At 46.9% G+C, this 287,168-nt stretch overlaps 5 protein-coding genes across 20 annotated transcripts; 2 read left to right on the top strand and 3 right to left on the bottom strand.

The window, feature by feature from the left end:
* Positions 1-5,307: 5,307 nt before the first annotated feature.
* On the top strand, positions 5,308-28,644 carry LOC116271699. Of its 2 annotated transcripts, XM_031659990.1 has the most exons (4): positions 5,308-6,267; positions 25,193-25,249; positions 27,020-27,117; positions 27,411-28,644. In XM_031659990.1, the coding sequence occupies exon 4, from the start codon at positions 27,426-27,428 to the stop codon at positions 28,293-28,295; it is 870 nt and encodes a 289-aa protein (XP_031515850.1). In that variant the 5' UTR covers positions 5,308-6,267; positions 25,193-25,249; positions 27,020-27,117; positions 27,411-27,425; the 3' UTR covers positions 28,296-28,644. The 2 variants fall into 2 exon arrangements, with proteins under 2 accessions (XP_031515850.1, XP_031515849.1); XM_031659989.1 differs by having other exon boundaries at positions 27,020-28,644.
* A 23,074-nt stretch (positions 28,645-51,718) lies between these two features.
* On the bottom strand, positions 51,719-53,516 carry ACTL9 (actin like 9). The gene has a single exon (XM_003914816.4). The coding sequence runs from the start codon at positions 53,019-53,021 to the stop codon at positions 51,771-51,773; it is 1,251 nt and encodes a 416-aa protein (XP_003914865.2). The 5' UTR covers positions 53,022-53,516; the 3' UTR covers positions 51,719-51,770.
* Positions 53,517-83,527: 30,011 nt separating this feature from the next.
* Positions 83,528-103,816, bottom strand: ZNF558 (zinc finger protein 558). Of its 5 annotated transcripts, none has more exons than XM_017952162.3 (9): positions 103,700-103,816; positions 102,807-102,890; positions 97,676-98,003; positions 96,331-96,440; positions 95,715-95,803; positions 94,968-95,094; positions 86,962-87,057; positions 86,393-86,475; positions 83,528-85,893 (listed from the first exon to the last, which is right to left on the bottom strand). In XM_017952162.3, exons 4-9 carry the CDS (start codon positions 96,359-96,361, stop codon positions 85,111-85,113), a joined length of 1,209 nt encoding a protein of 402 aa, XP_017807651.1. In that variant the 5' UTR covers positions 96,362-96,440; positions 97,676-98,003; positions 102,807-102,890; positions 103,700-103,816; the 3' UTR covers positions 83,528-85,110. The 5 variants fall into 5 exon arrangements, with proteins under 5 accessions (XP_017807651.1, XP_017807653.1, XP_009191651.1 ...); XM_017952164.2 differs by lacking the exon at positions 103,700-103,816 and adding an exon at positions 103,568-103,693; XM_009193387.4 differs by lacking the exon at positions 103,700-103,816 and adding an exon at positions 96,671-96,789 and having other exon boundaries at positions 102,807-103,561.
* Positions 103,817-103,842: 26 nt separating this feature from the next.
* On the top strand, positions 103,843-114,297 carry MBD3L1 (methyl-CpG binding domain protein 3 like 1). 5 transcript variants are annotated; one of them, XM_017952167.2, is made up of 3 exons: positions 103,843-103,956; positions 111,884-111,971; positions 113,636-114,297. In XM_017952167.2, exon 3 carries the CDS (start codon positions 113,657-113,659, stop codon positions 114,257-114,259), a length of 603 nt encoding a protein of 200 aa, XP_017807656.1. In that variant the 5' UTR covers positions 103,843-103,956; positions 111,884-111,971; positions 113,636-113,656; the 3' UTR covers positions 114,260-114,297. The 5 variants fall into 5 exon arrangements, with proteins under 5 accessions (XP_017807656.1, XP_017807655.1, XP_017807654.1 ...); XM_017952166.3 differs by lacking the exon at positions 103,843-103,956 and adding an exon at positions 110,446-110,698 and having other exon boundaries at positions 111,887-111,971; XM_017952165.3 differs by lacking the exon at positions 103,843-103,956 and adding an exon at positions 110,446-110,698.
* Positions 114,298-119,193: 4,896 nt separating this feature from the next.
* On the bottom strand, positions 119,194-258,814 carry MUC16 (mucin 16, cell surface associated). 7 transcript variants are annotated; one of them, XM_031659988.1, is made up of 86 exons: positions 249,136-258,814; positions 247,253-247,357; positions 223,341-244,733; positions 221,406-221,519; positions 215,947-217,328; positions 212,298-215,628; positions 211,185-211,309; positions 211,037-211,104; positions 206,913-207,085; positions 202,011-202,046; positions 201,709-201,768; positions 197,399-197,526; positions 196,929-196,996; positions 193,536-193,708; positions 192,859-192,894; positions 192,540-192,605; positions 191,560-191,684; positions 190,973-191,040; positions 190,194-190,366; positions 189,811-189,846; positions 189,485-189,550; positions 188,415-188,539; positions 188,112-188,179; positions 187,325-187,497; positions 186,957-186,992; positions 186,631-186,696; positions 185,777-185,901; positions 185,454-185,521; positions 184,668-184,840; positions 184,304-184,339; positions 183,979-184,044; positions 182,955-183,079; positions 182,703-182,770; positions 181,601-181,773; positions 181,250-181,285; positions 180,926-180,991; positions 179,875-179,999; positions 179,554-179,621; positions 178,464-178,636; positions 178,100-178,135; positions 177,778-177,843; positions 176,468-176,592; positions 176,168-176,235; positions 175,406-175,578; positions 175,053-175,088; positions 169,054-169,119; positions 167,925-168,049; positions 167,628-167,695; positions 166,841-167,013; positions 166,476-166,511; positions 166,151-166,216; positions 164,872-164,996; positions 164,599-164,666; positions 163,807-163,979; positions 163,459-163,494; positions 163,129-163,194; positions 161,403-161,527; positions 161,108-161,175; positions 160,352-160,524; positions 159,985-160,020; positions 158,355-158,479; positions 158,061-158,128; positions 157,263-157,435; positions 156,894-156,929; positions 156,577-156,642; positions 155,342-155,463; positions 155,064-155,131; positions 154,295-154,467; positions 153,929-153,964; positions 147,995-148,119; positions 147,830-147,897; positions 143,142-143,314; positions 139,930-139,965; positions 137,848-137,898; positions 136,941-137,062; positions 136,783-136,850; positions 136,477-136,649; positions 134,155-134,285; positions 133,732-133,799; positions 131,817-131,965; positions 129,696-129,856; positions 129,301-129,368; positions 126,759-126,925; positions 122,754-122,795; positions 122,351-122,430; positions 119,194-119,377 (listed from the first exon to the last, which is right to left on the bottom strand). In XM_031659988.1, exons 1-86 carry the CDS (start codon positions 258,548-258,550, stop codon positions 119,282-119,284), a joined length of 43,464 nt encoding a protein of 14,487 aa, XP_031515848.1. In that variant the 5' UTR covers positions 258,551-258,814; the 3' UTR covers positions 119,194-119,281. The 7 variants fall into 7 exon arrangements, with proteins under 7 accessions (XP_031515848.1, XP_031515845.1, XP_031515842.1 ...); XM_031659985.1 differs by lacking the exons at positions 187,325-187,497; positions 188,112-188,179; positions 188,415-188,539; ... (19 more) ...; positions 247,253-247,357; positions 249,136-258,814 and adding exons at positions 169,373-169,408; positions 169,743-169,915; positions 170,523-170,590; ... (5 more) ...; positions 173,602-173,726; positions 174,727-174,792 and having other exon boundaries at positions 186,957-186,987; XM_031659982.1 differs by lacking the exons at positions 182,955-183,079; positions 183,979-184,044; positions 184,304-184,339; ... (21 more) ...; positions 247,253-247,357; positions 249,136-258,814 and adding exons at positions 169,373-169,408; positions 169,743-169,915; positions 170,523-170,590; ... (5 more) ...; positions 173,602-173,726; positions 174,727-174,792 and having other exon boundaries at positions 191,560-192,317.
* Positions 258,815-287,168: the final 28,354 nt, after the last annotated feature.

Below are 287,168 nucleotides of genomic sequence, written 5' to 3'. Positions count from 1 at the left end.
AGGCTGGTCTTGAACTCCTGACCTCAGGCGATCCACCTGCCTTGGCCTCCCAAAGTGCTGGGATTACAGGCGTGAGCCACTGTGTCCAGCCTAATTAAGCATTTTCAAAGCATAATTTTTCCATGAGTGCCTGTCTTGCCCACTCTGCTGTATGGGTACTTTGTGTCTTCTTGGCCCAGATAAGTGCCTGGGCAGGGTGGGGAAAGCAGGTTGCCTCACAACATTGTCTGCAGAGAATTGAAAAGCAAGAATAAAAATCACCAGAAGGCAGTCTGCTTTTGTCATTCACATATGCCCACAATTCTAAAGAATGTTAGTAATAAAATACCCTGAAAAAAAAAAAATCTTTTGGCCTGGCGTGGTAGCTCACGCCTGTAATTCCAGCACTTTGGGAGGCTGAGAAGGGCGAATCATGAGGTCAGGAGATTGAGACCGTCCTGGCTAACACAATGAAACCCTGTCTCTACTAAAAATACAAAAATCAGCCAGGCGTGGTGGTGGGCGCCTGTAATCCCAGCTACTTGGGAGGCTGAGGCAGGAAAATGGCTTGAACCCGGGAGGTGGAAGTTGCAGTGAGCCAAGATCATGCCACTGTACTCCAGCCTAGCTGACTGAGCCAGACTCCATCTCAAAAAAAAAATTGGTTCCAAAAAATTGCTGCGGTTACAGCTGAGTTTTTTTTTTTTTTTTTTTTTTTTGTGGTTGTTTGTTTTGATAACTTTTACATTTTGAAATAGTTTAAGACTTACAAGAAGTTGCAAAAATAGCACAGAGCTCTCATGTCCCCTGCACCCAGCTTCCTCTAACAAGATCTTACATGACCACAGTCCAGTATCAAGATCAACACGTTGCATGAGTGAGTTAGCCCTGCAAGGAGGGGTATAAAGAAATTAATAGAGGCCGCGCGCGGTGGCTCACGCCTGTAATCCCAGCACTTTGGGAGGCCGAGGCAGTTGGATCTTCTGAGGTCAGGAGTTTGAGACCAGCCTGGCCAACATGGCAAAACCCTGTCTCTATTAAAGATACAAAAAGGAGAGTGGCGGGGCATGGTGGCTCAAGCCTGTAATCAGCACTTTGGGAGGCCGAGGCCCGGATCGCGAGTCAGGAGGTCAGAGACCATCTTAGCTAACACAGTGAGAGCCGGTCTCACCACTAAAAATACAAAAACCCCAGGCCCGGTGGTGAGGAGAGCCTGTAGTCCCAGCCTCGGGGAGGCTGAGGCAGGAGAGATAAGTAGGCCGGGGTGGAGGAGCTTGCAGTGAGCTGAGATCCCGGCCACTGCACTCCAACCTGGGCGACCGAACGGAACTCCGTCTCAAAGCTCAAAGTGCTGGAGTTAGCAGTAGCAGGCTCCTGTAATCCCAACTACTGTGGAAACAGAGCAGGAGAATAACGGAACCGAGGTGGAGGTTGCGAGTGGCGGAGATTGAACTCCACTACCTCGGCTGCGAGATAGGCGAATTCCGTCACAAAAACCCGGACACGGTGGCTCATGCCAGCAATGCAGCACTTTGGAAGGCCAGAAGTGAGGGTGGATCCACCCGAGGTCAGGGAGATCGAGACCATCCTGGCTAACTGCGGCGAAACCCATCTCTGCTTAAAATGCAAAATCGGCCGGGCGTGGTGAAACGGCGTGCCTGTGGTCGGCCGGTGGGAGGCGGGGCGGGGCTGTGTGAGCCGGGGCTTGCGGTGAGCCGGGGATCGCTGCGCCCGAGCCAGACTCCCATCTCAAAAAAAAAAAAAAAAAATAGAAAATAGAAAAATAGAAATAAAGGGGAAACTCATGTTAAAAATAGTCAAGGACATTGATGCTGATAGAATATGACTGATTCCTTACAGTACAGAATTCACTTGGATTTCTCTAGTTACAGTTTATTTTCATGATTTATGTACTTGGCCTTTGAGTTTAAAGTAATATATTTTATAGTGCCGACTCAGCGCATTTTAATCATTTATTCTTCGTGAACTTTGTGTTCTGCATGGAAATTAATTCAGAGAACTTCCCATGTACAGGGGCAGTCCAGACAAAAGTGGATTCAATTATTCACTTTCTTTTTTTTTAAATTTATTTTTAGTTATTGTGGAACCATAATAAGTGTACATATTTATGGGACATATGCGATATTTTGATACAAACATACAATGTGTCATGATCAAATCAGGGTAACTGGGACATCCATTACCCCAAACATTTCTTTGTATTAGGAACTTTTCAATGACACTTGTTCAATTATTTCAAAATATATAATAAGCTTTTTTTTTTTTTTTTTCCCCTTAGATGGAATCTCGCTCTGTTGCCTAGGCTGGAGTACAGTGGTTCAATTTCAACTCACTGCAACCTCCGCCTCCCGGGTTCAAGCGATTCTCCTGCCTCAGCCTCCTGAGTAGCTGGGATTACAGGTACCCACCACTATGCCCGGATAATTTTTGTATTTTTAGTAGAGGCGGGGCTTCACCATGTCGGCCAGGCTGGTCTCAAACTCCTGACCTCAAGTGATACACTTGCTTCAGCCTCCCAAAGTGCTGAGATGACAGGCGTGAGCCACCATGCCCTGCCATCAATAAGTTATCATTAACCATGGGTGCCCTATTGTGCTACGGAACACTAGGTATTATTTCTTCTATCTAACTTTTTTCTTTCTTTAGAGACAGGGTCTCACTCTGTTGCCCAGGCTGAGTGCAGTGGGGAGATCACAGCTCATTCCAGCTTTAAATTCCTGGGCTCAAGCCATCCTCCTACCTCAGCCTCCTGAGTAGCTGGGACCACAGGAATGTGCCCCCATGCCTGGCTAATTTTTAAACTCTTAATAGACATGGGAGTCTCACTATGTTTCCCAGGCTGGTCTTGAACTCCTGGCCTCAAGTGATCCTCCCTCTCCGGCCTCCTGAAGTGCTGGGATCACAGGTGTGAACCACTGTGCCCGGCCTCTAACTGTATTTTGGACCCATTAAACATCCCTTCTCCCTCTTCCTCCTCACTACCCTTCCTGGCCTCTGGCAACCATCATTCAACTATCTACTTTCATTTGGAGAAACACAATGGTTTGGAATGGCTTGAGTGTCTCTAAACCTCATGATAGTATAATACATCTACATCTTCCTGAATTTAGATTAGAAAGAAATAATAAAAGATGATTTAAGGATGAAAACACAGAACTTGAATGACTTCGATTCTGTACTTTACTGTGACCACTGGGAGATTTTATTTGTATTGAAACCAGGGGAGCACTGCAAACCGTTATGTATATTTGTTTGCAAGTGTAAATTTTAGTTCATACATGAACTCTAGTGCTGAATTCGACTGATATCTTTAAAATGGAAACTTACGCTTTAAAATTTGTTCATTGTTTTCACGTTAAAAAGAATGAGGCAAGAAAATAAAATGTTACGTTATTTTACATCATTCTTTACACCATTGATTTAATGACTCGCTGGAATTGCGCTGCTTGCAGATATTTCGGTTTTATTAAAGTTCCCTTAGTTACCGGACAATTATTTACATAAAATATGATTATATCGGACATTAACCAAATTTTCAGTGTCTGCATTTTCTTTCTTTCTTTCTTTCTTTCTCTTTCTTTCTTTCTTTCTTTCTTTCTTTCTTTCTTTCTTCCTTCCTTCCTTCCTTCCTTCCTTCCTTCCTTCCTTCCTTCCCTTCTTCCCTTCCCTTCCCTTTCCTTCCTTCCTTCCTCTCTTTCTCTCTTTCTCACTCTCTTTCTTTCCTTCCTTCCTTCTTTCCCTCCCTCTCTCCTTTCTTTTCTTTTCTTTTCTTTCTTCTTGGCAGGGTTTTGCTCTGTTGCCCAGGCTGGAGTGCAATGGCATGATCTTACCTCACTGCAACCTCTGCCTCCTGGGTTCAAGTGATTCTCCTGCCTCAGCCTCCTGAGTAGCTGGGATTATAGGCATGCACCACCACACCCAGCTAATTTTTGCATTTTTAGTAGAGACAGGGTTTCGCCATGTTGGCCAGTCTGGTCTCGAACTCCTGATCTCAGTTGATCTGCCTGCCTCAGCCTCCCAAAGTGCTGGGATTACAGGCGTGAGCTACTGCACCTGACCTGCATTTATTTCATGATTATTGCTGAAGATGAGTCTATTTCATAGAGAGGAGAAACTGAAAAATGATTCCAGCTGGTGTCAAATACTCCAGGAACACTGCTCGAGATCAATGTTCACCTGCACGCATATGTTTTGTGCAGCACAACTCACAATTGCAAAGATATGGAACTAACCGGCGTGCCCATCAATCAATGAGTGGATAAAGAAAACGTGGTATATATACGTCATGGAATATTATTCAGCCATGAAAAAAGTGAAATAATGTTTTTTTTTGCCGCAATTTGGATGGAGCTAGGGGCCATTATTCTAAGTGAAGTAATTCTGGAATGGAAAACCAAATATCATGTGTTCTCACTTGTAAGTGGGAGCTAAGCTATGAGGATGCAAACACATAGAATGATATCATGGACCACAGGCCCTTGGGGTGGGAAAGGTTGGGAGGGGGATGAGGGACAAAAGGTTACATATGGGGTACAGTGTACATTTCCAGGTGACGGGTGCACCAACATCTCAGACTTCACCGCTAAACAATTCATCCATGTAATCAAAACCAGGCCAGGCGTGGTGGCTCACGCTTGTAATCCCAGCACTTTGGGAGGTCAAAGCAGGTGGATCACCTGAGGTCAGGGGTTTGAGACCAGCCCGGCCAGCATGGTGAAACCCCGTTTCTACTAAAAACACAAAATAATTAGCTGAGCATGGTGGCAGGTGCCTGTAGTCCCAGCTTATCTGGAGGCTGAGGCAGGAGAATTGCTTGAACCTGGGTGGTAGAGGTTGCAGTGAGCTGAGGTCGTCCCATTGCACTCCAGCCTGGGCAACAAGAGTGAAACTCCATCTGAAAACAAACAAACAAACAAACTAAAAACAAAAAAAGAAAACCACTTTTACCCCAAAAGCTATTGAAATTAAAAAAAATATTTATGGCTGGCCATGGTGGCACATGCCTGTAATCCCAGCACTTTGGGAGGCCAAGGCGGGAGGACTGTTTGAGCCCAGGAGTTCGAGACCAGCCTGGGCAACATGGCGAGACCCCATCTCTACAAACCAGAAAATTAGCCAGGCGTTGTGGCACGCATCTGTAATCCCAGTTACTAGGGAGGCTGAAGTGGGAGGATCTCTTGAGCCCAGGAGGTCGAGGCTGCAGTGAGCTGTGTTGGCGCCACTGCACTCCAGCCTGGGTGACAGAGAAAGCGAGTCCTGCCACAAAAATATTTATTAAAAAAAAGAGAAGAATAAAAAAGAAAAAAAAAAAGAAAAAGAAATAAACATCTGTTGAATCAACCAATGAAGGAGGGTGAAGTTCCACACAGCGCCCACCAGGCGCCGCTGTTCCCAAGCCTAGGCTCGCTCAGCGACTCCGCAGGGCGAATCTCAACTCCAGCCCCGCCTCAGGGTCGCATCTCACGTCTTCTCTTCCAATCTGCAGCGTGGCTCGGCCTCCTCCCTCATCGCAAGGCTCCCGCTCTGCCCCTGGAGTCCGGTCAACCCCGCAGCCACTTGCAGAAATTTTCCTATCAGCAGTTCTGACCACCTTCCTCCACTTCCTGTTGGGTTCCTGGGACAGGTTCATGATGACTCTTACCTCTGGGCCTTTGCTGCCCCCTCTGCCTGGAATGCCCTTTCATTAGAAAACTCATGTAGTACTTAGCTCCACTTCTTCCTGGGGGCATACCACTGAATTACTCCATGCCTCAGTTTCCCCTGATGCAGAGGCTGGACAGAGAGGCTTTGTCCAAGAATAGTTCAGGGCCAGGAATTAGAAAATCTGAAAGGCAATGGGGAGCCATAGAGGGTGTTTGAGCAGGAGAGTGTCCTCAGATGTAAGGAAGGACAGAGTCTCTTTCCCTTTGCCCCTGGATCTTTCTAGAAGGGATTAGGGGGTTGGAATGAGAGACTCTAGCTGTGGCCAGCTCAGACCCCACTTGCTGGGCTCCCAGGGGCTGGACAAGCAGGTCCCCCTCCCCCTGTACCCTCCTGGTGGGGCTGTTTGCTCTCCAGTGATGTCTCTGAGTCTGGGGCAGCCCACAGCACCTGCTCCCTTGGCAGACACAGGTGCGGGGACACCCCTGGAGGGAAAGCCACAAGCTGCAGGCTGGGGGCCGGGGTGTCACCTTTACGGAAGCGCCGGTGACTACCTTCACCGCGGGAGGTTCCACACGGCTGATGAGGCTCACGTGGGACTCACCGGGGAGACAGCGTCCAGAGCAGGTGAGGACGGCATGCAGGTGGATGACCAGCGGGGCTGGCCCATTCAGGGGCTGGAAGATACTCAGGGACCCCGCACCCAGCCGCCGCCCCCTGCCTATCTCAGGCCCTATCTCTGACTCTGTCTCCCCATCTCTGTCTCCTCCACCCTCTCAACTCTGTCCTTTCTCTCCGGCGCTGTCTCTCTCTGGGTCTTGTTCGCTGTCTCGGAGCTCTCCCTGCTCTGTCTCTTTCTCTCTCTGTGTCTCCCCATGTCTCTGTAGCTCTGGCCCTCTCTCTCCCTGGGTCTGTGGTTCAGGGGGGTCTCTGTCTCTGCCTGAATCTCTGTCTCTCTCTCTGTGTCTTTGCCTGTCCCTGTCTCTGCTGCCCCATCCAAGCCCTGCTCTCAGGGTGGGGAGAACAGGTTCTACCCTCTCTGAGGTTCTCCTCTCGCTCATCGGCTTCCTCTGACCTGGTCCCTAAGGGGGAGCACCAGGCACTGCCCAGGAAGGAGGAGGGAGCACCAGGCTGCAGACCCCCATGCGGCCTCCATCCGAGAAGGCCCTCCTGAGTTGCCTTCTCCCCACAGCCCGCCTTCTGCACAAAGCCAGTGTTCTCCCTGCAGCCCACATTCTCCCCACAGCCCGCCTTCTGCAGCCCACCTGCTCCTGCAGCCCACCTCCTCCCTGAAGCCCACCTCCTCCCTGAAGCCCACCTCCTCCCTGAAGCCCACTTTCTCCCACAGCCCACCTCCTCCCTGAAGCCCACCTCCTCCCTGAAGCCCACCTCCTCCCTGAAGCCCATCTCCTCCCTGAAGCCAACCTTCTCCCTGAAGCCCATCTTCTCCCGCAGCCCACCTTCTCCCTGAAGTCTACCTTCTCCCTGAAGCCCACCTCCTCCCTGAAGCCCATCTTCTCCCACAGCCCACCTCCTCCCTGAAGCCCATCTTCTCCCGCAGCCCACCTTCTCTCTGAAACCCACCTCCTTCCACAGCACACCTTCTCTCTGAAGCCCGCCTTCTCCTGCAGCCCATCTTCTCTCTGAAGCTCCCCTTCTCCCTGCTTGTTTTCCTACCTGGCTCCAACGTCTTGTCCTGCCTTTTTACTTCTACGGGTGCAGCCCCCGCCCCTGGCCCTGCTCCCCACACAGCACAGCTGCTGCCGCCCAGTGTTTCCCTGCTGCGCCCAGGCCTGTGCTAGGTGAATGGAAGAGCATGGCCGCCTTGCACCTCTGCAAAGCAGCTAATCCTGGGCCCCTATGGGTGGCGACACCTGTGCGTGTGTAGGGGGAACGAAGGCGGGTCTGGAGGTCTCCAGAGATGATGCCTGGTGGTCCACGGAGGGTCCGGCTGTCGTGCGGCGTAGGGGTGGTTATCTTGGGATCTGCTGTAGGGGAGGTGGGGGGTCCAGCTGGGCTCTGTGAATCTGGTGGTTAGGTGGGTCCAGTCGCCGTGCTGAGGGTCTTTGTCCTGGGGGTTGTCCGTGGTTGGCGTTTGACTATTGAGGGGATCCAGTTGTTGTAAAAATTTGGGGTGCAGTATTCTGGGGGCTCTGCTGTTGAAAGGAGTCTCGTTCCTGTGCCTGTCTGGGGTGGTTTTGTGGAGGGGGGCGGTTTTCGGCCCGGTGGGAGGTCTAAATCTGTGGAGATTGGCGATTGCTTATTTATTTATTTATTTATTTATTTATTTATTTATTTTCGGGATGGAGTCTCACTCTGTCCCCAGGCTGGAGTGCAGTGGTGCGATCTTGGCTCCCTGTAACCTCCGACTCCCTGGTTCAAGCGATTCTCCTGCCTCAGCCTCAAGAGTAGCTGGGACTACAGTCACGTGCCTCCGCACCCAGCTCATATATATATATATATATTTTTTTTTTTGTATTTTTAGTACAGATGGGGTTTCATCATGTTGGCCAGGATGGTCTTGATCTCCTGACCTCGTGATCCACCCGTCTCGGCCTCCCAAAGTACTGGGATTACAACGTGAGCCACTGCGCCGGCCTGGCGATTGCTTTTGTCTGCAGGGGGTCATTGGTGACTCTGGCTGCTGTGGGGTCCTGTTGCTTTAAGGTTGATGGTTATGGGAGCGTGACTGCTGTAAATTACAGTTGCTAAGGGGTTGGGAATATTTGTTGCAGGCAAGTTAGGGACACAGACCTCCAGCTGTTGTCTGCTGGAGCCTGATTGCTGTGTGTGGGATTGTAGTTAGTGGGTGAGTGACAGTCCTCTCTCACTGTAAATCTCTCTCCATCTCTGTCCCTCCACACCGTGCTTTTATTCAAAGATTTGTTGAGGAATCATTGAAATAATTACCATGAGGCCAGCGTCTGACTGCACCAGGTTTCTGGGGGGGCTCTCAGCCCTGCTCAGAGGGGCAGAGGAGGCAGGACACCCCTCATTTTCCCCACCACCTGTGATCGGCCCTGGGGGTGGGAATCACTGGTTCACATGAGCCTAAAGAACTACATGTTTGGGTCTCAGAGACCACACCCCATTCCGACGTTGTTCCCCAAACTTCCAGGCTGAGGCTGAGGGGCTGGGTGGGTTTGGCAGGACTGGGGGTATTGGGTGAGTGCAGCGATTCTCCCTGGTGAGGGAGGAGAACAGAGACGGTTACAGGCATTGGAAGAGAGGACCAGCCATGCAGATATCTGGCGGGAGCATTCCAGGTGGAGGGCACAGCCGGTGTGTGCAAAGGCCCTGAGGCAGGGCAGTGCCTGGTGTGTTGGAGGAAGAGCAAGGAGGCCTGTGTGCCTGAAATAGAATGATCGAGAGGTAGCAGGGTGATTTGGTGTTACAACCACCGCTTCCGAGCCAGGAGCTCCTGGTCCCAAGCCTATTTGGGATGCACATCTTCCTAACAGGCTTAGCTATGGGCACTTCCCCTACAGCAGGGGTTCTCCACCACGCCCTATTGTCATTTGGGTCCAGGCAGTCTTTTGTCTTGGGGGGCTGTGTTGTGCATTGTGGGATATTTAACAGCAGCCCTAGTCTCTACCCACCAGGTACCCGTAGCACCTCCCAGGTTGGGATAACAAAAAATATCTCCAGACATTGACAAATTTCCCCTGGGTTTAGAACCATTGTCCTAAAGCTGGAAGTGGGGCGGGGAGTGGGAGGCTGCCTGGCGGGACTGGGGTGGGATCTGCACAGGACAAGTGAGGATTTCTGGTGTGATCTTAAGTGAACAAGCTTCATTCTCCTCATCTATCAAATCGGAATCTGGGGTGATGAGAGGATTCAATTCATTCATTCAATCAACAAGTATTTATCAAGCACCTACTATATGCCAGTGAGGATACACCACGAAGAAGAAAGACAGGCAGTGGCATCATGAAAGAAAGAGAGATGTTAGTTGCTGGGCATAGTGGCTCATGCCTGTACTCCCAGCTATTCAGGAGGCTGAGGTGGGAGGATTGCTTGAGCCCAGGAGGTCGAGGCTGCAGTGAGCTATGATTGCACCACTGCACTCCAGCCTGGGTGACAGAGCAAGACCCTCTCTCTAAAAAAGTTTAAAGCCCAGGTGTGGTGCCTCATGCCTGTAATCCAAGCACTTTGGGAGGCCAAGGTGGGTGGATCACCTGAGGTCAGGAGTTCAAGACCAGCCTGGCCAACGTGGTAAAACCCTGTCTCCACTAAAAATACAAAAAATTAGCTGGGCGTGGTGGTGTGCATCTGTGATCCCAGCTACTCGGGAGGCTGAGGCAGGAGAATCACTTGCACCTGAGAAGGTGGAGATGGCTTTGAGCAGAGATCGCACCACTGTACTCCAGCCTGGCTGACAGAGTGAGACTCCTTCTGAAAAAAAAAAATAAATAAATAAATTTTTTTAAAGGAAAGAGACATGAATCAAATAATTACACAAATACCTGTAAAATCACAACAATACTAAATGCTGAGAAGCAGAGGCACCTGACAGTCTGGTAGGTTGGAGAGGGCTTCCCAGAGAATTTGTGATCAGAGGAGGGGGATAAGGGAACTAACTAGGGGAAGGGAGGAAGAGCGTTGCAGGCGCTGGGGCTGCAGGTGCTGAGGCCCTGTGGTGACTCGGAATGGCGGGAAGGCCAGTGTGGCTGGAGTAGGGCCGGATACGCTCCATCTGGATCTCCCAGGCCCTGTAGGTGGGGGAAGGGAGTGCAGTCTTGATCTGTTAAAGGTTTTAAGCAGGAAAGTGGCATAATCTGATTTGCATGGTGAAAAGATCCTTCCAGCAGATAGTGCCTGTAAAGTGCTTAGCTTAGGCAGTGTGAGGGACTCAGAAAGGACTTGGATGACGCCAGCGGGTATTTTGGGGACCCAGAGGGGTCACAGGCTCCAGTTCGTGCCCTCTGAGTCCCCAGGGATGAAGCTCTGGCCTGTTTCCAGGAGCCCATGGCATATTCCAGGCTTGGGAAGAATGTCCCTGTTTTCAGCATAGTTTCAGAGATGGGGGAGGGACGGCCACCTCTAGGGTGGTGGGGGGAGGGCTCCAAGGGCCGGAAGACACTTCTTTCAGTGAACTCCCGGGCCCATTTCACAGAAGGGCGACTGAGGCCCTGGGGCCTCATGAGCCCCCAGTCCTGACCTACAATACCGGCCACTGCCCCGTAGGAGGTCCCAGAGGAGCTGCGTCTTGGCATCGAAGGCGCTTTTGGGACCTGCTCACAGTTCAGGCCACATCTCAGGCTTGGCAGGGTAGGCTCTGGGCTCCAGTTGCTCAGGCAGCAAACCCAGCTGTGTGACCCTGGGCAAGTTGGTGCACCTCTCTGGGCCTCCAGGGAAAAAAGAGATGTGGGGCCTCCCAGGGGTGTTGTGAGAATTAAACAACATTGTCTACACTCATTCAACAAACAGTTAGTAAGCACCTACTGTGTGTCAGGTGCTGTTCTGGGCACTGGGGACATAGACGGGGAACGGTCTCTGTTCTCGGGGGCTGGTGTTGGGCAGAGACATACACCAAGCAAATACACCATCGCTAATGATAAAGTAAGGAAGTTCATCCACGTCTCAGATGACAGGATTTTCCTTGCTTTTCAAGGCTAAGTAGTATTGAATTGCATATACATATCACATTTCCTTCCCTCCCTGCCTCCCTCCCTCCTTCCTTCCTTCCTTCCTTCCTTCCTTCCTTCCTTCCTTCCTTCCTTTCCTTCTTTTCCTTCCTTCCCTCCCTCCCTTTTTAATTTTTTTTTTTTTTTTTGAGATGGAGTTTCACTATTGTTGCCCAGGCTGGAGTTCGATGCTGCAATCTCGGCTCACTGCAACCTCCACCTCCCGGGTTCAAGCGATTGTCTTGCCTCACCCTCCCTAGTAGCTGGGATTACAGGTGCCCCCCACCTGTAATTACAGGCACCCGCCACCATGCCTGGTTAATTTTTTTGTATTTTTAGTAGAGACAGGGTTTCACCATATTGGCCAGGCTGGTCTTGATCACTTGACCTCAGGTTACCCACCCTCCTCAGCCTCCCAAAGTACTGGGATTACAGGCATGAGCCACTGCACCTGCCCTCCTTCCTTCTTCCCTCCCTCCTTTCTTGCTTTCTTTCCCTCCCTTTCCTTATCCCTTTCCCTTTCCCTTCCCTTCCCTTCTTCCTCCCTCCCTCCCTTCCCTTCCCCCCTCCTTCCCTTCCCTCCCCCTAGCTCTCTCCTTCCTTCCTCCCTCCCTCCTTTCATCCTTCCTTCCCTCCCTCCCTCCCTTCTTTCTTCCTTTTTCTGTTCCCTTCTCTCTCTCTCTCTTTTTTTTTTTTTTTTTTTTTGCTTTCTTCCTTTGTTTTGCTCTGTCACCCAGGCTGCAGTGCAGTGGTGCAATCATAGCTCACTGCAGCCTCGACTTCCTGGGTTCAAGCAATCCTCCCACCTCAGCCTCCCAAGTAGTTGGAACTACAGGCATGCACCACCACGCCTGGCTAGTTTTTGTATTTTTTGTAGAGATGGGTTTCGCCCAGGCTTATACCACATTTTCTTTATCACTTCATCCATCCATGGTCACTTAAGTTGCTTCCATATCTGTGCTATTGTGAATAGTACCTGGAGTGCTGGTACCTCTTCAACTGATTTCAGTAAGTGTATGAGATGATGGGTTTGTTAATGAGCTTGGTTTAATCATTCCGCATGGTACACATACATCACATCATACTGCACAAATATCCGCAATTATTATTTGTCAATAAAAAACAAGAAACCAGGACACAGTGGCTCATGCCTGTAATCGCAACACTTCAGGAGGCCGAGGAGGGTGGATCATTTGAGGTCAGGAGTTCGAGACCAGTTCGAGTGAAACCTTGTCTCGACTAAAAATACAAAAATTAACCGGGCACGGTGGTGTGCGTCTGTAATCCCAGCTACCCTGGAGGCTGAGGCAGGAGAATCACTTGAACCCAGAGGTTGCTGTGAGCAGAGATCGCACCACTGTACTCCAGCCTGGGCGACAGAGTGAAATTCTGTCTCAAAAAACAAACAAACAAAAGATACAGTAAAATAGGCCAGGCAAGATGGCTCACACCTATAATCCCAGTGCTTTTGGGAAACTGAGGCAGGAGGATCCACTGAGGCCAGGAATTGGAGAGCAGCCTGGGCAACGTAGCAAGACCCAGTCTCCACAAAATAAAAATTAAAAAAACTGGCCAGGTGTGGTGGCACATGCCTGTAGTCCCGGCTACTTGGAAGGCTGAGATGGGAGGATTGCTTGAACACAGGAGGTTGAGGCTGCAATGAGCCATGATTGCATCACTACACTCAGGCCTGGGTGACAGAGCAAGACCCTGTCTCAAAAAAAAAAAAAAAAAAAAAAAGGTGAAAAGATAAAGGAGGGGGAGTGAAAGTGTCTGGAATAAGCAGAATGAGGAGAGAAAGTGAGTGTGTGTGTGTGAGTGTGTGAGTGTATAAGTGTGTGACTGTGTGAATGTGTGGGTGGCTGTTTAGCTTGGGGGTCGGGGAGGCCTTGCTGAGGAGGTGACATTGGAGGAGAAAGACCTAAAGGAGGTGAGGGAGGAGCGATGTGAGTGTCTGGGGAACAGCATTCCTGGCACAGGGAACAGCCTGTGCAAAGGCCCTGAGGCAGGACTGCAATGGGCTGTTGGAGGAACAGGGAGGCGGCCCATGTGACTGGAGTGGAGTGAGTGAGTGTGGGAGGGGAGGTTGCAGTTGTCCAGTTGCGTGAGGAGGAGAGTGCAAGAGAGGTGGCAGGTGGAAGGATCTTAGATGAAATTTTCCTTTTCTTTCTTTCTTTCGTTTTTTTTTTTTTTTTTTTTGAGATGGAGTCTCACTCTGTTGCCAGACTAGTGTGCAGTGGCATGATCTTGGCTTGCTGCAACCTCTGCCTCCCGGGTTCAAGCAATTCTCCTGCCTCAGCTTCCTGAGTAGCTGGGATTACAGGCGCCTGCCACCACGCCCATCTAGTTTTTGTATTTTTAGTAGAGATGGGATTTTACTGTGTTGGCCAGGCTGGTCTTGAATTCCCGACCTCATGATCTGTCTGCCTCCCAAAGTGCTGGGATTACAGGTGTGAACCACCGTGCCTGGCCTAAATTTTTCTTTTCTTTTCTTTGTTTTCTTTTTCTTTCTTTCTTTCTTTCTTTCTTTCTTTCTTTCTTTCTTTCTTTCTTTCTTTCTTTCTTTCTTTCTTTCTTTCCTTTCTTTCTTTCTTTCTTTTCTTTCTTTTTCTTTCCTTCTTTCCTTCTTTCTTTCTTCCTTTCTTCCTTTCTTTCCTTTCTTTCCTTTCTCTCTCTCTCTCTCTCTTTCTTTCTCTCTCTCTGTCTCTTTCTTTCTTTCTTTTTTGAGACAGGGTCTCACTTTGTTGCCAGGGCTGGAGTGCAGTGGTGAGATTATAGCTCACTGCAACTTTGACCTCCTGGGCTCAAGCAATCCTCTCGTCTCAGCCTCCCAAGTAGCTGGGACTACAGGCATGTGTCACCATGCCTGGCTTTTTTTTTTTTTGAGATGAGGTCTTGCTATGTTGCTCAGGCTGGTCTTCAACTCCTGGCCCTAAGTCATCCTCTAGTCTTGGCCTTCCAAAGTGCTGGGATTACAGGCATGATCCACTGTGCCTGGCCTCTATGACAATTTTTGAAGGTGAAGCCAGTAGTTTCCTGACTTGGGCTCAGATTTGGGGGTGAGAGAAAAAGAGGAGCAGAGGACAAAAGTAGGGGTTTGGGCCTGAGCACTTGCAGGGCTGGTGGCGGTGGGGGATGGAACTGCCATGAACTGAGATGGGGAAGGTGGAGGGGGAGCTGGTGGTGGGGAACATCACTCGCTGGGTTTTGGCCATGTTGAGTATTTGATGCTCGCGGGAGGTAAATGTCCCACGAGTGCTGAGTTTGGGGCAAAGCCAGCCAGGAGTCACAATCTCGTGGGCTCAGCATAGAATTAAGGTGTGCCGTGTGTGTGTGTGTGTGTGTGTGTGTGTGTGTAGGTGTGTGTGTGTGTTGTGGGGGGTACTTGGTGGCTTGAGTGGGGTCCAGCCACCTGCTCTGGGGAATGTAGGGACTCAGGTGCCTGGAAGAGAGACCCTCCTGGCTGGAGTTTTAATGGGAACTGGGGCTTGGCCTGGAATGGACGCGGGGTGCCTCTGAGCTTCCTTCCTTTGGTGCTGTGTGGTGGCCGGGGCCAGTGCCCTGCAGAGAGGAAAAGACAGAACCTGAGGGCCCCGTTGGGCCAGAGGCTGAGGGCTCCAAGCCCGAGATGAATTTCGCTGGGAGTGAGTTTCAGGAATTGAATTTCCACTGCACGGCACCCATTGCATGACACAGTCCTGACGTCACATCGGACCCCGTGAGCCCTGGGGAGCCTCCCTTGGAGCTCGGGTGTCCGAGAACTGAATATCTGTTATGTTGGTGAACAACGTATGTACCGGATTACCTGTTCAGCCTTTGCCGCAAACCTGTGCCCATTTGACAGTTGAAAGAACTGAGGCTCAGGAAGGAGAAGAGGAGTCACTTGTCCAAGTGTGTCGTTGGCAGAGCAGGGACTGGGTCCTTGGCCTCACTGGCTCTGGACACCCCTGCCCACCCCCACTTCCTGCCCATCAGCCTGTTCCTGGCACGCGGGACCCTAGATGGGCTTGTGGGCTGGGCACAGGAGATACCAACGGCTTCCGGCCTCTTTCCCCGAGGCTCAGGAGGGGCCAGGGGAGGGGGAGGGCGGGCCACGGGTCCCAGCGTGCCTTGCATTTTCCCCTTGAAAACTGAGTTCCCACAGAATCGTCTCGGTTTTAGAGATCGGTTTCGCTGGGGGCTTTTATGAGGCAGGGGCTCCATCAGATTGAGAATGCAGGGCCCCGAGGTTCCACCGGGCTCCCTGAACCCCATGAATATGTGGTCCTTCCGAGAAACCTGGGCTGGGCTGCCCAGGGCCGTGGGAACAGCCTCTGTGGGTCCCTGGTTCTCCTTGGGCAGACTTTTGAGTCAGAGGAAAGCCAGCTTCGGGAGGAAAGCAACTCCTTCATCTCAGGCCCCCCGAGTTTGGGCAGGAGGGGTGGAGAAGGCAGAGAGCTGGACCTGGAGAAGTAGTCTCCCTGCTTGCACACCTCCTGTGACGGGCAGCTCATTACCTATCAAGGCAACCTTGCTTAGTGAGCTGGAATTCCTACAAAATCCTTTCAGATGCTGGTTCAAAACTGCGCCTTCATCCCCCTCTCTGTGGTCCTTACTTCGCTTTCTGGACCACATAGAGCGCACTCCCTTCTGGAAATATCTCACACCTCTTATATTTATTCGACTGTCTGTTCAGGAGATCTGTGGACACAGGGCCAGACCCAGAGAGATTGCTGCAGCAATGGTGGAATCTCACTGGGTCCTGGGAACCTAGGAGGTGCTTCTGGCCTATCTGAGAGGAATCAATCTGGTGGGCTTCCTGAAGGAGGTAGCATCTAAGCTGTGTCTTAAAGGACAAATACGATTTGGCTTAGGGAAGAGGTGAGGGAATAATGCTTCAGGCAGAAGAAACATTATGTGGAGGTGAGGGACCATTCTTTCATGTAGTAAAAAGTGGTCTACGTGGCTGGAGTGGTGTGTTTGAGGAGGGCTAAGGGGGTACTAAGGTCAGAAAAGGAATAGAGAAAAGCCTGGAGCAGTGACCCAGGTAGGAGAAAAATAATACCCTCATTCTTCAAACAAGGTATGAGTCCAAATTTGTTTTGTATTTCTTAAACTTTTTTTTTTTTTTTTTTGAGAGATGGGGTCTTGCTATGTTGCCCAGCCTGGTCTCCAACTCCTGGTTTCAAGTGATCCTCTCACCTCAGCCTCCCAAAGTGCTGGAATTACAGGCATGAGCCTTCATGCCTGGCTCATTTCACATTTCTCAATTACTTTGCCAGGAAGCAATGTATACCTTCTGGGTACACAAGGGCCCATCTTACTGCGTCCTTGCTAGCATTAGGTTTTATCATTTTAAAAAAATCTTTGCCAATTTTGGCAGGAAAAATTGGTATCTCATGTAAATGAAAACAAATGAGTATTTCCCTGTAAGTGACATGCCTAAACAATTTCTCCAGATGTGCGTTGGCCTCGCAAATGCTACATTTTGCCTGAGTGTTAAGAAATCTTACACCCACTGGAGAGTTTGCAGTCATTTTTAGCTCCTCTCTTAGAGCAAAAGAAAAGCTTGTGGGCTACCCTCTGGCCACATGGGTGGGGAATTTGTGAGGCAACCTCCTACCTTCTCCTTTGATTCATCTTTTCTTTTTCTCACCTTTTTTTTTTTTTTGTCCTTTCAAAGTTTTAAACTTCTCTCTCCTCTGTTGGCCTCTGAGTCTCCTAGTAACTGTAGCTTCATCTTCATCTGGGGTGTCTTTGGGCTTGAAAAAGAGGGTGGGCAAACCACAGGAAGACTCCCCAAGTCTTCATAGGAGACTATGCTGATATGTTGAGTATCTTAATCTTATTATTATTGTTGAGACAGGGTGTCACTCCTAGCATCCAGGCGGGAGCGCAGTGGTGCCTTCACAGCTCATTGCAACCTTGACCTCCTGGGTTCAAGCAACCTCCTGCTTCATTATTTTTTATTTTTTGTAGAGACAAGGTCTCACTATGTTGCAGAGGCTGGTCTTGAACTCCTAGGCTCAAGCGATCCACCTGTCTCAGCCTCCCAAAGTGCTGAGATGTCAGGTGTGTGCCACCGTGCCCAGCCTATGCCAGGTATCTTATATCTTATAGACACAGCTTTCCATTTTAATTCTCACGACATCTGCATATGATGATAACCTTAAACCCATTTTATAGATGAGGAGCTGAGGCTTAGAGAGGTTAAGTCACTAAGTTAGTATCCCATGGCCAATATTGGCTGTTTCTCTTAGTTTCACTCAATTAACTACTCTTTTGACATTAAGATATTATTATATTCTCATTTAGGAAGAGAGGGTAGGCCATTTCTCTCTCTCTTTCTGTCAATCTCTCTCTCTTTTTTTTGAGACAGAGTCTCACTCTATTGCCCAGGCTGGAGTGCAGTGGTGTGATCACAGTTCACTGCAGCCTCGACCTCCCCAGGCTCGGGTGATCCTCCCACCTCAGCTTCCCAAGTAGCTGGGACCAGAGGCCCACACCACCATGCCCGGCTAATTTTTGAAAACTTTCTTTCTTTTCTTTTTTTTTTTTTTTTTGTAGAGACAGGGTTTCGTCACATTGCCCAGGCTGGTCTCGGACTCTAAGTTCAAGTGATCCTCCCGCCTTGGCCTCCCAAAGTGTTGGCATTACAGGTGTGAGCCACCGCGCTTGGCTGTTGGCCATTTCTCTCTACCTACTGTCCAACCCTGCCTTGTCAGGGGATGGAAGCCCCATTCCTCATCAGGGAGAGACTGTGGAGTCCAGCTCAGCACCAGCCTTACAATGCAAGGAAAGAAAAGAAAACAGGAAAGAGGGAGGGGAAACCACAAACAGCCCTTAGAGAGCCACAAGTGGCCCCAGGGCTCAGTTCCTGAGTTAGACCTCAGTTCTGGGCTGCTAAATTCTGAGCTCCAAGTTCTAGTTCCATCTCTGCCACTAAAACCCCATATGATCTTGAGAAATTCTTTACCAGCTTTGGGTCTCAGTTTTTCCATTTACAAGTCGACCCATCTCTTGGATTTTCTAGGAACTGCAGTCATCCCTTGATATCTGGGGAGGAATTCGTTCTGGAGTCTCCCTTGGATATTAAAATCCATGGATGCTCAAGTTTCTGATCTAACATGGTGTAATATTTGCATATAACCTATGCATATCCTCCCAAATATTTATTTATTTATTTATTTATTTATTTATATTTTTATTTTTTGGGACGGGGTCTCGCTCTATTGCTCAGGCTGGAGTGCAGTGGTACGATCTTGGCTCACTGCAACCTCCGCCTCTTGGGTTCAAATGATTCTTCTGCCTCAGCCTCCCAAGTAGCTGGGATTACAGGTGTCCACCACCACACCCAGCTAATTTTTGTATTTTTAGTACAGACGAGGTTTCGCCATGTTGGCCAGGCTAGTCTCGAACACCTGACCTCAAGTGATCTGCCCACCTTGGCCTCCCAAAGTACTGGGATTATAGGCGTGAGCCACGGTGTTCCACCCTCCCATATACTTTAAATCATCTCTAGATTACTTATGATAACTAGTACAGTGCAAATGCTCTGTAAATAGTTGTTATACTATATGTGTATTTTTTATTTTATTTTTATGTATGTATGTATGCATTTATTTATTTTTTGAGACAGAGTCTTGCTCTGTCACCCAGGCTGGAGTGCAGTGGCATGATCTCGACTTATTGCAGCCTCCACCTCCCAGGCTCAAGTGATTCTCATGCTTCAGCCTCTCCAGTAGCTGGGATTACAGGCATGTGCCACCACACCCAGTTAATTTTTGTATTTTTAGTAGAGACAGGGTTTTACCATGTTGGCTAGACTGGTCTCCAGCTCCTGGCCTCAAGTGATCTGCCTGCCTTGGCCTCCCAAAGTGCTGGGATTATAGGCCTGAGCGACTGTGCCCAGCATATATTTATAAAATTTTAAATTTGCATTATTTTTATTGTTGTTTTGTTATTTTTTTCAAATACTGTATTTTCAATCTGCAGTTGGTTGAATCCATGGATGTGGAACTTGAGGATACAGAGGAATGATGGTATACTTTTCACATCTGAGCTCTAACTGGTTCTTTTTATATCTACCTGTTTTTGTTTCATAACCTCCTGTTCTTGTTTGACAGTTGTCATTCCTTCCTTTATCTTTCTGAGTCACCTAACATATTCATTGTATAGCTCTTTCAAGATTAAGCTGATATTTTCTATTTCCTCAGATGCAATCAAGATGTAATATCTTCTAGTTGGGGTTTGTGGGAATTTCATGAAGTGGCCACAGATTCATTATCTTCTTCAGGTTATTTCTCCCTGCTCTGGGACTTCTGCAAGTGTATGCTTTTGACCTTATATATTAGGGGACTCTGCACTTCCATGCCTGGGAGACTTTTATCCTTGTCATTGGGCACCTCTGCTTTGGTCTCTGGTTCAAGTTAGCATTTTCCCACCATTTCTCAGTGTCTGGGAGGAATGGGGAGGTTTTGGTGTGTATTTGGTCTTGAATGGATGGTCATTTTGCCATCTGTAAATGGATACAGTTGTGTTGGGTAATGTCTGAAGGTTCTCAGAGATATTTTCAACACAGATAGTACAGAGTGTGGCAGAAGTCCAGTGAGAGAGGATTCTTTTTTTTTTTTTTTAAGATGGAGTCTCACTCTGTCACCCAGACTGGAGTGCAGTAGTGCAATCTCGGCTCACTACAACCTCCATCTCCAGGCTCAAGTGATTCTGCCTCAGCCTCCCGAGTAGCTGGGACTACAGGCATGCACTACCGTGTCCGGCTAATTTTTGTATTTTTTAGTAGAGACAGGGTTTCGCCACGTTGGCGAGGTTGGTGTCGAACTCCCCACTTCAGGTGATCTGCGCACCTCAGCCTCCCAAAGTGCTGGGATTACAAGCATGAACCAGCACGCCTGGCCAAAAGAGGATTCTAACAACAACAAATGAAAAATAGCTATGTGGGTTATTTATTATTATCAGGTACCAGCTCTTAACACATCTTACCTTTTCTATTCCTTATACAACCAATGAGGTAGGTACTACTATTATTTCCCTTTTGCAGATGAGACATTGGAAGCTCATAGAGGTGACCTGACTTGCCCAGGCACTCTTAGCTAGGGCAGGGGAAAATTCGAACCCAGTTAAAGTACGTATTCTTAATCCTGCCTACTCCATTGCATCCTGACAGCATGGATGCTAATCTCAGCCTTGCTGTATTGTTAACTCTGTGGTTTCTTGACCCTTTTGTTCCTCTGTGGAAACCAACCTCTACTCTTCAGAGGTGCTATGCATACTCAAAACTGTGCCCTCACTGAAACAAGTGAAAGCATCTGGGGATGTTTAACCTGGTACATTAGGAAAGGTTTGGGTACTGGATCCCGTTTTACCTGGATTCTGGCTGTATGACCTCAGGCAGGTCACTTGACCTCTCGGAGCTTTGCTTTCCTCATCTGTCAAATCAGGATGATAGCTATGCTTTACTTTCCTCTCTGGGTAGTGGTGAGCGAAAAGTGAGATGTTGCATGTACCTGGCATACAGTAGGTGCTCAATGCACAAGAACTGTTTTCCCTGGAGGAGAGCAGGCTGGTGTGGGAATAGGGAAATGTCAGTGTCAATTCCTCAAACCTCCAAAGGGTTCTAGGGTCCAGAGGAAGGGGAGATTCTCCACGGACATAAGGGAAGAATGAATTCTAGCAGGGATGGGTCCAGCAAAGGTGGCTTCTAGCTCTACTCCAGGAAAACTTTTTGGACCACGAGAGCTCACCTAGTCTGACAGGTGACTTTTTTTTTCTTTTTCTTTTTTTTCTTTTTTTTTTTTGAGATGGAGTCTCGCTCTGTCACCCAGGCTGGAGTGCAGTGGCCGGATCTCAGCTCACTGCAAGCTCCGCCTCCCGGGTTTACACCATTCTCCTGCCTCAGCCTCCTGAGTAGCTGGGACTATAGGCAGGCGCCCACCACCTTGCCTGGCTAGTTTTTTGTATTTTTTTAGTAGAGATGGGGTTTCACCGTGTTAGCCAGGATGGTCTTGATCTCCTGACCTCATGATCCGCCTGTCTCGGCCTCCCAAAGTGCTGGGATTACAGGCTTGAGCCACCGTGCCCGACCTCTTTTTTTTTTTTTTGAGACAGGGTCTGACTCTGATGCCCAGGCTGGAGTGCAGTGGTACATCACAGGTCACTGCAGCCTTGACTTCCTGAGCTCAGGTGATTCTCCCACTTAAGCCTCCTGGGTAGCTGGGACTACAGGTAGAAACCACCACACCTGGCTAATTTTTGTATTTTTTGTAGAGACATGGTTTCGCCATGTTGCCCAGGCTGGTCTTGAACTCCTAGGCTCAAATGATCCACCTACCTTGGCCTCCCAAAGTGTTGGGATTGTGGGTGTGAGCCATTGCACCCGGCCCCATATTTTTAAAAATAAACCATTAAACATATGAATATTTTGGGAATGAACCAATAAATGCATGAATAGTTGAATAAATTAAAGAATGAGTGAAATGTGAGTGAGTGAATGAATGAATGAGCAGATGAAATAATACTCAAAAGGCAGGGGCCATGAGAGTGGAATACAGAGTCTGATTGGGTCCTTTCTTTCCCAAAGGGGTGGGTGCCGGAGACCTTCTAGGAGTTCTTGCTGGTTTGGGTGACTATAGAATCCTGCAAGACTTTTACTGTATATTTTCTGAGCCCAGTCAAGATTTTCAGACATGGCCAGGCGCGGTGGCTCACGCCTGTAATTTCAGCACTTTGGGAGGCTAAGGCAGGCGGATCACCTGAGGTCAGGAGTTTGAGACCAGCCTGGCCAACATGGCAAAACCCCGTGTCTACTAAAAATACAAAAATTAGCCAGGCGTGGTGGCGAGTGCCTGCAATCCCAGATACTTGGGAGGCTGAGGCAGGAGAATGGCTTGAACCCGGGAGGCGGAGGTTGCAGTGAGCTGAGATTGCACCACTGCACTGCAGCCTGTGTGACAGAGCGAGACTCCGTCTCAAAAAAAAAAAAACAAACAAAAAAAAGATTTCCAGACATGGGAACCTCTTGTACACATGAACAGGCCACATGGTGTGGCAGAACATTCTCTCTAGTGACTTTAGAGGGGGATGAGCTCCCTGTTACAGAAGAGGACCAAGTAGAGCTTTGATTGTCACTGGTCAAGGCAGCTGCGGAGGCTGCTGGGCTGGGTGGGACTGGCCTGCCATGGGGCCGTCTCTGAGGCAGACCCTTTTCCTGTTTCTTCATCCCCCTCCGGCCACTTTGCAAGGAGTGTTGCCTGTCTTGCCACCCTCCGTTAGCACTTCCTCTGCGACCACAGGAAGGCCCAGCCCAGCTCTTACTGTGTTTTCTCTAAATAAACTCGGGCAGCAGAACTATCAGCTGCCTCATCTCCCTCTGGGTTCCTGTGGAGGTGTAGGGGGCGGTGGTTAGGGGGGTTCAGGCCAAGCCACAGACAGGAGGGACTCAGACCACACTGATAACAAATTTTCCTCTATCTCAGTCGTGTGGCCTGAGAGCTGACTGCTCAGAGTGACTCTGGCCTGTCCTTTCTTTATGTGACTACCAGCCCACACTCACTTCTCTTCCTTGGGCATTGCCGATTCTGGTGTGGCTCTTGGGGACCCCTGGGCTGTGTTCCTCTTCCTTTCCAGCCCAGCTGTGGTCATCTCAGGACTTGCCTACCACTTCTGTCTTCTCTCCTAGAGCCAAGGTGGTACTTTCTAGATGCTGGCCTCAGAGCTCTGCGATGTGCTGTGCACCTCTACACAGATGTTCATCAATTCCTGGGCTCTGGTCAACATCCCTTGAATTTGGAATGGTTGTTGGGACACCCTCTGATGCCCCCCACCAAGACAGGGCCAGGAAGGTGGCAGGGGAATTCTGTGGCTAGTGGGGGACCCCGAGTGAGGGCTTGTCTGGGGCTCAGGTGAGCTGTCTGGGCAGTGGAAGACCCAGGCCCAGACCCAGGGGAGAGAGGACCCACACTGTCATAGGTTCTACGCTTTGAGTATTCCTTCCTCTGCTCATTCATTCATTTACCCACACTTCACTCAATTTTAATTTATTCAAATATCCATGCACTTATTAGTTCATTCCAAAAAAATTCATGCATTTATCAGTTCATTCAAAAAACTCCATGCATGTATTAGTTCATGCCAAAAAATCCATGCATTTATTAGTCCATTCAAAAATATTCATGCATTTATTCGTTCATTCAAAAAATATTTATGCATTGAATAGTTTATTCCAAAAAATATTCATATATTTATTAGTTTATTCCGATAAACACTCATGCAGGACCTTCCTTCTTCATTCCCGATTCTGCGCTGGAGGTGGAGGTGAATTGAGGAACATGTGAGCAGTTTTCAGGAGTCTAAGATGCTTATACTTTCATAAGCACACCCCAGAGGCTTTTAAGCAGAGGATAAATGGAATTTTAAAAAGGCGCCTCTGGGCTCATGGTGGGTTTGCGGGGGACAAGGATGGAGGCTGGTGGGGGTCCAGGTGGGACAGAAAATGCTCGGGCTGGGACCAGGGCTGTCGGGAGTGGAGAGAGGGGTAGATGCAACAGTGGAGGATGCATTAGTGGGAGGCGGCATGAATGGGGCCAGGGGAGAAGGATTTGAGGGGTGTCAGTGGCAGCTTTGGGGCCAGGGTTGGTGGTGGTACTCACGATGCTGGGAGAAGAATGCTGCTTAATTTTGGAATCTCTGACTGTCCCTGGGCCAGCCACTTAACTTTTCCTGAGCCTCAGCTGCATGGTCTGTAAGTGGGGGTGATATGCTCCTGATAGGGGTATGGTAGCCCTAGGTGTCTGTAAGGGCTCAGGGAACTTGGAAACCTGAGCAGGGTTATGTTATTAGCCTGGCTGCTGGGAACAAAGCTCGGAGACAGCTGCAGGAAATTGCAAACCCAGGGTGTCCCACCTGGCACTTGTGGACCAGAGTCCACCTAATTGCAGCTGCTTCCCCAGCCCATGTGATGTGGGCAGGTGTGGAGCTGCCTACCACTACAGCAAGTGGCAACAGGTGGAGAGATGGCCCAGATGTCTTTCGGCTTCAGAGTGGGTCCTGGACTTGGGTGCTGGAGTCTCCCCAGTGAGTAGGATTTCTCAGAGGAGTACCCGGGCATGGGTCCTGGAGTCCCTCCTGTGACTTGGGGTCCTGGGCGTGAGTGCTGGAGACCTTCCAGTAACTAGGAGTTCTTGTTGACTTGGGCGACTGCAGAACCCCACAAGGCATTGATTGATTGATTGATTGAGACAGAATCTTACTCTGTCGCCCAGGCTGGAGTGCAGTGGCGCGATCTCGGCTTACTGCAACTTCCGCCTCCTGGATTCAAGTGATTCTCCTGTTTCAGCCTCCTGAGTAGCTGGGACTACAGGCACGTGCCACCTTGCCTGGCTAATGTTTTGTATGTTTAGTAGAGACAGGGTTTCACCGTGTTAGCCAGGATGGTCTCGCTCTCCTGACCTTGTGATCCGCCTGCCTTGGCCTCCCAAAGTGCAGGGATTACAGGCACGAGCCACCGTGCGTGGCCTTATTTTTTACTCTCCAAGCCCAACCAAGATTTCCAGACATGGCGGCCTCCTGAGCACATGGGCAGGTCACATGGTGTGACAGAACAGACTCACACATTAGACAGATTTGAGTTTAAATCCTAGTCCTGCCACTGACTTACTGTGTGATGTGAGCAGATGAAAGAGCTTCTCTAGACATATTTTCTTCTTTATTATAATTTCACTCGACCTTTCCATGAGACTGGGAGATTTGTGAAGGCTGGGAGGCAGTTTGATTTTCTTCTTTTGTCTACCTTACAACCTGGCACAGTGAATGAATGAATAAATATGGACCTCAAATTGTTTTGTGAAGTATAATAAGCATTTCTTGGGCAAATAAATTTGAAAGCCTCTAAGTCAAACAAAACTAAACTTTTTTTTTTGTTTGTTTTGCAGGACTTCTCAGAGCCTTCAATGTACTTTGTGATTCTCCTAACCTACCTAAGGAATAAGGTATGCAATATTTCTCAAACATTTTTGCATTCTCTTTTTGAGGGCACGCCATCATTGGCACTGGGGTTCCTAGGAACATACTTTGGGAAATGTGCACTTAGGATCATTATCAGAGTTCCTAGGAATGTTGCTATTTGGCTGGTTGTATATTCCTTTATCCTCTGTCAAACATGACCTGAATTATGTCACATAACCATGTAGCCACAGAAGCTAAGGCCAAGGGCTTTAGTGAAGAATAAAAGACTAAATTAGAATGTTGGGGAAGAAGAACTTATACTCCCAATTTAGGAAAGTTGTTACAATTTATCTGAAAACTCAACACTGAGTTTCTGCCGGAGCAAACAGAAAAATGTGGTGTGTTTTCATGGTTTCTTGGGTGGGAGTTCAGCAAGGGGGTTAAATGCTCTCCAGCTGTGAACAAGGTTGTTTTCATTCATGTGTTCATTCATGAATTCATTAATTCATTCAACAAGTGTTTATTTACCACCTACTATTTACAAGCACAAGGCGAGGTACCAGGGATACCACAGTAGACAAAAAAAAAGACATACACGTGCCCTTATGGAGATGACAGTCATCGGTTTTCAGAACAAAGATGATCGATTTTCAGCCCTCCGTGCCCCTTCTTTCCTGAAGTTTGTCCTGAATTTTTAGACAGAATCCTTCCACCTTGCTGTGGTTTTTCTCTGCACCTGTTTTGTATCCGAATCACAGAAGGTAATGACATCCCCCAGGTGGTTGGTAGAACCCAGATCTTTGTGTTAGAATCTTCATGAAAACCAATGTGAGAAACTAGGCTGAGGCAAAGGAGCTATATAAGGAGTCCCATCCTTGCTATATCTCTGGGACACTGGGCATCTTTTCTGGGCTCTGCCCTAGGAGTTGGGAATCTAATACCTTTGACTTTTTTCTCTGCCCTCAATTACCAACACTCTAATTCTTCAACACTAGGCACATGGGAATTGCATTTTGTTTTCATACCTGGGCAACAAAGTGAGACCATGTCCCTGCAGAAAATTTAAAAATAGCTGAGCATAATGGCATATACCTGTAGTCCCAGCTACTTGGGAAGCTGAGGCATGGTGATTGCCTGAGCCCAACACCAGTTCAAGGCTGCAGTGAACTATGATCCCATCACTGCACTCCAGCTTGGGTGACAGAGTGAGACCCTGCCTCTAAAAAAATGGCTTTTTTGTTGGTTGGATGAATGAATGGACCTATGGATGAATATACAGATGAATGAATGGATTTGTAGAAGAGCGACTGACACATAGGAGGGATATTTGGATGAATGAAAGAATGGAGGAATAGACAGGTGGATGGTTGAGACCAACGAATGAATATGTGGATGAAAAGGTACCTAGTGAAGGCACAATATGATTTTAAAAAATGAATCTATCAGTGAATCAATGGACGTTTGGATGGATGGATGAATGAGTAAGTGGTAGATGTGATGGAGAGTTGCACAATGAAATGGGGAGATGGGTTTGAGTGAATGGATGGTGAGTGAGTGAATGAATAGGTAAATGGATAGATGGTGAGTTGGGTAGAGGGATGGACAAATGGACAGTTGAGTGAATGGGTGAGTGATTGGATTATCCGATGAATGGGTGGGTAGTTGGATGGATGGATGGGCAGGTAAAAAATGCTGGCCACAAATTGAAGCGATCTTGGGGTATAATCTGGGCACAGTTTAGGTGAATAGCAGCTTATTTTTTGATCTCGACTTGGCTCTGTTTACCTCCATGGATACATAGTCTCTATTTCTAGGTTCAGTCATCCTTCTGTCTCCCTCTGGGTTTCCAAGAATCTTACCTTGGAACTCCAGCTGAACTGAGCCCTGGGCTTGTCTACTGACCTTCTCAACGGTAAGGAGAAAACCCCAGAAGAGCATGTGTTCTTCTGAGGGTACAGGGTTGAACCAGCTCTTCATGATGACTGTGGTCTGCTCTTAAGCCTTTCTAGCGGTTTCTTGTTTTGTGGCCTCACCCAATCTTCATTGGGCATCAAACCAATGCAGATCAAACCTTGGTCTCCAGCTCAGTTCCAACTCCACCTGTCCCTTCCGTGGGTGATGGTGGAGAAACAGGATAAATTAGAGAAAGGGGTCATCCAGGTCCACCTCCTGCCTTTACTCCAAGATCTCTTTCCTCTTTCCCAGGTTCTCCAAGCAGCCATGGATGTGGGTTTCTTGGGCCTGTCAGATGTGTCTCAGAGTCATAGCAAGACCTTGTGGGGGGCTCGGGGCAGGGGCCCCACCATACGTCGCCAGCGGGAGTTCATGCCAGAAGAGAAGAAGGACACAGTTTACTGGGAGAAGCGGAGAAAGAACAATGAGGCAGCCAAGAGATCCAGGGAAAAGCGACGTCTCAATGATGCAGCCATTGAGGGCAGGTTGGCTGCACTGATGGAGGAGAATGCCCTGCTCAGGGGTGAGCTGAAGGCGCTCAAGCTTCGCTTTGGCCTCCTGCCCCTGACTGGTGGGCCCCGGGCCTTGCCCCTGCAGGCCCTGCTATGGGAAGCCCCCTGGACTGGGGACCCCCGGCCTGGGGCTGAAGCACTGTCATCCTTGTCTGGCTCTCACAATTGCCTTTTAAGGCCATGTTCCCTGGATGCTGGGATTCCAGGATGTCGGGGCTGCCTGCTGGCTCCCAGATGGACTGGCTTGGCCACTTCTCCTAGGTCCCCCCAAGAGTCTGCACCTCCTACCTTCAACAGAATTGACATGGCCTTGCAGACTGGCCTCCCACCTGCCCTCTTCAGCTGTCACCTCTTGGATGGGCATGTAGGGTCCAGACCAGAGCTCAGACCCTGCTGGGGGCTGTGGTCACCAATGCCCTCTGGATGCCGGGCTTCAGGGCCATCAGATGTGTTGCTGACATCCACTGCTGATCCCATGGGTCTGTCTCCTGGGGTGACTTGCCCTGTCCCAGGAAACAGTCATGAGGGTCTGGGTCAGCCCTCTCTGCCCCACAAACTGCGCATCAAATCCCGAGCCTCAGGCAGGGTACCTTGTGGCTGGGAGGGTGGTCAGGCCCCCCTCTGAGGGCTTCCTCTGGGAAGGGCTAGGCTTGCAAGGGAGTGTTTGGGGGCTGAATATAGGTTGGTCTGAGGGATGAGTAGCTTGGTCTTGATTAGCAATCTGGGAAGGCCTGTAGGAAGTAGGGGCACCCTGGCTTGGAGGGTCCACTTCACAGCTTCCATACCAGACCTCCTAGGGGAGGAGAGTGGGAGCCCATCTTGGATTCTACTATGGCTCTTGCCTTGCCCTAACATCTATGCTTTGGGTTGTCACTTTTCCCTTTCTTCCTCCTTTCCATTTATCCATTCTTCCCTACATCCATCCATCCATTCATCCATTCATCCTCATGTATTCATCCATTCATTCATTCATCAATCCTCATCCATCCATCCATTAGTCCCTCCATCCTTATCCATCCATCCATCCATCCATCCATCCATCCATCCACCCACCCATATATTCATCCATCCATCAATCCATCCATCCATTCCTTCCATCTATCCATTCATTAGTTTATCCATCCTCATCCATCCATCCATCCATCCATCCATCTATCCATCCTCCATTTATCCATGCATCTATTCTCATTCATCCATGCATTGGTTCTTCCTTCTTCCCTCTTTATATCTATCCATCCATCCTCACCCATCCCTCCATCCATCCATCTATCCATCCATCCATCCATCCATTCATTCATCCACCCATGCACCTGTCTATGCATGCATCCATCCATCCTCATCCACTCATCCACCTATCCTCACCTATCCATCCATCCACCCATTCTTTCTTGCTTCCATCCATTTTTCCATCCATCCACCTATCCATTCATCCATTCATCCATCCATTTATTCTTCTATCTATCCATCCATCCATCCATCCATCCATGCTCATCCATTCCCATTCATCCATCCATCCTGTCTTCCTTCCTTGCATCCACTCATCCTCATCCATTCACCCATCCATCTATCCATCCTCACCCATTCATCTACACATCCTTCCTTTCATCCATCCATCCATCTACTCACCCACCCATCCATCCTTTCATTCATTTATTCATTTAGTCACTCATTTATGTGCTAACTTGTTTATTCATTCATTCTCTTACTCATTAATTTTCTTATAATTCACTTGTCCCCTCACCGACACACTCATGATCTTTGGACCTTCTTTTTATGCCCAGTTAGTGACAAGTGAGAAGACACATTTCTGGCCTTGGGTTTCCTGTCCTGGGGTGGGGATGGGGGTTTGGGAAGAAACATACTGAAGACCAGACTGAAGGAGGAGGTAATGTCTAAGGTGTCTGAATCCCCCTTCTTGGTGTCCCCTGGGGGGCTTGCTTACCACCCAGTTTGAGGGTCAGACATATTGGCTTCCTCTGTGTCTTGGATCAGGGCCTCGAGCTGCTGGAACAGAAGCAACTGTGTGGGGGCGTCAATATCCTCTCTCTCCCTGGCTGCCCCCTGGCCCCTGAGAACCAGGTATACACACTCCCACCCAGGTGGAAGGGGTCATTCTGCAGGGAAGGTCTTCCAGGGACCTGGAGCCCAAGGATTTATGAAAACTCCCTCCTCAGTTTCTCACTCAGCCCCTCTCCCATTATTATTATTGTTATTACCTCAGGGATTTTGTTAGATTCTGGATGAAAATACTCAAACTCCAATCATGGGGAGAGCTCATGGGATGAGGGGCTCATCTGGACTGGAACTGTCACTGAGAACCAGATATCCCTGGCCAACTGGATCATTTGGACTCAGGAGCATTCCCTGCCCCCGTCAGATGTGGGGGCTGGGCTAGTTCTTGGCTACTCCAAGTTTATCACAGCCACAAATGTGTGCAGGGTGAGGACGTACAAAGTGCCTCTCTCTCACTAGTATAACAGGTGGGCAGTATCACCGAACAGGCCAAGAGCTCCCCTGTGACTGGGCCTCCCTAAGATCCTGCACATTACAGCTAGGCCCTCCTCTACCTGCTCAGCCTTTGGTTCTGGTCCAGGGCAGGGATTGGGCAAGACCAGCCCTCCTCCTTCCCTCCATGCCTGACCTTCCAGCAGCTGGCTTTGCTCATGTCACTGAGCCTCCCTTACACATCTATAAATGTTTACCTATAAATAAGCCCATTCCCCAGAAATATATTGTGAATATTAAATAAGAGGCAGTAAATAAATTGTCTGGCATAGGGGCTTCTCTGGAAACTGGACTGTTTTATCTTCATAAATAATGTGAATTCTGGCGGGCAAGGTGGCTTATGCCTGTAATCCCAGCATTTTGGGAGGTCAAGGCAGATGGATCACTTGAGGTCAGGAGTATGAGACCAGCCTGGGCAACACGACGAAACCCTGTCTCTAGTAAAAATACAAAAATTAGCCAGGCATGGTACCGAGCGCCTGTAATCTCAGCTACTTGGGAGTCTGAGGCATGAAAATCACTTGAACCTGGGAAGTGGAGGCTGCAGTGAGCTGAGATCGTACCACTGCGGTCCAGCCTGGGCGACAGAGTGAAACTCCATCTCAAAAATAAAATAAAATAAAATAAAATAAAGAATGTAACTAATCCTGTTTCTCTTTTTGCTTTGTCAACCAAGGAGCTCAGGGCCGAACTGAACTCAGTTATAACAGCATTTTCATTCATTCATTCATTCATTTTTTACTCATTTGCTCATTTAGCAAATTTTCTTGATCATAAGCTTCTCGTTGTTTCATTTTTTTCAAGGCATGTTTTGTTGTAAAAAGTCTGAAAATCATATGCAGCCAAGTTGGCAATCTTTTCTTTTGTGGTTTGTACATTTTTGTCATGTTTAAGACAACTTCCATGTCTCAAGGTCATAAAGATAGTCTCCTATCTTTATGTTCCAGGCACTGGGGAAAGAGAAGTGAACACAATAGATGTGATTCCTGCCTCTATGGTACTGATAACCCAGGGAGGGAGATAGATTAAAAAGTAAGAAAAGCATATAGTAGGACCAATGATGATAGATGTCATGGAGAAAAAAGAAAGGCTTGGGAAAGGTAGATGTGGGTGTATTGTAATAATTGAAATAGGGAGATTAGGATTGAAATAGGAGGATCTTAACCTTGCTGAGAAAGTGACATTTGAACAAAGACTTGAGAGAGATGAAGTGGGGAGTCATGCATGTATCAGAGGAAGAGCATTTCCTAGTCGGAAAAAACAGCCTGTGCAAAGGCCCTGAGGTGGGATCATGCCTAGTGTTTTGAGGAAGATTGAGGAGGCCCATGTGGCTAGAGTGGAGTGAGTAAGGAGGAGAGAGGGAGGAGGTGAGGGCGGGGAAGTGATGGAAGCAGGTTGTGGAGGGCTTTGTGGGCCAAGGTGAGGACTTTGGCTTCCTTTATGAGTGATATGGGCATGATGGGGACGTTTCCGAGTATATTTCTGTTGTAATTCTCCCCTTACGTCCATCCTGTGGTGTGTAAGGCTGAGTGAAAATAAACCCACCACATAAGTGTAGGAGAGCTGGCTCGTTGTCTGGGGTGGGAATAGGTGGCGACTGACCACAGTGTTGCTGTGACTCATGTCCCCCTAAACGGCCACATGCTCCCTGCCCTCAGAGCCAGGGTGCTCATCCCATCCCTGCTTCTAAATTTCTCTGACATATGAGGGGCAGGGCAGGTAAAGCTGCTCTATGAGGCGGAATCACGGAAGAAAAACACAGATGGTTCTTTTTTTTTTTCTTTATAAAGCTGTCTTCCACTAAATAATTATTTCTGACAAGTGTGGGAGAAAAGGGAATCAGATGCATGTGGGGGATGCTGGAAGGGCAAAAGGATGGCTGAGGTGGGAGGCAAGTCAGTGAGGAAGTGGCCAGGACTAGTCCTCGAGGCACTGTATGGTAGGTAAAGAGCCCAGGCAAATAGGAAGAGCTGGAGATCAGTTGGAGATGAACTGGTGAATCTGGGGAGGAAGGCCAGGGAGTGGAAAGGAAGTAAAGGCTTCAACTTGCCCTGCAAATACCATGACTCCTGAGGGTCTGTCACCTATGACAAGTGGACTCATTTCTTGACTGCCTAGTCTGGGCCAGTGGTTGTGCTGGTGACTTATCCTAGATTTTGTTTGACCCTCTGAAAAAGGCTTCATTATTATGATCTCCATTAACAGATGGGGAAACTGTGACTCAGAGCAGTTATGTACCTTGCCTAATATTACTTAGTTGGTGACTGGGCTATTTTCCACCTCATCACTGCACCAGGGTCATTGGTTAACTTTCTGTTCCTTGAGGTTCTTTCCTGCCTCAGGTCTTTGCATTTGCTGTTCCCTCTGCCTGGAATTTTCCCCTTAGTCTTTAAATGACTGTCTTTTTTCCATCTTCAGGTCTCAGCTCCAGTGCCACCTCCTCAGAAAGGTCCTCCCTGTACACTCAGTCTAAATAAGAACCCCAGTTACTTGTGTTGAGCACCTACACATAGTAGGTGTTCAATAAATACTTGTTGAACCAATCAATGAAGTGAATAGGATCAGATGAGCCTCTTAGTAAAAGCTTCCATTGTAGCTCTTACTTAATTCAAGAGTTAGATCCTGTGTCACCAGGTTTTATCATTTGGAGGGTGAGGATAGGGATTATTCTGTTGCATTCACCCAAAAAGCTTTTGTATTTTGGACAGAGCCTGTCAAGTAGGTGTGTAAGAAATACTGTTGAATTGAATCTGAGGTTTGATAAGGAAACAGGAGCCATGTTATGGGGCAGAGGGAGACAAAGGAGGGTGTCACATAGGTCTCTCCTTCATTCATTCACTCACTCATCCATTCACCCACTCACTCATCCAGTCACCCACCCATCCATTCACCCACTCATTCATTTGCCATTGACTTACTCATCATTCATTGATTCACTCACTAATTTATTCATTCACCCACTCATCCATTCACTCCACTCATCCATTCACCCACTCATTCTTTCACCACTCACCATCTCACCCACTCATCCATTCACCCACTCATTCATTCATCCACTCATTCATTCACCCACTCATCCATTCACCCATTCATCCATTCACCCACTCATTCATTCACCCACTCATCCATTCACCTACCCATTCTACTCACCCATCCATTCACCCACCCACTCATCCAGTCACCCAACGATCTATTCACTTAATTTATCTTATTCACGACGACGCCCACATTAATTTATTTATTCATCGCATTTATGATTCACGCATTTCATCTATTCCACTCGACCATGTATTCATCGAATTTATTTTACGCATCGCATCCATTCACGCACGCACTTCATCCAGTTACCATCGCATCTATTCTCCACTACTTCATTTATTTTGTTTACTTCATCCATACTCTACTCTACTCTATCTTAGTTGCGACGTATCCATTCCACGCATTTATCGATGTTTACTTCTATCTATTCACTTCACGCATTCATTCACTTTACTATCCATTCACTTATTCATCTACTACTTATTCACACGACGACGCATTTCTCTTTACTTATTTATTCATAGTTACGACGGTCTATGTATCATTCCTCACTCATTCATTCATTCATTCATCTACTCAGTAATTCATTCATTCATCCACTCACTAATTCATTCATCCACTCACTCACCATTCATCCACTCACTCACTAATTCATTCATTCATTCACTCACTAATTCATTCATTCATTCACTCACTCACTAATTCATTCATTCATTCACTCACTCGCTTTTTCACTCTCTCATTCACTCACCCACTCATTCATGCATTCACTAACCCACCCATCCATCCATGCGTTCATGCATCCTTCCATCCATCCATTTATTTATTCACTCACAACCTTCCAGAAAGGGCAGCCCTTTCAGAACCCGCCCTTTGAGAAGAAGATGGACAACCTTCAGGTGAACAAATAGACAATCAGTACTATGTCAGATGCTACTGAGGGCTGTGAGCTAATGGCTGGGGTATTCGGGGACTGGGTAGGTCTGGGAAGGTCCCTCTGAGGAGGCGACATTTGAACCAAGACCTAGAAAATATTAGTAAGTGAAAGAAACCAGCCACAAAAGGACATATGTTGTCTGACCTCATTTGTATGAAATATTTGAAACATGATCCATAGAGACAATAAGCAGATTTGTGGTTGCCAGGGGCTGGGGGAGAGGTGGGAATGGGGGGTGACTGCTAATGGGGATGGGATTTCTTTGAGGATGATGAAAATGTTTTGGCTGCAGGCGCTCACTGTACACCATTGTGGCAGGCGAGAATTCTACCACTGAGCCACCGATGCCTGACTGCACACCATTGTGAAGGCACTAAAGGCCACATTGGATTGGATGCTTTAAAATGATTAATTTTATGTTATGTAAATTTCACCTCAATTAAAAAAATGAGAATGAGGCCGAGTGCGGTGGCTCACGCCTATAATCTCAGCACTTTGAGAGGCCGAGACAAGTGGATCACTTGAGGCCAGGAGTTCAAGACCATCCTGGCTGACATGATGAAACCCTGTCTCTACTAAAAATACAAAAATTAGTCAGGCGTGGTGGTGGGTGCCTGTAATTCCAGCTACTTGGGAGGCTGAGACATGAGAATCGCTTGAACCCGGGAGGCGGAGGTTGCAGTGAGCCAAGATCGTGCCACTGCACTTCAGCCTGGGTGACAGAGCAAGACTCTGTTTCAAAAAAAAAAAAAAAAAAAAAAAAAGTAAGTCTTCCATGCCCAGAGGAAGGCCTGCTCCTGAGATCAAAAGGGACAGAGAGATCAGGGAACAGGTGCAGAGTATGAGGATATGGGAGGAGAATCACCCCTCATTGGCCCCCCCTTGGAGATGGGGGTGTGGGAGCCCTGCCAGCCCTGGCCTTGTGGGTGTGCCAGGGTGACTGGGTGTGAAGCGCCTAGACCTGTCTGGGTAGGGAGGTAGGTCACATGCACACACACTCCAGCCCCTTTTTGCATGGGAGACACAGCACATGCGTGTTCACATGTGTGCTTGGATCAGGGTGTGTAGATGTGGACCTGATGCCTACATGTATACACACATGTGTGCTTGAGCCTGGGGGTGAAGGTCCATATGCACCCCCCTCATGCAGTGTTGTGGGGCTGAAGCCTTGCGGAGGAGGTAGAGGATGGGGGAGAGTTGAGCCCTTCCCCTAAGGCCACTGGCGTGCCTCTCCCCCATCGCCCCATCTCTCCCAGCTACGAAGGACCTGGGGGCAGCCCCAGCCTCCTCTCTTCCCCATACTGTAAATTCTGAGAAATCCTGTCCTGTGGTTTGGCCTGGGCCGTCCTCGCCCGCCCTCGTCCCCAGCAGGGCTGCCCTGGCCACTGTCTTCCTGTCTTGGGGCCCGGGTTTGGGGTCATGGGGAAAGACTAAGAAACCCCGTCCCAGACTGGTTCTTAGACAGAGCGAAGAGGGCTCTGCCCTGCTTCTCACGACTTTGCTTTGCCTCTCTGGGCCTCAGTTTCTTCTTCTACAGAATGGAGATAATCGTAGTTCCTACGCCCTGAGGGCTGAGGGAGAAGTCACGGAGGTGACACCCCCAGGGCAGTGAGAGCTGAGTCTGGCAGGTCCTAACGCACCTGCTGCATGTTGGCTATCCCTGTTATTCACTTCCTGCATCTTGCTTTACTCCAGACTCCACACTTTTATCCTCGCTGTTCCCTTACACAGAATGTCCTCATCCCTCTCCTCCTTGGCAAACCCAGGAATAATCCAAATCCTAATTCAAATTCCATTTCCTCCAGAAACAGGGGAGGGTGGTGAGATGAGCTGGATCTGGCAGGCAGGAAACCTGGGTTCTCAACTCTGCCACGGACATGCTGGATGGCCTTGAGCAGGCCACTGTGCTGCTCCGTGACTCAGTTTCCCCATTTGAGCTCTGATGCTCCAGGTTTTTTTTTTTAGTCTCTCTCTCCCTTTTTTTTTTTTTTTCTTTTTTGAGATGGAGTCTCGCTCTGTTCCCAGGCTGGAGTAGAGTGGCATGACCTCGGCTCACTGCAACCTCCACCTCCCGGGTTCAAGCAATTCTCTTGCCTCAGCCTCCTGAGTAGCTGGGATTACCGGTGTGCACCACCGTGCCTGGCTAATTTTTGTATTTTTAGTAGAGATGGGCTTTCACTTTGTTGGCCAGGCTGGTCTCGAACTCCTGACCTCAGGTCATCTGCCCACTTTGGCTGCCCAAAGTGCTGGGATTACAGGTGTGAGCCACCGCACCCGGCCTGCTCTGTGGTTCCTAAGGCCGTCCAAGGACCTCTCACCCTGCACACCCCAAGCTCACTTCCTCTCCTGATGCTGAGCCATGTGTCTGTAGCTATTCTTGGGACAAATCACAAAAGTTGTAGAATTTATTGCACAGGAGGTTTTGGGACCTGCAGAGACCTGCCAATAACCCTTATCCTTCTGTCCCCCAAAAGGCAGCTTAAATTCACCCACTTCCAAGCTTTGCACACCCTGTCACCTCCTCATTTTCCTGAAACCACTCAGTTGCCTCAGACGCTGCCACTTCCATGCTGTTAATCTTCCCGTCGCTCCCTATTCCTTCTAGAGAAAAAATCCAAAGTTCTCCCTGTGGCTGTCAAATGCAAAACACATTTGGGTGGTGGCACACACCTGTACTCTCAGCTACTTGGGAGGCTGAAGCAGGAGGATCACTTGAGCCCAGGAGTTACTTAGCTGCAGTAAACTGTGATTGCACCACTGCACTCCAACCAGGGTGACAGAGCAAGACCCTGACTCAATAAAACCTGGTCACTGGTGGCTAAATTTTTAATTTTAATTTTTTGGTAAAGACAGGGTCTCACTATGTTGCCCAGGCTGGTCTCAAACTCCTGGGCTCAAGTGATTCACCTGCCTCAGCCTCCCAAGTAGCTGGGAGTACAGGCACATCCCACTATGTCTGGCTAATTTTTTTATTTTTATTTTTGTAGAGATGGGGTCTTGCTATGTTGCCCAGACTGGTTTGAAACTCCTGGCCTCAAATGATCCTCTTGCCTCACTCAGGGCACTTTTTGTCACCTGAAATCTTCATTTCTGCCTGCATTTACTGTTTGTTTTTTCCGCTCTGTGGAAAGCTCTGAGATGATCAAGTGTGAGTTCCTGAATATGGCAGGGAACAAGATACCCACACAGCCCATGCTCTCCTGGAACCGGGGCCAGGTCGGGGGCAACCTGACTCCAGTCGGGCGTACAGCATAACGTTTGATCCTAATAAATGTCAGGGTGAACTGAAGCCTGGTGCTGAGTGTCCTGATCTGTCTGGGCGGTCGCATGGGGACTTCCCTGAGATCTGAAGCTGGCATAGGTGTGAACTGGGGAAAGATGTCAGGAAAAGAAATATTCCAGGTGATGGGAACAGCACGTGCAAAGACCCTGAGGTGGGAGGCCAAGTGCTGAGTTTGAGAGAACAAAGAAGGGGCTGGAGTAGAGAGTGCAATGAGGGAACAAAGAAGGATGAGCAGGAGAACAATGGGGAGGAGTCATTCATCAGTGGGGTTCTGGGAAAATGGATTAGCCCCAGGGCCATAGGGAGCCGTCAAAGGATATAGAGCAGGAGAGGAGCATGGTCAGGTTTGCTTCTTGCACAGGAGATTCATAGGGTTTTTAGTTGGAGGGTTAGTAGACTGAGAGGGGAAGGAAAGGCTGCTGGGTGCCCAGGAGGGAGGAGGGGGTCTAGCTTGGGCTGGGGGGAGACAGGGGGCTGGGGAGAAGGGGATGGAAGAAAGCGGGGTGCAGGAGGTCAGACGATCCCGCTGAGGGGCGACTGCCAACCAGGTGTTCTGGACCCAGATTGTTCTCACTGCTGTCCTCGGTCAGCAGTCAGTGGAGTCCTGGCAAAATCCCTTAGCCTCAGATGTTGAACTCTGTTACTCAGTCCGGCCCTGTCTTTCTGCTCTTCCCCACATCTGGAGGCCACATCTGCCCAGTGAAGTTTTAGGAGACACCCAGGTGCACAGCTGGGAGTGAGGGTATAGGGGTGTATGTGGGGCGCGGGGAGGGGATGATCCTGCTAAAACCAGGATTACCTGTGTGCTGGGAATTCAACGTCTCCTTTCTAAGTAGGGTTTAATTCTGCTGTGCTGGGGCGAGGTGTTGGCTGGGGGGGTCCGTCTTGTTCCTGACGCAGCGGCCTGGGTGGAGTGGGCCTGGGGGCTGCAGGTAAGGGTGAGTTCCTGGTCTCCATCTGGGCCAGTCTCACCCAGGCTCCTGCTGGGTTCCGCGCCTTGAGTCTCCCCTGGGAAGACTTCCAAGAGCCGTCTTCCTCTGTGGGGCTGGGATGAGGGTAAAGGGAGTCAGGCTTTCCCCTGAGCAAAATTCAAGGGAGCATCAAAAATCACAGCCGTCAAGGTAAATGATATTTCAATGCAATGTTCCTTTTGTTCTTTGTTTGTTTCTTTTTGTTTTGTTTTTGAGACAGAGTCTTGCTCTGTTGCCAGGGCTGGAGTGCAATGGTGCAATCTCTGCTCACTGCAACCTCCACTTCCTTAGTTCAAGCAATTCTCCTGCCTCAGCCTCCCGAGTAGCTGGGATTACAGGCACGTGCCACCATGCCTGGCTAATTTTTGTACTTTTAGTAGAGATGGGGGTTTCACTGTGTAGGCCAGGCTGGTCTCGAACTCCTGACCTCAGTTAATCTGCCTGCCTTGGCCTCCCAAAGTGCTGGGATTACAGGCATGAGCCACTGTGCCTGGCCCAAAGTGTTCTTTTTTTTTTTTTTTTTTAATGTTTTCTTTTTTCTTGACACATGGTCTTACTCTGTCATCCAGGCTGGAATGCAGTGGCATGATCATAGCTCACTGCAGCCTTGAATTCCTGGCTCAAGTGATCCTCTTATCTCAGCCTCCCAAGTAGCTGGGACTACAGGTATGTGCCACCATGCCAGGCTAATTTTTTTAGCTTTTGTAGAGTCAGGGTCTTGCTATGTTGCTCAGGCTGGTCACAAACTCCTGTGTGCAACTGATTCTCCTGCCTCTGCCTCCCAGTGTAGGGATTACAGGTACAAGGCACTGCACCTGGTACTTTGGTGTCAAATTTTAAAATGAAGCCAAGCTTGCCTCTGCATCTGCTCACCCTGAATTGGTGGCTCAGCATCATCTCTGCTGGTTCATCATTTCCCTAGTGGAATAATACTGTCTTCGCCAAATACTTCCTCTCCTGGGCGTCGCGATAAACCGGGGCCCTCGCCGTCTGCTCAAACCCTTGGGAGACGGTTTCCAGGTCCTGGGTTGCTCTCTGTCTATCTGGAGGGTGAGTCCAAGGCTGGACTCAGGAGTCCATCTTTGGCATGATCTAGTTGCATCAGCAGCCTCACCATCTATTGAGAGCTAGATGTGTACTAAGCATGCTAAGTCCATCTCATGCATTAGTCAAAAAGCAATTTTAAAAATTTATGGTCAGCCGGGTGTGGTGGCTCACACCTGTAATCCCAGCACTTTGGGAGGCCGAGCCGGGCGGATCACGAGGTCAGGAGATTGAGACCATCCTGGCTAACACGGTGAAACCCTGTCTCTACTAAAAATACAAAAAATTAGCCAGGTGCGGTGGCGGGCGCCTGTAGTCCCAGCTACTGGGGAGGCCGAGGCACGAGAATGGCATGAACCTGGGAGGCGGAGCTTGCAGTGAGCCGAGACCGTACCACTGCACTCCAGTCTGGGCGACAGAGCAAGACTCCATCTCAAAAAAAAAAAAACAAAAAAAAAAAACATTATGTCTGGCCAGGCGTGGTGACTCACACCTGTAATCCCAGGACTTTGGGAGGCCGAGGTGGGAGGATCATTTGAGGTCAGGAGTTCGAGACCAGCCTGGCCAACATGGTGAAACCCCATCTCTACTAAAAATACAAAAATTAGGCTGGGCTTGGTGGCGGGCACCTGTAATCCCAGTTACTCGGGAGGCTGAGTTAGGAAAATTGCTTGAACCCAGGAGGCGGAGGTTGCAGTGAGCCAAGATCGTACTACTGCACTCCAGCCTGAGTGATAGAGTGAGACTCAGTCTCCAAAAAAAAAAAAAAAAAAAAATTATGTCTATGGAGGCATTTGCATCGTAAAACATTCAAACAATTACATTCATATATAAACTCAAAAGATTCCAGCCTCCCATCTTAAAGGTGACTGAAATTTAAGAGATGTCCTTCTACACTGCCCAGAGAGCCTGCATGAGCTCATTTTATCTTCATAAAACTCCCCTGAAGTGAGCGCTGACATGGCTCCATTTTTCAGGTGAGGCTCAGAGAGGTCAGGCCACTTGTCTAAGGTCACACAGCATGTGAGGAAGCTGCCTGGAACCCAGGCCTGTCTGACTCCAATGTCTGAGGAAGAGAGGGGAAGCAGCCTCCCACAGAAGAGGATTCTTCTTGGCTCATTCATTCAGTTACTCAATCATGTTTGAATGTTGTGGATCATTCAGTCATTCAACAAACATTTATCGCTCATGACTGTGTGATGAGTGCTGTTCTGGAAGCTGGGGACATAGCAATGACACGGGGGGGCCCTGTCCTCATGGAACTCATGGTGGGGGGTGGTGACACCATTGATTAACAAGAAATCAAACAGAAATTTGATGGTCACAGCTAGGCAAAAGATTAGGAAAGAAAAAGAACTGTCTGGGTGGACACCAGAGGATCCTAAAGCAAACATCCATATTTTAAAATATACTCATGGCCGGCCGGGCGTGGTGGCTCACGCCTGTAATCCCAGCACTTTGGGAGGCTGAGGTGGGTGGATCACAAGGTCAGGAGATCGAGACCATCCTGGCTAACATGGTAAACCCCATCTCTACTAAAAATACAAAAAATTAGCAGGCGTGGTGGCGGGTGCCTGTAGTGTACTGGGAGGCTGAGGCAGGAGAATGCGTGAACCGGGAGGCCAGAGGCTTTACACTTGCAGTAGAGCCGAGGGGTCGTGCCACTGCACTCCAGCCTGGAGTGACAGAGCTGAACTCCATCTCCAAAAAAAAGTATATATATACACTCATGGCCAGGCATGGTGGCTCACATCTGTAATCCCAGAACTTTGGGAGGCTGAGGCAGGAGGACTGCTGGAGCCGAGGAATTTGAAACCAGCCTGGGCAACATAATGAGACCCTATCTGTACAAAAAATTAAAAAAAAAAAAAAAAAGCCAGATGTGGGGGCGTGTGCCTGTAGCGCCAGCTACTCAGAGGGCTGAGATGGGAGGATGGCTTGAGCTGAGTTGGAGGAGGTTATAATCATGGCTGCGGTGAACCGTGATTGTGCCACTGTATTCCAGCCTGGGTAACAGAGTGAGACCCTATCTCAAAAAAATATATGTATTACATATTTATATTCACATGACTTAAAATTTAAATACTTCAGTTAAGCAGCTATGCAATGTATCCATCATCTTAAACTTTCATGGCAGGGGAGGAACTAGGAAAAAGATGTTTAAAAAGGCTCCTCACGGGGCAATAATGAAATGTAGGCTGAGAAACACTGGCACGGAAGCTGCCACTGTTCAGCTTTTCTTTTTGTGATCTTTGAAATAGTTTTTATGTTTTTTTCAGCTTTTCTTTTTGTGATCTTTGAGATGGACATTTTATTTTTTGCTTTATCTTTTGATTAATTTTTTTTTTTTTTGAGATGGAGTCTCACTCTGTCACCAGGCTGGAGTGCAGTGGCATGATCTCGGCTCACTGCAACGTCCACCTCCCGGGTTCAAGCGATTCCCCTGCCTCAGCTTCCGGAATAGCTGGGACTACAGGCACGTGCCACCATGCTGGGTTAAATTTTTGTAGTTTAGTAGAAGACGGGATTTCACCGTGTTGGCCAAGATGGTCTTGATCTCCTGACCTCGTGATCTGTTTGCCTTGGCCTCCCAAAGTGTTGGGATTACAGGCATGAGCCACTGCACCCGGCCTAAAATTTTTTTTTTAACTAAAAACATTTTTAAAAATTTGTTTTGTAGAGATGTGTTCCCATTTCGTTGCCCAAGCTGGTCTCGAATTCTAGGCTCAAGTGACCGTCTCGCCTCAACCTCCCACAATTACAGGTGTGAGCCACCACTCCCAGCTTATTCTAGACATTTTTGTTTTGAATTGAGACAGGGTCTTGCTCTGTTGCCCAGGCTGGAGTGCAGAGGTATGATCATGGCTCACTGCAGCCTCAACCTCCTGGGCTCAAGCCATCCTCCTGCCACAGACCCCTGAGTAGCTGGGATTACAGACGTGCACCACCACTCCTGGCTAATTTTTGTATTTTTGTAGAGACTGAGGTCCCACTACGTTGCCCAGGCTGGTCTCGAACTCCTGGCCTCAAGCAGTCTTTGGGCTTCTGCCTCCCAAAATGCTGGGACTACAGGTGTGAGCCACTGTGCCTGATCTATACTAGACATTTTCTTTCTTTTTTAAATCTTGCTCCAGGCTGGGCGCGGTGGCTCACGCCTGTAATCCCAGCACTTTGGGAGGCCGAGGTGGGCGGATCACAAGGTCAGGAGATCGAGACCATCCTGGCTGACACAGTGAAACCCTGTCTCTACTGAAAATACAAAAAATTAGCCGGCCGTGGTGGCGGGCACCTGTAATCCCAGCTACTCGGGAGGCTGAGGCAGGAGGATGGCATGAACCCGGGAGGCGGAGCTTGCAGTGAGCCGAAATCACGCCACTGCATTCCAGCCTGGGTGACACAGCGAGACTCCCTCTCAAAACAACCAAAAAAAACAAAACAGAACAAAAAAACTTGCTCAAAACCTCAGAATATTCTAGACATTTTAAAGCAAACACCCACATCTCCTTTTTTTTTTTTTTTTTTGAGACGGAGTCTCGCTCTGTCGCCCAGGCTGGAGTGCGGTGGCGCGATCTCGGCTCACTGCAAGCTCCACCTCCCGGGCTCACGCCATTCTCCCGCCTCAGCCTCCGAGTAGCTGGGACTACAGGCGCCCGCCACCACGCCCGGCTAGTTTTTTGTATTTTTAGTAGAGACGGGGTTTCACCATGTTAGCCAGGATGGTCTCGATCTCGTGATCCACCCGCCTCGGCCTCCCAAAGTGCTGGGATTACAGGCTTGAGCCACCGCGCCCGGCCCCACATCTCCTTTTATTCCTCTTTTTATGTTAATGATAACATCCTGTTCCGGGCTGTCTTTTTTCCCAAACTATATCTTGGGAATCACTCCACGTCAGAACACAGCTTGCTCATTTCTTTTAAAGCCCGTGTAGTATTTCTCTTGTGTTGGAATACAATGTATTTAATTGGTTTGTATGGATGGGCGCGTATCTTGTTTCCAGTGTTTTGCGGCCAGAAAGCACCGTGTCACAGATGACGGATAACTACATCGACGTCATTTCGCATACAAGTTGATTGTATCAGAAGGAGACATTCCTGGAAGTGCCATAGCTGGGCCAGGTGTGTGTAGCTGCAATGTGTCCTGCGTAGGGTTGTACCAATTTCCCTCCCCACTTTCAAGGCAAAACAGTGCTAGTTTCCCCAGAGCCTCACCAACGGTGAGTGTTATCAAATCTTTTGATCACCAATCTGATGGGTTAAAAACGACATCGCAGTATAGGTGTAATGTTCATTTCCCTTATGAAATTGAACATTTTCTCCTGTGTCTAAAAACGGTTTGTCTTTCTTTCTTGATGAGCTCCGCGTTCATATCCTTTGTTAACTTTTTCACATACCCTTGTGGTATTTTCCCTGTTGATTCTTTCTGAGAGCTCTTTATATATGAGAGATGTTATTCCTTTCTGTTGTGAGTTCCAAGAATTTTTTCCATTTGTCATTACAAATTATTATTATTATTATTATTATTATTATTTGAGACAGAGTCTTGCTCTGTTGCCCAGGCTGGAGTGCAATGGCTTGATCTCAGCTCACTGCAACCTCCACCTCCCAGGTCCAAGCGATTCCCCTGCCTCAGCCTCCTGAGTAGCTGGGATTACAGGCACCCACCACCACGCCTGGCTAATTTTTGTATTTTTAGTAGACACAAGGTTTCACCATGTTGGCCAGGCTGGTCTTGAACTCCTGACATCGTGATCCACCCACCTCAGCCTCCCAATGTGCTGGGATTACAGACATGAGCCACCGCCCCTGACCTATTTATTATTTTTAAATGGTCATTTGTCTTTTGACTTGGATGGGGGTGATTTTGACCTTGCAGATTTTTGGGGGTTGTTTTGAATGAAGTCAACTGTTGTAATCATTTCTTTTGTGGTAGCTGAGATTTGTGGGGCTACCTTTGATAAGATGGAGAGAGAGAGATTGAGATTAATTAATTTTTTATTTTAGTTTTTTTTCAGTGCTTTTCAAACCTTATTTATTTATTTTTTTAAACAGAGTCCCACTCTGTCACCCAGGCTGGAATGCAGTTGCAACCTCCGCCTCCCAGGTTCAAGCGATTCTCTTGCCTCAGCCTCCTGGGTAGCTGGGACTACAGGCACCGGCCACCATGCCCAGCTAATTTTTGTCTTTTTAATAGAGATGGGGTTTTGCCATGTTGGCCGGGCTGGATTTGAACTCCTGACCTCAAGCGATCCGCCCACCTTGGGCTCCCAAAGTGCTGGGATTACAGGTGTGAGCTACCACGCCTGGCCGCTTTTCATACTTTAATGTGCTGAGGAATCCCCTGTGGATTTTATTAAAATGACTCAGTGGGTCTTGAGTAGGATCTGAGATTCCCTTTTTATTTGCTTCTTTTCTTTTCTTTTCTTTTCTATTCTTTCTTTCCAGGGTCTTTCTCTGTCACCCAAGCTGGAATGCAATGGTATGATTATAGCTCCCTGTAGCCTCCAACTCCTGGGCTCAAGCAATCCTCCCACCTCAGCCTCCTGAGTAGCTGGGACTACAGGTGCACACCACCACATCTGGCTAGTATTTTTATTTTGGTAGAGATAGGATCTCACTATGTTGCCTAAACTGGTCTTGAACTCCTGGCTCAAGTGATCCTCCCACCTCAGCCTCCCAAAGTACTGGGATTACAGGCATGAACCACCATACCTGGCCTAATAAACCTTATGTTACATGATAAGAGAAGGGATAAGACAAAGATATTTTATATACATGTAAACATATTCATAGCAAATTAAGGAAGAAATATCGTTGACAGCTACAGTCCTCATTTCTGTAACTGGTCACGTGGTTATAGCTGTTATTTTTTAACTAACTTTAGAACAACTCTTGGTATCAAAATTTGTGTTCATTTGCTCAGGCTGTAAAGTATCCCAGACTGGGTGACTTACACAACATAGAACTGTATTGTCTCACAGTTCTGGAGGCTGGAAGTCCAAGTTCAAGGTATCAACTGGGTTGATTCCTTCTGGCCCTCTCCCTTGCTGGGCTTCCTCCATATTTGTCCCTGTGTCCCTTCCTTCCTTCCTTTCTTTCCTTCCTTTCTTCTTTCCTTTCTTTTTCTCTCTCCTTCCTCCCTCCCTCCCTTCTTTCTTTCCTTCCCTCCCTCCCTCCCTCTTTTCTTTCTTTCTTTCTTTCTTTCTTTCTTTCTTTCTTTTTCTTTCTTTCTTTCTTTCTTTCTTTCTTTTCTTTCTTTCTTTCTTTTCTTTCTTTTCTTTCTTTCCTTCCTTTCTTTCTCCTTCCTTCCCTCCTTTCTTTCTTCCCTTCTTTCTTTCTTCCCTCCTTTCTTTCTTTTTCTTTCTTTCCCTTTCTTTCTTTTTCTTTCTCTCTCCTTCCTTCCTTCTTTCCTTCCTTCCTTCTAATAAACATCCTCTCCTTCCTCCCTCTCTTCCTTCCTTCCATTCCCTCCCTCCCCTCCCTCCCTCCCTCCCTCCCCTCTCTCTCTCTCTCTCTCTCTCTTTCTTTCTTTCTTTCTTTCTTTCTTTCTTTCTTTCTTTCTTTCTTTCTTTCTTTCTTTTCTTTCTTTCTTTCCTTTCTTTCTCTCTCTCTCTCTCTTTTGCTCATTCTTTCTTACTTTCGAGATAGAGTCTCATTCTGTCACCCAGGCTGGAGTGCAGTGGCACAATCTCAGCTCACTGCAACCTCCGCCTCCTGGGTTCAAGTGACTCTCCTGTCTCAGCCTCCTGAGTAGCTGGGATTACAGGCACGCGTCACCACACCCGACTAATTTTTTTTCTGTATTTTTAATAGAGATGGGGTTTCACCTTGTTGGCCAGGCTGGTCTTGAACTCCTGACTTCAAGTGATCCACCCGTCTCAGCCTCTCACAGTGCTGGGATTACAGGCACGAGCCATCGTGCCTGGCCCCATCTCTTCTGATGTCCAATCAGTCATATTGGATGAGGCTCCACCCTAAAGACCTCATTTTAACTTAATTATTACTTTAAAGTTCTAATCTCCAAATACAGTTCCATTCTCAGGTACTGGGGATTGGGCTTTCAACATATGAATTTTGGTGGGACATGGTGCATCCTGTAACTGGAAGAGAAAGGCAGCCAGTGTGGCTGGGGGTGAAGGGGATCAGGAGGGATGCCAAGGAGAGGTTTAGAGAGATCAGCAGAGAGTTCAGGGCCATAGGAAGACCTTGGTTTATTTGCACGAAATGAAAAGGCACAGGCTGGCCGAGCATGGTAGATCATGCCTGTAATCCCAGCACTCTGGGAGGCCGAAGCAGGAGGATTGCTCGAGCCCAGGAGTTTGACAAGAGCCTGGGCAACATAGTGGGACTCATTTCTACAAAATAAAATAAAATAAAAAAAATAGCTGCTTGTGGTAGTGCACACCTGTAGCCCCAGCTACTCCAGAGGCTGAGGTGGGAGGGGTACTTAAGCCCAGGAGTTCAAGGTTGCAGTCAGCTATGACTGTGCCATTGCACTCTAGCCTGGGTAACAGAATGAGACCCTGTTTTGGAAAAAAAGAAAAGAAAAGAAAAGGAAGAAAGGAATGAGGGAAAGAAGGAAGGAAGGAAGAAAGGAAGAAAAGCCACTATTTTGAGCAGGAAATAACATGTCCTGAGCTATGTTTTGCAAAAGCCCTATGCATGCAAGGGTCTTCTGGGAAAGTGACCGGGACACCAAGGGGAAGGGACCCTCAGTCATTTAGCTGATCCTTGGGCTGGGATCAGAAGGATAGAGAGAGGTGGATGGTTCTGGGGCCATTGACAAGGAAAGGACTTATGGATCGGTGTGCAAAACAGATATGAACCAGTTGGAAGTTCGTGATGGAAGAAACGTGTCTATACAAGTGGAGTGACGAATCTGCCTTCTCAGGTTAAACCCTTCAAGGAGGATCTGGTGGGCAGAGACATCATTTCTTTTTCTTTTCTTTTGAGACAAGGTTTTGCTCTGTTGCTCAAGCTGCAGTGCAGTGGCACGATCATGGCTCACTGCAGCCTCAAACTCCTGGGCTCAAGGGATCCTCCTACCTCTGCCAAGCAGCTGGGACTAAGGTGCCACCACGCTTGGCTAATTTTTTCTTTTGAGACCGAGTCTCGCTCTGTCGCCCAGACTGGAGTTGCAGTGACGTGATCTCAGCTCATTGCAACCTCCACCTCCTGGGTTTAAGCGATTCTCCTGCCTCAGCCTCCTGAGTAGCTGGGATTACAGGCAGCCATCACTACGCCCAGCTAATTTTTGTATTTCTAGTAGAGATGGGGCTTCACCATGTTGGCTTGGCTGGTTTCGAACTCCTGACCTCAGGTGATCCACCTGCCTCGGCCTCCCACAGTGCTGGGATTATAGGCGTGAGTCACTGCGCCTTGCCTAGTGTTTTGGATTGTTAGTAGAGATGAGGTCTGGCTGTGTTTCCCAGGCTGGTCTTGAACTCCTGAGTGCAAGTGATCCTCCCACCTTTGCCAAGTGGCTGGGACTAAGGTGTCACCATGCTTGGCAAATCTTTTTGAGTTTTAGTAGAGATGAGATCTGGCTATGCTGCCCAGTCTGGTCTTGAACTCCTGAGCTCAAGCAATCCTCTTGCCTCAGCCTTTCAAAGTGCTGGCATTACAGGAGTGAGCCACCATACCTGGCCCCATTTCTTGTTTGCTGTGGTTTCCTTAGATTTGGGCGCATAGGAGTGATCAATGAATGTTTGTGGGATCAATGTATGAATGACTTGAATCAGAATTGAAGAAACTGGGGACCTGGGAGGCTGAGGCAAGAGAAAATTGGGGAATTGGGAGGCTGAGGCAAGAGAATCATTTGAGCTCGGGAGTTCAAGACCAGCCTGGGCAACATAGCCAGATCTCATGTCTACTAAAAATCAAAACGATTAGCCAAGCATGGTGGCAGACCCTGAGGGTGTGTGTGGGCCTGGAGGGGGTGGTGGTCAGGGTCTTGAGTTCTTGGTGCTCAGGGTTGGGGGCAGGTGGCAGGTGGAGGCTTACCTATGAGTCACAGGAGGAAGTGAGATTTCCAACAACAGCTTTGAGGTAGTGAGCTCCCCAATTATGGGAGTGTGTAAATGGGAAGGGCACTTGTCCGGAGGGTTGTAGAGGAAATTTCTGCCCCAGGGAAGGTCTGGAGCTGAGGGAACAGGGAACCTTGGTCTGATCTAAATGAGGATTCACTGGGTTTCCCAGGAGTCCAGGGGTGACAGGGTTTCTGCATCTCCCTCACTTCCTGTGGCATCTGAGACTCATCCTGTCTCACATACCTTCTGTGCCTTGTGGCTGGAGCTTGAAGTGGGTCTTACTTGGGGTCTGGGTGTCTGTCTTGCTCCAGGCATCATGGTTCTGAATTTCATGCCTTTGAGCTTGGAGGTGCTGCCCCCTGGTGTGGAGGAGAAGAAATGTCTCCTCAACACCCCATGACCTCCTGGTAGGGGGTTCTGTTCATTCCATAGGTTGAGCCTGCCTTGGGGAGAGCCCGGTTGAGTCAGAGGGGGTCCAACCCGGAATATTTGTGACCTGGGGATCTTGACCTGTCAGTGGGGGCCCCTCACCCCCAAGCTGAGGATCTCACACTAACCCAGGGTGAGCCTGGAGCCGCAGCCTCGTCTCCAGGACCCAGTGGGACAGGGTGGGTGGGGAGTGTCTCACGGCAGACTTGGAGGGTAGGTGAGGTCACCTCACTGCTCCACAAATAAATGCATTTCCACTCTGGAAAATTCCATGCATAGGCATGGTTCTTACAGGTGAGTCAGACGGAGAGGGAGAGAAAGAGACAGAGGGGAGAGAGAGAGAGGTAGAGACAGAGACACACACACTGGTTCAGGGAGAAAGAAACACATCAAGTGAGGTCAGGTGTGGTGGCTCATGCCTGGAATTCCAGCACTTTGGGAGGCAGAGGTGGGTGGATCGCCTAAGCCCAGGAATTGGAGAGCAGCCTGAGCAACATGGCGAAATCCCATCTCTACTAAAACTACAAAAAAGTAGCCAGATGTGGTGGCATGCACCTGTAGTCCCAGCTGTTCAGGAGACTGAGGTGGGAGGATCACCTGAGCTGGGGGAGGCTGAGGCTGCGGTAAGTCATGATCCTGCCGCTGCACTCCAGCTGGGGTGACAGAGTGAGACCCTGTCTCAAAAACCAACCAACCAACCAACCAACATAGCAAGTGAGCACAAAACTCCCGAAAAGTTAGCAATGCACAGAAAGACACAGCAGGAGCCTACAGAGCCTGTGACAGTGCTCCCTAAATAGTGACTGGCTGAAAGAATGAATGAATGAGTGAATGAATGATTTCTTGGGCTGAGCAAAAAGCGGACTTGACACAGACTTGGATGACCTCCAGCAGCTCCTGTCTACTATGTTGATAAACTGGGGAATGTGTCCAGACTGCTGACTGGAGGTCCGGATGTCCCTCGGGCTGGGCTAGGGAGCATGGAGACAGAGGGTCCTACCTCCAGAGGGGACCCAGGACGCTCTGTAGGGAGAAAGTCCAGCCTCCCCATCCTGAGAGGCTGAATTCCCCCTCCCGACCCTGGCAGGGACAAGGTGGGGTGGGAGAGGCCTCCTTGAGCATCCCCAGTGCATGTCCCAGGGAAAGCTCATGGGGACTCAGAGGAACAGGCTGAGAGATGGACTTTTAATGGAATGGAGGGAGATGGGGATGCATAGCCTGGGACACATGGGCCCTGGGAACCTGTGCTGGGGCGAGTGAGAGAGCCAGTGTCCAGGTGAAGCTCCTTGCCTGGAGTATCTGCCCCAGGGTTGCAGTGGATTGGGAGACCCTTAGGAGTGTCACTACCCACTGATGTCCAAGTCTTGCTTGATAGTATGGGGTCCAGGGAATGGTCTTGGGGAGTGAGTTCCAGAGAGCCTGTGAGAGTTCCAGGGTGGGGTGTGCACCATGGGGTGCCTGGGAGGGTATCTTTGGGGGAGTCTGTGTAGGAGGGAGTTGGGAGGTGTCGGAACACAGAGGAGGGCCTAGGGTCTAGTGGGGTCGTTATAGGATGCTCTTGGGGACCAGAGCATGACATTTGGGAGGCTGGCTCTTTCCTAGGAGGAGTTGGGGGCTGAGCAAGGGGATCAGGAAGTGTCCTGTGAGAGAGAACATTTGGGAGTATTTCGGGCGGAGACGCAGTGCAAGTAAGTGGTCTTAGAGCAACAGGGGTCCACCTTGGGGTTTTGGGGGCGGATCTCCGAATGATGTGTTTTGGGAGGATGGATGGGGGATGGGTGATGGGAGCACCTGGTGGGTGGGGCCAAGAGAGGTCTGGGGGAAAAATCCTGAGGGGGAGGGGAGAGTTCAGCAGGAATGATGGATGCCAGGGGCATCCCATGGTGGGACCATTGTAGGAAAGACCCTTGAAAGTCAGAATCCAGGTCTCTGTGATCGATTTGGGGTGTTAGTACTTGTAGGGGGCATCCTAGGGGAAACCAATGAAGAGGTGGATTTGGGATGCTGAGAACCAGGGGTATCTTGACAAGTGGAATCTTGACAAGTGGAATTTAGGTCTGTGTTTGAGGGGATTAGAAATAAGGGGCAGATTATGGGGGTGCACCTAGGGGTTGGAGCACTCATGGGAAGATTCCGGGAGGAGGTTGGAGTGGGTGGGTGGGGTCCCTGAGGAGCATATTAAGGGTTTGGAGAGTTTGGAGCCCAGGAGTATTTTGGGGGGCTATATCAAAAGCAATATATAATGGGGTGAGATTACGGAGTCAGAATTTGAGCATGTCTTGACCACTTAGTGGGTAATTAATGAATGTGTGTGGAATCAATGCATGAATCACTTAAACTAGAAATGGAAGGAATTGGGTACGTGGCTTGGGTATGTGGCAGACCCTAGGGGTGTGTGTGGGCATGGAGTGGGTGGTCGGAGCCTTTCATGTTCTTCATGTTTGGGTTTGGGGGCAGGTGCCAGGTGGAGGCTTACCTATGACTCATAGGAGGAGGTGATATTTCTAACATTGAGGTAGTGAGCTCCCCATCTCTGGGAGTGTGTAAATGCGAAGGGCATTTGTCAGAGGTGGTCTGGGGTGGGAGTGTCCCAACCCAAGGGTGCCTGGGGAGGGGCACAGATCACAGGAGGATAGGTTGACAGGATTGGAATTTAGTGGTCTGTTGGGAGTTGTTCATGGGGAAGGTGGGTTTAGGGGGTCAGGATTGGGGTGTCTCAGGGCACGCATCACACAGGAGGTGAGTTAGATCAGCCTGCGGGGTGGGATGTCCTAAAGTGGATGGGGCAAGCCCTGGAGGAACGACAGGACAGAGCTGGCTGTGGCAGAGGCTTTACTGCCTCCACACCCTCCCCAGCTCCACCCTGGTCAGTAGCATTTGCGGTACACAATATAGGGACCCTGTTCCTCGTACTGCTCCCGCAGGACCCAGCAGGACTGGAAGGCACGCAGGGAGGCCAGGATGGAGCCTCCGATCCACACGGAGAAATTCCTGGTGGGCTGGGCAGCCACCACCACGTGGGTCTCGGGAGGCAGAGCGCGCAGCAGCTCTGCCTGGAAGCGACCCTCGAAGCCGGCGAAGAGCGAGGACCCCCCGCAGAGAAGCACGTTCTGGGTCAAGTTCGTGCGCATCTCCAGGGACACCTTGCGGAGACTCTGCTTGGCCATGGTGGAGAGGCCGACGGGGGACAGCCCCGGGACCTCTGGGGGATTGAACAGCAGCTCCGGACACTGGAACAGCTCCTTGCCCAGGGTGACCATGCGCCCGTCGGGCAGCTTCAGGGTCCGCTTGTACTCCTGCTCTGGCCGGGCCTGCTCCTTCTGAAAGTCAGAGGCCACATAGCAATAGTGGTGCTTAATGTTCTCCACCAGGTCCAGGTCCTGCTGTCCCAGGGGCAGGCCGGCCTGGAGCAGCATCTCTGCCAGGAAGGCGGTCAGGTGGTTGCCCGCCAGGTCCAGACGCTCCGTGGCGTGGGGCAGGTTGTAGCCCTGGAAGACGGGCACCGTGTAGGTGACCCCGTGTCCTGTGTCCACCACCAGCCCGCTGACACGCCCGTGGGCGTAGACAGACAGCACTGACTGCGATGCCACGTACATGGCTGGGGAGCGCAGCGACTCGAAGGCCACCTCCACTAGCTTCTCGCGGTTGGTGGCCGGGCTGAAGGGTGGGTCGGAGAACAGCAGCGGGTGGTCGTCGGTGGCCACTCGGAGGTCGTGCTCCAGCAGGTGGCGCCAGATGAGCTCGGCGGCATCCCAGTCCACTACGATACCGCTGCGCAGGGGTTGCACCAGCGTCAGCTCCGGGCGCACGCGGGCTGCCTCGCCGATGAACGTCTGCAGCCCCGACTGCCCCGAGGTGGCGGGATTCTTAGGCTGGCAGCCCAGGATGGTGGCCACGGTGTAGGTGGGGCTGGCCTGCCCAGCAAAACCTACCTTACAGGTGCCTGTGCCCATGTCAATAACCACCGCGCCTGTCTTTGGTGGCAGCCTGTCGGCCACCATGCTGGAGGAGTCCCGCTGCAGGTGCATGTTCACTACGTTGCGACTGGCGTTTGGGCCGGGCCTGGGGACTTCCAGGGAGGACTGGGATTCTGAGGGCTTGGGTGGACGTGCATCCATGGTTGCAGGACCCCAGGTGAGGGGGCTTTTCCTCTGGGCTTGGGGTTGTGGGGAGAAGAGGTTGAGGCCCGGCCAGTAGCGAGGGCAGGCAGAGAGGGGGAGAGGGCGAGCCCGCAATCTACGACGTCACGGTGCACCCTCAGCCTTCTTAAGACATCACAATGCAGCCAAGAGGATGGGTCCTTGCCCAGCCCTGCCTGCCCCAAGGCTGTCATCTCTTCTCCGAAGAGCCAAATTTGGAGGAGGAGATGAGCGTATCAGAGCAGGGCCCTCTGACACATTTCTGCCGGATGCGCTAGAAGCTAATGTGATGGCACCTGGTTTTTGAGAAAAGACAAGCTTTTTGTTGCAGATCGGCCCACTGGGAGCTAGGAATCCAGCTCAAATCTGTTTCTTGGCTGGCTTTAAGGCAGTAATTTTACTAGAAAAGTTTTGAGGCCGGGCGCTGTGGCTTACACCTGTAATCCCAGCACTTTGGGAAGCGGAGGCGGGTGGATCGCCTGAAGTCAGGAGTTTGAGACCAGCCTGATCAACATGGAGAAACCCCGTCTCTACTAAAAATACAAAAATTAGCCAGATGTGGTGGTGCATGCCTGTAGCCCCAGCTACTCCAGAGGCTGAAGCAGGAGAATCGCTTGAACCCGGGAGGCGGAGGTTGTGGTGAGCGGAGATCACGCCATTGCACTCCAGCCTGGGCAACAAGAGCGACACTCCATCTCAAGAAAGAAAGAAAGGAAAGAAAGGAAAGAAAGAAAAGGTTTGGATGGGGGTGGATTCTGGGATTAGCAGGTGATTGGTGGAAGGAAAGGGGAGGTCTGGGAAGTCCTGGGGCATGCGCAGGTATCTTCATAGGCCGCATGTGCATATTTACAGGGAGTGAAACATGCAGGGGAAATTCGTGGTGTGATGTCAGCAAGCTCTTTCTGCATCAACTCCAGTTGGCTATATTGGTTCCAGCAGATTTCAGCCAGTTAAAACTTCATAAGTGGGGCCGAGCATAGTGTCTCACACCTGTAATCCCAGCACTTTGGGAGGCCGAGGCAGGAGATCACCTGAGGTCAGGAGTTCAAGACCAGCCTGGCCAACATGGTGAAACCTGTCTCTACCAAAAAATACAAAAATTAGCCTGGCATGGTGGCACATGCCTGTGGTCCCAGCTACTGGGGAGGCTGAGGCAGGAGAATCACTTGAATCCTTGACTACAGGCATGTGCCACCACGCCCAGCTAATTTTGTTCATTTTTTGTAGAGATGGGGTCTCACTGTGTTGCCCAGGCTGGTCTTGAATTCCTGGACTCAAGCAATCCTCCTGTCTCAGCCTCCCAAAGTGCTGGGATTACAGATGTGAGCCACCGTACCCAAAAAGTATATTATTTCTATAACAATGTGCCCCCCACTTTTTTTCTTTTTTGAGATGGAGCCTCATTCTGTCATCTAGGCTGGAGTGCAGTGGTACAGTCTTGGCTCACTGCAAACTCCACTTCCTGGGTTTAAGCAATCTTCCCGCCTCAACCTCTCAAGTAGCTGGGATTACAAGCGTGCACCACCATGCCTAACTAATTTTTGTATTTTTAGTAGGGAGGGGGTTTCACCTTGTGGCCAGGCTGACCTCAAACTCCTGACTCCTTGGCCTCCCAAAGTGTTGGGATTACAGGTTTGAGCCACTGCGCCTGGCCAGAAATATTAATATATTATAAAGCTTATATTTAAACGTTATAAAGCTAACAAAACTCTGAAGAAGTGTCAGCCCCAAAGCTGGTCCTGAGAAGAAAACAGAAAATAAATCAGGAGCAACTCGATATTTTATTAAAATATGTGTATTTACAGTGTCTATCAGGTGATAAGTAAAATACAGAAATTAATTAAAAATATACAAGGAGCTCCAACAACTCAGTAGGACAAATTTTTTTTTTTTTTTTTTTGAGACAGTCTCACTGTGTTGCCCAGGCTGGAGTGCAGTGGCTCGATCTTGGCTCACCGAAACCTCCACCTTCCAGGTTCAAGTGATTCTCCTACCTCAGCCTCCTGAGTAACTGGGATTACAGGTGCCTGCCACTACCCCTGGCTAATTTGTGTATTTTTAGTAGAGACGGGATTTCACCATGTTGGCCAGGCTGGTCTCGAACTCCTGACCTCATGTGATCCGCCTGCCTGGGCCTCCCAGAGTGCTCAGATTACAGGTGTGAGCCACCACAAATCCTCACCCTGAATCCCCACAAATTTACTGCACCTCCTCACCTTTCATTCAAGGTCACAGACTCGTTATCCACTTCCTGTGAGACCGGCTCCCAGTCTGTCCTAACTCCCAGCTGTTCTTGTTCTCACTCCATCTACTTGTGGTGGTGTAGTGGCTCATGACTATAGTCCTAGCACTTCGGGAGGCCAAGGTGGGTGGATCCCTTGAGGTCAAGAGTTCGAGACCAGCCTGGCCAGCATGGTGAACTCCCATCTCTGCTAAAAATACAAAAGTTAGCTGGGTGTGGTAGTGGGCACCTGTAATCCCAGCTACTCAGGAGGCTGAGGCAGGAGAATTGCTTGAGCCCAGGAGGCAGAGGTTGTAGTGAGCCAAGATGGCACCACTGCACTCCAGCCTGGGTGACAGAATGAGACCCTGTTTCAAAATAAAAAAACTTATAAACACAGAATCACGACACAACCCAACCATTCCACTCCTTGGTGTATACCCAAAAGAAGTGTGCTTGAATTCTTGCTCATGCATTCTCACAGCAACCTACCTCTACAGCCAAAGGTGGAAAAAACCCAAAACCCAAGCGTCCACTAATGGACGAATGCATAAACAGAATGCAATATATCAGTATCATGGAATATTACTTGGTCATAAAAAGGAACGAAGGACTGGCTGTGGTGTCTTGCTCCTGTAATCCTAGCATTTTGGGAGGCCAAAGCAAAAGGATTACTTGAGGCCAGGAGCTTGAAACCAGCCTGCTCAACATAGTGAAACTCCAACTCTACAGAAAGTAAAAAAAAAAAAAAAAAAAAAAAAAAAATTCCAGGCTCTGGTGGCATGCACCTGTAGTCCTAGCTGCTCGGGAGGCTAAGGCAGGAGAATCACTTGAGCCCGGGAAGCAGAGTTCGCAGTGAGCCAAGATCGCACCACTGCATTCCAGCCTGGGTGACAGAGTGAGACCCTGTCTCGAAACAAACAAACAAACAAAAAGTAAAGAAAAGAAAAGCAAAAAAGATATCTGCTACCATGTAGATGAACCTTGAAAATATTATACTAAATGAAAGAAGCCTGACACAGTAGATAGCATGTGGTATAAATTCATTTATGTAAAGTATCTGGAATAGTTAAATCCATAGAAAGAGAAAGCAGATTGATGATGGCTGGTTGTGGTGGCTCATGCCTGTAATGCCAGGAGACCGAGGTGGGTGGATCACCTGAGGTCAGGGGTTCGAGACCAGCCTGGCCAACATGGAGAAACCTTGTCTCTTCTACAAATAAAAAAATACAAAAATTAGCCGGGCGTGGTGGTGCATGCCTATACTCCCAGCTACTCGGGAATCTCAAGAGAATCACTTTAACTGGGAGGCGGAGGTTGCAGGGAGCTGAGATCACGCCATTGCACTGCAGCCTGGGTGACAGAGTCAGACTCTGTCTAAAAAAAGAAAGAAAGCAGATTGATGGCTGTATAATCTTAGAGATGGGTGCAGAGGGGATTTGGGGTTGATTACTTAATGGTAAGAGTCTGATTTTGGGTGGCAAAAATGGCTTGGAACTAGAGAGAGGTGACAGCTGGGGCATCACTTCATGAATGTACCAGATGCCGCTAATTTGTTCACTTTAAAATAATTAATTTTTTATTATGTCAATTCCACCTCAATACAAAACATTATTCTCAAGTTTGATATTAGAAAAATAAAACTTAGAGCAAAAGCAATAACACAAAGCAATAAATTGATGGAGGAACATTTGTTTTTAGAATCATTTCTGTCCTGAAAACCCAGTGTGTGATAAGAATAGAATTTCAAAACAGCTCAACAATGATGATTTAATAAGAGGTTTGTGGACAATAGATTACACGTATGTAAAAGAATTTTGCTCGACTTTTGAATTTAGGAAAACTCCTAAATATATTAGAAATATTAATATATCATCAAGCTAATATTTAAACATTATAAAACTAACAAAACTCTGAGGAAGCAAGAAGAAAACAGAAACTAAATCATGGGCAACTTAGATATTTTATCAAAATGTGCACGTTTACAGTATCTATTAGATGATAAGTAAAATATAGAAATTAATTCAAAATACAGAAGGAGCTCAAACAACTCATTAGGACACAATCTTTTTTTTTTTTCTCTGAGACTGAGTCTGTTGCCCAGGCTGGAGTGCAGTGGCACAATCTCAGCTCACCCCAACCGCCACCTCCCAGGTTCAAGTGATTCTCCTGCCTCAGCCTCTCGAGTAGCTGGAACTACAAGCACCTGCCACCATGCCCGGCTATTTGTGTATTTTTAGTAGAGACAGGGTTTCGCCATGTTGGCCGGGCTGGTCTTAGACTCCTGACCTCAGGTAATCTGCCCACCTCAGCCCCGCAAAGTGCTAGGATTACAGGTTTGCAACACCGTGCTTGGCCCAATAGGACAAAATCTAATAATCTTATTTTTTAAGTGGGCAAAAGATCTGAATAGACCTTTTTTTTTTTTTTTTTGAGATGTTGTCTCACTCTGTCACCCAGGCTAGAATGCAATGGCACGATCTCAGCTCACTGCAAACTTCGCCTCCCAGGTTAAAGTAATTCTCCTGCCTCAGCCTCCCAAGTGGATAGAGGATTACAGAAGCCCACCACACCATGCCTTAATTTTTGTACTTTTAGTAGAGACCTGATTTCGCCATGTTAGCCAGGCTGATCCTCTCAAACTCACCAGTCTCAGGTGATCCACCCACCTCGGCCTCCCAAAGTGCTGGGATTACAGACACGAGCTACTGTGCCCAGCCTCTGTATGTCTTGTTTTTCAAAACAAGACATACAAATGGCAAATGGGCGTATGAAAAGGTGCTCAACTTCATTGATCATCAGAGAAATGCAAATCAAAACTATGATGAGATATCATCTTACCCCAGTTAAAACAGCTTACATCCAAAAGACAGGCAATAATACCTGCTGGCGAGGATGTGGAGAAAAGGGAACGCTTGTACAGTATTGGTTAGTTCAACCACTATGGAGAGCAGTAAGGGCCACATAGTGAGACCCTGTCTCTAAAAAAAAAATTTAAAAAACAGGCCTGGCGCAGTGGCTCACACCTGTAATCCCAGCACTTTGGGAGGCACAGGCAGGAAGATCTCCTGAGCTCAAGAGTTCAAAACCAGCCTGGGCAACTTGGCGAAACTGAGTCTGTACTAAATATACAAACATTAGCTGGGTGTGGTGGAGCACGCCTGTAATCCCAGCTACTTGGGTGGCTAAGGCACAAGAATCGCTTGAGCCTGGGACGCAGAGGTTGTAGAGAGTCAAGATCTCACCACTGCACTCCAGCCTGGGTGCCAGGCTGAGACTGTGTGTAAAAAAAAAAAAAAAAAAAAAAAAAAAAATTGGTGAATAGAATAATTGAATAACTGCCTCAGACATTTATACAGTTCTCATCTCATTCTGGCCACACAGAAGACCGTGTTGGCCTCATCTCCTTGATTTTAAAAGTAGCCATACTAAAATCAAGGAGACTAGATGTATCACTTCTAGGCCAAATCATGAAAGAAAATGTGTAAGAGTTTCATGTGCGGGTCGTCTCTGTGATCAGAATTGAAGAAGGCATGAGTTTTAGATGTTGCATCACCAAGATCGAGGTGATTCCATTATCGTTACCCTTGTAACTTGTGAGCATCCTTACTGCCAGTAATTATTAGATATACAATCTGAGATAGGAGTTAATATTTACTCTATTAATATCCTGGGCTGGGAGTGGTGGCTCACGCCTGTAATCCTAGTGCATTGGGAGGCAGAGGCAGGAGGCTCGCTTGAGCCCAGTTCGAGACCAGCCAGGACAACAGAGCGAGACCCCATCTCTACAAAAATTTAAAACTCAGCCAAGTGTGGTGTTAAGTGCCTGTAGTCCCAGCTATTTGGGAGGCTGAGGTGGAAGGATGATTTGAGCCCGGGATTTCAAGGCTGCAGTGAGCTGAGATTGTGCCACTGAACTTCAGCCTGGGCAACAGAGCAAGACTCTGTCTCAAAAATAAAATGTTTTTTCCTTTAGGCTTAAATTCTAACCCTCAAACCTCCAATGTGAAGGTATTAGGAGGTGGGGCCCTTGGGAGATGATGAGGTTACAAAGGTGGAACCCTTGTAGATGGGATTAGTGGCCATCTGAAAGTGACAGAAGAGAGCTTGCCAGCACCTTCCATGTGAGGAGACAGGGAGGATATGACAGTCTCCAACCTGGAAGAGGGTCCTCACCAGACCCGGATCATGCTGGCACCTTCGTCTTGGACTTCCAGCCTCCAGAACTGTGATAAACAAATGTCTGTTCTAAAAAAAAAAAAAAAAAAAAAATGTGTGGAAAGCAATGTTAATGTTCCCAATCACTTTTAGTACATTCTTTCCTTAACTATGTCTTAATGCATAGTTGTGTTGGATGGCCTAGTTTGTAATGTTAGAATATGCATGTTAGTGAATTAATAAATACAGCAGTAAAGAATACTGTTCAGGTCGGGGGTGGTGGCTCACGCCTGTAACCCCAGCACTTTGGGAGGCCGAGGCGGGCCAATCACCTGAAGTCAGGAGTTCGAGACCAGCCTGACCAACATGGAGAAACCCCGACTCTACTAAAAACACAAATCAGCCCGTCGTAGTGGCACATGCCTTTAATCCCAGCTACTCGGAAGGCTGAGGCAGGAGAATCACTTGAACCTGGGAGGCAGAGGTTGTGGTGAGCCGAGATCATTCTATTGCACTCCAGCCTGGGCAACAAAAGCTAAACTCCGTATCAAAAAATTAAAAAAAAAAAAAAAAGAATGCTGTTTGTTGACCATTTGATGGACTAGTCTTGGTGCTTCCTGGTGGGCGAGGTGAGCCCTGCCCCACCCCCCACCCCTTCCAGTAGACATGGCATAAGAGCGATTCTCACTTTCTGCTGTAGCCTTTTATGCATTGGCTGAAATGATTATTTTTTTATGTCTTATAAATGTTTCCATAGTAAAAAAATGAATTGACATTTATAGTGACCCTTTTGGGGATTGTTACCCATAATTTGTCTGAACTCCTAAAAAATGGAAGTAGGCCAAGCACAGCGGCTCATGCCTGTAATCCCAGCACTTTGGGAGGCCGAGGCGGGTGGATCACCTGATGTCAGGAGTTCAAGACCAGCCTGACCAATGTGGTGAGACCCCCAACTCTACTAAAAATACAAAAATTAGCCGAGCACGGTGGTATACACCTGTAGTCCCAGCTACTTGGGAGGCTGAGACAGGAGAATTGCTTGAACCCTGGAGGCAGAAGTTGCAGTGAGCTGAGATGGTGCCATTGCACTCTAGCCTGGATGACAGAGGGAGATTCTGTCTCAAAAAAAAAAAATAATAATAATAAAAAAATAAAAGGAAGTGAAGGGAAATATGCAAGATGTTGTGAGAGAGTTTCTAATTGTGATTCCTCCCTAATTGTCCAGACAGACCACCCCTGGGGGTCTATTCACAAAAGACTCTTTAGAAGTTCTAACTCATGCATTTGAGAAACACTGAGGGAAATTTGAAGATGACCTGTTGTGGGGGTATAAATGGATTCGTAAATGTGTTTTGTTATTGTGTGAGTCTGTGTGTGTGTGTGTGTGTGTGCTGTCATCTGTGGAGTGGGGGATACTCCTTTTGCCTTGAGAAAGCTCATCTCTATCCACTTAGTGTGAGCTGTACCATCTGTGCCTTGTACCCAATAGAAATAAAACAATTTGCTGTAGAAATGGAGTTTTATTTTATTTTACTTTATTTTATTATTATTATTATTTTTAGACCGGGTCTCACTCTGTCACTCAGGCTGGAGTGCAATAGCACGATCTCAGATCATGGCAACCTCTGCCTCCTGGACTCAAGCCATCCTCCCACCTCAGCCTCTCGAGTGGGGAGATCCCACGTCTGCCTAATGTTTGCATTTTTTCTAGAGATGGGGTTTCCTCATGTTGTCCAGGCTGGTTTCCAACTCCTGGGCTCAAGTGATCCACTGGCCTCAAGCCTCCTAAAATGCTGGGATTACAGGTGTGACCTATACTGCCAGGAGGAAATGGAGATTTCTTTTCTTTTCTTTTTTTTTTTTTTTGAGATGGAGTCTCGCAATGTCACCCAGGCTGGAGTGGGAGCCTCAGCTCACTGCAAGCTCTGCCTCCTGGGTTTACACCATTCTCCTGCCTCCCGAGTAGATGGGACTACAGGCGCCTGCCACCACGGCCAGCGAATTTTTTTTTTTTTTTTTTTTTTTTCAGTACAGACAGGGTTTCACTGTGTTAGCCAGGATGGTCTCGATCTCCTGACCTCATGATCCAGCCACCTAGGCCTCCCAAAGTGCAGGGATTATAGGCATAAGCCACCAGGCAAGACCCAGAAATGGAGATTTTTGAGCAAACACATTAAAGAAAATAAATGCAAATAGATGAAACTCATTTTAATATGTTTATTTCACCCAAGAAATACAGATATAATCAACACCAATACAATCTACATCACAATGATAAATAAGATACATGCTACAATGCTTCATTCTCAGTTGCAAAATCTAGTATGTGTTTTACAGCAAACCTCAATTGGAAACTGAATTTCGATCACACATGCTTGACGTACATGTCAATTTCATGAGAGTTACAATCTCAGGATAAGTCTCACATAGCCTAAGAGTCCATGCCTTCCAGAGTGTTCCAACTAGCTTATTCACTGCTTATTCTTAGAACTGAATTTACAAACAAAATCCCGTATTTATTGCTGGTGCATCCCATTAGAAAGAATGGGTCACAGTTTCTGTTTCTGTTCAAAGCTGAATGAGGTTAAAGTCCCACCCATCTATTGGCGATGGTGAGGACAGATGCTAGAAGCCTCTGACCTCAGCCTTGTCAACATGAGTTCTAATTTCTTTAAGAACAACTATCTCCAGGGTGGGAAAAGGGTAGTTCCAATGCTAGTACCCTGTTATTGATTATGAATAAATGAAACTCTCGGGTTTGTCATTGGATTCAGCTGACTCCAGTCAAGAGTGTTCCAGCTTCCTCCACAAGCTCTACCAACCCTTGGGATGGTCAGTCATTTGTCATGGTGGCTTCCTAGAGTTTCTTAGTTTGTATTTCAAAGTGTGTTTGTCACACAGCTCACAGTGGAGGGATGTTGAACACTTTTTGAAGTGATTCTTTACATCCCCTTTGAGGAAATATCTGTACAAGTGCTTTGTTGGGTTTTAGACAAGACCATTTGTTTTGTTCTCTTGGAGTTTGTGCTCTTGCAATGTATTCTGGAGGTGTAGGCAATCCTTGCATGTATCCCAAGATTAGCAAATATTTTTCTGCCCCAGTCTCAAGGTTGCTGTTCTATACAAATCAAGAGCATCTGAGGCAGGCAAAGGTTCGGGTGGAACAGAGGCAATTCTCCACCTATCCAGCATGCAGCCCCTCTCTCCTTGGGAGTCTGGCAGGAGGCATACAAAACAGGTGTGTAATTCTGAACAGGTATCTCTACAGTTTCTAAAGTCCTGGCTCCTGAGGGTTCATGGCCCAGCAGCCTTAGAAGAGACGTCTTGGGCCTTGCACGGTGGCCTCCATAAGACCTTGTAGGTGGGCTCTGGACTGGAGTGGGGAGGTAGAGGTCTGAGGGCAGAGTTGGGCAGGAGAAAAACCAGGACACTTGGAGATCCAACTTGAATTCTTCAGGCAGAGCCTGTCTCCAGGAATCAGGCTTGGGCATCTGGGATGAGCCCTGGGGCACAGCCGCTCTGTAGTAAGGTTGAGGAGTGAAGAGATGCGCCAGGAAGAAGGGCTGATTCCATGCACGAGGTTTGATGGGGGTCCCATCAGGGGCAGGAAGTCTTCGGGAGCCTCACCCTCTTGTACTGAAGGCGCCACACACACATTCTCTGCTCTCTGGGCTCTCACAGATCCATTTCCAATGTCAATCTCCCAGACAGTCTCTGTACTTGTGAGCAGGAGCCAGCGGGCATGGGCAGGGGACAAGAGATCCTTCAAGGACATCAAGACTTGCTCCAGGGACCTGGGAAGAGCACATTCAGGAGGCTGAGACTCAGGGGCTCCTGTGGATCCAGCACCAGGACCCCTCCTCTCCCAGGCACCCAGTGCAGGACCATTCCTGGTTCCAACACCATGATGATCACCTTAGGTCTGGGGAGCTGTAGATCCTGGGGAGAAAAGCCATGGGTCAGTCATTTGTCCTGTCAGGAGGCTCCATTGAGACAGACCAAGGCAGGGGCTACTTAGCTGACTTCCCCAAGCATAAATTGAACTCTGGGGACACCCAAATTTGCACTTATGTGTGGCACCTTGGGACAGTCATTTCCTGGAAGTCCCCTAGGGCCTGAGGCTCAGGCAGACCTGTCTCCCCCACGCCCACCTAGGTGGTGTGACCTTAGCTGGGGCAGCTCCAGGGGCAGCTGTGCAGGGTGGTGGGGACCTGGCTGCACTCTAGCTGGTTCTGCACCTGTGGAGAGAGCAGAGTGTGCAGGTGAAAGCCCTTGTCATGCAGGATGCCCTCGAGGGTTAAAGGTGCCACCATGAGAAAGACCAAATGCAGAAGAAGCCAGGTACAGGACACCTGCCCACGGGGCTGCAGGAGGAAGCTCCAGACACTCTGGACAGCACAGCTGCTCGTCTCATGACGTGATGGGACACTGGCTTCCTAGCAGGGGACTCAGGATGAAAAAGACAAGATGCCTCACCTGGCTGAGGACCCAGCTCCTCCACTTTCTGGCGTTTTGGGGCATTCGATTGCGTGCTGGTGGAGCTGTAAGACAGAGGGACACAGTCAGATTTCCGGCAGTTACCTAATGTCCAATTCCCCGAATCCCCACAAATTCACTCCACTTCCCCCCGGTTCATTCAAGGTCACAGACTAGTCATCCACTTCCTGTGAGACCTGCTCCTAATCCGTCCTAACTCCCAGCTGTTCTTGTTCTCACCCCATCTACCTGAGCTTCCCTGGGTGAGAAAAAGGCAGGGAAGGAGGGTCAGTGCCCATAAGGACCAGTTTACCCTTCAGGAGTTCATGCAGATGAGAGTTAAGAAACCTCTCAGCAGGTGTGAGGACTTGGAGAAAAGATGTTGAGATGCCAGAAATGTGGCACCTCTGTCTATACAGGTAACATAGGAATGGGGTCTTAGGATTCTAATTAAAGCAAGAAAAAAGGAAGGAATTTGTCGGGCGTGGTGGCTCACGCCTATAATCCCAGCACTTTGGGAGGCCAAGGTAGGAGGATTGCTTGGGTCCAGGAGTTTGAGAGCAGCCTGGGCATGGTGAGCCTGAGTCTCTACTAAAAATACAAAACATTAGCGGGGCATGGTGGTGCATGCCTGTGCTCCCACCTATTCATGAGGCTCGGGCGGGAGGATCACCTGAGACTCAGAGGTGGAGCCTGCAGTCAGCTAAAATCACACCACTGAAATCCAGCGAGGACAATCAGAGTGAGACGCTGTCTCAATAAAATAAATAAATAAATAATACAAATACAAAAATTAGAAATTAAAAAAGGAAGAAACTGGTTTTCTCTTAGTAAGATCATGAACTCCTCACATCACATCCTACAAATCTCCTTCTTGCAGACCACAGAGGCCCCTTCTCGTGGAGCTGGTTGCCCAGGTGGATTGAAAAGTGGCTGCCCTGAGATGTAATGTGGGAGTTCCAGGTTAAGCCTTCCCAGCACCTCGTGATCACTTACCGGCACCTCACTTCCTTCTTACCCCAAATTCAAAACATCCAATCTCACGGCAGGTTCATGCATCTCTTTTCCCTTCCCCTCTCTCAACTTACACCCACACACCCACAGGCAGGAGTCCCACCCTGCACCAGGCGTCCCCGGCACACAGCACAGCTCACCCGCTCTCCCATACAGTGGCTCTTGGATCTGTGCAGGAATCGCAGAGCCTGAGAGCAGGGGAACCTTTCATGGTGAAAATTTTCAGGGTTCTCCAAGTCAGCCAATGCCAGTGTTTGTCTGTGTCCTGCAAAGATTTCTTTTTGGCCCCTGGATCCTTTACTTCCTTTGAGACACAGGTGTCAGCCCCAAAGCTGACCCTGAAGACTTGGGCTGTGGAGCGGCGGGGCTGTGGCCAGCGGCAGGTGGATCAGGCTCTGACAACTGAGCTCTTGGGGGAATCCTTTATACCGTCAGCAGGGGGTGGAGCCAGGATTCTGTCACCAGGAGCGGATGAGTTATGGCACATTCCTGGTAGCATGACAGTGGAGGGGCCCTCAAGGAGGATTGGGCATAACTCAATAGATGACCAATCAACAGAACCTGCCTAATCCCATCAACAGCCAACCTGTTTCCTGCCCCCTTCCATCCTCTAGGTCTTGTCTAATCATGATAGACACTTTCTGTAATACCCAATTCATCTATCGCTGAAATAGTTTGTGTACCTGTTATATTTTCATGCAATAAAAATATGTTAATTTTCACAGTGGTTATCCTGGGGAATGGTATGTATATGAAATGAAGCGTCAAGGGAACAGAAGCAGAAGGAAATTCCCAAGCATCTCTGAGCGTCTCTGCTTGAATTCCTGCCATGTTTTCTAAATAAGCTGGCTTCCTTCTTTCTATCCAAGTAAGAAGGTGTTTCAGAAGTTCAATCTTAGAGCGTTTGACAAATACTGCTGAGAATTTCAGGATGCCCGGAGGAAATTTTGATTGGATTTGTGGATGTGCCTCTGAAAGCGTGTGTGTGTGTGTGTGTGTGTGTGGGTGTGTGTGGGTGTGGGTGTGTGTGTAGCCAGGATGAAGTGGCTGTTCCTGGGGTGCAGACCGTTCTTTGTCTTGAGAAAGTTCATTGCTGTTAACTCATTGTGGGTTTTGTGGACATTTTCTTTTTTTTTTGAAATTGAGTCTCACTCTGTCACTCAGGCTGGAGTGCAGTGGCACAATCTCAGGTCACTGCAACCTCGGTCTCCTGGGTTCAAGCAATTCTCCTGCCTCAGCCTCCTGACTAGCTGAGAGTACAGACGCCCGCCACCACTCCTGCTTATTATTATTATTATTTTTTGTATTTTTAGTAGAGACCGGGTTTCACCATGATGGCCTTGCTGGTGTCGAACTCTTGACTTCAAGTGATCCACCTGCTTCAGCCTCCCAAAGTGCTGGGATTTTAGGTGTGAGCTACCGCACTCGGCCTGTGGACATTTTCTGATATTTACACGAAGATATCCACTGTACATAACCATGTTTAAAGAACATCAGTTATTGCAGTCCTTGTTTTTTTCCACTTACCTTCTGCATCTTCTCTGCTCCTATTTCTGCTCAATAAATCTCTTCAAACTGCAAACCTAATCAGTGCACCTTTCCCCTCAAAATACTTTGTTTCCATGTCTAACAAATATTTATTGAAAACGATATGGTCCATGCCATTCACTCTTTTTTTTTAACCTTTTTATTTTTATTTATTTATTTGTATATCTGTTGATTGATTGAATGATTGATTTGAGACAGAGTCTCACTCTGTCGCCCAGACTGGAGTGCAGTAGTATGATGTCGGCTCACTGCAACCTCCATCTCCCAGGTTCAAATGATTCTCTTGCCTCAGCCTCCCAAGTAGCTGGGACCACAGGCTCACGCCACCATGCCTGGCTAATTTGTGTATTTTTAGTAGAGATACGGTTTCTCCACGCTGGCCAGGCTGCTCTCGAACTCCTGACCTCAAATGATCCCCCCGCCTCGGCCTCCCAAAATGCTGGGATTACAGATGTGAGCCACCACGCCCAGCCTCTTTTAAATTTCCTTTTGTTCTTCACTTTAGTTCTTAAAACAAAATAACTTTAATTAGAAAAAGCGAGTCACTTCACAGTCTGATAATATTTGTCTCTTGATGCAATACAACTTTGAATATAAAGAAGAAAATGATAACCTTCATCATACCAAGATTTATTTATTAGGAGCTACAATTCATCAAAATTCGCCACTGAGAGAGGGAGTGGAAACCTCCAGAGTGGGCAAGTTATTTGCGTTAAATTTATTTGTTAAAGTACATCAAACCAGAATGTATATGACTTTTGTCGAATTGTTAACAAATATTGCAAACAATTAAAAATAGGTAGAAAACTTGAATAGGGTGTGCCACAAAGGGAATAAACAAATAGTCGGTAAAAAAAAATGTGAAAATAAATTATTTAATTTCTCTAGCTTCAGGGCAATGCTAATAAAAATCACCATGAGATACTCTTATACACCCATTGGTTTGGCCAACATGGAGAAGACAGCAACACTACATCCTGCCAACAAACCAAATGCCCATCAAGAGGGATGAACACTGTGGTATCTGCAACCACTGCAACTCTACACAGTAATAAGAATTCAACAATAACAACTGACTCAAGAGTAAAGATGTATCTCACAAATCTAATGTTAAGCTGCACACCACAGAGGGGTTTTTTCGGGTTTTTGTTGTTGTTGTTGTTTTTTAGACAGTGTTTCATTCCTGTCACCCAGGCTGGAGTGCAATGGCATGATCTGGGCTCACTGCAACCTCCACTTCCTGGGCTCCAGTGATTCTCCTCCCTCAGTCTCCCCAGTAGCCGAGACTACAAGAAAAAATGTATATACAAGATCTTGCACTGTCACCTAGAGTGGAATGCAGTGGCACAATCCCAGCTCACTGTAGCCTTGAAATCCTGGGCTCAAGCGGTCCTCCCACCTCAGCCTCCCAAGTAGTTGGGGCTACTGGTGTGGACCACCATACCCAGCTAACTTTCTTATTTATTTATTTATTTATTTATTTATTTATTTATTTATTTATGTAAAGACGAGTCTCACTATGTTACCCAGGCTGGTCTTGAACTCCTGGCCTCAAGTGATCCTCCTGCCTCAGTCTCCCAAAGCACTGGGGTTACAGGTGTGAGCCACTGCACCTGGTCTTTAGTGTTTTATATCTTCAAGGAAATATATTTGCATTGTAGAAAATGATGAGTCTTGGCTGAAGATGAAGAAATCCATTAGGTAGCTTCTATTTTTTGAGATGGGTCATTGAGGGGGGTTGTGGTGGGTGGTCTCACTATGTCGCCCAGGCTAGTCTCGAACGCCTTAGGGCTCAAGAAATCCTCCTGCCTCAGCTTTTCAAGTAGCTGGGATTACAGTCAGGAACCACCACGCCCAGCTCCATTAGGTAGATATTGAAGTAGTGTGTGGGAGCCAGAACTGAGGCATTAACCAGGAGAAATGACTTCATCCAAATTGTTCCAGGATCGACTGATTAGTGATACAGGAGCTAGAAAAAAATTATTGAGGTAGATAGTGAGGGCAAGAGAGTCCAAGGAAAGGTTTTCCTTTTAACAAAAAGCAGCCCCCAAATCACTTCTTTTCTAACAAAAAGCAGCCTGAAAAATTAAGCTGAAGACATACATAAGCAAGCTAGAAGCTTACATAGGTAAATGCTAGCAGCTGTGCCAATAGAAAAGGGATACCTGGAAGGCAGGTATATCCAACATGGAGGCTCCCTTGTCCCTTTTCTTTGTCAACCACTGGTACAGTAAGGGGGCAGGCAACATGGCACCGGCCAGGTGGAGAACCCTCTGCATAATAAAAGACTAGGGTGGGGCGACCAGCGTCTTCACATGCTATGCAAATGACACACCTGGTCCAACCAGTCTTGTGTGCCCTATGTAAATCAGACTCTGCCTCCCCAAGCTCATCTATAAAACCTTCTGCATCTCTTGGCGACCCCAGAAACCCGTTCGGGACCCCTTCCTCTATTCGAGGAAGCTGTGTTTTTTCTTTCTCCTATTAAGCTTCTGTTTTCTTTCTTTCTTTATTTATTTCGAGACAGAGTCTCACTCTGTCGCTCAGGCTGTAGTGCAGTGGCGCGATCTTGAGTAGCTTGGACTACAGGCCCATCCCACCATGCCTGGCTAATTTTTGTAAAATTAGCAGAGACAAGGTTTCACCATATTGGTCAGGCTGGTCTCGAACTCCAGACCTCAGGTGATCCATCCTCCTTGGCCTCTCAAAGTGTTGGGATTACAGGCGTTAGCCACTGTGCCCAGCCTGAACTTCTGGGTTTTGTTTTTTGAGACAGAGTTTCACTCTTGTTGCCCAGGCTGGAGTGCAGAGGCTTGATCTCGGCTCACTGAAACCTCCGCCTCTCGGGTTCAAGTGATTCTCCTCCCTCAGCCTCCCGGGTAACTGGGATTACAGGCGCGCGCCATCACGCCCAGCTAATCTTGTATTTTCAGTAGAGACAGGGTTTCTCCATGTTGGTCAGGCTGGTCTCGAACTCCTGACCTCAGGTGATCCACCTACCTGGGCCTCCCAAAGTGCTGGGATTATAGGCATGAGCCACTGTGCCTGGCTATGAGATACTTTTATACACCTATCAGTTAGCTAAAATGAAGAAGACAGCATACCAAGTCCTGACAGGACTATGGAGGAATCAGTCACTCATGTAAGAATAGTGGGAGTCTAAACTGGAATAGCCATTTCAGAAAACTGTTTGGCAGAATCTAATAAATCTCTGTGCACTTCTATCCTATTCCCCTGCCGACAAATAATTCCAAAGTTGTGGACAGGTTACTTTTTTTTTTTTTTTCTTTTTACTACGACATACCTTCATCTATTTTAAATTAAAGCTATTTATTGGGTTTTATGTTGAGAACTGAAATTGAAAACATTAGAAACTTGAGGAGTGGACTGGAAGCTGTGGCTCACACCTGTAATCCCTGCACTCTGGGAGGCTGATGCAGGCAGATCACTTGAGGTCAAGAGTTCGAGACCAGCCTGACCAACATGGCGAAGCCCCATCTGTACTAAAAATAAAAAATTAGCGAGCAGTGGTGGCAGGCACCTGTAATCCCAGCTACTTAGGAGGCTGAAGCACGATAATCGCTTGACCCTGGGAAGTGGAGGCTGAACTGAGCCAAGATGGTACTACTGCACTCCAGTCTGGGCAACAGAGTAAGACTCTGTTGAAAGAAAGAAACAAGGAAAGAAAGAAAGAAAGAAAGAAAGAAAGAAAGAAAGAAAGAAAGAAAGAAAGAAAGAAAGAAAGAAAGAAAGAAAGAAAGAAAGAAAGAAACGAAGGAAGGAAGGAAGGAAGGAAGGAAAGAAACAAGGAAGGAAAGAAAGAAAGAAAAGAAAGAAGAGAGGGAGGGAGGGAAGGAAAGAAGGATGGAAGGGAAGAAGGGAAGGAAGGAAGGAGGGAGGGAGGGAGGGAGGAGAAAATGTCTGAAAGAAAGAAAGAAAGAGAAAGAAAGAAAGAAAAGAAAAGAAAGAAAATGTTCACAAAACCCACAATGAGTTAACAGCAATGAACTTTCTCAAGAGAAAGAAGGGTCTGCACCCTAGGAACAGCCACTTCATCCTTGCTACACACACACACACACACACACACACACACACACACACACACACACACACAATTTCATAGGCACATCCACAAATCCAGTCAAAGTTTCCTTTGGGTCATCCTGTAATTTCTCAGCAGTATTTGTCAAATGCTCTAAGATTGAACTTCTGAAACAGCTTCTTACTTGGATAGGGAAGAAGGAAGCTGCTTTATTTAGAAACATGGTAGAATTCAAGCAGAGACGCTCAGAGATGCTTGGGAATTTCTTTCCGCTTCTGTTCCCTTGACACTTCATTTCATATACATAATATTCCCCAGGATAACCACTGTGAAAATTAACATATTTTTATTGTATGAAAACATAACAGGTACACATTAAAAACTATTTCAGCGATAGATGAATTGGGTATTACAGAAAGTGTCTATCATGATTAGACAAGACCTAGAGGATGGGAAGGGGCAGGAAACAGGTTGGCTGTTGATGGGATTAGGCAGGTTCTGTTGATTGGTCATCTATTGAGTTATGCCCAATCCTCCTTGAGGGCCCCTCCCACTGTCATACCAGGAACAGCCAATCACATCTGTTCCTGGTGACAAACCCCTGGCTCCACCCCCTCTGACAGTATAAAGGATTCCCCCAAGAGCTCAGTTGTCAGAGCCTGATCCACCTGCCGCTGGCCACAGCCCCGCCGCTCCACAGCCCAAGTCTTCAGGGTCAGCTTTGGGGCTGACACCTCTGTCTCAAAGGAAGTAAAGGATCCAGGGGCCAAAAAGAAATCTTTGCAGGACACAGACAAACACTGGTATTGGCTGACTTGGAGAACCCTGAAAATTTTCACCATGAAAGGTTCCCGGCGCCCAAGAAGCCCCAGTGATTCCTGCACAGGATCCAAGAGCGACCAGGCGGGAGAGAGCGGGTGAGCTGTGCTGTGTGCCGGGGACGCCTGCAGGGTGACCTGCCTGTGGGGTGTGTGGGTGTGTGTTGGAGAGAGGGGAAGGGAAAAGAGATGCATGAACCTGCCGTGAGATTGGATGTTTGGAATTTGGAGCAAGAGGGAAGTGAGGTGCCGGTAAGTGATCACGAGGTGCTGGGAAGGCTTCTACAACCCAACCCCACACATATCTCAGGGCAGCCCCACTCTCAATCCACCCAACCAGCTCCACGGAGAAGGGGCTCTGTGGTCTGCAAGAAGGGAGATTGTAGGATGTGATGTGAGGAGTTCATGATCTACTAAGAGAAAAACCAGTTTCTTCCTTTTTTAATTTCTAATTTTTATATTTGTATTATTTATTTATTTATTTTATTGAGACAGCATCTCACTCTGATCGTCCACACTGGATTGCAGTGGTGTGATTTTAGCTGACTGCAGGCTCCACCTCTGAGTCTCAGGTGATCCTCCCGCCCCAGCCTCCTGAGTAGGTGGGAGCACAGGCATGCACCACCATGCCGCCGCTAATGTTTTGTATTTTTAGTAGAGACTAGGTTTCACCATGTTGCCCAGGCTGCTCTCAAACTCCTGGACCCAAGCAATCCTCCTACCTTGGCCTCCCAAAGTGCTAGGATTATAGGCGTGAGCCACCACGCCCGACAAATTCCTTCCTTTTTTCTTGCTTTAATTAGAATCCTAAGACCCCATTCCTATGTTACCTGTATAGACAGAGGTGCCACATTTCTGGCATCTCAACATCTTTCTCCAAGTCCTCACACCCAAGGAGAGGTTTCTAACTCTCCTCTGCATGAACTCCTGAAAGGGTAAACTGGTCCCTAAGGGCACTGAGCCTCTTTCCCTGCCTTTTTCTCACCCAGGGAAGCTCAGGTAGATGGGGTGAGAACAAGAACAGCTGGGAGTTAGGACGGATTAGGAGCAGGTCTCACAGGAAGTGGATGACTAGTCTGTGACCTTGAATGAAACGGGGGGAAGTGAAGTGAATTTGTGGGGATTCGGGGAATTGGACATTAGGTAACTGGGCCGGAAATTCGGACTGGGTGTCCCTCTCTGCCTTACAGCTCCACCAGCACGCAATCAATGCCCCAAAACGCCAGAGTGGAGGATGGGCTATCCTCAGCCAGCAGTATCTTGTTCTATCCCCGAAGTCCCCTGCTAGGAAGCCAGTGTCCCATCACATCATGAGACGAGCAGCTGTGCTGTCCAGAGTGTCTGGAGCTTCCTCCTGCAGCCCCGTGGGCAGGTGTCCTGTACCTGTCTTCTTCTGCATTTGGTCTTTCTCATGGTGGCACCTTTAACCCTCGAGGGCATCCTGCATGACAAGGGCTTTCACCTGCACACTCTGCTCTCTCCACAGGTGCAGAACCAGCTCGAGTGCATCCAGGTGCCCACCACCCTGCACAACTGCCCCTGGAGCTGCCCCAGGTAAGGTCACACCACCTAGGTGGGCATGGGGGAGACAGGTCTGCCTGAGCCCAGGCCCTAGGGGACTTCCAGGAAATGACTGTCCCGAGGGGTGTCAATCCAAGTGCAAATTCTGGGTGTCCCTGCAGAGTTTAATTTATGCTTGGGGAAGTCGCTGGCAGCTCCCTGCCTTGGTCTGTCCCTGTTTGAGCCTCCCTGACAGGACAATGACTGACCCATGGCTTTTCTCCCCCAGGACCCACAGCTTCCCCAGACGAAGGTGATCATCATGGTGTTGGAACCAGGAATGGTCCTGCACCTGCGCCTGGGAGAGGAGGTCCTGGTGCTGGATCCACAGGGAGCCCTGAGTCTCAGCCTCCTGAATGTGCTCCTCCTGGTGGTCCCTGAGCAAGTCTTGATGTCCTTGAAGGATCTCTTGTTCCCTGCCCATGCCCGCTGGTTCCTGCTCACGAGTACAGAGACTGTCTGGGAGATTGACATTGGAAATGGATCTGTGAGAGCCCAGAGAGCAGAGAATGTGTGTGTGGCGCCTTCAGTACAAGAGGGTGAGGCCCCTGCTGCCCCGGCCCTGACAACCCCCATCAAAACCCTCGCGGCATGGAATCAGCCCTTCTTCCTGGCGCATCCTCTACCTCAAACCTTACTACAGAGCGGCTGTGCCCCAGGGCTCATCCCAGATGCCCAAGCCTGATTCCTGGAGACAGGCTCTGCCTGAAGAATTCAAGTTGGATCTCCATGTCCTGGAGCCCCTGCCCAACTCTGCCCTCAGACCTCTACCTCCCTCACCCAGTCCGGAGCCCAGAATTTGCCACAAGGTTCTATGGAGGCCAATGTGCAAGGCCCGAAGACGTCTCTTCTAAGGCTGATGGGCCATGAACCCTCAGGCGCCAGATGGGAATCAGAGATGCTCTGTTCAGAATTAAGCACACCTGCTTTTTCAGGGTGTCTCCCTGCACAGACCTCCAAGGAGAGAGGCGCTGTGCATGCTGGATAGGTGGAGAATTGCTCTGTCCTCCACCTGAACCTTTGCTCTGCCTCAGATGCTCTTGATTTGTGTAGAACAGCAACCTTGAGACTGGGGCAGAAAATATTTGCAAATCTCGTATACATGCAAGGATTGCTCATACCCAGAATACACAAAGAGTTGTCAAAACTCCAAGAGAACAAACAAATGATTCTGTTCAAAACCCAACAAAAGACTTGAATAGACATTTCCTCCAAGGGGATGTAATGAACCACTTCAAAAAGTGTTCAACATCCCTCCACTGGGGAAATATACATCAAATACACCTTGAAATACAACCAGAAGCTCTAGAAAAGCCACCATGACAATGACTGACCATCCCAAGGGTTGCAGAGCTTGTGCAGAAGCTGGAACACTCTGACTGTGCTGGTTGGAATCCAAATGGGACAACCTCCAGGAGAGTTTCATTGATTCATAATCAATACAATAGGCACTTAGCATTGGAACCATCTTTCCCACCCTGAGATAATTGTTCTAAAGAAATTAGAACTCATGTTGACAAGGCTGAGGTCAGAGGCTTCTAGCATCTGTCCTCACCATCGCCAATAGATGGGTGGGACTTTAACCTCATTCAACTATGAACAGAAACAGAAACTGTGACCCATTCTTTCAATGGGATGCAATTCAGCAATAAATGGGATGGGATTTTTGTTTGTAAATTCAGTTCTAAGAATAAGTAGTGAATAAGTTGTTGGAACACTTGAAGGTATGTTTGGACTCTTAGGCTATGTGAGTCTTATCCTGAGACTGTAACTCTCATGAAATTGACATGCACATCAAGCATGTGTGATCGAAATTCAGTTTTTAATTGAGGTTTGCTGTAAAACGCATACTAGATTTTGCATCTGAGAATGAAGCATTGTAGCATGTATCTTATTCATCATTGTGATGTAGATTGTATTGGTGTTGATTATATCTGTATTTCTTGGGTGAAATAAAAATGTTAAAATGAGTTTCGTCTATTTGCGTTTATTTTCTTTAATGTGTTTGCTCAAAAATCTCCATTTCTGGGCCGTGCGTGGTGGCTTATGCCTGTAATCCCAGCACTTTGGGAGGGCGAGGCAGGTGGATCACGTGGTCAGGAGATCGACACCATCCTGGCTAACACAGTGAAACCCTGTCTCCACTAAAATTACAAAAAAAATTAGTTGGGCGGGATGGCGGGTGCCTGTAGCCCCAGCTACTCGGGAGGTAGGAGAATGGCATGAACCCAGGAGGTGGAGCTTGCAGTGAGCTGTGGCTTGCATTCCAGCCTGGGTGATAGTGCGAGATTACATCTCAAAAAAAAAAACAGAAAAGAAAAAGAAAAAGAAAAAGAAAAAAATCTCCATTTCCGGCCCAGCACTGTAGCTCACACCTGTAATCTCAGCATTTTGGGAGGCTAGTGGCTCATTTGAGCCCGGGAGTTGGAAACCAGCCTGGACAACATGAGGAAACCCCATCTCTAGAAAAAATGCAAAAATTAGGCAGGTGTGGGATCTCCCCACTCGAGAGGCTGAGGTGGGAGGATGGCTTGAGTCCAGAAGGCAGAGGTTGCAGTGATCTGAGATCGTGCCATTGCACTCCAGCCTGAGTGACAGAGTGAGACCCGGTCTAAAAATAATAATAAAAAATAAAGTAAAATAAAATAAAACTTCATTTCTACAGCGCATTGTTTTATTTCTGTTGGGTACAAGGCACAGATGGTACAGCTCACACTAAGTGGATAGAGATGAGCTTTCTCAAGGCAAAAGAGTATCCCCCACTCCACAGATGATAGCACACACGCACAATCACAAAACACATTTATGAATCCATTTATACCCCCACCACAGGTCATCTTCAAATTTCCCTCAGTGTTTCTCAAATGCATGAGTTTGCACTTCTAAAGAGTCTTTCGTGAATAGACCCCCAGAGGTGGTCTGTTTGGACAACTATGGAGAATCACAATTAGAAACTCTCTCACAACACCTTGCATATTTCCCTTCACTTCCTTTTTTTTTTTTTTTTTGAGACGGAACGGAATCTCCCTCTGTCATCCAGGCTGGAGTGCAATGGCACCATCTCAGCTCACTGCAACTTCTGCCTCCTGGGTTCAAGCAATTCTCCTGTCTCAGCCTCCCAAGTAGCTGGGACTACAGGTGTACACCACCATGCTTAGCTAATTTTTGTATTTTTAGTAGAGTTGGGGTCTCACCACATTGGTCAGGCTGGTCTTGAACTTCTGACGTCAGGTAATACACCCGCCTAGACCTCCCAAATGGCTGGGATTACAGGCATAAGTCACTATGCTTGGCCTACTTCCATTTTTTAGGAGTTCAAACAAATTACGGATCACAGTCCCCAAAAGAGTTACTATAAAAGTCAATTCATTTTTTTACTATGGAAACACTTATAAGACACATAAAAATAATCATTCAGCCAATGGATAAAGAGGCTATAGCAGAAAGTGAGAATCACTCTTATGCCATGTCTACTGGAAGGGGTGGGGGGTGGGGCAGGGCTCTCCTCGCCCACCAGGAAGCACCAAGACTAGTCCATCAAATGGTTAACAAACAGCATTCTTTGTTTTTTTTTTTTTTTTTTTTTTTTTTTTTTTTAATTTTTTGAGATGGAGTTTAGCTTTTGTTGCCCAGGCTGGAGTGCAATGGTGTGATCTCGGCTCACCGCAACCTCTGCCTCCCGGGTTCAAGTGATTCTCCTGCCTCAGCCTCCCTAGTAGCTGGGATTAAAGGCATGTGCCACTACAACCGGCTGATTTGTATTTTTAGTAGAGTCAGGGTTTCTCCATGTTGGTCAGGCTGGTCTTGAACTCCTGACTTCAGGTGATCCGCCCTCCTGGGCCTCCCAAAGTGTTGGGAGTACAGGCGTGAGCCACCACGCCCAACCTGATCAGTATTCTTTACTGCTGTATTTATTAATTCACTAACGTGCATATTCTAACATTATCAACTAGGCCATGCAACACAACTATGCATTAAGACATAGTTAAGGAAAGAATGTACTGAAAGTGACTGGGAACATTAACATTGCTTTCTCCACCTTTTTTTTTTTTTTTTTTTTTTTTTAGAACAGACATTTGTTTATCACAGTTCTGGAGGCTGGAAGTCCAAGACGAGGGTGCCAGCATGATCCCGGTCTGATGAGGACCCTCTTCCAGGTTGGAGACTGTCATATCCTCCCTGTCTCCTCACATGGAAGGTGCTGGCGAGCTCTCTTCTGTCACTTTCAGATGGCCACTAATCCCATCTGCAAGGGTTCCACCTTTGTAACCTCATCATCTCCCAAGGGCCCACCTCCTAACACCTTCACATTGGAGGTTAGAGGGTTAGAATTTAAGCCTAAAGGAAAAATATTTTATTTTTGAGACAGAGTCTTGATCTGTTGCCCAGGCTAAATTTCAGGGGCATGATCTTAGCTCACTGCAGCCTTGAAATCCCGGGCTCAAGCGATCCTCCCACCTCAGCCTCCCAAATAGCTGAGACTACAGGCACTTACCACCACACTTGGCTGAGTTTTAAATTTTTTGTAGAGATGGGGTCTCACTATGTTGTCCTGGCTGGTCTCGAACTCCTGGGCTCAAGTGAGCCTCCTGCCTCTGCCTCCCAAAGCACTGGGATTACAGGCATGAGCCACCACTCCCAGCCAGGATATTAATAGAGTAAATATTAACTCCTATCTCAGATTGTATATCTAATAATGATTACTGGCAGTAAGAATGCTCACAAGTTACAAGGGTAATGATAACGGAATCACCACGATCTTGGTGATGCAGCATTCAAAACTCATGCCTTCTTCAATTCTGGTCACAGAGACGACCCGCACATGAAACTCTTACACATTTTCTTTCATGATTTGGTCTAGAAGTGATACATCTAGTCTTCTTGATTTTAGAATGTCCATTTTTAAAATCAAGGAGATGAGGCCAACAGGGTCTTCTGTGTGCCCAGAATGAGATGAGAACTGTATAAATGTCTGAGGCAGTTACTCAATTATTCTTTTATGTACTATTTTCTTTCTTTCTTTCTTTTTTTTTTTTTTTTTTTTTACACACAATCTCACCCTGGCACCCAGGCTGGAGTGCAGTGGTGCGATCTTGACTCTCTGCAACCTCTGCGTCCCAGGCTCAAGCGATTCTCGTGCCTCAGCCACCCAAGTAGCTGGGATTACAGGCGTGCTCCACCACATCCAGTTAATTTTTGTATTTTTAGTAGAGACGGGGTTTCGCCATGTTGGCCAGGCTGGTCTTGAACTCCTGACCTCGTGATCCACCTGCCTCAGCCTCCCAAAGTGCTGGGATGACATGCATGAGCCACCGTACCTGGCCCAGGCCTGTTTTTAAAAGTTTTTTTTTTTTAGAAACAGGGTCTCACTATGTGGCCCTTAGTACTCTCCATAGTGGTTGAACTAACTTACATTCCCACCAATACTGTACAAGCGTTCCCTTTTCTCCACATCTTCGCCAGCAGGTATTATTGCCTGTCTTTTGGATGTAAGCTATTTTAACTGAGGTAAGATGATATCTCATCATAGTTTTGACTTGCATTTCTCTGATGATCAATTATGTTGAGCACCTTTTCATATGTCTGTTTACTATTTGTATGTCTTCTTTTGAAAAACGTCTATTCAGAGGCTGGGCGCGGTGGCTCATGCCTGTAATCCCAGCACTTTGGGAGGCTGAGGTGGGCAGATCACCTGAGGTCAGGAATTTGAGACCAGCCTGGCCTACATGGTGAAACCCTGTGTCTACTGAAAGTACAAAAGTTAGCCGGGCATGGTGGTGGGCGCCTGTAATCCCATCTACTTGGGAGGCTGAGGCAGGAGAATCACTTGAACCTGGGAGGCAGAGGTTGCAGTGAGCTGAGATCGTGCCATTGCACTCCAGTCTGGGTGACAGAGTGAGACTCCATCTCAAAAAAGCAAAACAAAACAAAACATCTATTCATGTCTTTTGCCCATTTAAAAAATCAAATTATTAGATTTTGTCATAATGGGCCAAGCATGGTATCTCACGCCTGTAATGCCAGCACTTTGAGGGGCTGGGGTGGGAGGATTACCTGAGGTCAAGTGTTCAAGACCAGCCTGGCCAATATGGTGAAACCCAGTCTCTACTAAAAACACACAAATTAGCTGGGCATGGTGGCAGGCGCCTGTAGTGCCACCTACTCGGGAGGCTGAGGCAGGAGAATTACTTGAACCTGGGAGGTGGAATTTGGGGTGAGCCGAGATTGTTCCACTGCACTTCAGACTGGGCAACAGACTCTGTCTCAGAAAAAAAAAGAAAAAAAAAGATTGTGTCCTATTGAGTTGTTTGAGCTCCTTCTGTATTTTAAATTAATTTCTATATTTTACTTATCACCTGATAGACACTGTAAATGTGCATATTTTGATCAAATATCTAATATCTAATGATTTAGCTTCTGTTTTCTTCTTGCTTCCTCAGAGTTTTGTTAGTTTTATATTGTCTAAATATTAGCTTGATGATATATTACTATTTCTAATATATTTAGGAGTTTTCCTAAATTCAAAAGTTAGTGGAGCAAAATTCTTTTACACACGGGTAATCTATTGTCCACAAGCCTCTTATTAAATCATCATTGTTGAGCTGTTTTGAAATTCTATCCTTATCACACACTAGGTTTTCAGGACAGAAATGATTCTAAAAACAATTCCTCCATCGATTTACTGCTTTTAAGTTTTCTTTTTCTGATATCAAATTGAGAATAATTTTTTGTATCAAGGTGGAATTGACATAATAAGAAATTATTTTAAAGTGAACAAATCAGCGGCATCTGGTACATACATTCATGAAGCGATGCCTCAGCTGTCACCTGTCTCTAGTTCCAAGTCATTTTTGCCATCCCCAAATCAGACTCTTACCCATTAAGTAATCAACCCCAAATCCCCTCTGCATCCACCTCTAAGATCATGCAGCCATCAATCTCCTTCCCTTCCCCCCCCTTCCTCCCTCCCTCCCTTCTTCTTTCTTCTTCTTTTTTTTTTTTTTTTTTTTTTTTTTTGGGCAGAGTCTGGCTCTGTCATCCAGGCTGGAGTGCAATGGCGCAATCTCAGCTCACTGCAACCTCCACCTCCCAGTTAAAGTGATTCTCTTGAGATTTCCGAGTAGCTGGGAGTACAGGCATGCACCACCACGCCCTGCTAATTTTTGTATTTTTTTATTTTTAGGAGAGATAAGGTTTCACCATGTTGGCCAGGCTGGTCTCGAACCCCTGACCTCAGGTGATCCACCCACCTCGGTTTCCCAAAATGCTGATTACAGGCATGAGCCACCACAACCGGCCATCATCAATCTGCTTTCTCTTTCTGTGGATTTAACTGTTCTAGATATTTTATACAAATTAATTTATACCACATGCTACCTACTGTGTCAGCCTTCTTTCATTTAGTATAATGTGTTTAAGGTTCATCTACATGGTAGCAGATAACTTTTTCTTTTTTTTGAGACAGGGTCTCATTCTATCACCTAGGCTGGAATGCAGTGGCATGATCTTGGCTCACTGCAACCTCTGCCTCCTGGGTTCAAGCAATTCTCCTGCCTCAGCCTCCCAAGTAGCTGGGATTACAGGCACGTGCTGCCACGCTCAGGTAATTTTTGTATTTTTAGTAGAGATGGCATTTCACCATGTTGGCCAGGATGGTTTTGATCTCCTGACCTTGTGATCTGCCCACCTCGGCCTCCCAAAGTGCTGGGATTACAGGCATGAGCCACCACGCCCGGCCAGCAGTCACAGTTTAATGTCTGATGGGACTCTCACTGTGTTTCTTGGTAGAAGTGTCCCCTCTGGAAACCAGGCCTTGTAGATTAATTATTTCTTCAGCTTTCCCCCCAACAGCCTCATCCCCCATCCTATACGGAGAACACTGGTGTTGCCAACTATTTTAGACTTCAGGTAGGAGTATCAATGCATTGACAGCACCCCAGGGTAGCACAGCAGCTGATGGAATTCCTGGGCAAAGATATGAACCTTCCTGCCAAGTGATGGGCAAAAGTAGATTCTGAGAAGCAAAGGGGTGACCAATACTGAGTATCTTCCATTGTCTCAATAAATCTACCTCCTCTATGAATGACATTGATAGGCTTCCTTGTCTTATGGCTTTTGGTTTGGTTTGGCTAATGGGGAGGCCGGGCATGAGATCAGAAGCATGAAGGAGAGTGAGGTCTGACCCTGGCTGTTTGCTGCAGGAGGACCTGGGGCTGGATGCTATCCCTGACTGACCTACCCTCAGCTCCTGGAATGCAGCCCTCTCCTCTCCTCTCCAGATTCAGTTGCTCCCTCCCTTCATCCCTTCAAACTCTGGGGTGTTAAAAGAGCTCTGCCCTGCTCAGCTACTGGGTGCTTTACCACCTTTTGTGGTTTCCCTGGATCCTGTCCACAGCACTGTGCGTAGACCCTTTATGAAACCTCTACGTGAATTGTCCTAGTCTGTGGGTGCCAACCCGAGTTCCTGCTGGGACTCTGACTGCTGTGCCAACTCACTGAAATAAGGAAAAGTCCTAACAATGTCTCAGAAAACCCAACAAGATCAGGATCCACCATGTCTCTGACCACATCATCTTCTACTGCTCCCAATCACCTGCTTTGTTCCACTCCAGCTGTATTGGCCTCCTTGCTGTGGGCCTTTGCATGCCAACACGACTCGTGCAAGACAAATTCTTATGACTCACTGTCCCAACTTGTTGAGATCTCTGCTCAAATAATCCTTACCAAGAGGCCTTCTTTTCCTCGTCTATATAAAATTATTCCCAACCCCCTTAACTCTCCTAAAATGCTTTTTTTCATAACTCTATAATACCATACTTTCTTGATTTTTCTATAATCTGTTCCTCCTCCATAAGGATGAAGTATTTCAATGGCAAAACTTTGCCTGGCACATAGAACATACTCTGCAAACAGAGTAGTGTTTAAGTGCATGGACTGTCTGGGTTCAGATCTTGGCTCTACCATTTACCAGTCAGTGAATGCAGACAAGTAACTTAAGTGTATCATACCAGTTTTCTCATCTGTAAACTGGAGATAATAACATTACATACTTATGTTTATAATGCACACTCAGTTAATATTTATATGGCATTTAGAAGGGGCCCTGACCTATGGAAAGTACTATATCAGGAGTTCAAGACCAACCTGGCCAACATGGTGAAACCCTGTCTCTACTAAAAATACAAAAAAATTAGCCGGGCGTGGTGGTGGGCACCTGTAATCCCAGCTACTCAGGAGCTGAGGCAGGAGAATCACTTGAACCTGGGAGGCGGAGGTTGCAGTGAGCCAAGATCGTACCATTGCACTCCACCCTTGGTGACAAGACCAAAATTCCATCTCAATAAATAAATAAATAAATGTTTGACCATTTATTATTAATGCATTACAATACTTTGCCATGTAAAAATATCATCTCCACATAAAAAGGAACAATACAGAAGAAAATACATAATCCTTATGCATCTAGTTTCATAACATCAAAATACATAAAAATCACAAAATTACAATATGTTAATACATAAACATAATGGAAGAGTTTACCACACCTCTATCACTAAATAAGGTTAGAAAAAGAAATCTGAACATATGTACTGTACTTGGAAATACAATTAAGTTGCATTAATGTGCATATACCCTATATCCAAATATTAGAGAATATACATTGTTTTCAAAGAAACAACATGGGTAAAATTTGACCAATTTATAGGTTTACCAGTTAGATTCTGCATCCTGCTGGAAGTTAACAGAACACCACCTCAAAAACAAACAACAGATCATGTTGGCTTCAATCAGTTGTATCTTTTTTTTTTTTTTTTTTGAGACGGAGTCTTGCTCTGTCATCAGGCTGTAGTACAGTAGCACGATCTCGGCTCACTGCAACCTCCGTCTCCTAGGTTCAAGCAATTCTCCTACCTCAGTTTCCCAAGTAGCTGGGACTACAGGTGCGTGCTGCCATGCTGTGCTAATTTTTTTGTATTTTTAGTAGAGACAGGGTTTCACCATGTTGGCCGGGATGGTCTTGATCTCCTGACCTCATGATCGTTAGGGGTTTCTTTCAGTCATGTAAGACGTGTAACAATAAGGAGTTCAGAGCAGATGCAGCCAATCGGAGGCTCTTGGAGAGTCCAGAGCATTGTGATTTTTGGCTGCACTTTCGGTTTCTGTCATCATGGTCATAAAGAAGTTCTTCAAACTCTAGACCTTGAGGCCACCTTCCAAGAGACAGAATGGGTGAGATGAATGGACAATAAGTGAGAACGAGCCAGGAGATGTTCCCCACAGTGACTTCTACTTACTTCTCATTGCCAGGGGAGTGGGAAAAAACTTGCCTGGGCTTCAAGAAAAACTCTAAGATTGAGAACATTCGATACCATTCACAGACAACTTGAACATGTTTCTTTCTTTAAGCAAATAAATGGAGGAGAATGGACACTGGGAAAGAAGCCAACATATTTGGCATATCAAGAGAGAAAATAATCAGTATCATAAAGCTCATGTACTCTGACAAAAACACCATTAAATTAGAAAAACCTGTATTACAAATACTAATTTCCATTATGATAAACCGAATCACTCAGAAGGTATTTGGAAATAACTTTTTGAATATGCAATATGTCTTTAACAAGCAAATTATAATAAATACATTGCATTAAAATTATGAAATATGTTAATGTTAATTTTAGGGAACAGGTATACACATGTTTATGTTAAAAGAAAAAAGACTAAAAAGTTAATGAGCTAGCAGTCCAATCTACAGATGAGACACTGATGTAGAAATCCCACACTCAAAACAGTTATCATACTTTTTGTTCCCAGTGAAAATTGTGGCCACTCAGTGAAGAGTTGAGGCTGAGGCATCCTAATACTGATTGCATTCCTAGGGGTTTCTCCATGTAAGTTCTCTCATATACAAGAAAGAGAAGAATCACTGAAAAATATTCCAATATTAATATACTCATAGGTTTTGCAGCCAGGGAGAAGTTCCATATTTTCCATAACACAGAGGCATCACTGAAGGCTTTTTCTTTATATTTGCAAGTTTCTCTGTAGTGTGAATGCTCACAAGTTTCCTAACAAATGTGGAAAATCGGAAAGCTCTCCAATATTGATGATGTTCAATGGGGCATTCACCCCAGAATTAATCCGCAAGTCCCTTAAAAACTGAGAGAACATTCAAGGCTTTCCCATAGTCACTGCAGAATACCACATTACAGTTTGCTCAGAAATGTGAACACTTTTGCTGTAGGATATTCCGCATTTCTGAGTGTTGTTCCATTGCGTGATTTCCAATGTGTGTCTTAAGGGATGACTGTCCCTGAAGGCTTCTGCACTCTGATGACCTTCACAGGTTTTCTCTCTTAGTGTGAGCTGTCACATGAATCCCTGCTGATAGCACTGAAGGCTTTCCTACAGCTGTTCCATTCTTCAGGATTCTCTCAGTACATAACCTTCTGGGCCCATGAGGGTGAGAGTTTGAGCTGAGAGCTTTACCACACAGATTGTCCTCAAAAGGTTTCTCTTCAGAGTGAATTAATAGGAGTTACTGAATGCTATTTCATATTGATTAGATTAAAAAGATGATGTGCTGAGGGCTTTACTTCTTCATTAATTCCATGGCAAGTTTCCCAGATGTTTCTGAGTGATCTGTTTCCTTCTGTCGTCTCTCACATTGTATCAGGATTGGTGTGTTGTGAGACCAACACAATAGGAAATAAGCGAAAGCTTAGCAGTCCTCCTGAGGATAGGTCATAAAAGTCATTTTGGCCTCTGTACTGGTCACCTCTTGGATCACTAACCTTCGGGAGAACTTCTTGCCAAATCATAAAGGAACTCGGCCTTGTAAAGAGGCCTATGTGGAGAGGCCTGCATGGTAATGACTGAATGTCCCCTGACAACAAGCAACACCAACTTTCCAGGCATGTGAATGAGTCATCTTGGAAGTGGACTGTTCATCAGTAAAGATGTTAGATGGCCGCAGCTTTGGCTGACATCTTGACTGTAAGTAAGGGCATGAGAGATCCTGCCATGTAACTACAGAGATAAGCTGTTCCTGAATTCCTGACCTGTAGAAATTGTGAGATAATAAATATTTGGTGTTTGTGGCCACAAAGTTTTGGGGGATCATTTGTTACGCTGCAACAAATAACTTATACATCCAGTGTGAGCTCTCTCAAACTATCTTAGGGATGAAAGATCAATGAGTGCTTTCCCCCAGAAGTTCCCGCAGTTAATTCATATCCACCTATTATGTATTCTTTTGTGTACAGAAAGGTAGGAGTTACTTGTGAAGGATTTCCCACAATGATTACATTCATAGGGTTTTTCTCCAGTGTGAGTTCTTAAGTGTTTCTTCACAGCTGAGAGATTATTAAAGGCTTTTCCACAGTCACTGCACTCGTAGGGTTTCTCTCCAGTATGTATTCTCTTGTGCACAGTAAGAGAAAAGCTACTGCTGAAGGATTTCCCACACTCATTACATTCATAGGGTTTTTCTCCAGTATGAGTTCTTACGTGCTGTGTCAGATAGGAACTCTTCCTGAAGGTTTTCCCACAATCGTGACATTCATAAGGTTTCTCCCCTGTATGAATGCTATTGTGCCCAGTGAGGGAGGACCTTGTGCTGAAAGCTTTTCCACACTGATTACATTCATGGTGATTCTCTCCCGTGTGAATCCTCTTGTGGCTTTTGAGGTTACAACTGGTGCGGAAGACGTGAAAACACTGGTTACATTCGTAGGGTTTTTCTCCGGTGTGAATTCTCACATGCAGTCTAAGGGATGAGGGATCACTAAATGCTTTCCCGCAGTGATTGCATTCATAGGGTTTCTCCCCATTGTGGATTCTCTTATGAATAGTAAGGTAAGATCTGCTACTGAAGGACTTCCCACACTGATTACAGTCATAGGGTTTTTCTCCAGTATGAATTCTCTTGTGCTGAGTTAGGTTAGATTTTGTGCTGAAGACTTTAAAACACTGATTACATTCATTGAGTTTCACTCCACGATGACTTCTTTCCTGTGGATTAAGAGACGAATGATAACTATAATTTATAATATTTGAAATACTTAATGTTCTCATAGGAATTTTCTCTCCCAGGAATTGTTACATTATTATAATCGATATTTTGGCTACTTTCAGTGGTTGTATATGGTTTCTGTCCAGTTTTAGCACTAAGCAAGTTAAAAAACATAGATGCTTTGCCACAAGTCCTTATCAGATTCACAAAACATTTTCTGATAACTTCTGGATGAAGTTTTGTTCCCAACAGTCAATATCTGAGCCACAGATAGGAAATATTTACTTGTGGGAACTCTCAGTGAAGAAATAAGTTTGAAGCTAACTCAACATTTCTCTATAAATATTTACAATTTTCACAGTGTCTCTCCAGGGACACGGCATTCTCAATTATAAATGACACTTTCCCTTAATGCCTCTCCTGGTTATTTTGTGCCCTTTCTAAACTTAGGGCATTCTCCTACTGTAGAGAACCAGAAATCACCCATGTTAGTCTTACCGTTTTTACACCTTTAGACTGTTCTTTTCTGAAAACATGCTTCTTAGGAGTTAACCATTTGACTTTAAGTAGAGTCTCCAAATCTGAAACAAAATGAAAGGAAATTTAGGTTGATGGAGAAAATAAATGGAAAAGTGCACACATGAGTAAAGGCAGATTCTGAGGGATCAAGGTTTTTGAGGATGTTTGCAACAAAGAGGATTTGGTTATGAAAATTTTAGGTATTAATTTTAAAAAAGGATTCTAGACAAATTGAGACTGATCACAGATTGACGAAAGGAGGAGTGATCAGGAATGCAAAGTGGGAAGGAACTTGACGGAAATTTTCAAAAGAGTTGCATCTTTGTTTCTTCCCTGAGCCCGAAGGGAAGTATGAGATGATGATGAGAGAGTCAGAGAGAAAAGAAAGGACATGAGGAAGCTCATACCAAATGTTCTTGTGCATCTTTGGCAGGAACAGGGCATTTTACGAAGTTCCCTGATTGACATTAACTAATGTAATACTCCCAACCCCCAAGTCACTGGCCAGAGGTATTTCTCACAAGGGCTCATATCTGCCTGGTGCTCACCTGGACAGGTGCTTGGTAGAATTCCTCTTTCTTCTGTCATCACCTTCTTGTCTTGTTCCAACTGGGATATTAGACTGGGTTTATTAACACGACACCCTATTTATGGAAAACGTACACATGATATAGGGAATGGTGCTGGGGACAACCAACTCCATGAAACAAATGCCAACATTTCTGAAGATGGAAAAGTGTGACTTTAGGAACGGTGAAATAAATAATCACTTTTTTTTTCTTTTTTTTGAGATGGAGTCTTGCTCTGTGCAGCGGCATGATCTCGGCCCACTGCAACCTCCGCCTCCCAGGTTCAAGCGATTCTCCTGCCTCAGCCTCCTGGGTAGCTGGGACTAGCCACCACACCTGGCTAATTTTTATATTTTTAGTAGAGACGGGGTTTCACCATGTTGGCCAGGCGGGTCTCGATCTCCTGACCTTGTGACCCACCCACGTTGGCCTCCCAAAGTGCTGGGATTACAGGTGTAAGCCACTGCTCCCTGCCAATTACACCTTAATTCTAGTGCATACGGTAACTCTCACAGGGAACAAAAATGCAAGCATATTCAACTAGATATTCAGGGTTACAAGGCATAAGCAGCTCCAGAAGCCCATGCCTGAGTTCAAATGCACACTTTGGAGGCCCCGACACTTTTAACCATGAAGAATATAAAGTCAGGACAAGAAACAGATCTTCAGTTCGTAAGGCAGGAATTAGAGACAGCCCATGAGGGTGGGGCCGTACGGCCCCATTCATCACTGTACTCCCAAGCCCCTGCACAGACCTAGGAACACAGAGGTGCTTAAGAAAACTTAAGAGAAGTGATGACGGTGACAGTGGTGGTGGAGCGAGTTCCAGACGTTCATCCCTCCACAAAAACAGTGAGGAAACTGGCAAAAGCGGTTAGAATCAACTTTATTGGAATTGTGGAAATGTATCCAAAGTCCACAGCCATCAGGAGCATGCCTTCTCAGAAAACCCAGCTGAATCTGGGTAAGAGAGCTTTACGATACTTTAAATGGACCTCTTTCCCCCTGCTTTGTCTACAGCCTTGAAGACAACAGCCTGGATTCCTAGTACTTGCAGGGAGCAGAATAGACCTTACTCCGTGGTTGCTTTTCCTGGCCTAGCTGGTGGTTCCCTGAAGGACTGGCTCAAAGGGTTGCCTTTATTTATCTAACTCCAAATTCTTTCAGGGACTGAGCTGGTTACCTGGAACACATGTGATCGACACATGTGAAGGCAAATGTATTAGTCAGTACTGCCTGAGGCAAGAGAAGACAGTAGAAGCAAACAAAAGACTAACCAAAAAACCTGAAAGGAAAAATGTGGAAAAAGATGTTTGGGGAGTAGGACTTTGAAAATCTTCCTCATATTCTTAAGAACCTGTAATTCCAAGCACATACTCAGGGCTGGGAACATGCCCAGAAAATACTTAGAAGGCACAAAAACCTCACCTTTTGGTGACCTTCAGGCTCTGCACATGCCAGAAATGAAGGTCAAGGCAGAGTTAGCTGCCTATCTAAGTATTAAAGGCATGTCCCTACGTACACGCAGAGCCCGTGTAAAAAGACTGGAAGTTTTTTCCTTTCTTGTTCCAGGCCGTCAAATCACTATATGACCATTACGCTATCAGTGGCCACACAGGGCAGATACAGACATTACAAAGTTAGTTCTGAAATAGAACTACTGTCTATCCTAACAAGAGTTTACAATATATAATATTCTAGAACTTTAGAATATATCAGAGTTCTATTTCAGAACTAACTTTAGAACTGTCATATGTTCTATCGATACATACAATACCAACAACAATAAGCAAAACAAACTCTGGAGATGAGGAAAAGTCTCATTCCCAAATTGCTATATTATAATATTCCAAATGTGTAGTTTCCACAAAATAATTATGAGGCAAGCAAGGAAACAAACGTTGGGCCCATTACAAGACAAATGAAGCTGGTAGAAATTGTCCCTTCAGAAGTTCAAATCCTGAACTTCACTAGACAAGTAAAATAAGTCAACCATTTTAAATCTGCTAAAATATGTACAAGAAATATATATAAAGAACTAAAGGAAACTATGAGTACAAATTCTCATCAAATGAAAAACAGCAAAATAGGTACAACTATGGCATATGAAAAAAATACAAAAAAATGGAAAACATAAAGAGAAACTTTAGGAAGGCAAATAAAAAAATTTGAGTTGAAAAGTACAATAGCTGAAATGAAACATTCAGAACATATCTGAGCAAGCAGAAGACAAAATTGGTGACCATGAAGATAGGACAACTGCTATTATCCAGTCTGAGGAGCAGAAAAAAGAGAGAGGCCAGGCACAGTGGCTCATGTCTGTAATCCCAGCATTTTGGGAGGCCGAGGCAGGAGGACTGCTTGCATCCAGGAGCTGAAGACCAGCCCGGGAAATATAGTGAGATCCTGACTCTACAAAAAATAAAAAAATTAGCTGGGCGTGGTGATACACGTCTATAGTCATGCCTCCCTGTTTGGGAGGCTGAGATGGGAGGATCACTTGAGCCCAGGAGGTCAAGGCTGCAGTAAGCCACAATCACTCTGCTGCACTCCAGCCTGACAGAGTGAGTGAGAACCTGTCTCAAAGATACAGACAGAGAGAGAGAAAGAGAGAGAGAGAATTTAAAAAAAGATGAACAGAGCCTGAGACCTGTGGGATACCATCAAACATATATATGATGTGGAGAAGACAGAGATGTGAAGAGAGAGAAAGGGGTGAGAAGGTTGAAGAAATAATGGCTAGAAACTTCCTAAAATGGGATGAAAGGCACAAATGTACAAATTCAAGAAGCTCAAGAAACTCAAGTAGAATAAATTTGAAAAAATAGAGATTCATACTGAAACACACACACACACACACACACACACACACACACACACATTTTTTGAGCCAGGGTCTTATTCCGTCACCCAGGCGAGAGTACAGTGGTGTGATCATGGCTCACAGAAGCCTTCATCTCCTGGAGTCAAGCAATCCTTCCACCTCAGCCTTCCAAGAAGCTGGGACCACAGGTGTGCACCAGCACATCTGGCTAATTTTAAAATATTTTGTAGAGACAGGGTCTCTTTACGTTGCCCAGGCTGGTCTCATATTCCTGGCCTCAAGGGGTCTTCCTGCCTCAGCCTCACAAAGTGTTGGGATTACTGGCGTGAGCCATTGCACCCGGCATCAAACACATATTAATCAAGCTGTTGAAAGACAAAGGCAGCATCCTAAAAACAGCAAGAGGGAGGTGAACTATCACGTTACACAGGATCCTCGGTAAGATTAACAGCCAATTTCTCAATAGAAACCATGGAAACCACCAAGCACTGGAGTGGTATATTCAAAGTGTTGAGAAAAAATGGCAACCAAGAATTCTATGTCTGGCAAAACTCCCCTTCAGAAACAAAGAAATGAAGACCTTCCCAGAAACAAAGACTGAGTGTTTGTCACTATTACATCTATCCTACAAAAAATGATTGAGGGTGACTTCAGGACAAAATGAAAAGATAATAGATAGTAACTTGAATCCACAGAGAGAGGTGAAGAACACTGGTAAAGATAAATACAGAGGTGAATATCAAAGTCACGGACAATGTGTTTTTGGTTTGTAACTTCTCTTTTATTACTACATAATTTAAAGACAAAAGCATAAATGATTATACATCTACATTAATGGGCACATAATGCATACAGATGTAATTTGTGACAAAATTACTGAACAAAACAGCTACAGTAAAACAAAGTTTTTATACACTATTGAAACTAAGTTGCTATTAAACTAGATTGTTGTAAATTAAAGTGCTTATTAAAATTCTCAGGGCAACCACTAAGAAAATAACTAAAAAGGATAAAAAGAAATGAGAAGGGAATCAAAATGGCCCGCTAGAAAATATCTAACACAAAACAACAATGAAAGAACTGAGGAACAAAAATGATATGACACATAGAAAAAAGTAAATAGCTATCTATAGCAAATAGTAAATAGGCAGAAGTAGCTCCTTCCTTATCAGTAATTACATCATTGCAAGGTGGATTTTGGCAGAATGGATTTTAAAAATAACCCAATTACAGATGGTTCCCAGCATACAATGGTATGATTTTTTAACTTTATGATGGTGCAAAGGTCATACGCATTCAGGAGAAACCACACTTCAAGTACCCTACAACCATTCTATGTTTCACTTTCAGTACCATACTCAATACATAATTTATAATTGTTGAGCTATTCAATACTGTATTTAAAATACCCTGTTATGTTAGATGATTTTGCCCAACTGTAGGCTAATGTAAGTGTTCTGAGCATATGTAGGCTAGGCTAATTGATGATGTTCAGTGGGTTAGGTGAATTAAATGCATTTTTGACTTTTCTTTTTTCATTGTTTTGCATTTTTGACTTATAGTATTTTTAACTTACAATGGCTTTACCGGGACATAAGCTCATCAAAGTTGTGGAGCATCTGTACATACTATCTATAAGAGACTTTCTTTACATTCAAAGACACAAATATGGTTGATAGTGAAAGAATGGAAAAAGATTTCATTCAATAAAAATTGTTATAAAACATAGAGAAAGACATTACAGATGTATAAAGCATCAATTTATGGAGAAAATGTAACAATTATAAACACATATGTGCCTAATAAGAACTCCAAAATGTATGAAGTAAAAACTGGCATAATGGAAGGAAGATATAGAAAGTTCTACAATAATCGCTTGAGACTTCAATACTCCACTTTCAATAATGGGTAGAACAACATATTAGAAGATAAAAAGGAAACAGAGGGCTTAAACAATAAACTAACTAGACCTAACAGATACATAAAGAACACATTACCCAACAAGAAAACGCATATTCATCTCAAATGCACATGGAACATTCTCCAGGATAGATGATATGTTAGGCTATAAAAAAAGTCTCACTAAATTTAAAAACAATGAATTCCTATAAAGTATCTTCCTTAACGACAACGGAATGAAATTAAAGATGAGTAACAGGGCTGGGCATGATGGCTTACACCTGTAATCCCAGCACTTTGAGAGGTAGAGGTGGGTGGATCACAATGTCAAGAGATTGAGACCATCCTGGCCAACATGGTGGAACTCCATCTCTACTAAAAATACAAAAATTAGCTGGGCGTAGTGGTGCGCGCCTGTAGTCCCAGCTACTTGGGAGGCTGAGGCAGGAGAATCACTTGAGCCTGGGTGGCAGAGGTTGCAGTGAGCTGAGATTGTGCCACAGCACTCCAGCCTGGCGACAGAGTGAGACTCCGTCTCAAAAAAAATTAAAAGGTTATGTATTGGAAGCCTTAATATGGTTAAGGTGACAAAACTACCCAAAATTATCTACAGAGGTAAAACAATCATTATCAAAATTCTGATAGTTTTTTTTCCTTTCAGAAATGCACAAACTGATCTGAAAATTCATGGTGTTGCAAGGGATCTTGAACAGACAAGTGTTGAATAAGAAGAACAAAGTAGAAAGATTTACACTTCCTGTTATCAAAACTTACTACAATGTAACAATCATCAAAGCAGTGTGGTACTGACCCAAGGATGGATATACAGACCAATGAAGCCAGGAGCGGTGGCTCACGCCTGTAATCTCAGCACTTTGGGAGGCCCAGGCAGGCGGATCACGGTCAGGAGTTTGAGATATATAGACCAATGGAACAGAACTGAGAGTGCGTAAATAAACTCCAGTGTGCATGGCCACAGAATTTCAATAAGGATGCCAAGGTCATTTGATGGGGAAAGAACAATATCTTCTATAAAGGTGGTGAGACAACTGGATATACACATGCAAAGAGTGAAGCTGGCCCTTTCTCTACATCATATGCAAAATTCACTCAAAATCTATCAAACAGCTAAGTGGAAGAGTTAACACTAGAAAATTCTTAGAAGAAAACAGGGGTAAATCTTCATGACCTTGAGTTGAGCCATGGTTTCTTAGGTATCACACCAAGAGCACAAGCAAAAAAGAAAAACTAGATACAATGGACTTCATCACAACTAAAACTTTTTTTGTTGTTTGAGACAGAGTCTTGCTCTGTTGCCCAGGCTGGAGCACAGTGGATCTCAGCTCACTACAACCTCTGCCTCCCAGGTTCAAGCGATTCTCCTGCCTCAGCCTCCCGAGTAGCTGGGATTACAGGCACCTGCCACTATGCCCGGCTAGTTTTTGCATTTTCAGTAGAGATGGCGCTTCACCAAGTTGGCCAGGCTGGTCTTGAACTCCTGACCTCAGGTGATCCATCTGTCTCGGCCTCCCAAAGTGCTGGGATTACAGGCATGAGCCACCGTGCCTGGTCACAATTAAAACTTTTGTGCATCAAAGGACACTATCAAGAAAATGAAAAGATACCCAAATAATAGAGAAATCACTTATGCATTGTATTTTGAATAAGGATTTGGTATCCGGAATATAAAATGAACTTTTAAAATCCGACAACAAAAATAAACAACCCAAATAAAACATGGGCAGAGGGTTGGGAGCGGTAGTTCACACCTGTAATCCCAGCACTTTGGGAGGCCAAGGCAGGCAGATCACTTGAGGCCAGGAGTTTGAGACCAGCCTGATCAACACAGCGAAACCCTGTCTATAAAAAATACAAAAAAATTCAGCCAGGCATGGTGGCGCATGCCTGTAATTCCAGCTACTTGGGAGGCTGAGGAATGAGAATCACTTGAACCTGGAAGGCGGAGGTTGCAGTGAGCTGAGATCATGCTGCACCATTGCACTCCAGCCTGGGTGACAGAGGGAGGCTCTGTGTCAAAACAAGCAAACAAACAAACAAACAACAATAACAAAAATGGGCAAAGGACTTGAATAGACACTTTTCCAAAGAAAAATACTCAGCAAGTACATGAAAAGATACTCATGTCATTTGTCATTACAAAACTGCAAATCAAAACACAACGAGATAGCACTTCACACCTACTGGTATGACTATAATAAAAAAGGCAAGTGCTGGAAAGATTTGGAGAAGCTGGAACCCTCATGCATTGGTGGGAATGTGCAATGGTGCAGCTGCTGTGGAAAAGTCTGGCAGTTCCTCAAGAAGCTAAACACAGACCTAGCCTTCCACTCCTAGTATATACCCAAGAAAATGCGAAGTGGGCGTTTAAACGAAAGCTTGTACACAAAAATTCATAGTATTATAGCATTATTCCTGATAGTCAAAAAGTGGAAACAACTGAAATGTTTATTAATAGAAAAATGGATTGGGCAAAATGTGGTATGTCCATACAATGTAATATTATTCAGTCATAAGGAATGAAGCGCTGGGACAACATACAATATAGCTAAGCTTTTTTTTTTTTTTTTTTGAGACACAGTCGTGCTCTGTTGCCCAGGCTGCAGTGCAATGATGCGATCTTGCCTCACTGCAACCTCTGCCTCCTGGTTCAAGCAATTCTCCTGCCTCAGCCTCCTGACTAGCTGGGATTACAGGAGTGCACCACCATGTCCGGCTAATTTTTGTATTTTTAGCAGAGACGGGGTTTCACCATGTTGGTCAGGCTGGTCTCGAACTCCTGACCTTGTGACCCGCCTGCCTCGGCCTCCCAAAGTGCTGGGATTATAGGTGTGAGCCACCGCGCCCGGCCCATAGCTAAGCTTTTAAAACACTGTGCTACATGAAAGAAGTCAGACACAAAAGGTAACGTATTTTATAATTCCATTTATATGATATGTTCTGGATAGGCAAATTCCTAAAGACAGAAACCACATGAGTGGTTACCAGCAGCAGTAGGTAGGGATTGGCTGCTTCACAGGGACGAGGTTTCTTTGAGGGTGATGAAAATGTTGTGATATTAGATAGTGTTGATGGTTGCACAATACTATGAATATATTAAAAACCACTGGACTGGACATCTTCGAACGGTTAAAATGGTGAATTTTATGTTGTATGGATTTTACCACAATAAAAAAAACAAGAAAAGCCGGCAAGTCTTGCCACCGGAGCCATTAAATAAATGCAGGAATGATGTCAGGCTTACCCAGCGAGGCCAGGTTCCTGCAGTTCTCCAGCATCACGTCCCTGTACAGTGTCCTTTGGGCAGGGTCCAGCAATGCCCACTCCTCCTGGGTGAACTCCACGGCCACATCCTCGAAGGTCACCAAGCCCTAAAGCATTGCAAACATCACAGCTTAGCCAAGGACTACCCGCACAGGAATAGGGCCCACAAGAACAGAGCCACAGCTAGGGAAACCTGAGCACGAGATGTGGGGTGGGGTTCCGAGCTCCCCTCCCTGGCTTCTGAGCTCAGCCCTCAATGCTTGTCTCCTTAGGCCACTCCCAGGCCCAGTGCCCAGTACCACAGAGCAGCCGTCTTTTCTCTCAGGCTGGGCGCTCCTGTGACCTCGTTTCCCTCAGTCTCCAGGGGAGCACGGGCCCGTGACACGGCAGAAATCGGAGAAATACTTGGTAAGTGAATGAATGATTTCTGTACGGCCTTCATTCATCGCTTGGGCTTAGAACATTGTCATGTCTTTACCTGGCTTTCCCTTAAAACTCGCAGGAGCACGTGATGTACTTAGGGACCCTGGAGGGGGCTCTGAACCTGTAGTAAACGTTGACACACACTGACATTTTCTGGGCAGCCCTCACCCTCCATCAGATGCCTGGAAATCCTGGGATGCCTGAGGACCTGGTTTGGCCATGAGGCTCCAGGCTGCTGGAAGGTACCAAGTCTAACCTTCTAGTCAAAGGAGTAATGACTTGGGAATAGGAGCATCCTACTCACCCGTAGCCAGCTTGTCAGGAGCTCATCAACCAGCTCTCCGCTCTCTGTGTGTCCTTTTTGCTGAGAGGCTGGGAACGGGGAAGATGGAGCTGGAGGAGGAGAAACGAGTCCCAGGCTTGTCTAACGCCCACAGATCTGCCCATGATCAACCATATTCACCTCCCACACACACATGGATGAGGCACCCACACAGCGCCGACCCACACTCCACGCAAACACCTACCCACAGCTCTCCTAAGATACCCGAACACAGCTCTGTCTCACCAACCAAAAACAGGGCTCAAGGTCTGACTGCACTTGGGGAAGGGATTATTCCCACTTCACAGATGAGGAAACTGAAGTTCCAAGGGTGTCACTGTGTTTTTATCAGGTTCACAGAAAGAACTAAAGGGAGAATTCAAAAGTTCCAGCACATTCACCACAGAGGCGACATCCATAGACATCCAAACGCCTAAGTCCCAAATCCCGAGAGCCGCCCGATCAGACACCGAGGACCTCTGGGCCCTGGGGCTCCACTCCTGCCTCACCTGCTCTGCCCAACCCCCTCCTGTCCCATGCTGTGGGTCAGAACCTTTCAAGCCTGGACTCTGAGAAATGCCAGGACCCCACAACTCACCAGCAGTCGGGGGCAGGACGACGGCCGCCATCCTGTGACTCCGACAGCAACAGGGCAGCCGGGAAGCAGGACGCTCCTCCCTTATTCCACAGCACTCTCGGGACGGAGCTCTGGAAGAAACGGGAACGCTCCAAGTCTCCATGGCCGCCTCCCTCTCCGGCTGCTGCTGATGGGCCCTCCTCAGCCCATCCTTCCCATCCTTCAAATGCAAGTTCTGGCTTCCACATTGGGCCTTTATTTTGCTGAGCAGGCAATCATTCAGGGCCACCTGATGGAAAACTTGCCTTCCTCTGTCCCCAACACAATGACGGTACCCCCCTGCCCCACCCACTTTGAGAACCTTGGCTTCACACAGTCTCACGGCACGATCTTCCTATCCACAAACGCAATCCCGGCTACTTCCTCCTTCCCTGGGGACTCCGGTGCCTCCATCACTCCTCCCACCTCCAGTCCCAGCTCCTGGAGGATGTCAGAGATCCCTAGAGTCTCAGGAGTTCCTCAGCTCCAGGGCCCTTTGACCCTTCTCTCCTCATCAGCCACACGTTTCCACACGCCCCCTCAGCCTTGATCAGCACCGGGCACTGTCCCATCACCCAGAACAACGTTCAGAAACTCCCCTCTCAGAACCCACCTCCCTCCTCAACTTCCACCGTGTTCACTAATTTTTTCTGTCACTGCATGTCCTCTGACAACACACAGGCCTCAGTCACCTCCCCCTACCTCAGTCACCCGCCTCCTGCCTAGGTCAGCCCCTCTCCTGCCTCAGTCACCCCGATCCTGCCTCGGTCACCCCCTCCTGCCCATGCTCTGCCTCAGTTACCCCCTCTCCTGCCCTTGGTCATCCCCCTCCTGCCTGTGCTCAGCCTCAGTCACCCCCCTCCTGCCGCACTCAGCCCCTCTCCTACCCATGCTCTGCCTTGGTTACCCCCTCTCCTGCCTCAGCCACCCCATCTCTTGATTTCATCCTCACCCAGCTTGGATGTCACTGTCCCTCATTTCAGCTGATTTCCTCCTCCCCACCCCACACCGTCATGCCAGCCCAGGCGTGACTCCAAACATCCACTTGCTCCAGGGGACATTCGGGCAGACCACCCTGTGCAAGGGCTGTGACGCTGCCACTCTGGAGTAACATGGTCACCAACGTGAAAAGAACCCTCAGCCTGCAGGGCGATCCCACAGGTCAGCGTGGCTTCCCACTCGTCAAACCTCCTCTCCCTCTTTAAACCTCACACCTTCTCCCCTGTCCTCTCTGTGGTAACCGCTTCCTAACGAGCCCCTGACGATCCCAGCCTCCCGGTGCTCACACCCTGTGTAGACCCGACACACACACGGGATTAGGGCTGACCTGTGTGACCAGCAGAATATGGCTGAGGAGACAGCGGGGATGGGTACAGGGTTGACTTCCAGGGCCAGGTCCTAGAAGGCACTGAAGCTGCTTCCGCCTTGGTCTCCTGGATGCTGCTCTAGGGGATGCCAGTTGCCATGCTGGGAAGATGCTCAAGTGGCCCTGTGTAGAGGCCTATGTGGAGAGGAACTGAGGCCTCCCACCGACAGCCAGCTCTGACTCGCAGGCCACGGAGTGGCCCCCGGTACCGGTTGAGCCTTCGGATGATACGAACTCAGCTGACAGCCTTCTGCAAGTTTCCAGCCAGAGCCTTCCAGCCAAGCCGCTCCTGAATTCCAGAAACACAAAAGCAGAGACAGACGATACATGATCATTTTTTCAAGTGACTAAGGTTTGAGATCATGTTAGGCAGCAGGAGACGACACATCATCTCATTTTCAGCAGATAGTCCCAATCCCGCTTCTCAGGGTAATGATCACGAGGAGGAATCTACTTTCCTGTGTTGCTGTCAGCACTGCAACCTGCACCCCGCTCTCCCGCCTCCTCCCATCGCAGACAAGGAGCTCCCTGCCTTCTCCACAGGACCTGCTGGGCAGTTCTGGCCTGGGGTCCACCCTCCTGCTTTTGAGGAGCTGTCTGTGCTCAAAGCTCTCTCCACTAATTTTTGTAGTTTTAGTAGTCAGGGTTTCACCATATTGGCCACGCTGGTCTCAACCTCCTGACCTCAGGTGATCCACCCGCGTCGGCATCCCAAAGTGCTGGGATTACAGGTGTGAGCCACCACGCCCAGCCCGAAAATGAATTTTCAATTGTGTTTCATTCTCATTGGTTTAACTGAAATAGCTCCATGTGGCTAGTGGCTACCATGCTGGACAGCGCCTAGACAAGCACAGGACTGACTTCCTTGAGGATGCAGAGGCGAGGCCCTGTGAGTGGCAGAATGAGGGCGGGGCACATGGCCCTAGGCCAAGGAGGCTGCCTGCAGGTTTGCCAGACAGGAGCTGGGGCACAGAGAGTGCTCTGAGCCCTCTGACCAATGCATGGAGGAAAGCAAGCAGCATCACATTTTCTCAGCTCTAAATTCCCAGGTCTCTTCTTTCTACGTCCTTCCTACTCCAGGACCATTACTTAGGCTTAGGCCACAATCATCTGATTCCTAAATCACCTCCGAACACCTTCTCTTTTGCCTCTTAAATGTCTTCCTTCTGAATCCTGAAGTTCTTGTTATCTACATGCTTACACTACATGCAAATCACATCACTCTCCGGCCCACAACTCTTCAGTGTATTCCCACTGGCCTGAGAACAGAGTCTGAAGTGAGGCCTCGCCTGGTTCTGCCTCTCTCTCGGTCTTGGTCACACCTCTTTCCCTGTTTTGTTTTTGTTTTTGTTTTTTGAGGAGTCTCACTCTGACGCTCTGGAGTGCTGTGGCGCGATCTTGGCTCACTGCAACTTTCGCCTCCCAGGTTCAAGCAATTCTCCTGCCTCGGCCTCCCAAGCAGCCGGGACTACAGGCGTGCGCCACCACACCCAGCTAATTTTCGTAATTTTAGTAGAGACGGGGTTTCACCATGTTGGCCAGGCTGGTCTAGAACTTCTGGTATCAGGTGATCCACTTGCCTTGGTCTCCCAAAGTGCTGGGATTACAGGCGTGACCACCACGCCCTGCTTCTTTCCCTGTTCTTGTCTCAGCTTCAGCCATCCCTGTGTTCCCAGTGCAGGGAGCATGGCAGCCTCTCTCCTGCTGCGGGGGCTTTCCTTACGTAGCTTCCTTGACAGGCAGTGCTCTCTTGGACATATCCCTGTCCCCTCACTCCAGTCAAGCCCGATGACTAGCTACATCTGACCCCGACTTGGAGATGGAGCAGCAATTCCCTTTTTTAGGGGCCTGTGAACCCCAAATGGAAAAATAAAGGAAAATCTTGAAGTTCCTTTAAGGGAAATTCCAGGCAGCCAGCTAGCCCCAAAAGTAAATAAGGAACTTGTTAAACAAGAAGGTAACAGTAACCTAAACCAACAGCCAAAGAAGTTAAGGTTCCAGAGTGTTTGCTTTCCCCATGAAAACTAAAGATAATGCCTTAACAAGCGTCCCTGAGTTGCCTTTCAGAGGCTGGGACTCCCACTGAGGACCCCCACCAAATGGAGCTGCTGGCTCAGAGACCCCAGATGAGGGGGGTGTGAAGGCTGAGCTTCAGTGTCCTTTGGGCTAAGTTTCTTGCTGAGGGGCTTGGAGAAAGTCACTTCCCTCAGCCCGTTCACATTTTCCTACTGACTCTAAATTTTTAAACAAAGCTTCTTTTCCTTAACCAATTACAAATCAGAAAATCTCTGAATCTACCGTACACTCCTGCTTCAAGACATCCTTGCCCTTTTAGGTCTAAACCAGCGTCTAACCTCCATGTATTGCCTTATGATTTTGCCTGTAGCTTCTGCTTTTCTGTAATTTACCGTTGCCTTCAGAAATCCTTGCCTAGCCGGGCGCGGTGGCTCACGCCTGTAATCCCAGCACTTCGGGAGGCCTAGGCGGGCGGATCACCTGAGGTCAGGAGTTTGAGGCCAACCTGGCTAACATGGTGAAACTCTGCCTCTACTAAAAATACAAAACATTTGCCGGGTGTGGTGGTATGTGCCTGTAATCCCAGGGACTCGGGAGGCTAAGGCAGAAAAATCACTTGAACCTGGGAGGCGGAGGTTATAGTGAGCTGAGATCGCACCATTGCACTCCAGCCTGGGAGACCAAGTGATATTCTGTCTGATTAAAAAAAAAAAAAAAAAAAGGCCGGGCATGGTGGCTCATGCCTGTACCATCTCAGCACTTTGGCAGGCTGAGAGGGGTGGATCACGAGGTCAGGAGATCAAGACCAGCTGGGCCAACATGGTGAAACCCTGTCTCTACCAAAAATACAAAAATTAGCCAGGTGTGGTGGGGGGCGCTTGTAATCCCAGCTACTCAGGAGGCTGAGGCAGGAGAATTGGTTGAATCTGGGAGGCGGGGATTGCAGTGAGCTGAGATTGCGACACTGCACTCCAACCTGGGTGACAGAGCAAGACTCCGTCTCCAAAAAAAAAAAAAATTCCTTGCCTAACAGCCACTGGGAAGGCCAGGATTTGAACAATTAATGGTCTGGTCCTCTTTGCTTAGTGTTCTGCAATAAAAGCTTTTCTATCTGATGCAGCAACCCTCAATATAGACATCTGGTTTCACTGTACCACCAGGTGACAAGACCCCAGTTCGGTTCTATAACAACTTAAGCTCTCAAGCTAAATATCCTTCCCAAGAAAGCTTCCCTGTTCCCTCTGATCAAGTTCACTTGTGCCAAGCTCACGCATCACTCCTGTCATTCATCGTTTAACATTCATCTTCCCTGTTAGAAGGTAAACTTTACGGAGGTAGGACAGGGGCCATTTCAGGTCCTCTAGGGTCCCCGTGCATCTGACCCAGGACCTGACTCATGGAGGTGACCTGGTTTGCCAAGGATTGTCCCGGTTTGAACACTGGATGTCCTGTGCCCTAGCAAATCCCTTGGTACTGAATAAATGAGGATGGTTGGTCTCCATAAACTGTGTACTCAAATAATATCTATTGCATGATAAGTAAACATTCCCTCAAGAGTGTTGCAGGAAAGCTAGAATGTAAAAGGTACACAAACAAACACACACACAATCAGTAAAAACCCCACCATTTAATACAAGATTACTTAACATGCTTCTCTGCAATATGAATCACCACATTGTTATTTCACAGAAGTTTTAAGAAACAAAGTTAATTCCTATTAGGAGGTGACATGGTTTGGTTCTGTGTCTCTCCCACCCAGCTCTCATCTCCAGTTGTAATAATCCCCACATGTCAGAGGAGGGGCCAGGAAGGAGGTGACTGAATCATGGGGTTGGACTTCCCTCTTGCTGTTCTGACAGTAAGTTCTCATGAGATTTGACGGTTTAAAAGTCTGACGGTTACCTCTTCTCTCTCTCTCCTGCAGCCATGTAAGACGTGCCTTGCTTTCCCTTTGCTTTCCACCACGATTGTAAGTTTCCTGAGGCCTCCCCCGCCACGCAGAACTGTGAGTCAATTAAACTTCTTTCCTTTATACATCACCCAGTCTCAGGAAGTTATTTAAAGTAGTGTGAAAACTCTCAGGTAGTTCTTTATAGCAGTGTGAAAACGGACTAATACAGGAGGCAAGGTGCAGAGGACAATCGTTTTGGAAACCAGTGCCCTACCCTTCAATTTATAAGTTGTTGCTTAATATTCTTCCAAATGGGGGAAAAAAATCCCACTGCTCAAAACACATCTGGTTGCCAGTCAATTTAATTTTAAATTTGTTACTAATGTAAGAAAGCTCAAATCATCCTTTTTATAAAGGTCCTCATATTTTGAAGTTTGGTGGAGGCTGATACGCCTTTAGAAATAAAATCGACAGCCGGGCACAGTGGCTCACGCCTGTAATCCCAGCACTTTGGGAGGTTGAGGCAGGCGGATCACTTGAGGTCAGGAGTTCAAGATCAGCCTGGCCCACATGGCAAAAATCCGTCTCTACTAAAAATACAAACAAAATTAGCTGGGCGTGGTGGTACTTGCCTGTAGTCCCAGCTACGCAGGAAACTGAGGCAGGAGAATTGCTTGAATCTGGAAGGTGGAGGTTGAAGTGAGACAAGATTGCTCCATTGCACTCCAGCCTGGGCAACAGAGTGAGACTTGGTCTCAAGAAAAAAAAAAAAAGTCAAATCAAACAGGCCTGAAGAATGTTGCTGAGTAGTCCTGCTAGTTGTTAGTGGGAAGACTTGTAACACTACATATACATGTAAAATTTTCTACATTTATACTTATATAAAATCCAGAAACTTTTAGCATTATAGCATATCAGAAAATCTGCATTTAGCTACAGTTACACATCTTTACATTATTTGTATGTCTGTTTTGTAGATACTTATTTGCATGTGACTGTATTTACTTATTTATACACATATAACCAAAAATACCTCTGTCTTTTTACCTTGAACTTTCCTTAAGATACCTTCACTCTTAGTGACTTCCATGTGGTTACAACCCCAGCACAGGAAAAGCCCATGAGCAGTTCTTCTACACAGCAGAGCCTGCTGGAACCTTGTTGTAGGTTCCACACTGTACTCACCTGGTCACACACAAATCCACAACGACAGGTGGACCTTGCGGCAGGCTTCAACACGAATCTGAGCTTGAATGATGTTTTTCTCATCTGAAAAAAAAAAAAAGAAGGCACAAAGATTTCTTTCCAGGATTTGTATAGGTTGTACAGTTGTTGGACACAGCTGTTGGAAACACCATCCCATTCACTTTTTTGGGTACTCAATGATTAAACGTGTAATAAGGGCCCAGCCTGTGGGCTGGGACTGGATTTACCTGATTCCTATCCGGCCATCTGCTCCTTAAGAGGGGAGAAAGCAGCTTAACGCTGTGTGCATTTGACTTGCTCAACTTATTAGACTGGAGAGAGCTTCTATGGTGACTCCAGAGGCTTTAAAAATATCTTGTCACTTAGAGGCCCTAGTAAGTGACTAAGCTGAATTTTTAACAATGTATACGGTTTATTCAGAACTGTAGGTATTTTTTTTTAAGGCCCTATAGCAGGGTTTCCAAACCTGGCACTACTGATAATTCCTTGTTGTGGGGAACTGTCCTGTACAACGTAGAATCTTTAAGAGCGAGCAGAGTCCCTCTTCCCCGGCCTCCACCCTCTAGGTGACAGTAGCAGCCTCCCCTCCCCACAATTTGTGACAACCACAGCCGTCTCCAGCTACAGCCAAAAGTCCCCTGGGGCGCAGAATCGCCCTGGGTGAGGGCGACTGGGGCTCTCTGAGGAGGCGACAACGGCGCGGGCCCCGATCCAGGGGCAAGCAGCAGCTTCGCGCTGACCTGCTTGCACACAGCCGGAGGCCTCATGGACAGAAACACGGCTACCGGGAGGGACGCAGGGCCCACGGCTGGCGGTGTCCGCGGCCCACGTCGCCCCCTGGACTCGGACCCGAGGCCCCGCCAGTCGCTCACCAAGCCCGGCCCCTCCCGCGGGGGCCAAAAGCGCCGACTCGCGGGGACGGAGGGACTCGCTCTCCGGTGCCCCACGCGCAGCCCCTCCCACAGCACCGCCCCGCGCTTCCGCTTCCGGTCTGGGAAGAGCCGCGCTACATGTCCGCTTCCGGCTCACACGGGCAGCCTCGCAGAGTCGAGCGTGTTGGGGGTTCGGCGCTTAGGCGGCAGGCGCGGCGGGCGGGAGCGGCGGCCGCGCACCCCAGCCTCGGGCAGAGGTGTTCTAGTTTGCTTAGTGGGCACAAAGTTGGGCCCTGGCCTGCGGCAGTAGTGTGGGCAGGGTTGGCCCTGGGGGCGGAGCCAGGCTGATTGTGGGCGGAGATTAGTTCCGGGGCGGGGCTGAAGGCGGGGAACCGGCTGCGGCCGTACCAGGCCTGGAGGGCGAGGCTGATTGAGCAGACACCAGTTCCAGGGGCGGGGCTGTGGGTGGGGCCCTGTTCTCGGGTACAAGGCTTGCAGAGCTGGGGTGACTGAGCAGAGACCAGTTACAGGGGCGGAGACCTCCATTTCCTGGGCGGGGCTGAGCGGGAACCAGGCGGTGGTGGTGCCAGCCCTGGAAAATGGGGCTGGCTGTGGGCGGAGATCAGTTCCGGGCAAGGCAGGGGGCGGGGACTAGGCTGTGGGTGTACCGGCCCTGGAGGGCAGTGCTGATTGGCAGAGATCAGTTCTGGGGCGGAGCTATGGGTGGCACCAAGCCTGGGGGCGGGGCTGGCTGTTTGCGGAGACCAGTTCTGGGGGCGGGACTGTGGGCTGCACCAGGCCTAGGGATGGGGCAGTGGGTGGAGACCAGTTCCAGGGGCAGGGATCTGGGTATGAATAAAACGGTGTCTGATGTGGATGGGTTGGGATAGGCCCAGGAGCCGGGATTGTGGGAGATAAGATTCAGGGGCAGGGCTTTCCTTGTATCCCTAGATTTTGATACAGTTACTTCGCCATGTGCATACAACCCGATAGAATCAGATTATATATGCACATTTGTCTATAATTTGCTTTCCCAAGGCAGAACATAGTGATTTAACACTAAGAGTTTTGGGGAGCAGGAGAGGACTGAGTCATAGATATACATATAGGAAAACTTAAGAGTGGTACAAAGTCAGTCAAATATTCTCTCACCACTGTCTTCCAGTTCTGCTCACAGGCAAACATAATTTTTATCTTTATCTTTCCAGATATAGTGTGGACATGTATGTGTGTGTATGTGTGTATGCTGTAGTCATATTCATGGAATAAATGCTATTACTCCCCCCCCTACACACACACACAAGTCACTGTTTTATACACCATGGATATGGACTGAACAAAATAGGTAAACGTACTTGCCCGAGTCGGAGAACGTGCATTTTAGTTGTGGGGTGGGCAGGAGGAGTGAACAGTGAATGTGATAAATAGAATACATGGTATGTTGGTGTGTTAGATACTGGTAAGTGCTGGTTGGGCGTGGTGGCTCACGCTTGTAATCTCAACACTTTGGGAGGCCGAGGTGGGCGGATTACCTGAGGTCAGGAGTTCGAGACCAGCTTGGCCAACATGGTGAAACCCCGTCTCTACTAAAAATACAAAATTAGCCAGGCATGGTGGCGGATTCCTTGTAATCCCAGCTACTCGGGTGGCTGAGGCAGGAGAATCGCTTGAACTCTGGAGGTGGAGGTTGCAGTGAGCCGAGATTGCAGCCACTGCACTCCAGCCTGGGTGACAAGAGCAAGACTCCACCTCAAAAAAAAAAAAAACCACAAAAACCAAAAACAAAAAAAGATACTGGTAAGTGCAAATGGAAAAAAATGAGGGGAATGGTCTTGAGTGATCTTCCCCTTGGCCACCTCCTCTCATTCCTGAGAAGCTCAAAGCTTCAATTTTACTTTCCGCTAGACAGTGAAGACTTTCTGCTGCCCCAGTTTGCCATGCCCTTGCAGACAGGCCACCAACGACATCCTTTTCCTCTTTCAGTACACAGGGTTTACCCTGATGATGGAAGTGGGGCTGTGGGGCTGTGGTGGTCCTGGCTGGGAAACTTCAACAGCTGCAGATATGAGTGACTGCTCATTTTCACAGAGATCTGGCTGTGATCTGCTGTTGTTCAGAAAGTTAGGTGTGCCATGAATGGATGTCCAGGAAGATAAGCAGCTGCTGATTGGAACTGTGTGAATTTTTCAATTTAGATTAAACTGGGGGAGAATGAACATTTAATTCTTTCCATCTTTGAAAGTGGTATAGCTTTTTGTTGACGTAGTTCTTTCCTTAAGCCATGATAATTTTAATTCTAGTGAAATGTTAGGCATTCTTATTGGGGTTGTTTTTAGACATGGTACATAGCTCTTTTTTGTTTTTCTGTTTTGTTTTAAAATTATTTTGATAAGATTCCAAATTTACAGAAGAGCTGCAAGAATGGTATAAAGAACTCCTTTATATCTGTGTATTTTGTGCCTGTGTCACCAAAAGTTAACATTTTACCCTGTTTGCTTTATCATGAACTCTGTCTCTCTTTACATACATTACAATTTTTTTTTTAACCATTTGAGAGTAAGTGACAGACATTGTGCCCATTTACCACCAAATCAGGGTGTATTTCTTAATAACAAGGACCTTTTCTTTCAGAACTACAGTAATTAGCAAAATCAGGGAATTGAACACTGCAGGGGGCTGTTATCTAATAACATAATCCATATTCAGAATTGCCAATTGTCACAATAATGTTTTCCATGGCGTTTTTTCTTTCTTTTAATTTTTTAGTTTTGCGACAGAGTCTCACTCTGTTGCCCAGGTTGGAGTGCAGTGGCACCATTTTGGCTCACTGCAGCATGTGCCTCCTAGGTTCAAACAATTTTCATGCCTCAGCCTCCGGAGTAGCTGGGATTACAGGCACGTGCCTCCATGCTGGCTAATTTATTTTTTATTTTTTTGGTATTTCTAGTAGAGATGGTGTTTCACCATGTGGCTCACACATGTGTCTGAGGACCTCACAGTTCCATGTGACTAGGGAGGCCTCACAATCATGGTGGAAGGCGAAAGGCACGGTCTTATATGGTGGCGGACAAGAGAAAGCCTTTGCGGGGAAACTCCCCTTTATAAAACCATCATATCTCATGAGACTTATTCGCTATCACGGGAGCAGCATGGGAAAGACCTGTCCCCATGATTCAGTTACCTCCTGCCCGGTCCCTCCCATGACATGTGGTAATTGTGGGAGCTACAATTCAAGATGAGATTTGGGTGGGGACACAGCCACACCATATTAGGTGTCCTGTATTTGGCCACATTGGAGTCCTTCTTAAACTAAACCAAAGAAGAAACAACAAAAAATCAAATAGTATTATTTGAAAATACACCTAGGAATACCTGACATAATTTAAAGACATCAAACCATTTACACATAAAAGTAAGATCTTTTACAAATTACTCTTGCATCAAAGAGGAACGCTAACTTCCACTAAAGACTATTTAGAATAAGGCAATTTTTTTTTCACGTTTCTTTTGGGAGACTTTTTATAAAAAAAAAAAATTTTAGGGTCAGGGGTACATGTACATGTTTGTTATACAGGTGAACTGCCTGTCATGGAGGTTTGGTATACAGATTATTTAATCACCCAGGTAATAAGCGTAGTACCTGATAGGTAGTTTTTCGATCCTTGCCCTCCTTCCACCCTCCACCCTCAGATAGGCTTCAGTGTCTCTTGTTCCGTCTTTGTGTTAGAATAAGGAAAAATTTGTACATGACACATAAATGTCTCTAGCTTGATATGCTAGTAATCCCAAAGTGATGTATTCAAATGATTTATGCTTTTAATTTAACATGGGATGTGAGAAAGAAACTAAAACCCAGGGGTCTAGTAAGAACGAAATAGAATATAAAATCAGAATAAAATGTAGCAAAGTATTTTTTTTTTTAAATTCTAGAATAAAGGTTTATTCTGAAAAAGCGGAGAATGTCCAGAAATTGACATGGACTATTTACAGAAATTTTATATAAGGGAGTGGTAACATTTAAAATCAGCCAGGAAGAAATAATTTCAATGATATTGTTTCACACACCCATCCTTTCAGAAAAAAAGTTAGATCACTACTTCCCAAAAATATCCCTAATCATTCTCAGATGGCTAAAGGAAGTTTAAGCAAAAATGGACAAGTTCAAAATTCAATATACTAGGAAAGTTCACTGTGGAAAGAATGTTCTCTTCAACAAATTGCACTGGGACAACTAGGTGCCAATATGCAAAAGAGTGAAATTGGCCTGGGCGCGGTGGCTAACGCCTGTAACCCCAGCACTTTGGGAGGCTGAGGCGGGCAGATCATGAGGTCAAGAGATCGAGACCATCCTGGCCAACGTGGTGAAACCCCGTCTCTACTAAAAATACAAAAATTAACTGGGTGTGGTGCCGGGCACCTGTAGTCCCAGCTGCTCGGGAGGCTGAGGCAGGAGAATTGCTTGAACCCAGAAGGTGGAGTTTGCAGTGAGCCGAGATTGTGCCACCGCACTCCAGCCTGGGAACAGAGCGAGACTGTCTAAAAAAAAAAAAAAAGAAAAAAAAAAAAGAAAGAAATTGGACCTCTATTTCATACCGTGTACAAAAGTGAGCTCAAAATAGATCATAGAGCTACAGGTAACAGCTAAAACTATAAACTTTTTGGAAGAAAACATAGGAGTCAAACTTTATGATCTTGGGTTAGGCAATTGTTTCTTAGATATGACATCAAAAACAGGTGACAAAAGAAAAAATAGATAAATTGGACTTAACATTAAAAAACGTTGATGCTTCAAAGGACACCATCAAGAAAAAAGACAACCATGGACTGGGTGAAAACATTTACAAATGATTTATCTGATATGTGACTTATATTCAAAATATACAAAGCCTTGCAACTCAGCAATAAAAAGATACCCAATTAAAAGTGGACAAAGAGCTTTTTTTTTGGTGAGATGGAGTCTTCCTCTGTCACCCAGGCTAGAGTGCGGTGGCACCATTTTGGCTCACTGCAACCTCTGCCTCCTGGATTCAAGCGATTCTCCCGTCTCAGCCTTCCAAGTAGCTGGGACCACAGGTGCTTTCATGCACCACCTGGCTAAAATTTTTGTATTTTTAGCAGAGACAGGGTTTTGCCACGTTGGCCAGGCTGGTCTTGAACTCCTGACCTCAAGTGATCTTCCCGCTTTGGTCTCCCAAAGTGCTGGGATTACAGGTATGAGCCCCTGCACCCAGCCTGAAAAATGAACAAAGAGTTTGAATAGTCATGTCTTTTTTTTTTTTTTTTTTTTGGAGGCAGTCTCGCTCTACTGCCCAGGCTGGAGTACAGTGAGTGCGATCTCAGCTCACTGCAAGCCTCCTGGGGTTCGCCATTCCTCCTGCCTCCCAGCCTCCCGAGTAGCTGGGACTGCAGAAGCCGCCACCTCGCCCAGCTGGATTTTGTATTTTTTTTGAAGTGAGAGCGGGGTTTCACGTGTTAGCCCAGGATGGTCTCGATCTCCTGACCTTGTGATCTGCCTGTCGGCCCCAAAGTGCTGGGATTACAGGCTTGGGCACAGCCCGGCCCTTTGAATAGTCATTTCTACAAAGAAGATATACAAATGGCAAATATGTACATGAAAAGATGCTCAGCCTCTTTAATCATTAGGGAAGTTAATATCAAAACTTCCATAAAATATCACTTCACACCCATTGGGATAATTTAAAAGACAGTCAATAACAAGAGATATTAAATGTTTTGAAGGCTATGCAACTGTGCAACAACCAAGCATGCACCGAACACAGGCTGTCTGGTAATAACTCCTAGGTAAGCCACCAATATAGCACCTCAGCCACAGATGGCATGCCACACACAATGAATTCTAAAAGTCTCTTTTAACCCATGGTAGCCAACATAATTCTCATTTGTGCATGCAATCAATGTAAAAAAATTATTGAGACGTTGTCGTTGTGACTGGCTGGGGCTGGCGTTGTGGGCAGTAAAATAATTTCCCAAGACAGTCATAGGTAAAGAAAGATTTATTAGAGAAGGTATGAAGGTAGGTTGCGAGGATGCAACAGGCAGCACAGAAGAGAAGGGGCTGTTTGCAAACAGGAAGAGGTTGGAGGGAATTTTATAGGGTCGTGCTGGAGGTGGCCACGTGCATGTAAGGTGTGCAGATAAGGTCATGTTGCTGGGACTACGTGCAGACCGAGGTCTTTTGGAACAGGATGTCATACCAGTGTGTTGTTGGCAGTTAGCCATCTCTCAGAACAATTGTTCTCCCCCAGCCAGGGGCCCCTTCCTTGTTGTTGGTTACTTATTAGGACTCCACATGAGATCTTTGAAATGATTTTTGTTTTTTTGTAATGAGTTCCAGAAATCCAGTTTGTACTTTCCACTGATGGCACATCTCAATTTGTGAGTTGAATGTTATCAGTTGTACCTGCTCCATATTTAGATTTTTTTTTTTCTTTTCTTTTCTTTTTTTTTTTTTTTTTTGACAGAGTTTCCCACTCTCTCCCCCGGGCTGGAGTGCAGTGGCGCGATCTCGGCTCACTGCAAGATCCGCGTCCCAGGTTCACGCCATTCTCCTGCCTCAGTCTTCCGAGTAGCTGGGACTATAGGTGTGCACCACCACATCCACCTGTATTAATATCATGGCTAATATTTTGTATTTTTAGTAGAGATGGGGTTTCACCGTGTTAGCCAGGATGGTCTCGATCTCCTGACCTCGTGATCTGCCTGCCTCGGTCTCCTAAAGTGCTGAGATTACAGGTGTGAGCCACCGTGCCTGGCCGTGTTTAGATTTTCTAGGGTTCACAGCTGTAAAGTAAGATTCACATGTCCAGGTTGTTCCAAGCATACTTCAAAGCTTTCCACTTCAAGAGTCATGTCAGATGAATAATGAGAATTCCTTTGGAATCTAACAACAAAGGGGTCATTGTGGCGTTAGCAACAGAAGCAGCCATAGAACGGTGAAGGAAAACAGAAGTTTGGAGTGGCCTGAGGAGTTAGCTGGAGGTGAGGAGATAGGAGACATAGATATAGATGATCTTTTCTCAGTGGTTCATAGCTAAGGGGAAGGGATAGAGAGTAGTGGTGAAGGAGGGGATCCCAGGAAGTTTAGGAGAGGAGTGTCTGTGTAGCTAGGAGAAACTTGAACATGTTTAAATGCCGAAGAAGGGATTCAGTAGAAAAACAGAAGTTAAAGATATGGAGTCGCCTGTAATCCCAGCACTTTGGGAGGTTAAGGCAGGCAGATCATGAGGTCAGGAGTTCGAGGCCACTCTCGCCAACATGGCGAAACCCCATCTCTACTAAAAATACCAAAAAATTAGCTGGGCATATAGATGTGTGCCTTTAATCCCAGCTACTTGGGAGGCTGAGGCAAGATAATTGCTTGAACCCAGGCAGCAGAGGTTGCAGTGAGCCCAGATCGTTCCACTGTACTCCAGCCTGGGCTACAGAGTGGGACTCTGTCTCAAAAAAAAAAAAAAAAAAAAAAAGATGATACAAGGGTTACGTTGCAATATTGGAAGCATAAAATTAACAGGAAGAAGGAATGAGGCTCAGATCACTCTTGGTGGATAAAGGAAATATATTTATTTATTTAAGAGACAGGGTCTTGCTCTTTGGCCAAGGCTAGAGTGCAGTGGCCTGATCGCCGCTCCCTGCAACCTCGACCTTCTGGGCTCAAGCTATCCTCCTCGCTCAGCCTCTCTCGTTCAACTAGGACCTCAGACGTGTATCATCACCCCCAGCTAACTCTTTAATTTTTAGTAGAGATGGGGTTCTCCCTATGTTGCCCTGACTGGTCTCAAACTCCCGGGTTCAAGTGGCCCTCCCGCCTCAGCCTACCACAGTGCTGGGATTACATGCGTGAACCACCATGCCTGGCAGGAAATCTCTTTAAATACAATTAAAGGAAATTTGGAAACATTCGATGCTTATCAGGGATATTTGCAGATTTGGCAACTCACGTCTTTGGGAACCATCAGGTAAATTAAGGAAAATTAAATATCTATGAGGAAAAAAGAAATCCGGAGAAAATTTTGCAACAGGTTTTGGGGAAAATCAAGGGGTAAACATAACAATGCATACACAGAAAATAAAGTTTCTATGCATGATGGATTCTTCCCAGTTGATGGAGAATATTTTGTATTTACAGTGGCACTAAGACGTCATGTCATGTGATTCTTTTTTCAGCAGTGGTCATATGACGGTGGTAGCCATGGCGTCACAGATAATAGGGACCGTCCAAGCTTGAAGTTTTACAAGGTGGATATGATAAGTGGTAAGGAATTTTGGATTAATCTAAATGAATTTTTTTTAGATAGGGTCTCATTCTGTGCTCAGGCTGGAGTGCAGCTGTGTGATCTCCGCTCACCACAGCCTCCACCTCCTGGGTTCAAGAGATTCTCCCACCTCAGCCCCCTGAGTAGCTGGGACTACAGGTGTGCACCACCATGCCCGGCTAATTTTTTTGTTTTTGTTTTGGTAGGGATGGGGTTTCACCATGTTGGCCAGGCTGGTCTTGAACTCCTGGCCTCAAGTGATCCACCCACCTCGGCCTCCCAAAGTGCTGAGATTACAGGCGTGAGCCACTGCGCCCAGCCTCTAAGGGAAATATTGAGGTCACAGACTGCAGAATCCAAGAGTGCTAGGAATCAGAGGAGAGAGAGGAAGGTGAAGATACGGAGGTCTGGAGTGATTCAAATATCCAAATCATAGATACCCTGTTCCTCAAGGTGTGTTCTTCAAGAACAGGTATCTATGGTATGGGTGTTTGAATTAAAAATCCTGGAAATCAGAAATTTATAGTGAGTGAATAAGTTTTCTGGTTTATTTATTTATTTATTTATTTAGAGACAGTCTCGCTCTGTCGCCCAGACTGGAGTGCAGTGGTGCGATCTTGGCTCACTGCAACCTCCAGCTCCTGGGTTCAAGCGATTCTCCTGTCTCAGCCTCCCGAGTAGCTGGGATTACAGATGCGCACCACCACACCCAGCTAATTTTTGTATTTTTAGTAGAGATGGGGTTTCACCATGTTGGCCAGGCTGGTCTTGAACTCCTGACCTCAAGCGATTCGCCTGCCTCGGCCTTCCAAAGTGCTGGGATTACAGGCATAAGCCGCTGTGCCGGGCCTGAATTATTTATTTTTGAGCGTGGCCGTTTGGGTTGCTGAAAATGTCTGGGGTGTGGGATTAAGGCTCGAAGAGCAGAGCAGTTGATAATTTCATTATTGACTTACAAGCTGCAGGAACTGTGCAAACCAAGAGGTCAGTTGTTAACCAGATGAATAGTCAAGTAATGCATAAGAATGACAGGATTTGGGCTGGGCATGGTGGCCCATGCCTGTAATCCCAGCACTTTGGGAGGTCGAGGTGGGAGGATCATTGAGTTCAGGAGTTCCAGACCAGCCTGGACAAGGTGGTGAAACCTCGTCTCTACAAAAACCACAATTAGCCAGGCATGGTGATGCACGCCTGTAATCCCAGCTACTCGGGAGGCTCAGGCGGGTGGATCACTTGAGCCTGGGGAGGTAAAGGCTGCAGTGAGCTGTGATTGCACCGCTGCACTCCAGCCCGAGTGACGGAGTGGGACCAAAAAGAAAAGAAAACAAAACAAAACAAAAGGCAAGATTTGAGATTTAGTAAAAGACTGCCATGTGCATCATGAGAGGGAGTATCAGGACTTGAGCATTTAAGAGTGACAAGGGCAGAAAGAGAATAAAATAGTACTCAAACAAGGAGGGGGTTTGCAGGATGATGAAGGAGAGTTTTGACCTTGAACTTTCTGTGCTGACTCAAATCTGCCTGATGATGTCCCAGGAAGCAGGTCAGACCTATCTCCAGAGGGAGAGAGGAAGGATGAAAGTCCAAAACAGCTGAGATCCTTGTCCTGAGAAGACAGGCTTCATTCATCAATTTCACCCCATTTCATGATTTATTTTAATAGTGTAAGAGGAAAAGAAGCGTGATGGGCAAGAGTTCACAGAGGAAGCAACGTGACTGTGTAAACCAATGCAAATCAAAGCCTGGCTTGAACACCTCAATCCCTCTGAGAATGTCCAATTACACATTCAAGAGTCCAGTTACGAGAATTACACCCCATCCTGGCAATGAGGTCAGATACCATCAATGGGAGGAGAGCTTGGAGAAGCCTCAGCAGGTCTGCTGGCAGAAGAGACTGCAAGGACTGCAGGCTTACAGCAGCGCAGGGGAACTTTTAAGCACTTTGGATCTTGCCAATACTTTGCAAAAACTTGTCCCTAGTTACACAGGTGGATCTCTGCTGGGGGATCTTGCCGGTGGTCTGGAGCACTCCTGCCCCATGCCCCACCTTGCCTGCTCTTCAGATGTGGTGGAGATAATTCCCAGAGAGGGAGTGGGTATCTCGCAGCTCCTCTGCCAACAATTTCTGGTCACCGAGGAAGATATCAGGAAACAGGAATGGAAAGTGAAGACAGTCAGAGAGCGACTCGCAATAGCATTGATTGCGGATGGACTCGCTAATGAGGCGGAGAAAGTGAGAGGCCAAGAAGGCTGTCCTGAAAAAAGCTATGAAAAAAAGAGAAGATAGTGCAGATGAAATAAAGCGTAATCCTTTATTAACATCTCTTTACAGTGTTCACAATGAGGTTTTTTTTTGTTTGTTTGTTTGTTTTTTTTTTGTTTTTTGCTTTAAGCTCTTGAAACTTTAAAATATGCCAATACTTAAAAAAGAAAAAAAAAAAAATTAGGCTGGGTGAGCACCTAAGAGCACCTAAGTAAGTAAGCTCAGAACAGGGCGCAGTGGCTCATGCCTGTAATCCCAGCACTGTGGGAGGCTGAGGCGGGCGATCACTTGTGGCCAGGAGTTCAAGACCAGCCTGGCCAACATGGTGAAACCGCAGTCTCTACTAAAAATAAAAAAATTAGCTGGATGTGGTGGCAGGCACCTGTAATGCCAGCTACTTGGGAGGCTGAGGCAGGAGAATCGCTTGAACCTGGGAGGCAGAGGCTGCAGTGAGCCAAGATCGTGGCACTCCACTCCAGCCTGGGTGACAGATCGAGACTCTATTTCAAAAACAAAACAAACAAAACAAAACAAAAAAATTAAACTCCTTTGTGTGACACAGGGGACTAAAGACAGTAATTTCTTTTTCAGGTGAGAGATCGGGTTTCAGGTGGGCAGGGAAACGAGATTTTTCTTTTTCATGTTATACTCATATTTATTTACTATGTATGTATGTATGTAGTCCAGGTTGGAGTGTGGTGGTGCCATCATAACTCACTGCAGATCAGGTATGGTGCCTCAAGCCTGTAATCCCAGCACTTTGGGAGGCTGGGATGGGCAGATTGCTTGAGATCAGGAGTTCAAGACCAGCCTGGCCAACATGGTGAAACCCTGTCTCTACAAAAAATACAAAACTTAGCTGGGTGTGGTGATATACACCTGTAGTCCCAATTATTTGGGAGGCTGAGGCAGGGGAGTCGCTGGAACCCAGGAGGCCAGAGGTTGCAGTGAGCCGAGATCATGCCACTGCACTCCAGCCTGGGCAACAGAGCAAGACTCTGTCTCAAAAACAAAAAACAAAAAACAAACCCATAAAACAAAACAAACAAAAAACAAACCAGACAAACAAAAAATCACAAACAAACAAAACCTCACTGTAGTCTTGAACTCCTGGGCTCAGGTGATCCTCCTGCCTCAGCCTCCTGAGTAACTGGGACTACAGGCACTTGCCATTACACTTGGCTAATTTTTTTTTTTTTTTTTTTGAGACGGAATCTCGCTCTGTCACCCAGGCTGGAGTGCAGTGGCCGGATCTCAGCTCACTGCAAGCTCTGCCTCCCGGATTTACGCCATTCTCCTGCCTCAGCCTCCCGAGTAGCTGGGACTACAGGCGCCCGCCACCTCGCCTGGCTATTTTTTTTGTATTTTTTAGTAGAGATGGGATTTCACCATGTTAGCCAGGATGGTCTCAATCTCCTGACCTCGTGATCCGTCCGTCTCGGCCTCCCAGAGTGCTGGGATTACAGGCTTGAGCCACCACGCCCGGCCTCGGCTAATTTTTTTCTATTCTTTGCAGAGACGATCTCATTCTGTTGTCCAGGCTGGTCTCAAACCCCTAGACTCAAGCAATCCTCCCACCTCAGCCTCCCAATATGCTGGGATTACAGGTATGGGCCACCATGCCTGGCCAGTATTCTATCATTTTTAACACATCAATCTCAGAAACTGGTAAATCCATCAAACAAAAGCAAATAATGATAAAAAGCACTGGAATAATTCAATAAGCTTGATCAGCCAAGTAGACAAATAGACTTTAACTCTTAATCTCAATAAGCAGAACGATGGTGCACTGTTAGATTTCATAACACTGAAAAGTCTCTCTGTCTTTTTTCTTTTTTTGAGACAGGGGTCTTACTCTGTCCCCCTGGCGTAATCCCAGCTACTCGGGAGGCTGAGGCAGGAGAATCGCTTGAATCTGGGAGGCGGTGGTGGCAGTGAGCGGAGGGCAACAGAGTGAGACTCCGTCTCAAAAAACAAAACAAAAACAAAAAAATCCCCACATTCTAGGATTCAGATGATTACCACGTGGAAGCACAGAGCAGAAAAGATGAAATTTTAAAATAATAAATTTTTAGGGAAGCTATACATAATATAGATACTGCATTCTATTTTTTTTTAGAGATGGGGTCTCTGTTGCCCAGGCTTGGAGTGCAGTGGTGCGATCATACTGCAGCCTCAACCTCCTGGGCTCGAGGGATCTTCCTGCCTCAGCCTCCCTAGTAGCTGGGACTATAGGTACATGCCACCACATCCAGCTATTTTTCCCTTTTAGTAGAGATGGGGGTCGCATTATGTTGCCAAGACTGGTCTCTAATTCCTGGCCTCAAGCAATCCTCCTGCCGTGGTCTCCCAACATGCTGGGATTACAAGTGTGAGCCACTGTGCCTGGCCCAAAGAACCATTTCTGACCCGTTTATGCCTTCTTGGTCTACTTTCCATCGTAGAGGACCTGTGAGAGGGGTAAGATGCCACCCAGGGAACACTAATCTGGAAACTCTGGTGCATTCAAGTTTCAGAGAATGAAATAGCAGAAGAGAAACTTGCAACTGCCAGGGTTTCTTGGGGGCGGGGGTATGGGAATATAAAGGAACAGGATGGGTGTGATGGCTGGTATAGGAGTCAAGGGTGGGCAAGTACTGAGTGACAAAGGACGGAGACCTCACACTGAAGTGGAATGTTGATTTTCCACCATGGCAATTTCTTTTTTCTTTTCTTTTTTTTGAAATGCATTCTTGCTCTGTCACCCAGGCTGGAGTGCAGTGGTGCAATCTTAGCTCACTGCAACCTCCACCTCTCAGGTTCAAGTGTTTCTCCTGCCTCAGCCTCCCGAGTAGCTGGGATTACAGGCACCCACCACCACACCCAGCTAATTTTTTGTATTTTTAGTAGAGATGAAGTTTCATCATGTTGGTCAGGCTGTTCTTGAACTCCTGACCTCAGGTGATCTGCCTGCCTTGGTCTCCCAAAGTGCTGGGATTACAGGTGTGAGCCACCGTGCCCAGCCTCCACGAAGGCAATTTCTGTATCAGTGAAACAAGAGGATTCCCTGAGCTCCTTTGCAGGACATGAGACAGGGGTGTGGCTCATCTGTTTGGCTGCTGGGTGCACTGAAACTCCTTATGGGATGGCGAACACACAGACAGGCAGGTGCAGGAGCCGGGGCGAGTGCCCCTGGGCTCTGGCCCCACGGCAGTGTCCAGGGGTGTGTGTGTTACGGTGTGCTCCTTTAGCCTTGCTGTCTGTAGATGGCTTAAGTGTTAACCAGCTCAGTGCCCTCTTGGTACCCAGGTCCTTGTCCAGCATCCAGGAAATATCAGGTCACACACAGACTTGAAGGATGAATGCGGGGTTTTATTGAATGGGGGAGGTGGCTCTCAGTGGGATGGATGGGGAGCTGGAAGGGGGATGGAGTGGGAAGATGATCTTCCCCTGGAGTTTGGCCGTCTGGTGGCTGGTCTGCTCTCCAACTGTCCCCAGCTGAACTCCTCTTGGCATTCAGATACTCCTTCTCTTCTCTCTGCTGTGTCATTCTGCCATTCCTCTGCTTGTGGAGCCGGGTGTTTGGGGTTCATACGGGTACAGGATAGGGGAGCATGGTGGGCCAAAAGGTGACAAAAGGCATGAAAACAGGAATTGCCTGTTCCCATTTAGGGCCATGGGTCTCCCGGCTTGAGGGTGGGGTCTTTGCTGGGGAACCACCCTCTTCTACCCAGTATTTCCCTGTCTCCTGTCATCAGTAATGCACTTTGGATATGTGTTCCCACCAAATCTGATGTTGACTTGTAATCCCCAGTGTTGGAGGTGGAGCCTGGAAGGAGATGCTTAGGTCACAGAGGCAGATCCTTCGTGGTTTGATGCTGCCTTTGCAGCAGGGAGTGTGTACTTGTGAGATCTGGTTAAGTGTGTGGCACCTTTGCTCCCCCCAACTCTCTCTTGCTCCTGCTCTGGCCATGTGACATGCTGGCCCTCTCTTGTGACATGCTGGCCCTCCCTTGGTCTTCACCATGATTGGAAGCTTCCTGAGACCTCCCCAGAAGCTGATCAGATGCTGGCATCATGCTTTCTGTACAGCCCGCAGAACTGTGGGCCAATTAAACCTCTTTTCTTTAAAAATGACCCAGTCTCAGGTATTTTCTTTCTTTCTTTTCTCTCTCTTTTTTTTTTTTTTTTTTGAGACAGGCTCTCTCTCTGTCATCCAGGCTGGAGTGCAGTGGTGCCATCACAGTTCACTGCAGCCTCGACCTCCCAGGCTCAGTTGATCCTCCCACCTCTGCCTCCTGGGTAGATGGGACTATAGGCACGCACCACCATGCCTATTTTAAAAAATCTTTTGTAGAGACAGCATTTTGCCATGTTTCCCAGGCTGGTCTCGAACTCCTGGGCTCAAGCAACCTGCCTGCCTAGGCCTTCCATAGTGTTAGGATTACAGGCGTGAGCCACCGAGCCCGGCCAGGTACTTTTTTTTTTTTCTTTTTTTGAGACAGAGTCTTGCTCTGTCGCCCAGGCTGGAGTGCAGTGGCATGATCTTGGCTCACTGCAACCTCCGCTTCCTGGGTTCAAGTGATTCTCGTGCCTCAGCCTCCCAAGTAGCTGGCATTACAGGCGTGCACCACCACGCCTGGCTAATTATTGTATTTTTAGTAGAGACAGGGTTTCACCAAGTTGGCCAGGCTGGTCTCGAACTCCTGACCTCAAGTGATCCATCCGCCTAGGCCTCCCAAAGTGCTGGGATTATAGGCGTGAGCCACCGTTCCTGGCCAGGTATTTCTTTATCACAGTGCAAGAACAGCCTAATACAACCATTTTCACCAATTCTGGTGTTCCCAAGGGATGACATGGTGCGAAACCACAAAACACAACTGAGAGTTGCCTTCGGGACTTCACGAAGGGGGAAGATTGTTCTCTTAGTCCAACATGAACCAGTCAGGGGTCACGTCAAGGAAGGCTCAGAGACTGTGTCCGACCAATATGGTTTATTTCTGCCCCAGCCAAGCTACTTTGGACCCTGGCTGGGGAAAAGAGACCCCGGGCACCGGCAAGTTCCAGTCATTGCAGATCCTCCAGGTCTAGGTGTGACTGGTAGTAGCCTGGGCACTGTTGCCGGAAGCTGTATTCTTCCTTCTTCCGCCAGCGAGTGGTCACCTATGAGGGTGAGGAGAAGGTGTGAGAATGGACTGGTCAGCCGTCCAGGGAGGGGAGGCTACAGGGGTGAGAATATGGCCAAAGCCAGAGGCCTGATGCTTCCTCTGTCTCCCTTCATTGTTTCATTTAATTTCTCCCTCAGTTCTTTTCCTCTTTTCACCACTTTCTTTTCTTCTCTCTCCTTGTTTCACTCTCGGTTTAAAAAAAATTTTCCCCCTCCGATATCCTCTTCATTTCTCTCTCCTCTTGCCCCGAATTTCTTTATCAATATATCACATATCTACCAATTATTTGTTTATCTATCATCTAGCTATCAATATTTATCTATCTGTGAATCAATTATCTACCAATCAATAACTATCAATTTTCTCTCACCTGTCAATCATCTATTTATAATCTATCAATCATCTATCAATCACCTGTCATCCACCAGTCATCTATTTATCATCTACTTATCAATATCTATCAAATACCTGTTACCTATCAATTTATCTATCAATTATCTATCAAAAATCATCTATTTATCGTCTACCTATCAGCTATCCACCAATCATCTATCAACTATCAATCATCTATCTCCTATCTTCTGTCTAAATATCATCTCTCTGTCATCTCATTCTCAGTCTCTTTCTCTCTGGCTTTTGGTCCTGATCTCAGCCTCTCCCTCTCTCTCCCTCCCTTCCTCCTCTACACCTGTCTGGCTTAACTGAGGCATAACTGACATAAAATAAAATGCACAGATTTAAAGTGAATGTTTTGAATAAGTTCTGATCATAACTTACTGAACTATCACCACAGTCAACATAAGGAACGTCCATCCATCATTCCTAAAACTTTCTTCCTGGCCAGGCACGGTGGCTCACACCTGTAATCCCAGCACTTTGGGAAGCCGAGGCAGGTGGATCACCAGAGGTCAGGAGTTCGAGACCAGCCTGGCCTACATGGTAAAACCCCGTCTCTACTAAAAATACAAAAATTAGCTGGGTGTGGTGGTGTGTGTCTGTAATCCCAGCTACTTGGGAGGCTGAGGCAGGAAAAACACTTCAACCTGAGAGGCAGAGGTTGCCATGAACCAAGATCATGCCATTGTGCTCCAGCCTGGGCGACAGAGTGAGACTCCGTCTCAAGAAAAAAGAAAACACACACACACACACACACACACACACACAACTTTCCTCCTGCTCTTTTACAGTTCCTTTTTCCCTGCCACTGCAAACAATTTTCATTCCCAGGCAACCGCTAATCTGATTCCTGTCCTTAGAGATTAGTTTGTCCTTCCTTCCTTCCTTCCTTCCTTCCTTCCTTCCTTCCTTCCTCCCTCCCTCCCTCCCTCCCTCCCTCCCTTCCTTCCTTCCTTCCTTCCTTCCTTCCTTCCGACAAACTTTCGCTCTTGTTGCCCAGGCTGGAGTGCAATGGTGCAATCTCGGCTCACCACAACCTCTGCCTCCTGGTTTCAAGTGATTCTCCTGCCTCAGCCTTCCGAGTAGCTGGGGTTACAGGCATGTGCCACCAAGCCCGGCTAATTTTGTATTTTTAGTAGAGATGGGGGTCTCTCTCCATGTTGGTCAGGCTGGTCTTGAACTCTCGACCTCAGGTGATCTGCCCACCTCGGCCTCCCAAATTGCTGGGATTACAGGCGTGAGCCACTGAGCCCAGCGATTAGTTTGTATTTTCTAGAATTTGTCTATAAAGGGAATCATATGGCATGTACTCTTTTCTTTGTCTGGATTCTTTCACTAGGCATAATTATTTTGCAATTTATACATGTTGCTGTATACTTTATTAATGTATTAATAATTAATTCCTTTTCATTGCTGAATAATATTCCATTGTCAGGATATATTTGTTAATGAACATTAGGGTTGTTTTCAGAGTTTGGCTATTACAAACAAAGCTGTTATGAACATTTATTTATGTACAAGTCTTCATATAGACATATGTTTTTATTTCTCTTAAATAAACTACTAGGAGTGGGATGGTAGGGTCTTATGGTAGGTTGTGTGTAATTTTCAAAGAAATGGCCAAGCTATTTTCCACTAGCACTTTATGAGAGTTCCAGTTCTGTCACATTTTCATCAACACTTGTTATAGTCAATCTTTTCAATTTTATCCATTCTTGTGCAAAGTGGCCTCTCATTGTGCCTTCCATGTATATTTCCCTAATGACTAATGTTGTTACATTTTTCTCTTATATTCTTTTTTTTTTTTTTTTTTTTTTTTTTGTGGGGGTTCCCTCTTTTTCCCCGGCTTGGGTGGAGTGTGCGGGTCTCAGCTCACTGCAAGCTCCGCCTCCCGGGTTCACGCCATTCTCCTGCCTCAGCCTCCCAAGTAGCTGGGACTACAGGCGCCCGCCACCTTGCCCGGCTAATTTTTTGTATTTTTAGGTAGAGACGGGGTTTCACCGTGTTAGCCAGGATGGTCTCGATCTCCTGACCTCGTGATCCGCCCGTCTCGGCCTCCCAAAGTGCTGGGATTACAGGCTTGAGCCACCGCGCCCGGCCTTCTCTTATATTCTTTTGTTTACACTCTTTGCAATCACTTTTTCACTCACTATCTTGTAATCAGCATATAGGTTGTGAAGTTTTTGAGATGTGCACAACATAGTAACTATAGTTAATAATAACGTAGATTTCAAAATTGCTAAGAGTATAGGTTGCCAATGTTCACACCACGAAGAAATAATAACTATGAGAGGTGAGGGACATATTAATTAGCTTGATTGAGTCATTCCATAATTGTACATATACCAAAGCATCACATTGTATCCCCTAAATATATGCATTCATTGTTTGTCAATTAATTAAAAATAAAATTATAGAAAGAAAATAGGAAAGCCACTGCGTGAACTGGGAGAAAATACTTGCAAAACATATATCCAGCAAAGGACTTGTGTATAGCATAGTATGGTTTTGTAATATGTTAAGCAGTCTTACAACCCAATAGTAAGAAGACAAGCAACCCTTCCTTGCTCACCAGGAAGCCGCAGATCAGGCATGTGATGAGTCCCAGGAGTACTGCCAAGCAGATGAGGATGATGGCCCAGAAGGGAAGGTCTGGGGAGACAAGGGCTGGGGTGAGCCACCTCCTGCCATGTCCTAGGGCTCCTTCTTGGACCCTATGTGGCCTGAGGATGGGCACAGCCCTGGGGAGGAGAGCTTAGTGGCTCAACACCTCAAGCCTCTGATGCCCCCAAAAAGTGGGTCCCCAGCAAGCCAGGATCCCTGCTATCCCTTCACGATGCCTCAATAGTCTTTGCCATGGGTTGGTCAACTTTGATCCTCATCCAAGACTCTGTGTGCCTGGTGCTCTTGGACAAGGCAAAGCACCCTCAGGTTACCCCCTCCCTACCCTGGGCTGGGGCTTCTTTGAGACTTACCAGAATTCCCAGTTAAGGGCTCATTTCTGTTGGGAGAATACCCTAGAAATGAAAGAAATGGAGGGTGCATGTGAGTATGTCTTATTCTTTTTTTTCTTTTGGAGATGGAGTCTTGCTCTGTTGCTCAGGCTAGATTGCAGTGGCGTGATCTTGGCTCACTGCAACCTCCACTTCCCGGGTTCAAGCAATTCTCCTGCCTCAACCTCCCAAGTAGCTGGGATTACAGGCGCCTGCCAAAACGCCCGGCTAATTTTTGTATTTTTTTTTTTTTTAGTAGTGATGGGATTTTACCATGTTAGACAGGCTGGTCTCAAACTCCTGACCTCGTGATAGCCACCCACCTCGGCCTCCCAAAGTGCTGGGATTACAGGTGTGAGCCACCATGCCTGGCCGAGTGTGTCTTATTCTTTTAAATACAATTTTACAAGCATACAAAAAAGCAGAGAGAAGAGTACAATAAATATTCATCACCTAGATTTAGTGATTTATATTTCCTCCAACTAAAACATATACATCCAATTTATGATTTATTAACATTTCAGTGAAAGTAAATATTTTTGCTGAAGTTTTAGAGTTGAGTGGACATCATGACATCTCACCCCAAATATTTCAATTTGTATCTCTAAAAAAATGAGGACATGTGGCTACATAAGCCCAAAGCCATTATCCCACTACAAGAGTGTCATAAGTTAAATTCATGCCTCTGGGCATGGTGGACCTAAATTGGGCTGGGCCCAATGGCGGTGGTGGAGAGAATGGATCATCGCAGTTGGAAACTCATGGGATCTCTCTAGGTTTATAAATTCTTACCCAAAAGCTTTTTCTTCTGCCTAAAAACACATTTAAGCTCTCCTTCACTTGGTGGTTTTATCGTCATCTTTTAGAATTCACCTTCAATGTCATTTCCTCCAGGAAGCCTTCCCTGATGACCACACCCATGTATGAATAAGTTCACATCAAATAATTTATAATTGACAACTGCTTGTTCTTGTTATTCCTCATTACAGCACAAACTCCATGAAGATAGGGATGTAAAGCCACCATCAGGCATGGGGAGAAGGGTTACTGATTCTTCTACTTCTACAACTCTGTTATAGCCAACTTCTTTTTTTTTTCTCAAGATGGAGTCTTGCTCTGTCACCCAGGCTGGAGTGCAATGATGTGATCTCATCTCACTGCAACCTCCGCCTCCTGGGTTCAAGCGATTCTCCTGCCTCAGCCTCCCAAGTAGCTGGGATTACAGGTGCGCACCACCATGCCTGGCTAATTTTTTGTATTTTTAGTAGAGACAGGGTTTCACCATGTTGGCCAGGCTGGTTTTGAATTCCTGACCTCGTGATCTGCCTGCCTCAGCCTCCCAAAGTGCTGGGATTACAGGTGTGAGCCACCACGCCCAGCCTATAGTCAACTTCTTAAAGATGTGGAATACATACCAATGACTAATAAGTATATGAAAAAATGCTCAACATCACTAATAATCAGAGAAATGCAGGTTAAAACCATGATGAGATACCGCCTTACACCAGTCAGAATGGCTATTACTAAAAAGACAAAAAATAACAGATGTTGGAAAGGATGCCAGAAAAGCGAACTCTTACACAGTGTTGGTGGGAATGTAATTTAGTACAATCTCTATGAAAAACGTATGGAGATTTCTCAAAGAACTAAAAATGGAACTACCATTTGACCCAGGAATCCCACAACTGAGTATCTACACAAAGGAAAATAAATAATTGTGTCAAAAAGACACCTGCACCTGTGTGTTCATCACAGAACTATTCACCATAGCAAAGATATAGACTCAACCTAAGTGTCCATCAATGGAGGAGTGTATAAAGAAAATGTGATATCTCTTTCTCTCTCTACACACACACACACACACACACACACATACACACATACACAAACACACACATACACACACACACACACACACATACACACACATACACACACACACAATGCAATACCACTCAGGCATAAAAAAGAATGAAATAATGTCTTTTGCAGCAACATGGAAGGAAGTGAAGGTCAAACAACTCATATACAGGAAGTCAAATAGCACATGTATTTGACTAAATAATGCATAGACATGTCAGTGCTAAATAATGCATAGGCATGGACATAAAGAGTGGAATAATAGAGAGTGGAGACTTGGAAGGGTTGGGGAGTGGAGGAGAGTGGATGATGAGAAATTACTCAATGGGTACAATGTACATTATTCAGGTAATGGATACCCTAAAAGCCCAGACTTCCCCATCGAGCAATAGATCCATGCAACAAAATTGCACTTGTATCCCTTAAATATATACAAATAATAATTTTAAAAAGTAGTGTGCAATATGGAGCAGCCACAAGTGGCTTTTAAATTAAAATTAAATAAAATTAAAACTTCAGTATCTCAGTTACATTAACCACACTTCAAGCACTTAGTAATCATGCATGGCTCTGTGCTGAATGGCACAGATAGAAACATTTTCTATCACTGCAGAAAGTTCTATTGGATGGGCTGATTCAAGGCAAGGTTTGGCAAACTACAGCCCTGCTGGGTCCATGGCCTGGTTTTAGAAAGCCTGTGAGCTGACAACAATTTTTATTTTTAAAAAGCAAATTGGTAAAATAAGAAAAAGGCATGTGAAAGGCCTGTTGATTCTGAAGAATCAACAGTGCTCTCTTGCACAACAATAAATCAGAACCAAGGACACGGCACACAGGCACTGGAAGGTCCTATCTAACACGTTGTTCACATTTGACTTGAAAAGAACCTCGTATGAAATCTAGTTATTTCTTCTGTAAATATGAGTTAAGTGTTTATTATGTGCCAGGCAGAATATGGGGTTCTTGGAATATAGTGCTGAAAAAGCAGTTACTCTCTGTTATATTCCTGATACATGGTACAGTGTATGTAACTATTCTTTGAATGGGTAAATTTGGATATGGAAAGTTGAGTCACCTTGAAGCCATCCCTGGAGTTGGAAAATAGGTCCATCCTACCACATAGGTTGAGGATGAGTCACATACAACTTGAAACTGGAAGCCCTATTGACCTGCTGAAGCAAGAGGATCACTTGTGGCCAGGATTTAGAGACCAGTCTGGGCAACATAGTGAGACCCAACCTCTACACAAAATTTAGAAATTAGCAAGGTGTGGTGCCACGTGCCTGTAGTCCCAGCAACTTGGGAGGCTGAGGTGGGAGGCTCGCTGGAGCCCGGGAGTTCAAGACTGCAGTGAGCTATGATTGCACCACTGCACTTCATTCTGGGTAACAGAGCGAGACCCTGCCTCTAAAAGAAAAAAACCAACACAAAAAAACCAGAGCCAGGTACAGTGGTGCATGCCTGCCTGTAATCCCAGCACTTTGAGAGGCTGAAGCAGGTGACATGCTTGAGCTCAGGAGTTCAAGACCAGCCTGGGCAACATCGCCAAACCCCATCTTTAGAAAAAATACAAAAATTATCCGGGGATGGTGGCACATGGCTATAGTCCCAGCTATCTGGGAGGCTGAGATGGGTGGATTGCTTGAGCCCAGGGGTTGAGGCTGCAGTGAGCTGAGATCATGTCACTGCACTCCAGCCTAGGTGACAGAGTGAGACCCTCTCTCAAAAGCAAACAAACAAATAAACCACACAACAACAACAACTAATCAGGGTAATTGTTTAACACTGCAGCTGCCTGGGGGTGGAGGAGCAATACCATCTAGGGCAGGCAAGAAGGGAACCAAAAACCAAGTGACTTGCTAAGTACAGAGATAAGAAGTCCAGAGAGGAGATGTGACTAGCCTGAGGTCACAGAGCCGGCCAGAAGAGGGCAAATGCCTCCCGTATCCCTCGGGCATCCTTTTCTTTCCTCCAATGATGGGTAACGCCTAGGAGAACTAAGCCACTTTCTCCCAGTCTGAGAAAGTTCGATGATGAATCATCCCCAAGCCTTCAGATTCCCAGGGAAGGACCCAGGTGAGGAAGTGGGAGTTGCCACCCCAGCCCCAAAGGCCCAGGGAGCTTTACCATCCACAAGGACACTGCTCCTGTCCAGGGTGAAGTTCTGCAGCTGGCTACCATTCCGGGTCATCCGCAGGAATTCCTCATAGATGGCAACTCTGTCTACTCTCCGAGCCAGTGGCGAGAAGTTACACAGGGAATCCACCCCCGTGTGGTGGCTGTTGGGGACAGACCTGGAAGGGGACAAGGGATAAGGAAAGATATCTGCAATTTTATCATGATTCTAGGCTTTCTCCTTCTAGGCTCTTCCTGTAAGAACTTTCTGCAATGATGTAAACATTCCATGTCGGCCAGGCACAGTGGCTCACGCCTGTAATCCCAAAACTTTGGGAGGCGCAGGCAGGCGGATCACGAGGTCAGGAGATCAAGACCATCCATACAAATATTAGCTGCATGTGGTGGCGTGCGCCTGTAATCCCAGCTACTCGGGAGGCTGAGGCAGGAGAATCGCTCGAACCAGGGAGTAGAGATTGCAGTGAGCCGAGACCGTGCCCGTGCACTCCAGCCTGGTGACAGAGCAAGACTCCATCTCAAAAACAAAACAAAAAACAAACAAAAGAATTCCACATCTGCACTACACAATGCAGCCATTAGCTTCATGTTGTTATTAAACACTTAAAATGCAGCTAGTGTGGGAGAAGAACTGAATTTCTAATTTTATTCTACTTAATTCATTTAAAAATAGCTACAGGGAGGCCAGGCATGATGGCTCATGCCTGTTATCCCAGCACTTTGGGAGGCCAAGGTGGGTGGATCACTCAAGATCAGGAGTTTGAGACCAGCCTGGCCAACACAGTGAAACCCCATCTCTACTAAAAACACAAAAATTAGCCGGGTGTGGTGGCACACGCCCGTAATCCCAGCTACTTGGGAGACTGAGGCAGGAGAATTGCTTGAACCTGGGAAGTGGAGTTTGCAGTGAGTTGAGATTGTGCCACTGCACTCCAGCCCGGGCAACAGAGGGAGACTCTGTCTCAAATAAATCAATAAAATAAATAATTTTTAATTTTTAAAATAATTATTTTAAAAATAATTATTTTTAATGTTGGGGTAACATTGGAATGTTGGGGTAACGACTTCTGAATACCCATAAAATCAATGAGAACAATGGCCAAAATAGTCCAAATCAATTTTTCCAGAAGTGTAGAAGGGAACCAAAGGCTTGCAAAACTTCAAGGGGTGTTTAGTTAAGGAAGGTGTTAAATCTCAAAAAAAAGAGCAAGCTTTGTGGCATTTTAACTTGCATTATTTCCACAGTGCTCTTTCAAGATCCTCAGTATTTTATTATTATTATTATTGTTATTATTGAGACAGGCCCTGGCTCTGTTGCCCAGGCTGGAGTGCATGGCACAATCTCAGCTCACTGCAACCTCTGCCTCCTGGGCTCAAGCCATCCTCCCACCTCAGCCACCTAAGTAACTGGGACTAAAGCACACACCACTATGCTCAGCTGATTTTTGTTATTTTTTGTAGAGATGGGTTTTCACCATATTGCCCAGGCTGGTCTCAAACTCCTGAGCTCAAGCGGTACACCCACCTTGGCCTCCCAAAGTGCTGGGATTACACTTGCGAGCCACTGCATCCAGCAAGATCCTCGGTCATTTTGAAAACCAGTAGCCTCACAATCATGATAGCTGCGAAAACCAGCCGCCTAGCAGTCAAAATAGCTTGAGAGTGCTGCAGACATCAATCCGCAGAACCTTGTCACTATTTGATCTGCTTGGCAGCTCCTTGAAAAAGCCCTATTCTCAGGGCTTATCTTTATTTGTTCTGACTCAGAATTTGTTTAGTGAGGAAAGCCTGTTCTCAGGGCAGTTGTCAAAAAAAAAAAAAAAAAAATCATTGGTATTCCCCCATTGGAATTGATACCTCTCATTGAAAAGCACAGTTAGGGCTGGGCGCGGTGGCTCACGCCTGTAATCCCAGCACTTTGGGAGGCCAAGACGGGTGGATCACGAGGTCAGGAGATCGAGACCATCCTGGCTAACATGGTGAAACCCCATCTCTACTAAAAAATACAAAAAACTAGCCGGGCGAGATGGCGGGCGCCTGTAGTCCCAGCTACTCGGGAGGCTGAGGCAGGAGAATGGCATAAACCCGGGAGGCGGAGCTTGCAGTGAGCTGAGATCCAGCCACTGCACTCCAGCCTGGGTGACAGAGCGAGACTCCGTCTCAAAAAAAAAAAAAAGAGAAAAAGAAAAAAAGAAAAGCACAGTTAGGCTGCTGGAATCTAAGTAATCTGGTTTTAGTCCCCTCCTTCCCCCATCTTCCATGGGTCCTGATTTCAGTAGCCAATGTCTTAATGAAGTCGATTCTACACTCTAGAGTCCATGGCCTCAGCACCAGGTACCTTTATGTCTGCTGAGATTTACACCAGTGCTCTTGAGTGTTGGAGCCAGCTGGGTTCCAGCTTTAGGAAAAAGTTGGTTTTTAGTTAACAGCTCTCTATTTCTAGGGCTCTTTTCCATCAAAGCTATGGCTTGGGAACACTTCTATTTAAAGGACAGCAGAAGTTCCTAGAGTCATTAGGTCCTGAGTTAGAACTCACCTGAGTGTTGAAACTTGACAGTCAGAAAAATAGCTCTTGATGCTGCTATTTCGGAAGAGTTGGTTGAGCTGAAAGACAGGGCGATGTTTCTCAGGTCAGAATCCTGGTCCCGGTAGCATCAGAGAATTTTCAACCACTGAGCACACTTCTCCATCTATTTTGTTTCTTGTCATGACAACCACTTGCCCAGGTGTGTATATCAAAGGACATGCTCTTCTAGGGTATGACTTAGCTGTGTGACCTTGGGTCAGCTACTGAACCTCTCTGTGCTTGCGTCTTAAATGGGAATAAGAACCTGTCTTTGTGGATTGTTATAAAAAGTCACCCTGTGGCTACCCAGAATGCATAAGTCGATTTCTGCATGCAATAGAGTGGACACACCACCCCCTTCTCACCGCGTCCTCAATATTCCTTTTGTTCCTCTGGTAATTGGTGGTGCTTGGCTGGGATATGTCATGGGAATATGGTAGGTTGGTGATGGTGAAATTCAGGTAGAAGTGCTGGGTGCTGGAACTGCTTGTTGGTTTTGTTGGTTGATAAACTGATGGCTCCATTTCTAGAATTTTAAAAAAAGGATGTAAAAATTCACTCTCAAGTCAGGGTTTTAAGAAAGAGATTATTCCAGCTAGCTTAACTTATTTCTGGCATTGTGAGCTGAGCTAGGTTTTTTTTTTTTTTTTTTTTTTTTTCTGGAGGGGAGGTCGTTTGTTTTGTTTTGTTTTTTTGAGACAGTTTAACTCTCTTTGCCCAGGCTGGAGTGCAATGGCGTGATCTTGGCTCACTGCAAGCTCCACCTCCTGGGTTCAAGCCATTCTCCTGCCTCAGCCTCCTGAGTAGCTGGGATTACAGGCATGCACCACCACGCCTGGCTAATTTATTTTACTTTTTGTATTTTTAGTAGAGACATGGTTTCTCTATGTTGGTCAGGCTGGTCTCAAACTCCCGACCTCAGGTGATCCACCCGCATTGGCCTCCCAAAGTGCTGGGATTACAGGTGTGAGCCACCGTGCCCAGCTGAGCTAGGATTTTAAAGGTGGGATAGAGGGTTTTAGGTAACAGCTCTATATTGGATGGAGGATCTTCCTCCATCCATCTGTCCAACTTGCATCCATCCACCCATCTACCTGTCCAACTCTCTTTCTACCAAGCATTATAAGCATTGCCTACAACGTGGGGTGAAAGAGACTGGGTTTCTCTGGGGGTGTAGTCAGCAAGCGTAGGTGCTGAGCAACCCAGAGTCTTCTAACTGATGATCTTTGTTCGTAAAGGGTCTTCCTGACTCTGCTCTTCTCTCCCTCCACCCTCCATTCTGCACACAGCACCCAGAGGATAAGCAGAATTCATTTCACTTTCTTTCTAAAGCAGAGCTCATGAGTGTGTCAAGTTCCTCCCCAAGCCATTCCAGTACCCAACAAAGTCTCTGCCCACATCTTTGGCTTCAACCGTCACCTCTCCAATATCAAAGTGGATGCTCCAGCTACACCAATCTTCTTAAACTTCCCCCAAAATGCCATATCCTTTTTTTTTTTTTTTTTTTGAGATGCAGTTTCGCTCTTGTTGCCCAGGCTGGAGTGCAATGGCACGATCTCGGCTCACTGCAACATCTGCCTCCCGGGTTCAAGCGATTCTCCTGTCTCAGCCTCCCAAGTAGCTGGGATTACAGGCACACACCACCAGGTCTGGCTAATTTTTGTATTTTTAGTAGAGATGGGGTTTCATCACATTGGTCAGACTGGTCTCGAACTCCTGACCTCAGGTGATCCATCCTCCTTGGTCTCTGAAAGTGCTAGGATTACAGGTGTGAGCCACCATGCCCGGGAAAAGGCCATATTCTTTTTATCTTCCAGGTTATAGATGCATGGAGCTCTGTTCTCCATCTATTACCCCTGGCTAGGTCCCATTCTCTGTCAGATCTCAGCTTCTTCACCCCTTCCTACACAAAACTTTCCAAGACAAGGTTGTGTGTTCCTCCTTGGGGCTCCCACAGGCTCCTGAAATTCCCTTATCATAGCAATGATCACACTGTATCATCAGTATGTGTTTACTTCCATTGTTTATTGAATGAATGAATGACTTCTTCATTGATTGATTCATTCATTTAATTAATCAACCATTTTAATTGATCAGTTAATCAATTAAATCAATACTCAAATCAATTAATCAATTATTAGTCAATTAAATCAATTAATCAATTAATTAAAGAATCAATTTTTAATGAATCACTTATTCTTTAATTAAAAGAATCAATAAATTGATTCAAAAAATGATTTATTGATTCATTCATTTAACACAATTTTTTTAATATGTAAAAATAGCTATTCTCTTAGGTGCAATGACTGAGTGTTCTGTTCCTGCCTCGTTGGATAATCTCCTGCCAGAGATCATCTACAAGGGTCTCCAGAAAGCCTCCCTTTCTCTCTCTAGAGCCTCCACCAATTTCACTGGTACCGAGAAGCCCCATCTTTCCTCATAACCCCACCTCTTCCAGTTATGAAACCAGCCACCCCAGCTTGTACCTGTCACATGGATGTCCACCAGCTGGTAGGTGGAGCCCAGCCAATGGGATGAGGCATTCAGGGTCTTATCCAGAAAGACTTGCTCCACCAGGCTGGGGTCCAGATCGGAGGAGAACAATGCCTTGACAGTGACCAACATGGAGTCCATCCTAGGGACAGAGACCACAGGAATTCAGCCAGTACTCAGCATCAGCAGGGTCATGGGTTGCCGTCTTTAAAGAGCCAAAGATCTAGAGGCAAGGTGGTGGTGGGGTGCCTAGCTGCCCCCACCCCCAGTCTAGAGAAGGGTCCTGATCAAAATGGGAGGCCTTCGGCTGGATGCAGTGGCTTACGCCTATAATCCCAGCACTTTGGGAGGCCGAGGCGGGCAAATCGCCTGAGGTCAGGAGTTTGAGACCAGCCTGACCAACATGGCAAAACCCTGTCTCTAATAAAAATACAAAACTTCACCAGGAGTGGTGGCACCTGCCTGTAGTCCCTGCTACATGGGGGAGCTGAGGCAGGAGAATTGCTTGAACCCAGGAGGCAGTTGCAGTGAGCAGAGGTCATACCACTGCACTCCAGCCTGAGCAACAGAGCGAGACTCCATCTCAAAAAAAAAAAAAAAAAAAAAAGAAAAAGGAAGGCTTCCAGGAATTACATCTAGAAGCAATAACAGTAACAATAATCAACATTTTTTTATAGCTCAAGACCCCTAAGAAGTGACTTATGCATCCTTCATCATCACTCTGGTGGAAGGTATTGTTAAAATTATCCCAATTTCTCCCACTTTTCCCCTCTTGATTTCTACTTTTTATTATTTTATTTTGTTTGTTTGAGATACGGTCTCACTCTGTTACCCACGCTGGAGTGCAGCCTCCTAGGGTCAGGTGATCCTCCCACCTCAGCTTCCCAAGTGGCTGGGACTACAGGTGTGTGCCACCATGCCTGGCTAATTTTTGTATTTTTTTGTAGAGACTAGGTCTCCCTATGTTGCCCAGGCTGGTCTTGAACTTCTGGGCTCAAGAGATCCGCCTGCCCTGGCCTCCCAAAGTGCTGGAATTACAGGCGTGAGCCACTGTGCCCACCCTACTTTTGATTTTATTTGTTTGTAATTTTTGTGGGTGCCTAGTAGTTGTTTTTATATTTATGGGGTACGTGAGATATTTTGATACAAGCATGTAATACATACTAATCGTCAGAGTAAATGGGGTATCCATCCCCTCAAGCATATATCCTTTGTGTTACAAACAATCCAAGCATACACCTTAGTTATCGATTTAAAATGTTTAAAATGTACAATCAAATTATTTTTGACTATAGTCACCCTGTTGTGCTAGCAAATACTAGGTCTTATTCATTCTTTCTAGTTTTTTGTTCCCATTAACCATCTCCGTATCCCCAACTGAAATACAAAATCCTTGAAGTTTAGAAATATGCAAAGTCAGCCCCTGTGTCCTGTAATCCTCCTCTTCCCAAATATAGATGTCTTCATTCCTTCCTCCAGTCATCAGAGACCTGGGTTCAAATCCCAACCTTGACAGTTCTTGGGAAGTTCACTTTTCTGACCCTCGATTTTCCCATCTGCACCACAGGGATGATCTTTGCACTCAACTCATAGAGACTGTTGTGAGAATTAAATGAGAGGAGGCTGGTTGATGTTAAATATTATTATCGGGCTAATATTTTGAGTTCTACATCAGAACGTTACCTTTTCCCAAGTGTCCAGAAAAAAAAGAAGAAGGTGGATGTGGGGAGTTGGTGGCTCCATGAGGTTAATCCTCACTCCCTACCTTGAGGATTTATGGGAGGAGATGGTAGGATTAGCTAACAGGGATATAGGGGAGAATGGGTACCCTACTGGGGATGTCTAGTTCAAGGGTGCTCAGAGACACAGCCACAAGCTTGGCCACTGCTTGTGACCTTCAGAACTTACGTCAAGTTGGTGACCAGGCAGTAGCGAAATGTGTCATGTAGTTGGCTACCTTTGTAGAGTGTGGTGACCTAGAAGGATAGGTAGGGAGAGTGGGTGAGATGGAGATCTCTTGGGGGTGGAGGGGCCGCTGAAGCCAGTGGAAAAAAACACAGTACTTGGAGCAAAGGGGACCAGAGTTCAAATCCTAACTCTGCTCCTAAAGCACTGTGTGACCCTAGGCACACCACGCCCCATTCTGAGCCTCAGTTTGCCCATCTGGGAAATGGGAATGGTAGTCAAGAGAGCTCTTTTGGAAACTGAGAGAGAACTCAGAATATGTAGTGAAGTGAAGCATTTGAAATGATCACTTAATAGACAAATCAGGTAGAAGAGGCAGAGAAGCACACAGGGCAGGGAAGACGGGAGGGGTGAGAGATGCCCTACCTTGTCCTGGATGTCCCTCAGCAGGGCGATGTACTCTGAGGACGTGGGGTCTGGATTACTGAGGTTCCAGTTGACAATATGGAAATTTATCTGGTACTTGCCCCGGGTTGATAAATTCTGGGGTGCATAGCCTGGAGCCACAGAGAAGAAGAAAATACAACATATAGTGAGGAAATGCTGATCACAAAATGCAGAGCCAGAATGGTCCAAGGGTCCCCTGCCTACTGTCAGAATCAGTCAATTTCAGATCCACATGCTGGGCATTGCAGGAGCTCTTAGACGGAAAGTTGTCCCAAAGAGAGGGAAAACTGGAATTTTACACAGATTCTCCTGAGCTGAGCTTTCCTGCATGTGCTATGCAGTTCCCGCTTCTAGGAATGCATCCTTTTCATTTCCTGCAAAACGCTTGAAGCTCACACTTCAAGAGCCCAGTGAGAGGGAGCTCCAGCACAGCAGGGGCCCATGTCTGCCTTATTCATTACTGTGTCCTGGCACAGGGCCGGGTACATAACACCCTCCTCCAGGAAGCCCTCCTTGATTTACTCCTCCTCTCAGCTCCCTTAGTATCCTGTTAGTAACAGCAGTGGGGTCTTTATTGTACACTTAATTTGTTGTTCACCTGAGTATGAGTTTTTCAGAGACAGAAAAATGTGTCTTCCATCTCCAGACCCAGCACAAGGCTTGGGGCAGAACAGCCACCCAACCCATATATGTTTGCTGAATGAATGAATGAATGAATGTGAATTACAGCAGAGACTCTAATTTTTCATTTGCTCACTCATGCAATGATTCTTTCCATACTACGATGTGCTGATATACTGAGAATCGAGGGTACAGTGGCACTCGTAAAAGACTGTAATTTTGTTGAGCTCACAAGGTAAGGGGGAATCAGAAAATTTAATAAGTAATTACAGTAAAGTGTGATAAATGTCAGCCTTGTGCCCACCTGGGAACTTTGGGACCATGTTCAACAGGATTTCTCACCCTTGAATTTATTGGCATCTGAGGCTGGATCATTCCCTGGGATGGGCATCTCCTGTGCACTGGAAAATGGGCTACTGAACCACTAGATGCTAGTTGCACCCTCCTTCTCTGAGTTGTGATACCCAAAAATGTTTCCGTATATTGCCTAGAGTCTCCCGGTTGTGGGGGGCGGGGCGGAAGTGCAGAAGTGTCCCCTGGTAATAATCACTGACATAGAGGATCCTCATATAGAAGGCCCTGCTATCCTGTCCCAAAGGATGCCACGGCTCAGCCACTTGGGTTTTGAATTGAAATTCATTATGGATGAAACTGGGGAGGGGGGCGGGAATTATGCTAAGTGAAATAAACCAGACAGAGAAAGACAAATACTGCGTGACCTCACTTATATGTGGGATCTGAAGAAGTCAAACTTACAGAAGCAGAGAGTGGCATGGTGGTTATCAGGGGCTGGGGCATGGGGGTGGTGATAGAGAAAATGGGGAGATGTTGGTCACAAAATACAAACTTTTAGTTATAAGATGAATAAGTTCTGGGGATTGAGTATAAAGCTTGGTGATTATAGTTAATAATACTGTATTGTAAACCTGAAATTTTCGGTGAGAGTAGATCTTAAGTGTTCTCTCTCTCTCTTCTCTCTCTCTCACTCACACAGATGCACAAAAATGCACAATAACTATGTGACATAATAGCAGTGTTAACTAATTTGATCATGCTAATCATTTCATAAGCTACACATATATTAAATCACCACATTATACATCTTAAATACATATAATTGTATTTGATAGTTATACCACAACCAAGTTGGAAACAAAAGTGAAGGAGAAAGAGACAATTTATGACATTAATTTGGTCAAAGAATTTCATGCTATTTACTCAAAATAATAGCAAAGATTCTCTCCTTGGTTTGGGGAAGGGTAGCCCCCAGCCAGGCCTTGGGCTGCTTTTTTTTAGAGAGGAAAGGGAATACAACAGGGACAAATAATAGTCATGGTAGGCTAGGCACGGTGGCTCATGCCTGTAATCCCAGCACTTTGGGAGGCCAAGGCAGGTGGATCACCTGAAGTCAGGGGTTCGAGACCAGCCAGGGCAACACAGTGAAACCCTGTCTCTACTAAAAATGCAAAAATTAGCTGGGCATGGTGGCATGCACCTGTAATCCCAGCTACTTGGGAGGCTGAGGCAGGAGAATTGCTTGAACCTGGGAGGCAGAGGTTGCAGAGTCGAGATTGCACTATTGCACTCCAGCCTGGGTGACAGAGTGAGACTCCATCTCAAAAGCAAAACCCACCAACCCCTAAAAAGTCACTGTAAATCCCAGTTCAGCCTGACACTCACCGTTGATGAAGAGGCTATCCCTGTCCAGGACATAGAAGCCCAGTTGGGTGACACCATGGGTCAGTTGACTCAGCTCCCAGTAAAGCTGCTGTATGTCCAGCCCAGGGCCCACAGAGTCAGTGTGGTAGGTGCAGGTGGTGTCCACGCCAGTGGCTGCTCCATTCTTCTCAGGCCTGGGGAGAGAGGCATTTGAGGACTCTAGAGAAGTCCTGAGACCTCTGCAGGTAGAGAGCAGAGGAGGGAGGAGCAGGGGAGGGCTGAGAAAGGGGTGGTCATTACTGGCAAATGGCCAGGAAGTGGTCTCACCTGAGGGAGATCAGTCGGCAACCCAAGTAGAAGGGGTACATGCTGCTCTTCTGGAACAAGGCTCTGAGCTTGAGAGGAAGGAGGAAGAGGGTAAGCCGAGGAACAGAGGTTGGGGGTAGGATTTATCCCACTGGGAGCTGCTGGGACCAGGGTCTCACCAGGTGCTTCAGGACCCTCTCGGTGGAGTTGAAGGCAGCTGAGCCATTGCCCATGTCTGGTGAATACTGGAGATTGGAGATGGTGAAGTTGAGTGTGAGGGTCTTCAGGTGGTAGCCCATGGCTGCAGGAGGAGGGGAGAAGAGACATCTGCAACTGAGGGCTGGTCTGAGACTAGATCAGACTGCACTCATTATTAACCAGTGTGGCCATCCAAGTCAGAAGCTACGTATCTTCTCCCCTCCAAGTCACACCAATTCCCTTTGCTGCATATTCATCACATATATCCTCTAACTCCTCCCCTATCCCAGTTAAGGTCTTATTTTCTCTCACCCTGATTAGCACCCTGGCAGACTCACTGGATGCCCTATCTAAAGGACATTCTCTATACTGAACATGAGAAGAATCTTTCTGAAATGACAGTCTTACTACAGCTGCCCCTGCTCTAGTACCATCCACAGCTCCCTATGGCCTTCAGTATTAAGTTCAAATTTCTTGACTTGGCATTTAAGGTCCTTCCCAATCTGGCTCCTGCTGACCTTTCAGTCTCACGTATCCATCTACTCTGGGTTAAGCTTTATGTTTCATGCAAACCAAATTCCTCTCACTTCTCCCTATACTCTAAGGCTGTTTCTGGCCACTGAAGGTTTGCTCATGGACTCCCCTCTTTCAGTTATACTATTCATGCCCTATTTGCCTGAATCACTCTTACTCATCCTTAAAGACTCAGTTCAGGTGAAACTTTCTCCAGAAAGCCCTCCTCCTTCCCAATTATGCCAGGTGTCTCACCCCAAAACATCTGACATTATGATGGTCTATTTATTTCATAAAATTGGGGACTCCACGAGGGCAGGTGTCTGATTGAACTGCTAGTCTAATCTTTGAGGAGGAAAAATGGACCCCAGATACCTGTTGTGGCTTCTGACAGAGGAGGCAGGAATGTGGTGGCTGGCTTGGGAGCTGTGGAAGGAACAGTCCATCAGAAAGGAACAAAGCCCATCACCTAGTGGGAGAAGCTCTCCTGGGCTTCATCAGTAGTCCAAGCCAGGACAACCGTTCACAGGTGGGCCATAAATGAGACTGAGGGAAGGAGTGACTGTGTGAGTGGAGGAGTGAACAAGACTGTGAGTGAAATAACCCAAGAGAGTGGGGGTGGGGGTGAACAAGAGAAAGGTTAAACAAAGAGGATAGGTGGATGGGTAGGCAGGAAAATGGAAGGGATCAATGAATGGGCAGAAGGTGCAATGTACAACTGGAGGGTCAAAAGAGAAGGCAAGATAGATAAGAACGAGGAAGAGAAGTTGGAGAGATGAAAGAAGGAAGGAAAGGAAGAAGAACAAACAGGTTAATTGGGCAGGAGGATGGGTAGACATATGAATGGATAGATGGATGGATGGATGGATGGATGGATAAGTGAATGGGTAGAAGGATGAATTAATTGAAGGACAGAAGGAAGGAAGGACAATTGGGTGAGTGAGAAGAAGGGTGGGTGAAGAGATGGCTGGGTGAATAGATGGATGGATGAAAAGACAGAAAGAAGGAAACAGGTGAATGAAGATGAGGATGGATGGATGGTTAGAAGGACAGAAAGAAGGGCAAACAGGTGAATGGGGAGAAGGAAGAATGGATGGAAGATGGATGGATGGATAAAAGGACAGGTGGAAGGAAGGACAAGCAGGTGAATGGGTGAGAGGATGAGTGGGTGGATGGGCAGATGGATGAATGGATGGAAGGACAGAAGGAAGGAGAAACAAGCAGATGAATAGGCAGGAGGATGGATGGAGAGATGGATGGATGGTTGGAAGGACAGAAAGAAGGACAAACAGGTGAATGGGGAGAAGGACAGATGGATGGATGATGGATGGATAGTTGGAAGGACAGAAAGAAGGACAAACATGTGAATGGGGAGAAGGATAGATGGATGGATGATGGATGGATGGATGGATGGATGGGTGGATGGATAAAAGGACAGATGGAAGGAAGGACAATTGAGTGAATGGGGAGGAGAATGGCTGGAGAGATGGCTGGCTGAATAGAAGGATGGATGGAAAGACAGAAAGAAGGAAACAGGTGAATGAAGAGGAGGATGAATGGAAAGATGGATGGATGGTTGGAAGGACAGAAAGAAGGACAAACAGGTGAATAGGGAGAAGGGTGGATGGATGGTGGATGGATGCAGAGATGGATAAAAGAGCAGACAGAAGGAAAGACAAGCAGGTGAATGGGCAGGAAGATGGGTGGATGGATGGACAGAAGGAGAGAAGGAAGGAGGGGCTAGCAAGTGAATGGGCATGATGGGTGGGTGGTGGATGAGTGGATGGATGGATGGATGGATGTATAGAAGGACAGAAGAAAGGAGGAACAAGCAGGTGAATGGGCAGGATGATGGGTGATGGATGAATAGATGGATAAAAGGACAGATGGAAGAAGGATGAGGAGGTAAATGGTCAGGAAAATGGGGTGGATAGGTGGATGGATGGATGGGTGAATGGATGGATGGATGGAAGGAGGAAGGAAGGATGGTGTCTGAGAGATGACTGGAAGGATAGAAAAATGGATGGCTGGAAAGATAGATGAGTGGATCACTGGATGAGGCAATGGGCAAATTTAGCCAAAATCACTTGAGTAGCCCGCAGAGTTTGCAGCTTGACCATGAAGCCCCTGCTGGGGCACTTGGAGGAGATTTTGTTATCAGGAGGTATGGACTAACAAGGTCATCATCTGACCTTAACCTCGATCCCTGTAGGGAATGCTTGTTCAAACTTCTTCTTCCAACCCAGAGGGGTGTGGAAAATTCACTAAGCCAAGACTATGGCTGCAGGTCTAAAAACAGGCCAAGGACTCAGCATTCTTCCTCCCACTGAGACGTTGCCCCTCACCACCTCAGGGGACCAGCCCGAATTTGGGGCAAGCTTCCTTTATGAATGAGGAGAAAAGCTTGAACCAAGACCCATGGAGATTGAAATGGGCACTGGATTCAAAGACACGTACTTGTAGGAGGCTCATCTGGACCAGGTTCATTGTAACCTAGAAACAAAGAGGTCACACATAAGAGGAGGTGGTGGAACCGACCCAGACACTCCATGCCTTTGTCCATAAGGGGCCCCTGCCTGGATGCCTTTCCCTTTGTGTATCTAGAGATGATGGAGATGGATACATTTACGTATCATCTAATATTTGACTTAAATGTGTTCACCACCAGAAAGAATTTCCTGATATTTCAATTAGCACTGACCTTCCCTACTCACGTCTCTAGCATGCCTCCAGTGAGAGGCTGTCATTATCTTTGTGTTCACAAGTCTATCCTCCTGTCCATCCACGCCCCCCGCCTCCCCTTCCGGGCCTCCTCCAATCTATTCCTCCGCCCAGTGAATGTTTATTAAGGGTTTACTATGTACAAGCCTTCCTTTACATTTGGGGACTAAAGGGCAGAAAAAAACAGTCTCTGCCCCTCTGGAGATTACATTAGGACAGGATGCACATGTAACCTATCTCTGTCCCTGGGGCCAGGCACAAGACCTGGTTAATAGTAGCTGCTTGGTAAATCTAAATGAAGGAACAAAATGAAGTATAGAAGCTGTGCAGTTTACAAGGGGGAACAGCTCCCAGAAACAGCCAAGTCGAAGGGACTGTGTGTCAACTCAGATCATCAAGACCCAACCTGCACCTGTGTGTTTATCACAGCACTATTCACAATAGCAAAGATGTGGAATTAACCTACGTGTCCATCAACAGATGAATCGATACAGAAAATGTGGCATGTATGCACAATGGAACACTATTCAGCCATAAAGAGAAATAAAACCACGCTGGTGAGGTTGCAGAGAAAAAGGAGTGCTTATACACTGTTGGTGGGGGTGTAAATTAGTTCATCCACTGTGGAAAGCAGCGGGGCGACTCCTCAGAGAGCTAAAAACGGAACTACCATTCGACCCAGCAATCCCATCACTGGGTATATGCCCAAAGGAATATACATTTTTCTATCACAAAGACACATGTTCATTGCAGTACTATCCACAATAGCAAAGACGTGGAATCTACTTAAATGCCCATCAATGATAGACTGGATAAAGAAAATGTGGTACATATACACCATGGAATACTATGCAGCTATAAAAAAGAATGAGATCATTTCCTTTGCAGGAACATGGATGGAGCTGGAGGTCATTATCCTTAGCAAACTAATGCAGGAACAGAAAATCACTTATAAGTGGGAGCTAAATGATGAGAACACATGGACACATAGAGGGGAACAACACACACTGGGACCTCCCTGAGGGTGGAGGGTGGGAGGAGGGAGAGGATCAGAGAAAATAACTAATGGGTACTAGGCTTAATACTTGGGTGATGAAATAATCTGTACAACAAACCCCTGTGACACGAGTTTAACTATATAGAAAGCCTGCGCCTGTATGCCTGAACTTAAAAGTTAGAAACAAAGAATGAATCCATGTCTTTTGCAGCAACATGGATGAAACTGAAGTTACCTTAAGTGAAACAAGTCAGACACAGACAGACAAATATCGCATGTTCTCACTCATAAGTGGGAGCTAAACAATGTGTGGACAAGAACTCAGAGAGGGGAATGACAGATAAAGGAGGCTTGGAAGGGTGAGAGGGTAGGAGAGGGGTGGGTGATGAGAAACGACTTAATGGATACAATGTATGTTATTGGAGTGGTGGATACTCTGAAAGCCCTGACTTCCCTACTATGCAATCTATACATGTAACAAAATTGCACTTGTACCCCAGAAATGTACGCAGACAATGAGGATGATGATGATGATAGTAATTATAACAATAAAGAACATCAAGAACCAGACCAGCCAAGAACTTAGCATGGGCATGAGCAAGTCCCTTCCCCTCTCTGTGCCTCAGTTTCCCTCTTTGCTAAAATAAGAGTAATGAAAGTCCAGGATGTCTCTTCTCCACATCCTGGTTCCTACCTAAAGGTACCTCATATAAGTGATATGGGGTGCCCACCTCATGGGGTCATGATGATGAGCACTGTTCTTGGGTTGGTGGTGGAGGGGATGAAAGGGGAGCTATTTTATCAATTCTCCATGGTCATGCTTTGCCTCTCAGAACCCCAGTTAGGGGATGCCTTCTTAAATGTCTTTTCCTGAGTTCTAGACCAATGCTGAGGCCCAGTGTGCCTGAAGCTTAGATCCCCTAGATCTTCCTGGTATAGGGGCCTCACGTAGGAGAGAAGCCCATCCTTCCTCAATGGTAAGGAGAAAACAGGGAGGGGGCCGGGCGTGGTGGCTCATGCCTGTAATCCCAGCACTTTGGGAGGCCGAGGCGGGCAGATCACAAGGTCAGGAGATCGAGACCACGGTGAAACTCCGTCTCTACTAAAAATACAAAAAATTAGCCTGGCGTGGTGGCAGGCGCCTGTAGTCCCAGCTACTCAAGAGGCTGAGGCAGGAGAATGGCGTGAACCCGGGAGGCGGAGCTTGCAGTGAGCCAAGATCGCGCCACTGCACTCCAGCCTGGGCAACTGAGTGAGACTCCATCTCAAAAAAAAAAAAAAAAAAAAAAAAAAGAAAACAGGGAAGGAAAATGTGTTTGTTTTGTTTTGTTTTGAGACAGTCTTGCTCTGTCACCAGGCTGGAGTGCAATGGTGCAATCTCGGCTCACTGCAACCTCCGCCTCCTGGGTTCAAGCGATTCTCCTGCCTCAGCCTCCCGAGCAGCTGGGACTACAGGCGTGTACCACCACACCCAGCTAATTTTTGTATTTTTAGTAGAGACAGGGTTTCACCATGTTGGCCAGGGTGGTCTCAATCTCTTGACCTTGTGATCTGCCTGCCTTGGCCTCCCAAAGTGTTGGGATTACAGGTGTGAGCCACTGCGCCCAGCGGTAAATGTGTTTTTTGTCCCCCAAGTGCCCCCACCAGGAAGACTCTTCTGTGAGTTAAACATGTAGAGTGGATCATAGCACTGAATGCTGACAAGTGGAGCTCATATCCTGGTTCCATCACCATCAAGGTAAATTGCTTAACCTGTCTAAGCCTCAGTTTCTTCATCTGTAAAATGGGATTAATCAAAGTCCAACCTTGCATGGTGGTTATGGGAGGGTCAGTGGTAACACCAAGACTTGAACCCCAAGTCTTTCCCTAGAGAACCGGCAAACAGACACCCTCCTGGGCTGCAGCGGGGGTTGGGGGTTGAGGCAGGGAGATGGGGCTGCGAGATGCTCACCGTTAAGGTAGAGGCTGTCTTTGTCCAGAAAGTAGGGGCCCAGCCGGGTGATGCCGTGGGTCTGCTGGCTCAGCTCATGGAACACCTGCTTGATAGGCAGACCTGGGCCATTGAGGGGCTGCAGGTAGGTGCAGAGGATGTCCACCTGTGTCTTAGCGCCGTTCTTCACAGACCTGAGGAGGGAGAGGTGCACCTTTTGGGGATGAAGGTCACCTGGCACCTCTCCACTTGTGGTCACTGTCACTGCATAACTCACAGTCCATATTTTGGTCTCATTGACAATTTGCAGTTTCTCCACCTGGCCTTATCTATCATCTCAGGATCTCTGCACTTGCTGTTACTTTTGTCTGGAAGCTTCTCTCCATTTCTCCTTACCTGGATAACTTCCCGGTCATCCTCCAGGTCTCAGCTTAGAGGACTCCCTCCTCCTCCTCCTCTTCCTTCTCCTTCTCCTCTTCTTCCTCCTCCTCTTCCTCCTCCTCCTCTTCGTCCTCCTCCCCCTCCTCCTCCTCCTCTTCCTCCTCCTCCTATCTTTCTAGGCAATTCCTAGGCAAGGTCAGGAGCCTCCTCTGGGTCCCACAATCCTCCACTCTTCCCCTGTCACTGCCCTGATCACCCTCTATGTAATCATAAATTATTTGTTCCTGTATCTACCAGAACATGGTCTCCACAAAGGAGGAAAATAACCAGTTTAGCTTACTCTTATTGTATCGAAGCCCCAGAACCTAGCACCCCTTGACAACTCCCTGCAAAAACAAAGTCCTAATGAATGGAGAAACAAAATATAGCATTTACATACAAGTGGAATATTATTCAGCCCTGAAAAGGAAGGGAATTCTAACACATGCTACGACATGGATGAACTTTGAGGACATTATACTTGATGAAATAAGCCAGTCGTACAGTATAAACCGGGACATATACCATATGATTCCTCCATTCATAGAAGGTCCTTAGAATCATCAGATTCACAGAGACAGAAAGTAGAACGGTGGGTGCCAGAGGCTTGAGGAGGGGGATGAGGAGTGAGTACTTCATGGGGATGGAGTTTCAGTTTGGGAAGATGAGAAAGTTCTGGAGATGGATGATAGTGGTGATGGCTGCACAGTAATGTGAATGTGCTTGATGCCACTGAACGGGAAATATGGCTAAAATGGTAAATTTAATGTGATGTGTATGTTACCACAATTTAGAAAAAAAAAATCCAGGCTGGGTACAGGGGCTCACACCTATAATCCCAGCACTTCGGGAGGCTGAGGCGGGCGGATCATCTGAGGTCGGGAGTTTGAGACCAGCCTGGCCAACATGGAGAAGTCCCATTTCTACTAAAAACACAAAATTAGCCGGATGTGGTGGCGCAAGCCTGTAATCCCAGCTACTCAGGAGGCTGAGGCAGGGGAATCGCTTGAACACAGGAGGCAGAGGTTGGCGTGAGCCGAGATCATGCCTGGGCAACAAGAGCAAAGCTCCATCTTGAAAAAAAAAAATCTAAGTCCTCCGAGGCCCTTCAACCCTGCTGATGTCTTGGGTCTCATCCTCTCTCTCTTTCCTTCTTGTTTTCTCTCTGCTCCAGCCACACTGGCCTCTTTGCTGCTTGTAGAATGTGCCAAGTTCATTTGCACCTCAAGACCTTTTCTCATGCTGTTCTCCCTGCCTGGAACAGTTTTCATGGCCATTTCGGACACAGCCCAAGATTCATCCTGGGTAAAGTTGCTCTTCCCATTACTCGCTATTTATTTATGTTTCATATCACTTTACCCCATTTGAAGCCACTTTACTTAGATATTTATGTTCCTGTTTAGCATCTGTTCTCCACTGGGTGAGGGCAGGGACGGCATCTGTCTTATAACTCTAGTACCCAGCACCTGCCTCAGAGGAGCAGTGCCATGGGCATCAGTTGAATAAAAATAAAAATGGAGAAGTAAATAGTAAATACCAAGAGAGTGCAAACTGACCCAAAGAAGTCAAGTTGGCAAGGATGCAAGAAAAGGAAACTCTTATACATGGTTGGTGGGAATGGTAGAGGAGTGGTGCCATGGGCATGGGTTGAGTAAAAATATGAATGGAGAAGTATCTAGTGAATACTAAGAGAGTGCAAAGTGACCCAGAAAAGTCAAGTTGGCAAGTATGCACGAAAAGGAAACTCTTACACACTGTTGGTGGGAATGTAAATTAGTACAACCTTGAATGAAAAACAGTATGGAGAGTTCTCAAAGAACAAAAAAAATTAGAACTACCATTTGACCCAGCAATCCCACTGTTGGAGATCTACCCAATGGAAAAGTTTTGGAAATAAATAGTGGTGATGGCTGCATGACATTGTGAATATAATCGACGTCACTGAATTGTACATTTAAAAATGGTTAAAATGGCAGATTTTATGTTACATGTATTTTTGCCACAATATAAAAAATTAATAATGTGATTTAAAAAAATAGATGCAGAAAAGGACCCTCTGAGAATAGCTCAACCTATATATGTCTAAAGGAAATGAGGCCAGATGTGGTGGTTCATGCCTGTAAAATCCCAGCACTTCGGGAGGCCGAGGCAGGTGGATCACTTAAGGTCAGGAATTAGAGACTAGCCTGGATAACATGGCAAAACCCCTTCTCTACTAAAAATGCAAAAAAATTTAGCCTAGTTTGGTATTGGGCACCTGTAATGCTTGCTACCTGGGAGGCTGAGGCAGGAGAATCGCTTGAACCCGGGAGGCGGAGGTTGTGATAAGTCGAGAACGCACCGCTGCACTCCAGCCTGGGTAGCAAAAGCAAAACTCCTTGGGAGGTTGAGGTACAAGAATTGCTTAAACTCAGGAGGCAGAGTTTGCAGTGAGCTGAGATTGCACCACTGCACTCCAGCCTGGGTGACAGAGTCTCACTCTGTCTCAAAAAAAAAAAAAAAAAGAAAAAGAAAAGAAAAAGAAATGAAACCTGTATCTTAAAGAGATAGCTGCACTCCTATGTTCATTGTAGCACTATTCAAAATAGCCAAGATATAGACACAAGCTAAATGACCTTCAGTGGATGAATGGATAAAGAAAATGTGGCATACACATATACAACGAAATATTACTTGGTCTTTAAAAAGAAGAAAATTCTGCCCCTTGGGATAACATAGATGGAACTGGAGGACATTAGGCTAAGTGAAATAAGCCAGGCACAGAAAGACAAATACCACACGATCTAACTTACAGGTGGAATCTAAAATTGTCAAACTCATAGAAGCAGAGAGTAGGATGGTGGTTGCCAGGGGCTGGGAGGAGGAGCAAATGGGGTGATATTGGTCAAAGGGTACAAACATGATAACTATGTAGAGGTAATAGATATATTAATTAGCTGAAATGTGGCCATCGTTTTATAATGTATACCAAAATATCAAGTTGTACATTTTAAATGCAAGCAATTTTCATATGTCAAAAAATCAAATTGTCAGGAATAAATAAAAAAGTTATTTATACCAGTCAGAATAACAATCACTAAAAAGACAAAAACCAACCAACCCGCCAACCAGGCAAACACCAAACAACCAGATGCTGGCAAGAATAAAAATAAAAGGGAACTCTTATACACTGTTGGTAGGAGAGCGAATTAGTACAATCTCTATGGAAAACAACATGAGGATTTATCAAAGAACAAAAATGTAAAACTACCATTTGACCCAGCAATCCCACTATTGGGGATCTACCCAATGGAAAAGAAATCATTATATCAAAGAGACACCTGCACATGTTTGTTTATTGTAGCACTATTCACAATAGCAAAGATACGGACCTAACCTAAGTGTCCATCAACAGAAGACTGGATAAAGAAAATGTGATATATATATATATATATATACCACGAAATAATGTCTTTTGCAGAAACATGGATGGAATGGGAGTCCATTATCTTAAGTGAAACAACTCAGAAATAGAAAGTAAAATACCGCATGTTCTCACTTATAAGTGGGAGCCAATGGACTCCATGTCCATTAGCTCATGGTCAAATACCATACGTTTTCACTTATACGTGGGAGCATGGACTCCAGGTCCATGTACACACGGACATGGAGTGTGGAATAATAGACACTGGATACTCAGAAAGGTGGGAGAGTGAGAGAAGGGCGGGGAACCTCACTTAATGGGTACAATGTACACTATTTGGGTGATGCGTACACTAAAAGATACTGTCTGAAAGTCTACTGTCTGCAGACTTCACTATGCAATATATGCATGTGACAAAAACTGCACTTGCACTCCTTAAATCCATTTTAAAAAAAGAATGGGGCTGGACGTGGTGGCTCACGCCTGTAATCCCAGCACTTTGGGAGACCGAGGAGAGCGGATCACCTGAGGTCAGGAGTTCGAGATCAGCCTGACCAACATGAGAAACCCCATCTCTACTACAAATACAAACAAACAACAACAAAAACAATAGCCAGGCATGGTGGTACACGCCTGTAATCCCAGCTACTCTGGAGGCTGAGGCAGGAGAATCACTTGAACCCAGGAGGCGGAGGTTGCAGCGAGCCAAGATCATGCCACTGCACTCCAGCCTGGGCAACGAGAACAAAACTTCATCTCATAAAAAAAAAAAAAAAAAAGAAAGATGAAAAGACAAAAAATATATAGCCCACCCCAACCCAAGAAGGCCCTCCCAGTCAGAACCCTAACTTCTTGGTGGTGGGCTGTGGGTGGAGCAGTTTCTCACCTTAGTGCAATGACCCTGCAGCCTGTGTACCGTGCACCCACGCTGCTCCTCTGGAACAAAGGGCTGAGCTGCAGAGGGAGAAGGGAGCCGTGGTTGGTCAGAGGCAGGCAGGCAACAGCCCTAGGATGGGCATGGCAGGGCTGCAGAGGGAGGCAGGCCTCTCACCAGGTGCTGCATGACATTGTCTGTGATGTTGAACTTGAGGGAGCCGGGTTGACCCATGTCCGCCATGTAGCGCAGGTTGTTGATGGTGAAGTTCAGTGTGAAGGGCTCCTCGCTGACCACCCCGGCTAGGGCAGGGGGAAGAGAGAGAGAGAGAGAGAGAGACAGAGAGAGAGAGATGAAGCTCTTGGGGAGGATGATGGGTGGGGAGGGGGTGGTGTGGGACAAGGTGGGGGCAGTGTGTTCCAAAGACCCTGGGTTCACCTCTCAATAAGCCCAAGGCTGACTTTTAATGGAGACATCTTCAGCAACCAGTAAGGGTGTGCTTAATGATTTGGGATGTCCAGATGGGGTCCTATCCAAATGCAAGAAGGGAGGATTCTGTAAAAAGTGCCAGTGATTCTGATCTTTCCCAGGGGTAAGGCTCCGTATAACCACACTGATGTAGAAGTCATGCATGACTCCAGACATTTTTAAAAAATGTATTCTCTCTCTCTCTCTTCCTGTCTCCCCCTTGATCCTTCTCTGCCTTTCTCCCATTTCTCTCTCTCTCCTGCACTCACAACCAGGTATGCTAATCTTCTATGCATTGGTTAACATGGCCAACAATCTTTGCAGCCATAACCAACCTCTCTGCACCTCAGTTTACTCATCTGTAAAATGAGATGACGATGGTTCACAATGATGATTCCTGCCTCAACAGTTGTTATAAAGCTTAAACAGTTAATCATTGTAAAGCATGTAAGCACTGCTGGGCACACAGGTCAATATGGTGTACATATTTATTATATAAAATATATCACAAATGCTTTCTAATCACTCCCTCTGTGTGGAACTTTATGATATGAGCTAAGTTATCACTTTACTTTTTCTTTCTTTTTTTTTTTGTTTTGAGATGGAGTCTGCTCCTGCTTCATGGGAGGCTGGGAGAGCAGTGGTGCGATCTTGGCTCACTGCAAGCTCCACCTCCAGGTTTTACACCATTCTCCTGCCTCAGCCTCCTGAGTAGCTGGGATCACAGGCGTGCACCACCACAGCCAGCTTTTTTTTTTTTTTTTTTTTTTTTTTTTTTTTTTAAGTAGAGATGGGATTTCACCGTGTTAGCCAGGATGGTCTCGATCTCCTGACCTTGTGATCCACCCACCTCAGCCTCCCAAAGTGCTGGGATTACAGGCATGAATCACTGCACCCAGCCAAGCTAAGATTTAAGACAAACCGCTAGAAGAAAAGTTTACCTCTCCTTCTCTCCCTGCCTTTCTTCTTTTCATCATTCTTGAATTTCCTTCTGTTCATTCTTCCTTCTCTCCTTCTTTCTCTCCTGAACTTCCTTCTGTTCATTCTTCCTTCTCTCCTTCTCTGTTTCTATCATTTCTTCTTCCCTTCCATCTTTCATTCTATTAATGCATCCTTTCTTTCTTGCTGACTTCCTTCCTTTCATTTTACCTTCTATCATTTATTTATCCTTCCTCTTCCTTCTCTCACTTCTTTCCTTCTTTTCAACCATCCATCCATCCATTTGTCCATCCATCCATCCGTCCATCCATCCACCCATCCATCCATCCATTCATTTATCCATCCATCTATCCATCCATCCACCTACCCACTCATCTGTCCATCCATCCATCCATCCATCCACCTACCCATTAATCCATCCATCCATCCATCCACCCACCCATCCGTTCATCCATCTGTCCATCCATCCATTCATCCATTCACTCACTCACCCAACCATCTGTTCATCCATCCATCCATCCACCCACCCACCCATCCACCCATCCATCCATCATCTATCTTTCCTTCCTTACACCTCTCTTTTCTTCCTTCCATCCACTTATCCACCTTTCCTCCTCCTTTTCTTCTTTCATCCATTTTTTTGTTTCTTCAATCCACTCATCCATCCTCTCTCCCTTCCTCCTTCCATTCATCACTTCTTCCTTCCATCTATCCACCTTGCCTTCCTTCCATATATGTGGAATTTGTCCTACACTGCTCCAGGAACATTTGAAGGGGAGCAGGGAGGTGGGGTAAAGAAATATTCTGGCCCTTCAATAGCCCCACCTACCATTGTCCCACCAATGCCTCCTATTGGCTGAACCTAACAGGCAGCTATTTAGCATGGGAACCTGGGAAATGAAGTTTTCATGAGTCAGAACTCTATCCCACAGAGCACAGGAAGGTTGGAGAATGGATCCGAGGACAAAAACAAAACAAAACCAAACAAAAACCCACAATAGGTATAATAGAGAAAGCCCATAAGAAGTTACATTCCTATAAAAGAGAAGCAGACAACAGAATATAAACCAGTAAGTTCAAAAAAGTGAGAGAAGTATTGTGAAGGATTAACAGAAAACAAACAAACAAACAAACCAAAAAACCCAGGATCTCATTTGGAAGTATAAGTGAGACAAATTAGTGTAAGAAATTGACTTTTTCTTCACAGTCCACAGATTGAACAGACAACCCACAGAGTGGGAGAAAATCTTCACAATCTATATATCCAACAAAGGACTAATATCTAGAATCTACAACGAACTCAAACAAAATAGCAAGAAAAAAACAAACAATCCCATCAAAAAGTGGGCTAAGGACATGAATAGACAATTCTTGAAAGAAGATACACAAATGGCCAATGAACGTATGAAAAAATGTTCAACATCACTAATGACTGGGGAAATGAAAAATCAAAACCATAATGTGATACCACCTTACTTCTACAAGAATTGCCATAATCAAAAAATAAAAAAATAATAGATGTGGCTCTGGGGGCCAAGACGGTCGGCTAGAAGCAGAGTGCTTGGAGGCTCCCATTGAAAAAAACCACAGTAAGTGTGTGAATCCTTCCCTGGCAACCAAGATATCCAGGTTCCCTCATCAAAATTGACTAGAAGGCTGGCGGTGACCCATGGAGAGAAGGAAGAGCAGTGTGGTGTGGTGGCCCACCTGAGAGACACAAGGGGAAGGGGAACCCCTTCCCCCTAGCCAAGGGAAGTGGTGAGTGAGTGGGGTATCCAATCTGGAGAAACTGTGCTTTTTCCACGGAACTGTGCGACCCACAGATTGGAAGATCCCATTCGCGAACCCATGCCACTGGGACCTAGTGTCCCAACCCCAGAACGTGCAGAATCTTACAGCTGGAATCTACCTAAGCCTACGGAACTCCCCGGGGGAGGGGCGACCAGCACTGGCTGCAGCTGCCTGCTGTCTAAGTCTTTTGAGTTCCTTGGGGGAGGGGCAACAGCCAGCACTGGGACTCACAACTGCCTAACACGCTAAGCTCCCTGGGTGGGGGAAGGGCAGCACCCCTTTCTGTAGCTCCAGGCTGTGCTTTTTCCCTGCTGGAGCCAGTAAGGCTGAATGGCTTCGTCCCAAGGTTTGTCCCCACAGTCCAACACACCGGCTGTGGCAGTCTGCAGCCAAAGTGACTCTTCAGGGCTTACCCTTACCCAACCTTCCTCAGTGGGCAGGGCTTTCCTGTAGGATCTCCAATAATTCCAGCCAGAGGCTCAGGGACAGAATTCAGACTCCTTGGGTTTGAGCCCCTAGTGGGAGGGGTGGCTGCAGTCTCTGCAGACCAGCAGAGTTAGCCTCTCCTCCTGGTAGTTCTGAGGAATTCAGGCAGCCCAGATGTGTGGGTTTCCCCCCAGTGAAGCACCCCCTCTCCACCAGGGACAAAGGGCTTCATTAAATGGGTCCTGTTCCCCATGCCAGTCAACTGGGTGAGACCCTCCAACAATAGTTGTCAGACACCCTATACAGGAGCGATCCTCCTGGCATCAGGTTGGTGCCCCTCAAGATCAGAGGTCCCAGAAGAAGCAGGCACCTATCTTTGCTGCTCTCCAGCCTCCCTGTGTGACATCTCCAGGCATGGGAATGAATCAGATGAATAGGACCTGAAGTGAACCCCTAGCGAACTGCAGCCCCCTACAGAAGAGGGACCTGACTATTGACAGAAAAACAAGCAGAAAGTGACAACAACAGCATCAACAACAACTACAACAACAAAAAGTCCTCCACAAAAACCCCTCCAAGGATCAGCATCCTCAAAGCCTGAAACTAAAACTCACAAAGATAAGAAAGAATCAACAAAAATATGCTGAAAACCCGAAAGACCAGAGTGCCTCTTCTCCTCCAAATGACCACAACATCTCTCCATTAAGGGTGCAGAACTGGATGAAGGATCAGATGGATGAATTGACAGAAATAGGCTTCAGAAGATGGACAATAAAAAAGTACAATGAGCTAAGGGAGCATGTCCTAATGCAATGCAAAGAAGCCAAGAACCTTGATGAAAGGTTAAAGGAATTGCTAACTAGAATAAACAGTTTAGAGAGGAACATAAACAACCTGATGGAGCTGAAAAACAGCACAAAAACTTCGTGAAGCATACACAAGTATCAACAGCCAAATCGATCAAGTGGAAGAAAGGATATCAGCAATGACCAAGCTGACCCTGAGTTGAGCCTTCTAGGAAAACCAAAGAGTCAACTACACATCATCAAGGAACCTAACTCTCTCGAATTCAGCCCCATAATCCTGAGTCAGCTCCAACTGGATTGGTAGCAACTGATTTTTTTTTTTTTTTTTTGATAACCATTCTGAAGCTGTTTTGAACTGAGAGAAAATGAACGCTATTATCAATTGGTGATGTCTGCCATGAATGCTGCAATCAATTAATGATGTCTGTCATGGATGAGGGAGTGCAGCAGATGCCATATAGTTTTCCAGTGTAAACTCTGGCAGACACTAAAGTTGAACCAAGGCAGAAGAGGAAATTTTCCATACATTATAAGAAAGCATACTTCATTCTTTCCTTCCCGGGAAAATCCATGTTTTCCTGTAGATCTAAATCTGTCAATCTACCATGTACAAGGTCCTGAAGTAGATACTAGGGAAGCACAAGGGAGTAAGACACAGTTGCTCCAATCAGCAGGTTTATGCACTATTGGGGTGACTGGATATAAACACAATGTTCAAAGCAGAGAAAATGTGTTTGCAATTGACTTAAAAAATATGCAACAGGACTTAGAATGAGTGACAAAATAAAAGGTTCCCATAATTCTTTTGCCTTTAATAATTCAAGTTTTTTTTTCCTTTTTAGAAATCATATTAAATAGTACCAGTTAAACACTGAGCATAGCACTTTGGTGCATATTCAGGACCCAATAAGTTCATATATTATCTATTACCTTTGTTATCACCACCACCATCATAATCATCACCATCCCTTTCACCATCACCATCATTATTGTCATAATCACCACCATCATTACCACCATCACCATCATCATCATTACCATCATCACCACCACCATCACCATTGTCATCATGATCATCATAATCACCATCACCATTGTCATCATCATCGCCACCATCAGTATCATCATAAAAACAGCTCTTTGAGAGGAGAGATTAGTAATTGTTTCATGATCCATGCCATATCCCCAGGATTTGGCAGAGCCCCAGGGCTTGGCACAGTGCTCAATAAAGTTTGTTGGTTGGCTCATCATCACTAGATTTATAAAGAATTTCCATCTTTATTTGACTGAATAATGGAAGAGATGTTTACGCTCATCAGCCATGCTCTAACAGAGGTGCCATTGGCACATACTTATTCAAGGGACCAGTAGAAGGGATGGAGCCCCAGAATTTCCCAGGTCCACTGTGGTAGTCCCAAGAGCTACAGAGAAGCCCTCTTCAGCGGAAACATCCAACCCTCTCATGGCAGAAAGGTCAGCAAATACAACTATTTACAGGCCTTGCTGCATATGAGGCCTGAGTTGAGTCTCTCTCTGGAGTTGGCCAGAAGGGAAAGGGAAAAACTTGTGCCCTCCCAGCCCCTTTCCTTATGAAGAGGACATAGGGGCATAGGAAGAGGGGACAGCTCCTGCCCTGCTTGGCATATAATTGGGGCCACTGGAGCATCGGTTGAATACTCACTGCTGGTGGTGGGCACAGAGCTCCGATGGGTGAAACCTGCATAGAGAAGGAGGGAGGAGAGTGGGTAAGGGTTAAGGGAGAGGTGGGCAATCAAATAGGGGTCACAGATACCCTAGTGGAATGGAAGAAGTTTCAAGGAACAGAGGCCTTTGAAGATTCTCTATCAGTACTCTCAGATCAGGGAAGAAGGTACTTGGGATGAACTCAGTCCAAGATGAAGAAACTATGAAGTTCAGACATCAGTCATCACACAAAGACAACATAGCCAAGACTTCAGTGGCCAGTCAGGGAGTGTGACCTCAAGTCAGAGAGTAAGAGGCTGCCCAGCAAAGAGGAAGACTCTCCAACCACATCACAGCTGCTCACCATTGACATAGAGACTGTCCCTGTCCAGGGTGTAGGGCCCCAGCTCAGTGATGCTGTGGGTCAGCTGGCTCAGCTCCAAATACAGCTGCTCTCTGTCCAGCCCAGGGCCTGTGGGGTCAGGGCGGTGGGTGCAGATGACATCCACTCCGGTGGCTTCCCCATCCTTCTCTGGCCTAGGGAGGGCAGATAAGGGGAATGACATTAAATAGACTGCCTACAGGGAGGCATTATGAGATTCCTGAGGGCAGGACGGGAAGGGGACAGAGGAAATGAGACTCCTGGTTGACAGGTGAGAAGCCATACTAAGATTTTCTGAATGTACTGACTTCCAGGCAGCCTGGGAATGTGAGTAGGGTCAGGAATACAAGAATTTTATAAAACTGCATTCTCATGGCATGGGGACAGGACAGCCCAGACTTGAGAAACATTAAGAGCTGGAATTGGGGATAAAAGCAAGTGGATGGGGGATGTTTATCCTGAGAGAAACCTTGGAAGATAATTTAACACCTGAAGGAGAGGGAGGTGGGGAGAAGTAAGAAATTCAGAGGGATCACCAAGGTAGAAGCCTGATCTGGCTGATGGGCCCTGCAAGTTCTCTCGGTTGACGGGGGAGGTGGTCGGATCAGAAGATATGTTGGTCCTGGAGCCACCAATGCCTGAATTCCACTTGTGCTGAGGACTTCCATAGGGAGGGAAGGAAGAAAGCTGACCAAACTCCTTGGGCCTGGGAACACTTGGGGCAGCCAGACTGGTTATTCTCAGTTCTCACCTGAGCAAGGTCAGCCTGCAGCCAGAGTACAGAGGGCCAACACTGGTGTTCTTGAACAAGGGCCTTAGCTGTGGTGGAGGAAGAGGGAGGTGAGTAGGACAGCTGAGGACATAGGAGCAAGGAAGATGTAAGGTGGGAGGGGCTGTAATCAGGGGGTGAGAATTGCATCTCTCAGGTGAGGGGAGGTGGGTGAGATCTTCTTCCATGCCTTGGAATGGGTGATGTAGATGGAACGAGACAAGGTGGGCAGGGCAGAGTGAGGTGGGCAGGGCTCTCACCAGACCCTGAAGGACCCTCTCTGTAGTGTTGAACTTCCTGGAGCCAGGCCACATGTTCTCCTCATACTGCAGGTTAGTGACGGTGAAGTTGAGGGTGAATAGTATCAGGAGATGGCTGGCAGCTGTAGTGTAGGTGGGAAATAAACACTATGTTCAAAAGCAGAGAACATTTAAGAGTTTGTAATAGACTTATCTCTAAACATATGCAACCAGATTTAAAGAGAGTGATAAAATAGGTTTTCATGCCTCCCTTGACTATAATGATCAAAGTTTTTCATACAGCATGCTAAATAATAATAGTTAGATGCTGGGCACAACCTTTCATGCATATTCAGTGTTCCATAATACTAGATACTATCTATTACCTTTGTTATCACCACCATCATCATCATCACCAACACTGCGGCCATCACTTTCATTATTGTCATCACCACCACCATCAGGACCAAAACCAAGATCATCATAATCCCTATCATCCCCATCACCATCATCATCATCATCATCCACATCATCACCTGCACTATCACCACCAGGAACGCGGTCACCAGCACCATCACTATTTCATCCTTACCATCATAACGATCACCACCACCATCATCATCATCACAATCACCACCACCACCGCCACACAGCCATCATGATCCACATCACCACCACTGGTACCATGATCACCAACACCCTCATCACATCATCCTTAACCATCATAACCACCACCACCACCACCACCACTATCATCATCATCCTCATTGTCAGTATCACCATCACATTGTCAATCACCGCCACAATCACCACCATCACCACCACTGTCATCCTTCCTATAATCACCACCAACACTATCATCATCATCATCATCATCACATCATCATTACTGTCAAAACCACTACCATCATCAGTATCATCATCATCATCATCTTCATAATCACCATTATCATCACATCATGGTCATCAGCATCACCATCATTATTGTAATGATCTCCAGCAACATCATCATCACCACTATCCCACATCATCCTCAAAATAAAATAAGCTCTCTGAGGGCAGAGATTTTTAACCTCTTTTGTGTTCCCTGCTTTATCTCTAGGGCCTGGCAGAGAGTGGGTGCTCAAAGAAGTTTGTTGGGTGACTCATCATCAGTAAATTTGCTGTGATTTTTAATCTTTATTTAAGTAAAAAGAACAGAGATGTTGACACTCATCATGCATACTTTAATAGAGATGTCATTGACTGGCACTTACCTGAAGGGCCAAGTAGCGAGGTTGGAGTCCTAGATGCTCCCAGATACACTGTGGGGATCCCAGGAGCTGAGGAGAAGCCCACATTAGTTAAAGCAGCAAGCTCTTTCATGGCAGAAATGCCAGCAGATAGGAGTATTTCTGCATACGGGGCTTGAGATTAGTGTCTCTCTGGAGCTGGGCCAGAGGGAAAGGGAATCATTTATACCCTTTCAGATCCTTCCCTCATGAAGAAGATATAGGGGCATAGGAAAAGCAGGTCAGCTCCTGTCCTGCTTGGAGTAGGATTTGGGCCACTGGAATGTTAGTAGAATACTCACTGCTGGTGGTGGGCACAGAGCTCCGATGGGTGAAACCTGCATAAACAGGGAGGAAGGAGAGTGGGTAAGGGTTAAGGGAAATGTAGGGGACTAAAAGGGGTCAGTGCTAACATGGTGCAATTGAAGGAGTTTCAGGGAACATGGGCTTTGAGGATTCTCTATAAGCACCCTCAGATCAGGGAAGAAGGTCCTGAGGATGAAGGTCTCCAATACAAGATGAAGAAGAAACCATGAAGTTCAGATTAGTCATCAAACACAGACAACATGGCCAAGACTTTAATGGCCAGGTAGGGAGTGTGACCTCAAGACAGAGAGTAGAGGCCTGCTCAACAAGGAAGAAGAAACTCCAACCACATCACAGTTGCTCACCATTGACAAAGAGGCTGTCGTTGTCTAGGGTATAGGGGCCCAGCTCAGTGATGCTGTGGGTCAGCTGGCTCAGCTCCCAATACAACTGCTCTCTGTCCAGCCTAGGGCTTTTGGGGTCAGGGTGGTGGGTGCAGATGGTGTCTACTCCAGTGGCTGCCCCATCCTTCTCAGGCCTGGAGAGGGCGGGTGAGGGGAATAATAATAAAGTTTTGTCTAGGGAGGAGTCCCAAGATTGCTAAGTGAAGGACAGGAAGGGGCCACAGGAAATGAGAAGCCTGGTACACAAATGAGAAGCCACACTTAGATTCTCTGAGTGCACTGACTACTGTCCAGCTTGGGACAGTGAGCATACTTGTGGATACAAGAATTTTTCTAACATTGCCGTGTGGCTCTTGCATTCTCATGGCATGGGGACAGCACAGCTTAGACTTGAGACAGGTGAAGAGCTGGAATTGAGAATTAAACAAGTGAATGAGGCATGTTTGTCTTGAGAGAAATCCTAGTTAGAGAATTTAACACCTAAAGGCAGAGGAGGTGGGGAAAAAAGAGGGAATTCAGAGGGATGGCCAGGGTGAAAGTCCAATCTTTCTGATGGACCCTGTGGAAATTTTCAGTTGATTTGGGTGGGATGGCAGGGGGCAGTGGTAATATTGGGAGACAGATTAGTCTTGGAGCCACTGTTCCTTGAGTTCCATCTTTGATGAGAATAACCACAGAGAGGGCAGGAAAAAAGAAGTGCAAACTCATGGAGACTGGAAACAATTGGGGCAACAAAGGTTGGCAATTCTAAGGTCTCACCTGAGCAAGGTCAGTCTGCAGCCAGAGTACAGAGGGCCAACACTGGTGCTCTTGAACAGGGGCCTGAGCTGTGGGGGAGGGAGAGGGAGGTGAGTAGGATGGCTGAGGGGGTAGGGGCAGGGGACTAGTCATTGGGGCTGGCACCAGTAGGTGGACCTGGCATCAGTGGATGGGGGCTCATGTCTCTGGGTGTGAGGGGAGGTGGGTGAGATCTTCTTCTGTGCCCTGCCATGAGTGAGAGAGGTGGGGCTAGACAAGGTGAACTGGGCAGAGTGAGATGCTTGGGGCTCTTACCAGGCCCTGAAGGACCCTCTCCGTGGTGTTGAACTTCCTGGAGCCAGGGTGCTGCATGTTCTCCTCATACCGCAGGTTGGTGATGGTGAAGTTGAGAGTGAACGGCACCAGGAGAGGGCTGGCAGCTGCCACGGAGGTGGGAAAGAAATGACATGTTCAAGAGTAGAGAACTTTATACATTTCCAAAAGGCCTGCTTCTAAACATATGCAGCAGGATTTAAAGAGAGAATAAAATAAAAAGTTTCCATGCGTCCCTTGACTATAACGATAGAAGTTTCTAACCAAGCCTACTAAATAATAGTAGTAGCTAGCATACCTCTTGGTGCATATTCAGAGTTCTATAATACTAAATATTATCTGTTACTTTTATTATCAGCATTGTCATCATCAATGTCACCAACACTGTGACCCTCACTATTATTATTGTCATCACCACCAGCATCAGCACCACCCACATCAGCACCAAAATCATGACCAAAACTGTGGTGATGGTCATGGGGATGCTAGAATCATCCCCACTACCATCATCATCATCATCACCACCACCACCACAATCATCATCATTTGCATCATCATCACCAGCACCATGATTACCAACACCATTATCATATCATCATTACTCTCATCACCACCACCACCACCATCACAACCATCATCATTATAATCATCATTATCTTCATTGTAACCATCACAATCACTATTGTCAATCACTACCACAACCACCATCATCCTTACCACCATCATTCTTCCCGTAATCACCCCTACAACTATCCTCCTCATCATCACACGATTACCATCATCACCACCACCACCATCATCATCATTATTATCATTGTCAACATCATCATTAATATTGTCAATCACTACCAAAACCACCACCATCACCAACACCACTATCATCCTTCCCGTAATCACCACCACCATTGTCATCATCACAGCATCACCATTATAACCCCTGCCACCAACATCATCATCACCACCACCATCTTCATAATTATCATCCTTATCGCCATCATTATCACTAGCATCACCATTTTTATTGTCGTCATCTCCAGTAACCTCAGCACCAACAATCTCCATCACCCTCACAATAAAATAAGCTTCCTTGCAGCAGAGATTTTTAACTCTTTTGTGTCCCCTTCCTTATCCCTAGAGCCCTGCAGAAACTAGGCACTCAATTAAGTTTGTTAGATGACTCCTCATCCATAGATTCGCTAGGATATTTTATTTAAGCGAAAATGGCAGAGATGTTGACAGTCATCAGGCATACTCTAACAGAGATGCAATTGATTTGTATTTATCCGAGGGACCAGGTTTAGAAGCTGGAGTCCCAGATGTTCCCAGGTCCACTGTGGAGGTCCCAGGAGCTGAGGAGAAGGCCTCTTTAGTGAAAGTGTCAAACCCTCTCATGGCAGAAATGCCAGCAGGTAGGAGTATTCATGGACCTTGCTGCATGTGGGGCTTGAGCTGGGTCTCTCTCTGAAGAGACTTGGGCCAGAAGGGAAAGGGAATAACTTGTGCTGTCCCAGCTCCTTTGCTCATAGAGGACATAGGGGCATGTGAGGAGGGTTCAGTTCTTGCTCTGCATGGTGTAGGATCAGGCGCACTGGAACATCAGTGGAATACTCACTGCTGGTGGTGGGTACAGAGCTCCATTGTGTGAAACCTGCATAGAGACGGAGGGAGGAGGGTAGGTAAGGGTTAAAGGAGTGGTGAGGCACTATATAGGGGTGAGGGTACCCTGTTGCAATGGAAGGAATTTCCCAGAACACGAGCCATTGAAGATTCTCTATCAGCACCCTCAGATCCAGAAAGCAGATCCCCAGGAAGAACTCAGTCCAAGATGAAATAGAAACCATGGAGTTCCAACATCAGCTGTCACATACAGACAACATGGCCGAGCATTCAATAGCCAGGCAGGGAGTGTGACCTCAAGGCAGAGAGTAGAGGCTGCCCAGCAAGGAGGAAGAGACTCCAACCACATCACAGCTACTCACCATTGACATAGAGACTGTCCCTGTCCAGGGTGTAGGGGCCCAGCTCAGTGATGCCATGGGTCAGCTGGCTCAGTTCCCAGTATAGCTGCTCTCTGTCCAGTCCAGGGCTTTTGGGGTCAGGGCGATAGGTGCAGATGGCATCCACTTTGGTGGCTGCCCCATCCTTCTTGGGCCTGGGGAGGGCAAGATTGGGGGAAGACAATACATGGATTGCCTAGGGAGGGGTCCTGAGATTCCATGGGGCAGGACAGGATGGGGCCAGAAGAAATGAGAAGCCTGGTAGAGAAGTGAGAAGCCACACTTCCATTCTCTGAGTACACTGACTCTCAGCGACTATAAGCAGAATCATGGATGCAAGGATTTTTATAAAATTGCAAAGTGGAAACTTTTTAATAAAATTGCAAAGAGGAGAACTCATACTTGAGACAGGTAAAGAGTTGGGATGAAAGCAAGTGGACAAGGCATGTTTTCTTGGGAGAAATCCTGGGAACAGCATTTAACAGAATTTAACCACTTTTGGAAAGGCAGGTAGGGCAAAGGAGGGAATTCAGAGGGATGACCAAGGTAGAAGCCCAGTCGTGCTGATGGGCTCTGCATCTCTCAGTTGAGGTGGGAGGTGGTAGGATCAGGAAGCACATTGGTCTTGGAGCCACTGCCTGCTGGATTCCACCTGTGCTGTGGACATCTCCAGGGAGTGCAGAAAGGAAGCAGGTCAGACTTCTCAGATCAGGCAGACTGGCTGTTCTCAGTTCTCACCTGAGTAAGGTCAGTCTGCAGCCAGAGTACAGAGGGCCAACACTGGTGTTCTTGAACAAAGGCCTGAGCTGTGGAGGAGGGAGAAAGAGGTGAATGGGAGGACTGAAGTCATAGGGATGTGGTAGAAGGGAGGTGGGCAGGGCGGGCAACAGTTGGTGGGGCTGGCATCAGTGGTTGGGGCATGCATATCTGGGGGCAAGATGAGGTAGGTGAGATCTTCCACGCTCTGCAACAGGTGAGTTGGGCAGGACTAAACATGGTGAGTGGGGTAGAATGAGGTGTGTGGGGCTCTTACCAGACCCTGAAGGACTCTCTCTGTGGTGTTAAACTTTCCAGAGCCAGGGTGATGCATGCTCTCCTCATACCACAGGTTAGTGATGGTGAAGTTAAGTGTGAATAGCACCAGGAGAGGGCTGGCGGCTATAGTGAAGATGGGAAATAAAGTGTTTAAAAGTAGACTAACATGTAAGAATTTGTGATAGAGGCTGGGCGCGGTGGCTCACGCCTGTAATCCCAGCACTTTGAGAGGCCGAGGCGGGTGGATCATGAGGTCAGGAGATTGAGACCATCCCAGTTAACAGAGTGAAATCCTGTCTCTACTAAAAATACAAAAAAATTGCCGAGCATGGTGGCGGGCGCCTGTAGTCCCAGCTATTTGGGAGACTGAGGCAGGAGAATGGCATGAACCCAGGAGGCGGAGCTTGCAGTGAGCCGAGATCGCGCCACTGGACCAGATCTAGCCTGGGTGATGGAGACTCCGTTTCAAAAAAAAAAAAAAAAAATTTGTGATAGAATTGTTTCTAAACATATGCAACATGATTTAAAGTGACAAAATAAAAGGTTTTCAGGCCTCTCTTGACTATAATGATAGACAGTTTTCATAGAGTATACTAAATAATAGTAGTTAGATGCTGAGCATAGCTCTTGGTGCATATTCAGTATTCCATACTACTAGACATTATCTACTACTTTGTCAACATCACGATCATCGTCAATATCAGCAACACTGTGACCATCACTATCATTATTGTCATCACCACCAGCATCAGCACAAAACCATGACCATCATAATCCCTATCATCCCCACCCATTGCCATCATCACACCACCAGCACCCCAACCATCATCATCCATATAATCACCACTAGCACATGGTCACTAACACCATTATCATATCATTCTTAACGTCATAACCACCATCACCACCACCACCACCATCATCATCATTATCACCATCATCACCACTATCATTATCCTTTTTGTCAACATCACGATCACATTGTCAATTACCTTCAAAACCATCACATCACCATCAACACTGTCATCCTTCCCATAATCATCACCACCACTATCGTCATCATCACCGTCAAAACCACTACCACCACCATCATCATCACCATCATCATCAGCAATGCCATCATTGTTGTCATCATGTCCACCACCATCATCACCACCACCCCTATCATTATCATCATCATCATCACAATAATATAACCTTCCTGAGGACAGAGATTTGTATTTCTTTGGTGTTCCCCGCCTTATCCCTAGGGCCCTGAAGCAGCCGGACTCTCAATAAAATTTGTTGGTTAACTTCTCATCACTACATTCACTAGGACTTTTCATCTTTATTTGAGTGAAAATGGCGGAGTTGTAGGCCAGGTGTGGTGGCTCACGCCTGTCATCCCAGCACTTTGGGGGACCAAGGCAGACAGATCACGAGGTAAGGAGTTCGAGATCAGCTTGACCAACATGGTGAAGCCCCATCTCTACTAAAAATATAAAAATTAGCTGGGCGTGGTGGCATGCACCTGTAATCCCAGCTATCCAGGAGGCAGAGGCAGGAGAATTGCTTGAACCCAGGAGGCAGAGGTTGCAGTGGGCCAAGATAGCGCCATTGCATTCCAGCCTGGGCGACAGAGTAAGACTCCATCTCAAAAAAGAAAAGAAAAAGAAAAGAAAATGGCAGAGATGTTGACACTCCTCAGGCATGCTGTAATAGAGATGGCACTGAATGGTACTCACTCGTGGGTCCAGACAGGGAGGCTGGAGTTCTCGAGGTTCCCAGGTGCATTGTGGAGGTATCAGGAGCTGAGGAGAAGGTTTGCTGTATTAGTGAAAGCAGCAAACCCTCTCACGGCAGAAACACCAGCAGGTAGGAGTATTTATGGCCCCTGCTGCATGTGGAGCTTGAGCAGGATCTCCATCTGGAGATGGGCCAGAGGGAAAGGGGAATAACTTGTGCTCTCTCAGTTCCTTCCCTCATGAAGAGGATATAGGGGCATAGAAGGAGAGGAAAGCTCCTGCCCTTTATGGTGTAGGATCAGGAGCACTGGAACATCAGTTAATACTCACTTCTGGTGGTCATCATGGAGCTCTGATGGGTGAAACCTGCATTGAGATGGAGGGAGGAGAGTGGGTAAGTGTTAACAGAGTGGTGGGGTACCCGGGTGCAACAGAAGGAATTTCCCAGAACATGGGACATTGAAGATTCTCTATCAGCACCCTCAGATTTAGAAAGCAGATCCTGAGGGTAAACTCAGTCCCAGATGAAGAAGAAACCATGAGGTTTTGACCTTGGCCACCACATACAGACAACATGGCTGAGCCTTCAATAGCCAGACAGGGAGTGTGACCTCAGGCCAGAGAATAGAGGCTACCCAGCAAGGCAGAAGAGACTCCAGCCACATCAAAGTTGCCCACCATTGACATAGAGACTGTGTCTGTCCAGGGTGTAGGGGCCCAGCTCAGTGATGCCGTGGGTCAGCTGGCTCAGCTTCCAGTACAGCCGCTCTCTGTCCAGTCCAGGGCTTTGGGGGTCAGGACGGTGGGTGCAGACAGCATCCACTCTGGTGGCTGCCCCATCCTTCTCAGGCCTGGGAAGGGCAGATGAAGCAAATAACAATTTAAAACTTGCCTCCGGGGGAGTTCTGAGATTTCCTGAGGCCAGACAGGAAGGGACCAGAGGAAATGAGAAGCCTGGGAAAGAGGTCATAAGTCACATTTAGATTCTCTGAGTGTCCCGGCTGCCAGCCAGCCCAGGACTGTGAACAGAGTCATAGATGCAAGAACTTTTTATAAAATTGCAAGGTGAAGCCTGCATTCTTATGGCGTGGAGACAAGAGTACTCAGACGTGAGACAGATGAAGAGCTGGAATTGGGGATGAAAGCAAGTGGATGAGACATGTTTGTCTTACGAGAAATCCTGGGGACAGAATTTAACAACTGGAGGAAAGGGAGGTGGGTGGAAAGGAGGGAATTCAGAGGGATGACCAAGGTAGAAGCCCAATTCTCCTGATGGACTCTGCAGAATCTCTCTGTTGATTGGGGCGGTGCCGATGGTATCAAGAGACAGATTAGTTTTGAAGCCACTGCTTCCTGAATTCCATCTTTTGTAATGACATTCACAGGGTTGGCAGGAAAAAGAAATCCAATCCAAACTCTTTGAGTCTAGGAATAATTGGGGCAGCTAGGCTAGCTCTTCTAAAGTCTCACCTGAGCAAGGTCAGTCTGCAACCAGAGTACAGAGCGCCAACACTGGTGTTCTTGAACAAGGGCCTAAGCTGTGGAAGAGGGAGAGGGAGGTGACTAGGAGGGCTGGGGACATAGTGGTGGGGCACAAGTGTGGCGGACGCAGCTGGCACCAGTGGGCAGGGCTTGTGTCTATGGGGTAGGTGGATGAGATTTTCTTCCATAGCCCTGGCATGGGTAATGTTGTTGGGACCAGGTAAGGTGAGTGGGGCAGAGTAAGGTGGGCAGATGTCTCACCAGACCCCGAAGGACCCTCTCCGTGGTGCTGAACTTCCTGGAGCCAGGGCGACCCATGTCCTCCTCGTACCGCAGGTTATTGATGGTAAAATTGAGGGTGAATGGCAGCAGGAGAGGGCCAGTGCCTGTAGTAAAAGGTGGGAAACAAACACTATTGCGTTTGTATTTTTAATCGGTTGCATATAGTTAAAATAAGTCTATTGAAAACTCCTCAAGGTTCTCGACTTTTGCAATAGACTTGAAGAGTGCAATAAATTTATTTTTAATCATATGCAACAGAATTTAAAATGAATGAAAAATAAAAGGTTTCTGTGCCCTTCTTGATATAAATTATTTTTTTAAAAAACATATTAAATAATACTTGTTAGATTCTGAGCTTAGCTTTTGGTGCATATTCAGTGCTAAAAAATATCAGATATTACCTGTTACCTTTGTCATCACCATTATCATCATCATAATCATGATCATCATCATCATTATCGTCAGCATCAGCACCACCACTATCACCACCATGATAATCCCATCAATGCTATCACAAACATCATTATCACCATTGTCATCTCATCATTACCATCATAATCACCATCACTGTCATCATCTGAATAATCATCATCATCACGATCATTGTCATCATAATCACCATCGTCATCATTATTGTCATCCTCAGTAACACCACCATCACCAATGTCATAATCTACATCAACACCATCACAAACATCATCATCATCATCACCATAATCACATCATCATTACCATCATAACCAGCAACATTACTGTCATCATCCAAACAGCCATCATCATCTTTACCATCATCATCACCATTGTTATCATCATCACCACTCCAACATCATCCCCACAGTCAATACAACTGTCATCATCATCATTGTTATTATAATTATTGCCAACATCCCCATAATTATTGTCAATTGTAATCCCCACCACCACCACCACCATCATTCTTCCCATGATTACCCCCACCATAATCATCATTGTCCTTACCATTATCACCACCACCACCACCACCACCACTGCAGTCATCATCACCGCCACCCCCATCAACATCATCACAATAATATAAGCTCATTGAGGGCAGTGTTTTTTCTTTTTTTGTTCCCTGATGTATATCCAGGTCCTGATACACAGGCAGTGCTCAATGAACTTAGTTGGTTGACCTATGGTTACTAGATTTACTATGAATTTCCATCTTTAGTTGAGTGAATAACGACAGAGATGTTTACACTCATCAACCATGCTCTAAATATCATTGACTGGTATTTACCTGTGGGGCCAGGGAGGGATGATGGCGTCTCAGAGGTTTCCAGCTGTACTGTGAAAGTCCCAGGAGCTGAGGAGAAGCCCTCATCAGTGAAAGGAGCAAGCGCTCTCATGGAAGTAATGCCAGCAGGAGGGACTATTCATGGGGATTTTTGCCTGTAGGGCTTCCGCTGGGATTCTGGTTAGCTGGGGCAGTGGGGATGGGGAATAATTTTTGCCCTCTATGTTCCTTCCCATATGGAAAGGACATAAGGGCTTATGAATAGGGGTCAGCTCCTGCTAAGTTTGGTGTAGGATTGGGGCCACTGGAACATCAGTAGAATACTCACTGCTGGTGGCAGGCACAGAGCTCCGCTGGGTGAAACCTGCATAGAGAGGGAGGGAGGAATGTGAATAAGAGTCAAGTGGGAGGTAGGGAATCAAACAAAAGTCAGGACTACCCTGATGGAATTAAAGGAGTTTCATGGAACAGGGACATTTGGAGATTCTCTGTCAGAATCTGAGTATCAGAGAAGAAGGTACTAAGGATGAAATCAGTTCAAGATAAAGAAGAAATCATGAAATTGTGACATCAATCACCACATACAGACATGTCCTAGCCTTCAGTGTCCAGGCAGGGCATGTGACCTCAAGTCAGAGAGTAGAGGCTGCCCAGCTAGGAGAAAGAGACTCTAACCACATAACAGCTGCTTACCATTGACATAGAGACTATCCCTGTCCAGGGTGTAGGGGCCCAGCTCAGTGATGCTGTGGGTCAGCTGGCTCAGCTCCCAGTATAGCCGCTCTCTGTCTAGCCCAGGGATTTTGGGGTCAGGGCGGTGGGCACAGATGGCGTCCACTCTGGTGGCTGTTCCATCCTTCTCAGGCCTAGGGAGAGGTGGGGAGGGGAATGGCAATAAATGAATTGCCTAAGGAGAGATCCTGAGATGGCAGAGTGAAGGACAAAAAGGACAGAGGAAGTAAAAAGTCTATTACAGAGGTGGGAAGCAATACTTAGATTCTCTGAGTGCACTGACCGGCCTGGGACTGTGAGCATAGTTGTGGATGTAATAGTTTTCCCAAAATGGCAGGGCGGATCCTGCATTCTTAAAGCCTGGAAACAGGAGAGCTCAGATTTGAGATAGGTGAAGAGCTGGAATTGGGGATGAAAGCAAGTGGTTGAGGCATGTTTGTCTTGAGAGAAATCCTGGTTACAGAATTTAACACCTAAAGTCAATGCAGGTGGAGGGAAAACAGGGAATTCGGAGGGATGGCCAGGGTAGAAGTCCAGTCCTGTTGATGGACTCTGGAATTTCTCAGTCTGTTTGGAAGTGGGGGTGGGGGCACTGCTAATACCAGGAGACAGGTTAGTCCTGGAGCTACTGTTTCCTGAATTCCATCTTTGATAAGAATAATCACAAAGAGGACAGGAAAAAAGAAGTCCAAACTCATTGAGACTAGGAACAATTGGGGCAGCCAGGCAGGAAATTCTAAGGTCTTACCTGAGCAAGGTCAGTCTGCAGCCAGAATACAGAGGGCCAACATCCGTGCTCTTGAACAAGTGCTTGAGCTGTGGAGGAGGGAGAGAGAGGTCAGTGGCAGGGCTGAGGAGGTAGGGGCAGGGCAGAAGTGAGGTGGGTGGGGCTGGCTCTAGTTGGTAGAGCTGACATCAGTAGGTTGGATGGGGCTTTTATCTCTTGCGGTGAGGGGAGGTGGGTGAGATCTTCTGTGGCCATATAGATACATAGGTGGGACTAGGTAAGATGGGTAGGGCAGAGTGAGATAGGTGGGGCTCTCACCAGACCCTGCAGAACCCTCTCCGTGGTGTTGAACTTCCTGGAGCCAGGGTGACCCATGTTCTCCTCATACTGTAGGTTAGTGATGGTGAAGTTGAGTGTGAATGGCACCAGGAGAGGGCTGGTGGCTATAGTGAAGGTGGGAAATAAACACTATGTTTGAAAGTAGAGAACATTTAAGAGTTTGCAATAGACTTATTTCTAAATATATGCAACAGGATTTAAAATGAGTGATAAAACATAATGTTTTCATGCCTCCTTTGACTATTATGATAGATGTTTTTGATAGAGCACATTAAATAATTGTAGTGAGATGCTGAGCATAGGTCTTGGTGCATATTCAGTGTTCCATAGTGCCAGATACTATCTAGTGCCATTGTTAACACCAACTTCATTTTCAATATCACCATGATTATCTCCATGAGTATTACTGTCATCATCATCACCATTAGCACCAACCCCGCCACTACCAGCACCACCATCATCATCATCATCATCATTACCACCACAACCATCATCATCCTAATCATCACCTCCATCACCATTTTCATCATCACCATCATCATTGTCAATATCACCATGCTTATCACCATCAGTAGTATTATTGTCATCATCACCACCACCATCATCATTATCCTCATCATCCCCATCACCAGCAGTGCTATCATCATCGCCATCTTCATTACCATCAGTGTCAACATCACCATCATTTTTGTCAATCACCACCACCATAATTATTACTGTCTTCACATAATTATTATCATCATAACCACTACCCTCACCATTGTCATCATCCTCATCATTGTCATAATTAGCATCATCACCACCATCATCTATATCATGATCATTATCATCATCATCATCACCATCACCACCATCATCATCACCACCACTTACATCATCATCATCATCACAGGAATATAAGCTATCTTAAGCAGAGATTGCTATCTATTTCTATGTTCCCTGCTGTATCTTCAGGGCCTGGCACATAGTAGGTGCTCAATAAAGTTTACAGGTTAACTCCTCATCACTAGATTTACTATGACTTTTATCTTTATTTAAGTGCATAATGGCAGAAATGTTTATATTCATCAGGAATGCTCTAACGGAGATGCCACAGGCTGATACTTACCTGTAGTTTCAGGGAGGGAAGACAGGATCCCAGAGGTTCCCAGGTTCACTGTGGAGGTCCCAGGAGCTAAGGAGAAGCCCTTATCAGTGAAAGCAGCAAGCATTCTCATGGCAGAAATGCCAGCAGGTAGGACTAGTATGAGGCTTGCTGCATGTGGGTCTTGAACTGTGTTTCTCTTTGGGCACAAGGGAGAAGGAATAACTTGTGCTCTCCCAGCACCTTCTCTCATGAAGAGGACATAAGTGTGTATGAGGAGGGCTCAGCACCTGCCCTGCTTGGAGTAGAATTAGGGGTACTGGAACATCAGTTGAATACTCACTGTTGGTGGTTGGTATGGAGCTCCAATGAGTGAAACCTGCAGAGAGAGGGAAGGAGGATAGTGGGTAAGGGTTAAGGAGAGGTGGGGGGATGAAATAGGAATCAGGGCTACCCTGGTGGATTAGAAGGGGTTTCATGGAACAGGAGCCATTAAAGGTTCTCTATAAGCACATTCACTTCAGGGTCCAAGGTCTGGAGGATGAACACAGTACAAGATGCAGAAAAAAAATAATGAAGTTCTAACATCAATCATCACATGCGGACAACATGGCAGAGATTTCAACGTCCAGACAGGAAGTGTGACCTCAAGCCAGAAAGGAGGGGCTGCCCAGCAAGAAGGACGAGAATCCAACCACATCAAAGCTGCTCACCATTGACATAGAGACTGTCCCTGTCCAGGGTGTAGGGGCCCAGCTCAGTGATGCCATGGGTCAACTGGCTCAGCTCCCAGTACAGCTTCTCTCTGTCCAGTCCAGGGCTTTGAGGGTCAGGGCGGTAGGTACAGATGGCATCCACTCTGGTGGCTGCCTTGTCCTTCTCTGGCCTGAGGAGGTTAAGTGGGTGGAGGGGGTGACAATGAAAGGATTGCCCAGGCAGGGGTTCTGAGATTCCTGAGGGAAGGACAGGGAGGGGACAGAGGAAATGAGAAGCCGGGGAGAGAGGTGAGAAGCCACAATTAATTTCTCTAAATGCACCAACTCCTAGCCAGCCCTGGATTGGGAGCAGAGTCATGGACACAAGAATATTTATGAAATTGCAAGGTGAAACTTCCAGTTTGATAGCACGAAGACAGGAGAGCTCAGACCTGAGACAAGTGAAGAGCTAGAATCAGAGATAAAAGCAAGTGGAAAACCCACCTTTCTCTTAAGGGAGACCTTGGGAACAGAATTTTAAAACTTAAGGGAAGGGATAAGGAGGAATGGAAGGTATTAAGAAGGATGAGTGGAGTAAGAACCCAATCTTGATGATGGGTTCTGCAGAATCTGTCACTTGAGTGGGGAAGTGCTAGGATCAGGAGACACATTCTTTCTTGAAGCCACTGCCAACTGAATCCCACTTCTGCTGAGGACGCTCACAGGGAGGGCAAGAAGGATGCTGCTGGGGCCTGGGAACACTTGGGTAAGCCCTGATTGGCTATTCTAAGGTCTCACCTGAGCAAGGTCAGTCTGCAGCTGGAGTACAAAGGGCTGATACTGGTATTCTTGAACAAGGGCCCCAGCTGTGGAGGAGGGAGAGAGAGGTGATTGGGAGGGGTGATGAGGAGGGGCAGGGCAGAAATGAGACAGGTGGGGCTGACACCAGTGGGTACGGCTTGTGATTTGGGGTCAAAGGTGATTCACATGGGATCTTCTTGTACATCCCTGGCATGGGTGATGCAGGTAGAATCTGGTAAGGTGGGCCAGGCAGTTAGATGGGTTGGACTCTCACCAGACCCTGTAGGACCCTCTCCGTGGTGTTGAACTTCCTGGAGCCAGGGTGTCGCATGGCCTCCTCATACTGCAAGTTGGTGATGGTGAAGTTGAGGGTGAATGGCAGGAGGAGAGGACCAGGCACTGTAGTGTGGGTAAGAAACAACACTATGTTCAGAAGTACAGAAATTATGGATTTGCAATAAAATTATTTTTAAATATACACAGCATTAAACGGGATGGACAAAATGAAGATTTTTGATCCCTCCCTTAACTATAACGATAGAATTTAAAAAGACACATAGCATATCATATCAGTTGGATGCTGAGCCTAGCTTTCATTGTATGTTCATTGCTCAATAATGTCATACCTCATCCCTTACCTTTGTTACCACCATCATAATCACCATCATTGTCACCTACAGCATTATTATTGTCATCATAATTGCCACCACCACCACCATAATAATCCCCATAATCACCACCAGCACAACCATCACCACCACCATCATCATCATCACCATGATTACTGCCATCATCACTGCCACCACCATCACCATGATAATCCCCATTGTCATCATCATCATTGTCACCCACTCCATAATAATTGTCATCACTGCCACCAACACCACCACCATAATAATCTCCATCATCACCACCAGCACCAGAACCACCATCAACATCATCACCATCACTGTCACCCACACCATCCTTGTCACCACCACTGCCATGACCACCACCATGATCATCTCCATCACGACCACCAGCACTATCATTTATCACACTCAACACATCATCATCATCATAATCATCATTGCTACCATAAGCATCACCATCATCATCAAAACTGCCACCACTATCATCATCACCACCCGCCACAGTCATCATCACAAGAATATAAGCTCTCTGATGGCAGAGATTTTTATCCATTTTGTATACCTGCTGTATCCCCAGGGTCTGGCTCAGAGGAGGTGATCAATCACATTTGTAGGTTGACTTATCATCACTAGATTTACTATGATTTTTACCTTTATTTGAGTAAATAATGGCAGACATGTTTCTGCTCATCAGTCATGCTCTAATAGAGGTGCCATTGACTGGTGCTCACCTGTGTGGCCAGGGAGGGAGGCTGGAGTCCCAGAGGTTTCCAAGTGCACTGCAGAGGTCCCAGGAACTGAGAAGAAGCCCTCATTACTGAAAGCAGCAAACCCTCTCATGGTGGAAATGCCAGCAGGTAAAACTATTATGGGCCCTGCTGCATTTGAGGTTTGAGCTGAGCGTCTCTATGGAGCTAGGGCACAGGGGAAAGGGAATAGACTGTGCCCTTGAAGCCTTTTCCCTCATGAAGAGGACATAAAGGGATAAGAGGTAATGCTAGCTCCTGCCCTGCTTGGTGTAGGACTGGGGGGACTGGAACATCAGTAAAATACTCACTTCTGGTGGTTGGCACAGAGCTCTGATGGGTGAAGCCTGCAGAGAGAGGCAGGGAGGACAGTGGGTAAGGGTTAAGGAGAGGTCAGACCAAATAGGGGTCAGGGTTACCCTAGTGCAATGAGGAAAGTTTCATGAAGCATGGTCATTGAGAATCTTCACCAGCACCCTCACATTGGGGAAGAAGGCCTTGAGGGTAAAATCCGTGCAAGATGAAGATGAAACCGTGAAGTTGAAACCTCAATCATCACATATAGAGCACATCATCAAACCCTCAATGGTCAGACAGGGCATGTGACCCCAGGACAGACAGTAGGGTCTACCCAGCTAGGAGGAAGAGCCTCCAGTCACATCATGGCTGCTCACCATTGATATAGAGACTGTCTCTGTCCAGGGTGTAGGGGCCCAGCTCTGTGATGCTGTTGGTCAGCTGGCTCAGCTCCCAGTATAGCCGCTGTCTGTCCAGTCCAGGGCTGGTGGGATCAAAGCGGTGGGTGCAGATGGCGTCCACTCCAGTGGCTGTCCCATCCTTCTCAGGTCTGGGGAGGGCAAGAGTGGGGAATGGCAATTAATGGATTGCCTAGGGAGGGGTCTTGAGCTTGCTGGGTGAAGGACAGGAAGGGGTCAGAGGAATTGAGAAGCCTGGTACAGACGTGAGAGAAGTCACACTTTGATTCTCTAAGTGCTTTGACTCCCTGACAGCCTGGGATTGTGAACAAAGTCATGGATGCGAGGATTTTTATGAAATCACAAGGTGCAACCTGCGTTCTCGCAGCAATGGGGAAAGAAGAGCTGAATCCTGAGACAGGAGAAGAACAGGAATTAGGGGTGAAATCAAGTGGATGAGGCATGTTTGGCAGAAATTCTGGGGACAGACTTTAACAACTGAAGGAAAGGGAGGTGGAGGGAATTTAGAGGGGTGATGAGGGTAAGGGCTCAATCCTACTGATGGACTCTGAAGAATGTGTCAGTTGAGGTGGGAGGTGGTAGAATCAGGAGACAAACTGGTTCTGGAGCCATTGCCTCCTGAATTCCATCTGTGCTGAGGCCATCCCACGATAGGGCAGGAAGGTGACCAAACTTTTTGGGCCTGGGAACAATTGGGGAAACCAGGCTGGAAATTCTAAGGTCTCACCTGAGCAAGGTCAGTCTGCAGCCAGAGTACAGAGGGCCGACACTGGTGCTCTTGAACAAGGGCTTGAGCTGTGGAGGAAGGGGAAGGAGGTGAGTGGGTGGGCTGAGGTGTAGGGATGGGGCAGACATGAGGTAGGAGGGGCTGGCATCACCAGTTGGGGCTTGCATCTCTGGGGCCAAGGAGTGGTGGGTGAGATCTTCCATGGCCCTGGCATGGGTGATATAAGCAGGACTGGTAAGGTGGTGGAGCTCTTACCAGACCCTGCAGAACCCTCTCCGTGGTGTTGAACTTTCTGGAGCCAGGGTGTTGCATGTTTTCCTCATAATGCAAGTTAGTGATGGTAAAGTTGAGGGTGAATGGTATCAGGAGAGGGCCAGCGGCTGTAAAGGGGTTGGGAAATAAACACGATGTTCAAAAGTAGAGAAATATATAACAGTTTGCAATAGACTTATTTTTAAACATATGCAGCAGCATTTCATGTGGATAAAAAATAAAAGATTTTCATGCCTCTCTTGACTACAATAATAGAAGTTTTTCATAAATAAGCATATTATATAATTGTAATGAGATGGTGAACATAGTGCTTGGTGCATATTTAGTGCTCAGTAATGTCAGATGCTATTTTTTACCTCTGTTATTGCCATCTTTGTCATCAACATAACCATAGTTGTTGCCATGGCTATCATCGCTTTCATCACTATCAATGTCAGCACCACCACTACCACCATCCTCATCACCATCACCACCACAGAGATCATAATCAGCATCATCACCACCAGCACCATCATAATATTATTATTACCAGGATAATCACCAACACAATCATCATCATCATCATCATCATCATCTTCATTATCCTCATTGTCAACATCACAATCATCATTGGCAGTCGTCATCACTACCATCATCATCACCACCACAATCACCTCAAATATCACCAGTATCACCACAATCATCTGAAACACCACCACCATCACATCATCATTCCTGTTATAATCAGCACCACTATTATCACCATCATCTTCATCACCATCTCCATAATCATCATCACCATCACCAACATCATCAGCAGCATTGCCATCTTTATAGTCATCTCCATGATATTATCATCATCTCCATCCCCCCCACTATCATCATCACTGCCACCCTTATCATCCTCATTATCACAAGAATATAAGCGCTCTGAAGGAAGATATTTTTATCTCTTTTGTATTCCCTGCCACATTCCATAGGTCTGGCACAGAGTAAGTGCTCAATAAAGTGTGTTGGTTGCATCAGCTGCACTAGATTTGATTTGCTATGATGTTTCATCTTAATTTGCATGAAAATGACAGAGATGAAGACACTTACCATTGACTGGTATCATTGACTGGTGCTCACCTGTGTGGCTGGAGAGGGAGGATGGAGTCCCAGAGGTTGCCAGGTACACTGTGGGGGTCCCAGGAGCTGAGAAGAAGCTCTCATCAGTGAAATTAGCAAGTACCTCCATGGCAGAAAGGCCAGCAGGTAAGACTATTATGAAACTTGATGCATATGGGGTTTGACCTAGACCAGTCTGTAGCTGGGGCAGAAGGGAGGATGAATCCCTTCTGCCTTCCCAGCTCCTTCTCTTAAGAAGAGGAGCTATGGTTTTATATGGAGAAGGGTCAGCTCCTGCTCCGCTTTGTGTAGAACCAGGTACATAAGATTATCAGTTGAATACTCACTACTGGTAGTGGGCACAGATTTCCGATGGGTGAAACCTGCAGAGAGAGAGGGATTAACCTGAGTAAGGTTAAGGTAGAGGTGGATAACCAAATAGGGGTCAGGGCTACCCTGGTGAAATGGAACCGGGGCTGCTGGAGGTTTTCTATCAGGATCCTCACATCAGGGAAGAAAACCCTGAGGGTAAACCCAGTCTTCAACATAAAGAAGAAACCATGATGTTCTGACATCAACTATCAAATATAGACAACATTGTCAAGCTTTCAATGACCAGGCAGTGAGTGTGACTTCAAGCCAGGGAGTAGAGGTTGCCCATCAGAGAGGAAGAGCCTCCAACCACATCACAGCTGCTCACCATTGACATACAGACTGTCTCTGTCCAGGGTGTAGGGGCCCAGTTCAGTGATGCTGTGGGTCAGTTGGCTCAGCTCCCAGTAGAGCTGCTCTCTGTCCAGCCCAGGTCTTTTGGGATCAGGGTGGTAGAGGCAGACAGCGTCCACTCCAGTGGCTGCTCCATCCTTCTCGGTCCTGGGGAAAGGAGGTGGGGAGAACGACAATGAAAAGATTACCTAGGACAGGTCTTGAGATTGCTGATGGAAGGACAGCAAAGGAGAAGGGAAAATGAGAAACCTGGGAAAGAGGTGAGAAGCCACACTTAGATTCTCTGAGTGCACGGACTACCAGCTTGCTTGGGACCATAAACAGAGTCAAGGATACAACAATTCTTATAAAAGTGCAAGGGTGAAATTTGCATTCTCATGGCATGGGAAAAAAGAGCCCAGACTTGAGACCACTGAAGACCTTGAAATGGGGATGAAAGCACATGGGTGAGGCATGATTGTCTTGAGAGAAATTCTGGGGACAGAATTTAACACCTAAAGGAAAGGGAGAGAGAGGGAAAGGTAGGGGCTCAATCCTGATGATGGACCACGCAGATTCTCTCTGTTGAGGTGAGGTGTGGTGGTGTTACTATCAGGAAACACACCGGTCCAGAGGCCAGTGACTCCTGAATTCCACCTTTGCTGAGGATATCCCTAGGAAGTGTATAAAGGAAGATGTGCAAAGTCTATTGGAGTGAGAATAGTTGGGACAGCCAGGCTGGCTATTCTAGCCTCACCTGAGAGAAGTCAGTCTGCAGCCAGAGTACAGAGGGCCAACACTGGAGTTCTTGAATATGGGACTAAGCTGTGGAGGAGGGAGAGAGAGGTGAGTAGGAGGGTTAAGGTCCCTGTGTGGGGGCAAAAGTGAGGTGGGTGGGGCAGGGCCCAGTGGGCATGGCTGGCCTCAGTGGGTGAGGCTTGCATCTCTGGGGATGAGGGCAAGGTGGGTGCGATCTTCTTCCATGGCCCTGGCACAGATGTTGTAGGAGGGGCTGGGTATCTGGAGACAGGGAGAGTGAAGAGGTCAGGGTACTAACCAGACCCTGCAGGACCCTCTCTGTGGTGTTGAACTTCCTTGAGCCAGGGCGATGCATGTCCTCCTCATACTGTAGGTTGGTGATGGTGAAGTTGAGGGTGAACGGCACCAGGAGAGGGCCAGCAGCTGTAGTGGGAGGGGGAAACAAACATTATGCTCAAAGTGGAGAAAATAGGAATTTGCAACAGACTTATCTTTAAACATGTGCAACATTTAAATTGAATGACTAAATAAATATTTACCATGCATCCCTTTCCTATAATGACAGAATTTATTTACTTATTTTTTTGAGATGGAGTCTCACTCTGTCACTAGGCTGGAGTGCAGTGGCACCATCTTGGCTCACTGCAACCTCTGCCTCCCGGATTTAAGCAGTTCTCCTGCCTCAGCCTCCCAAGTAGCTGGGGCTACAGGCATGCACCACCACGCCCGGCTAATTTTTGTATTTTTAGTAGAGATGGGGTTTCGCCATGTTGGCCAGGATGGTCTCGATCTCTTGACCTCGTGATCCACCCACCTCGGCCTTCCAAAGTGCTGAGATTATGGACGTGAGCCACCGCACCTGGCCTGACATAATTTATTTTTTAAAGGATGCTTTATAATAATAGTTAGATGCCGAGCGTAGCTCTTGGTGCATATTCAGGGCTTAATATTGTCTGATGTTATCTGTTATCTTTTTTATTGCCATCATTATTGTTGCTATCATTGTCACCATCACCATCATTATTATCATCATCACCACCATGATCATCCCAAGCATGACCACCACAAACATCATCATCACCACAGACAACACATCACCATTATCATCAAAACCCCACGACCATCACCGGCATCATCCTCATCACCATCATTGTCATTTTCATCAACATCACCAGTCTCATCATCACCATCTCAAACAGCACCCCAAAAAAGGAAAAATAAAAATAAATAAACAGCACTACCATCACCATCATCATCATCATACTCAACACATCATCATGAATATCGTAACTGTTACAGACATCCTCATGTCCATCATCATCATGGTCAGCACCACCACCACCATTATCACCAACAGCATCACTACCATCATCGTCATCATAATCATCATAAACAGAAGCTCACTGAGGGCAGACATGTTTTTATTGGTTTTATTTTCCTTGTTGTATCCCTAGGGTCTGGTACACTATAGGTGGCCAGTTAATTTTTTTGGTTCACTCACTATCACTAGACTTACTATGATCTTCTATCTTTATTTGAATAAAAATGGCACAGATGTTTACATTGATCAGGCATGCTCTAACAGAGATGCCATTGACTGGTACTTACTTGTGGGGCTGGGGACGGGGGATGGTGTCCCTGAGATTCCAAGGTCCACTGTGGAAGTCCAAGGAGCTGAGAAAAAGTCCTCATCAGTGAAAGCAGGAAGTACTCTCATGACAGAAATGGCAAGAGGGGAGACTATGGGGTCTGCTGCCTGTGTGACTAGAGATGGGTCTTTCTTTGGAGCTGGGGCAGAGCAGAGCTTGAGTAACTGCTGTCCTCCTATCTCCTTTGCTGAAGAAGAGGACCTATGGGTTTACGAGGAGGGGTAGCTCCTGTTCTGCCTGGTATAGAATCAGGGGCATGTGGACATGACTTGAATACTCACTGCTGGTGGTGGGCACAGAGCTCCGATAGGTGAAACCTGCATAGAGAAGGAGGCAGGAGAGTGCGTAAGAGTTAAGGAGATGTTGGCGACCAAATAGGGGTCAAGGCTACCCTGGTGCAAAGGAATGAATTTCATTGTACAGGGGCATTTGAAGATTTCCTATCAGCATCCTCACATCAGGAAAGAATGCCCTGAGGGAATACGTCCACAGTGATAAAGAAACTATGAAGTCCAGACCTTAGTTATCCCATGTAAAACACATGACAGAATTTTCAATTGCCAGGCAGGAAGCGTGACCTCTAGTTAGAGATTAGAGGCTGCTCAGCAAGAAGGAAGAGACTTCAACCACATCACAGCCACTCACCATTGACATAGAGACTGTTCCTGTCCAGGGTGTAGGGGCCCAGCTCTTTGATGCCATTGGTCATCTGGCTCAGCTCCCAGTACAGCTGCTCCCTGTCCAGTCCAGGGCTTTGAGGGGTAAGGCGGTGGGTACAGATGGCATCCACTCCAGTGGCTGCCCCATCCTTCTCAGACCTGGGGAAGGTAGGTGGGGAGAATGACAATGAAAAGATTACCTAGGACGGGTCTTGAGATTGCTGAGAGAAGGATGGAAAGTAAACAGAGGAAATGAGAAACCTGGGAAAGAGGTGAGAAGCCACACTTAGATTCTCTGAGTGCACAGACTACTGGCTTGTTGGGACTGTGAGCAAAGTCATGAACACAACAGTTTTGATTAAAGTGCAAGGTGAGGCTGGGCACGGTGGCTCACGCCTGTAATCCCAGCACTTTGGGAGGCCGGGGCAGGTGGATCACCTGAGGTCAGGAGTTCGAGACCAGCCTGACCAACATGGAGAAACTCTGTCTCTGCTAAAAATACCAAATTAGCCGGGTGTGGTGGCCCGTGCCTGTAATCCCAGCTACTTGGGAGGCTGAGGCAGGAGAATCGCTTGAACCTGGGAGACAGAGGTTGCGGTGAGCCAAGATCATGCGATTGCACTCCAGCCTGGGCAACAAGAGTGAAATTCTGTCTCAAAAAAAAAAAATGCAAGGTGAATCCTGCATTCTCATGGCATGGGGACAGGAGAGCCCAGATTTGAGGCCAGTGAAGAGCTGGAAATGAGGATGAAAGCATGTGACTGAGGCATGATTGTCTTGAGAGAAATCCTGGAGACAGAATTTAAGAACTAAATGAAAGGGAGGGGCAGGGAAAGGAGGAAATTCAGAGGGATGACCGGGGTAGGGGCTCAAGCCTGATGATGGGCAATGCAGATTTTCTCTGTTGAGGTGAGGTATGGGGGTGTTACTATCAGGAGACACACTGGTCCTGAAGCCAGTGACTCCTGAATCCCATCCTTGGTGAGGGTATCCCTAGGAAGTGCAGCAAGGAAGCAGTGCAAAGTCTTTTGGAGTGAGAATAATTGGGACAGCCAGGCTGGCTATTCTAGCCTCACCTGAGGGAGATCAGTCTGCAGCCAGAGTACAGAGGGCCGACACTGGAGTTCTTGAACAATGGACCAAGCTGTGGAAGAGGGAGAGAGAGGTGAATAGGAGGGCTAAGGTCCCCGTGTGTGGGTGCAGAAATAAGGTGAGCGAGGCATGGCCTAGTGGGTGAGGCTGGCTTCAGTGGGCATGGCTGCCCTCAGTGGGAGAGTCTTGCATCTCTTGGGGCAAGGACGAAGTGGGTACATTCTTCTCCCATTACCCTGGCTTGGATGTTGTAGGAGGCACTGAGTATCTGGGTCAGGGCAGAGTGAGGAGGACGGGGCACTAACCAGACCCTGCAGGACCCTCTCTGTGGTGTTGAACTTCCTGGAGCCAGGGTGATGCATGTCCTCCCCATACTGCAGATTAGTGATGGTGAAGTTGAGGGTGAATGGCACCAGGAGAGGAACAGCTGCTGTAGTGGGAATTGAAAATAAATACTGTGTTCAAAGTAGAGAAAATAGGAGTTTGCAATATACTTATCTTTAAATATAGGCAGCATTTCAATTGACTGACAAAGTAAATATTTACCATGCCTCCCTTGTCTTCAATGACAGAATTTATTTTTTAAAGGATATTATATAAAATAGTAGTTAGATGCTGAGCATAGCTCTTGGTTCATATTCAGTGCTCAATATTGTCTGATGTTACCTATTATCTTTATTATTGCCATTATCATCCTTGCTATCATTGTCACAATCACAATCATTATTATTATCGCCACCACCATAATAGTCCCCACCATGACCACGACAAACATCATCATCACCACACTCAATACGTCACTATTATCATCATAACCCCATGACCATCTCTGGCATCATCCTCATCACCATCATTGTTATTGTCATCAACATCACCAGTTTCGTCATTGCCATCATCAACAGCACCACCACCACCATCATCCTCACTAACATCATAACCGTCACTGACATCATCCTCATGTCCATCATCATAATGGTCGGCAACATCAACACCATTATCATCAGCAACACTATCATCATCATCATCATCATCATCATCATCAACAGCATCACTACCACCATCATCAGCAGCATTACCATCATGATCATCATCATCGTCATCAACAACTAGCACCACCACCACTATCATCAACACATGAATAAAAAAGCTCACTGAGGGCAGAGACACTTTTATTGGTTTTGTTTTCCTTGCTGTATCCCTTGGGTGTGGTACACAATAGGTGGCCAACAAGTATTTTTGGTCCACTCACTATTACCAGATGTACTGTACTTTTCCATCTTTATTTGAGTGAAAATGGCAGAGATGTTCACACTCATCAGGCATGCTATAATAGAGATGTCATTGACTGGTACTTACCTGTGGGGCTGAGGAGGAAGGATGGAGTCCCTGAGGTTCCAAGCTCCACTGTGGAAGTCCCAGGAGCTGAGGAAAAGTCCTCATCAGTGAAAGCAGAAAACACTCTCATGGCGGAAATGGCAAGACAGGGGACTATTATGAGGTCTGCTGCATGTGGGCTTCAGCTGGGTCTGTCTTTGGAGCTGAGGCAGAGGGAAGCTTCAATAACTTCAGCCTTCCCAGCTCCTTTGCTCATGAGGAGGACTTATGGGTTTATGAGGAGGGGCAGCTCCTGCTTTGCTTGGTGTAGTATCAGGGGCATGTGGACATGAGTTGAATACTCACTGCTGGTGGGGGCCACAGAGCTCCAATGGGTGAAACCTGCATAGAGAAGGAGGGAAGACATTGTGTAAGGATTCAGGAGATGTGGGGGACGCAATAGGGTTCATGGCTATCCTGGTGCCATGGGACAGGGACCATTAAAGATTTCCTATCAGCATCCTCATAACAGAGAAGAATGCCCTGAGGGAATGCAGTTCACGATGACGAAGAAACCATGAAGTCCAGAACTTAGTCACCCCATATAGAGCACATAACAGAATTTTCAACGGCCAGGCGGAGAGTGTGCCTGCAAGCCAGAGATTAGAGTCTGCCCAGCAGGGAGGAAGAGACTCCAACCACACCACATCTGCTCACCATTGACATAGAGACTGTTCCTGTCCAGGATGTAGGGGCCCAGCTCTTTGATGCCATGGGTCAGCTGGCTCAGCTCCCAGTACAGCTGCTCTCTGTTGAGTCCAGGGCTTTTGGGGTCATGATGGTGGGTGCAGATGGCATCCACTCCAGTGGCTGCCCCATTCTTCTCAGGCCTGGGGAAGGTAGGTGGGAGGAATGCAATCAAAAGATTAACTACGAAGGGTTTTGAGATTGCTGAGGGAAGGACAGCAAGGAACCAGAGGAAATGAGAAGCCTGGGAAAGAGGTGAGAAATCACAGTTTCTCTGAGTGCACCAGCCACTGGTTTGCTTTGAACTGCAAGCAGGGTAATGGATACAAGAATTTTTATAAAAGTGCAAAGTGGCCTGGCACAGTGGCTCACACCTGCAATCCCAGCACTTTGGGAGGCCAAGGCAGGCAGATCACTTGAGGTCAGGAGTTCAAGACTAGCCTGGTCAACATGGTGAAACCCAGTCTCTATGAAAAATACAAAAATTAGCTGGGTATAGTAGCGGGTGCCTGTAATCCCAGCTACTCGGGAGGCTAAGGCAGGAGAATCACTTGAACATGGAAGGCAGAGGTTGCAGTGAGCTGAGACCAGTCTGGTGTGCAGTGAGACTACGTTTCAACAATGAAATAATAAAATAAAATAAAATAAAATAAAATAAAATAGTGCAAGTTGAAACCTGCATTCTCATGGCATGGGGACAGAGACGCCAGACTTGAGACCAATGAAGAGCTGGAAATGGAGATGAAAGCCTGTGGATGAGGCACGATCGTCTTGAGAGAAATCCTGGGGACAGAATTTAAGACCTAAAGGAAAGGGAGGTGCAGGGACAGGAGGGAATTCAGAGGGATGATCAAGGTAGAGGCTCAATCCTGATGATGGACTATGCGGATTCTCCCTGTTGAGGTGGGGTGTGGGGGTGTTACTATCAGAAAACACATTGGTCATGAAGCCAGTGACTCCTGAATTCCACCTCTGGTGAGGATATCCCTAGGAAGTGCAGCAAGGAAGCAGTGCCAAGTCTACTGGAGTGAGAACAAGTGGGGCACCCAGGCTTGATCTTCTAACGTCTCACCTGAGCAAGGTCAGTCTGCAGCCAGAGTACAGAGGGCCGACACTGGTGTTGTTGAACACGGGACCAAGCTGTGGAGGAGGGAGAGGGAGGTGAGTAGGAGGGCTAAGTTGCATGCTGGCTTCAATGGGCATAGCTTGCATCTCCTGGGGCAAGGGTGAGGTGGGTGTGATCTTCTTCCATTGCCTGGCATGGATGATGTAGGAGGTACTGACTGTCTGGGGTGGGGCAGAGTGAGGAGGGTGGGGCACTAACCAGACCCTGCAGGACCCTCTCTGTGGTGTTGAACTTCCTGGACCCTGGGTGATGCATGTCCTCCTCGTACTGCAGGTTGGTGATGGTGAAGTTGAGGGTGAATGGCACCAGGAGAGGGCCAGCAGCTGTAGTGGAGGTGGGAAGCAAACACTATGTTCAAAGTAGAGAAAATAGGAGTTTGGAATAGACTTATCTTTAAACATATGCAGAATTTAAATTGAGTGACAAAATATTTACCATGCTTCCCTTGCCTATAACCATGCAATTTACTTTTACAAACATATATTATATAATAGTATTTAGTTGCTGAGCACTGCTCCTGGTGCATATTCAGTGCTCAATATTGTCTGATGTTATCTATTATCTTTATTGCCATCTTCATCCTTGCTATCATTGTCACTGTCACCATCATTATTATGATCATCACTGCCATAATAATCCCCATCATAACCACCACAAACATTATCATCACCACACTCAATGCATCATCATTATCATCATAACCCCGCAACAATCACTGGCATCGTCGTCATCACCATCATTGTCATTGTCATCAACATAACCACTACCAACATCAATATCATCAGTACCATGGTCACCATCATAAACAGCATCACCACAATTATCATCATCATCACACTTAACACATCATCATTACCATCATAACCTTCACAACCATCACTGACAACATCCGCAAGTCCATCACTATAATCATTGGTAATATCACCACGACCATCATCAACATCATCCCACTCAACATGTCATTATTACTATCATAACCACCACCACCACCATCATCATCACATGAACACAAGCTCACTGAGGGCAGAGATGCTTTTATCGGTTTTATTTTCCTTGCTGTATCCCTAGGGTCTGGCACACTGTTGGTGGCCAATAAATTTTTTTGGTTCACTGAGTATCACTATATTTACTTTGACTTTCCATCTTCATTTGAGTGAAAATGGCACAGATGTTCACATTCATCAGGCATGATCTAATAGACATGTCACTGACTGGTACTTACATGTAGGGCTGGGGAGGGAGGATGGAGTCCCTAAGGTCCCAGGTTCCACTGTGGAGGTCCCAGGAGCTGAGAAAAAGTCCTCATCAGTAAAAGCAGAAAACATTCTCATGGCAGAAATGACAAGAAGGTAGACTATTATGAGGTCTGCTGCATGTGGGCTTGAGCTGGGTCTGTCTTTGGAGCTGGGGCAGAAGGGAGCTTGAGTGACTTCTGCCTTCCCAGCTCATTTGCTCAAGAGGAGGACTTATGGGTTTAAGAGGAGGGGCCAATTCCTGCTCCACTTGATGTAGGATCAGGGGCATCTGGACATGAGTTGAATACTCACTGTTGGTGGTGGGCACAGAGGTCCGATGGGTGAAACCTGCATTGAGAAGTAGGGAAGAGACTTGTTATGGGTTAAGGAGATGTGGGAGATGCAATAGGGTTCAGGGCTATCCTGGTGCAATTAAATGAGTTTCATGGGACAGAGGCCATTAAGATTTCCTATCAGCATCCTCCCAAAAGGGAACAGTGGCCTGAGGGAATGCAGTTCACGATGAAGAAGAAACCACGAAATCTAGAACTCAGTCAGACCATGTAGAGCATATGACAGAATTTTCAGTAGGCAGGGAGGGAGCGTGACCTGAAGCCAGAGATTAGAGGTTGCACAGCAAGGAGGAAGAGACTTCTACCATATCACAGCTGCTCACCATTGACATACAGACTGTTCCTGTCCAGGGTGTAGGGTCCCAGCTCTTTGATGCCATGGGTCAGCTGGCTCAGCTCCCAATACAGCTGCTCCCTGTCCACTCCAGGACTTTTGGGGTCAAGATGGTGGGTGCAGAGGGCATCCACTCCAGTGGCTGCTCCATCCTTCTCAGACCTGAGGAAGGTAGGAGGGGAAATGACAATGAAAAGATTGCCTAGGACTTGCCTTGAGATTGTTGAGGGAAACATATCAAGGAACCAAAAGAAATGAGCAACCTGGGAAAGAGGTGAGAAGCCACACTTAGATTATCTGAGTACACAGACCACTGTCCTGGTTGGGAGTGCAAGCAGAGTCATGGATATAATAATTTTTATAAAAGTGCAAGATGAAACCTGCATTCTCATGGCATGGGAACAGGAGAACCAGACTTCAGACTAGTGGTGAGTTTGAAAGGCTGATGAATGTATGTGGATGAGGCATGATTATGTTGAGAGAAATCCTGGGGACAGAATTTAACTCCTAAATGAAAGGGAGGGACAGGCAAAGGAGGGAATTCAGAGGAGTGATCAGGGTGGTGCCTCATTCCTGATGGTGGATCATGAAGATTCTGCATGTTGAGGTGGGGCATGGCGGAGTCACCATCAGGAAACAACTGGTTCTCAAGTCAGTGACTCCTAAATTCCCTTTTTGGTGATGATATCCCTAGGAAGTGCAGCAAGGAGACAGTGCAAAGTCTTTTGGAGTGAGAACAATTGGGGCAGAGAGGCTGCCTCTTCTAAAGTCTCACCTGAGCAAGGTCAGTCTGCAGCCAGAGTACAGAGGGCCAACACTGGTGTTCTTCAACATGCGACCAAGCTGTGGAGGCGGGAGAGGGAGATGGGGAGGAGGGGGAGGCAGGTGAGTAGGAGGGCTGAGGTGTGTGTGTTAGGCGCAGATGTGAGGTGGGTGGAGCAAGCACCAATGAGCCGGGCCGGTCTTCTTGGGTGTGGTTTGCATCTCTCGGAGGGAAGGGTGAAGTTGGTGCTATCTTCTTTTATCACCCTGGCATGGATGATGTAGAAGGGACTGGATATCTGGGGCCGGGCAGAGTCAGGAGGGCAGGGCACTAACCAGATTCTGCAAGACCCTCTCTGTGGTGTTGAACTTCCTGGAACCAGGGTGACGCATGTCCTCCTCATACTTCAGGTTGGTGATGGTGAAGTTGAGGGTGAAAGGCACCAGAAGAGGGCCAGCAGCTGTAGTGGGAATTGAAAATAAACACTATGTTCAAAGTCAAGAAATGGGGGTTTGGAATAGACTTATCTTTAAACATTTAAATTTAAATTGAGAGAGAAAATATTTACCATGTCTTCCTTGCCTATAATAATACAATTTATTTTTATAAAAGTAGATTATATAATAGTAGTTAGATGCTAAGCATAAGTATTCATGCATATTCAGTGCTCAATATTGTCTGATGTTATCTGTTATATTTATGATGGCTGGTCATTGTCATCGTTACTATCATTTTCACCATCATAAACAGCACCACCACCATCATCATCATCATCATCATCATCACACTCAACACATCATCACTACCATCATAACCTTCACAACCATCACTGACAACATCCTTATGTCCATCACCATCATTGTCAGTAACATCACCACCATCGTCATCGACAGCATCACTACCATCATCAATCATCATCACACTCAACCTGTCATTATTACTGTCATAACCACCACCACCATCATCATCACCACATGAACACAAGCTCACTGAGGGCAGAGATGCTTTTATTCATTTTGTTTTCCTTGTATCTCTAAGCTCTGGTACACTGTAGGTGGCCAATAAAATTTTGGTTCACTCAGTATCACTGGATTTACTATGATTTTCCATCTTCATTTGAGTGAAAATGGCACATACATTCACATTCATCAGGCATGATCTAAGGGAGATGCCATTGACTGGTACTTACCTGTGGGGCTTGGGAGGAAGGATGGAGTCCCTGAGGTTCCAAAGGCCACTGTGGAGGTCCCAGGAGCTGAGAAAAAAATCCTTATCATTGAAAGCAGAAAATAATCTCATGGCAGAAATGGCAAGAAGTTAGACTGTTATGAGGTCTGCTGCATGTGGGCTTGAGCTGGGTCTGTCTTTGGAGCTGGGGTGGAGGGGAGCTTCAATAACTTCTGCCTTCCCAGCTCCATTGCTCAAGAGGAGGACTTATGGGTTTAGGAGGAGGGGCCAGCTCCTGCTCCACTTGATGTAGGATCAAGGGTATCTGGACATGAGTTGAATACTCACTGCTGGTGGTGGACACAGAGGTCCGATGGGTGAAATCTGCATAGAGAAAGAGGGAGGAGACTGGGTAAGGGTTAAGGAGATGTGGGGGGTACAATAGGGGTCATGGCAATCCTGGTGCAATTAAAAGAGTTTCATGAGACTGGGGCCATTAAAGAATTCCTATCAGCATCCTCACAACAGGGAAGAGTGCCCTGAGGGAACACAGTTCATGATAATGAAGAAACTGTGAAGTCCAGAACTTAGTCATCCCATATACAGCAAACGACAGAATATTCAATGACCAGGCAGGGAGTGTGACTTCAAGCCAGAGATTAGATTCTTCCCAGATTCTAGAGGGAAAAAACTCCAACCACATCACAGCTGCTCACCATTGACATAGAGACTGTTACTGTCCAGGGTGTAGGGGCCCAGCTCTTTGATGCCATTGGTCAGTTGGCTCAGCTCCCAGTACAGCTGCTCTCTGTTGAGTCCAGGGCTTTTGGGGTCAAGATGGTGGGTGCAGATGGCATCCACTCCAGTGGCTGCTCCATCCTTCTCGGACCTGGGGAAGGTAGGAGGGGGAATGACAATGAAAAGAGTACCAGGACTTGTCTTGAGATTGCTGAGGGAAACATGTCAAGGAACCAGAGGCAATGAGAAACCTGGGAAAGAGGTGAGAAGCCACACCTAGATTTTCTGAGTGCACTGACTATTGTCTTGCTTGGAACTATGAGCAGAATCATGGATACAACCATGCTTATCAAAGTGCAAGGTGAAACCTACATTCTCATGGCATGGGGACAGGAGAGCCCAGACTTGAGTCCAGTGAAGAGCTGGAAATGGGGATGAAAGCACATGGATGAGGCATGATTGTCTTGGGAGAAATTCTAGGGACAGAATTTAACACCTAAATGAAAGGGAGTGGCAGGGGAAGGAGGGAATTCAGAAGGATCATCAGGGTAGAGGCTCAATCCTGATGATGGACCATGCAGATTCTCCCTGTTGAGGTGGGGTGTGGGGGTGTTACTATCAGGAAACACATTGGTCCTGAAGCCAGTGACTCCTGCATTCCCCTTTTGGTGAGGATATCCCTAGGAGGTGCAGCAAGGAGGCAGTGCAAAGTCTATTGGAGTGGAAACAATTGGGGCAGCCAGGCTGGATCTTCTAAGGTCTCACCTGAGAGAGGTCAGTCTGCAGCCAGAGTACAGAGGGCCAACACTAGTGTTCTTGAATACAGGGCCAAGCTGTGAAGGAAGGAGAGGAAAGAGAGTAGGAGGGCTAAGGTGCGTGTGTGGGGGGCAGAAGTCAGGTGTGTGGAGCAGGCACCAGTGGGCGGGGCTGGCCTCAGTGAGCAAGGCTTGCGTCCTTTGCAGGCAAGGGTGAGATGGGTGCAATCTTCTTCCACAGTTCTGGCTTGGATGATGTAGGAGGGACTGGGTATTTGGGGAGGGGTAGGAATAAAGTGGGTAGGGCTCTCACCAGACCCTGCAGGACCCTCTCTGTGGTGTTGAACTTCCTGGAGCCAGGGTGATGCATGTTCTCCTCGTACTGCAGGTTGGTGATAGTGAAGTTGAGGGTGAACGGCACCAGGAGAGGGCCAATGACTGTAGTTGGAATGGGAAATAAACACTATGTTCAAAGCAGAGAAAATACCAGTTTGCAAGAGACTTATCTTTCAATATATGTAGAATTTAAATTGAGCGACAAAATATTTACCATGTCTCCCTTGCCTATAATAATACCATTTACTTTTATAAAAGTGTATGATGTAATAGTAGATGCTAAACATAGCTTTTGGTGAATATGTATTGCTCAATATTGTCTGACATTTTCTGTTAACTTTATTGTCACCATCATCACCATCACCAAGATTGTCACCATCACCATCATTATTATCATCATCGCCACTGTTATCACCACCATGATAATCCCCATCATGACCACCACAAACATCATCGTTCTCAACACATCATCATTGCCATCATAACCCCACCACCATCACCAGAATCATCCTCATCACCATCATCATTGTCATCAACATCACTACACCATCATCAAGATCACCACTATCATCATTATAAACAGCAACACTACCACTATCATCATCTCACTCAATACATCATAATTACCATCATAACCTCTACCACCATCACCAGCATCATCCTCGTCACCATCACCACCATCATCAACATCACTACCACCATCATCAACAGTATGACCATCATCATCATTATCACCATCATAAACAATGTCACCACCACCACCATCATCATCCCACTCAACACATCATTATTACCATCATAACTATCACCACCATCATCATCATCACAAGAATACAAGCTCACTGAGGGCATAGGTTGTTTTAAAATTGATTTTCTTTTTCTTACTGTATTCCTGGGGTCTGGTACACGGTAGGTGGCCAAAACAAATTTGTCCACTCACTATCACTAGATTTACTTTGATTTTCCATCTTTATTTGAGTGAAAATGACAGAGATGTTTACACTAATCAGGCACGCTCTCATAGCTATGTCATTGACTGATACTTACTCGTGGGGCTGGAGAGGGTGGATGGAGTCCCTGAGGTTCCAAAATCCACTATGGAGGTCCCAGGAGCTGAGGAAAATTCCTCGTCAGTGAAAGCAGAAAGCACTCTCTTGGCAGAAATGGCAAGAGGGGAGACTATTTATGGGGTTTGTTGCATGTGTGGCTTGAGTTGGGTTGGTGTCTTGAGCTGGGCAGAGGGGCGCTTGAATAACTTCTGCCCTCCTAACTTGTTTGCTCATGAAGAGGACTTATGGGTTTATGAGGAGGGGCCAGCTCCTGCTCCTCTTGGTGTAGGAACCGGGGCATTTGGACATGAGTTGAATACTCACTGCTGGTGGTGGACACAGAGCTCCGATGGGTGAAACCTGCAAAGAGAAGGAGGGAGGAGAGTGGATAAGAGAGAGGAGAGTGGATAAGAGACAGGAGAGGTGGGGGACCAAATGGAGGTCAATGCTACCCTGGTGCAATGAACTGAGTTTCATGGTACAGGGACCATTGAAGATTTCCTATCAGCATCTTCACATCAGGAAAGAATGCCCTGAAGGAACACAGTCCACAATGATAACGAAACCATGAAGTTCAGACCTCAGTCATCCCATGTAGAGCATATGACAGAATTTTCAAAAGCCAGGCAGGGAGTGTGACCTCTAATTAGAGATTAGAGGCTGCCCGGCAAGGGGGAAGAGATTTTAACCACATCACAGTCACTCACCATTGACATAGAGACTGTTCCTGTCCAGGGTGTAGGGGCCCAGCTCATCAATGCCATTGGTCAGCTTGCTTAGCTCCCAGTACAGCTGCTCCCTGTTGAGTCCAGGGCTTTTGGGGTCAAGGCGGTGGGTGCAGATGGCATCCACTCCAGTGGCTGCCCCATCCTTCTCGGGTCTGGGGAGGGTCAGTGGGAAAAATGACAATGAAAAGATTATCTAGGAAAGGTCTTGTGATTGCTGAGGGAAGGACAGCAAGGACCAGAGAAATGAAAAACCTGGGAAAGAGGTGAGAAGCCACATCGACTCTTAGTGCATGCACTATTGTCTGGCTTAGGTCTGTGAGCGGAGTCACGGATACAATTACTTTTATAAAAGTGCAAGATGAAACTGACATTTTCATGGACGGGACGGGGGGCCAGACTTGAGCCCAGTGAAGAACTGGAAATGAGGATGAAAGCACGTGGATGAGGCATGATTGTCCTGAGAGAAATCCTGGAGACAGAATTTAACACCTAAAGGAAAGGGAGGCACAAGGAATGGAGGGAATTCAGAGGGATGATAAGGGTAGGGGCTCAATCCTGATGATGGGCCATGCAGATTCTCTCTGTTGAGGTGGGGTGTAGGGGTGTTACTATCAGGAAACACACTGATCCTGAAGCCAGTGACTCCTGAATTCCACCTTTGGTGAGGATATCCCTAGGAAGTGCAGCAAGGAAGCAGTGCAAAGTCTTTTGGAGTGAGAACAAGTGGGGCAGCCAGGCTGGAAATTCTAAGGTCTCACCTGAGCAAGGTCAGTCTGCAGTCAGAGTACAGAGGGCTGACACTGGTGTTCTTGAACAAGGGCCTGAGCTGTGGAGGAGGGAGAGGGAGGTGAGTAGGAGGGCTAAGTTGTATGTAGGAGCCAGGCAGAAGTGAAATGGGCAGGGCTGGCTTCGGTGGGTGAGGCTTGCATCTCTTCTTCTTCTTTTTTTTTTTTTTGAGATGGAGTTTCGCTTTTTAGCCTAGGCACGATCTTGGTTCACTGCAACCTCTGCCTCCCAGATTCGAGTGATTCTCTTGCCTCACCCTCCCAAGTAGCTGGGATTACAGGCATGCACCACCATGCTCAGCTAATTTTGTATTTTTAGTAGAGATGAGGTTTCATCATGTTGGCCAGGCTGGTCACAAACTCCTGACCTCAGTGATCCACCCACCTTGGCCTCCCAAAGTGCTGGTATTACAGGCGTGAGCCACTGCTCCTGGCTGAGGCTTGCATCTCATGGGGCAAGAGTGAGTTGGGTGTGATATTCTTCCATTGCCCCGGCATGGATGATGTAAGGGGAACTGGGTATCATGAGCAAGGCAGAGTGTGGAGGGCAAGACACTAACCAGACCCTGCAGGACCCTCTCTGTGGTGTTGAACTTCCTGGAGCCAGGGCGACGCATGTCCTCCTCGTACTGCAGGTTGGTGATGGTGAAGTTGAGGGTGAACGGCACCAGGAGAGGGCCAGCAGCTGTAGTGGGAGTGGGAAATAAACATTATGTTCAAAGTAGAGAGAATAGCACTTTGTAATAACCATATGCAGCAATTAAATTAAGTGACATAATAAATATTTTCCATGCCTTTCTTATCTATGATACAATTTACTTTCTAAAGTAGATTATATAATAGTAGTTAGATGCTGAGCATAGCTCTTGGCACATATGTAGTGCTCAATATTGTGAGATGATATCTGTTATCTTTATTATCTCCATTATCATCATCACTATCATAGTCATCATTATTATTATTATCACCATTATTCTCATCACAAGTACCACCAGCACCACCATGATGATCCCCATCATGGTCATGATCCACAAACATCATCATCACCATCATCACATTCAACATATCATTACCATCATAACCCCACCACCATCACCGACATCATCCTCATCCCCATCATTGTAATTGTCATTGACATCACCATTACCATCATCAACATCACTAGCATAATAATAATCATCATCACCATCGTCAACACCACCACCATCATCATCACACTCAACTTATCATTATTACCATAGTAACCCCCACCACCATCACCAGCATCATTTTCTTCAACATCATCACCATCACCATCATAATCAACAGCACCACCACCACCATCATCATCATGACAAGAATACAAGCTCACTGAGAGCAGAGATTTTGTATCGGCTTTGTTTTCCCTGCTCTATCTCTAGGATCTGGTACACACTAAGTGGCCAACAAATTTCGTTGGTCCACTCACTGTCAGTAGATTTGCTATGACTTTCCATCTTCATCTGAGTAAAAATGACAGAGATAGCATGCTGTAATAGAGATGTCATTAACTGGTACTTACTCGTGGGGCTGGGGCTGGAGGATAGAGTCCCTGAGGTTCCCACATCCACTGTGGAGGTCCCAGGAGCTGAGGAGAAGTCCTCATTAGTGGGAGCAGAAAGCACTACCATGGCAGAAATGCCAAAAGGTGACTTTTATAGGGTTTGCTGCATGTGGGCTTGAGCTGAGTCTGTCTTTGAAACTGGGGCAGAGAGGAGCCTGAATAACTTCTGCCTTCCCAGCTGCTTTGCTCAAGAGGACTTATGGGTTTATGAAGAGGGGCAGCTCCTGCTTTGCTTTGTGTAGGATCATGGGCATGTGGAAATGAGTTGAATACTCACTGCTGGTGGCGGACATAGAGCTTCGATGGGTGAAACCTGCATAGAGAAGGAGGGAGGAGTGTGGGTAAGTGACGAGGAGATGTGGGGGACCAATTAGGGGTCAGGGCTACCCTGGTGCAATGGAAGGAGTTTCATGCAACAGGGACCATTAAAGATTTCCTATCAGCGCCCTCATATCGGGGAAGAATGCCCTGATGGAATTCATTCCATGATGATGAAGAAACCGTGAAATCCTGGCCAGGTGCGGTGGCTCAAGCCTGTAATCCCAACACTTTGGGAGGCCAAGGCAAGGTGGATTATGAGGTCAAGAGATCGAGACCATCCTGGCCAACATGGAGAAACCCTGTCTCTACTAAAAATACAAAAATTAGTTGGGTGTGGTGGCATGCATCTGTAGTCCCATCTACTCGGGAGGCTGAGGCAGGAGAATTGCTTGAACCTGGGAGGCGGAGGTTGCAGTGAGCTGAGATCATGCCACTGCACCTCAGCCTGGCAACAGAGCGAGACTCCATCTCAAAAAAAAGAGATAATCTGAAGTCCAGAACTTAGTCATCCCATGTAGAGCACAGGGACAAATTTTCAATTGCCTGGTAGTGGGTGTGACCTCAAGCCAGAGATTACAGGCTGCCCAGCAAGGAGGAAGAGGAAGAGCCTCCAACCACATCACAGCTGCTCACCGTTGACATAGAGACTGTTCCGGTCCAGGGTGTAGGGGCCCAGCTCCTGGATGCCATTGGTCAGGTTGCTCAGCTCCCAGTACAGTCGCTCTCTGTCCAGTCCGAGGCCTTCAGGGTCAGGGCGATGTGTGCAGATGGCATCCACTGCTGTGGCTGATCCGTCCTTCTCTGGCCTGGTTAAGAACCTACATATGCTTAGTCAATCCACCTCTCCATCCTTTTGTCCTTCCTTTCCACTCTTTGTCAGCCCCTAATGCGAAATCTGGGGAAACTGTGGTTAACAAGAATGTGGCTCTCAGTCCGGGCACAGTGGCTCACGCCTGTAATCCCAACACTTTGGGAGGCTGAGGCGGGTGGATCACGAGGTCAAGAGATTGAGACCATCCTGGCCAACATGGTGAAACCCTATCTCCACTAAAAATGCAAAAATTAGCTGGGTGTGGTGGTACGTGCCTGCAGTCCCAGCTACTCGGGAGGCTAAGCCAGGAGAATTGCTTGAACCCAGGAGCCAGAGGTTGCAGTGAGCCAAGATCACGCCACTGCACTCCAGCTTGGGCAACAGAGCGAGACTCTGTCTCAAACAAACAAACAAGCAAACAAACAAAAAGAATGTGGCTCTCATCAGAGAGATGTCTACCATAAACAAATTACTAGGATTATTAGTGGAAGCAGAAAGCATTATCATGGCAGAAATGCCAAGAGGTGAGACTTTTATAGGGTTTACTGTATGTGGCTTGAGCTGAGTCTGTCTTTGGAACTGGGGCACAGGGGAGCTTGAATAGCTTCTGCCTTCCCAGCTGCTTTGCTCAAGAGGAGGGCTTATGGGTTTATGAGGAGGGGCAGCTCCTGCTTTGCTTGGTGTAGGATCCTAGGATAATAATGCCAGGGATCTGCATGGCCCCGAATAAGCCTCCTAAAGTACCAGGTGTGCGACAGCTGTACTTAGGGTCAATCTGTAATCCGTGGCAGTGGCCCTTGTACTGGTGCGTGTAGCAGTGGCCCTCCTACTGGTGCCCACGGCATGGTGTTTTCAAATGGCGGGATCAGAAGGTTCAAGTAATCGTCTCTAGATCCTATGGACCAGCAGGGCTAGGAGATTTGTTATGAAACTTAAAGGACCTGAATGGCTTGGGAAAAATGCCCTTTTTGGCTGGTCTGTCTGAAACTGTGGCTGGTCCAACAAGCAGTCAGAAGGTCTTCGTGTCTCAGCACCTGTTCCTGGCCACAGGACATGGACTCACCTACCTGGCCACCCACTATTGAGTGATTAGAGGAAAAGGGGCTCCAATGTCCCAGGGTTGTGAGTAGCTCTATAGTACGAACGACTTTATAGTAACAACTACCATTTATTAAATACTTCCTATGCAGCAGGCCCAGCATTTTGTATTCATAATCACATATTTTCATCCTCAAAGCATCCCTATGGGTTGGTACTGCTCAATTGCCCCAGTCAGTACTATACTAATTATATTATGTATAACACAATTATATATAACATAAAATATATAAATATGTAGATCTGTAAATATAAGCTTAATATAGAAATATATGATATTGTTTTGCATTTTATACATTATTATATTATATAGCATATGTAATATATATTATTATACCTCTTCCTAACATATATTAAATTGGTTTATATGTAACTATTTTATATAATTATACAGCTATATAACTATTATGTAACTATTTTTTATATAACTACCATATACCTCTACCTAACATATATTAAACTGATTTATATATAACTATTGTATATAACTACATAACTATTTTTATATAACTACCACATACTTTTAGACGCTTCTTGACTCATGATGGTATTATGTCCTGATAAACCCATGTTTTTTATTTTCTTTTTTTGTTTTTATTTTCTTTTGTTTTTGGAGATGGAGTCTCACTCTGTTGCCCAGGCTGGAGTGCAGTGGTGTGATCTTGGCTCACTGCAACCTCTGCTTTCCAGGTTCAATCCATTCTCCTGCCTCAGCCTCCCGAGTAGCTGTGACTGTAGGTACCCGCCACCACACCCAGCTAATTTTTGTATTTTTAGTAGAGATGGGTTTTCTCCATGTTTGCCAAGCTGATCTTGAACTACTGACCTCAGGTGATCCACCAGCCTCAGCCTCCCAAAGTGCTGGGATTACAGGCGTGAGCCACGCACCCAGCCTGTTGTTTTGTTTTTTGGAGACAAGAGTCTCTCTCTGTCATCCAGGCTGGAGTGCAGTGGTGTGACCTTGACTCACTGCAACCTTCATCTCCTAAGTTCAAGTGATTCTCATGCTTCAGTCTCCTGAGTAGCTGGAACTACAGCTGTCACACCACACCTGGCTAATTTTTGTAGTTTTAGTAGAGACAAGATTTTGCCATTTGGCCAGCCTGGTCTCAAACTCCTGGCCTCAAGCGACCCACCTGCCTCAGCCTCCCAAAGTGCTGGGATTACAAGTGTGAGCCACCATGCCCGGCCCTGATAAACCATTGTGAATTGAAAATATCATAAGTCAAAAATGCCCTGTAGCCAGGCGTGGTGGCTCATGCCTGTAATCCCAGGATTTTGGGAGGCCAAGGTGGGAGGATTCCTTGAGCCCAGGAGTTCAAGGCCACCTGGGCAACATGGCAAGACCCTCCTCTCCACAAAAAAATTGAAAAAAAAAATAGCCAGGTGTGGTGACACACACCTGTAGTCCCAGCTACTCAGGAGGCTGAGGTGGGAGGATCACTTGAGCTGGAGGTACATGACTGATAAAATGGGACTCTTGGGAGAGACACACTTGGAGATTCTGTGAGAGAGGTGTGAAAGGTGAGAATGCCAGGCAGGAAATGATATCAACCAACGTCTACCCTAAAAGACGTGCCCTTTCCAGCACTCAGAGACAGTGCCTTCGGCGCCTCTCAGTCTCCCTCAGACCGGCCAGGCCCTCTGTGGCTGCATTCTGAGTCACTCAAGAGCTGACCTCCTGTGTGTAAGGGCTGAACGCCTTCCTTTCTTCCCCTCTTAGATTCTCTGGGAAAGTTCCTTTAGAGGGAAGTCAGATTGGGGTTTTCCACATGTTGCAAGGGAGCAGAAGAGGCAGTGCCACCTAAGGGATAGGAGTTTGGATTTAGAACCTGAAGTGCTGGAGTTGCTTCGTGTGCCCTGGCACAAGCCACTTAACCTGGGCTTCAGTTTCCCCTTCTGCTCCTGCTTCATGAGACTGTTGCAAACACTGATGAGGCATTAAATATAAAGTACATAATGCCCCTTGGGTCTTAGGAATAGTTAGCTGCTGCTGGTGGTGGTGATGCTCAGTATCCATGGGCAATAGTTGTTCCAAGTATGAACAGAATCAAGGAGCCCAGAGACTAGGGTCATATTCACCTGTTGGGTTGTGTTTTTCTTGGGGAGGGTCTCACCTGAGTGAGGCTAGTCTGCAGCCTGAATAGAGGTATTCCAGACTGCTATTCCTGAACAAGGGTTTGAGCTGCAAGGAAGGAGAGGGGAGGTGAGAAACAGAAACAACAGCTGTGGGAAGCCAGGAAGAGTGGGGCATTGGAGGGGTGGACCAGGCTGGAGTGATGCGGGTGGGATGGGGTGAGGTGGGCGTGACTGAAATAAGTGGGCGTGGCATGGAAAGGTGGGCGTGGCTGGCATCAGTAGGCGGGGCAGGGTGAGGTGGGCTTGGCTAAAATCAGTGGGTGGGGCAGGGAAAGGTGGCTGGGGTTGGATGAGGTGGCCATGGCTGGCATCAGTGGGAGAGGTAGTGTGAGGTGGGCATGGTTTGTCTAAGTGGGCAGGGGAGGAGTAAGGTGGGCAGGGGAGGAGTAAGGTGGGCGGGGGAGGAGTAAGGTGGGCAGGGGAGGAGTAAGGTGGGCGGGGCTCTCACCAGTCCCTGCAGGACTCTCTCTGTGGCGTTGAACTTCCTGGAACCAGGGTGCCGCATGTCCTCCACGTACTGCAGGTTGGTGATGGTGAAGTTGAGGGTGAATGGCACCATGAATGGGACTGTGGCTGCTGCAAGGAAGGAGAAAAGAAGACCACGCCTGAGTCAGATCTGAACTGACTCTAAGTCAATTTCTGAGGACCCAGACAGAGTGCTTGAAGCAAGAGTTTGAAGCAGACAGGTGGGTGCTTTAGTTTGGACGGATAACGGAAAGCCAGGTAAGGAGAAAAGTGGGATGTTGCTAAAATGCATTACCTGGGCCCAGAAGCAGGTTAGGGGACCAGGGTGGGTGTATTGGGTCAGAATGTGTGACTACTGGAAGCTGAGGTCTCAGACTCTGCCAGGTGCCCATACCCACCCTAACAAACTCTAGCTGAGAAGTTAAAAGATAAAAGGACTGGGACAGTCTCATGCTTTGGGGAACAAGAAGGAAAAAAAGAGTCAACTCAATCCCATTGAACATTGAACAACAACAAAACATCAAACAGCAGTCCTTAAAGCAGACCTTCTCTCACCTGCTTTACTTGGCTACCCTTCCCCACCCAATCCCCAAACTCCCAGAACTTGCCTTTCCTTTAATAAAGAGGAGACCACACGGTAGACAGACATAGTTACCGTGGTTACGGCCACACTAGTGAGTCAGATTTGTTTTCAAATCCCCTCTCTGCCTCTCACCAGCCAAGTGACCGTGGACATGTTACGTGTCCATACCTCAGTTTCTTCCACTGTAATACAATGGGCATAATGAGCCAGGCGCAGTGGCTCATGCCTGTAATCCCAGCACTTTGGGAGGCCAAGGCGGGCAGATCACTTGAGGTCAGGAATTCGAGACCAGCCTGGCCAAGACGGTGAAATTCCGTCTCTACTAAAAATACAAAAATTAGCCAGGCTTGGTGGCATGCACTTGTAATCCCGGCTACTCAGGAGGCTGAGGCAGGGGAATCACTTGAACCCGGGAGATGGAGGCTGCATTGAGCTGAGATTATATCACTGCACTCCAGCCTGGGCTACAGAGAGAGACTGTCCAAAACAAAAAAAAAAAAAAAAAAGGCGATGAGGGGCATAATGATGTTTTGGAGGGAAATTAGGAAGGTTACATGACTGTTAAAAAGAACGCATCTCCAGAGCATTACACTGAGTGGAAAAGAAGCCAGATCCAAAGGTGACATGTTGGACATTTCCATTTAAATAACATACTCAAAATAAAATTGTAGAGAGGGAGATGGAGATGGAGAGCAGAATAGCAATGGTTACTCTATTCAATAGTATTGGGCTTGGTGGGCATGATTATGAAGGGTAGCATGAGGGGAATCTTTGGGGGAATGGAACAGTTCTGAATCTTGATGGTGGTGGTGATTATAGGGCTACGCCCATGTGATAAAAATTGCATAGGGCTACCCACACACACGCACACACACATGCATGGACACACACGTGCACATGCACACACACGTGCAAAGACTCACACATACGTGCACACATGCACACACACGCACGCACACATGCACATGTGCACACACATGCATGCACACACGCACACGCATGCATGCACACACGCGCAGACATGTGCACACACGTGCATGCACACACACAAGCTGACATACGCACACACAGGTAAAACCAGTAAAATGGATTTTAACAACGTCAATTTCCTGCTTTTGATATTGTATTAGAGTTATGTAAGATGTAGCCACTGGGGAGAAACTGGGTGAAGGGTACAGGGGAATGCTACACTATTTTTGCAACATCCCCTGAATTTATTTATTATTTATTTCAAAATGAAAAGTTATTTATTATTTATTTATATTATTTTATTATATTTATTATTTATTTCAAAATGAAAAGTTATTTATTATTTATATTATTTATTATTTATTTTATTATATTTATTATTTATTTCAAAATGAAAAGTTAAAAATAAAAAAATAGCACATGGTATGCCATATAGTAAGTGCTCAATAACTTGGTTGTCTTTTATTGTTAATTGTAATTGCTTGTTCCATTTCAGTCTTCCCCAATACACTGTAAACTTGGTGAGAGGAGGGACTGCATTTGACTTAATCAACATCTTATCCCCTCTGCCTAACCCAGAATAGGTGCCTGATAAATATTTGTTAAACCAAATTCCCTGGTAGCCCCCGTGCTAGGTGTTCTTACATAGAGTTGCATTTAACATTTGCAACCAATTTATGAAATATTATTGTCCCCACTTGGCAGGTGAGAAAACTGAGGTACTGAGAGGGTAAGTAAATTGCTCAAGGTCAACATGGCTGGAGAATGAGGAGGACCCTTCTCCTGTTCTTGATGAGTTCGGCGCGGAGCGGGGATGACCATGACTGCTCCAGGCTTCCTCATGCCATCTTTCCCCAGCATCTCCCAGTTATATATATAGTTTCTATAACTATAGATATAGAAATACATATAGTTATATACGGAGAAACATACATATATAACTATATACAGTTATAGATATAGAAACTCTATCTATAACCATATATATAACTATAACTATATAGAGAGACACTATATAAGTAACTATGTGTTTTATATATGGTTACTGTATGGTAACTATATATGGTTATATATAACTATATATACTTTATATATAGTTATGGCTATATAAATAGCTATATATAACATAATGTTACATTATAATCATATATTTTTATATAACATAATATATAATATATATGTTATAACATCTATCTATCATCTATCTATCTATCTATCTCTCTATCTATCTATCCATCTATCTATCTATCTATCTATCACCAAATAGAAACTTTCGAACTGGAAGATAAAGTAACTGAGATAAAAAGAATTCAATGGACGGGCAGAATGGAGCTGACAGAGAAAAGGCTTGGTGATTGTGAAAATATTCTATAAAAATTATTAAACCTGAAAGTTGGAGAGGAAAAAAAGGTTGATAAATAACAAAATGAACAGAACCTCAGGGTCTCTTGGGGCAACATCATTTCATTGGAGGTCCGAAGGGCAGAAAGAATCAGAGCAGAAAACAAAGTTGAAGATATAGTCTTAGACCATTTCCCAAATTTCTTGAAAAACAAACACTTTGAGACTCAAGAAGCTGAGAAAACTTTAAGCAGGATATAAACTCAAAGAAAACCATGCCCAGACACATAGTAATCAAACTACTGAAAATTAATGATGAAGAACAAATTTCGAAAGCACCTAGAAAAAGTGACATCATTGTTCATGGAATGACTTGCTTTATAATACACTTTACATATGTACAAGCCCAGAGGAGTTAGGCATGTCACATAAATGGTTGAATTGATTAGGGCAGAGCAGTGAGGAAGTGGAGAGTGAACATCCTGTCTACAGCATGTAAAAAGTTTGCAGTATTGTGACTCACAAAACAGGAGGCCGGAAGGCAGAATTTAAATTACAGGACACTAGGTTCTATCCAATAACTCTAGAATCACAAGGCAGGGTTAAGGGTTAGGAATGCCCAACTTCCATCTTTTTTTTTTTTTTTTTCTGAGATGGAGCCTCACTCCATTGCCCAGGATGGAGTGCAGTGGCACAATCTTGGCCACTGAGAAAATTTCCAGATGAGGCAGGAAAATTGCATGAACCCAGGAGGTAGAGGTTCCAATGAGCCAAGAGTGTGTCACTGCACTCCAGCATGGGTGACAGAGTGAGACTCCATCTCAAAAAAAAAAAAAAAATAGAAAGTTGAGAAGATACCAACCATAACTGGTCTCCAGGAATTGCTAGTGCAAAACTCCCGAGGCTGGACAGAAGTTAGGGTGCTAGAATACCACTCAAGTACCTGGGATGGTCAAAATTTAGAGAGTGGGCCAGGAGTGGTGGCTCATGCCTATAATCCCAGCACTCTGGGAGGCCAAGGTGAGCAGATCACCTGAGGTCAGGAATTCGAGACCAGCCTGGCCAACATGGTGAAACCCTGTCTCTACTAAAAATACAAAAAATTAGCCAGGCGTGGTGGCGCATGCCTATAATCCCAGCTACTTGGGAGGCTGAGGTAGGAGAATCACTTGAACCTGGGAGGCGAAGGTTGCAGTGAGCTGAGATCATGCCATTGCACTCCAGATTGGGTGACAGAACAAGCCTCCATGTAAAAAAAAAAAAAAAAAGAATAAAGAGAAAGAAAAAAGAAAAAAAATTAGAGAGTGAGAGGGAGAGTGGAACAGGCTGAGGCTGGGTGGTCAGCAGGGAACAGACCGTGCAGTGTTAAATTTCATAGAAGCCAGAGAGGAGCTTCCTACCTGTGGAGCTGGGGATGGAGGATGTGGAAATCCCTGGGGAGAATGTAGAAGTCACTGGAGCTGAGAAAAAAAGAACATGGAAAAATGATTGGGTGTCTTCCTAAAGGCATGTGGCACAGGAACTGCTAATTGGTATTTGGGCTTCTATCTTGACTCACACCAAGACCTTGATGGGTTAGGGGCTGCTCTGAGGCTGTGGCTGGGCCCGCAGGGAGGGGAATGATCAGTTTCTTTTCTGAGGAATGCACCTTGGGGAGGAAGGATCCCAAGGCCATTGGAATATCACAGCTTTGAATACTCACTGCTGGTGGCAGGGGTCTGGAACCGATGGTTATAACCTGCAGATAGGGAGGAAAGAGTAAAGAAGGACTATTATGATGGGTGAGAGGTAGGGGAGGGGAAGATGGTAGATCTAGAAATGGAAATCATGGGAAACTTTCATGATGACCCCATCTGGGCTATCCCTCAGCCAGCCAGAGGGAGGGAAAGGGTTTCCACCTTAGATGCGTGACTTCAGCTCACAAGGGAACCTCCATCGACTCAGCCCAGAGTTGCCAAAGTTGAACAAGTCATGGACATTTCATTGAGAAGAGGTGGGGCCAAGATCTTTTGTGAATAAAGGATAATGGCTACATTTTATTTGGTACTTATTTTGTGCTTTGTCCTTTGACAATAATGGTGGAGATCATCACTATTATTATTCCTGAAATAAAAATATCATAATAGCTGTCCCTATTTATGGGGAATCTAGTATGCACCAGCAATAATAATAAATACATTACAAGGGTGGAAAGACACATGTATGGATGAGTGAGCTTTCTGATCTTATTCGTATTGTCTCTACCCATAAAGATAATTTAGTTTGATTCTTATTCAAACTAGCAGCTCATTGTCATCACAAAGAAACTGCAGGGCTGGGCACAGTGGCTCATGCCTGTAATCCCAGCACTTTGGAAGACCTAGATAGGCGGATCACTTGAGGTCAGGAGTTCAAGATCATCCTGGCCAACATGGTGAAACCCCCTCTCCACTAAGAACACAAAAATTAGCGTGGCATGGCGGTGGGCGCCTGTAATCCCAGCTACTCAGGAGGCTGAGGCAGGAGAATTGCTTGAACCCAGGAGGCGGAGGTTGCAGTGAGCTGAGATCACGCCATTGCACTCCAGCCTGTGTGACAGAGAGAGACCGTGTCTCAAAAAGAAAAGAAGAGAAGAGAAGAGAAAAAGAAAGACAGAAGAAAGAAGGAAAGAGAGAAAGAAAGAGAAGGAAAGAGAAGGAAGGAAGGAAGGAAGGAAGGAAGGAAGAAGGAAGAAAGGAAAGAAAGAAAAGAAAGAAAGAAAGAGGAAAGAAAGAAAGAAAGAAAGAAAGGGAAGGATGGAAGGAAGGAAGGAAGGAAGGGAAGAAGGAAGGAAGGAAGAAAGAAAGAAAGAGAAAGAAAGAAGGAAGGAAGGAAGGATGGAGGAATGGAAATGGAGACATAGAGGCACACATGGAGTAAGAAAAGGAATTAGATAATAGAAGTTGTTGTGGAGGTTTAGGGTCAGTGGATTGTATCTCTTGAGGTTTCTGTGGAGAGATCACAAGGAAAGACGGAACCCAGGAAAGCCCTGTAATTCACATGGGTTGTTCCTGAATTATCTCATTTGATTATCGGAACAATCCCACATGGTATTTTTATTCCATTCTACAGAGAGGACATTAAAGTCTAGGGAGGTTACATGGCTTGTCCTGCATCCAACAAAACAGATATCTGTCTGTCATTCAATAGTACCACACTGTTAAGCTGTGCCCTAAATTAGTCATAATCCTATGGACACAGAACAGGATGTGTACTTGATACTACAATGAAATACTTTGTATTATCTCCTATGTCAAGGATAGAGGAGTATATATCCTCTATTTCAAATCAGATATAAAGGAAATCTCCAAGTGGATTCAGAGGGGAAATAACAAATTCAGCATTAGGTTAGATCATTAGCACAGAGGCCATTCATGCCTCATTCCTGTCCTAAGATTGGGGCTTGCTGTATTTGGATGATCCACAGTGATGTCTTGTAGTTAGGAGCCTGGAGTTTTCATGAGTCTTTCATGGTATTGCGGGATTTTAGCAAGTGTGGTGTGTTCTGAAACATGAATTAGATCCTCTTTGGCGCTCTGTGAATAATGCAAAGAAAATTTAGATTTATTTTACATTTGCTGGTTTGACTGGTTGTCTTGAAACTTCTGAGACTGGGCCAAGCGGAGCCCTATCATTTACTTAGGTTATTAGGCTTTTATCTTATTTGATCTTCACAATAATCTTAGCTGACATTTTAAAAATTAAAAAAATAATTTAAAATTTTCATTTAAAAAAAAAAATCCATTCCAAAAATAGGGGCAGGTGAGGTGGCTCCCACCTGTAATCCCAGCACTTTGGGAGGCCTTTGGGTGGGTCACTTGAGATCAGGAGTTTGAGACTAGCCTGGCCAACATGGTGAAACCCCATCTCTACAAAAATACAAAAATTACCCAGGCGTGATGGTGGGCACCTCTAGTCCCCGCCACTCGAGAGGCTGAGGCAGGAGAATCGCTCCAACCTGGGAGGTGGAGGCTGCAGTGAGACAAGATTGTACCACTGCACTCCAGACTGGGCACCAGAGAGAGACTCCATTAAAAAAAAAAAAAGAAAAAAAGAAAAAAAAAAATGAACCCTTTGGGCAAGATTAGTGAGACATAGCACATATGGCTGGGCACGGTGGCTCATGCCTATAATCCCAGCACTTTGGGAGACTGAGGTGGGTGGATCACAGGAGGTGAGGAGTTCGAGACCAGCTTGGCCAACATGGTGAAACCCCATCTCTACAAAATTACAAAAATTAGCCAGGCGTGGTGGCAGGTGCCTGTAGTCCCAGCTACTCGAGAGGCTGAGGCAGGAGAATCACTTGAACCCGGGATGTGGAGGCTGCAGTGAGCCAAGACTGTACCACTGCACTCCAGCCTGGGCACTAGAGGGAAACTCTATCAAAAATAAATAAATAAATAAACAAATAAATAAATAAATAAATAAATAAATAAATAAGGACACTGAATCCTTTTGGCAGGATTAGAGGATTAGTAAGACATAACACATATGGGCAGGCACGGAGGCGCACGCCTGTAATCCCAGCACTTTGGGAGGCTGAGGCAGGTGGATCACCTGAGGTCAGGAGTTTGAGACCAGCCTGGCCAACATGGGGAAACCCCGTCTCTACTAAAAATACAAAAAATTAGCCGGGCGTGGTGGCGGGCACCTGTAGTCCCAGCTACTCGAGAGGCTGAGGCGGGAGAATCGCATGAACCCGGGAGGCGGAGGCTGCAGTGAGCTAAGATTGTACTGCTGCACTCCAGCCTGGGCGCCAGAGGGAGACTGTCAAAAAAAAAAAAAAAAATAGGACATTGAATCCTTTGGGCAGGATTAGTGAGACATAACACATATAAGAAGTTCTGTAAATATTAGCTTTTACAGTAAATATTAGCTTTTATTGTAGGTGTTCTTGTTGGTGATGTTGCTAAGAGCATTGTTCCAGAAGCCTAGAGACGCTGCAGGACTTTCCCAGGGCCACACAGTGAGCAGCACCAGGACTTGAGATTCACCAAAACACACACTGTTAACAGCTACTTTTAAGTCACTCTCAATGACTTGTAATGAAATATAAGGCAGGTTGTCATCCAGGTATAAAGAAAATGTCTAAGGTGGTATGGTGAGGACAGAGTTAATCAAACTTTAGCTCAAATTGTTGTATTAGAAGCTCCTTGATAGGCTTTTCCATCCTGAGATGTGTGGGCTTATTCATGCTGGGTCTGCAGCGATGCTTAGAAGTTAGGGTGGTGGCCAGGTGCCGTGGCTCATGCCTGTAATCCCAGCATTATGGGAAGCCGAGGCGGGTGGATCACCAGAGGTCGGGAGTTCGAGACCAGCCTGACCAACATGGTGAAACCCTGTCTCTACTAAAAATACAAAAATTAGCCTGGCATGGTGGCGTGTGCCTGTAATCCCAGCTACTGGAGAGGCTGAGGCAGGAGGATTGCTGGAACCCGGGAGGCAGAGGTTGCAGTGAGCCAAGATCACACCACAAGACTCTGTCTTAAAAAATAAATAAATAAATAGATAAATAAATAAATAAATAAATAAAAAAGGAGAAGAAGTTAGGGTGGCTAGATTTTAGAGTCAATTTGGGGTTTGAGTCCCAATTCTATTACTTAGCTATCAAAACTTGGGCAAACAGATTCCCTGCCCTGAGCCTTATTTGTTTCTCTGGTATGTATATTTTACAGCCTGCTAAGACTTTGGGTAAGGTTAGTAAAACATAATATACATACGACGTTCAGTATCACAGGAATCCCTCAATAAATATTAACCTTTATCACAGGTGTTCCTGTTGGTATTGTTGCCAACGGCATTGTTGCAAAGGGCTTTATTGCTAAACACATTAGTCAGAGTTTTTTGGTTTGTTTTGCAAGTGGAGTGTATAGTTCCAGCTGACCTTTGGAGAAAGTAAAGGGCCACCAGCTGCTATAAAGAAGAGAAAGACGAAGATGAGTGACTGTATTGGGAACCTGTTGCCTGTTGGGGAAGAATTATGTCCAGTCACCACAATGAGCCTGGCTTTTCCCTTCCTTCCTTGATTCTGCATGCTCCCAGTGGGCCTCTGAATGGTCATGGGGATGAGAAGGCTGTGGAGGGAATCTTTATTTCCACTTGAAAGAAGCTTCCTCTTTTTTGAGATGGAGTCCTGCTCTGTTGCCAGGCTGGAGTGCAGTGGCGTGATCTTGGTTCACTGCAACCTCCGCCTCCCAGGTTCAAGCAGTTTTCCTGCCTCAGCCTACTGAATAGCTGGGATTACAGGCACACGCCACCACACCCAGCTAAATTTTGTATTTTGAGTAGACACGGAGTTTCACCATGTTGGCCAGGCTGGTCTTGATCTCTTGACCTTGTGATCTGCCCGCCTCGGCATCTCAAAGTGCTGACGTGAGCCAGCGTGAGCCACCGTGCCCGACTGAAAGCTTCTTTTTAAGTGTGTTGAGTGGAGAGAAAACAGACCCCCCCACCCTGGAAATTCTAGGTTGGCCCAGAACTTTGAACATAGGTAGAGGACTTGTACTACAGGGAGACCCATTTGGGGAGCAGGAGGAGCCTCCCCAACTGTAGCCCAAGTTACTCACCATTGTCAATAGCTACTCACCATTGACATAGAGGCTGTTCCTGTTAAGAGTGTAGAGTCCCAGCAGGGTGACACCGTGAGTCAACTGGCTCAGCTCCCAGTACAGCTGCTCTCTGTCCAGCTCATAGCTGGTGGGATCTGAGCGGTAGGTGCAGATGGCATCCACTCTGGTGCTTGTCCCATCCTTTTCAGCCCTAGGGAGGGACATGGGAATACAGACATACAGAGATACTTGACAGCTGGTACTCTGAACAGCTCCTTTCTCCAGTGGTGCCCCTTGGTCGTTTTTGTTGTTGTTGTTGTTATTTAGTTTTCCTTTCATAATCATAAACTTAACTCTGCAATCCAGCTAGACGTGGAAGAATATAAGGAAAATATGAAACCCAAAGAACAGCAGTGAGAGCACAGAGATTACAGGATAGTGTGAGCAAATGGGGTGGAGGGTGCTCCTAAGCTAAGCTACAGAACGAATGGTCTGGCGGTGAAGATAATACACAAGTCAAATTGATTAGTCATCACAGTCTGAAATGGTGATCTTTTTGCTCGTCTTGACTTTTCTTTTTTTTTTTTTTTTTTTTTTTGAGACAGAGTTTCACTCTTGTCGCCCAGGCTGGAGTGCAATGATGCAATCTTGGCTCACTGCAACCTCCACCTCGTGGGTTCAAGCGATTCTCCTGCCTCAGCCTCCAGAGTGACTGGGATTACAGGTGCCTACCACTGTGCCCGGCTAATTTTTGTATTTTTAGTAGAGATGGGGTTTTGCCATGTTGGCCAGGCTGGTCTTGAACCCCTGACTTCAGGTGATTGGCCCACCTTAGCCTCCCAAAGTGCTAGAATTCCAGGCATAAGCCACCATGCCTCGCCTTAATTATACATTTTAAAATAACTAAAAAAGTGCCAGGTGCAGTGGCTCACACCTGTAATCCCAGCACTTTGGGAGGCCAAGGCAGGTGGATCACTTATGCTGAGGAGTTCGAGACCAGCCTGGCCAAAATGGTGAAACCCTGTCTCTACTAAAAATACAAAAATTAGCCGGGTGTGGTGGTGGATAGTCCCAGCTACTCAGGAGGCTGAGGTGAGGTGGGAGAATCACTTGAACCCAGGAGGCAGAGGTTGCGGTGAGCTGAGGTCACGCCACTATACCCCAGCCTGAGTGACAGAGCGAGATTCCATCTCAAAAATTAAAATTTAAATTTAAAAAATTACTGAAAAAAAACTCCAGTACTTAATAGCACAGCAGGGTGACTATAGGCAATAATAATTTAATTGTGTTTTTTAAAATAACTAAAAAAGTATAACTGGATTGTTTGTAACACAAAGAATAGATGCTGGATGGGATGAATGCTCCACTCTCCCTGAAGTGATGGTCACACGTTGCATGCCTGCGTCAAAACATCTATGTACCCCATAAATACCCACCTACTGTGTACCCACAAAAATTAAAAATTAAAAAACAAAATATTATTAGTGTCAAATAGCTAGAAGGAGGATACTGAATGGTCCCAACGCAACGAAGTGATCAATGTTTGAGATAATAGATGTGTTAATTACCTTGATCTGATCACTATATACCACAGGTATTAAGACTATAAATATGTACAGTCAATATATACCAATTAAAAAGTAAAATAAAAGGTAAATCTACGCAACATTAAAAGAAAAAGATTTGCAAACAACGCCCCTTTTTTTAAATGGGTTTTTTTTGGTGGAGGGGGGTGGAATATGGCTATTATACCTAAAAATATGTTCTCTATGTTAACATGTAGTAGATTTATTATTTTTAGTGAATGAATGAATACATATTTGTACTATTTCTTAGTTTTAATTTTTTTTTTTTTTTTGAGCAAGGTCAGGCTCTGCTGCCCGGGCTGGAGTGCAGTGGTGCAATCTTGGCTCACTTTAACCTCTGCCTCCAGGCTCAAGCATCCTCCCACCTCAGCCTCCCAAGTAGCTGGGATCACAGGCAGATGCCACCACACCCAGCTAAGTTTTGTATTTTTTGTAGAGACTGAGTCTCACTTGCTCGTCTGGGCTGGTCGCAAACTCCTGAGCTCAAGCCTTCTGCCTGCCTCAGCCTCCCAAAGTGCTGGGATTACAGGTGTGAGCCACTGTGCCTGGGCTAGTTTTAATTTTGAATACAGTAAATATTGTTATACAAGCCCAAAGGCTCTTTGGAGTTCTGAATACTTTTTTTTTTTTTTTCAGACAGAGTATCACTCTGTCCCCCAGGCTGGAGTGCGGTGGCGCGAACTCAGCTCACTGTAACCTACGCCCCCCCAGGTTCTTGCAATTCTTGTGCCTCAGCCTCCCGAGTAGCTGGGATTACAGGCATGCGCCACCACGCCCAGCTAATTTTTGTATTTTTAGTAGAGACGGGGTTTCGCTGTGTTGACCAGGATGTTCTCGAACTCTTGACTTCAGGTTATCCACCTGCCTCAGCCTCCCAAAATGCTGGGATTACAGGCGTGAGCCACTACGCCCGGCTATGAGTACTTTTTAAGAATGCAAAAGGAGGAGAGAATGGGATAATGCTGGCCAAAGGGTACAAAGTTTAAACTATAAGGTGAATAAGTTCTGAAGACCTAATGTATAGCATGATTACGAAGGTTAACAATGCTGTATTGTATACTTGAAATTAGCAGAGAGGATTGATCTTAAATTAAATCTTCTCAACACACACACATGCGCGCACAAATGGTAACTCTGGAGAGGTGCTGGATGTGCAAATTAGCTGCATTCTGGTGACCACTTCACCAGGTTCACACATGTCAAGACATCTAGTTGTACACCTTACATATACACAATGTTTACATGTCAATGATATGTCAACGAAGTGGAATGCAAAAGGTTGTTGAATCCAGTGAGCTTGAGAACTGCTGGTGTCAAGGTTACAAGTAAACATTCTAGAACCAGAATCCTTGGGCTTAAAGCTAGGCTCCTCTTAAGCAAGGAACTTGATTATTCTGAGCTTCAGTTTTCTCATCCACAAGATGGGATAAAAATAATGTGGTTGTGAGGATAAAATAAATGAAAACACGTAAACCACTTAGATTGCTGGTGGCATGTCGTAAGAACAATGTTATGACATTCCCTGATCCTATGGAGAGATGGGGGCGGGTGGGGTCAGGGGAGCTCAGCTGAGGACAGTTTTGATTTCTTTTCATGGGGCTATGTGAGTAGAAGACCCACCCCTCTGGCAGGGGATCTGAGTTGACTGAATGGAGGACCTCACAGAGAGGCTGCAGGGTTGTAAGGTGTAAGGAAAGGGTACTGAATCTGCTGTGCCCCGAGAACACTGAGGGGACACAAGCAGAGAGGAAAAGACAGGTCATTAAAACCTAAATGACGTGTTGATAGGTGCAGCAAACCACCATGGCACATGTATACCTATGTAACAAACCTGCACGTTCTGCACATGTATCGTAGAACTTAAAGTAAAATTAAAAAAAAAAAAAAGATAATGGATTTTTCCCTTTGATTCAGTAAGACTGACTTTGGCAAAGTGCCTATCTCTTTCCAGGGAGCAAACTGCAGAGCTGTGGTGTCCGGAGCTTGACCCTAATGTGGTAGAGATGGGCTGGGGCCAGGAAGCTGTCAGGGATTCTGGGGATACCTTTGGCAAAGATGCTACACCAATTGCTGCTATGAGTCCTAATTAAATGAGCATTCACAATGGTCCAGGCACTCTGCTAAGTGATTAAGAGTAAGAGACTGTTGGGAGGCTGGGGCAGGAGAATCGCTTGAACCTGGGAGGCGGAGGTTGCTGTGAGCTAAGATCATGCCACTGTACTCCAGTCTGGGTGACAGAGTGAGACTCCATTTCAAAAAAAAAAACAGAGAGAAAAGAGCAAGGGACTGTTACTATCACCAATAGAATAAGAAACTGTTATTATCATCAAGAGTAAGAGAATGTTGTCATCACCATTTTATAAATAATATGATTGAGGAACAGAGAGGCTGTGCGTCTTGCCCAGGGTCACACAGCTAGCAAATTGTAGAGCCGGTGTTCAAACCGAGGCACTTTGGGTCTATTATGCTATACTGCCTCTCAGCAAAAGCCCAAGTCGCTGTGGCTGCTGGGGGTGTGGGAGGCAAAGAAAGGACTGAATCGGGGTTGCTGTAGGTGCCGTGAAGGGGGGTCTCACCTGAGCGAGGTCAGCCTGCAGCCAGCATAGAGGGAACCAATACTGCTGTTCTGGAACAAGGGCTCGAGCTGGGAAGGAATGAGAGAGAGATGAGGAGGAGGAGGGGCCGAGACATTGGAGGAGTGGGCATTGGCTGGGGGGCTCTTACCAGCTGCTGCAGGGCCCTCTCGGTGGCATTGAATATTTCAGAGCCCAGGCGCCCCATGTCCTTCGTGTACTGCAAGTTGGTGATGGTGAAGTTGACAGTCAAAGGCATCAACAAAGGCATGCCAGCTGCAGAAAGGGAGGGTAAGAAGAGACCAGTCCTAAGTCAGACCCTGGGCAGTGGGGCGTGGGAGGAAAGGCTCCGAGGACACATTTTAACTCCAGCATCCAGCTGGGGTCCAGCCTGGTCCATCCTACTTGAAATACCTTATGTAGCAGTCACTGTCTGAGACCTTCCTATGTGGGGTGACCAGTGATTCCAGTTTGCTCGGGCTGTACGGGCTGAGACGGCCAGGCGCGGTGGCTCACGCCTGCAATCCCAGCACTTTGGGAGGCCAAGGGTGGATCATGAGGTCAAGAGATGGAGACCATCCTGGCCAACATGGTGAAACCCTGTCTCTACTGAAAATACAAAAATTAGCTGGGTGTGGTGGCACACACCTTGTAGTCCCAGCTACTCGGGAGGCTGAGGCAGGAGAATCCCTTGAACAGGGAGGCGGGGGTTGCAGTGAGCCAAGATTGCACTACTGCACTCCAGCTTGGTGACAGAGCGGGATTCCGTCTCAAAAAAATAAAAAAAGAAAAGAAAAGAAAAGTGAGACAGGGCTGAGTGCAGTGACTTATGCCTGTGATCCCAGCACTTTGAGTGGCCGAGGAGGGTGGATCACCTGAGGTCAGGAGTTCGAGAGCAGCCTGCCCAACATAGTGAAACCCTGTCTCTACTAAAAACACAAAATTTAGCCAGGCATGGTGGTGTGCACCTGTAGTCCCAGCTACTCAGGAGTCTGATGCAGGAGAATTGCTTGAACCCAGGAGACAGAGGTTCAGAGGTTGCAGTGAGCCAAGATTGCACCACTGCACTAGGGAAAATGGGGAATGGGAAATTATTCCTTCAGTCCTGTTTGGGGTGACAAAAAAAAAAGTTTTGAAAATAGATATTGGTGAGGGTTGCACAACAATGTGAATATATTAGTACTGCTGAATTGTACATTTAAAATGTTTAGAATGGAAAATTTTATAGTATTTATATTTTACCACAATAAAAAGTTATTCTTACTTGCTCTTGAGGTCACACTCTCAGAGACCAAGGTGGACATCCCAGGTGTGGTCAGAGGAGCAAAGGAGCTTCCAGCCAGTGTATTGAAGGTGGTTGTGGTCTTGGCCACAGTGGGACTGGAACCTGTGGCAGCTAAATTAGTGGTTTCAACCACCGTAGTTCTCAAGATAGTGGTTGGACTCACTCCTTCTCTATGACTGGGTTTAGGTGGTGTTGGCGTCTCTGATGGTATCAAGGTCATAGGGGTGCCTGTGACAGTCCCGGAAAATTCTGGGGGTCCAGCTGAAGTTACAGATGGTGAGGTTTTTGTGTTCCAGGAGGTCACAGTTTGGGGCTTACCAGTTGTTATGGAGGCACTGGGAAGCCCAGAGACAGCAGGGGAAACAGTCAGAGTTAGAGTACCGGTGCTGGTCTCTACTGAAGAGCTGGTGGCTAGTGAGCCTGTAGTCTCTAATAAACCAAGGGAAAGAGTTGAAGTTGGAATCATTGTGCTGGTTTCTGTCCCTGGATGGGTGGAAAGTGAGGCTGTTTTTGCAGAAACACCAGGTGAAGCAGTTGGATTTAGATCAACTCTGCCAGTTCCAGTTACAAGTAGGGTGAAGAGAGAGGATGTTGTCTGAGTTGAGAGAGCTGTGCTAGTCTCTGTGCCAGGTCTAATGGAGAGTGAGGCTGTGGTCCCTGATACTTGAGGAAACACAGTTGAAGCAGGAAACGTTGTACTTGTCTCTGTGCTGGGATGGGTGATCAATAAGGCTGTGGTCTCTGGCATAACAGGAGAATGAGTCAAAGTTGGAATAGTTGTACTAGTTGCTGCCCCAGAACTAGTGATCTGTGAAGTCACCATCTCTGGTGCACCAGGTGAGATTGTTGTCAGCACAGCTGAACTGACTTCTGTCCCAGGACTGGTGGCCATTAAAGGTGTGGCATCTGGTCTACTATGGGAAAAACTGGGGGTTGTTCTCAAAACAGGTGTGCTGACCTGTGCAGGATGAGTGACCCAGGAAGCTGTTGTACCTGGCTCACTAGAGGGAACAGTCCGAATTGGAACAGTGAAGCCAGTCTGTGTCCCAGGATGGGCAGCCAATGAGGCTGTGGTCTCTGGTTCACCAAGAGAAGGAGTCAAAGTTGGAACAGCTGTACTAGTGTCTGTTGCAGAACTAGTGACCTGTGACGTCACTACCTCTGGTATACTGGATGGGATGGTTGTAATTGGAACAGCTGACCTGGCGTCTACTCCAGGACTGGTGACCATTGAGGGTGTACTGTCTGATCCCCTATGGGAAAAGTTGGGAATTGTCCTAGAAACCTTTGTGCTGGTCTCTGCAGGATGAGTGAGCCATGTGGCTGTAGTCACTGGTTCATATGGGGTCTTACTCAATGTTGGGAAGGTTGTACTGGTGTCTGTCCCAGAACTAGGGACCAGTGAGGTCACCAGATCTGACATATCAGGTGAGATAGTTGTCGTTGAAACAGCTGAACTGGCTTCTGGCCCAGGACTGGTGATGGCTACTGGGAGTGTGGTGTCTGACTCACTATGGGAAAACTTGGGGGTTGTCCTGGAAGCCATTGTGTTGGTCTCTGCAGGATGAATGTGCTGTGTGGCTGTTGTCTCTGGTTCATATGGGGTCTCCGTCAGTGTTCGGAAAGTTGTAGTGCTGTCTGTCCCAGAACTAGTGACCAGTGAGGTCAGCATCTTTGATGCACCAGGGGAGACAGTCAGAGTTGGAATGGCTGAACTTGTGTGTGTCTCAGAATAGGTGATAAATGAGGTTGTGGTCTCTTGTTCATCAGGAGAAAGAGTCAGAGCTGGAATAGTTATACCGGTGTCTGTCCCAGAACTAGTGACCTGTGAGGTCACCATATCTGGTACATCAGATGAGGCAGTTATTGTTGGAAAAGCTGAACTGGCTTCTGCCCCGGGACTGGTGGCTATTGAGGGTGTGGTGTCTGGTTCACTATGAGAAAAATTAAGGGTTGTCCTGGGAACTGTTGTGCTGGTGACTGCAGGATGAGTAACCCATGAGGCTGTTGCCTCTGATTCATGTGGGGACTCAGGCACTGTTGGAAAAGTTGCACTGATGTCTGTCCCAGAGCTAGTGACCAGGGAAGTCAGCACACCTGGTATACCAGGTGAAATAGTTGTTGAAATGGCTGAGCTGGATTCTGCCTCAGGACTGGTGACTGTGGAAGGCATAGTGTCTGATTCACTATGGGAAAAGCTTGAGGTTGTCCTGGGAACAGTTGAGCTACTCTCTGCAGGATGGGTGACAAATGAGATTTTTGTAAATGGCTCCCCAGTGGAGACAGTCAAAGTTGGAACAACAGAGTTTGTTTCTGTCCCGAAATGAGTGATCCATGAGGCTGTGGTCTCTGGTTGACCTGAGACAACAGTTAGATTTGGAAATGCACTGGTCTCTGACCCAGAACTAGGGACCAGTGAAGTCACCAGCCCTTGTACAGTAGGGGAGACAGCTAAAGTTGGAATGGCTGAAATTGTCTTTGCCTCAGAATGAGTGACTAATGAAGTTGTGGTCTCTGGTTCACTAGAAGAAATAGCCAGAGTTGGAATAGTTGTACTGGCTACTGCACTAGAACTAGTGACCAGAGAGGTCACCACTCCTGGTACCTCAGGTAAAACAGTTGGAACAGTTGAGCTGGCTTCTGCCCTTTCTGTCCTATGACTGGTGGCCATTGAAGGTGTGGTCTCTGGTTCATCAGGAGAAAGAGTCAGAGTTGGAATAGTTGTACTGGTCACTGCCCTAGAACTAGTGACCAAAGGGGTCACCACTCCTGGTACCTCAGGTGAAACAGTTGGAGTTGGAACAGCAGAGCTTGCTTCTGCCCCTTCTGCCCTATGACTGGTGGCCGTTGAAGGTGTGGTCTCTAGTTCACCAGGAGAAAGAGTCAGAATTGGAATAGTTGTACCTGTCACTGCCCTAGAACTAGTGACCAAAGGGGTCACCACTTCTGGTACCCCAGGTGAAACAGTTGGAATTGGAACAGCAGAGCTGGCTTCTGCCTTTTGACTGGTGGCCATTAAAGGTGTGGTCTCTGGTTCACCAGGAGAAAGAGTCAGAGTTGGAATAGTTGTACTGGTCACTGCCCTAGAACTAGTGACCAGAGAGGTCACCACTCCTGGTACCCCAGGTGAAACAGTTGGAACAGCTGAGCTGGCTTCTGCCTCATGACTGGTGGCCGTTGAAGGTGTGGTCTCTGGTTCACCAGGAGAAAGAGTCAGAGTTGGAATAGTTGTACTGGTCACTGCCCTAGAACTAGTGACCAGAGAGGTCACCACTCCTGGTACCCCAGGTGAAACAGTTGAACAGCTGAGCTGGCTTCTGCCTCATGACTGGTGGCCGCTGAAGGCGGCCCTGGTTCACCAGAGAAAGAGTCAGAGTTGGAATGGTTGTACTGGTCACTGCCCTAGAACTAGTGACCAGAGAGGTCACCCCTCCTGGTACCCCAGGTGAAACAGTTGGAGTTGGAACAGCAGAGCTGGCTTCTGCCCCTTCTGCCCTATAACTGGTGGCCATTGAAGGTGTGGTCTCTGGTTCACCAGAAAAAGAGTCAGAATTGGAATAGTTGTACTGGTCACTGACTTAGAACTAGTGACCAGAAAGGTCACCACTCCTGGTACCCCAGGTGAAACAGTTGGAACAGCTGAGCTGGCTTCTGCCTCATGACTGGTGGCCATTGAAGGTGTGGTCTCTGGTTCACCAGCAAAAAGAGTCAGAATTGGAATAGTTGTACCTGTCACTGTCATAGAACTAGTGACCACAGGGGTCACCACTCCTGGTACTCCAGGTGAAACAGTTGGAGTTGGGACAGCTGAACTGGATTGTGCCCCATGACTGGTGGCTATTGAAGGGATGGTGTCTGATTTACTATGGAAAAAAATGGAAGTTGTCCAGGGAACTGTTGGGCTGGTCTGTGTAGGATGCGTGACCAATGAATCTGTGGTAGCTGGTTCACCAGGGGAGCTTGTCAGAGCTGGATTAGTTGTACTTGTCTCTGCCGCCAAACTGGTGACCATTGAGGTCACCATCCGTGATACACCAGGCGAGATAGTTGAAGTTGGAATGGCCGAACTTGTCTGTGCTTCAGGATGGGTGACTAATGAGCCTGTGGTCTTTGGTTCACCAGAAGAAAGAGTTAAAGTTGGAATAGTCATATTTCGGTCTGTTCCAGAACTAGTGACCTGTGAGGTCACCAGATCTGCTGCACCAGGTGAGACAGTCATAGTTGGAATAGCTGAACTGGTTTCTGCCCCAGGACTGGTGGCCACTGAAGGTGTGGCATCTGATTCACGATGGGAAAAATTGGGGATTGTTCTGGGAGTGGTTGAGCTGGTCTCTGCAGGATGAGTGAGCCATGTGGTTCTTGTCTGTGTTTCATGTGGGGACTTAGTCAGTGTTGGGAACGTTGTACTAGCATCTGTCCCAGAAATAGTGACCAGTGGGGTCAGTGCATCTGGTTCACTGGGTGAGATATTTGTTGGAATGGCTGAGCTGACTTCTGCCCCATGACTGGTGGCTGTGGAAGATACAGTGTGTGATTCACTATGGGAAAAACTGGGGGTTGTCTTGGAAACAGTTGGGATGGTCTCTGCAGGATGGATAACCCATGAAGCTGTTGTATCTGGCTCACTAGAAGAAACATCTAGAGTTTGAATAGCTGGACTTGTCTCTGCCTCAGAACTAGGGACCAGTGAGGCTGTGGTGTTTGATTCTCTATTGAAAACAGATGGGGTTGTCCTGGGAAGAGCTGTGCTGGTTTCTGCTCCCAGGCTGGTAGCCAGTGAGGATGTCATTTCTGGAACATAAGGGGAAACATATGGGGTTGTGATCGTCATTTCTGTGGTGCTTGTGCTGGCCATTTGCACTGATGCATTGAGGGGAGTCAGTGTTCCCAAAGTGGAAGTATAGACACTGGTGGTCAAGATGGCTCTGGAAGTGGTCTTCGGAGCTGTGGTGGTGGTCTTCAGAGCTGTGGTGGTGGTCTCCATTCTTTTTGTCCCTCCCGTGTGTAGTCCTGTGAATTGGGGAATGGGCACACAATTTGAACAAAATGATTTCACTTACTGGACTAGCAATAGCTTATTTATTCTCCACATGAGGAAAGGGAGAGAAATGTTTCTCAGTTACTAGGATGTGCCTGGGATGCTCCTGGAATGGGAAAAGAGACTGTGATTGCTATTCCCCTATCTTACCTTCGTCGGTAACTTGGTTGTATCTTCTATAACTCCTCTGTGAATTCTTGACCGCAGTAATCTATTCCCTCTTCCCATGTGTTTTCTGCACTGTCAGCCTCTGAGCCTTGCTCAAGCTCTTCTCTCTGCCTGAAGTGCCCACTTCTCATCGGATTCCTTAAGTTCTGCCATTCTTGTGTGCCAAGCCCACATCCACCTTTACAAATTCATGCCAGAACTCATCTTTGTTTCTCAATATTTCCTTATCACACTGTCTGAATCTGCATTGTGCCATCCTTCCCAGTCTCATTTGTAACAGCTATTCACGTCTGACTGTTTGGCATAAGGTAAGGGCTCAACTAATATTTGTTGAATGGTTGAATGAATGAATATGTGGATGGATGTATACTTAAGTGGATCTCCTCTGACTTGAGAGAGATTAAGTATTGTGCATTGTGTGTTTGAGAGCTTGGGTTCTGGAATAAGATAGCCCTGCCTGGGAATCTGGCTCTTTCTCTAAAGAGATGGATGGCTCTTTAAGTTAAAAAATATTGCTCGACCTCCACTTTTCCATCTATAAAGTGGGGATAAGTACAATGGCCATCTCAAAATGTTGGTACAAAGGCACCAAGCACAGTGCCTCCTGGGTCACAATAAGACATTACTACTATTACCATGACTATGACCTGCTATTGCTACTGTTATTACTATCACTTCTCCACCTACCATTACTGCTGTTATTGCTACTGCTACTACTACCTATTGCTATGGTTATTACTATGATTACTACTACTTACTACTACTGCTGCTACTACTATTGTTACTACTAGTATTATTTACTATTGCTACTGTTACTATTACCACTGCTACTACTACTACTGTTACTACTACCACCACTCTACCTACCATTACTGCTATTACTACTGTTACCACAACTATTACTACCTATCACTATGGTTATTACTATGGTTACTGCTACTTACTATTACTACTGCTGCTGCTATTACTATTGTTACTACTGCTATCACTTAATATTACTACTCTACCTACAGTAGAGTAACAGCAGTAATGGTAGTGCTCTACCTGCCATTACTGCTGTTATTACTATTGTTACTACTACTACTACTACGTATTGCTATGGTTATTACTATGGTAATTACTATGGTTACTACTGTTACTACTATTGTTGCTACCACTATTACTTATGATTTCTACTGTCATGATTACCACTGCTACTACCTACTACTACTACTGTTACTACTCAACTCTACCTACCATTACTGCTATTATCACTACTATTAGTACTAGTATTACTGCTTATTGCTATGGTTATTACTAGAGTTACTACTACTTACTAGTGTTATTGCTGCTATTGTTACTATCACTACTACTTACCATTACTACTGTCACTACTAATAATTCTACTACAAAATAAACATTTGCTAAATAGAATTCTCCACCAACCACACTAGACACTACCAGAGCTGGCCAAGGTGACTGGGATACCTCTGAAGAAGATTCCAGTAGCATTGATGAGACAGCAGCTGCTGACCAGGCTTTAGAAAATGGTTCCTATGGAAGAGGAAGAACTCCCTGGAGACTTCTCTATAAAGCCCACAAAGCCTACTGGAGTTTGGTAGAGAAAGGGACTAAAATGAAGGGGATTTTGACTCTGATTGTGGAGCAATGTCCCTGTGTTGCTGGATATACTCTAAAAACAATACGTCTGAGAATGCACACTCTAAAGTGCTTCATGTGTATTTAACAATGATGGTGATAATGATGGTGATTATGTTGATGGGAAGGAGGAGGAGGAGCAATTGCAAAGCACTTGACATGCACTGTCTCTTTGATCCTCATAAGAACATTAAATGGCACATTTTGGCTGGGCACGGTGGCTCACGCCTGCAATCCCAGCAATTTGGGAGGATGAGGTGGGCAGATCACCTGAGGTCAGGAGTTCTAGACCAGCCTGGTCAACATGGTGAAACCCCATCTCTACTAAAAATACAAAAATTAGCTGGGTGCAGTGGCATGCATCTGTAATCCCAGCTACTTGGGAGGCTGAGGCAGGAGAATGGCTCGAACTCGGGAGATGGAGGTTGCTGGGAGCCGAGATTGCACCTCTGCACTCTAGCTTGGGTGACAGAGCAAGACTCCGCCTCAAAAAATAAAATAAAATAAAATAAAATAAAATAAAATAAAATAAAATAAAATGCACATTCTATAATTCTTGTCATTTTACAGGAGAGAAAGAGAAATCCAGAGACCACAATTTACCAAGGTCACACACAGCTATTGACAGGGTGACAACTGGAACATCATTGTATCTAAATGCTAAACCCATATTATTAACCACTGCATTATATTAATTCCCTAAAGCAACTTCTGGATCTTGTGGGGACCAGAATGGAAAGAGAATGAAGTGAGGTGAAAACGCCCACCTAGTAAGATGGATCTTAGGACACATTCTCCAGTTCAGTGGTTCTCAACCAGGGGCAGTTTTGCTTCCAGGGGACACTTAACAATGTCTGGAGATATTTTTGGTTGTCACAACTGTGTGTGGACGAATGGTATGGCATCGAGAACAGAGGCCAGAGACGCTGGCAAACATCCTACAATGCACAGCACAGCTCCCCACCGCAAAGAAGTATCTGCCCCAAATGACAACAGTGTCAAGGTTGAGAAACCCAGATTTTAATTTATTTATGTATTTCATATTACTGCCTTTTAAAGTGAAAATTTTATTTCAGACTTTATTCAAAACAGAAGAAGGAATTACTAAATATTGTGACAAAACATGTAACAGTGATGCCATAAACCATCTTACATTTATATCATGTTTTTATTCCCCCATTGTAGTTACATATTGTAATTTAGCTCTCCAGTGATGACAAACATAAATAACCCAGGAGCTCACCCATCTTCTTTATTTAAGTGAAAGTTTAAAAAAAAGTACAGTTCCAAATTTTTCATCATGGGAGATATAATCCTAGATATTTTTTTAAAGTTTCTCTTACAAGAGAGTTGTGTCTGTTTTTCAACCAGGGCATACATAAAGGCTGTTAATTTATACTTCTTTTTCCTGCATTTGCTAGAACTATTGGGATGTATTTTCAGATATTTTACATATATATGTAATATATATATAATTATACATATATATGTATTATTTATTTATTTATTTATTTATTTTTGAGACAGAGTCATGCTCTGTCACCCAGGCTGGAGTGCAGTGGCACGATCTCAGCTCACTGCAGCCTCCACCTCCTGGGTTCAAGCAATTCTCTTGCCTCAGCCTCCCGAGTAGCTGTGATTACAGGTGTGTGCCACCATGCCCGGCTAATTTTTATATTTTCAGTAGTTCACCATGTTGGTCAGACTGGTCTCGAATTTTTGACCTCAGGTGATCCACCTGCCTCAGCCTCCCAAAGTGTTGGGATTAAGGTGTGAGCCACTGTGCCTGGCTCATAGTAAGTTTTTAATGAGCATTTAAAAAATTTAGTTAATAAGGACAAATTTGTGAATATTTGATGTTGGACAAAGCTACTCAACATGCCATGAGAAGAAAGAGAAGTGGTAACATCTACCTGGTAACCATTAGACAAAGACCCAGTTCAGACAGGGAAACCTATGACAACCACACACAATTCTCTCATGGGGAGGGGGGAGGGGAGGGATTGCATTGGGAGTTATACCTGATGTAAATGACGAGTTGATGGGTGCTGACGAGTTGATGGGTGCAGCACACCAACATGGCACAAGTTTACATATGTAACAAACCTGCACGATATGCACGTGTACCCTAGAACTTAAAGTATAATTAAAAAAAAAAAAAAGAATACAAGCATTTTGTCTCTCTAGAGGAGGAAATATGGTCACAAGTGGCATTATTGGGAGGTAAGCAAAGTTAAACTTACCTTTAGGACTGGCAGGCAATGTGGATGTCTGAGGACCTTTGACTGGTCTTATGGTACCTCTGTGTGCTGCTTCACTGGGTATTTTTGTGATGTGCTCCATAATGCCATCAGTTCCTGAAGATGAAAGTGGGGAGGAAAACTGGGGTAACTCATCTCATTCAGAAGAAGAGCACTGTCTAAATGAATCCACTTCATTGGCCACAAAAACTCCTCAAGTCCATTAGTATGAACTGGAGCTGGGACTGTGTGCCGTAAGTGGCCACACCAGTCCATAGATCCATTCACCTACCCATAGATTTGTCCATCCTTCCCTTCATTCATCCCTAGATCTGATCATCTATTCTTCCATTTTTTCATCCTTTTATTCCTTCCTCCTACCACCCATTCTTCCTTTCGTCTTTCCTCCCTTTTTTCCTTTCTCTTGCTTTTTAAATTTTTAATTAAAAAGTTTGTACTTCAATAGCTTTGAGGGTACAAGTGGTTTTTGCTTCTATGGATGAATCATATAGTGGTGAAGTGTGAGATTTTAGTGCACCCTCCTTTCTTCTTTCCACCCATCTTTTCTTGAATCTTTACTTCATTTCATCCTTCCACCCTTCTTGCCTTCAACCTGTATTCCCTTCAATCCTGTCTTCCATCACCTTTCTTTCTTTTCATCCTTCCTTCTGTGCATCTATCCTTCCTCCTCATCTTTCCTTCCTTTCATTCATCCATCTCTCCATTCTTCCTTTTATCCATCCAACTACACTTCTACCTTCTCACCATGCCATTCATCCCTTCCTTACTGAACACCCATGACTCAACTACTGAGTCACATAGTAACATGTGAGTCAACAGCCACCAATGTGTCTAAATTTAGTGTGAATTACAAAACTAATATGAAGAAGGAGAAGGAACAAATCATTCTCCTGGAGATATTGCTCAGTGAGGCAGAAACTCGAGTCGTTGGAGGGCCTCTTTGGATTTGTGTCCAGAACAAAAGTTAGTGCCAAGCTCAACCCTTTCAGAGGAATGGAATCCCCAAGAGGTTCCTTCCTTTATCTACTGACCTCTTGGAAGTAGTGTTTCCTCCTTCTAGGCTCTGGGTTCCTCCTACCTTCTTAGGTACTTTGTTCCCTCAATTTTCATTAACTTGCCTTTTCCTTTCACGTATCCCTTTTGTCTCTTGCTCAACTCAAAGGCAGAAATCCTCCCTTGTATCTATGTAGTGTTTTAGCTGTTCTTCTAGTGCCCTATACCTCACTGATGCTCCCTTCATTAGAATCCCTGAGAACCCCCATGTTGCCAAAGCTCTTCTCACCTCATTTCAACTTGGCAATTCTGTGGTATTTAACAGAACTTAACATTTCTCCTTCCTAAAACTCTCCCCTCCTATGGCTTCGGTGATGCCAGAACTTCTTGCTTTTTCTGTTACCTCTCTGACCACTCCTGTTTAGCCCAACAGTTAGAGGCATGAGTTCCTAGTGACACACAATCTGAGTTCTTATCCTAGTTCTGTTACTTTCCAGCTACATGACCTTAAGAAAGTTACTTAATCTCCCTGTGCCTAAATGTCTTCATCTTCAAAATACGCTTATAATACTCTCTACTTCAATAAGTGTTACAATTGAGGATTAAATAGCTTAATAAAACTGCACTTGAAACAGAATAAGTACTGTTATAAATATTTTCTGTTGTCATTATTCTTATCGTCATTATCATTACTGGTAGTAATATTAGAGCACCTATCATGATACTGTAACGGTTCAAGTATTTGCTTATTTTTGTTCCTCCAATTCCTAACCCAGTGCCTAGAGATGAAATTAGATAGACACATGTTTGCTAAAAGACTTTCTGGTACAGGAATAAACTAGTTAACTATTTTTCTGCTTCTTAGGAAGGGGTCATTTCCTATGAGCTCCCAATAATGGGATTGTAGGGGCTGTGGGTCCTTACTTGTCAACTGTGTTGAGAGTGAAGGAACTTGATAAGCACTTGTCACTGTTCCCAGCTCAGCGCTCTCTGTCATTCTGGTATCCAAAATGGGTGATGAAGATGTCCTGGCTGATTGGCTCGAAGTGTCCAAAGTACTGACCATAACGAAGTGTCCTTCAGTAGTGCTGCTCTCTGTCCCAAGACTGGTGTCCACTCTATGTGGAGTAGCTGAAGAGGAAGTTATCCCATGGAGGGCTGGGATGGTTGAAGAATCAGTGGTAGTGAAGGTTGAAGAGGAGAATGGCACAGGAGTGGATGAAGGCAGGCTCTCTGCAATGGTGGATAGAGTAGCATCCCCAGGGCCTGACTCTGTTCTAGAGAATGGACTACCGGAACCTGAGATGACTCGTGGAACTCCAGTGGTGGCAAATGAAGTCACGGCCTCTGATAAAGAAGGCGTCACTGTGCCAGTGGAAATAGTCTCAGCTGAAGGCAGCAAATCTGTACTCAGATGATGAGTACTTTCTGTTACAGACATAGTAAACTTGGATTCTGGGAAGGAGGTTACCCCAGTGGACTCCATAATAGATGAAGAAGCATTAAAGGGGGTGATTATGTTCACTGGAATTTCAGTATACTGTGAGGCTGGAGGCTGGTCTGGGGATGATGTTTTCACAGAAGAGGTGAAATCAGTCTTGGAACTCTGTAAAAGATGAGTAGACCCAGGAGAAGAAGGTGTATTTGTTGGTGTGACTGAGCTGGTGTCCAGGGACGTGTTAGTCTTCCTAAATGCAGAAGTCAAATGAGAAAATGGCTCTGCCTCAGATCTTGTGGTCTCAATATTGGCAGGCGTTGATGTGGAAATAGTGGTTTCGGCCATGGAAGAGGAAGTACCCACTGGGTATGTAGCCTTGGATGGCTCCAAGTGGATTGAAACAGAGGAATATAGTTCATGTCCAGAATTAGTGGTTCCCACATTGGTCACTGCCATGCTTGAAGAAGGGTGAATTTTCTCTGTATCTGTGGTGACTTCAGAGGCAGCCAGTATTTCAACTGAGGTGCTGCTCAGATTTGGAGATAAACTGGTTCCAGGTTCTGTGCTTATGTCTGTAGTCTTCACCATGCCTGGGGTGAGGAGCGAAGTCACAGGAAAAGAAGAGGAAGAGATACTCTGTAGTAATGTGGAAGAAACAGAAGGTGACGTCTTGACAGGTAAGGACAACAGAGAAGAGGAAGAGCTAGTTTTTTCCACAAAGGGAGAGCTCTTCCATGATGGATTTTCAGGACTCCTGCTCATAAGAGTTGTCATCTCTGAGTGTAAAAATCTTGGAGGAGCAGTTGAATGGGTCATTGCCAAGGGTGCTGTTGTTGTGGCCAAGGTAAGGGTACTCTGTGTTGTAGCCCCAGGAGAACTTGTTTGGGTGGTGATGGTCATTTCTGTTGATTCTGACATCATGGATGAGGAAGAGAGCCTGGTGATCACTTCAGTGATGATGTCTGGAGACATTGTGGACTGATCAGTGTCAGGGATGTGTGTTCTGTTAGAGGACATGATTTCTGTCATGGAGACCTCAGTAGTAGCACTAGTGGGCACTCCAAAAAGGACTGCACTTGTTTCTGTGATTGAACTGGTCTCTTCAGTGGTGCTAGTCTCCCTGAATCCAGGAGTCAGTGAGAATGTGGGCTCTATCAGAATCCTCCTAGTCTCAGAGAAGGCAGGAATTGATGTGAAAACAGTGGTGTCCTCCACAGGGGAGGTGATACCCATTGAAGGTGTGGTCATGGTTGTTTCTGAGTCAGCTAGGACAGAGGAATGAGATTCATGAACAGAACTGGAGGTCCCCACTTTGGTCACCGCTGTGTTTGAGGTAGGATGAATTTTCTCTGTATCTGTGATGATTTCAGAGGTGGCTGGTATTTCAACTGAGGTGCTGCTCAGATTTGGAGACGAACTGGTTTTAGGCTCTGAGCTTGTGTCCAACACTTCCGTAGTCTTCACCAGGCCTGGGAGGATAAGTGAAGTCACAGGAAGAGGAGAGGAGGGGCTACTCTCTAGTAATGTGGAGGACACAGGAGAAAGTGAGGTCGCGAGAGGTAATGATGTCAGAGAAGAGGAAGATCTAGTTGTTTCCACAAAGCGAGGGCTCGTCCATGACAGATTTTCAGGACCCCTGCTCATAAGATTGGTCATCTCTGAGTGTGAAAGTCCTTGAGACACAGTTGAGTGGGTCCCTGACAAAAAGGTCGTTGAGGTGCCCAAGGGAAGGGTAACCTGGGATGTAGCCAGAGAAGAACCTGTTTGGGTGGTGATGGTTATTTCTGCAGATTCTGTCATGATGGGGGAGGTAGAGAGCCTGGTGACAACTTCATCGGAGATGTCTGGTGACATTGTGGACTGAGCAGGGCCAGGAATGGATGTTCTGCTAGAGGACATAACTTCTGTCCTGGAGACCTCAGGAGTGGCATCAGAGGGCATCTTGTAAAGGACAGTGCTTGTCTCTGTGGATGAGATGATGTCCTGGGAGGTTCTGGTCTCCCTCAGTCCAGGGGTCAGAGATGACACTGACTCTATCTCAATCCTTGTAAGGCCAGAGGAGACAGGCATTGTTGTAGAAACAATATTGTCTCTTATAGAGGAAGAGGTGACCATTGGAGATGTCACTTTGGTTGGCTCTGAGAAGCCTGGGGAGGAGGAATAGAGTTCCTCTCTAGCACTGGTGGTTTCCACATGGGACGCTGCTGTGTTTTCAAAAACCTGAATTGCCTCTGTCTCCACAGTGGCTTTAGAAGTGGCCAGACTCCCATTTGAGGTGATATTCAAACTGGGAGGTGAAGTGGTCTCAGGTTCTAAGCTTGCATCCAACATGTCTGTGGTCTTCATCATGACAGAGGTGAAAAGAGAAGTGACAGGGACAGGAGAGGAGTGGCTACTCCCAGACGGCATGGAATAAAGCGGCGAAGGTGAGGCTACTGTAGATAAAGACACCAGGGAAGATGGAGAGCTGTTTTTTTCCACAGATGGGAGGCTTGGCCATGACATGTCCTCAGGACCTCTGCTCATAGGAGTTGTCACCACTGACTGTGGAAATCTCTGAGTTGCAGCTGAGTGAGTTCCTGGCCAGGAGGCTGTGCTTGATGTGCCCAAGGTAAAGGTACCCTGTGAGGTAGCCCCAGAAGGACCTGTTTTGGGGGTGATGGCCATTTCTGTTGATTCTTTCCTGGTGAGGGGAGTAGAAATTCTAGTGATGGTTTCCGTGGAGGTGTCTGGTGACATTGTGGATTGAGCAGGGCCTGGGATGGATGTTCTGCTAGAGGAGATGGCTTCTGTCCTGGAGACCTCAGGAGTAGCACCAGTGGGCACACTAGAAAGGACAGTGTTTGTTTCTGTGGCAGAGGTGGTCTCTTCAGAGGTGCTGGTCTCCATCAACCCAGGAGTCAGTGAAAGCGTTGGCTTTGTCTGAATGCTACTGGTGTCAGAGAAGGCAGGAGTTGATGTGAGAACATTTGTATCTCCTGTAGGGTAGGTGATACCTACTGAAGATGTGGCTTTTGTTGTCACTGAGTCAGCTAAGGCAGAGGAAGGAGATTCATGTGTATAACCTGAGGTTACCACATTGGTCACCTCCAGTTTCTCTGTATCTGTGGTGACTTCAGTGGTGGCCAGTATTTCAGCTGAGGTGCTGCTCAGATTTGGGGGTGAACTGGTTTCAGGTTCTGAGCTTGTGCCCAACAGCTCTGTGGTCTTCACCAGGCCCGAGGTGAGAAGTGATGTCACAGGAAGAGAAGAGGAATGGATGCTGTCCGGTAATGTGGAAGAAACAGGAGAAAGTGAGGTCACAGCAGGTGAAGACAGCAAAGAAGAGGCAGAGCTGGCTTCTTCCACAGAGGGATGGCTTGGCCATGGCACATCTCCAGGAGTTCTACTCATAAGAGTGGCCATCTCTGAGTGTGAAAATCCTTGAGATGCAGTTGAGTGGGTCCCTGACATAAAAGTTGTTGTTGAGGTGTCCAAGGTAAGCATACCCTGTGATGTAGCCCCAGGAGAACCTGTTTGGGAGGTAATGGTCATTTCTGTAGATTCTGTCTTGATGGGGGAGGTAGAGAGCCTGGTGATCACTTCAGTGGAGATGTCTGGTGACATTGTGGACTGATCAGGGCTAGGTCTTCTGCTAGAGGACGTGACTTGTGTCCGGGAGTACTCAATCGTGGCACCAGTGAGTGCCTTGTAAGGAACAGTGCTTGGCTCTGTGGCTGAGTGGATCTCCTGGGAGGTCCTGGTCTCCCTTGGTGTGGGGGTCAGGGTGGATGTTGACTCCATCTCAGTTCTTGTTATCTCAGAGGAAGCAGGTATGGTTGTAGAAACAATGTCTTTTATCGTGGAAGAGGTGACCATTGGAGATGTCACTTTGGATGGCTCTGGGAAGCCTGGGTAAGAGGAATAGAATTCTTGTCTAGCTCTGGTGGTGCCCACCTGGGTCACAGCTGTGTTTTCAGAAACGTGAATTGCCTCTGTGTCCATAGTGGCTTTAGAAGTGGCCAGATTCTCATCTGAGGTGATATTCATAGTGGGAGGTGAAGTGGTCACAGGTTCCAAGCTTGTGTCCAACATGTCGCCGGTCTTCATCACAACAGGGGTGAAAAGAGAAGTCACCCGGAGAGGAGAGGAGTGGCTACTCCCAGATGTTGTGGAATAAAGCAGCGAAGGTGAGGTTATTGCAGATAAAGACACCAGGGAAGATGGGGGGCTAGTTTTTTCCACTGATGGGGGGCTTGGCCCTGACACATCCTCAGGACCTCTGCTCATAGGAGTGGTCATCACTGAGTGTGGAGATCTGTGAGTTGCAGCTGAGTGAGTTCCTGGCCAGGAGGCTCTGCTTGATGTGTTCAAGGTAAAGGTACCTTGTGAGGATGCCCCAGAATGACCTGTTTTGGGGGTGATGGTCATTTCTGCTGATTCTGTCGTGGTGAGGGGAGTAGAAATTCTAGTGATGGTTTCCGCGGAGATGTCTGGTGACATTGCGGATTGAGCAGGACCTGGGGTGGATGTTCTGCTTGAGGAGATGGCTTCTGTTCTGGAGACCTCAGTAGTAGCACCAGTGGGCATTCTAGAAAGAGAAGCACTTCTTTCTGTTGTTGAGCTGATCTCTTGAGAGGTACTGATCTCCCTTAATTCAGAGGTCAGGGAGGAAGTTGGCTTTGTCATCATAGTTTCTGGGAAGGCAGGAGTTGATGTGGAAACACTTGTATTCCCCAGAGTGGAGGTGGTAGCCATTGGAGATGTGGCTTTTGTTGTCACTAAGTCAGCCAAAACAGAGGAAGGGGATAGATGTTTATAAACCAAAGTCCCTACATTGATCACTGGTGTGTTTGAGGAGGGATGAATTTTCTCTGTATCTTTGGTGACTTCAGAGGTGTCTAATATTTCATCTGAGGTGCTGCTCAAATTTGGAGGTGGACTGGTTTCAGGTTCCAAGCTTGTGCCCAACATGTCTGTGGTCTTCACTGGGCCAGGGGTGAGAAGTACAGTCATAGGATGAGGAGAGGAGGGGATGCTCTCTGGTAATGTAGAGGAAAAAGAAGGCGAGGTCATGGCAGGTGAAGACAGTGGGGAAGACACAGAGCTGGCTTCTTCCATAGAGGAATGGCTTGGCCATGACACATCTCCAGGAGTTCTACTCATAAGAGTGGTCATCTCTGAGTGTGAAAATCCTGGAGATGCAGTTGAGTGGGTCCCTGACCAAAAGGTTGTTGTTGAGGTGTCCAAGGTGAGGGTACCCTGTGATGTAGCCCCAGGAGAACCTGTCTGAATAGTGATGGCACTTTCTGCTGATTCTGTCATAATGGTGGAGGTAGAAAGCCTGGTGATCGCTTCAGTGGAGATGTCTGGAGACATGGTGGACTGATCAGGCCCTGACATGGATGTCCCCCTAGAGGAGATCACTTCTGTCCTGGAGACCTCAGTGGTAGCACCACTGGGCACTTCAGAAAGGACAGTGCTTCTGTCTGTGGCTGAGCTGATCCTCTCAGAGCTGCTGGTCTCCCTCAATCTAGAAGTCAGGGAGGATGTTGGTTCTATCTGAATTCTGCTGGTCTCAAAGAAGTCAGAAGTGGATATGGAAACACTCATTTCCCCCATGGTGTAGGTGGTACCCATTGGAGATGTGGCTTTGGGTGTCTCTGAGTCAGCTAGGACAGAAGATTGTGATTCATGTCCAGAACTGGAGGTCCCTATGTTGGTCACTGCTGTGTGTGTGGAAGGATGCATGGCTTCTGTATCTACAGTGTCTTCCAAAGTGGACAGTCTCTCATAGGAGGTGCTGCTCAAATTTGAAGTGGAGCTGGTTTCAGGTTCTCTGCGTATGCCCAGCCTGTCTGTGGTTATCACCAGGCCAGGGGTGAGAAAAGAAGTCACAGGAAGAGAAGTAGGGAGTCTGGTGATGGTTTCTGTGGAGGTCTCTGGTGACACTGTGAGCTGAGCAAGGCCTGAGACGGATGTTCTGCTAGAGGAGGTGACTTCTGTCCTGGAGACTTCAGCAGTGGCATCAGCAGGCACTCCAGAAAGGACAGTGCTCATCTCTGTGGCTGAGCTGGTCCCCCCAGGGCTGCTGGCCTTTCTCACTCCAAGGGTCAGGGAGGATGTCGGTTCTGTCCGAATTTTGCTAGTCTGAAAAAGGCCAAGAGTTGATGTGGAGACACCTGTATCCTCCATGGTGGAGGTAATAACCATTGGAGACGTGACGTTGAATGTCTTTGAGTCAGCTAGGACAGAGGAAGGGGATTCATGTCCAGAACTGGAGGTACCCACATCAGTCACTGCTCTGTTTGAAGAAGGATGAATTTTCTCCGTATCTGTGGTGACTTCAGAGGTGGCCAGTATTTCAACCGAGATGCTGCTCAAATTTGCAGGTGAGTGGGTTACAGGTTCTGAGCTTTTGTGCAACGTATCTGTAGTTTTTGCCAGGCCAGATGTGAGGAGTGATGTCACAGGAAGAGGAGAGGAAGAGATGCTGTCTGTTAATGTGGAGGAAACAGGAGAAGGTGAAGTTGTGGCTGGTGAAGACATCAGAGAAGAAGAGCTAGTTTTTTTCAGAAGGGGAGGGCTCATCCATGATACATCCTCAGGACCCCTCTTCATAAGAGTGCTCATCTGTGAGTGTGAAAATCCTTGAGATAGAGTTGAGTGTGTCATTGTCAAAGAGGTTATGCTTGAAGTGTCCAAAGTACTGGTGCCTTGTGTTGTGGCCCCTAAAGGACTTGTGTGGGTGTTCATGGTTATTTCTGTTGATTCTGTCATGACAGGGGATGTAGAGAACCAACTGATGGTTCCTGTGGAGATGTCTGGTGATATTGTGGATGGAGTGGGACCTGGGATGGAGGTGATGTCTGCCTTGGAGATCTCAGTAGTAGCACCAGTGGACACTTTAGAAAGGATGATGCTCATCTTGGTGCCTGAGCTGGTCCCTTCAGAGCCACTGGACTCCCTCAATCCAGGGGTAGGGGAGGAAGTTGGCTCTGTCTGAATCCTAGTCTCAAGGATGGCAGGAGTTGATGTGAGAACACTTGTATCCCCCATGGTGGAGGTGGTACCCATTGGAGATGAGGCTTTGGATGTCTCTGAGTCAGCTAGGACAGAGGATTGTGATTTATATCCAGAGCTGCTGGTCGCCACATTGGTCCCTCCTGTGTTTGTGGAAGGATGCACAGCTTCTGTATGTGCAGTGTCTTTGTAAGTGGTCAGTCTCTCACGGGAGGTGCTGCTCAAACTTGAAGATGAACTGGTTCCAGGTTCTGTGCTTATACTCAAGTTATCTGTGGTCATCACCGGGCCAGAGGTGAGAAGCGAAGTCACAGGAACGGGAGAGTGGGGGATATGTGCTGGGAATGTGGTGGAAACAGGATGAGGTGAGGTCACAGCAGGTAAAGACAGCGGGGAAGATGGAGGGCTGGTTTCTTTCACAACGGGAGGGCTAGGCCATGACACACCTCCAGGACCTCTGCCCATGGAAGTGGTCATCTCTGGGTGTGGAAATCCCTGAGTTACTGTAGAGTGGGTTTCTTCCCAAGAGGATGTGGTTGCTGTGTCCGAATTAAGGATACTTTCTGGTGTAGACTCTGGAGGACCTGTTTGGGTTGTGATGGTCATTTTGGCAGATTCTGTCATGACAGAGGAGGCAGAAATCCTGGTGATGGTTTCTGTGGAGATGTTTTGTGACATTGTGGACTGCTCAGGGCCTGAGATGGATGTTCTGCTAAAGGAGATGGCTTCTGTCCTGGAGACCTCAGTAGTAGCACCAGTGGACACTTCAGAAGGAACAGTGTTTGTCTCTGTGGCTGAGCTGGTCTCTTCAGAGGTGCTGGTCTCCCTCAATCTGGTGGTCAGTGAGGAAGCTGGCTCTGTCTGAATTTTCCTAGTGTCAGATAAGGCAGGAGTTAATGTGGAAGCACTTGTATCCTCCATGATGGAGATGGTACCCATTGGCGATGTGGCTTTGGTTGTCTCTGAGTCAGGTAGGACAGAGGAAGGGGATTCATGTCCAGAACTGGAAGTTCCCACTTTGGTTACTGCTGTGTTTGAGAAAGGATGAATTTTCTCTGTATCTGTGGTGACTTCAGAGGTGGCCAGTATTTCAACAGAGGTGCTGCTCAAACTTGGAGGTGAACTGGTTTCAGGTTCTGCGCTTGTGTCCAACACCTCTGTAGTCTTCACTTGGCCTGGCATGAGAAGCAAAGTCACAGAAGCAGAAGAGGAGTGGCTACTTGCTGGTAATGTGGAAGAAACAGAAGAAGGTGAGATCATGGCAGGTAAAGATAGTTGGGAAGATGGAGTGTTGGTTTCTTCCACAGAACCTCTACTCACAAGAGTGGTTATCTCTGAGTGTGGCAATCTCTGAGTCATAGTCGAGTGGGTTATTACCAAGGAGGGTGTGGTTGATGTGTCTAATGTAAGGGTACTCCCTGGTGTCGATCCAGGAGGACTTGTTTGGGTCTTGATGGTCATTTCTGATGATTCTGCCGTGATGGGGGAAGTAGGGAACTTAATGACTGTTCTTGTGGTGGATATTTCTGGCAACATTGTGGACTCAGCAGGACCAGAGATGGATGTTCTGCTAGAGGAGGTGACTTCTGTCCTGGAGATCTCAGTAGTAGCACCAGCAGGCACTTCAGAAAGGACAGCACTTGTCTCCATGGCTGAGCTTGTCTCCACAGAACTGCTGGTCTCCCTCAATTTAGGGGTCAGGGAGGAAATGGACTCTTTCTGAATTCTGCTAGTCTCCAAGAAGTGAGGGGTTGATATGGCAAGAGCTGTGTCCTCCTGTGTGGAGATAATAAACATTGGTGATGTGGTTTTGGATGTCTCTGAGTCAGCTAAGGTAGAGGAAGGGGATTCATGTCCAGAGCTGGAAGTCTCCACATTGGAAACTGCTGTGTTTGTGGAAGGATGCACAGCTTCTGTAACTGTGGTGTCCTTGCCAGTGGTCAGTCTTTCACCTGAAGTGTGGCTCAGCTTTGGAGGTGAACTGGTTACAAGTTCTGAGCTTGTGCGTAACATGTCTGTGGTCGTCACCGGGCCAGAGGTGAGAAGTGAAGTCACAGGAAAAGGAGAGGAGGAGATACTCACTGGTAATGTGGAGGAAACGGGACGAGGTGAGATTGTGGCAGGTAAAGACAGCAGGGAAGGGAGAGAGCTGGGTTTTTCCACAGAGGTAGAGCTTTGCCATGACATATCTCCAGGACCTCTGCTCATGAGAGTGGTCTGCTCTGGGTGTGGAAATCTCTGAGTCAAAGTTGAATGAGTCTTTGCCTGGGACTTTGTGGTGGATGTGTCCACGGTAAGGGTATCCTGTGATGTAGACCCAGAAGGACCTGTTTGGGTGGGGATGGTCATTTCTGCTGATTCTGTCATGGTAGGCGAGGCAAAGAGCCTTGTCATTGGTCTGGTGGATATTTCTGGCAACACTGTGGACTGAGAAGGGCCAGGGATGGATGTTCTACCAGAGGAGGTGACTTCTGTCCTGGAGACCTCAGCAGCAGTACCAGTGGGGACTTCTGAAAGAACAATACTTGTGTCAGTGGAAAAGCTGGCATTTTGGGAGATGCTGGTCTGCCTCAGTCCAGGAGTCAAGGAATATGTTGACTCGCTCTTAATTTTTGTAGTCTCAGAGGAAACAGATATTGATGTGGAAAGAGTTGTATGCCCTATGGTGGAGATGGTATCCATTGGGGCTGTAGCCTTGGTTCTTTCTGAGTCAGCTAGGACAGAGGATTGTAACCCATGTCCAGAGCTGGTGGTTTCCACGTTAGTCACTGCTGTGCTTGTGAAAGGATGCATGGCTTCTATAGCTGTGGTGTCTTCATCTGTCGTCAGTATCTCATGTGAGGTACCGCTCAAATTTGGAGGTGAACTGGTTGTAGCTTCTGGGCTTGTGCCTAACATGTCTGTGGTCATCACTAGACTAGAGGTGAGCAGTGAGATCACAGGAGAAGGAGTGGCGTGAATGGTCTTTGGTAATGTTGAGGAACCGGGAGAAGGTGAGGTCATGGCTGCTGAAGGCATCGGGGAAGAGGAGAAGCTGGTTTTCTCTATAGAATGAGGGATTGTCTGTGATAGAATCTCAGGGTCCTTGTTCATGAGAGTGGTCATTTCTGAGTGTGGAAATTCCTGAGTCACCATCGAGTGTGTTCCTGCCCTGGAGGATGTAGTTGGTGTGTCCAAGGTAAATGTACCCTGTGATGTAGATCCAAGAGAAGGGCCTGTTTGAGTGATGATGGTCACATTTGCAGATTCTGTAATGCCAGGGGAAATAGGCAGCCTGGGGATCACTTCAGTGGAGATGTCTGGTGACTTTGTGGAATGATCAGGGCGTGGAATGGATGTTTTTCTAGAAGAGGCAACTTCTGTCCTAGAGGTCTCAGGAGTAGCATCAGTGGTCACCTTGTGAAGGACAGCACTTTTCTCTGTGGATACGATGGGCTCCTGGGAGGTGCTGGTTTCCTTCAGCTCATGAGCCAGGGAGGATGTTGACTCCATCTCAATCCTTGTAATCTCAGAGGAGCCAGGCATGGATGTGGAAACAATGGTGTCCCTTATGGTGAAAGAGGTAACCATTGGAGAGGTGACTTTGGGTGGTTCTGAGTAGGCTGGGACAGATGAATAAGATTCCTTTTCAGAAGTGGTGGTCCCCATATTGGTTACTGCTATGTTTGTGGAAAGATACATTTTCTCTGTATCTTTAATGTCTTCAGAAGTAGACAGTATCTTTTGTGAGGGGCTGCCCAAATTTGGAGGTAAAGTGGTCACAGATGCCAGCATATCTGTGGTCTTCACCGGGCCAGAAGTGGGGAGTGAAGTCAGATGAACAGAAGAATAGGGCCTACCTTCTAGTAATGTAGTAGGTACAGGGGGCAGTGAGGTTATTGCTGGTAAAGATAGAAGGGAAGAGGGAGAACTGGTTTTTTCCGCAGAGGGTGAGCTTGTCCCTGACACGTCCTCAAGAACTCTACTTATAAGAGTGGACACATCTAATTGTGAAAATCCATGAGTCATAGCTGAGTGGGTCTCTGCCTGTGAGGTTGTGATTGACGTGTCCCAGGTAAGGGTACCCTGTGAGGTAGCCCTATGAGGACCTGTCTGAGTGGCAATGGTCATTTCTTCAGATTTTGTCATGCCAGCAAAGGTAGAGAACATGGTGACAGATCCTGTGGAGGTGTCTGGTGACACTGTGGGCTTTTCAGTGCCTTGGATGGATGTCCTGCTAGAGGAAATGAGTTCTGCTCTGGAGACCTCAGTAGTAGCAGCAGTGAGTGCTTTGTCAAAGACAGCACTTGTGTCTGAGGATGAGCCGATTTTCTGGGAGGTGCTGATCTCCCTCAGTCCAAAGGTCAGGGAGGAAGTTGTCTCAGACTCAATCTTTGTCATCTCTGAGGATCTGGGCAGTGACATGGAAACTATTGAATTCCCCATGGTGGAAGTGATAACTACTGGAGATGTGGTTTTATATGGCTCTGAGTCAGGTGAGACAGTAAAATAGAATTCGTGTGGTGAACTGATGGTCCCCACATTGGTCACTGCTGTGTTTATAGAAGGATGTATTGTGTGTGTATCTGTGGTGGCTTCTGAAGTGGCCGAGGTGTTGCTTAAACTTTGAGATGAACGAGTCACAGGTTCTAAGCTTGTGTCCATGTCTGTTATCTTCACTGGTGCAGGGGTGAGTACTGAAGTCACAGAAGCAAGAGAGGAGGTACTGTGCACTCGCAATGTGGAAGTTACAGGAGAAGGTGAGGTTGTCACAAGGAGAGGTGCCTGAGAAGAGAGAGAGTTGGCTTCTTCTACAGAGAAAGGGCTTGTCTTCGACACATCACTGAGATCATTGTTCATGACTGTGGTTGTTTCTGAGTCTACAAAATCCTGAGTTCTGGCTGATGGGGTTCCTGCTGGATTGGCTATGGTTGATGTGTCCAAGGTCAGTTGGCCAAGAGATGTCACCCCAGGAGGATCTGTTTGTGTGGTGATGGTCTTGTGTGTAGATATTGTCAAGGGAGGTGAGTTAGAATGTCTGCTGCTGGCTTCAGGTGAAATGTCTGGGGACTTTGTTGACTGAGCAGAAGCTGGCATGAATGTAGGATCATAGTAGGGGATTTCTGCCCTGGAGACCTCAGTAGCAGCACCCATGGACACACTGGAGAAAACAATGTTTGACTCTGTAGTTGAGTTCATCACCAGGGCGGTGCTGTTCTCTGTCAGTTCAGGAGGCAGGGGGGATGCTGACTCTCTGTCAATATTTATAGTCTCAGGAGAACCAGGTGTTGATGTGGAAACAATAGCGTCCTTCATCATAGACCCAGTAACATTTGGAGGTGTGTGTCTGGATGGCTGGGAGTGGATTGAGACAGAGGAATGTAGTTCATGCATAGAATTGGTGGTCCTCATATTGGTTTCTGCTGTGTTCTCTGAAAAGTGAATTGTCTCTGTATTTGTGGAGGCTTCAGAAGTGGGCATCTCACCTGAGAAGCTACTTGCATTTGGTAAGGAGCTGGTCACAGGCTCTGAGAGTGCGTCCAACATGTCCATGGTCTTCCTCCTGCCAGAGGTGAGAAGGGAAGTCACAGGGAGATGAGAAGCGGGGCTACTTCCTGATAATGTGGAAAAAAGAGGTGAATGTGAGGTTGTTGCAGTTAAAGGCACCAGGGAAGAAGGAGAACTGGTTTCTTCCACAGAGGGAGAGCTTCGCCATGACACACCTTTAGTACCTCTGCTCCTAGTAGTGGTATCCTCTGAGTGTGGAAATCTCTGAGTCACAGGTGAGTGCGTCCCTTCCCAGGAAGCTGTGCTTGATGTGTCCAGGGTAAGGGTAGCCAGTGAGGTAGTCCCTATAGGACCTGTTTGGTTGGTGATGGTCATTTCTGTGGATCCTGTTACAACAGGAGAAGTGGAGAGCCTGGTGATGGTTTCTGTGGAGATGTAGGGTGACATTTTGGAATGATCAAGCCCTGAGATGGATGTTCTGCTAGAGGTGATAACTTCTGTCCTGGAGACCTCAGTAGTAGTAGCAGGGGGCATTTCTGAAAGGACAGTGCTTGTCTCTGTCACAGTGTTGATCTCCTCAGACGTGCTGGTGTCCTTTAATCCGGGAGTCAAAGAGGATGCTGATTCAGTCTGAATTCTAGTCTCAAAGAAGGTAGGAGTTGATGCAGAAACACTTGTATCCCCCATGGTGAAGGTGGTACCCATTGGAGATGTGGCTTTGGATGTGTTTGAGTCAGCTAGGACAGAAGGTTGTGATTCATGTCCAGAAATGGAGGTCCCCACGTTGGCCACTGTGGTGTTTGTGGAAGGATGCATGACTTCTGTGTGTGCAGTGTCTTTGTAAGTGATCAGTCTCTCATGTGTGGTGCTGCTTAAATTTGGAGGTGAACTGGTTACAGGCTCTGGGCTTGTCGTGCCCAACACATCTGTGGTTGTCACCAGAACAGAAGTAAGAAGTGCAGTCACAGGAAGAGGAGAGGAGGGGATGCTCTCTGAAAATATGGAGGAAACAGGAGAAGGGGATGTCATGGCAGGTGAAGACATCAAGGAGGACTCAGAGCTGGTTTCTTCTACAGAGGGAGTTGTCATCCATGACACATCTCCAGGAGTTCTGCTCCTAAGGGTGGCTATCTCTGAGTGTGGGAATCCCTGAGACACAGTTGAATAAGTCCCTCGCTGGAAGAGTGTGGTTGATGTGTCCAAGGGAAGGGTATCCTGTGATGTAGCCCCAGGAGTAGTTGTTTGAGTGGTGATGCTCATTTCTGCAGATTTTGTCATGATGGGGGAGGTGAAAAGCCTGGTTATCACTCCTGTGGAGATGTCGGGTACTACTGTGGACCGATCAAGGTCTGAGATGGATGTTCTTCTAGAGGAGATTTCTGTTCTGGAGCTCTGAGTAATAGCACCCGTGGGCACATAAGAAAAGGCGGTATTTGTCTCTGTCGTTGAGCTGGTCTCCTCAGACGTGCTGCTCTCCCTCAGTCTAGGGCTCAGGGATGCTGTTGGCTCTGTTTGAATTTGGCTAGTCTGAGAGATATTAGGAGTTGATGTGGAAACACTTGTGTTCCCCAGGGTGGAGGTGGTACTCATTGGAGATGTGGTTTCTGATGTCTCTGAGTCAGCTAGGACAGAGGATTGTGATTCATGTCCAGACCCAGGGGTCCCTACGTTGTTCACTGCTGTGTTTGTGGAAGGATGCATGGTTTCCATATGTGCAGTGTCTTTGTAAGTGGCTGGTCTCTCATGTGTGGGGCTGCTCAAACTTGGAGGTGAACTGGTTACAGGCTCTGAGCTTGTCGTGTCCAACACATCTGTGGTTGTCACCAGAACAGAAGTAAGAAGTGCTGTCACAGGAAGAGGAGAGGAGGGGATGCTCTCTGATAATGTGGAGGAAACAGGAGAAGGGGATGCCATGGCAGGTGAAGACATCAAGGAGGACTCAGAGCTGGTTTCTTCTACAGAGGGAGTTGTCATCCATGACACATCTTCAGGAGTTCTGCTCCTAAGAGTGGCTATCTCTGAGTGTGGGAATCCCTGAGACATAGTTGAATGAGTCCCTCCCTGGAAGAGTGTGGTTGATGTGTCCAAGGGAACAGTACCATGTGATGGAGCCCTAGGAGTAGTTGTTTGAGTGGTGATGGTCATTTCTGCAGATTTTGTCATGATAGGGGAGGTGAACAGCCTGGGGATCATTCCTGTGGAGATGCTGGGTGTCATTGTGGACTGATCAAGGTCTGAGATGGATGTTCTGCTAGAGGAGATGACTTCTGTCCTGGAGACCTGAGCAGTAGCACCCGTAGGCACATAAGAAAAGGCAGTATTTGTCTCTGTCACTGAGCTGATCTTCTCAGACGTGCTGCTCTCCCTCGGTCTAGGGGTCAGGGATGCCATTGACTCTGTTTGAATTTGGCTAGTTTGAGAGATATCAGGAGTCGATATGGAAACACTTGTGTCTCCCATGGTGGAAGTGGTACTCATCAGAGGTGTGTCTTTCGATATCTCTGAGTCAATAAAGGCAGAGGATTGTGATTCATGTCCAGACCCGGAAGTCCCTACATTGGTCACTGCAGTGTTTGTGGAAGCATGTGTGGCAGCTTCTGTGTGTGCAGTGTCTTTGTAAGTGGTCAGTCTCTCATGAGTGCTGCTGCTCAAATTTGGAGGTGAACCGGTTACAGATTCTGGGCTTGTAGTGCCCAATCCATTTGTGGTTTTCACCAGAACAGAAGTAGGAAGTGCAGTTACAGGAAGAGAAGAGGAGGGGATGCTCTCTGGTGATGTGGAGGAAACAGGAGAAGGGGATATCATGGCAGGTGAAGACATCGGGGAAGACACAAAGCTGGTTTTTTCCATAGGGGGAGTTGTCATCCATGACACATTCTCAGGACCCATGCTCATGAGAGTGGTCACCTCTGAGTGTGGGAATCCCTGAGTCACAGTTGAATGAGTCCCTCCCTGGGAAAGTGTGGTTAATGTGTCCAAGGGAAGGGTACCATGTGATGCAGACCCAGGAGGACTTGCTGGGGTGGTGATCGTCATCTCTGCAGATTTTGTCTTAATAGAGGAGGTGAAGACCCTGGAGATCTCTCCTGTGAAGGTGTCAGGTGGCATTGTAGACTTATCATGGTCTGGGGTGGAAATTTTGCTAGAAGAGATGACCTCTGTACTGGAGACCTCAGTAATAGTAGCAGTGGGAACTTTGGAAAGTAGAAAACTCATGTCTGTGGAAAAGCTGGACTCCTGAGAGGTACTGGTCTCCCTCAGTCTAGGAGTCAAGAAGTATGTTGGCTCTCTCTTAATGTTTGTAAACTCTTTGTAAGGAACGGTGCTTGTCTCCGTGGACGAGGTGATCTCCTGGGAGATGCTGGTCTCCCTCAGTTTAGGAGTCAGGGAGGAAGTTGTCTCAGTCTCAATTCTTGTAGTCTTAGAGGATCTAGGAATTGATCTGGAAATTGTGGTGTCTTCCATGGTGGAGGTGGTGACATTTGGAGATGTGACTTTAGATGGCTCTGGGTCAGCTGAGACAGTAGAATGTGATTCAAATGCTGAACTAGTGGTCCCCACATTGGTCACTGCTGTGTTCATGGAAGAGTGTGTTGTCTCTATATCTGTGGTGGCTGGTGAAGTGGCCAATATGTCATCCAAAGTGTTGCTCATACTTTGAGGTGAACTGGTCACCGTTTCTAAGCTTGTGTCCACCTTGCCTGTGATCTTTACCAGTGAAGAAGTAGGAACTGAGGACATAGAAACAGGAGAGGAGGTACCATGCCATTGCAATGCGAAAGAAACAGGAGAAGGTAAGGTTGTGACAAGGACAGGTGCCTGAGAAGAGGGAGAGCTGGCTTCCTCCTCAAAGAGAGGGCTTGTTTGTGATACATCCTTGGCATCATTGTTCATGGCAGTGGTTATTTTTGAGGGGGAAAACCCCTCAGTCACCACTGATGGAGTCCCTGCTGAGGTTTCCAACGTTGATGTGTCTAAGGCAAGTGGAATCTTTGATGTAGCTCCAGAAGACCCTGTCTGGGTGGTGGTCATGTGGGTAGATATTGTCATGGGAGGAGAGTTTGAAAGTCTACTGCCGGATACTGAGAAAATATCTTGGAACTTTGTTGACTGAGCAGGAGTTGGTGTGAATGTTGCATCAAAAGAGGGGACTTCCACTTTGGAGGCTTCAGTAGCAGTCCCCACAGACACATTGGAGAGGATGATGTTTGACTCTGTAGTTGAGTTCATCTCCTGGAGGGTGCTGTTCTCTTTTTGTTCAGCAGTCAGGGAGGATGTTGGCTCTCCCTCAGTGTCTGTGGTCTCAGAACGAGGTGTTGATGTAGAAGCAAGAGCATCCCCCACAGCAGAGGCAGGAACCATTGGAGATGTGGCTGTGGATGATTCTGAGCTGACTGGGAGAGTGGAATGCAGTTCATGTGCTGAACTGGTGGTCCCCATATTGGTCACTGCTTTGTTTATGGAAGGATGAATTGTCTCTATGTCTGTGGTGGCTTCCAAAGTGGCCAGCATCTCATTTGATGTGTTGTTCAAACTTTGAGGTGAATTGGTCACAGGTTTCATGCTTGTGTTCAATGTATCTGTGGTCTTCACCAGTCCAGAGGTGAGAACTGAAGTCACAGAAACAGGAGAGGATGTACTTCGCCCTCGTAATGTGTAAGTGGCAGGAGGTGAGGCTGTGACCAAGATAGGTGTCAGGGAAGAGGGAGAGCTGGTTTCTGCCACAGAGGGAGGGCTTGTCCATGACACATCCTTGGGACCTTTGCTCATGAGAGTGGTCTTCTCTGATTGCATAAAATCTGGAGTCAAAGTCAATGGAGTCTCTGTCAAGTAAGGCATGCTTGATGTGTCCAAGAGATATGGACCCTGTGTTGTAGCTCCAGTAGGACCTGTCTGGGTGGTGATGGTCACTCCTGAAGATTCTGCCATTATCAGAGAGGTAGAAGGGTTGGTGCTCACATTTGTAAATGCATTGGTAGAAGTTTTGAAGTGATGAGGGCTTGGAATGGATGTTCTGCTAGAGAAAGTGGCTTGTGTCTTGGTGACATGAGTAGTAGCATCACCACTAGATGCATGGGTAATGACAGTGCTTGTCTCTGTAGCAGAGCTGGCCACCTGGGATGTGCTTCTCTCCTGAAGTCCTGGGTTCACAGAGGACACTGTCTCAATCTTTGTGGTCTCGGAGGAGCCAAACACTGATGTGGAAGCAGTGATGTCCCCCATGATGTGGGAGGTAACCAATGGAGACGTGGCTTTGGATGGCTTTGTATGGACTGGGACAGGAGAATGTTCAGAACTAGTTGCCTCCATAGTCGTCACTGCTGTGTTTGCAGAATGATGAATTGCCTTTGTATCCCTGGAAGCTTCATAAGTGGATAACACCTCACCTGCTGTGCTGCTCAAATTGGGAAGTAGACTGGTGCCAGGTTCCAAGCTTATCCTTGACATGTCTGTGGTCTTCCCCAGGCCAGAGGTCTCAGACCAGAAAACTGAGGTCACAGGTGGAGTAGAGGAGGGACTGTGTCCTTCTGATGTCAACAAAATATTGGAAGGTGAGGTTGTGGCATGGATAGGTACCAGGGAAGAGGAAGAGCTGGTTTCTTCTACAGAGGGAGGGCTTGGTTGTGATGTATCCTCAGGACCTTTGCTAAAGAGAGTGGTCTTCTCTGAGTATGTAAATCTCTGAGTCATAGCCAGTGGAGTCCCTGTCCAGGAGGCTGTGGCTGATGTATCCAAAGTAGGTGCACTTAGTGATGTAGCGCCAGGTGGACTTGTTTGCATAGTGAGAGTCATTCCTCCAGATTCTGTCGTGGCAGGGAAGTTAGACAGCCTGGTGATGGTTTCTGAGGGGCTGTCTGATGACCTCACAGACTGGGCAAGGAATGAGCTGGATATTCTCTTAGAGGAGGTAATTTCTGTTCTAGGCCCCTTGGTGATCGCAGTGGAACCTGGGGAAGAGATAATACTTGTTTGTGTGGTTGAGCTGGGGTCCATGTAAGGGCTGAAATCCTTCAGTTCAGTAGTCAAGGAGGAATTAGGCTCTGTTCCAGTCCTTGTAGACTCTGGCCTTGTGGTTGCTGATGCAGAAACTATTGCTTGGTCCCTGGTGGAGGCGGTAACCACTGGAGATGTGAGTTTGGATGACTCTGAGTGAGCTGGGACAGTAGAATGAGAAGCATGTTCAGAACTTGTGACCCATGCTCTTGTCTCTACTGTGTTTGTAGAAGGGTGAATTGCCTCTTTGTCTGTGGTGGACTCAGAAGGGGCAATTCTCTCATACGGGCTGCTTTTCCAACTTGGGGATGAAGTCATCGCAGATTCCAAGCTTATGTCCAGTGTATTCAGGCTCCTTAATACACTGGAGGAGCTGGTAACCTCCTTGATGGTCTCTTGTGAGACAGAATTCATCATCTCAGTGATCCAAGGTGCACTTGAGGTTGATTTTTCTTTCTCATTCCAGGAGTCAGATGTAGCTCTTGCCTCTGTTGTAAGAGCCCTCTGCCCTTGTCTCTGAAGAGTTGGATCTGGAGTTTGTGCTGTGTGTGGGATCACATCCAGAGTTGTTGCTGCTGATCTGGGCACCTGCCCTGGATGTGCAGAAATTGTGGTGGGAAGCTGAGTAGAAGTCTGCTCTGCCTTTTTGCTTGTCAGACCTGGTCTTGAAAAAGTAACTCCAGAGCTCCTTACCATTGCAGCTGGTGTAACTACACTTGTAACGTCCCCTATAGAGAAGGGCAGCTGTGAGGTAGCTGAGCTGATGATGGTCTCCAAAATGAGTTCTTGAGGAGTTGTGGCCCCGTGAGGAGCTGAGGTAGTGGCTGTGGCTGATGACACAGATCTCCCAGGGTCCCAGTCAAGAGTGGACCGAGAATCAAACAGAAAAGTAGACGGCGGCATATTTGAGTCAGTCGTTGTACTAGCATGATCTGTAGAAACCATTGAAACAGGCACATCTTCTGTTTCTGTATTACTGGGAGTCCAACTTGTACTTAAAATGTCAGGAACTGAGATGCTCAGCCTCTGGACAGGAGAGAAAGTTGAGATGGGAGTAGATGCAGTTGTGTCTGAAGGACTCAATGTTCTTTCACTGGTACTGGTCTCTGTCTTTACAGCTGAAGCATCAGAGGATGGAGTGACCAGGCTGGTTCCAGTGACAGTTATAAGGCCATAGGGAGTAGACATGGAGTCCAATTCAGTGCTTGAGGCTAAGAATGAAGTTGTATGCATTGTAGAAATTGTTCCAGGAGAACTTGCGACTTTCAAGTTTGAAGCCATGTCTGTGACAGTCCAGGAATCTGATGCAGCTGTGGAGGACCAGGTGGGAGGGTGCTCTGTAGAAGATGTGTGCCTCTGTGTGTCCGGGGTGCTGTCCATGGTACTCACACCCACTTCGGGGCTGGGTGTGGTAGTCACGATTGAGTTGGTTCCCATGGTGGTGATGGTGGTGGAGATACCTGGGGTAGGAGCTGTGGTTACATTCATGATGCTCACTTCCACAGGGGATGTGACAGATGACGCAGAGCTTCTTTTTTCTCCTGAGGGACTAGTGAGGCTGGTAATGCTTTGGTCTCCAGAGGGCAGAGATGCTAGTGAGGTGGTTTGTGCTGTGGAGGTGATGTATAATGTCTTTGTGACATCAGGAGATGCACCAAGGGTGATGTCACTCCCAGATGTCTGATCTGACCATGAGCTAGTTGATGAATAAGCCTCATCCACAGATCGACTTGTCTGTTCTTCAGCTGCCATTGTCTTGTGATTCAGGATTGTGGAGGGAATGGCTGTGGTGCTGACCCATGTCTCGGTTTTATGTGTGGATTTATTTGTGACTGAGCTCACAGAGTTTGGGCTGGTCACACGGTCTTCAAGGATATTGGGAGATGTGCTCAGAGAGACATGTGTGTCTACTGTGGCCCCTCCAGTAGAGCCATGCCACATAGAGGATTCCATTCCAGTTGTCTTCGAAATCAATTCTGGACTGCTTTGCTGACCAGTCCCTGTCGTGCTTCTAGCAGTTGGTGACTCTAAGGAGACAGAGAACGTTGTGGCCAGTGACTGCCTGGTCCCTCCTGGAGTTCCAGAATAAAGATTGGTCCAAGCCTCAGGTGGGGATGGGGAGAGGGAGACCCTTTCTGTAGCCATCATATTTTCTGTTGGTGACTTGGTTGGTGATGTGGCTCCTGTGGGCAGGTGAGAGAGGCTGGTGCTGCTACTTCCTAGGGCTGTGGACTGAAGGGTGACTGGTTCCACAGTGGTCTCCATGGGAACAGTTGTTTCTGCAGTCTTCCAAGGAGAAATTCTCACAGTGGACCTGGTCTCTGGACTGATGCTGGGTTTCTTGGAGCTCATGATTTTGAGAGCTGTAGACATTTCTGGGCTTCCTGGGGATGTGCCTGTGATTAGAAAGTACGTCAGTAGAGTATATGCAAGTGGTACAGAAGATGAGGTTTTTTTGTTTGACACTATCATTCATTTCCTCCTGGGATTTCAATTAAAACTATTTCCTCCTTCCCTGGGAAAGAAAATGTTGAGCTTTTAATTCTCACACTTTAAGCCTCTGGACACCAGGGAACACATAAAACATTTCAAGGGAGATGGTGAGGTTAGAGGTTTGACCATCTGGTTTGCTCAGGAGAAATTGTCATCTTTAGCTCAGTTTTTCCCAATGCCCCATATAAAAGGGCTTTCCGTGTAAGGGAGGATGTGATGAACTAGGGCTTCACCCATGCAAGAGGCTACCCCTAAACTATTTCCACTTTTGTCTTTGGAGCTCGCCCTTGCTAAACCAGTTTTAGCTTACAACTTTCAGCCTCCTCTAGGTTCCCCCAAATCTTAGTTCAGTGCAAAGCTACTTAAGGATTTTAGAAGAAAGAGGATAAGGGAGATGAGCTCATTCTTTCTCTTCACCTTCATTTTCTTTCAAATTCATTCCTTCCTCTGAATCCTTTCCCTGTCCTTCAGGAAAATAACATCTACCTGCTACAGGAGTGAGAAAAATGTGATGTCCCAAGAGCACTCCTAGGGACCCTTTTGCACATTTTTCTAAGCAACTTGGCACTGCGAAGGACGTCAATCCATAATCCCTTCTTCTGTAGTAACAAAGGCAGCGTTTGCCATCTCAAGTTCACCTGTGCTCTTCCTGTGAACACAGTGATGGTCTCTGATTTAGAAAGATCCTTCACTCTGGACCAGAAGAAAGTACAGAGAGAATCGACTCTGTAGCATTCTCTCCTGCTGAATTAATTGGCTATTGATCATGTAAATTAGTAAGCTGAAGCAACAGAAGTGTTCAGTTAGTAACATCTATGGGGAAAAATGACCAATAGCCTGAGAGAAGAGTGTCAAGAAGTCAAAGGAACCTTTTTTTTTTTTTTTTTCAGATGGAGTCTTGCACTGTCATCCAGGCTGGAGTGCAATGGCATGATCTCGGCTCAGTGCAACCTCTGCCTCCTGGGTTCAAGCGATTCTCCTGTCTCAGCCTCCCGAATAGTTGGGATTACAGGTGTGTGCCACTATACCCAGCTAATTTTTTGTATTTTTAGTAGAGATGGGGTTTCACTGTGTTGTCCAGGCTGGTCTCGAACTCCCGACCTCGTGATCTGCCCACCTCAGCCTCCCTAAGTGCTGGGATTACAGGCATAAGCCACCGCACCCAGCCTAGGAATCTATTTTAAAACCTAGTCCTTGTTGGGTGTGGTGGCTCAAGGCCTGTAATCCCAGTGTTTAGGGAGGCCGAGGTGGGCGAATCGCTTGAGCCCAGGAGTTTGAGACCAGCCCAAGCAATATAGTGAGAACTATCTCTACAAAAAAATTAAGAAACACACACACAATTAACCAGTCTTATTGGTGATGATCACCTGCAGTTCTAGCTGCTAGGGGAGGCTGAAGTTGGAGGATTGCTTGAGACTGGGGAGGCTGAGGCTGCAGTGAGCCATGATCACGTCATTGCACTCCAGCCTGGGCAATAGAGGGAGACCCTGTTTAAAAAAAAAAAATGCTGTCTAGGCTGAGCACAGTGGCTCACACCTATAATCCCTGCACTTTGGGAGGCTGAGGTGGGAGGATCTCTTGGAGCCAGGAGTTTAAGACCAGCTTGGGTCACATAGTGAGACCCCCATCTCTACAAAAAAAAAAAAAAAAATTTTTTTCAAAAAAACCCCAGTAAACTGGGCATAGGGCAGAGGCTCTAGAGCCCAGTGAGTGAGCTGGACAGCTGCCCAGCTCCTCAGGAGGCTGAGGTGAGAAGATAACTTGAGTCCAGGAATTTGAGGCTGCAGTGAGTACAGTGAGTACCGCAGTGAGTACACACCACTGTACTCCAGCCTGGGTGACAGAATGAAACCCTGTCTCAAAAATAAAAGACAAAAGAAGAAAGAAAAGAAAAGAAAAGAGACAGAAGAGAAGGAGAGGAGAGAGAAAGAAAAGAGGAGAAGAGGAGGGGAGAGAAAGAGAAAGAAAGAAAGGAAAAGAAAAGTTGCTAGCATTCACTTATAAAATAATGAAACTGAAGCCTTGTATATTTTTTCTTCCCAGAATCAATAAGTAGCACTTTCAGTTAGCAGCAAGCTATCCTCCCACTTCAGCCTCTTGAGTAGCTGGGACTACAGGCCTACACGATGCCCAACTTATCGTCTTTTTATTATTATTATTTTTTTTTGTAGAGATGGGATGTCACTATGTGGCCCAAACTGGCCTTAAGGCTTGGGTGAAAAAATAAAAATTAAAAAATAAAAATTTCAAAAGAAAAAGAAAGAAAGAAAGAAAAAAGAAAGAAAGAAAGAAAGAAAGAAAGAAAGAGAAAGAAAGAAAGAAAGAAAGAAAGAGAAAAAGAGAGAAAGAGAGAAGAAAAGAAAAGAAAAAAAGGCTTGGGTGACATTAGCAGAGCAGAAACGGAAACAAGATCTATATGTACCTGCTGGACTGGTCCCTGTCTTCTCTGCTGGGGCTGGCCATGTGGAATTTCCTTGTGCTGCCTGACTTGACATCTTTGTAGTGGGCACTAGCATTCCATCAGTTGCTGGAAGAAAAGGGCAATAGGAAGGTTGAGCTATCCATTACTTCGGTAGGTCAGTTTTTGCACTTTCTTTACATTGATCTTTCTATTTTGCTTTAACTCAGAGGCTCCAGAGCCCAGTGAGTGAGCTGGACAGCTGCCCAGGTGACCTCCCATCAAACCCCAGTCTAACTGGACATGGTAGAAAGCAGACACTAGGCACCATCATGAGAAAGACTGACAGATCTCAGATGGGAAGGGGTTCATTTTATAAGTAATCACAAATTAAAATGTGACAAGTGGCCAGGCACAGTGGCTCGCCCCTGTAATCTCAACACTTTGGGAGGTCAAAGTGGGAGGATCGCCTGAGCCCAGGAATTTGAGACCAGCCTGGGTAGGATAGCGAGACACCATCTCTACAAAATAATTTTTAAAATTAGCTGGGCATGGTGACGTGCACCTGTAGTCCCAGCTCCTCTGGAGGATGAAGTAGGGGAACTGCTTGTGCCCAAGAGTTCAGGGTTCCAGTGAGCTATGATCGCTCCACTGTACTCCAGCCTGGATGAGAGAGTGAGACTGTCTCTTTAAAAATAAATGAAATAAAATGGAGTAACATTCTGTTTAGAGTATAGATTCTTAGCCTCTTTTTATTATAGGTCCCTTTGACAGGCTTGTGAACTATATGAATTCCTTTATAAATTAAAATAAAAATGTAGAATAAAACATAAAATAACAATATAAAATATTCGATTACAAACAAAATCATTGTGGATAAAGAAAATCTGGTACACATAGACCTTGGAGTACTACACAGCCATGAAAAAGAATGAAATCATGTTCTTTAAAGCAACATGGATGGAGCTGAAGGCCATCAACCTAAGCAAAATAACTCAAAAACAGAAAATTAAATGCTGCACATTCTCATTTATAAGTGGGAGCTAAATAATGGGTACATGTGGATATAAAGATAGAAATAATAGACACTGGGACTCCAAAATAGAGGAGGCTGAGAGTGAAGTGAGGATTGAAAAACTACTTCTTGGGACAACATTCACTATTTGGATGATGGATTCACTGGAAGCCAAACCTCACCATTATGCAGTCTATCCACATAGCAAACCTGCATATATACCCCTGAATCTAAAATTTAGAAAATGAAAGAAATGATTATATTGAAATGTTATCAAAATCTTAATAAACAAATGTAATATAATAATACAGGCACTTCTTTTACTAACACGTTAAGTAAGATATATTGAAAAGCCTAATAATCACCATAATTATGAATAAAGTCATACATGATATTTAAAAGTACTTGCAATAACTGTCATAAGATACGAAAGTGTCTGGAATTTCTGCTGTGGGCAAAGGCACAGGCACTGCTGGGATTAATGTGGTTTGTTTTGTTACCTCTACTCATCAATAAAACAAATGCTAAATTTCAGTTCAAGGTTAGCAAAAATAAAGATGTAGTTTACAAATACCGCATGTTCTCACTTATAAGTGGGAACTAAACCTTAGGTACACATGGAGACATGTGTACTTGAGGGTGGAGACTGGGAGGAAGGAGAGGATAAAAAAAAATCTACCAACCAGGTACTAGGCTTATTACCTAACTGATGATGTAATCTGTACCCCAAGCCCCCATGACATGCAATTTATCTATATAACAAACCTGCACATGTTCCCTGAACCTAAAATATTTATATTTTCAAATATAAAAGTTTGAAAAATTTAAAACGATGTAGTTTATTTCCAGATTCATCCCCAGCACACTTGGGGAAGGAGCAGGGCATTCTTACTTTCAACCAAGGAGGTCTTGGCGGGAACTGAAATAGAGCTTGCCCATGTTTCTGGAGAACCCTTTCTTCCGGCTGTGGGTTCTGTGGGAGAAGAGACAGGTAACAAGGATGTCGGGGTCTCATATGGTGTGAAGGTTAATGCCTGTGTTTCAGCTGTTGTTCTCTCTTCTTCTGTAGTGGTCTGGCTTGAGGTTATCTCAGGAGGCTCCTCCTGGGACATATTTAGAGTGGATGTTGGAGAAAGTGTCAGAGCTGAAGTCTGAAGATCCACCAATGTGTTGGGCTGTTTTGCCACGGAGGGCCCAAGAAAGAGTGAAGTCTTTCTGGAGGTGGATGCAGTGGGGGAAAGAAAGCTGGTTTCTTTCTCAGTGGATAGGCTTATGCGAGAGAAACTAGAACCAGACCTTGCTGCTTGACCTGTGCTGAAGAGAGTTGTGAGTTTTGATGCAAGAGGGGTCGATGTCATAGATGATGATGCCGTGCTCAGGTCTGGATAAGACATGCTCTCTGAGGCATATATAGGGTCCCCTGTTCCTGGAGTGGGAACTCTGGGTTCATGTCCTGCCATAGAAGGGGAGGCAGATTTCTCAGGGATTTCAGTAAAACCTGTTGATTGAACTGAGCTTGCACTTATGGCCTTTGTGGAAGTCATCATCCCTGCCCTTGTGTTTTTTTCTGGAGACTTGGACAGTGAGGAAGATGCTGTGCTTGCATCTGAGTCTGGAATGGTGTTCAGAGACTGTCCAGAAGTTGGTAAAGAAGCAGACTTAGTATCCAAACTTGGGACCTCAAAAAACTTAAAGGTCAAGGTGGACTGTGGGATCCTCCAAGTTGTGGGAGCTGTAGTCAGTGATGAAAAGGCCTTTGATGGGCTTGAGGAGGCAGAGACAGGTGTTAGGAGCCCTGACACAGCACTGGTGGGCTTCACAGGTATCCCTTTAGGCACTGTTGATTGAGTAGCTGTCAGTCTGTTCATGGTGATTTCAGACATGGCTGTAACCTCACCTGGGTTCATGGTCAGAGGGAGAGAAGAAAATGTGTTGGCTCCAGTTGAGTGAGTGGACCCACTTCTGACTCCTCCAGAGCTGGCCAAACCCTGGCTTCCTGTGGTTAGTGACATCACAGATGCCCTCTCAAGCCCAGCTGATGAGTTCACCAAAGCTGTTGTCTCTGAGGTGTCAGAACTCTGACTGAATGCAAGGGAACCGGTAGTTCTTGCAGGCAAAGTAGAAAGTGCCATGATGGTCGAACCTTCATAGGTTGTGTTCTGTGGAGCAACAATCTTAGGGGGGGAAGTGGAAGAAGGATGGAGTGGACTTTCTGCTACCCCTTGGATAGTGATTCCAGGGATGCTCCTATCTGGGTTACTTACTGTCTTAAGAACCAGTGCATCCCCATTTGAGGTCTCTGACATGGTCAGGGTAGTCTCTGGGACTGTGCCAAGTCTATCCAAATCTATAGTCACCAGTGGGGTAGAATCAAAGGATGTAGCTAATGAACTTGTTGGCTCAGTGGTGGTGAGTGGGATGGCTGGAGTGTCCGGGAGTAAGGTAGGGGAGGAGGTTCCAGAGAAAGTCCCTGTACTTGGAAGTTTAGAAGGTGGTGTGGACACAGTTGAAAACAAGATGGTATCTGTCACTGAAATCTTTGAGGTGAGTGTTGTGTCTGAAGTCTCAGTGATGGCCAAAAGGCTCTCAGGAGTAGCTGAAGTTTCCCAGCTTGCTCCAGAGGTGGTTGTAGTTGGGGTCTGTGATGAAGAATGAATGGTTTTGCTTTCAGTCATAGTGAGAAGACTGGCTTCTGATGTAGCACTGGATCCAGTGACCACTGTCGCTGAGAGATGGGGAGTGAAGGCAGTGGCTGGTTCAATAGTTGATGCTGGAAGTGAGTGTGTCTCTCCTGCAGGACTTGTCTTGAGAGAGCCCATGGCAGGTAAGTCAGTAGTGCTGTCTACACTGGTCCATATACCTGGTGCTGGAACAGAAGTCACCACAGAATTGCTAGAGGTAGGATTTTCTCCGGCGGCAGTGTCAGTGCTGACCATGGTGCTGAAAGTTCCTACTGGTCTAGACCAGGTTAACAGGGCCAAGCTTGTCTTGACAGGGTGGGTGATTGTAAAGGGTGGTAAAGTGGATGGCGTGCCACCCACATTGGAACCTCTATCAAGAGAATAGGTGTTACTGGAAACAGATGGAGAGGTGGCTGTATTTGTCTCTATTGTAGATGTGGGAACCTCAGATCTATCTGAAGAGAAGAGAGATGGAGAGGAACTTGCTGTCCTTCCTGAGATGCTAGTGGGACTGATAGAGGCTGTTTTAGTGACATCCATAGTTGAAGAAGCTATGGAGGTGTTGATCAGATCAGAGGAAGAACTGCTATCTGAGGGGAGCTCATTTGTTGTCTGTGCCTCAAGGATATCTGAGATTTTTACTGTAGTTTCATTATCCAGTGAAACTGTGCTGGTCTCTGTGAAACTAACAGTGAGAACTATGGGGGAAGTGGTTGGAGCAGCAGAGGTGATTGTCATTCTCTCTCCCAGTGTAATGGAAGAACTGGCTTCTGTGGGCTTTGTGGACACAGCTGAACCGGTCCAATCCCCAGGAGTAGGTGTCACTCTTGAAGTCAACTCAGGGGTGAGAGATGAAATGGTTCTAAATGAATGAGTTATCTTTTCTGGGAAATGTGAGATAGTTGTCACTTCATTATCAGGGGAGGGGGAAAAGGAGACAGTGGGAATACTTTCAGCCCCATCTGAAGGTGTGTCAATTACATCTGATGCTACTGTGGACAAGCCAGGTGAACCTGCACTGTTTACTGGGAAGCTTGTTTCTGTATTAATAGTTGGATGGGACCCCAAAGGGATTGACACTGTCCGTGGATCCTTGTTCATTCTAAAGGAAACCAAAGACTCTGAAGTGGGCAGGGATATTGTCCTAGTTAATTTGGTCCCTCCTGAAGAGGCTGTGCCTAAACTCAGGTTAGCAGTACTCTCAGACGTAAGACCAGAAACATCTGATCTGGAAGTTACGGTCATTGGAAGAAGGACTTCAGAGCTGATAGTTGCCCCCACAGAAGTCTCAGAAAGACCTGTGCCTGAGGATGCATCAGTGTTCAAAGTACTCAGGGCTGTATTCTCGGGGCCACAGGTCTCTGTTTCTGGATTTGTTTGCTTAGCAGCAGATGTGGATGCAGCTGAAAAGAGTGGAAATTCAGTCGTAGTTGAACTTGGGTTTGAAACCCCAGAATGAGCTGAGGACAATGCCTCAGATAAACTAGTACTGATTGTGGAATCCAAGGATTCAAGTGAGGCTAAGGAATATGGAACGGACGTGCTGCTTCCAGAAGAGACTGAGTTCTCATGGGTAGGGGAAGCAGACACTGCCACAGCATTGACATATGGAGTTGACTGTGTCTGCCCAGAAACGTTTTCTGAAGAAACTGCATGTAGTGGTTGAGTGAACTGTTCAATTGTGCCTGTACTGGTCCATGCAATTGTTGGTGGGGTGATGGGAGAATGTGTCATGGGTGCTGAGATGATGTCTAGTCCTGAGGTTATGCCTGTAGAAATGACTTCCTCCACTGGAATGGATGAAAAAGGCAATGTTAAGCTTGTGGCCTTGTTTCCAGGAGTGGAAGTCAAAGTGGTCTCTGCTTCAGGAGCTGAGGTCTCAGGTTGGGGACGTATTGAAGAAGGCACTTCACTCTTCTCTGTGTAAATCATGGATGTGTGAGTGCTGGTTCCCACAGACAGGGACTCAGAAGAGGTGCTGGAGCTGTTTTCCAATCTGAAGGCTCTAGTGACACCAGTATTCAATGGCCTGTCAGTGACCAAAGTCCCTGTAGAGCTGGTGTGCACCCCATGGCTGAGGTCAGGTGAATCTGTGGTCTTGGGGGTGTAACTGAGAGTGAGAGAACTCCATGGTGTCACCTCCATTGATGGAGTTGGAGATGGAAGATCCATAGAGGCAGTTCTGAATTTTTTTGTATTTTCAGTGCTTCCCAAAGCTGTGGACATAAGGGTAGCTGAGCTGGACTCTGTCCTTGATGAAGACTTGGAGATGTCTGAGGTCATAACTGTGGTGACCTCCTTGGTCCAAAATGTACTGCCCCCTATGAATTCCACATCAGGAGTTGGAGGAGATGAGGGTAGAGGGATGCTTGTGCTCATCTGGCTTCCTTCAGCAGAGCTGGGTTCAAGAGAGGAGGAGGGAGCTGTATTTCCCTGTGTGTTCAGCCTTGGACTGCTTCCCTTACTAGAATCTGTGACTCCTTCAGTAGTTGACTCAGAAAGGACAGAGGAAACTCTTCCTAATGACTGGTTGATGCTTCTTCCTGGAGCACTAGTAACTAGGAGTCCCACAGTCCCAGCCATGGAGACAGTGGCTGTAGAACTTCCTCTTTCCAGTGCTATGTTTGTGGATGTCTCAGCTGGGGATGATGTTCCTATGGGAAGGTGGGCTGTGCCCAGGGTGACTCCACTACTACTGCTCCCTGTTGTTGTGTTGTCCATGGATGGAGTGGATTGAACGTTTGTTGGGCCAGTCTCAATCTCTCTGGAGAGTGTGTCTGTAGATGGTTTCCAAAAAGTGGTTGCCTCAGAGGAGCTTCTCCCTTGTGTCCCGAGCTCAGGGTAGACTTCAGTAAGATGGGGAGGGGATGCTGAGGCTGGTAAAGATGTTTGATCTTTGAGTGATTGTGTCACATGAGTAGGACTCATCGTTGCAGAACGGGTGTCCTGTGCTTGTGTTGAGTGTTCAATCACACTGGTCCACGTGGTTGACAGTGGGGTGATAGGAACAGTTGTTAAGTCTCCAGTTGCGCCCAAACTCCTGATTCCTAGGTGCTGATCCCATGTGGTTGAATCTGTATTTCCAATGGCACTGGTATCTGCCTCTGACTTTGAAAGTTCATGAGAAGGTGTGGACATAGGTGGAAAAATAGCAAATGTACTCATGAGTGAACTTGGACTTGAAATATCAAGGTCTGTTGAAGGCATTTCCTCTGTCAAACTGGTACTCAGCCATGTTGCCATGGGGAGAGTGATTGTGGTCTGCTCACTGGTAGTGAAGATCACGGGTTCCCCTGGGACATCAGAAGTCAGTTCCAATGTGCTGCTTCCAGTGGTAGGGGAGGTAGGGATTACTACAGAGACAGGTCCTGGAGTTGGCTGTGTCTCAAGTCCAGATGGTTTTTCTGCCAAATTTGTGTAATGTAATTGAGTGGAGTGTTCAGTTGTGTCTGTGATGGTCCATGCTTTTGTGATCAGACTGGTGAGATCGGGTGAACTTGAGATTTTAGGACTTCCAGAGTAAGCAGCTGGGGTGGTGGACTCTGTCTTTGGATGGTTTTCTGTGTTTCTGAGTGTCCTCACCGAGTGGGGTGTAGAGACCTGAGCTGAACTTGTATCCTTAGGATCCGTAGTGGTGATGTAGGTGGTGGGGGCCCAGGTACTACCAGTGTTAGTCTCTCCAGGAGCTGTCATCTCAGGTGAAGACCCAGAAGAGTAAGCAATTTCATTTGTCTCCATTCTGGCTGTTGATACATGAATGTGGGTTTCTATTGAGGGGAAGGCGAGAGGTGTGTAAGAGCCAGTTTTTACAACTGAAGTCATGGTAAGGTTGATGGTGCTTGGACTTTCTGAACTAGCGTGTGTTCCGAGGCGGATGCTGGGTGTGTTTGCTGATTCAGGGTAGGTGCTCAGGGTCGGAAGTCCCCCTTCTGATGCCTCCACTGATGTGGCTGGAGATGGAGTGTCCAAGGGAACCAGGGTGCTTTTTCCTACGGCACCACTTGTTGGAATATTACTTGGTGTCGAGGAAGTCATGGAAGGTAAGTTGGGTGTGTTCCGTTCACTAGTTTCAACTGTGTCCATTGTCATGCTTGGGGTGACTCTCTGGGTTGAAAATGTGGAGCTCATTGTGACTTTGGGAGTAGGAGAAGAAGATGAGGACAAGATGCCAAGCCAGGTGCTTCTAGCAGAACCAGGCTCAGGAGATGAAGGGTGAGTTGCAGTCATTTGTGGAGTCAGAGCTGAACTGGCTCCACCTCTAGGCATTGGAATTTCTCCAGATGTTAAATGATAGACATCATCAGAAAATGTGCCAACCAATTGGCTTGTCGTTCCTGGAGTGCTTGAGCCAACAGCATCCATGGACTGAGATGGAGATACTGACATTGAGACACTTTCTTTGGCCATGGTAAAATCTGTAGATGTCTCAGAGGAAGTTGAGGTTCCAATGGACAGATGAGTTGTGTCCAATGTTCCTTCAGTAATGTAGCCCTTTCCAATTGGGATGTTGGTAGAAGCCATAGCCATAGTGCCTGGGCCATTCGTGGTCTCTGTTGTGAGGATGGCTGTTGATGGTTCCCTGATAGAAGTTGCTTCTGTGGAACCAGTTGCTGGAGAAGTGAATTTAGAGACCACTACAGTAGCAGCAAGAGAAGTGGCAGAAGTTGAAACAGTGGTTGTTGCTGAAGGTAACCCCGTCTTGAATCTGGGACTAGTCTCTGGCCAAGTTGTGCTTTGGGGTGCAGCAGAGTCATTAAACGTGCCTGTATTGGTCTGTGACATTGCTGCTGTCCCAGAGAGGTGAGATATTTTAGGAAGAGCTGAACTGGTTGAGTTTGTAGCTGAGGTACTGCTCATGGCTCTGAGCTCACTCACTAGGTGGGATGAAGAGAACTGAGTTGAACGTGTAGTCCAGGTGTCCATGGTGGGGAATACTTGGGTGGGGACAGAGGTGCTGGCCAAGGTGGTCCTTACTCTGGAAACAGAAGTCTCAGGTTGAGACACAGATGGATTCAAAGTTTCCTCTGTTTCTTCTGCACCGGTAAATAGATGAGTGGAAGGAGTAGATGAAGAAAATGTGGTTTTCACTCCAGAGACACTTGGGAGGCTGAGAGTGCTAGGACTCTCTGACCATTCTGAAGCCAGTGTCCCAATTGGGTGGATGCTAGGTGAGTCTGTAGTCTCAGCAGAGGTGCTGAGGGTGAGGACACTCCCTGCTGTCCCTTTTCGTGATGCAGATGGATAAGTCAGAGGGGAAGTTGCATTTCTGACTCTTTCAGGATTTGTTGCTGCATTACTTAGGGTCATGGAGAAAAGACTGGCTGAGCTGGGCTTTGTCTTTGTTGAGATTTCAGGAGTCCCTGTGGTCATAGATGAGGTGACTCTGTGGTGTGAGAATGTGCTGGTCGCTGACACTGTATCCTCAAGAACTGAAGCAGATGACAACAGAGGAACGCTGGTGCTTATCTTGGTAGGTCCTGCAGAGTCTGGTTCAGGGGAAGAGGAGGGATGTCTAGTGTTTAATGGAGTCAGTCCCAGGCTGGTTCCTTCCCTAGAAGCTGGGGACTCTAGAGATGACATCTCAGGGATGACAGAAGAAACCATTGTATACGATGGATTTGTCCCTCCTGGAGGACTTGAGCCAGCAGCCATCTTGCTAACTGCTGGAGTCATGGAGATTGGGACACCATTCGTGGCCAGAGTCAAATCTGTGGATGTCTCAGATAATGCTGTGGCTCTTTTGAGTGGGTGGGTTGTGCCCTGCCTTCCCCTTGTGATGCTGCCTCCTGTCATTGAAATCCCAGTGGGAACAGCAAACTGATAGGTGGTTGGGCCAGTTGTGGATTCTCCGATGAGTGTGTCTGCAGATGTTTCTTTAAGCCAAATCCCTTTAGTGGAGCTGGTCTTCAGGGTGGTGAAGCCAGACACCACTGAAGGAACAGGAGAAGTGGTGGCACGGGCTGCCACACTGGTTGATGCTGGGGGTCTCTCTGTTTTCATGCTAGGACTTGTCTCCACCCACTGTGTGTGCTGGGGTTCACTAAATTGCTGAGCTGTGCTTTCACTGGTCCATGATGATGCTGTTGAGGTGCTGGAAGTGGTTGCCTTCAGGATGTCAGAGCTCCTGTGGGCAGCTCTACTGGAACTCTGCCTCCCAGAGGTGCTGCCTGCGGTTCTGAGCTCTCTTGTTGGGTGTGATGAAGAGACCTGAGATGGACTACTAATCTTGCTGTAAAGAGTAGTAAAACCTGGGGTGGGGACCAAGGTGGCAGTCATTTCGGTCTCTTCTCCGGGAGCAGAGGTCTCAAGTGGAGTCATGGATGTATTCAAAGTTCCTTCTGTTTCCATTCTACTCATGGAGTGATGGGTGTTGGTCTCCTCTGAGACTAAAGTGGTAGATGGAGATGTGGTTGTCAACGCTGAAGTGCTGGTGCCACTGAGGGTACCTGGACTCCCTGACCATTCTGAAGCCAAAGTCTTGGCTATGTGTGTGCCAGGTGTATCCGTGGTCTCAGCGAAGGCACGGAAGGTAAGGATAGTCTCTGCTGTCTGCTCTGTGGATGTAGATGGAGTCCCCAGAGAGGAAATTGTACTTCTGACCTTTTCAGCACTTGTTTCTACATTGCTCAGCGTCATGGAAAAAGGGATAGCTGAGTTGGGCATTGTGCTGACTCTGGCCTCGGGCACCCCAGGAGATAGAGGGGAAGTGATACTCTGGCCTGAGAATATGCCGGTCTCTGATATTTTATTATCGAGAACTGAAGCAGATGATGACAAAGACGCACTGGTACTTATTCTGCTGTGTCCTGCGGAGCCAGGTTCAGGAGAAGAGAAGGGATATCCAGTGGTTGATGGAGTCAGTTCCAGGCTTGTTCCACCTCTGGAATTTGGGGTCCCTCTGGACGATAAGTCAAGGAAGGAAGAATAAACTGTCCCAAAGGATGGGGTTGTCCTTCCTGGAGTATGTGAGTCAGTAACTGTGGACTCAGCTGGAGTCGTAGACACTGGGACATTTTCCTTGGATGCAGTTGAATCTGCAAATGTTTTCATTGGAGATGTGATTTTTGCAGGGATATATCTTGTGCCCCAGGGGGTCCCTGTGCTGTCACCTTCGGTTGTTGAGGTCTCAGTGGGGACTGTGTACTTCTCAGTGACTGGGCCACTTGTGGTCTCTACAGCGAGTGTGTAGGTAGATGATTCTTTGGTAAAATTTCCTTCTGTGGAACTGGTCCTGGTCCTTGGGGAACTCAATTGTGAAACCACGCTTGTAGCAGGAGAGTTCCTAGAGGGAGTTCCATTGACCTGGGGACTCAGCGATGAGCTGGTTCTTTGCTCGGAGTGTGCAATTCCTCTAGAGGTTGACTCAGGGAGAGCAGAGGACATCGCCCCCAGAGACCGGGTGGTTCTTCCCACAACCGAAGACGCAGGACTGGCCAAGGTCTTAGCTGGGGAAGTAAAGGGCAGAGTATGTTCCATCACTATGATTGCACCTGTAGATGTCTTATGTGACAAGGTGGCTCCTGTCAGTCCTGAATCCATTTCTGGTGTGGCTTTACTGCTCCTGTTCCCTGTCATCAAGGAGTGGGTGAGAGAAGATGACCCAGGAAGGCCTGTGGGTTTCAGCATGGACAGGTCAACATTTGCCTCTGGATGGAAGTCTAAGAACAATCCCCTCAGAGAGGGTGGCCTCTGCAGAGCTTCTGAGCTCCCGGAACCTCCAAAATGTCTCAGGGTGGGAGATATGGCTGGGGTCCCTGCATTTCTCCTGAGAAAACCTGTGTCTAGAAGAGCTGCCGTATGTATGGGGGTTGGGGGAATTGTGCAACCCTTCTGATTGAGAAGACTAAATCTCAGGGAGAGAAAGGAAAGGATGACGCAACCACAGATAATTTCCTCAAATAAACACTGACGATCTCAATTCTTCCCTACAAACTTTTTAACAGATTCTTACTGTCTGCAGGATAGAATGTCTCAGTGTATCATGTCTCAATGATCCTCTCTCTCTCTGAGTGTGTGTGTGTGTGTGTGTGTGTGTGTGTGTGTGTGTGTGTATGGTCTTAGAAACCAGGAACTAGGCCGGGCACGGTGGCTCACGCCTGTAATACCAGCACTTTGGGAGGCCAAGGCAAGAGGATCACCTGAGGTTGGGAGTTTGAGACCAGCCTCCTGACTAACATGGAGAAACTCCGTCTCTACTAAAAATGCAAAATTATTTTTAATTTTTTAAAACTAAGTAAAAATTATTTTTTTAATAAAAATAAATATTGAGTGTGGTGACGTGTGTCTGTAATCCCAGCTACTTGGGAGGCTGAGGCAGGAGAATCACTTGACCCTGGGAGGCAGAGGTTGCGGCAAGTCGAGATCACACCACTGCACTCCAGCCTGGGCAATAAGAGCTCCGTCTAGGAAGGAAGGAAGGAAGGAAGGAAGGAAGGAAGGAAGGAAGGAAGGGAGAGAGAAAGGAAGAAGGAGGGAGGGAGGGAAGAAAGAAAGAGGGGAGGAGGGAGGGAGAGAGAGAGAGAGAGGAAGGAAGGGAGGGAGGGAGGAAGGAAGGAAAAGAAAGAAAGAGAGAAAGAGAGAAAGAAAAGAAAGAAAGAGAGAGAGAGAGGGAGGGAGGGAGGGAGGGAAAGAAAAAGAAAGGGAGGAAGGGAAGGAGGGAGGAAGGGAGGAAAGGAAAGAAAGAAAAAAAGCAAGAAAGATGCAGATAGAACCCCTACCTACAACCCCATGAGATGGAGTTAACCCTCAGTGTGTGGAACTGGCAGATACTAAGGCTCTTGAATTGAGAAGTAGAGGTCAGAGAACACACGGCACTTCTGTTCAGATCAGAGCAGGGGCCCACAGATGCACGCTCAGAAATCAGTGGAAGTTGCTCTTGATTAAAATCTCACGACCCTGGCCGGTCAAGCAAGGTGGCTCACGCCTGTAATCCCAGCACTTTGGGAGGCCGAGGTGGGCGGATCACGAAGTCAAGAGATGGAGACCATCCTGGCTAACACGGTGAAACCCCATCTCTACTACAAATACAAAAAAATTAGCCGGGCGTGGTGGAGGGCGCCTGTAATCCCAGCTACTCGGGAGGCTGAGGCAGGAGAATCGCTTGAACGTGGGAGGTGGAGGTTTCAGTGAGCCAAGATCATCACACCACTGCACTTCAGCCTGGGTGACAGAGCAAGACTCTGTCTCAAAAAAAAAGAAAAAAATAATAATAAATAAATAAATAAAATCTCATGACCCAGAGGGTGAAGAGGATGAGGTTGAATCATGTAAAGTTCTATTGATGGTAATTTAGGACAGAAGAGGCAAAAAAAAAAAAATTGTCCTGGAAGCTCACTATCTCTAGTTGTTTTTATTGAGGGAAAAGTGCAGGGAAGATTTTTCACTTTGGGTTAGCCAGGCTGGTCTCAAACACCCGACCTCAGGTGATCCACCTGCCTCAGCCTCCCAAAGTGCTGGCATTAGAGGTATGAGCCACTGCACGTGGCTGAGTTAACAGAATTATCTTTAGAGAGTTAACAATATTTTTAAAGTAAAGTTAACAATATTTAAACACTATGATATGAAGTTAATACGTTGTTTTTAGGGATGGGGTCTTGCTCTGTTGCCCAGGCTAGAGTGCAGTGGTGCGATCCTAGCTCACTGTAGCCTCGAACTCCTGGGCTCAAGTGATCCTTTTGCCTCAGCCTCTCAAGTAGCTGGGACTACAGGTGGGTGCCACTATGCCCAGCGAATTTTTTTTAATTTTGAGTAGAGATGAGGTCTCACTATGTTGTCCAGACTGGTCTCGAACTCCTGGCCTCAAGTGATCCTTCTGCCTCAGCCTCCCAAAGTACTGGGATTACAGGCACTAGCCACCACACACCACACACAGCCAGAGTTAGGATTTATTATTTTATTTTATTTTATTTTATTTTATTTTATTTTATTTTATTTATTTGACATGGAGTCTTTTTCTGTCACCCAGGCAGGAGTGCAGTGGCATGATCTCAGCTCACTGCAACCTCCGCCTCCTGGGTTCAAGTAATTCTCCTGCCTTAGCCTCCCAAGTAGCTGGGATTACAGGCACGCACCACCACACGTGGCTAATTTTTTTTTTGAAACAGAGTCTCACTCTGTCACCCAGGCTGGAGTGTGCTGGTGTGATCTCGGCTCACTGCAAGCTCCACCTCCTGGGTTCACGTCATTCTCCTGCCTCAGCCTCCCGAGTAGCTGGGACTACAGGTGCCCGCCACCACACCCAGCTAATTTTTTTTTTTTTTTTTTTTTTGTATTTTTAGTAGAGACCGTGTTTCACCATGTGAGCCAGGATGGCCTCTATCTCCTGCCCTCGTGATCCGCCCACCTCGGCCTCCCAAAGTGCTGGGATTACAGGTGTGAGCCACCGCGCCTGGCCTAATTTTTGTATTTTTAATATAGACGGGGCTTCACCACGTTGGCCAGGCTGGTCTCGAACTCCTGACCTCAGGTGATCGCCTGCCTCAGCCTCCCAAAGTGCTGGGGTGACAGACCTGAGCCACTGCGCTAGGCCCAGAGTTAGGATTTAACATTAGTAGTCTTTATAGATGCTGCACCACACGAGGGAGACACAAGTGCCCCCTGCTGACCAATCCTTTTAGTTTATCTTCTTGTATATATCAGATTTAGTTATTATTTACGTAGCTAAAAGAATCTCGGTCTATTTGGTTACTTTGGTCACCTAATACTTGAACTATTTGGAAATAGAAAAGGACGTTTCCTGTTTCTTTAGAGGCATTCCAAAGGTTCTATAGACAGTGATATTTCACGACCTAGTCGTAGCCTTGTCCATATCAAGTAGTTCAGGTGATTTCTTACCTTGGGTCCTCACACATTCTTAGTGCTTAGCTGAATCTTCTATTTTTGAAACAGGGTCTTGCTCTGTCACTCAGGCTTGAGGGCAGTGGTGTGATCATAGCTCACTGCAGCCCCGATCTCTTGGGCTCAAGCAATCCTCCCATCTCGGCCTCCTGAGTAGCTGGAACTACAGGCATGCACCACCATGCCTGGCTAATTTTTCTTTTTTCACTGTAGAGATGCAGCCTTGCTATGTTGCCTAAAGTGGTCGCGAACTCCTGTGCTCAAGCAATCCTCCCTTCTCGGCTTCCCAAAGTGTTGGGATTACAGGCATCAGCCAGCACGCCTGACCTCAGCTAAATCTTTTCTATCTTTGAAAATTCTACAGTACCCGATGTTTCCTAGAATTAGTGGGCAAACCGGTATCATAGGGAGTATCTCGCGGCAGGAGTGGTGCAAGGGTGAAGGGTACGACACATTGCCGGAACGGGGCGATTCAGCGGTAATACTCTTTAGGAGTCTTGAAAATTTGGAGGAATGGGCACGTGTGCCCCCTACTGACCTCGTAATCCCAGCACTTTGAGGCTGGGAGGTGGGTGGATCACCCGGAGGTCAGGAGTTCAAGACCGGCCTGATCAATGATGGAGAAACCCATCTCTACTAAACACAAAAATTAGCTGGATGTGGCACATGCCTCGAACCCCAGCTACTTCTGGGAGGCCGGAGGCAGGAGTAAATTGCTTCTGAACCCTGGAGGCGGAGTTTGTGGTGAGCTCTGAGATCTGGAGCTTACATTGCACCAGGAAGCCTGGCAACAAGAGTGAAACCCGCCTCAAAAAAAAAGAAAGAAAAGAAATTTGTGCCATTCTGGCAGGTAGCCCCAGATGCGATTTTCCAGGAGACCGGAGCGGGCAATACCTTCATGAAGATATTTGAGCCTTAGGCAGTTGAACTCTGATGAGGCAGAGGGTACCTCTTTGTCAATCAGCAATCTCAATACTCTCCTCGGGAGATGTCTCGCCCCTGGAAGTTCCCGGTGGGTAGGTGGCCCTGTTCGTGCGGGAGTCAGGGCTGTTGCTCTCTGAAGCCTGGAGTGAACCTCGGAACGGAGAGTAGTGGCTTTTAATTGGCCCCTCACTGCCCTCCCCAGCCCTTCACACCCATTATCCTGCTTTCTGTCTTTACGAATATGATGACTCTAGGAACCTTACATAGTGGGATCATACAGTATGTGTCTTTGGTGAGACTGGCCTTATTTCTCACTTGAAGCACACCGGGTCTCTCAAGGTTCACTCACACTGTAGCATGTGTCACAACATCCTTCCTTTTTAAGGCTGAATAGTATTCCATTGTGGGGGCCAGGTGCGGTGGCTCACGCCTGCAATCCCAGCACTTTGGGAGGCCATGGCATGGATCACTGAGGTCAGGGAGTTCGGAAACCAGCCTGGGCCAACATGGTGAAAGCCCAAAATTAGCTGGGCACGGTGGCCTGCGCCTCCAATCCCGCATTTTGGGAGGCCAAGGTGGGCGGATCACCTGAGGTCAGGAGTTCAAGACCAGCCTGGTCAACATAGTGAAACTTTGTCTCTACAAAAATACAACAATTAGCTGAGCATGGTGGCAGGCACCTGTAACCCCATCTACTTCTGGAAGGGCCGGGAGACAGGAGAATTGCTTGAACTCAGGAGGCAGATTGCAGTGGTTTTGAGATTCCTCACACACCCAGCAACAGAGGAGACCTGTCCTTGCACATATATATGCATCACAAGCACACACACACACACACACACACATACATACATATATACACACACAAAAATTAACTACGTGGTGGTGGCCCTATAATCCCAGCCATACCTCAGGAGTGCTAAGATGGGGAGTGATCGGCCAGGCCGGGAGGCGGGAGGGCCGGGTGGTGCGTGAGCTGAGATCACGCCATTGCACTCCAGCCTGGTGATGGGTGAAATGAGACTGGCTCAAAAAAAATCCATTGTAAGGATGGAACATCGCTTTTTAAATCCATTTATCTGCCAATGGACATTTGAATGGTTTCCACATTTGGGGCATTGTATCAATGCCGCTGAGAGTTTACCTGGTGTAATACCTGTTTGAGTTCCCCTGTTTTCTACCCTTTGAATATACACCCAGCTTTTGCGGGATGGCTGGATCATCTGGTAATTCTATTTCTATTTTGGTTTTTTTTTGTTTTTTTTAAAGAAGCATCATCCTCTTTTCCACAGTTGTGGCACCATTTGCATTCCCCCCACACGGTGCACAAGTGTTCTAATTTCTGCACATCCTCAGCTGCATTTGTTATAATATTTTTCTGTTTTTCTGTGTTGCTTTGCTTGTTTTTGTAGCAGCCACCTAAATGGATTTCACATCTGACAGTGCTCATCTGGTGAATAATCTCTCCCTCCTTCAGAAGTCACACTTAACTAGTCAATGTAAGTTACATTCACATTGAAACAATTCCAGCTTTCACCAGGGGTAGGAGGAGGGGCTTTGCTGTGTGTCACTGGCACCCACCCTCCTATTTCTGACAACCAAAAATGTCTCCAGATATGACAAATGTCTCCTGGGAGACAAAAATCACATTCAGCTGATAACCACCTTTGGAGGCATCATCTAACTTAATTCAGATTTTACAGTTACTCGGTTACATAGGACATTTATTCCCAAGACACTGGAGGCTCAGAGAGGTTTCCTTATTTATCCAGAAAGTAGCAGAGGTGGGACTTGAACCCAAGCAGTCCAATACCAGTGTCTCCTCTGTTAACTGCTCCGTTTTGCTGCTAATAAAGTCATCATGCCAATACAAGGTCGGGCGCGGTGGCTCACGCCTGTAATCCCAGCACTTTGGGAGGCCGAGGCAGGCGGATCACTTGAGGTCAGGAGTTCGAGACCACCCTGGCCAACATGGTAAAACCTTGTTGCTACTAAAAATACAAAACTTAACCTGGTGTGGCCATGCGCGCCTGTAATCCCAGCTACTCGAGAGGCTGAGGCAGGAGAATCCCTTGAGCCCGGGAGGCGGAAGTTGCAAGTGAGTCGAGATCACACCACTGCACTCCAGCCTGGGTGACACAGCAAGATTCTGTCTCAAAAAATACAGGGAACAGAACTAGACTCCTAGGAAAGGGAGGACCTTTCACCCAGAGGCAAGGAGCAAGAGGCATCAGAAAGAACCTCGACAGGGCTCCTGCCTTGAACCCCCTCTCCCTGCCTGGGCTGGTTTCCTCCAAGGAGACACCTGGGGAATCATCTCCCAGCAATGGGAAACCTCCCTGTTTACATGACAGGGTTGGTGGCCACACTCACAGCGGTCCCATCAATGCCATCTGCCTCTAGTACACTGTGGATATGGAGAGAGAAGGTGAGTGGGTAGATGAGAGGGTCGGAGGGAGGATGAGGACCGGGCTGTCTCTCCCACCTGCTCCTGAGGAAGCCAGTGTTTGTTCATTTTTTTTTTTTTTTCCTTTTGGGGCAGAGTCTTGCTCTGTTGCCCAGGCTGTAGTGCAGTGGTACAGTCGTGGCTCACTGCAGCCTCCAACTTCTAGGCTCAAGCAATCTGCCCGCCTCAGCCTCCCGAGTAGCTGGAACTATAGGTGCATGCCACCACGCCCAACTAATACATATATATTTTTTATGGAGATGGGGTTTCACCATGGTACCCTGACTAATCTCAAATTCCTGGGCTCAAGGGATCCTTCTGCCTCAGCTTCCCAAAGTGCTGGGAGTATAGCCGTGAGCCACTGTGCTTGGCCTGTTTTTGCTTTTGTTTCTGGGACAGGGTCTTTCTCTGTCAACCAGGCTGTAGTGCAACGGTGCAATCATAGTTCACTGCACCCTCCAACTTCTGGGCTCAATCAATCCTCGTGCTTCAGCCTCCTGAGTAGCTGGGACTACAGGCATGCACCGCCATGCCAGCCTGCCAATATTTGTGAGTGAGGCAGAAGACACAGAGGCTACCTACACAGTCCTCAGAGTCAAATCACCTCTCTCTTTTTTTGTGGGGGGGGCAGGGGATGGAGTCTCACTCTGTCACCCAAGCTGTAGTGCAGTGGTGCGATCTTGGCTCACTGCAACCTCCCACCTCCCGGGTTCAAATGATTCTCCTGCCTAAGCCTCCCAAGTAGTTGGGATTACAGGCTCGCAGCACTACACCTGGCTAGTTTTTGTATTTTTGGTAGAGACGGGGTTTCCCCCATGTTGGCCAGGCTGTTCTTGAACTCCTGACCTCAAGTGATCCACCCGCCTTGGCCTACCAAAGTGCTGGGATTACAGGTGTGAGCCACTGTGCCTAGCCCAAAGCATCTCTTGAAGACTAATTTTCTTTCCTTCCTAAAATCAAACCAGTTGCAATCTTCCCAGAGCAGGAAACAAAATGCACAGTGGAAGGAAAATGGAAGAAGTGGACTCAGTGGGACTCAAGTCCTAATTACTCGCTGTGTGATCTGGGTCAAGTCACTTAACCTCTCGGAGCCTTGTCTCCTCACATGCCCAATGGGGATAACAGCACAGGGCTGTTGTGATGATGCAATGATGTGATCCACCATGTAGTGTGAGGGAATAAGGACTTAATAAACTCCTGTTACTGTTTTACTGTTATTGTTGTTGTTTTCTTTTCTTTTTTTTTTTGTTTTTTGTTTGTATGTTTGTTTTGAGACAGAGTCTTGCTCTGTCACCCAGGCTGGAGAGCAGTGGCATGATCTCGGCTCACTGAAACCTCTGCCTCCCAGGTTCAAGCAATTCTCCTGCCTCAGCCTCCCAAGTAGCTGGGACTACAGGCGCCCGCCACCACACCTGGCTAATTGTTGTATTTTTAGTAGAGACAGGGTTTCACCGCGTTGGCCAGAATGGTCTCAATCTCTTGACCTCGTGATCTGCCCGCCTCGGCCTCCCAAAGTGCTGGAATTACAGGTGTGAGCCACCACCCGGCCTGTTACTGGTTTTTATTATTATTTATTATTATTATTATTATTATTTTATTATTACCTACCCACGGAGCTGATGAGTGATGCCGGGGAAGAATGGTCATGTGTCAACTGTCTGGTGGTCCCAGGTGTTCCTTGGTCTGTGGTTTGGGCAGAGACCACTGCATCAAAAGGCAGCCCTGTGGAGAAAGAACCAGGTTGGTTATCGCAGCAGGAAGTAGAACGAAAAAAATTTTAAAAAATATTTTCTTCTGGACTTGCTCTTCTTTCCGTAGGAATCTCTGCATAATGACTCATTCATTTACCATTTCATTTATTTAATATTTATTTCAGATCCTCACTCACTCATTCATCCAGTCAGCAAATATGTCTTGAGCACCTTTTATATGACAGCTGATTCTGAAACCAATCCCAATAGTCATAGACAGTATTTATATAGATATATATAAATACTTGAAACTGATATTGGTTATTGTTTACTTCTTATTTTAGGTTCAGGGCTACCTGTGAAGGTTTGTTATATAAGTAAGCTCACATCATGGGGGTTTGTTGTACAAATGATTTCATCTCCCAGGTATGAAGCCTAGCACCCAATAATTATTTTTTCTGCTCCTCTCCCTCCTCCCAACATTTACCGTGAAGTAGACCCCAGTATTTGTTATTCCCTTCTTTGTGATCATGAGTTCTCCTCATTTAGCTCACACTTCTAAGTGAGAACATGCAATATTTGGTTTTCTGTTCCTGAGTTAGTTTACTAAGGATAATGGCCTCCAACCCCATCCATGTTCCCGCAAAAGAAATGATCTCATTCTTTTTTGTGGCTGCATAGTATTCCATGGTGTATATGTATCACATTTGCTTTATCCAGTCTGTCTTTGATGGGCGTTTAGGTTGATTCCATGTCTTTGCTATTGTGAATAGTGGTGCAATGAACATTCATGTGCATATGTCTTTATGGCAGAATGATTTATATTCCTCTGGGTATACGCCCAACAGTGAGATTGCTGGGTCAAATGGTAGTTCTACTTTTACCTCTTTGAGGAATTGCCACACTGCTTTCCACAATAGCTGAACTAATTTACACTCCCACCAACAGTGTATAAATGTTCGATTTTCTCGGCAACTTTGCCAGCATCTGTTATTTTTTGACTTTTTAATCATAGCCATTCTGACTGTTGTGAGATGATATCTCATTGTGGTTTCGATTTGCATTTATCTAATGATCAGTGATAGTGAGCATTTTTTTTCATATGCTTGTTGGCTACATGTATCTCTTCTTTTAAAAAGTATCTGTTCATGTCCTTTGCCCAGTTCTTTTTTTTTTTTTTATACAATGTCTTACTTTGTTGCCCAGGCTGGAGTGCAATGGCAATCTTAGCTTACTGCAACCTCTGCCTCCTGGGTTCAAGTGATTCTCCTGCCTCAGTCTCCTGAGTAGCTGGGATTACAGGCATACACCATGTTGGCCAGAATGGTCTCAGTCTCTTGACCTCATGATCTGCCCGCCTCGGCCTCCCAAAGTGCTGGAATTACAGATGTGTAATGCCCAACTAATTTTTGTATTTTTAGTAGAGACAGGGTTTCACCATGTTGGTCAGGATGGTCTTGAACTCCTGACTTCAAATGATCCACCCCCCTCGGCCTCCCAAAGTGCTGGGATTACAGTTGGGAGCCACCGTGCCTGGTCTTTGCCCACTTTTTAATGGTATTGTTTGTTTTTCTCTTGTAAATTTACTTAAGTTCTCTGTAGATGCTAGATATTAGATCTTTGTCAGGTGTATAGTTTACAAATATTTTCTCCCATTCTGTGGGAAACTTACATTTATTTTATCTGAGTTCCTTCCTCACTAAAGGACCCCCAGGCCTCTCAGAAAGTATCAAAGAACAGAAACTCAGCAGATCATCACATCCAGATGATGAGATGTCAGACCCCTCATTCCTCATGATTGCTTCCTGACCCCTCCTGATTTCCTGTTTTATTACACATAATCACATTTCTTCCCTGCTATATAAACCTCTAATTTTAATTGGTCAGGGAGACGGATTACACCATACATGAAAATCAACTCAAGATAATGACATAAATGTAAAACCTAAGACTATAATCTCCTCGTCACAGCCAAGGAGATTAAAGCCTTCTTTGTTGGCAATAATGGTTGTCTCAGTGATTGGCTTTCCATGTGGTGAGCAGCAGGACCTAGCCTGGACCCCTGGTGTTTTGGCAACAATTCCAAGTTTGGGGCACAGAGTGAGAAACAAGACAAGTCTTTACTGCCTCAAAAAGTTTATGTCCAGAGTAGAAAACTAGACACCGCATGTTCTCACTCATAAGTGGAAGCTGAACAATGAGAACACATGGACACAGGTAGGGGAACATCACACACCACAGCCTGTCAGGAGTTGTGGGGCTATAGGGGAAGTATAACATTAGGAGAAATACCTAATGTAGAGGACGAGTTGATGGGTGCAGCAAACCACCATGGCACATGTATACCTATGTAACAAACCTACATGTTCTGTACACGTACCTCAGAACTTAAAGTATTAAAAAAAAAAAAAAAGTTTACATCCTAGTGGAGAAAGCAGACAGCAGTTCATCCAACAGATAAATAAGTAATGTCCTTGCAGAGAGTAAAGGGAATTTTGAAGTCACTCTACCAATGGGAGAGAAGCATAATTTTCCATAGAGTCATCAGGGAAGACTTCTCTTAGGAGGTGATATTTAAGGAGGGCCCTGAGAGACGAGAAGGTACTTATCACAGGGTAAGCGTGTTCATGATGGAGTGACCAATATATGCAAAAGCCCAGAGGCTGGAATAAACCTGATCCACTCGAGGAATTTCAAGAAGGCCTGAGTGGCCACAGTGCATTGAGAAAGCATGGCTGGGCCGACCACAGTGGCTCACGCCTATAATCCCAGCACTTTGGGAGGCCGAGGTGGGCGGATCATAAGGTCAGGAGATCAAGACCATCCTGGCTAACTCGGTGAAACCTCGTCTCTACTAAAAATATTAAAAAATTAGCCAGGCGTGGTGGTGGGCGCCTGTAGTCCCAGCTACTCAGGAGGCTGAGGCAGGAGAATGGTGTGAACCTGGGAGGCGGAGCTTGCAGTGAGCCGAGATCACACCACTGCACTCCAGCCTGGGTTACAGAGTGAGACTCTGTCTCAAAAAAAAAAAAAAAAAAGACAGAAAGCATGGCTGGAGTATAAGGCAAGACCAGCCAGTTAGCAGAGGTCAGACCTAATGAGGAGAAAGAGGAGAAAGGATTGCAAACCAATAATATATGAAGTTTAGATTTTCTTGGAAGTGCAATGGAAAGTCACTGGAGGATTTGAAGTAAAGGGTGAGGTCTGTGACCAGGTTAGCATTATTAAGAGATAATTCTGCCAGAAAGCAAGGAAGTGCTCAAAGACTAAGGAGATGATATTACAAAGACAAAGAAGAGGCTATAAAGTCCTCAAAATCGGCCGGGTGCAGTGACTGACACCTGTAATCCTAGCATTTTGGGAGGCTGAGGTGGGTGGATCACCTGAGGTCAGGCGTTCAAGACAAGCCTGGCCAACATGGTGAAATCCCATCTCTACTAAAAATACAAAAATTAGCTGGGTAGTCCCAGCTCCTTGGGAGGCTGAGGCTGGAGAATCACTTGAAACTGGGAGGTGGAGGTTGCAGTAAGCCAAGATCACACCACTGCACTCCAGCCTGGGTGACAGAGCCAGACTCCATCTCAAAAATAAATAGATAGATAGATAGATTCCTCAAGATAAGAGGCTATCACTTCAAACTATACTACAAGGCTACAGTAACCAAAACAGCATGGTACTGGTATAAAAATAGACACACAGACCAATGGAACACAATTGAGAGCCCAGAAATAATGCCACACACCTAAAACCATCTGATCTTCAACAAGCTAACAAAAACAAGCAAAGGGGAAAGGATTCCCTATTCAATAAGTGGTGCTGGTATAACTGGCTAGCCATAGGTAGAAGATCCAAACTGGGCCCCTTCATTATACCATATACGAAAATCAACTCAAAATAAAGACTTAAATATAAAACCTGAGACTATAAAAACTCTGGAAGAGAATCTAGGAAATGCCATTCTAGACATAGGACCTGGCAAAGATTTCATGACAAAGATACCAAAAGCCATCACAGCAAAAACGAAAATTGACAAATGGGACTTAATTAAACTTCAAAGCTCAGCAAAGCAAAAGAAACTACCAACAGAGTAAACAGACAACCTACAGAATGAGAGAAAATAATTGCAAACTATGCATCTGACAAAGGTCTAATATCCAGAATCTACAAGGAATTTAAACAAATTAACAAGCAAAAAAATAAACAACCCCACTAAAATGTGGGCAAAGGACATGAACAGACACTTCCTGTTCATTAGACACATGACGAGGGCTTAAGCCCAGGAGCCAGAGGTTGCAGTGAGCTGTGATTCCCCACTGCACTCCAGCCTGGGTGACAGAGCCAGACCTTGTCTCGAAATGCACCTCCACCCTCTTTCTCTTGCTCCTACTCTTGACATGTGACGTGCTGGCTCCCCACGTGCCTTCCGCCACGATTGTATATTTCCTGAGGCCTCCCCAAAAGCCAAGCAGATGCTGCCATGCTTCCTGTACAGCCTGTGGAACCATGAGCCAATTAAATCTCTTATCTTTATAAATTACCCAGTCTCAGGTATTTCTTTGTAGCAAAATGAGAATAGACTAATTCATCTATAAAACCTCTTATTTTAAAGGTAATGCTATTTAGGATAAGGCAATCATAGGTACTTAAATAGCTATTGAATATAATAGGTACTTTAAGAAATGAGCTACTTTAAAGAAAAGCTTTAGATTCATAATATAACACGTGCTACAAGACTATTTAAAAATGACCCTGGGGCCGGGCACTGTGGCTCACATCTGTAATCCCAGCACTTTGGGAGACCAAGGTGGGTGGGATGACCTGAGGTCAGGAGTTTGAGACCAGCCTGGCCAACATGGTGAAACCCCATCTCTACTAAAAGTACAAAAAAATTAGCTGGGCATGGTGGTGTGTGCCTGTAATCCCAGCTCCTTGGGAGGCTGAGGCAAGAGAATCACTTCAACCTGGGAGGCGGAGGTTGCAGTGAGCTGAGATCCGGCCACTGCACTCCAGCCTGGGCGACAGAGCGAGACTCCGTCTCAAAAAAAAAAAAAAAAAAAGGAAAAAGACCATGGGATGTGAAGATGTGAATGACTGAAATTTGGGGGAAACTTTTCTCGGATGTGTATTTTCATAGCTACAGCCCTCACCAAGAAAATACACACACACACACACACATACAGTCCTACTGAATGGCACTAAATTTTCCACATACTACTGATAGATTATTTCACTCCCTACAAACTTCTGAGATGGAAAAAGCCAGCTTCCTAGAACTCCAGAGAGGAGAGGAATTTATCATAAGATAGAGCAATCCCAGTTTCTTAGACTAACTAGCCAAACCCCTGTCAACCTAAATAGCAAACAGAGAGAGACTCTCTAAAGGAAAGTATGTGCATTTGGGAATAGAACATTGCAGTGGGAATATGCATGCTACTGTAAACTACGTGCATATTCAGGAAGGCAAAGGAAGACAAAGCTTTTTAAAGGAAAAATTGAGAATTGCATAATAGTTTTGAAATATTTGTCCTTGGCTACAAAGATCGACAACAAGGGTAACACCTTTTCTGTAGAGACAGCGTCTTGGAAGGCTGGGCGCGGTGGCTCACACCTGTAATCCCAGCACTGTGGGAGGCTGAGGCAGGCAGATCACAAGGACAGGAGTTCGAGACCAGCCTGGCCAATATGGTGAAACGCCATCTCTACTAAAAATACAAAAATTAGCCAGGTGTGGTGGCGGGAGCCTGTAGTCCCAGCTACTCGGGAGGCTGAGGCAGGAGAACTGCTTGAACCCGGGAGGTGGAGGTTACAGTGAGCCGAGACTGTACCATTGCATTCCAGCCTGGGTGACAGAGACAGTCTCTGTCCCAAAAAACAGAAACAAAAATATAGTAGTTGGCTTGATTTTGTCATTACACATTGTATACATATACTAAAACATCACATTGTAACCCATAAGTATATACAATTATTTTTTGTCAATTAGAAAAAAGTATTTTCGCCTGGGTGATGGCTCACGCCTGTAATCCCAGCACTTTGGGAGGCCAAGGTGGGTGGATCACAAGGTCAGGAGATTGAGACCACCCTGGCTAACATGGTGAAACCCCGTCTCTACTAAAACTATAAAAAAATCAGCCGAGCGTGGTAGCGGGCTCCTGTAGTCCCAGCTACTCGGGAGGCTGAGGCAGGAGAATGGTGTGAAACCTGCAGGCGGAGCTTGCAGTGAGTGGAGATGGAGCCACTGTACTCCAGCCTGGGCGACAGAGCGAGACTGTCTCAAAAAAAAAAAAAAAGAAAGAAAAAAGTATTTTCCGGCCAAGTGTGGTGGCTCACTCCTGTATTCCAGCACTTTTGGGAGGCCGAGGCAGGCAGATCACCTGAAGTCAGGAGTTCAAGACCAGCCTGACCAAAATAGTGAAACCCTGTCTCTACTAAAAATACAAAAATCAGCCGGGTGTGGTGGCACATGCCTGTAATCCCAGCTACTTGGGAGGCTGAGGCAGGAGAACTGCTTGAATCCAGGAGGCAGAGGTTGCAGTGAGCCGAGATCGCACCATTGCACTCCAGCCTGGGTGACAAGAATGAAACACCTTCTCAAAAAAAGAAAAGAAAAAAGTATTTTCATCATGCATCTATAAGGAAAACTAGTCACAATTGCACACTGGTACACAACGGTACAATGGAACTGCTACACTGGTACACAATACATTGCACACTGGTACACAATATATAATGTATTTCTTACCATGGATCCCAGTCTAAAAAGACTATATTAGCTCCTGCATCAGCTCATCCTCTGATAGACAGCACCTGCCTTCCTCCCCTCCCTCATCTCTTTGCCTCCTTCTCTCAGTACAGGGGGTCGCTAAGAAAGAGGGTGTCTCAGACCACAGGGGAGCTGGGTCAGAATCACTAGGGTCTTACAGACCCAGTCTGCCCAGGGTCAAAGCCCAGCCCTACCACGCAGCATGTGCCCTTGGACAGGCTGCGTAACTATGCCTCGGTTTCCTTTTCTGCAAAATGGAAATGATAATAGGACGTACGTCCTATTATTCTCCAAGTTATGTTATGTTGTGTTATGTTACGTTACATTACGTTACGTTACGCTACGTTACATTACGTTACGTTACATTACGTTATGTTATGAGGATTTAATGAATTCATACGTGCAAAGAGGTTAAAAGAGTGCCTGGTCCATGTTAGTGCTCCCTGTTAGCTATTATCATTATCATGACTTGCTCTACAATAGCCCTTATGCCAGAGTGTAATTCTTTTTATGATTAGGGAAAGGGGGCAATATGGGTTCAGAGTGACTGAGAGGGGGTGGATCAGAGCCAGAATAAGCACAGGGAGCCCAGCTCAGATTCACTGTGTGTTGGGGGCAGGGTGGGCAGAGCTGCAAGCGCTAGGACAAGTGTCCCAGAACAGGTCTGACAAAGGGTTAAATGAAGCAGATGGAATTGTTCAGGGTGAGATGAAAAGTCCAGGGAGGGTGGGGACAGTAGGCAGCCTGCCTCCCTGCACCGCACTGTTTGTTTCCTTGACAGGTGGGAGGCCCAGTTCCACTCAGGTATGTGGCCAGACCAGCCAGGGCAGCCCCCTGGACCTCTCATCTCAGGCAGAGATGAGGAGAGGGACAGGGTGGGGCCCCCAAGCCCAAGATGGACTCGGCCCACCTCCTCTCTCCCACCCAGGAGGGTCTGAGCCACTTTGGACAATGGGCTGAGTCCCCTGACCCCACTCAGCCCCACTGGCCCGTCCTGTCCCCACAGGGACTGCTGGAGGTCCTTGGGGGATGTTGGCACCAACTGCTCCTTTGTTTTGCTACCTGCCCTAGAAAGAGCAAGCAAAGGTCTCCTCTTCCCAACTGAGGAAAGGAAGCTATTTTGCCAAGAGTGGCAAAGGAGGACCCCTGCTGCCCCAGAGGAAGAGGAAGAGGAAGGAACATATATGTACCCACACATGCACACACACAAACATTCATGCACACTCTGCCGCACTTATGCACACACAAAAACTCATTTGCATGCACGCACACGCATGCCCTTACACATGGACACGCATGCACGAATACAAACACACACATGCACACACTGAAACTTATGTACATACACTCACAGTCTCACACATGTGTAGACTCAAGCACACTCATGCACACACTAATACACAAACGCACATACATGTGTATGCACTGTCTTGTACATATGAACACACACAGCTACACACTCACATGTAAGCATTCAAACACACCCACACATGGATGCACATGCTGAAAAACAAGCACACACTCATTCATGCACACCCACACACCTATGCACACAGGCATGCACACACACATTCACACTCACACACACATTCACACACGCTTATGCACACACTCAGTCACACCTGTGCAAACTCACTCATTGCACACACTTGTAGACACACAGGTGTATGCACACACTCACGAGTATGCACACAAGCACTAAGTTGCACACTCACACATGGACACGTGCACACACATACTTGCACACACTTATGCACATTCTCTCTAACACACACATGCTCATGCAGACACACACAAAGCACACACAGACACACAATCACACACTCATTCACGCACACCCTCACTGGGCAGGAACTCAAGTCCTAGAGCTCTGGGTTTCATCCTAGTTCTGCCCCAACTCGCTTCACTGAGCCTCACTTTCCCCACGGTTAAAGCAGAAATAGCAGCGTACACCTCTCCAGGCACTGCAACAAGGTCAACCTGAGATGAGCTAGTCATGAATCTGTAACAAGAACCCCATCCCTCAAGTCTTAGCTTCTCAGTGAGGCCTTTCCTTGAACCCACTTTACTGGAAACAGCAACGTGCCTCACAACATACTCCAGCACCCCTGGGTCTCCATCCTGTTTCTTTTCTCCTTATTCCCTTCTTTTTTTTTTTTTTTTTTTTTTTTTGAGATGGAGTTTTGCTCTTGTTGCCCAGGCTGGAGTGCAATGGCTCAATCTCAGCTCACTGCAACCTCCACCTCCCGTGTTCAAGTGATTCTCCTGCCTCAGCCTCCCGAGTAGCTGGGATGACAGGCACGCTCCACCACACCCAGCTAATTTTGTATTTATAGTAGAGACGGGGTTTCTCCATGTTGGTCAGGCTGGTCTCGAACTCCCGATCTCAGGTGATTCGCCCACCTCAGCCTTCCAAAGTGCTGGGATTACAGGCGTGAGCCACTGTGCCTGGCCCCCTTATTCCCTTTCTAATACTGCATCATGTACTTACTCTGGCTGCGGTTTAAGGTCATCCCCCTTTGCTAAGAGCATCAGCTCAGCAGGGATCTTTTGATTTGCTCACAGCCATCCCCTCATTGCCCAGAACAGTGCCTGCAGACAGTAGGTGCTCAATAAATACTCATTGAACAAACTGAATGAATGAATCTCTTCGAAACTATTGACTAAAAAGGTAAAGGGCCCTTCTTGATAGAGTAAAACTGCAAAGAGGACCTTTCCTTGATATCAGTGTGCAAAAACTCACATCAAGGGACCTCCTCACCACACACACACACACAAAAAAGAATAATGAAGAGTCCTTATTTTCCAGGTTGAGAAAGGAGGGGGATGTCTCCTCTCCTGGGAAGAGTGACAACATCTCTAGAAGCCAGGCATGAAAGAAGAGAACGAAAACTCCATCCGGTGTGGATTGAGACAGTATCTCCAAGAGACATATGCACCTCCCCACGTTCATTGTAGCATTATTCAGAGTAGCCAGGATATGGAAACAATTTAAGTGTCCACCAATGGATGAAGAAACAAAGAAATCGTGGTTTATCTACAGTGGAATATTATTCCATCTTTGAAAAGAAAGAAATTCTGCCATATATGACATCATGGATTAAATAGAGAACATTTTATGCGAAGTGAAATAAGCCAGTCACAGAAAGATAATTACTGCATGATCTCACTCACATGTGGAATCTAAAAAAGTCAACCTCACGACCGGGCACAGTGGCTCATGCCTGTAATCCCAGCACCCTGGGAGGCCGAGACAGGCGGATCACCTGAGGTCAGGAGTTCGAGAGCAGCCTGGCCAACACAGTGAAACCCTGTCTCTATTAGAAACACAAAATTAGCTAGGCATGGTGATGTACACCTATAACTCCAGCTACTTGGGAGGCTGAGGCAGGAGAATTGCTTGAATCCGGGAGGCGGAGGTTGCAGTGAGCCGAGATCACGCCACTACACTCCAGCCTGGGCAAAAAGAGTGAAACTCCATCTCAAAAACAAAAAAATGCCAAAAGAGTTGATCTTAAATGTTCTCACAACCTCGTAATTATCCCCGTGCCAGCACTAACCGAGACTCAAACTCCTCGTCATCGTTATTTGTCGGAATAGTAAATTTGTTTGTGCGGCATGACCCCTCTGTCTGCAAGACTTCAGCCCCTAGCCAGCAACCTCCGAGCAACTCCCAGCAGCACCAAGTTTTAGTTATGCAGGATGAACAAGTTCTGGAGACCTAATGTACAGCATGGTGACTATAGGTAGTGACACTGTACTATATACTTGAAATATGCTAAAAGGCAGCCGGGGGCAGTGGCTCACGCCTGTAATCCCAGCACTTTGGGAGGCCAAGGTGAGCAGATCACCTGAGGTCAGGAATTCGAGACCAGCCTGAGCAACATGGAGAAACCCTATCTCTACTAAAAATACAAAATTAGCCTGTAATCCCAGCTACCCCAGAGGCTGAGGCAGGAAAATTGCTTGAACCCGGGAGGCAAAGGTTGCAGTGAGCCGAGATCACGCCATTGCACTCCAGCCTCGGCAACAAGAGTTGCTCTGTCTCAAAAAAAAGAAAAAGGCCGGGCGCGGTGGCTCAAGCCTGTAATTCCAGCACTTTGGGAGGCTGAGATGGGCGGATCACGAGGTCGGGAGATCGAGACCATCCTGGCTGACACGGTGAAACCCCGTCTCTACTAAAAAATACAAAAAAACTAGCCGGGCGAGGTGGCGGGCGCCTGTAGTCCCAGTTACTCGGGAGGCTGAGCCAGGGGAATGGGCCGGGAGGCGGAGCTTGCAGTGAGCTGAGATCGTGCCACTGCACTCCAGCCTGGGCGACACAGCAAGACTCCGTCTCAAAAAAAAAAAAAAAGAAATACCCTAAAAACAGTTAATCTTAAATGTTCTCACAACATTAAAAAAGGTAATCATGTGAGGTGATGATGGGCATGTTAATTAGCTTGATTGTGGTAATCATTTCACAAGGTGTACATATATCAAAACAGTGTATTGTACGTGTTGTTTATAAATACAGGCAATTTTTATTTGTCAAGTGTACCTCAATAGAACTGGGGGGAAAAGTAGTCTATTACCTTGTTCATTCATTCATGTAACAAATACGTCGTGCACACTCACTATGTGCCAGGTACTGGGACAGGCTGAAAAGAGGAAGTGTCAGGAAGGAAATCTGTATAGGAGAGCGTCCGGGATGGACGAGTGACCCTCATGTCCTGGTCTACTCAGGGCTTCCTTAGTTTTACTGAAGTCCCTCATCCAAGGAACAGCCTCAGGCTCAAGCAAACCGGGATATTCTACTGGTCATCCTACTGAGATCTGTGTCCTCCTGACCTGGCATTTGTCCCTGCAGCTCTGGGACTGTGAGAAGGTCCCTAAGCACAGCTCTGAGCTGCAGGAGTGAGGAGTTTTCGGGAGCACCTCCAGGGAGGAGAGGAAGAGGCTGGTACCCGGATTAGAAGTCGGGCCTGGATAATGGCAGGAAGATAAAGAGAATGAGTTCAGTTCTACCCTGGCTACCTGGGGTCTTCCTCTTTCAGCATTTTCTTTCTTTCTTTTTTTTTTTTTTGAGACAAGGTCTCACTCTGTTGCCCAGGTTGGAGTGCAGTGGTGCGATCTTGGCTCACTGCAGGCTCTGCCTCCAGAATTCAAATGATTCTCGTGCCTCAGCCTCCTGAGTAGCTGGGGCTACAGGCATATGTCACCACACCTCACTGATTTTTGTATTTTTTGGTAGAGACAGGGTTTCACCCTTTAGGCCAGGCTGGTCCCGAACTCCTGACCTCAAGGATTCCGCCTGTCTCTGCCTCCCAAAGTGCTGGGATTACAGGTGTGGGCCACTACTCCTGGCCCTTCCTCTTTGAGCTTATGTCCTCTCATCTGTAAAATGGGGATAGTCATTTGGACCACTGAATCTACGGTCAGCATGAGTATATTCCTGGATAAGCCGCTATGTCTGGCCTTCTGGCCCTTGGGTCCCCAGGAAGGCAGAAAGAGTCTCCTTCACTTGCTTAACCTACCCTGGGAGAACCAAGTGACCAGAAGAATCCATTAAGCATAAAGAATGCCCAGGCTGGCCGGGCACCGTGGCTCAGGCCTGTAATCTCAGCACTTTGGGAGGCTGAGGCAGACAGATCACTTGAGGCCAGGAGTTTGAGACCAGCCTGGCCAACATGTTGAAACCCCATCTTTACTAAAAACACAAAAATTAGCCAGGTGTGGTGGTGCATGCCTGTAATCCCAGTTACTCGGGATGCTGAGGCAGGAGAATCGCTTGAACCTGGGAGGCGGGAGGCTGCAGTGAGCCGAGATCACGCCACTACACTACAGCCTGGGCAACAAAGACTCCATCTCATAATACACACACACACACACACACACAGAGAGAGAGAGAGAGAGAGAGAGAAAACGCCCAGGCCTGCCCCTCTTGAACCCACTGTCTTCCTTTGCTACCCAGAAACTGCAGCAACTGAGAAGAAAGGTAATTTTCTCTCTCCAGGATTGGAGGAAACAGTAAGCAAACCTTTCTGCTTTTTGGTGAACCAAAAGTGGTGAAAGATAAACTGTCATTCTAAGGGCAGGTTAGACTCAGGAACCCACCTCACAGTTCCACCCACCCCCAGTACACACACCCACTCCCACCAATGCCCCCTTTCCTTGATAATGCAACTCCCTTAACTTCACATCCCCCTGGCCAGGTCTGGGCTGGGACAACGACCACTGTTCAGGGACCCAGGAAGGGGCCCAGTAGGGCACGATGAGATCTTCCTAGGTTCTGTGTCTTCACAGCCCTTCTCCTGGGACCGGTGGCAGAGAACTCATTTCCTCGGCGGTGGGGGGACTCACGTACCCAGAAACTGCCAGGAGAGGAGAAATCCTCAACCTTCAGTCTCTTCCCAGGCAAAGGATAAAAACCAGTGTTTAGGAATCATCTGGAAACTGGAGTTGGCATCCTGGCTATGTGACTTTAAACAAAAGGCTTAGCCTCTCTGAGCCTGCTTTCTGTGAAATGAGGGGTAATGGTGCCTCTATGTTCACCCATCAGGCAGGTTCAATTGAGACAATACAGGTAAAGTGCAAGCACATATTATACAGAAGGTGGACCATATAAAATGATGGTGGGCTGGGCATGGTGCCTCATGCCTGTAATCCCAGCACTTTGAGAGGCCGAGGCGGGCAGATCACCTGAGGTCAGGAGTTCGAAACCAGCCTGACCAACATGGTGAAACCTCTGTCTCTACTAAAAACAGAAAAAAAAAAAAAAAATTAGCCGGGCATGGTGGCAGGCACCTGTAATCCCAGCAACTCAGGAGGCTGAGACAGGAGAATTGCTTGAACTGGGGAGGCAGAGGTCGCAGTGAGCCAAGATTGTGCCACCGCACTCCAGACTGGGCAACAGAGCGGGACTCCGTCTCAAATACATAAATAAATAAAATAAAATAAAATAAAAATAAAATAAAATAATGGTCACAGAGGTCCTTTGGGCGTTTGGAGTTTCTCAGCCACAGGGTGGAGGGAGAAGCGAGTGGAAGGTGGATTTCTCCAATTCTGGAATTCTTTTAAAACTTGCTCTTTGGGGAGATGGAAATTCAGAGAGGTTAGGTGTCTGGCCCAAGGACGCCCAGCTTGCCAGCAGTGGGCTCAGATTTATAGCCAGGGATTAAGAGAGTCTCCTCCAGCGTTTTATGTCAAAAGTCCCGCATGGTGTCTGGAATGACTCCAAGGGAATCCCTTGGGGAGGGACTGATGTGGCCGGAGGAGTGATGGGGATAGGGAGGGGTTGTCAGCCCAAAGCCCAGTCCTCCCTGAAACAGGAGCAGAGGTCTGCCCAATGCAAACAGCCCCCAGCATCAGACCCTGAGTGAACCTTGGGGACAAACGCAGTTAACAGCCTCTGTTAGTGGTGACCTGCTTTGAGGACAGGTCAGGGGGACACGCCCCACTGGAGGTGGTGGGGCTGTCCTATATAAACCCGCCCATCATTCAGGCCATTGTGTGGAGGCCTCACAATGGTGTCCAACCACAAAGCTCTCCCTCCGTCCCCAGCTGCCCGGCCTTGGTGACTCAGGGCTGGGGGACTAGGGCGCCTTTCCCACCTGCTCCTCAGGCTAGATCTGGGGCCTGGGTGGGGAAGAGCATGGGGGCAGGTGAATCACAGGCTGCCTGCATCCCGGGCACCCCCCTTCCCCAGATGAGGGAGGTGGATGGGCTTCCCCCAACCCCAACCCCCTGAGGCCCCTCGCGGCCTCCGTTTCCAGGCCAAGCCATGAGAAACAGCCCATCCTCCTCCTCTGAATAAATGACCAGACATCTAAGCACCCAGAGCATTATAGATCTTCTCTGCAAGCCTCAGTTCATCTTGCACACCAGGGCTTTTTGGTGAAAAAGCCCCAACTTCTTGCCCCCGGAGGCAACCAGAGTAAAATGAGTCCTGGGTGGGTATGGGCAGCCCCGGGTCCGGGTATGAACAATCTTGAAACTTCCCTGTAGGGAAGAGAGGCTGGCTCCCTTAACCCTGCAACAACACACAGAAACACCAAGCTAGATGCCAGCCCTTCCCTGAGCCCGGGGTCTTTTCTCTGGGCAGTAATGTCCAGGCTAATTTCCTAAAATGACCAACAGTCCTTGAAAGACCCCTTTGGACCCAGGAACACGCCGCCAACAACCCTCCACACTGCATTTCTGCTTCCAGTCCTTCCCTCAGTATCTCCCCATCACACAGCCCAGATACACGCAGCTCACACAAAACGATGCAGATACACCCGTTGGCTCCCTGCCTCCTATCCTATGCCCACTCTGTCCCCGCTGCCAGGAACGCCCTTCTCTTTTGCTCCTAACTGTGCCTGTAAAACTCCAACCCTGTACAATTTAGATGCCACCCTGCAGTTTAAGACCCGCCCACCCCCCCGCCGCCACCCTCACCCCATCAAGGCATCTTAGCAAAGTTCCGGCTCAGCCCTGTACCCTGAGTGACTGGACGCCCCAGTCTCTCTCACCCACCAGACAGGAGCTCCTGGAACCCTGCAGCGGCGACTTGCTCATTTCTGTCCCTGGGAGCAGGGCACAGGTACTAGGACTGGAGGTGTCGCTAAAACCCCCTCAGGGAATGAGTGTGCGAGTGAGCCCGTGATGGAAGGAATCCCACACCCATCTCGGCAGATACTCAATTCACAATACAGCGGTTTTGTGAACTCGCCCACGTCAGTCAGGTAAATGGTCGGGGGTGGAGGAGGCATTTACAGAAAAGCAAAAGCAGACCTCCAGGCCGTCCCTGCTGGGGCTTAGGAAGCGCAAGGCACCTGTCATACCAGCCTCTCTCCTGTAGGAATCTGTCCAACTCCTCAGTGAGCCCCAGCCCAGTCCCGCTTACCTGGCCAGCAGGTGAGGAGGAGGCTCACAGCCAGCGCCAGCAGGGGCCTGCGTCGGTGCCCTGGGTGTGCAGAGCCCTCCCGGCCCATCCTCCTGCCCGCCCAGGCTGTGCTCCTCACCCCTGGAGAGAGTCCCTGAGACTGAACCCAGCCCAGTCTGGCCCCGGCTACAGGGAGGGTGGTGAGGACACACCTTGCTGAGCTTCTCAAGAGGGGCAGGGCTTGCCCTAGAGGGAAGCAGTGGGTGCCTTCCTGGCAAAGGTCAGCTGGCATGATTCAGTACACTCAGTGACTGACACCTGCAGGCTGATACCATCCGAGAGCAGCGGCCCGAGGGAGCCCCCACCACGGACAGACAGAGCCTGACTCCAGAGTCTGTTGCCAAACTGGGGGTCCCTCTGGGTCTGAAGGAAAACAGGGACCCAGGCATAGACCTGTTCCGTTCTCCAAAACCCCCAGGCTCTACCTGACCCCCTCCTGTGCAGGGACTGGCACCGCCAGACTGGAGTTGGGTGGACCCTCCTTGGGGGAGGCACGGCTGCCTCTGGAGGGTTTTGGAATGTTCAGGAGTGTGGGGGAGGCTGCATTCCCACGAAGGAACTCCCTGGCTGCCAGGGGAGCTGAGGGCCGGCCTTCTTCTACCCTTCCAAAGCCCCACAGAGCCACACCCGCTATACTCCTACCGCGCTCTGAGCCCTACAAAACCACCTTGGGGCTACAGTCCCTCATTCCCCAGTCAGGCTCTTCAGCTGCCCTTGACAGCAGCAGAGAGGCAAGGAAGGGGCTGGTGTGGGGTACATGGAGGGGCTTGGGGATTCTTCCTCCTCCTCACCAGCCCTGCAACCTCCACTGGCTTCTTCTCACCCCAGGCCTCGGTGATGACAATAGTCATTCCAATAGATCCCCCCGCGGATCGGCCCAGCACGGATTGCAGGGTGATCTTTCTGAAGTGCCATGCCCCTCAAGTCATCCCCTTGCTGTCCCCCTTTGTCCAGGCACTCAAGAGACCCCCCACCCCTCCAGCTTCTAACAGTCAGAGGAAGTGGGTTGATCATCACCCATCTTCTTCTTTTTTTGAGATGGAGTCTCGCTCTGTCGCCCAGGCTGGAGTGCAATGGTGCGATCTCAGCTCACCGAAACCTCCGCCTCCCAGGTTCAAGAGATTCTCCTGCCTCAGCCTCCCAGGTAGCTGAGATTACAGGTGTGTGCCACCATGCCCGGCTAATTTTTGTGTTTTTAGTAGAGACGGGTTTTTGCCATGTTGTCCAGGCTGATTTAGAACTCCTAACCTCAAGTGATCCACCCGCCTCGGCCTCCCGAAGCTCTGGGATTACAGGCGTGAGCCACCGTGCCCGGCCTGTCATCACCCATCTTCAAGATAAGGAGACACCTGCAGGTGCCCAGTGTGAAGGAGGCAGGCAGTGGATCTGGACACCCTCAGTGTACCAGACACCCCCACGGGGCCACCCACTTCTAGGTCTTGTACCTGGAGCCAAACTCCATGGCCCTGTGGCTGGGCTCATGGCCCAGGGAAGTTTGTCAGCAACCCCTGGGGCTTATGCTCTGTGCAATTTCCTATTAACCAATTCTCTTCTCTCCTTGCTCTGTAGCCCTTCCTGTCAGCATAGATACACCTTGAGTGCCAGAAAACACCCTGGGTATGCAGTCTGGCCAAAACAGAGAAATGAACGCGTACAGATGATCAAGCTGGAATCGAGAGGTAGGTGGGAGATGCCAAACCCAGACTGGGAGGGGGCAGGGAATCAGGGAAGCCTTCCTGGAGGAGGTGGCACATGCATCAAGATGGAAAGATAGGCTGGAGTCCTCCAGACCAGGGGAGGTGGAGCGAAGGGAAGGGAAGGGAGTTTCCCAAGGAGGAGATAATGGCTGGAAGCAACAGAAAGGAAGGCAGGAAGGTGAAAGTTGAGCCTATGTTTTGCCCAAACTCCCACTCTTGTTCTCTCCCAAGGCACCCCTCCCTCACTTAAGAAAAATCATCGCAGAGAAACAGAAGGCAAGCCAGTGAGTTTTCTGGGCAATCACTGTATTCAATTTCCCCTACCTCAGAGATGGGAAAACTGGACCCCTAAAAAGAGTACCACCTGTAATCTCAGCACTTTGGGAGGCTGAGGCAGGTGGATCACCTGAAGTCAGGAGTCCGAGACCAGCCTGGCCAACATGGTGAAACTCCATTTCTACTAAAAATACAAAATTAGCCAGGCATGGTGGTGCACACCCGTGATCCCAGCTACTTGGGAGGCTGAGGCAGGAGAATCGCTTGAACCCAGGAGGTGGAGGTTGCAGTGAGTGGAGATCGTGCCATTGCACTCCAGTCTGGGAGACAACAGCAAAACTCCATCTCAAAAAAAAAAAAGGAGCACCAGAATCTACAAGATCAGCGACAGAACTGGAAACAGGCTCCAGAACTCTGGACTCCACAACCAGTGCTCTTCTCGAGTAAGCAGTGCAAATCTTTCTCTAGCACATAGCAGCAAGTATCCCCAAGCATCACAGTACATCATGCCTTAGGTCCAGGGGTTGCCCGTTCTTACAAGGAGTGCATCTGGGAAAATGGGTTTAGATTCCAGATAGGTCATCGTAGCTCCTGGGTTTTTTTTTTTTTTTGGTTGTGTTTTTTTTTGTTTGTTTTTTTGTGTGTGTGTGTGGTTGTTTTTGTTTTGTTTTTCTTTGTTGTTGTGTTTTTTTGTTTTGTTTTGTTTTGTTTTTTGAGATGGAGTCGCCCAGGCTAAAGTGCAATGGTGTGATCTCAGCTCACTGAAACCTCTACCTCCCGGGTTCAAGCAGTTCTCCTGCCTCAGCCTCCCAAGTAGCTAGGATTACAGGCAAGAACCACCATGCCTGGCTAATTTTGTATTTTTTTTAGTAGAGACAGGCTTTCACCATGTTGGCCAGGCTGGTCTCAAACTCCTGACCTCAAGTGATCCACCCACCTCGGCTTCTCTAAGTGCTGAGATTACAGGCATGAACCGTGTACCTGGCCCTAGTATCCTAAATGAATAACCCAGGGACAGAAAACCAGATACTGCATGTTCTCACTTATAAGTGGGAGGTAAACAATGGGTATGTATGGACGTAAAGATGGGAACCAGAGACACTGGAGGGTACTAGAGGTGGGAGGCAGGAGGCGGGGCTAGGGTTGAAAACCCACCTATTGAGTACTATGCATGGTATCTGGGAGACAGGTACATTCGTACCCCAAACCTCAGCATCATATAATATACCCACGTAACAAACCTGAATATAATTTGTACCTAAGTGGAAATTATAAATAAATAAATAAATAAATAAATAAATAAATAAATAAATGTTTTTAAAGTATGTTTAAAAAAATTAGGCCAGGCATGATGGCTCACGCCTATAATCCCAGCACTTTTGGGAGGCTGAGGCAGGTGGATCACTTGAGGCCAGGAGTTTGAGACCAGCCTGGCCATCAGGGTGAAACCCCGTCTCTACTAAAAATGCAAAAAAATTAGCTGGGCATGGTGGTGCGCACCTGTAAATCCCAGCTACTCGCTGAGGCAGGAGAATCGCTTGAACCCAGGAGGGGGAGCTTGCAGTGAGCTGAGATCGTGCCACTGCACTCCAGCCTGGGCGACAGAGTGAGACTCTGCCTCCAAAAAAAAAAAAAAAAGAAAGAAAGAAAAGCCTCTGACTGTTGGTGGGAATGTAAATTAGTTCAGCCCCTATGGAAAACAGTATGAAGATTTCTCAAAGAACTAAACATAGAACTACCATTCAACCCAGCAATCCCACTACTACCCAAAGGGAAAGAAATCTGCCCAAAGGAAAAGAAATTGGTTTATCTAAAATACACTTGCACCTGTATGTTTATTGCAGTACTGTATACAAAAGCAAAGTTGTGGAATCAACCTAAGTGTCCATCAATGGATGAATGAATAAAGTAAATGTGGTACGTATATGCCATGGAATACTATACAGCCATAAAAAAGAACGAAATCATGTCCTTTGCAGCAACATGGATGGAGCTGGAGGTCATTATCCTAAGTGAAATAACTCAGAAACACGAAGTAAAATGCCACATGTTCTCACTTAAAAGTGAGAGCTAAACAATGAGTATACATGACCACAAAGATGGAAATAACAGACACTGGTAACTCCAAAAAAGGGGAGGGTAGGAGGAAGAGGGAGGGTTGAAAAATTACCGATCGGCCAGGTGCAGTGGCTCATGCCTGTAATCCCAGTACTTTGGGAAGCCAAGGCAGGTGGATTACCTGAAGTCAGGAGTTCAAGACCAGCCTGGCCAATATGGTGAAACTCCATTTCTACTAAAACTACAAAAATTAGCCAGGCATGGTGGCGTGTGCCTGTAGTCCTAGAACTCGGGAGGCTGACACAGAAGAATCACTTGAACCCGGGAGGCGGAGGTTGCGGTGAGCCGAGATCGCGCCATTGCACTCCAGCCTGGGCAACAAGAGCAAAACTCTGTCTCAAAAAAAAATTTTTAAATTAAAAAAAAAACAAACTTGGATGCTGAAACAATTTGTACAACAAACCCCCATGACATGAGTTCACCTTTGTAGCAAACCTTCCCATGTACCCCTGAACTTAAAATAAAAGCTTTTTTAAAAAGGAACTGGGGGAGAAGGGTACAGATTTCTGGGTACTCTCTTCTCAAAGGTCTGCCTGCCCCTCTGTGGGAAAATGGAGAGGACCAGAGCAGAATCAAAGAAGGAGCAAG

The sequence above is a fragment of the Papio anubis genome, chromosome 20, assembly GCF_008728515.1.
Source record: "Papio anubis isolate 15944 chromosome 20, Panubis1.0, whole genome shotgun sequence".
NCBI lineage: Eukaryota > Metazoa > Chordata > Mammalia > Primates > Cercopithecidae > Papio > Papio anubis.
The sequence above is the reverse complement of the archived record's forward strand: the minus strand, read 5'-3'. Positions and strand labels throughout refer to the sequence as shown.

Excerpts from the sequence above, each read along its gene's own strand:
- ZNF558 (XM_003914818.4), bottom strand. The coding sequence starts at position 96,472 with ATGGAGACTTGGAGCGTTCCCGTTTCTTCCAGAGCTCCGTCCCGAGAG. Across the intron at positions 95,095-95,714 it reads TCCTGACAAGCTGGCTACGG|GGCTTGGTGACCTTCGAGGA; the intron begins GTGAGTAGGATG and ends GCAATGCTTTAG. Across the intron at positions 87,058-94,967 it reads CAGGAACCTGGCCTCGCTGG|GGTGTCGTGTTAATAAACCC; the intron begins GTAAGCCTGACA and ends TTCCATAAATAG.
- MBD3L1 (XM_017952167.2), top strand. The coding sequence starts at position 113,657 with ATGGGCAAGAGTTCACAGAGGAAGCAACGTGACTGTGTAAACCAATGC.
- ACTL9 (XM_003914816.4), bottom strand. The coding sequence starts at position 53,021 with ATGGATGCACGTCCACCCAAGCCCTCAGAATCCCAGTCCTCCCTGGAA.
- LOC116271699 (XM_031659989.1), top strand. The coding sequence starts at position 27,264 with ATGCAGATCAAACCTTGGTCTCCAGCTCAGTTCCAACTCCACCTGTCC.
- MUC16 (XM_031659988.1), bottom strand. The coding sequence starts at position 258,550 with ATGCTGAAACCCACAGGCCTTCCTGGGTCATCTTCTCTCACCCACTCC. Across the intron at positions 180,992-181,249 it reads CTCTGTGGCCCCCACCAGCA|CTCCTGGGACTTCCACAGTG; the intron begins GTGAGTATTCAA and ends ACTTTTCCTCAG. Across the intron at positions 158,480-159,984 it reads CTCTGTACCCACCACCAGCA|CTGCCAGCCCTCTCCTGGTG; the intron begins GTGAGTATTCCA and ends CCTCCGTGGCAG.